The 243448-nt window shown below is 41.8% G+C and overlaps 12 protein-coding genes and 1 pseudogene across 12 annotated transcripts; all 13 read left to right on the plus strand.

Moving 5' to 3' along the window:
* The first annotated feature begins 378 nt into the window (after positions 1–378).
* Positions 379–2693, plus strand: LOC133619257 (uncharacterized). The gene has a single exon (XM_061980199.2). It carries the CDS (start codon positions 695–697, stop codon positions 1592–1594), a length of 900 nt encoding a protein of 299 aa, XP_061836183.2. The 5' UTR covers positions 379–694; the 3' UTR covers positions 1595–2693.
* Positions 2694–11561: 8868 nt separating this feature from the next.
* LOC133619255 (uncharacterized) lies at positions 11562–219586 on the plus strand. The gene is made up of 3 exons (XM_072915454.1): positions 11562–11716; positions 205176–205796; positions 218528–219586. Exons 1-3 carry the CDS (start codon positions 11614–11616, stop codon positions 218869–218871), a joined length of 1068 nt encoding a protein of 355 aa, XP_072771555.1. The 5' UTR covers positions 11562–11613; the 3' UTR covers positions 218872–219586.
* On the plus strand, positions 38851–40176 carry LOC140679626 (uncharacterized). Its single transcript, XM_072915450.1, has one exon. It carries the CDS (start codon positions 38877–38879, stop codon positions 39942–39944), a length of 1068 nt encoding a protein of 355 aa, XP_072771551.1. The 5' UTR covers positions 38851–38876; the 3' UTR covers positions 39945–40176.
* Positions 56824–58123, plus strand: LOC133619344 (uncharacterized). The gene has a single exon (XM_061980320.2). It carries the CDS (start codon positions 57140–57142, stop codon positions 58121–58123), a length of 984 nt encoding a protein of 327 aa, XP_061836304.2. The 5' UTR covers positions 56824–57139.
* On the plus strand, positions 64910–72994 carry LOC133619350 (uncharacterized; annotated as a pseudogene).
* On the plus strand, positions 87003–88274 carry LOC133619326 (uncharacterized). The gene has a single exon (XM_061980299.2). The coding sequence runs from the start codon at positions 87319–87321 to the stop codon at positions 88048–88050; it is 732 nt and encodes a 243-aa protein (XP_061836283.2). The 5' UTR covers positions 87003–87318; the 3' UTR covers positions 88051–88274.
* Positions 98193–99220, plus strand: LOC133619330 (uncharacterized). The gene has a single exon (XM_072915487.1). It carries the CDS (start codon positions 98273–98275, stop codon positions 99218–99220), a length of 948 nt encoding a protein of 315 aa, XP_072771588.1. The 5' UTR covers positions 98193–98272.
* Positions 112929–114486, plus strand: LOC140679644 (uncharacterized). Its single transcript, XM_072915488.1, has 2 exons — positions 112929–112940; positions 113256–114486. Exons 1-2 carry the CDS (start codon positions 112929–112931, stop codon positions 114342–114344), a joined length of 1101 nt encoding a protein of 366 aa, XP_072771589.1. The 3' UTR covers positions 114345–114486.
* On the plus strand, positions 124815–126534 carry LOC133619311 (uncharacterized). The gene has a single exon (XM_061980279.2). The coding sequence runs from the start codon at positions 125131–125133 to the stop codon at positions 126532–126534; it is 1404 nt and encodes a 467-aa protein (XP_061836263.2). The 5' UTR covers positions 124815–125130.
* LOC133619328 (uncharacterized) lies at positions 138125–150819 on the plus strand. The gene is made up of 4 exons (XM_072915489.1): positions 138125–138137; positions 138324–139112; positions 139281–139661; positions 149147–150819. Exons 1-4 carry the CDS (start codon positions 138125–138127, stop codon positions 150535–150537), a joined length of 2574 nt encoding a protein of 857 aa, XP_072771590.1. The 3' UTR covers positions 150538–150819.
* On the plus strand, positions 151523–180425 carry LOC140679618 (uncharacterized). The gene is made up of 2 exons (XM_072915414.1): positions 151523–151660; positions 178943–180425. Exons 1-2 carry the CDS (start codon positions 151555–151557, stop codon positions 180331–180333), a joined length of 1497 nt encoding a protein of 498 aa, XP_072771515.1. The 5' UTR covers positions 151523–151554; the 3' UTR covers positions 180334–180425.
* On the plus strand, positions 164328–166272 carry LOC133619256 (uncharacterized). Its single transcript, XM_072915447.1, has one exon. The coding sequence runs from the start codon at positions 164349–164351 to the stop codon at positions 165414–165416; it is 1068 nt and encodes a 355-aa protein (XP_072771548.1). The 5' UTR covers positions 164328–164348; the 3' UTR covers positions 165417–166272.
* LOC140679645 (uncharacterized) lies at positions 194335–195198 on the plus strand. Its single transcript, XM_072915490.1, has one exon. The coding sequence runs from the start codon at positions 194335–194337 to the stop codon at positions 195196–195198; it is 864 nt and encodes a 287-aa protein (XP_072771591.1).
* Positions 219587–243448: the final 23862 nt, after the last annotated feature.

The following is a 243448-nucleotide window of genomic DNA, read 5'->3' on the forward strand; positions in this document are numbered from 1 at the left end:
AGCTCTTTAGTATTCAAACCATTACTGCATTTAAACATGTTCTACAACCTGTCACTATTTACACTTCACTCACCCTCTTTATTAACCAGTAGAATTGTCCTTTGTTGCCTTTCTTCCTCTCCACCATGTTATTGCTTGTATGCACTTTGTGTGTGCGTTTTGACACACTCAACATCATGCGCCTCCGCTCTGTAGTCACCGTCGCACAGCGGCATTCAGATGAAAGAACGGTACCGGTACTTTTCAAAGGTGGTATAGTACCGATTTCAATTGATTAGTACCACGATACTTTATTAGTAGCAGTATACTGTACAACCCTACTACACACACATACAGTACATAGAAGAAAGTGTGTTTGTGTTGTTTGTGTCTTGCAGACGTCCAGCAGCTGATCGGTGCTCCAGAAGAAGTTTCCCCTCAGTTAGGGGGGAGCTTCACTTTGAAGCAGGAGACTCCACAACCACCCTGCATTAAAAAGGAAGAGGAGGAACTCTGCATCACTCAGGAGGGAGAGTGTCTTCTAGGACGAGAGGAAGCTGATTACACCAAGTTTCCACTGAGTATTCTCTCTGTGAAGACTGAAGATGATGAAGAGAAACCACAAGTAGACGACCTCTTAGCTCCACTATCAGATCATGAGGCTGAAGACGAGGTTGAAGAACCTCTGAGCAGCGACAAAGACTGTGAAGGTGATATGAGAACTCACACTGACAACAAACACTCTGAATGCTCTACAAAGAAGAGAGGTAAAACTTGTTTTAGCTGCTCAGTTTGTGCTAAAAGCTTTACTAAAAAGAGCCGTTTGACTCGACACATGAGAGCACACACAGGAGAAAAAATATTTAAGTGTTCAGTTTGTGGCAAAAGCTTTTCTCAAAATAGCCGTTTGACTCGACACATGAAAACACACACAGGAGAAAAACCATTTAATTGTTCAGTTTGTAGCGAAAGCTTTTCTCAAAATAGCCATTTGACTCGACACATGAGAACACACACAGGTGAAAAACCATTTAATTGTTCAGTTTGTGGCGAAAGCTTTTCTCAAAATAGCCATTTGACTCGACACATGAGAACACACACAGGTGAAAAACCATTTCGTTGTTCATTTTGTGGCAAAAGCTTTTCTCAACATAGCTCTTTGACTCAACACTTGAGAACACACACAGGCGAAAATACATTTAATTGTTCAGTTTGTGGCAAAAGATTTTTTGTTAAGAGCACTTTGACTCAACACATGAGAACACACACAGGTGAAAAACCATTCACTTGTTCAGTTTGTGGCGAAAGCTTTTCTATTAAGAGCACTTTGACTGAACACATGAGAACACACACAGGTGAAAAACCATTTAATTGTTCAATTTGTGGGAAATGCTTTACTGTTAAGAGGAATTTGACTCAACACATGAGAACACACACTGGACTAAAACCATTTAATTGTTCAGTTTGTGGTACAAGCTTTTCTCATAAAGGCTCTTTTTGGCGACACATGAGAACACACGCTGAAGAAAAAACATTTAGTTGTTCAGTGTGCTGTAAAAGGTTCCAACATAATGCAGACGCAGTAAAACACACAAGAACACACAAGGGAAAATAACCAATTAGCTGTTTAGTTTGTGGTATGTTGCTCATATGTGGTGACATCCACCCTACCCAGGACCTCCTCACTGCTTCTTTCACAAATATCTGAGGTATTCATACAAACTTGGATTATTTGGAGCGTAATCTTATCCACTCATGACCCCATGTCTTCTCTGTATCTGAAACCTTCCTGAACAGTAAGATAGATGATGCTTTAAGTGCTTGGTTACTCCTTCTTCAGTCCAGGGACCTGGGGCCTCATGTGTCAAGTTTGTGCACGCTCAAAAACCTGCACTACACCCTTTTTCACTGCAAAGTTGAGATGTATCAAAACTGACTAACGCATAAGTGATGCTGGGTAACTGTTTGCATAACAAACTGCCAACTTTTACTCTTTGTCTTTGTCATAGTTGTATTTTTAAGTTATCATTCCATGATTTTACCCATCCGGGACATGTGGAAATAGATTTTCCTCCATGCGGCCCATGAGCTAAAATGAGTTTGACACCCCTGCTGTAATCTGACTCATGTGAGCAGGTTACTGTATAAACACATTTTGTTATAAGTTATAAAAATGTGTTCAGTTCTCAGAGACACATCAATGTCAGTGTAGCTGCGGACAGAAGCAACATGTATATTTGATATATAATGTCATAGTTGGTGAGAATAAATAAATACAATGCATAAAGATAAGTTCATACTGTACACATAATGTGATTAAAAAGGTATTTCCTTGGGTTAATTAAAGCAAGTTTATGTTAACTTTATTTTTGTTACAAACCCATGTCAATTGAGTGGGGAATATATGTTTTGTTTCCGGTTTGGTCACGATGTTGGGGGGACAATTAATATGTGAGGGAATTAAGGAAGCAGCATGAGACGACAAGTGTTTGATGTGGAAGACGTTAATGGAGTCTCGGATTGAAAATAAACTTTATTCCCTTGGAGTTTATGAGGCCAACGAGGTATGATTACTTCTGATATGTTTGTGACATCTATGTGTTTTCTTTTTTGGATGTCAGACTAATTGTAAGTTCTGTTTGCTTATTTTATTACTTCTGACGACATTATATTTGGCATCGTTGGTAACGTGAAGAAGACGTGGCTGAAATAAATGACTGTGAAAAAAATGAACGACTTGAGCCTTCATTAAGACCTCGGAGGGAGTAACACTGATAAGGTATGGAAGTAGAATTGTCTCACATCAACTTATATATATATATCTTATATATATATATATATATATCCATCCATCCATCCATTTTCTACCGCTTATTCCCTTCGGGGTATATATATACATATATATATATATATAGCCGAGCGGGGCTGACAACAAAGCTAAAGGCTAATCCTCACAAAATGCCGCTTCCTTCCATCCTGCTTTCAAATGTTCGCTTCCTGGAGAACAAACTGGACTACCCGAAGCTGGATTTATATGCAAGACGCGAGATGAGAGACTGCTGCGCCATATTTCTCACAGAAACGTGGCTGAAACCATCCGTTCCGGAAGAGGCAGTTAGCATCGAGGGGCTAACTATGTTTCAGTCGGACAGGAGCAGAACTCTCACTGGTAAATCCCGAGGCGGTGGTGTTTGTATATACATCAATAACAACTGGTGCAACAATGGGAAGATAGTCTCATGTCACTGCTCTCCCGAATATTAACTATAAAATGCAGGCCATTTTATTTACCCCGGGAATTCAGTGCTATGATCTTCACAGCAGTGTACATTCCCCCCAGTGCTAACACCGAAGAAGCTTTGAATGCTTTGTAATGAACTGCAATCTACACATCCAGAGGGAGTTGTCATTGTGGCAGGGGACTTTAACCAAGCTAACATGAAAACTGTGTTCCCTCATTTCCATCAATATGTGAATATTGCAACCAGGGGTGGAAGCACGTTGGACATGGTTTACAGCAATATTAAACACGCGTTTAAAGCTGCACCACGCCCCCACCTCGGCTCCTCAGATCATCTATCTGTGATGCTAATTCCTGCATACAAGCCCCTGCTGATCAGGAAGCAAGCTACAGTGAAGCAGGTGAGGACCTGGCCAGAGGGAGCAATGGAAGCATTACAAGACTGCTTCAAAACCACAGACTAGGACATGTTCAAGGCAGCTGCCACCGATAATCATAACACATGTGTGGAGGAGTATTCAGAGTTTGTGTCCGCATACATTCAGAAGTGCATGGAGGATGTCTGTGTGATCAAGAACATCCCCACACGGGCCAACGAGAAACCCTGGATGAACAGTGAGGTACGTGCAATGCTGAAGGCTCGGAACAAGGCGTTTAAGTCTGGCGACATGATGGCATTAAAATCAGCCAGAGCTAACATGAACCGTGCCATTAAGGTTGCAAAGCGTGCTAGCAGTCAGAAAGTGCAGGACTTCTTCGACAACCCCACAAACACTAGACGAATGTGGCAGGACATACAGGTCATCACAGACTATAAAGCTGCCTCCCATCTCTGTGACAACAGTATCAGCTTCCTAAATGACCCAAACAACTACTTTGCGAGGTTTGAGGCACTTAACTCCACTCCGGCGAGAAAATCCATCCCTCGCCCTGATGAGCAGCCGCTCAACCTGGACACAGCGGATGTCCGGAAAACCCTGAGGAGAGTGAACCCCCGGAAAGCACCGGGACCTGATGACATTCCGGGCAAGATGCTTAAGGGATGTGCAGACCAGCTGGCGGGAGTTCTGTACCATCATGTTTTAAGACGGCCACAATCATTCCAGTGCCTAAAAAAACCACAATCTCCTCCCTCAATGATTACCGCCCCGTGACACTCACCACCATCATAATGAAGTGCTTCGAGAGGCTGGTAAAGGAATATATTGTGTCCAGACTTCCCCCCACATTCGACCCATACCAGTTCGCTTATCGCCCTAACCGCTCCACAGAGGACGCCATCTCCTCTGAACATCTGGAAGAAAAGGACACACACGTGCGGATGTTGTTCCTGGACTTCAGCTCAGCATTCAACACCATCATCCCGCAGCATTTGGTGAGCAAACTGGTCCCCCTTGGATTCAGTACCCCCCTATGCAACTGGCTGCTTGACTTCCTCACAGACAGACCCCAATCTGTGAGAGTGGGCAACAACACCTCCAGTGCCATCTCCCTGAGCACCGGCTCCCCCCAGGGCTGCGTCTTGAGTCCACTGCTGTTCACGTTGATGACCAATGACTGCTGCGCCAGGTCCACTACTAACCACATTGTGAAGTATGCAGACGACACGACAGTAGTGGGCCTCATCCGTGACAACAACGACATGGACTACAGGGAGGAGGTGAAACATCTGGTTGACTGGTGCAGAACCAACAACCTGGTCCTGAATGTCGACAAGACCAAGGAGATCATCGTTGACTTCAGGATGCACCAGTCCAGCCACACTCTGCTCTTTATCAACGTCACAGCGGTGGAGATGGTAAGCAGCACCAAGTTCCTGGGGGTGCAGATCACTGGCAATATAACCTGGTCCCTATACACCGGAGCTCTTGTAAAAAGAGCTCAGCAGCACATTCACTTTTTGCGTCGGATGAAAAGAGCAGAGCTCCCGCCCCCATTCTCAGCACATTCTACAGAGACACTATAGAGAGCCTACTGACCAACAGCATCTTTGTCTGGACTGACGCCTGCAGTGCCTCAGACTGGAAGTCTCTCCAGAGAGTGGTGAAGACGGCGGAAAAGATTATCAGGACTCCTCTTCCTCCTATCCAGCAGATTGCAAAAAGCTGCTGCCTGACCAGAACTCAGAAAATCTGCAAAGACTACTCCCACCCCCACCAAGGACTGTTTTCACTGCTGGACTCTAGAAAGAGGTTCCGCAGCCTCCGAAGCAGAACCTCCAGGTTCTGTAACAGCTTCTTCCCTCAGGCTGTAAGACTCTTGAACACATCATAACTTTCCCCTCAATTCCCTCCAAAATGGATTAACTGGCTGGAATATAAAAACAATATAACATACATCCATAAACGTGGATGCATATGAAAAAGTGCAATATATTTATCTGTACAGTAATCTATTTATTTATAAATGCACCTTATTGCTTTTTTATCCTGCACTACCATGAGCTAATGCAACAAAATTCCATTCTTATCTGTACTGTAAAGTTCAAATTTGAATGACAATAAAAAGAAAGTCTAAGTCATATATCAATATGATATTAATACATATGCACATATTAATAAATGTACAAATACAAATGTGATGTATAAATAAATAATTTGTATAAATAAACACTTTTGGAAATATATTTTTGAGATTTGAAAATATATACAAAAAAATGTATGAATGTAAAAATGTGACATACAAATAAATCAAGGCTTTGTATAAATAAACGTGTATTTGTAAATATATTTTTGAGATTTGAATATAAATATGCTTGATTTTGTATTTGTATTGAATTTGCATACGTGGATCACCTTTTTCCTTTTTTGTAGATGAGACATTTCTACCACAAACCAGATGCACAAACACATGTGACCTACACACTCCCCCGAACAACCAGCAGAAGGCACTGGAGCCAGAGCGGTCTGGGTCACAGAGCATTCATTATATGCATTATATGCAAAATGCCCGGAGATTTCTGCCCAAAAACAATCCACTTCTTACAGAGAAAATGCACAACGGGCCTGAACTCACTAACGTTAGCGTTGTATTAGCTAATGCTAATTTATCCAGTTAATCTTAAAGCATACTTGCCAACGCAGGTGAGGCGGGGCCTCACCTGCCATCATGGAAAGAAAAAAAATGTAAAAAGAAATTTTTTTTTTTTTATTGTTATATGTATCCAGTGATTATACTATAAAGTTATTTTCCATTTAACTTCACCAGTTTTAGATTATTTTTATTCAAAATGGCTGAATTTTCACATTTGCCGTTCAAATACTGAGAAGAGACGGTGCGGTGATCAGCAGCCAGTTGAGGCACGTCACTCAATTGTGCCTCACCATGGATTGCGGACTCGGCTAACTGCTGGCCTGCTGTGCAGTGAGACCGTATTGCTATATGAATTATATTATACATTTCCATAGTTTAGTTAGCTGAGGTATATAATGTACAGTGTATTTTGTCAACAACTGTATGTGTGTAACGTATTTCTTGTGCTGAGCAATCATAAAACTGCTGCGAAGACGCACTGTGTGAGGCTCGCGTAATCCCGCCTCCTGGTGCCGGTTAAAGCACCCCCCGACGGGAGCGCCACACCAACCAAAGCCCACACCCAAACCCTCCACGTGCAAGACCGAATCCACCCAAAAAAAGTCACTTAACAAGAAGCCAAAAAGTGCAAAAACAACATTGCTCGCGCCGGAGGAGCCGTGAACGACTGCAGGGACACAACATTAGGTACACCTGCAGACTGCAGCACGGATTTCATATTTCATTCATCCACAACTCCTCCAACACGAACAACACTGTTCCCGCAGTTATAAGTAAAGGTAAGACCATAATAACGTTTTTTTTTATTAAATGTGCTTTTTTGTGTGCTACAGTTTGTATGTGTAAAGTTAAAGTTAAGTTAAAGTACCAATTATTGTCACACACACACTAGGTGTGGTGAAATTTGTCCTCTGCATTTGACCCATCCTCTTGCTCACCTCCTGGGATGTGAGGGGAGCAGTGGGCAGCAGCGGCGCCGCGCCAGGGAATAGTTGTTGGTGATTTAACCCCCAATTGCAACCCTTGATGCTGAGTGCCAAGCAGGGAAGAATGCTGGTATGAGCTTTTAAATATAACCCGTTAACTGCTGCCAATCAAATGGTGAATAAGATACTCTTTAGGGTTCATATGTTTGTAAATCTGACTGTGATGAAGTCAGTGCCTCACCAGCCATCAACCTCACCGCACGTCACTGATACATATATATATATATATATATATATGTGTGGGAAAAAAATCACAAGACTATTTCATCTCTACAGGCCTGTTTCATGAGGGGGGGTACCCTCAATCATCAGGAGATTTTAATGGGAGCATTCGCATACCATGGTTTATATAGGGCACAGAGTGGGTGGGTACAGGCTGGCCTAGGGGCGTGGTGATTGGCTCATGTGTTACCTAGGAGGTGTTTCCGTCTATGGCGGCATGTTGTTACAATTTCGCTGCGCTTGTTGAGGGATGACAGGTCTGGACGGTAAATAATAAACAGTTTCTCTTTCAAGCATAGGTTGCATCTTTTATTACCACTATTGTAAGTATGTGTGTATGTGTGGGAAAAAAATCACAAGACTATTTCATCTCTACAGGCCTGTTTCATGAGGGGGGGTACCCTCAATCATCAGGAGATTTTAATGGGAGCATTCGCATACCATGGTTTATATAGGGCACAGAGTGGGTGGGTACAGGCTGGCCTAGGGGCGTGGTGATTGGCTGTTGTGTGGTTGAATTACATCTTGTGCAATAAAGACAAGACAAACAAAGAAGTCGTATGAGCCTACATTCCTGGGATTATTACAATACACTGACACGGACTCAGAGCTCGCTCGCCAGTACTCAAATGGCAGAACAAAACCTACTTAAATAGTGAAAGGGAAGTGTTATTTTTTTTTAAAGCAGCAGCAAGTACAGTACAGTTAGTAGAACAACTGTGTTTTCATTACTGTTTACTGTACTAATATATATATATATATATATATATATATATATATATATATATATATATATATATATATATATATATATATATATATATATATATATATGTCTTAATAAGGTTATCCAAAAAATAGTGCTCGATACCGTAGTAGAGTGCAATATATGTATGTGTGGGAAAAAAATCACAAGACTATTTCATCTCTACAGGCCTGTTTCATGAGGGGGGGTACCCTCAATCATCAGGAGATTTTAATGGGAGCATTCGCATACCATGGTTTATATAGGGCACAGAGTGGGTGGGTACAGGCTGGCCTAGGGGCGTGGTGATTGGCTCATGTGTTACCTAGGAGGTGTTTCCGTCTATGGCGGCATGTTGTTACAATTTCGCTGCGCTTGTTGAGGGATGACAGGTCTGGACGGTAAATAATAAACAGTTTCTCTTTCAAGCATAGGTTGCATCTTTTATTACCACTATTGTAAGGTGTGCTGGATGCAAGAATTTGCCATGTTATTGAATATTCAACATTATTGTCTTTGAGGTCCCAAATGTGTTTGCTGAGTTCTGTGGTATTTCGCAGGTTTTTGTTCCTGAAAGAAGCCTTGTGATTGTTCCATCTGGTTTTGAATTCTCCCTCGGTTAATCCTACATATGTGTCGGATGTGTTAATGTCCTTGCGTATTACCTTAGATTGGTAAGGTAATACGCAAGGACATTAACACATCCGACACATATGTAGGATTAACCGAGGGAGAATTCAAAACCAGATGGAACAATCTGGTTTAGGATTCTCCCTCGGTTAATCCTACATATGTGTCGGATGTGTTAATGTCCTTGCGTATTACCTTAGATTGGTAAGGTAATACGCAAGGACATTAATTATATTATATATATATATATATATACATATATATATATATATATATTAGTACAGTAAACAGTAATGAAAACACAGTTGTTCTACTAACTGTACTGTACTTGCTGCTGCTTTAAAAAAAAATAACACTTCCCTTTCACTATTTAAGTAGGTTTTGTTCTGCCATTTGAGTACTGGCGAGCGAGCTCTGAGTCCGTGTCAGTGTATTGTAATAATCCCAGGAATGTAGGCTCATACGACTTATTTGTTTGTCTTGTCTTTATTGCACAAGATGTAATTCAACCACACAACAGCTCCAATGTGTGTCTATCCCTTTTCCCGGCAAAGCTCGAACACCCACTTCCTATTAACAACGTCACTTCCCTATCTCTCCCGAAAGTCCCGCCCCCCAGCCAAAGTCATTGGCTAACACCCTGTAGCCAGCCGCTACATAAACACAATAGCTCCATGCCTGCCTACTTTATGGGTTATAGATAAACCTATGGATAACGGAGACATATATAATAGTCTCCTTTTTAGGTGAGAGACGACGCTAAAGGCAGTGCCTTTAAGGCACGCCACCAATATAGTTGTCCGACTGAAAATCGGGAGGTTTTCGGGAGAATGGTTGTCCCGGGAGATTTTCGGGAGAGGCAATAAAATTCGGGAGTCTCCCGGAAAATTCGGGCGGGTTGGCAAGTATGTCTCAAAGACTGTGCTAGCTGCTTATTTAATTGTAAAAATGCCATCTCTTATCAGTGCAATGTGTGGCTCTGGCTGCAGTGCCCTCTGCTGGTTGTTCAGGGGAGTGTGTAAGTCACATGTGTTTGTGCATCTGGTTTGTGGTAGAAATGGCTCTTTGACACAGAAGCAAAAAAACGATCCACATATGCAAATTCAATACAAATACAAATTCAAGCATATTTATATTCACATCTCAAAAATATATTTATAAATACATGTGTATTTATAGAAATTCTCGATTTATTTGTATGTCACATTTGTATATTTATACATTTTATTTGTATATATTTTCAAACCTCAAAAATATATTTACAAATAGTACGTGTTTATTTATACAAATTATTTATTTATATATCACATTTGTATTTGTATATTTATTAATACATGCAATGCATATGTATAAATATTATAGTCAAGTCAAGTCAACTTTATTTATATAGCACGTTTACGACAACTTTTAAATTGAACCAAAGTGCTTTACAGGTTAAAAAAGCATAGAGCAAAAAACAAAAACAAAGCAAAAACAAACAAACAAAGAACGTAAACAATGAATGAGCTGAATAAGATAGTGCAAAAACAATACGGTAAATATCATATTGATATATAAAAGGTGATGTGAGACAATTAAATTTCCATAATAATGGGCCATAATTTACAGGTCAATGATTTGCTGAGTGAAGAAAAATAAAGTATGGGTTTCAACTACGGCTGTCAATGTTAATGCGTTACCATACAGTGTTGGTTTTGACCGGCGCAGGAAGGCAGTGCGCATCGCACAGGCAGCGATGACGTCACACACCAGTGGTAGAGGGATGTGCTCTGTGCCCACTTTCGCTTCAAAACAAACCTCGATGGAACTTCAGATAAAACTGAGGTTATTAGTCAGTAATGCAGCGACAAACTTTCTTATCATCGGCACACATCAAGTTTAAAATAGAATCAAAGAATCAGAACGCACTTTGTCCCGTATGTTTATTAAGTAAGTGGCCAACAGAGCCCATTATTTTGTTGTCATGTTCCCGGGTTCGTGTAAGAGAAAAAGGTCAATGGTGACGTCACACGCCAGTTTTGACACAGCAGTTTGGCTCCAGTCGCCAACACGCACCGAGCAGGCATCTTGTCAGTGCAGCAGATAACTAAAGTCAGTGTACAAAAGTGAAAATAGAAGTGTTCTGCTGTCTATGCTTGCAATAAGAGCAATATTTATGTGAGCGTGTTTGTTTCCTCACTGAGTGCAGTTGGTCCGAGGTCGAGTACAAGTCATCCTTCAATGAGGATATTACTGATAAAAGTCAAGAGGAAAAAACGTCAAAAGGGTGAAATGCTATAATGTTGAAAATGTATACTGGGGTAGTGTGAGTTTCACACTTTCACAAGACTTACTTTGTCAAACAACTTGCCGTTTGCTTGAACCCACTAAAAGACAGAAAACAACATTGTCGATTTTTGTTTAATTTCTATCTATTTTGATACCAAAAATGTTTTCGCGATAAGGAGCACTTCAATTTTGAGCCAGAAATGTAAGAAAAGATGAAAAGGGCCGCTAGTTATTTAAAAGGTATTTTATTTTTTAAAGTGCAGTTGTGGATCGGAAGTTGCACACTGCTCGCGCATGCGCAAACACATGGAACAGTGGTAAAGCAGAAAGTCCAAGATGGCGGACTAAGCGGCGTGGCTTTCCGGAGAAGTTTCACATTTACGATCTTATAGATTCAAAAATAGCATCAAATACCTCAACTATTCACCTTTTCTTAAGCCCACCCAACGGACTTTGAGTGTGGCGCGATGGCGTGTTATGTGAAGTGAAGATTGAAGACGTGATAGAAGATGGACGACTACTGCTATGCTAAGATGGCGACGTCCGCTAAAAGAGAACATGAAAGAGAATCAGCGCCACCAACGGAGAACAATCTGAAAAGCGAAGATGAAGGTGAGTGTGTTGCGTTCCCTCATTTGAAAGCTCTTTGAATTCCAAGCCCTAAAAATAGAAATTAGCCTACTTTGTTGAACAATGTAAACAAAGAACCTCATCCAAAATGGCGGAAATGTCTGTTAGAAGTGACCGCAGTAGTAAACAGTAGGCAAGCAACGATACTTGGTATAATCCTGCGTGAATCCGCCTTTATTGACCGTGATCCTGTGTTTTAATATTTTTCAATCAGACTTTGTGTGTGTTACGGACAGCAAAGCCCTGTCGGTCTGTTATTTCACTTTACCTTTTTCTGTTGTTGATTGAGCTGTGTTGAAGCAGCAAAAAAGGACATCATGTTAAATGAAGAGTTTCTGTCTCTGATAGTTGATATAATAATGTAAGTGCATCATGAAGCCTACATGAACTCGATGGTGTTCAGCATTGGCGTTGTTAGGCCTATTTTAGGGGGGCTCAAGCCCCCCTAAAATGTTCTTAAGCCCCTTTAAATAATTTGGTGTTATATATATGTATATATATATATATATATATATATATATATATATATATATATATATATATATATTTATTATTATTATTTTTTTTTTTAACAAATACATGCCGACATATTCATTATAAAGTGGCCCGAATATGAGTTTAAATAAATTAATCATATAACCTGTCATTATTCACTCAGTTTCCCCTCACTTCATAGCGTAAATCACCAACAATTATTCCTGGGCGCGGCACCGCTGCTGCCCACTGCTCCCCTCACTTCCCAGGGGGTGAACAAGGGGATTGGTCAAATGCAGAGGACACATTTCACCACACCTAGTGTGTGTGTGTGACAATCATTGCTACTTTAAGGGAGAGAGCCCCTTTAGTGTGTCGGTATCCAATCCATTCCACTTGTTCATATAGAAAATGCCCACATCCCTCAAAATCCAGTCCGCATTTTCTCTGCGACCTTGCCTGCGGTCCTTGGACTTGTTCATATAGAAAATGCCCACATCACTCTTGTAGAATCTATATAAAGTAATATACAGTAGTCTAATGTTAAAACAATGAAAAAAAAAACATTAAATATATTTGTTTTATTGTATTGTTACATTAATAGCTGTTGTATTGTTATAGAATGGCTTGTTAAACATTTCATAGGATTTTCAAAGGGAGGAAAAACCAAGACATTTAATATAAAATGTCAAATTTAATAGATACATTAAAAGAAAAAGAAAACAAATGGTTAAAAGACATCGTCCCGGGGAGCATTTCATTTCGTCCTGTGCATTTTTTAAATAATACTAATAACAATGAATCATTTCTAAGTCTTTAGAAATGATTAGCCGTTTGTGAAGTTTTGTGCTCGTGCGCTACGTTCGCTCGCGTCCTGTGCATCTCCTGGGGGCTAAGCCCCCCCTGTCCTTAAAAGCCAGTGACGCCCCTGGTGTTCAGAGATGAATAATCTCTCCTATTGCTATTGTACTATTTTTTTCAGCTATAGTTACATTAATGCTTAGTAATGGAGCAGCCTAGTTTTGAATGGCAGGGTCCCTGCTATCACATGTTGATAAAAATATAACATTTACATAATAAAAATTAAGTACATGCTTCCCAAATGCTGTAATAAATTAAGCATGATGAGTTGACTTGAAACTGTTTAATGTTGCACTTTTTTTATGTAGAAGAAAAGTTGTGTCATTTTATTTAATCTGAGCAACAACTTGAGGCAGTTTAATGTTGATTAACGTGGGCAGAATTATTATAGTGTTCCCAATGTTAAAAGGATAAAGCCATTGTTTACAAATTTGGTAAATAAATAACCAAAAAATTTATATTTTGTTGTTTTCTTACTGTACCGAAAATGAACCAAACCGTGACCTCTAAACCGAGGTACGTACCTAACCGAAATTTTTGTGTACCGTTACACCCCTACATATACACAGTATACATATCAGGTGATTTGAAAAACAATACATACAAAAAATGGGGGGAGGGAAGGGGGGTTATATACACTATGTACATGACTATGCACATGTTGACTCCAAGAGTGTGCAAAACAGAATGAGAAAATATATGTACACTATAACCACATATAAAACCTGTTTGATCCATTTTGGTTCAGATCAGGTAGAGGTTGAGCTGAGCCATGATTTTATGGCAGTTTTAAAATTAAAAATGGTGTTATTTATCGTGATTCCAAAATCACTCGAAATAATTGATTATTATGTTATGGCATAATTGTCCAGCCCAAGACGAGGTATTGGAATGGACTTCATGATAAACTATGTATCACGGTACTTGAGTCACGATACAATAGTCTATTGTAATATTGTGACATGGAGTTTTACTGCCATTTTTACAAAGTCACTGAAAAATGTAAAAAAACAACTTGAAATAAATGTTGTATATATGTACATGAGATGCCAGTAATATTTTATTGGACAAACTGTGTCAGAAACAAAGTATTTCCAATGATCATTGCAATTGTACAGAAAGTGCATCAAATGTATTGCTTTTAATATCTAAAACAAGTTATCTACTTCTTAACTACAGACTTCTTTGAGATAGATATTATCTCTTTATAGTTTTGCAATGTATTTCAATATTGACTTTTTCCCCACTGTTAGTTTGTAGTATCCTAATGTCCATCAAAGCAGATGTTTTCTACTTTCTGAGAATCTCGCTGAACTTTTCTGAGTCTATGACAAGTCATGTAAACATTGATCCATCATTCTGGCAAGGCACTAAATGAATGGCCATGAAACACTACACACTAGGGTTGTCCCCATACCAATAATTTAGTACTGGTACTAAATCTATAGATACTTTTCTAAATAAAAGGAACTATGAAAAATGTCAATATTGGCTTTATTCTAAACAGAACATCTTACATTACATTAAACACTCACAGTCAAAGAACAATTTTACAAGGTTTAAATATAAATTCAAAGGCAAATGTCCGGTTGTGCCCTGTGGAAATAATAAATAAAGTGAGCAAGTTGTAACTAATCGATGGCCTCGTCCTTCCGACCAAAGAGCGAAACTTTATGGACCCAGTGTTACCCCCGACAAAACATGGGCCCTGGGGGTAGTCACTGCCGCACAGCGGCATTCAGATGAAAGAACGGTACCGGTACTTTTCAAAGGTGGTATAGTACCGATTTCAATTGATTAGTACCACAATATTTCATTAGTAGCACTGTACAGCCCTACTACGCACACATACAGTACGTACATAGAAGAAAGTGTGTTTTTGTTGTTTGTGTCTTGCAGATGTCCAGCAGCTGATCGGTAATCCAGAAGAAGTTTCCCCTCAGTTAGGGGGGAGCTCCACTTTGAAGCAGGAGACTCCACAACCACCCTGCATTAAAAAGGAAGAGGAGGAACTCTGGATCACTCAGGAGGGAGAGTGTCTTCTAGGACGAGAGGAAGCTGATTACACCAAGTTACCACTGAGAATTCTCTCTGTGAAGATTGAAGATGATGAAGAGAAACCACAAGTAGACAACCTCTTAGCTCAACTATCAGATAGTGAGGCTGAAGACGAGGTTGAAGTAACTTTGAGTAGCGATACAGACTGTGAAGGTGATATGAGGACTCACACTGACAACAAACACTCTGAATGCTCTACAAAGAAGAGAGGTGAAACATGTTTGAGCTGCTCAGTTTGTGCTAAAAGTTTTACTAAAAAGAGCAGTTTGACTCTACACATGAGAATACACACAGGTGAAAAACCATTCAGTTGTTCAGTTTGTGGCAAAAGCTTTTCTCGAAATAGCCATTTGACTAAACACATAAGAACACACACAGGTGAAAAACCATTTATTTGTTCAGTTTGTGGCAACAGCTTTTGTCAAAATGGCTCTTTGACTCAACACATGAGAACACACACAGGAGAAAAAACATGTAATTGTTCAGTTTGTGGCAAACGCTTTTCTCGAAATAGCTCTTTGACTCAACACATGAGAGCACACACAGGAGAAAAAACATGGAATTGTTCAGTTTGTGGCAAAAGCTTTTCTCGAAATAGCATTTTGACTGTACACATGAGAACACACACAGGAGAAAAAACATGTAATTGTTCAGTTTGTGGCAACAGCTTTTCTCAAAATAGCATTTTGACTAAACACATGAGAACACACACAGGTGAAAAAACATTTTGTTGTTCAGTTTGTGGCAAAAGCTTTTCTGTTAAGAGAATATTGACTCGACACATGAGAACACACTGGACTAAGACCATTTAATTGTTCAGTTTGTGGTAAAAACTTTCATCAAAACAGCTCTTTGTGTTGACACATGAGAACACACGCTGGAGAAAAAACCATTTAGTTGTTCAGTGTGCTGTAAAAGGTTCCCACATATTGCAGACACAGTAAAACACATAAGAACACACAAGGGAAAATAACCAATTAGCTGTTTAGTTTGTGGTATGTTGCTCATATGTGGCGACATCCACCCTACCCAGGACCTCCTCACTGCTTCTTTCACAAATATCTGAGGTATTCATACAAACTTGGATTAGATGAAGCATAATCTTATCTACTCATGACCCCATGTCTTCTCTGTATCTGAAACCTTCCTGAACAGTAAGATAGATGATGCTTCAAGTGCTTGGTTAGTCCTTCTTCAGTCCTGGGGCCTCATGTGTCAAGTTTGTGCACGTTCAAAAACCTGCACTACACCCTTTTTCACTGCAAAGTTGAGATGTATCAAAACTGGCGTTGGGATGATGGGTAATGTTTGCATAACCAAGTGCCAACTTTTACTCCTCAGACTGATTGATGTGCAAATCAGAGACATATGAACAATTAACCCCCAACACCCACAACCTAACCCCCACCTCCCTCGACATTCGGGCATAACAGGTTCAATCCGGCCCATGAGATGAGTTTGCAAAGAGTAAAAGTCAGCTGCATTTTTTAATGAAAGAAACTGCTGTTCTAAATGTGTCCACTGGATGTTGCAATAACAATTCTGTTAGGCAAGCAAATAGTTTATACCGGGGCGAGTAAGTATACCAAGCAAGAGGTACACAGTAAAGCGGGGCTGTGACTCCTCCCCCTCCACCCAACGTAAAACAGGAGTAAAATGCAGCATGAGACACTGCACACTGATATAGTTCTGTGAAAATGATTGTCTTCTGTGCAAATGTAAAGAAAGTGAACAGTGTGTGATTTACTGCAATACTGTCAGTCTTTGAACTTTTTATTTGTGCTTTGTTGAAATTGTTCACACATTGCACAGCTTTTATTTTTCTATCAATACACATTATGTCTAGAAGACAGGAAGTAACTCAACACTCTTGAATAGTTTCTACCTCAGTTTGTATGGTTTGTTGAGTTAGCACAGGATTAATATGTGGAAATGACAAATGAGGTAGTTGATACACAGAATAGATTTTATTCATGCTTTATTTTGTTTTTTGTTCAATCCTAGATGGGTTGTGACTTAAAGTTTAATAGAAACACTGAGATTAAGTCTAAGTTCATTTTTTCCCCCTCTAAATATTTAACTAACTTGAAGTGTTTTGTCAAGAGGATTATTTGTGATATGTACATTTTCAGAATGTGCTTGTTCTATTTTGGGCTGAAGTAAAACAAAGAAAACAATCTGAAGTTGTCATAGTCGTATTTTTAAGTTATCATGCCATGATTTTACCCGTCCCGCCCACGTGGAAATAGATTTTCCTCCATGCGGCCCCTGAGCTAAAATGAGTTTGACACCCCTGCTGTAATGTGACTCATGTGAGCAGGTTACTGTATAAACACATTTTGTTATAAGTTATAAAAATGTGTTCAGTTCTCAGAGACACATCAATGTCAGGCTGACAATCGCTCTTCCGCTTTCTCCAAACACGAGAACAAAGCAGCTCCTACTGACTTGTGATTGGTCAGACCGTGCCCATCTTAATCACATGGCTAATTTCAATATAATAAATTGTGATGTAACACAAATGAATATCTTATATGCTCAGGCAGTCATGTGTTTACAAACCCCGTTTTCATATGAGTTGGGAAATTGTGTTAGATCCATCCATCCATCCATCCATCCATCTTCTTCCGCTTATCCGAGGTCGGGTCGCGGGGGCAGCAGCCTAAGCAGGGAAGCCCAGACTTCCCTCTCCCCAGCCACTTCGTCCAGCTCTTCCTGTGGGACCCCAAGGCGTTCCCAGGCCAGCCGGGAGACATAGTCTTCCCAACGTGTCCTGGGTCTTCCCCGCGGCCTCCTACCGGTCGGACGTGCCCTAAACACCTCCCTAGGGAGGCGTTCGGGTGGCATCCTGACCAGATGCCCGAACCACCTCATCTGGCTCCTCTCGATGTGGAGGAGCAGCGGCTTTACTTTGAGCTCCCCCCGGATGGCAGAGCTTCTCACCCTATCTCTAAGGGAGAGACCCACCACCCGGCGGAGGAAACTCATTTGGGCCGCTTGTACTCGTGATCCTGTCCTTTCGGTCATAACCCAAAGCTCATGACCATAGGTGAGGATGGGAACGTAGATCGACCGGTAAATTGAGAGCTTTGCCTTCCGGCTCAGCTCCTTCTTCACCACAACGGATCGATACAGCGTCCGCATTACTGAAGACGCCGCACCGATCCGCCTGTCGATCTCACGATCCACTCTTCCCTCACTCGTGAACAAGACTCCGAGGTACTTGAACTCCTCCACTGTGTTAGATGTAAATATAAATGGAATACAATGATTTACAAATCATTTTCAACCCATATTCAGTTGAATATGCTACAAAGACAACATATTTGATGTTCAAACTGATAAACTTTTTTTTTTTTTGCAAATAATCATTAACTTTAGAATTTGATGCCAGCAACACGTGACAAAGAAGTTGGGAAAGGTGGCAATAAATACTGATAAAGTTGAGGAATGCTCATCAAACACTTATTTGGAACATCCCACAGGTGTGCAGGCTAATTGGGAACAGGTGGGTGCCATGATTGGGTATAAAAACAGCTTCCCAAAAAATGCTCAGTCTTTCACAAGAAAGGATGGGGCGAGGGACACCCCTTTGTCCACAACTGCGTGAGCAAATAGTCAAACAGTTTAAGAACAACGTTTCTCAAAGTGCAATTGCAAGAAATGTATGGATTTCAACATCTACGGTCCATAATATCATCAAAAGGTTCAGAGAATCTGGAGAAATCACTCCACGTAAGCGGCATGGCCGGAAACCAACATTGAATGACCGTGACCTTCACTGTATCAAAAACCGACATCAATCTCTAAAGGATATCACCACATGGGCTCAGGAACACTTCAGAAAACCACTGCACTAAATACATTTTGTCGCTACATCTGTAAGTCCAAGTTAAAGCTCTACTATGCAAAGCGAAAGTCATTTATCAACAACATCCAGAAACGCCGCCGGCTTCTCTGGGCCCGAGATCATCTAAGATGGTCTCATGCAAAGTGGAAAAGTGTTCTGTGGTCTGACGAGTCCACATTTCAAATTGTTTTTGGAAATATTCGACATTGTGTGACATCCGAACCAAAGGGGAAGTGAACCACCCAGACTGTTATCGACGCAAAGTTGAAAAGCCAGCATGTGTGATGGTATGGGGGTGTATTAGTGCCCAAGGCATGGGTAACTTACACATCTGTGAAGGCACCATTAATGCTGAAAGGTACATACAGGTTTTGGAACAACATATGAGGGCTTTCTGCTGGTGAGTGATTAGCACTACAGTTAGAGCCACCTATGGCTAGGTAAAAATAAACAGTTTCACCAACATTTTTATGTGAAACCATATTACTAACTGTCTGGTGTTTGACAGGATTCATGGAAGTTTATTGTCATACCAGCACACGATACACATGAGATGGCACACAATTTAGTAGCATGTGAACAATAGGATTGGTCCTGGAGGAGATCTACACTCTTCAATCAATCAATGTTTATTTATATAGCCCTAAATCACAAAAGTCTCAAAGGGCTGCACAAGCCACAACGACATCCTCGGTACAGAGCCCACATAAGGGACGTCGATGTGAATGACTATGAGAAACCTTGGAGAGGACCGCATATGTGGGTAGCACCCCCTCTCTAGGGGAGACCGAAAGCAATGGATGTCGAGTGACATAATATTGTGAAAGAACAGTCCTTAGTGGATCTAACATAGTAGAGAGAGTCCAGTCCATAGTGGGGCCAGCAGGAGACCATCCCGAGCGCAGCGCAGAGATGTTCCCAACCGATGCACAGGCGAGCGGTCCACCCCGGGTCCCAACTCTGGACAGCCAGCACTTCATCCATGGTCACCGGAACCGGAGTAACCCGGCGAGGAGGCAGAGGAGAAAAGAAAAAAAACGGCAGATCAACTGAGTCTAAAAAGGGGGGTCTATTTAAAGGCTAGAGTATACAAATTAGTTTTAAGATGGGACTTAAATGCTTCTACTGAGGCATACTTGCCAACCTTGAGACCTCCGATTTCGGGAGGTGGGGGGAGGGGGGTGGGCGTGGTCGGGGTGGGAGGGGCGTGGTTGGGGCGTGGCTAAAAGGGGAGGAGTATATTTACAGCTAGAATTCACCAAGTCAAGTATTTCATATATATATATATATATATATATATATATATATATATATATATATATATATATATATATATAACAAATACTTGACGTTCAGTGAATTCTAGCTATATATATATATATATATATACGTATATATATATATATTAATTTTATTATATATATATATATATATATATATATATATATATATATATATATATATATATATATATTTATATATATATATATAAATTTTATTTTATGTATATATATACATATATATAAATTTTATTATATATATATATATATATATATATATATATATATATATAAAATAAATACTTGAATTTCAGTGTTCATTTATTTACACATATACACACACATAACACTCATCTACTCATTGTTGAGTTAAGGGTTGAATTGTCCATCCTTGTTCTATTCTCTGTCACTATTTTTCTAACCATGCTGAACTCTGATGATGCATTGATGTGTGGCACGCACAGAAGTGCTTTCATCAAATGCACTAGATGGCAGTATTGTCCTGTTTAAGAGTGTCACAACATTGCTGTTTACGGCAGACGAACTGCTTTACGGTATACAAAAAAGTGACTGCTGTTGTTGTGTGTTGTTACCGCGCTGGGAGGACGTTAATGAAACTGCCTAACAATAAACCCACATAAGAAACCACGAACTCGCCCTCCATCATTCTACAGTTATAACTTGATTGGGCAGGTATGCTGGTTATATTGTGGGTTAGTCCGCCTGAATTTCGGGAGATTTTCGGGAGAAAATTTGTCCAGGGAGGTTTTCGGGAGAGGCGCTGAATTTCGGGAGTCTCCCGGAAAATCCGGGAGGGTTGGCACTGAGGTAGCATCTCTAACTGTTACATGGAGGGCATTCCATAGTACTGGAGCCCCAATAGAAAACGCTCTATAGCCCGCAGACTTTGTTTGGGCTCTGGGAATCACTAAGAAGTCGGAGTTCTTTGAACGCAGGTTAGTTCTTAGGTTCTTAGTGCTTTTCTTCTTTATTCAGAGTAATGATTTGACTCTCCAAAGGTTTTTAACTAAAACAACTAAGTAAGTTGAAATATATTTCTGTGTTTCTTGTAGTATTTAAAATGTATGCTTTTTTTTCTTCAATGTATTCCCTTTTTCTGGTTTGAACAACAGCCATGGAAAAAGTCTGTGCACGTGCTTGTATATATATATTTTTTATTTTCAAAGTGTTGTTGTCCATTATTTAATGTTAGATATTTTTGCTAACCATTGTTTTGAAACAAGATTAAAATGCCTTTATTTTGAAAAACATCTGATGTGGAGTAGGAAACGGAAGTTGCTGGTTTTAGCGCATGCGCAAATGTACTTGAAGCCAAGCAAAAAGATGAAGACCGCATGCTATGGTTGTTCGGAGATTCTTCGAATTCACGATCTTAAAGTCATATGATTCACAGCAAATATAGCAACCAATATCTCAATTGGTATTTTCCAAAGCCACGAAACGTGCATTGAGTTTGGAGCGATATGTGAAGTGAAGATTGAAGACGTGATAGAAGATGGACGACTACTGCTATGCTAAGATGGCGACGTCCGCTAAAAGAGAACATGAAAGAGAATCAACTTCCAGCAAATCACCAACGGAGATAAAGACGAAAGATGAAGGTGAGTGACTTGAAGTTTTATCTTTTGAAAACCATTTCAAGCCCTTAAAGACGAAATGAGCCGACCTTGTTGAAGAATGTAAAGAAAGAGCCGCCATGATTGTTAGCTTGAAGAAGGCAGTGGAGTTCACATCAGAGGAGATGAAAGAATGCAAAAGTCACATTTAGAAACTAAAAGCAAAACAACAACTCTGTTAGGCTCGTTTGGTGTGTTTTTATATTCATCATGTCGTGGTCTTGAGGTGAGGTGAGTATTTAGTCACATTTAACAAAGTCTCTGTACAGTTTGTCGTGTCGTCAAGTAACAGAAAAGAATGGACGTGTTCAAGTCGCGAGCAACGACTCGTTAGCAGCGTGTTTTGAAGACTAGCCTACAGTTGTTTGGTCACTGTCTGAATTTTTTAGTCCTTTTTCCTATGTTTGGCAAATGCCACTAATGAAAAAGTTAGCTCACATTACTTTTTTATTAGTGGCATTTGCCAAACATAGGAAAAAATAACTCTTCTGTTTTGATTAAAAAAAAAAAAATTCAGACAGCGACCAAAAAAAAGTTACCGTATTTTCCGCACTATAAGGCGCACCTAAAAACCACAATTTTTCTCAAAAGCTGACAGTGCGCCTTATAACCCGGTGCGCTTTATTACGATTCATTTTCATAAAGTTTCGGTCTCGCAACTTCGGTAAACAGCCGCCATCTTTTTTCCCGGTAGAACAGGAAGCGCTTCTTTTTCTACGCAAGCAACCGCCAAGGAAAGCACCCGCCCCCATAGAACAGGAAGCGCTTCACCCGCCCCCGGAAGAAGAAGAAAAAACGCGCGGATATCACCGTACGTTTCATTTCCTGTTTACATCTGTAAAGACCACAAAATGGCTCCTACTACGCGACAAGGATCCGGTTCATAAAAAGACGCAATCTCTCCATCCGCACACGGATTACTACCGTATTTCACAGCAACTGATATTCCTGTGAACTGCACTGTGGAACGGGAGCACGTACGGTGAATATTCGCACCACAGGGAATGAGAAGTCATCCTTCACTGTGGTTCTAGCTTGCCATGCTAACTTCCACCCATGGTGATATTCAAAAGGAAGACCTTGCCAAAAGAGACCTTTCCAGCCGGCGTCATCATAAAAGCTAACTCGAAGGGATGGATGGATGAAGAAAAGATGAGCGAGTGGTTAAGGGAAGTTTACGCGAAGAGGCCGGGTGGCTTTTTTCACACAGCTCCGAAGGCGAACACACCTTCACTAAGACGGGCAGATAGCGCCGGTCGACATACGCCAACATCTGCCAGTGGATCGTAAATGCCTGGGCAGATAGTTTCGGTCACAACTGTGGTCCGAGCTTTCCGGAAGGCAGGATTCACAGAACTGCTGCACAACAACAGCGACACTGAATCCGATGACTTCGACGAGGCGGAGCCGGCCATTTTTGGATCCCACGCTTGCGCAACTTTTCAATTCGGACACCGAAGACGAAGAATTCGAAGGATTTACGAATGAAGAATAACTTCAGAAGGTGAGCGCTATGTTTATTTTGTGTGTTGTGACATTAACGTTCGAGCAACATTATGTTGCTATTTATTGCTCTACACCATTTTGAATTTTACTATGTTTGTGATTGCACATTTGCGTACATTTTGGGACAGAGTTGTTAGAACGCTGGTTTTCAATATATTATTAAAGTTTGACTGAACTATCTGACTGTTTTTTTGACATTCACTTTAGCGCAGCGTTTTTTTGACATTCACTTTAGCGCAGCGTAGGCGCGGCTTATAGTCCGGGGCGGCTTATTGGTGGACAAAATTATGAAATATGTAATTCATAGAAGGTGCGGCTAATAATCCGGTGCGCCTTATAGTGCGGAAAATACGGTAGCTCTTATTACCTCCTCTCTGAGCTGCCACCTTAACTTGGTAGAGGAGTTTGCGTGTCCCAATGATCCTATGAACTATGATCCTAGGCTTCTATGCCCCCTGGTAGGGTCTCCCAAGGCAAACTGGTCCTAGGTGAGGGACAGTGTTGGGACTAACGCGTTACTAAGTAACGCGTTACTGTAACGCCGTTAGTTTCGGCGGTAACTAGTAATCTAACGCGTTATTTTTTTATATCCAGTAACTCAGTTACCGTTACTACATGATGCGTTACTGCGTTATTTGACGTTATTTTTTAATGTAGTATCGGCTAGAAACAGAAGAAGTGTCGTCCTTCTGTCTCACAAGGAAAAGAAAAGGCGTGCTTTCCTCGACCGAGGAGCGGAGCGCAGGGGAGACGTTCCTCCAGGGCCTATGTACTTCGGGGCTAACACCCTTCACTTTACCCGACAGTGGGTCTTTACAGCTCCGGACTCGAGGGTGAATGACGAGACCGGCGGTTTGTTGCAATTTTGTGACTTTATTGGTGTCTTGCACGTAGCCATCCACCAAGCTAGAGCACCTGCACGCACTAACTGTTGCGCTCCCTCACCTCTCTCGCCCACTCACTCACTGACGTCACTCACCTCACATGCTGTCATTTCTTAAAGGGCCACACACACACACACACGCTACTCTCATAACAACTAAAAAGACATCATGGCGAAGCCAGAAGTCGAGGTTCTTAACATGGAGACATTGTCACTACTTTTCTTTTGTCGAGCACAAAGAAAATAACATTTTAGTTAAATGTAAGTTGTGTTTTGGATCAAAGATCCCATCTACTTAAAGTTAAAGTGACAATGATTGTCACACACACACTAGGTGTGGTGAAATTATTCTCTGCATTTGACCCATCACCCTTGATCACCCCCTGGGAGGTGAGGGGAGCAGTGAGTAGCAACAGTGACCGCACCCGGGAATACTGCCCAAAACAGCAATTCAAATCTGCTGAAACAGCTACATAAATGTAAATGGGTTATACTTGTATAGCTTTTCTACCTTTTTCAGGAACTCAAAGCGCTTTGACACTATTTCCACATTCACCCATTCACACACACATTCACACACTGATGGCGGGAGCTGCCATGCAAGGCACTAACCAGGACTCATCAGGAGCAAGGTTGAAGTGTCTTGCTCAAGGACACAACGGACGTGACTAGGATGGTAGAAGGTGGGGATTGAACCAGTAACCCTCAGATTGCTGGCACGGCCACTCTCCCAACTTCGCCACGCCACATAAGCAACATGCTTTGACGAAGCTAGTAAAGAGAGACACAGACTCTGATGCCACTTCACCTCCACCTAAGGATTTTAACGGAGGCAATACTAGCCAGGACAACATTGATAGAGCCATTGCAGCGTATGTGCTAGAAGACATGCAGGCTATTTCTACAGTGGAGTCACCCGTTTTCTGGCAGCTAAATAGCATGATACCGGCGTCAAACAACAAATGGCACAGAAAACATGTTCCAAGTACCTGGACAGTGAGTACATAAACATGGAAAGCGAGCTAAAGAAAACACTCCAAACTCTGCCTCTGCTCATCATTGAAGGTACACACTGTCAATTCTCTTATATACTATTTCATTCTAGACTTCTAGAGTGTTTGATTATCACATCACTCTAAATGTATAGACTATAAAGTTCACAAACATAAAGAGGGATGCTAGTGGGCCAGGCCAATCTTTCATTTTCTCTAAACTAAAACTGGGGAAATGTGTAGAGTCTTCTGGGCTTCACTACAGTGTTGATCTCCTGAATACATGATTTTATTTCACAATTCCTTGAGAGAGAAAAAATGCCTGATTAGGCTTTGTGTATGTCATGTGTGCCTTCCTTGGGTGAAGCCAGCTTTACAGCTATGTTGTTATTATGCGGTTTGTTACTTATGTATGTTATGTTACAGCTATTTAAAATAGTTTTGTCAATTTGTTGTGGCCTGAAATAAATTGGCCCTTTGAAACATATCTTTGTCTTTGTGTGTTGTATGTAGACCACATTGCTTAGCAGAGTTCAGTGATGCAAATGCATGTCAAGTTGATCAACACATTGTATTATTCTCCAGTGCAATAACAGTACTGAAACGAAGGCTAAAAGGGCATTAATGGGAGCCTTAAAAAAAGGAGAAAAAAATAAGTAACTAAATAGTTACTTTTCACAGTAACGCATTACTTTTTGGTGTAAGTAACTGAGTTAGTAACTGAGTTACTTTTGAAATAAAGTAACTAGTAACTGTAACTAGTTACTGGTTTTCAGTAACTAACCCAACACTGGTGAGGGATCAGACAAAGAGCAGCTTGAAGACCCAGTGTTTCCCACACATTCATTTATTTGTGGCGGCCCGCCACGAAAGAATTACGTCCGCCACAAATGGATTTTTCGGATTTTGACTCGCTCGACCGCTCATAAAAGCAATGGGACTCTGTCTGTGAATGGAGCTTGTAGTTACAACTCCGGTGCAGTAGGTGGCGGTAGCCTACTATGCATTGTAACTCCGCCAAAATCTTCTGGTGGGCCAGAAGAAGAAGAAGAGGGACGGACGGACGGGATCAAAATACGAGGTTAATATAGGTTATAGGTAGATAGGTTATAGCTGCATTGCTCGTGGCTCGTCATATATTTAACGTTAATCCGCGATTTCACCGAGCGTTTCACTGACGGTGTGGTGGCCGGGGCAGACGCATGTAGTAACAGTCACGTGTTAATAGTGATGGTCCGGCAACACCGATGCATCGGCGCATGCGTTGAGCTCATAAAGCAAAACCCTGTGTCGGTGCGCGTACCGCTTTTAGAAAGTCACATGATCGATCATGAGCTGTTTTGGTCACGTGACCGATACGCAAAACGTGTCGCACTGACGCCTCCTCTGTGCCCTGTGAGCGGCTCTTTTCTACAGCCGGAGAAATAACTAAGAAGAGAAAGCGTCTAAAATTGAATAAGTTGGAAAAACTGGGTTTTTTTGTAATAAAAATGTGTAAAAAAAACCCAAACAATCCAGGTCCACAAGCATCCTCATTCACAACACGTTCTCTTAGATTTCCATGTTATGATACATGTTCACATTATTTATTGACTGTATCTAAAAAAGATAAAAAAATATATTTTTATTTAAATGAAGTTATGAAATAATCCTAAATGAAATACAATGACTTGGTTTATATTATTGTATATACTAGGTCATAAAATCAGTGTCAGTTGAGTCGGTCCATAGGTTGCCTGTAGGGATTTTTAATGTCCAGCAGATGTCAGTATTTAGTGACACAGTATCGACACAGTATCAATACAGTTTTGCAATGTGTCAAAACGCTTCATGAAGCCTCATCAACCCATCACTACCTGTTACCATACCGACGAGCTAACGTGTCCAGGTTATAACCCTGTTGTCAATAAACACACGTGGAGACGGTGCTTCAGATACTGCATTAATACTGAAGCTAAATTGTCCACTGTCCACTGCAGCATGTGAATGCAATGAAAAGAATAAAATCTGAGCCAACCAGCTGTTAAAATGTTGTCCAGGTTAATGTTTTGGCCATTAAAGGCCCTTCATTTCAAGATTTCAACTGTGATCGGGCTTTAAACAGGTGGCTGACCTGTTCAGATGGATGTAACTGCTACTGGTCAAATAATGTGAAATAGCATTTAATTTTACATGCATGCAATGCCATTTAAATGTAATTATAGATAATAATAATAATAATAAATACTTTGTAGTGTTGTAAATAGTCAACGGGAAGGATTTTAGTAAGATATAAGCCATGAGCACTACGCAGCCAGAAAAAATCCTAGGCAGGACAAGTAAAAATATTGGGGCAAGTAGATTTGAGAAGTCGGGCAAGTAGAAAAAAATCTTAACGTTGAACCCTGCATGTGTTGAGCTGCTGCCGCTTAAGGTTAGACGGCACTGTACATAGAGCAGTTCTGCTCGTTAGTAATAAATTCTAATGTTGGATGTTCACTCCTTCACACAGATGATGTATGCACTAATTAAAGGGGCAGAGCTTTAAGAGACATTTTAGCTTTTATATTTTATAAGATATATTTTTTGTAAGAACCATTATTAATAAATATATTTCAGTGAATAACTACCGTATTTTCCGCACCATAAGGCGCCCTGGGTTATAAGCCGCGCCTTCAATGAACGGCATATTTCAAAACTTTGTCCACCTATAAGCCGCCCCGTGTTGTAAGCCGCATCTAACTGCGCTAAAGGAATGTCAAAAAAACAGTCAGATAGGTCAGTCAAACTTTAATAATATATTAAAAACCAGCGTTCTAACAACTCTGTTCACTCCCAAAATGTACGCAAATGTGCAATCACAAACATACGTATATCAACATGGACAGAGCTGCGTGAAAAAAGCCACCCGGCCTCTTCGCGTAAACTTAAACTTACCTTAACCACTCGCTCATCTTTTCTTCATCCATCCCTTCGAGTTAGCTTTTATGATGACGCCGGCTGGAAAGGTCTCTTTTGGCAAGGTCTTCCTTTTGAATATCACCATGGGTGGAAGTTTCTGGCCATTAGCATGGCAAGCTAGAACCACAGTGAAGGATGACTTCTCATTCCCTGTGGTGCGAATATTCACCGTACGTGCTCCCGTTGTATCCACAGTGCGGTTCACAGGAATATCAGTTGCTATGAAATAGTAATCCGTGTGCGGATGGAGAGATTGCGTCTTTTCATGAACCGGATACCTGTCGCTTAGTAGGAGCCATTTTGTGGTCTTTACAGATGTAAACACACAAAGGAAATTAAACGTACAGTGATATCCGCGCGCTTTTTCTTCTTCTACGCGGGCGGGTGGTTGCTTACAGTAGAAGAAGAAGCGCTTCCTGTTCTATGGGGGCGGGTGCTTACCTTGGCGGTTGCTTGCGTAGAAGAAGAAGCGCTTCCTGTTCTACCGGGAAAAAAGATGGCGGCTGTTTACCGAAGTTGCGAGACCGAAACTTTATGAAAATGAATCTTAATATTTATCCATATATAAAGCGCACCGGGGTTGTAAGGCGCACTGTCAGCTTTTGAGAACATTTGTGGTTTTTAGGTGCGCCTTATAGTGCAGAAAATACGGTAATTGTTCAAATCTGTATATAAATATGTACATAAAGTGTTGTAATTATATTCCAACTCCGCGTTCTTCTTGGTCATCGCCGCTGCCGCCGCCGCCCCCCAACCACACCACCACAAATAGATGCCTGTCCTGTGGGAAACACTGAGACCTCTATGAAGAACACGAACAAAGGACTCAGACTTTCCTCGCCCGGACACAGGTCACCGGGGCCCCCCTCTGGAGCCAGGCCCGGAGGTGGGGCACGATGGCGAGCGCCTGGTGGCCTGGCCTGTTCCCATGGGGCCCGGCCGGGCACAGCCCGAAGAGGCAACATGGGTCCCCCCTCCAATGGGCTCACCACCCATAGCAGGGGCCATTCAGGTCGGGTGCAATGTGAGCTGGGCGGCAGCCGAAGGCAGGGCACTTGGCGGTCCGATCCTCGGCTACATAAGCTAGCTCTTGGGACGTGGAACGTCACCTTGCTGGGGGGAAGGAGCCTGAGCTAGTGCGCGAGGTCGAGAAGTTCCGGCTAGATATAGTCGGACTCACTTAGACGCACAGCAGGGGCTCTGGAACCAGTTCTCTTGAGAGGGGCTGGACTCTCTTCCACTCTGGCGTTGCCAGCAGTGAGAGGCGACGGGCTGGGGTGGCAATTATTTTTGCCCCCCGGCTCAGAGCCTGCACGTTGGAGTTCAACCCGGTGGACAAGAGGGTAGCTTCCCTCCGCCTTCGGGTGGGGAGACGGGTCCTGACTGTTGTTTGCGCTTACGCGCCAAACGGCAGTTCAGAGTACCCACCCTTTTTGGATTCACTTAAGGGAGTACTGGAGAGTGCTCCCCCGAGTGATTCCCTTGTTCTACTGGGGGACTTCAACGCTCATGTTGGCAACGACAGTGAAACCTGGGGAGGTGTGATTGGGAAGAATGGCCATCTGGATCTGAACCCGAGTGGTGTTTTCTTATTGGACTTTTGTGCTCGTCACAGATTGTCAATAACAAACACCATGTTCAAACATAAGGGTGTCCATATGTGCACTTGGCACCAGGACACCCTAGGCCGCAGTTCCATGATCGACTTTGTAGTTGTGTCATCAGATTTGTGGTCTCATGTTTTGGACACTCAGGTGAAGAGAGGGGCGGAGCTTTTTACCGATCACCACCTGGTGGGGAGTTGGCTGCGATGGTGAGGGAGGATGCCGGACAGACCTGACAGGCCCAAACGCATTGTGAGGGTTTGCTGAGAACGCCTGGCAGCAGGCCCGGCCCTAACCAATCTGGCGCCCTAGGCAAGATTTTAGGTGGCGCCCCCCCCACATCGGCAGTGAAGTGTATATACTCACAAGAAACCAAATAGCTTTGTCTTTGACCTTTTTTTTTTACTTACAACTATACTTAATATATAAAGGGGTGGAAAAGTGACTATTACCTGCAGGGCAAACATAGCTAACCAGAAGGCAATAACAATGTAAACAAAAAACAGCTGCTTAAAAGATCTAATACAAATGTCCCTGAAAAATGTAAGGTGGGAGTACTGTAATTACCTAACGTAACATTATTATTTTCCATAACAATTTAGCCCCCTCCACAATATTAACCCGACGTTAAAACAGAACTAGCTATTTATTGATTAGCAATTGCCGAATCATGTGACATTAGCTTAATGCTAAAAAGCCGGGTTACTATCACATTCTGTAACAGACAAATAATTTCATGGTCGGCTCACCTACCTGCTACCTCTGTCTTTTCTCGTTTCTCCTCCTCTTCTTTTCTCTTTTTTCTTCCCTGGGCACCTGACAGTTTTGGCCGTTTTGACATCTTGTGTTGATTTTTTGATGTGGTGACGTCCAAAAAGAGTCATGATACGGGAAGGGAGGGGGCGCACCGTGCGGGGGGAGGGGGCGTAATGTTGTAACAAATAATATTTCTATTAAATAGGCTTTACTTTGCATTTTAATTAACGTGGGATTATTTTTTGTATTTAGAAATAATAGTACCAACTCTTTTTTCTTCTTTTTTTTTCTCCAACATTTGTGGCACTGGCGTGGCGCCCCCTGATGGACGGCGCCCTTAGCATTTGCCTATATGGCCTATGCCACGGGCCGGCCCTGCCTGGCAGAGTCTCCTGATGTTGTTGAGCTACGATTTGATTTTGAGCATTTTTGAATTGTATTTCGTAGTTCTTAGTAGGGCTGAGTTAGGGCTGGACATTTAATCCCATTTTAATCTATGTTTCAATCTAGATTTGGCACGATCATAAAAATGCTATCGTAAAAAAAAAAAGATGAACGGCCCGCGGAACGTGTATGCAAATTTTTGAGCCTGTAACGGTTAAAGGGATGAGTGAGCGTATGATTGGAAAAAAAAAGACCATGTCTACTAGAATGTGCTACTTTTATTTGACACAGTGCTAGTATGTCTAATCAGTAATCACTGAACTCAACAAAAAAGTAAGACCACACGATTTTCACTTTAACGTAACTTCGGAATTGGCCACTAAAACAGAATCTGCTATTAAACGCAGAATTTCACGGAAATTGACATAAATGTGAGTGAAATGTTGTAAGAAGAAGGAACATTTGTTTGGGACAATAATGTGTCCGGTACCCCTCGTTCATCCCCGAAACACTCAACCACCCTGTCCTGAACTAAACAATGTGGAGACGGCCACTTGAAACAGCGACTAAACTATGAAGCTAAAGCTAGCAAGAACAATTTATACACCACAAAACTCTTCTTGTGTTGTTGTGAACGGCATCACGATGTACAAACCCCGTTTTCATATGAGTTGGGAAATTGTGTTAGATGTACCGTATTTTCCGCACTATAAGGCGCACCGGATTATTAGCCGCACCTTCTATGAATTACATATTTCATAATTTTGTCCACCAATAAGCCGCCCCGGACTATAAGCCGCGCCTACGCTGCGCTAAAGTGAATGTCAAAAAAACGCTGCGCTAAAGTGAATGTCAAAAAAACAGTCAGATAGTTCAGTCAAACTTTAATAATATATTGAAAACCAGCGTTCTAACAACTCTGTCCCAAAATGTACAAATGTGCAATCACAAACATAGTAAAATTCAAAATGGTGTAGAGCAATAGCAACATACCGGTAATGTTGCTCGAACGTTAATGTCACAACACACAAAATAAACATAGCGCTCACTTTCTGAAGTTATTCTTCATTCGTACCGGTAAATCCTTCGAATTCTTCGTCTTCGGTGTCCGAATTGAAAAGTTGCGCAAGCGTGGGTTCCAAAATGGCCGGCTCCGTCTCTTCGAAGTCATCGGATTCAGTGTCGCTGTTGTTGTGCAGCAGTTCTGTGAATCCTGCCTTCCGGAAAGCTCGGACCACAGTTGTGACAGAAATATCTGCCCAGGCATTTACAATTCACTGGCAGATGTTGGCGTATGTCGTCCGGCGCTGTCTGCCCGTCTTAGTGAAGGTGTGTTCGCCTTCGGTCATCCATTTTTCCCACGCCGTTCGCACTCGTGATTTGAATGCCCTGTTGACACCAATATCCAGCGGTTGGAGTTCTTTGGTTAATCCACCCGGAATGACGGCGAGTGTTGTATTTGTGTGCTTCACTTGTTTTTTGACACCATCTGTGATGTGGGCGCGCATAGAGTCGTATATCAACATGGACGGAGCAGCGTGAAAAAAGCCACCCGGCCTCTTCGCGTAAACTTCCCTTAACCACTCGCTCATCTTTTCTTCATCCATCCATCCCTTCGAGTTAGCTTTTATGATGACGCCGGCTGGAAAGGTCTCTTTTGGCAAGGTCTTCCTTTTGAATATCACCATGGGTGGAAGTTTCTGGCCATTAGCATGGCAAGCTAGAACCACAGTGAAGGACGACTTCTCATTCCCTGTGGTGCGAATATTCACCGTACGTGCTCCCGTTGTATCAACAGTGCGGTTCACAGGAATATCAAAAGTCAGTGGAACCTCGTCCATGTTGATAATGTTCTCTGGCCGGATCTTTTTTTCCGCTATCTTCTTTTTACAATATGCACGGAAAGTAGCCAGCTTTTCTTTAAAGTCGTTAGGCAGTTGCTGTGAAACAGTGGTCCGTGTGCGGATGGAGAGATTGCGTCTTTTCATAAACCGGAAACACCAAGAAGCACCACCTTTAAAATCATCCAGGTGAAGTTCGCTTGCTAGCGTTGTTGCCTTCATTCGAATAGTGATGGTGCTGACACTTCTGCTTGCTGCTCTCTGCTCAACAACCCACTGTTCGAGTTCGTCCTCCAACTGTTGCCATCGTGCTTTGTTCCCTCGGAAACTCTGTTTTGTCTTCTTTACCTGGCGCAGGTCATCTTCTTGCTTCCTCCACCTACGCACCATTGATTCATTTATGTTATATTCTCTTGCTGCTGCTCTATTTCCGTGTTCTTCGGCATGACTTATTGCCTTAAGTTTAAATTCTGCGTTATAAGCGTGTCGTTTAGTAGGAGCCATTTTGTAGTCTGGTCTTTACAGATGTAGACACACAAAGGAAATGAAACGAAATATCCGCGCGCTTCATTTTCTTCCGGGGGCGGGCGGTAGCGCTTCCTGTTCTATGGGGGCGGGTGCTTACCTTGGCGGTTGCTTGCGTAGAAGAAGAAGCACTTCCTGTTCTACCGGGAAAAAAGATGGCGGCTGTTTACCGAAGTTGCGAGATCGAAACTTTATGAAAATGAATCGTAATAAAGCGCACCGGGTTATAAGGCGCACTGTTAGCTTTTGAGAAAATTTGTGGTTTTTAGGTGCGCCTTATAGTGCGGAAAATACGGTAAATATAAACGGAATGCAATGATTTGAAAATCCTTTTCAACCCATATTCAATTGAATGCACTACAAACACAAGATATTTGATGTTCAAACTCATAAACTTTATTTTTTTTTTGCAAATAATAATTAACTTAGAATTTCATGGCTGCAACGCGTGCCAAAGTAGTTGGGAAAGGGCATTTTCACCACTGTGTTACATCACCTTTTCTTTTAACAACACTCAAACGATTGGGAACTGAGAAAACTAATTGTTGAAGCTTTGAAACTGGAATTCTTTCACATTCTTGTTTTATGTAGAGCTTCAGTCGTTCAACAGTCCGGGGTCTCCGCTGTCGTATTTTACGCTTCATAATGCGCCACACATTTTCGATGGGAGACATGTCTGGACTGCAGGCGGGCCAGGAGAGTACCCGCACTCTTTTTTTACTTAGCCACGCTGTTGTAACACGTGCTGAATGTGGCTTGGCATTGTCTTGCTGAAATAAGCAGGGGCGCCCATGAAAAAAACGGCGCTTAGATGGCAGCATATGTTGTTCCAGAATTAGTATGTACCTTTCAGCATTAATGGTGCCTTCACAGATGTGTAAGTTACCCATGCCTTGGGCACTAATACACCCCCATACCATCACACATGCTGGCTTTTGAACTTTGCGTCGATGACAGTCTGGGTGGTTCACTTCCCCTTTGGTCCGGATGACACAATGTAGAATATTTCCAAAAACAATTTGAAATGTGGATAGTCGAACCTCGGATTCAGGAGGAACAGTGTGGTTTTCGTCCTGGTCGTGGAACTGTGGACCAGCTCTATACTCTCGGCAGGGTCCTTGAGGGTGCATGGGAGTTTGCCCAACCAGTCTACATGTGTTTTGTGGACTTGGAGAAGGCATTCGACCGTGTCCCTCGGGAAGTCCTGTGGGGAGTGCCCAGAGAGTATGGGGTATCGGACTGTCTGATTTTGGCGGTCCGCTCCCTGTATGATCAGTGTCAGAGCTTGGTCCGCATTGCCGGCAGTAAGTCGGACACGTTTCCAGTGAGGGTTGGACTCCGCCAAGGCTGCCCTTTGTCACCCATTCTGTTCATAACTTTTATGGACAGAATTACTAAGCGCAGTCAAGGCGTTGAGGGGATCTGGTTTGGTGGCTGCAGGATTAGGTCTCTGCTTTTTGCAGATGATGTGGTCCTGATGGCTTCATCTGGCCAGGATCTTCAGCTCTCGCTGGATCGGTTCGCAGCCGAGTGTGAAGCGACTGGGATGAGAATCAGCACCTCCAAGTCCGAGTCCATGGTTCTTGCCCGGAAAGGGGTGGAATGCCATCTTCGGGTTGGGGAGGAGACCCTGACCCAAGTGGAGGAGTTCAAGTACCTCGGAGTCTTGTTCACGAGTGAGGGAAGAGTGGATCGTGAGATCGACAGGCGGATCGGTGCGGCATCTTCAGTAATGCGGACGCTGTATCGATCCGTTGTGGTGAAGAAGGAGCTGAGCCGGAAGGCAAAGCTCTCAATTTACCGGTCGATCTACGTTCCCATCCTCACCTATGGTCATTAGCTTTGGGTTATGACCGAAAGGACAAGATCACGGGTACAAGCGGCCGAAATGAGTTTCCTCCGCCGAGTGGCAGGGCTCTCCCTTAGAGATAGGGTGAGAAGCTCTGTCATCCGGGGGGAGCTCAAAGTAAAGCCGCTGCTCCTCCACATCGAGAGGAGCCAGATGAGGTGGTTCGGGCATCTGGTCAGGATGCCACCCGATCGCCTCCCTCGGGAGGTGTTTAGGGCACGTCCGACAGGTAGGAGGCCACGGGGAAGACCCAGGACACGCTGGGAAGACTATGTCTCCCGGCTGGCCTGGGAACGCCTCGGGATCCCCCGGGAAGAGCTGGACGAAGTGGCTGGGGAGAGGGAAGTCTGGGCTTCCCTGCTTAGGCTGCTGCCCCCGCGACCCGACCTTGGATAAGCGGAAGAAGATGGATGGATGGATGGAATTTGAAATGTGGACTCGTCAGACCACAGAACACTTTTCCACTTTGCATCAGTCCATCTTAGATGATCTCAGGCCCAGAGAAGCCGGCGGCGTTTCTGGATGTTGTTGATAAATGGCTTTCGCTTTGCATAGTAGAGCTTTAACTTGCACTTACAGATGTAGCGATCAACTGTATTTAGTGACAGCGGTTTTCTGAAGTGTTCCTGAGCCTATGTGGTGATATCCTTTAGAGATTGATGTCGGTTTTTGATACAGTGCCGCCTGAGGGATCGAAGGTCACGGTCATTCAATGTTGGTTTCCGGCCATGCCGCTTACGTGCAGTGATTTCTCCAGATTCTCTGAACCTTTTGATGATATTATGGACCGTAGATGTTGAAATCCCTAAATTTCTTGCAATTGCACTTTGAGAAACGTTGTTCTTAAACTGTTTGACTATTTGCTCACGCAGTTGTGGACAAAGGGGTGTACCTCGCCCCATCCTTTCTTGTGAAAGACTGAGCATTTTTTGGGAAGCTGTTTTTATGCCCAATCATGGCACCCACCTGTTCCCAATTAGCCCGCACACCTGTGGGATGTTCCAAATAAGTGTTTGATGAGCATTCCTCAACTTTATCAGTATTTATTGCCACTTTTCCCATCTTAATTTACATCCATCCATCTTCTTTCGCTTATCCGATGTCGGGTCGCGGGGGAAACAGCCTAAGCAGGAAAGCCCAGACTTTACTCTCCCCAGCCACTTCCACCAGCTCTTCCCGGGGGATCCCGAGGCGTTCCCAGGCCAGCCGGGAGACATAGACTACCCAACGTGTCCTGGGTCTTCCCCGTGGCCTCCTACCGGTCGGACGTGCCCTAAACACCTGCCTTGGGAGGCATTTGGGTGGCATCCTGACCAGATGCCTGAACCACCTCATCTGGCTCCTCTCCATGTGGAGGAGCAGCGGCTTTACTTTGAGCTCCCCCCGGATGACAGAGCTTCTCAGCCTATCTCTAAGGGAGAGCCCCACCACGTAATGCGGATTGATACAGCGTCCACATTACTGAAGACGCCGCACAGATCCGCTTTTGGATCTCACAATCCACTCTTCCCTCACTCGTGAACAAGACTCCAAGGTACTTGAACTCCTGCACTTGGGGCAGGGTCTCCTCCCCAACTCGGAGATGGCACTCCACCCTTTTCCGGGCGAGAACCATGGACTCAGACTTGGAGGTGCTGATTCTCATCCCAGTCGCTTCATACTCGGCTGCGAACCGATCCAGTGAGAGCTGAAGATCCTGGCCAGATGAAGCCATCAGGACCACATCATCTGCAAATAGCAGAGACCTAATCCTGCAGCCACCAAACCGGATCCCCTCAACGCCTTGACTGCGCCTAGTAATTCTGTCCACAAAAGTTATGAACAGAATCGGTGAGAAAGGGCAGCCTTGTTGGAGTCCAACCCTCACTGGAAACGTGTCCAACTTACTGCCGGCAATGCGGACCAAGCTCTGACACTGATCGTACAGGGAGCGGACCGCCACAATCAGACAGTCCGATACCCCGTACTGTCTGAGCACTCCCCACAGGACTTCTTGAGGGACACGGTCAAATGCCTACAAAGCACATGTAGACTGGTTGAGCAAACGCCCATGCACCCTCAAGGACCCTGCCGAGAGTATAGAGCTGGTCCACAGTTCCACAACCAGGACGAAAACCACACTGTTCCTCCTGAATCCGAGGTTCGACTATCCGGCGTAGCCTCTTCTCCAGTACACCTGAATAGACCTTACCAGGAAGGCTGAGGAGTGTGATCTCACGATAGTTAGAACACACCCTCCGGTTCCCCTTCTTAAAGAGAGGAACCACCACCCCTGTCTGCCAATCCAGAGGTACGGCCCCGATGTCCACGCGATGCTGCAGAGTCTTGTCAACCAAGACAGCCCCACAGCATCCAGAGCCTTAAGGAACTCCGGGCGGATCTCATCCACACCTGGGGCCTTGCCACCGAAAAGCTTTTTAACTACCTCAGCAACCTCAGCCCCAGAAATAGGAGAGCCCACCACAGATTCCCCAGGCACTGCTTCCTCATAGGAAGACGTGTTGGTGGGATTGAGGAGGTCTTCGAAGTATTCCCTCCACCGATCCACAACATCCGCAGTCGAGGTCAGCAGAACACCATCCTCATTTATCTCACAATTTACAATTTTCCATATTACATATAGTCTGCTATAATCAAGGATTAGATTAGAATAGAACATAAAGTTTTACTGACATTATATTAAATTATTCATGATTTTTGGTTGCCACTCCTGGTCTGTGCTTTAAGAAAAATACAATTATTAATTAAGTACTAAAAACAAAACTATGGATAAATGTACACAGATAAGCCATGTAGCAGGTAAAACACATTTATTAAAGACAAAACATTGTAGGAATTTGTTACAAAATGTAGTCATTTCACTTGCATTAGTTGACTGCTAATTGGGCAGTTTTAACTGCGCTAATATTTGGCATCAAGTTAACCAGCAGGGGAGCTGGTTAACTTATGAGAGTAGTATGTGTGTTTGTGAGAATGTCAACGTGTTGTCTGAGTGACGTCAGTGAGTGAGCGGGCGACTAAGGAGAGGTAGTGGTAGCATGTGCAGGAGTGTTAATAGCATGGTGGATGTCTGGTTGTGCCCTGTGGAAATAATAAATAAAGTGAGCAAGTTGTAACTAATCGACGGCCTCGTCCTTCCAACCAAAGAGCGGAGCTTTATGGACCCAGTGTTACCCCTGACAAAACATGGGCCCTGGAGGTAGTCACCGCCGCAAAGCGGCATTCAGATGAAAGAACGGTCCTGGTACTTTTCAAAGGTGGTATAGTACCGATTTCAATTGATTAGTACCGCGATACTTTATCAGTAGCAGTATACTGTACAACCCTACTACGCACACATACAGTACATAGAAGAAAGTGTGTTTTTATTGTTTGTGTCTTGCAGACGTCCAGCAGCTGTTCGGTAATCCAGAAGAAGTTTCCCCTCAGTTAGGGGGGAGCTCCACTTTGAAGCAGGAGACTCCACAACCACCCTGCATTAAAAAGGAAGAGGAGGAACTCTGCATCACTCAGGAGGGAGAGTGTCTTCTAGGACGAGAGGAAGCTGATTACACCAAGTTTCCACTGAGAATTCTCTCTGTGAAGACTGAAGATGATGAAGAGAAACCACAAGTAGACAACCTCTTAGCTCCACTATCAGATAGTGAGGCTGAAGACGAGGTTGAAGAACTTTTGAGCAAGGATAAAGACTATGAAGGTGATATGAAGACTCACACTGACAACAAACACTCTGAATGCTCTTCAAAGAAGAGAGGTAAAAAATGTTTGAGCTGTTCAGTTTGTGCTGAAAGTTTTACTAAAAAAAGCCATTTGACTCAACACATGAGAACACACACAGGGGAAAAAACATTTAATTGTCCAGTTTGTGGCAACAGCTTTTCTCAAAATAGCTCTTTGACTCAACACATGAGAAAACACACAGGAGAAAAACCATTTAATTGTTCAGTGTGTGGCGAAAGCTTTTCTCAAAATGGCAATTTGACTCGACACATGAGAACACATACTGGTGAAAAACCATTTAATTGTTCAGTTTGTGGCAACCGCTTTTCTCAAAATAGCTCTTTGACTCAACACATGAGAACACACACAGGACAAAAACCATGTAATTGTTCAGTTTGTGGCAAAAGCTTTTCTGGAAATGGCAATTTGACTCGACACATGAGAACACACACAGGTGAAAAACCATTTAATTGTTCAATTTGTGGTAACAGCTTTTCTCAAAACAGCTCTTTGACTCAACACATGAGAACACACACAGGAGAAAAACCATGTAATTGTTCAGTTTGTGGCGAAAGCTTTTCTCGAAATGGCAATTTGACTCGACACATGAGAACTCACACAGGTGAAAAACCATTTAATTGTTCAGTTTGTGGCAACAGCTTTTCTCAAAATAACTCTTTGACTCAACACATGAGATCACACACAGGAGAAAAACCATGTAATTGTTCAGTTTGTGGCGAAAGCTTTTCTCGAAATAGCAATTTGACTAAACACATGAGAACACACACAGGAGAAAAAACATTTCATTGTTCAGTTTGTGGCAACAGCTTTTCTCAAAATTGCTCATTGACTAAACACATGAGAACACACACAGGAGAAAAAACGTTTAACTGTTCAGTTTGTGGCAAAAACTTTCCTCAAAACAGCTCTTTGTGTCGACACATGAGAACACACGCTGGAGGAAAACCATTTAGTTGTTCAGTGTGCTGTAAAAGGTTCCAGCATAATGCCGACGCTGTGAAACACATAAGAACACACACGGGAAAATAACCAATTAGCTGTTTAGTGTGTGGTATGTTGCTCATATGTGGTGACATCCACCCTACCCAGGACCTCCTCACTGCTTCTTTCACAAATATCTGAGGTATTCATACAAACTTGGATTATTTGGAGCATAATTTATCCACTCATGACCCCATGTCTTCTCTGTATCTGAAACCTTCCTGAACAGTAAGATAGATGATGCTTCAAATGCTTGGTTACACCCTCTTCAGTCCAGGGACCTGGGGCCTCATGTTTCAAGTTTATTAATATATATATATATATATATATCCCATCCATTTTCTACCGCTTATTCCCTTCGGGGTCGCGGGGGGCGCTGGAGCCTATCTCAGCTACAATCGGGCGGAAGGCGGGGTACACCCTGGACAAGTCGCGACCTCATCGCAGGACCAACACAGATAGACAGACAACATTCACACTCACATTCACACACTAGGGCCAATTTAGTGTTGCCAATCAACTTATCCCCAGGTGCATGTTTTTGGAGGTGGGAGGAAGCCGGAGTACCCGGAGGGAACCCACGCAGTCACGGGGAGAACATATACATATATATATATATATATATATATATATATATATATATATATATATATATATATATATATATATATATATATATATACACACGTATATGTATATATATATATATATATATATATATATATATATATATAATGTATATGTGTATGTATATATATATATATATATATATATATATGTATATATATATATATATATATATACACATATATGTATATATACATATATATACACATACATATATATTTATATATACACACACAGATATATATACAAATATATTTATATAAAAATATATATATACATTTTATGTGTATATAAAAATATAATTATATATACATATATATATATATAATATATATTTATATATACATATATATATAAAATATATATATATATATATATATATAAATGTATATATATATATATAGTATATATATATATATATATATATATATTGATATACACTTATATATATATATATATGTGTGTGTATATATATGTGTATATCAATATATATATATATATATATATATATATATATGTATATATAAATATAATTTTATATATATACATAAAATTTTTATATATATTTTTATATAAATATATTTGTATATATATATATGTGTGTATATATAAACATATATGTATGTGTATATATATGTATATATACATATATGTGTATATATATATGTGTGTGCGCATATATATATATATATATATATACGTGTATATAAATATTAATATTGATATTAAATATTCTATAATATATATATATTATAATATAATGCATATATATATATATATATATATATATATATATATATATATATATATATATATATTATAGAATATTTAATATTATATTATATAACTATATATTTTATATAATATAATGTGTATGTAACCAAAAGGAAATGGGTGTCAGACTATGTGTTATACTGTAAATGTTGGAGGCGGTGCTGTCAGACAAGGGCTAGACAGGCAGGGTTGTCTGGGGGCGGAAGAGTGGTCGTGAGGCAGGAGCGAATCGTCGTAGTCCGGGGGCAAGCGAGGAGTGGAAAACCAGGAAGCACGAGGAAGACAGGGAAGATCCAGGAGCACAAGACACACAGCTTGACTCAGGGACGCACACAAGGAACTGCGAGGCGAGGAAGGACAGGACAATTACGCAGGGAAAACACAGAGATCAGGCTTTGAAAAAAGCAACTAGGGAGCTTGAGACGAGCTTACGGTACGATGTACAGGTCGCTACGTTCTGGCACTGGATCTCTGGTAGCGGTGGTTTAAGTGGGCGTCCCTCTCATCAGTGCAGTGGAAAGCAGCTGCCAGCAGCAGCTGGGGTTACGCGTACAGATGATTGCGCACTGGTGTGTGCCCGGGCCGTGACATCCCCTCCTCTGACATTTTTTTACACAGGTAAGTGCGCCGTGTATTTCTTGAATCTCCGGCTCTTAGCTTTGTATGGACTCATTGATCGTTTAGAAACTGAGTTCGGCGAGGAAGTGACGCCAGAAAGCCCGCACCACACAGGAAGTGACGTCAGAAAGAACGCGCCACAGCCAGCTTCATAATAAAACGGTTTCGTAATGTGGAGCTATCCATCCATCCATCAATTTTCTACCGCTTGTCCCTTTTGGGGTCGCGAGGGGTGCTGGAGCCTATTTCAGCTGCATTTGGGCGGAAGGCGGGGTACACCCTGGACAAGTCGCCACTTCATCACAGGGCCAACACAGATAGACAACATTCACTCTCACATTCACACACTGAGGCCCATTTAGTGTTGCTAATCAACCTATCCCCAGGTGCATGTCTTTGGAGGTGGGAGGGGCCTATCTCCAGGTGCATGTCTTTGGAGGTGGGAGGAAGACGGAGTACCCGGAGGGAACCCACGCAGTCACGGGGAGAACATGCAAACTCCACACAGAAACATCCCGAGCCCGGGATTGAACTCAAGACTAGTCAGGACATTCGTATTGTGAGGCACATGCACTAACCCCTGTTCCACCGTGCGAGCTCACTTGTTAGCCACGGCTACAGCACCGGCAACAACACACTCTTGTTGTTGTTGTTGTGCTCCGCTTGCGGCGGTTTGATGAGGTCATCAAACCTCGCCAGTAAACCTCTCATGCTGCAGTCGTGCTGCAACTCCTGTGTTGTGTGTGGGAGAGTGGAGAGGGGAGGGGCTGCTGACTGGGAGACGCAACTGCTCTGTACTTCTCCCTATGTCCGTGTACCGCTCCGTACAGCGGCGTTTTAAAAAGTCATAAATTATGCTTTTTGAAACCGATACCGATAATTTCTGATATTACATTTTAAAGCATTTATCGGCCGATAAAATCGGCAGTCCGATATTGTCGGACATCTCTACTTGAAACTGGTTTTGATAAAAAGGAAAAATCCCACATTTCAGGTCAATGAGTGATTTGGTGGGAGTGTAGCTGTTGCTGAGAGAGTTTGCATGCTTTAAATATGTGTCATAAATAAATAAATGCTAATAAATAAGTTAATGATACAGAGTTATAAAATATTATTAGAAAATGTGTGATTGTAAAATCTCCTGAGCAAAATGTAAATGGCTTGTGTTAATTGTGTTGCAAAGCGGAAGGATTGTTGTGATGTTGCGACCCCACGGACTGTAAACAAGGCAGAACATGCAAGAGGGGAGGGTGCTTGAGCACGTTGTCTTCAGCTCCTCCAAACATTGAAGTGTATTCCATGATTTGTGCAACACTTCAAGCAAGTGATTATTAGAACCTCTTTTTGTTAAAAGCAGCCAACGAGGTATTGTATTTTTGTCATTTAATTTCTTTCTGAGTGTTTATTGATGTGAAATCAAAGTCTGATGTACTGTATTGTACTGTATTTTGTAAGTTCTTACGGCGTGTTGGCGTGGATGGTGTGTACAGCAAGAAGGAGTCAATAAACGCCCGTTTTACAAAAATAACTTTCCTGTGTTGCCGTGTATCGAAAGGAGCTACACTAACTGTCTGGTGTTTTACAGGAATCATGGAAGTTTATTGTCATACCAGCACACGATACACATGAGATGGCACACAATTTAGTAGCACGTGAACAATAGGATTGGTCCTGGTGGAGATCTACACTCTTAGTGCTTTTCTTCTTTATTCAGAGTACCGTATTTTCCGCACTATTAGCCGCACCTAAAAACCACAAATTTACTCAAAAGCTGACAGTGCGGCTTTTAACCCGGTGCGCTTTATATATGGATTAATATTACGATTCATTTTCATAAAGTTTCGATCTCGCAACTTCGGTAAACAGCCGCCATCTTTTTTCCCGGTAGAACAGAAAGCGCTTCTTCTTCTACGCAAGCAACCGCCAAGGTAAGCACCCGCCCCCATAGAACAGGAAGCGCTTCTTCTTCTACTGTAAGAAAGCACCCTCCCGCGTAGAAGAAGAAAAAGCGCGCGGATATCACCGTACGTTTCATTTCCTTTGTGTGTTTACATCTGTAAAGACCACAAAATGGCTCCTACTAAGCGTCAGGGATCCGGTTCATGAAAAGACGCAATCTCTCCATCCACACACGGATTACTATTTCACAGCAACTGATATTCCTGTGAACCGCACTGTGGATACAACGGGAGCACGTACGGTGAATATTCGCACCACAGGGAATGAGAAGTCATCCTTCACTGTGGTTCTAGCTTGCCATGCTAATGGCCAGAAACTTCCACCCATGGTGATATTCAAAAGGAAGACCTTGCCAAAAGAGACCTTTCCAGCCGGCGTCATCATAAAAAGCTAACTCGAAGGGATGGATGAAGAAAAGATGAGCGAGTGGTTAAGGTAAGTTTAAGTTTACGCGAAGAGGCCGGGTGGCTTTTTTCACGCAGCTCTGTCCATGTTGATATACGTATGTTTGTGATTGCACATTTGCGTACATTTTGGGAGTGAACAGAGTTGTTAGAACGCTGGTTTTTAATATATTATTAAAGTTTGACTGACCTATCTGACTGTTTTTTTGACATTCCTTTAGCGCAGTTAGATGCGGCTTACAACACCGGGCGGCTTATAGGTGGACAAAGTTTTGAAATATGCCGTTCATTGAAGGCGCGGCTTTTAACCCAGGGCGCCTTATGGTGCGGAAAATACGGTAATCATTTGACTTTTGTAGATCATTTGGTAAAATGACTGTTTTGTTGTTGTAATTTTCGAACACACCACCAGGGTGTGCACATCAGGGAATCAGTTATTACCACTCTCTCATGCAGTGCGTATGTAAAATTGCTGTCCTCCTGAAGTCTTTATTAAAGCCAAGTTATTCATGCAGCTCGACATGGTTCTTCCTACGGGTAACCACAAACAACAACATGGTGTCAGAGTAGTGGACAAACTTCTCGCCTGTGAGTACTTTTTGTACTAAAATTTGCCACCGGAGATTTTTTTCCTGCCGTGCGGTGGACACGCCGATCCATAATGGCGGACGGGTTTCGTCGTCCAGACCCAGTCGTCTTCAACGACAATGTCGCGGAGAACTGGCGCATTTTTGAGCAAGAATATGACATTTTCATTGCTGCTGCTCACTCGGACAAGCCCGCGAAGACCCGCGCATACATCCTATTAAACCTCGCTGGTCCAGAAGCGATCGAGAGGGAGCGCTCGTTTGCGTACGTGCCAGAGGTGCGTGCCGCCGGCGCGGGCGGTGCTATTCTCGCTCCTGCGGAGTCGCGGGAAGATCCCGAGTGCCTGAAGAGGAAGTTCAGAGAAATGTGCAATCCGCGAACGAACAAAACATTGGAAAGGCACAAGTTCCATTCGAGAATTCAAAAGCATGGGGAGAGCATGGAATCATTCATCAGTGATTTGAAGATTAAAGCCAAAACATGTCAATTTGGAGATCTAACTGATGAACTCATATGTGACAAAATTGTGTGTGGCATCACAAACGACTCTCTGAGAAAGACATTACTGAGGGACAGTGAATTGACTCTTGCCAAGGCAATCTCAATCTGCCGTATTCACGAAATGACAGAGGAAAATATCAAAACATTGGCTACACAAGCTACCAATATTGATGAGATTAAACCCACACAATACAAGCAATTTAAAGGCAAATTCCAGAAAATTGCCCAGACTATCACAAAGTGTAACAATTGTGGAGGGAGTCACACAGCAAAAAAGGAAATGTGTCCAGCGTTTGGACAACAATGTCACAACTGCATGAAACAAAATCACTACAAAAAATGCTGCAAGTCAAAGCCACAGAGCCAGTCCAAGTTTACCACAAACAAGCGCTATGGACAGTCTGTGCATGATGTGACAATGGATCAACACAGCCAAAGTAAAAATGACACATTCTATGTGGATGGCTTGGAAATTGAAAATTGCGTTGACACTGTAAATCCACAACAAAGAGACCAAGATGAAGGATTTGTCACAGTGTGCATAAATGACGTGCCAACTGAAATGAAAGTGGATACAGGTGCTAAATGCAATGTAATGTCATTAAATACTTTCAATAGAGTAAACAGCGGCGTGAAACTCGCCAAACAAAACAAAAGCACAAATTTGGTTGCTTACGGAGGAGCCAAAATCGAGACACAGGGTGAAGCTACACTGACATGCTTTTTAAAGGCACAGCGCCACTTACTGACATGTTTCATAGTGGATAAAAATGTGACATCGCTGTTGGGCTTCCGTGCATGCCTGCGTATGGGGCTAGTCGAGTTGAGTCCCAATGTGCACCATGTCACCACAGAGAACACTGGAGAGTTCAGCGCACGGATCCTCACACAATACCAAGATATCTTCAGTGAAGAGCTCGGAGAACTACCAGTTGTTTACACAATGACAGTGGACCCCAATGTGCCGCCTGTTGTAAGGCCGGCCCACCGCATCCCCATGACGATGCAAGATTGTGTGAAAGCTGAACTTGAACGCATGGAACGCATAGGCGTTATTACTTCAGTCACCGAACCAACAGATTGGGTGTCATCCATGGTCGCTGCGCACAAGAAAGGCAAATCAGAAATCAGATTATGCATCAACCCCAAAGATTTAAATGAAGCACTAAAAGGGCCCCACCACCCCATGAGAAGTGTGGACGAGGTAGCAGCACAAATGTCAGGTGCAACAGTGTTTTCGGTGCTAGACGCAAAAAATTCATTCTGGCAGATCCGCCTGGACAAGAAGTCCTCAATGAAGACAACATTCAGTACTCCTTTTGGACGTTACAGATTCCTTCGCATGCCTTTCGGTATTAACTCTGCAAGCGAGGTATTCCAGCGCACAATGGATCAACTCTTTGCTGGATATCCATGCTCAGTCATTGTCGATGACATCATCATCGGAGGTCGTGATGTGGCGGAGCACGACGCCAACCTAAAAAAAGTGCTTGAACGTGTGAAGGAAATAAACCTCAAACTCAACCCGCAGAAATGCAAGTTTCGACTTGACCAAGTATGCTACGTTGGTCATATCTTCACAAGTAAAGGATTGAAAGCTGACCCCTCCAAAACTGCTGCTATCACGGAGATGCCAGTCCCCACAGATGTCACTTCACTTCAACGTTTCCTGGGAATGGTCAACTATCTTGGCAAGTACATTCCAAACCTCAGTGACATCGCAACGCCACTGAGGAAGCTGACTCACAAAGAGACGGCATGGTGCTGGTTCCAGCAACATCAAGATGCTTTCGACCGCCTGAAAGCATGTCTCTCCTTTCCACCAGTATTGGCCTACTACGATGTCAAAGAGCCAGTCACGCTGACCTGTGACGCGTCATGTTTTGGACTAGGAGCTGCTTGCATGCAAAATGGAAGGCCAGTAGCCTTTGCATCCCGCACCCTTACAGAAACAGAAACTCGATACGCTCAAATTGAGAAGGAGCTTCTAGCTGTTGTGTTTGCGTGCACCAAGTTCAGAGAGTATGTGTATGGCAAGCCCACCATAGTAGAAACTGACCACCAACCGTTGGTGACTATCTTGAAGAAACCAATTCACAATGCCCCTGCCCGTCTTCAGCGGATGCTGCTACGCCTGCAAAGCTATGACATAAGCTTAGTCTACAAAAAAGGAAAGCACATGTACATAGCTGACACTCTTTCAAGAGCCCCTAATGCGACAGACAGTGAGAGCCCATCTGATAGTGGTTCTTTCGACGTCATGTCGGTGAGCTACATTTCTACGGCCCGCCTGGAAGAGCTCAAGAAACACACGGAGGAGGATGAAGTACTGCAGACTCTCAATACAGTTATCCAGCGTGGATGGCCTGCCAGACAGACTCAGCTGCAGCCTGCAATTGAAGTTTTCTTCCCCTACAGAGACGAACTCACTGTGGAAGATGGAATCGTCATAAAAGGGCAGAAAGCAGTTATTCCCCGGTCACTACAAAAAGAGTACATTAAGATTGTACATAAAGGTCACCCAGGCATTGAAGCAACCAAACGCAGAGCAAGAGGTATCATCTTTTGGCCATCAATGTCACGAGACATCACTGAAGAACTATTTTCTTGCACAGTGTGCAACAGCACAAAACCACATCAACAGAAAGAACCGCTCCATCTCCATCCAGTTCCAGACCTTCCCTGGTCCACAGTTGCTACAGACATTTTTGAATGGCGTGGACAACACTACCAGGTGCTAGTGGATTCCTATTCTGGATGGTTTGAAATTGACCTTCTACAAAACATCACAGCGACAGCTGTAATTTCCAAATTGAAAAGACATTTTTCAGTGCATGGTACACCACACACACTGCTATCTCACAATGCAAGACAGTACAAGTGTGAACAATTCAGGAAGTTTGCTGAGGAGTGGGACTTCATCCACACCACTAGCAGCCCAGAGTTTCCCCAGTCGAATGGACTTGCGGAAAGAGCTGTCAGGAGTGCCAAGCAACTGATGGAGAAATCCCACCGGGACAAAACTGATGTCTTCCTAAACCTCCTTAACCTCAGAAACATTACCCGAGATGCGGACATTGGTTCCCCTGCCGAACGGTTAATGTCAAGACAAACGCGCGCAGCTATCCCAGTGTGTACCAGACTACTACAGCCAACAGCAAAAGACTCAAGACAAGTACACGCTCGACTAGTCGACAAGAGAACTACGGTGAAACGTCACTACGACAAGTCAAGTCGCCCACTGAGTCCCTTGGCAGAAGGGCAAGTGATCCGTATGCAAACTCCTGCTGGACATGACCGACTTGGAATAGTGGAAAAGTTGTGCGAAGAGCCACGTTCCTACATCATCCAATCCGATGGGAGAAGATACAGAAGGAATCGTCGCCACATCCTCCCGGTTCAAGAACGACCACCAACACCTCTCCAGAACGACGAAGCAGACTCTCAGGATGGTAGACATACCGTGGTGGACTTAGTCCCTCCCACACCACTGAGAGAAGAGACAGTGATTAGGCAAACGGAAAGTGCATCCCCAATGCGACCCAGATTCATGACGCAGACTGACACAGCTTATACAACACGTGCAGGTCGAGTGTGTAGACCCAATCCAAAGTATGTGCAGTAAGAAAAAAAAAAAAAAAAAAAAATGTACATGTGATTTATTTTGAGAGATAGTATTTTTTCTACCTGTTCTGTGATGTGTTTAGATATTTCATACAGATAGTGAATTGTTTGTACTTACCCTACACAGTTAAGAGATTTAATCTCTGTTACATATATATATTCATTTCACTTATCTGCTTTTGTTTTTTATGAAAGACTCTTAACTAAAAGGGAAGGATGTAGATCATTTGGTAAAATGACTGTTTTGTTGTTGTAATTTTCGAACACACCACCAGGGTGTGCACATCAGGGAATCAGTTATTACCACTCTCTCATGCAGTGCGTATGTAAAATTGCTGTCCTCCTGAAGTCTTTATTAAAGCCAAGTTATTCATGCAGCTCGACATGGTTCTTCCTACTGGTAACCACAAACAACAACAACTTTCTAAAGGTTTTTAACTAAAACAACTAAGTAGGTACAAAAATATTTCTGTGTTTCTTGTAGTATTTAAAATGTATGATTTTGTTCCTCGTCGTTTGACGTGCTTGTATATATATATATATTTTTATTTTCAAAGAGTAGTTGTCGATTATTTGTGTTAGATACTTTTGCCAACCATTGTTTTAAAGCAAGATTAAATTGCCTTTATTTTGAAAAACCACTGCTGTGGAGTAGGAAACGGAAGTTGCTGGCTTCTAGCGCATGCGCAAGTGTACTTTGAAACCAAGCAAAAAGAGGAAGACCGCCTGCTATGGTTGTTCGGAGATTCTTCGAATTCACGATCTTAAAGTCATATGATTCACAGCAAATATAGCAACAAATATCTCAATTCGTATTTTCCAAAGCCACAAAACGTGCGAGCGATATGTGAAGTGAAGATTGAAGACGTGATAGAAGATGGACGACTACTGCTATGCTAAGATGGCGACGTCCGCTAAAAGAGAACATGAAAGAGAATCAACTTCCAGCAAATCACCAACGGAGATAAAGACGAAAGATGAAGGTGAGTGAGTTGACGTTTTGGAATATGAAAGCTATTAAAAGAGCGTTCATTAGAACTGAGCCGACTGTGTTGAAGAATGTAAAGAAAGAGCCGCCATGATTGTTAGCTTGAAGAAGGCAGTGGAGTTCACATCAGAGGAGATGAAAGAATGCAAAAGTCAAATGAAGAAAGTGGAAGAGCAAAACAAGCGCTTGTGTAAAGAAAAGAATGATGTGAAAGAAGAGATGTTGGGGAAGAGTAAGAGATGTGAAGAGAAGACTGGACCACATGTCTACATCAACGTGCAGAGGATTGGAGGTCATAAAGAACAAGAATCATTTCATTACTGTCAACTTTTGATTGGGAAGTTCAAAGTTACCAAAGAAAATTTAAATAATTTGCATTCTTGTTATGCGCCTTGTTAGAATATTGTAGAAAGTAAACATTTAATACACCCTGTAGTTTTAAACTTCAACTAATTGATGAAGTACTATTTTTGTTGACTTCTGGCGTCAGGCTGTCGCCGGCCAGTATATATAAATATAATATGTGTATATATTTTAAATGGTAAATGGGTTATACTTGTATAGTGCTTTTCTACCTTCAAGGTACTCAAAGTGCTTTGACACTATTTCCACATTCACACACTGATGGCTGGAGCTGCCATGCTCGGTCCTAACCATGACCCATCAGGAGCAAGGTCTTGCTCAGGGAAACAACAGACGGGACTCGGATGGCGGAAGCTGGGGTTCGAACCGGGAACCCTCAAGTTGCTGGCTTGGCTGCTCTACCACATGAGCCACACCGTCCCATCCATCCATCTTCTTCTGCTTATCCGTGGTCAGGTCGCGGGGACAGCAGCCTAAGCAGAGAAGCCCAGACTTCCCTCTCCCCAGCCCCTTCGTCCAGCTCCTCCCGGGGGATCCCGAGGCGTTCCCAGGGTCAGCCGGGAGACATAGTCTTCGCAACGTGTCCTGGGTCTTCCCCGTGGCCTCCTACCGGTCGGACGTGCCTTAAACACCTCCCCTGGGAGGCGTTTGGGGGGCATCCTGACCAGATGCCCAAACCAACTCATCTGGCTCCTCTCCATGTGGCTTTACTTTGAGCTCCTCCCGGATGGCAGAGCTTCTCACCCTATCTCTAAGGGAGAGACCCGCCACCCGGCGGAGGAAACTCATTTGAGCCGCTTGTACCCGTGATCTTGTCCTTTCGGTCATAACCCAAAGCTCATGACCATAAGTGAGGATGTGTGGCTAATAGAGTATATTAGTGATGGGTCCGGCAACACCGATGCATCGGCGCATGCGTCGAGCTCATAGAGCGAAACCCTGTATCGGTGCGCGTACCGCTTTTAGAAAGTCACGTGACCGATCATGAGCTGTTTTGGTCACGTGACCGATACGCGAACTGTGTCGCACTGACGCCTCCTCTGTGCCCTGTGAGCGGCTCTTTTCTACAGCCGGAGAAATAATAACTAAGAAGAGAAAGCGTCTAAAATTGAATACGTTGGAAAAACTGTTTGTTTTTTTTAATAAAAATGTGTAAAAATAAATAAATAATAATTTCCAGGTCCACAAGCATCCTCATTCACAACACGTTCTCTTAGATTTCCATGTTATGATACATGTTCACATTATTTATTGACTGTATCTAAAAAAGACAAAAAATATATTTTTATTTAAATGAAGTTATGAAATAATCCTAAATGAAATACAATGACTTGGTTTATATTATTGTATATACTAGGTCAGTGGTTCTCAACCTTTTTTCAGCAATGTACCCCCTGTGAATTTTTTTAAAATTCAAGTACCCCCTAATCAGAGCAAAGCATTTTTGGTTGAAAAAAAAAGATGAAGTAAAATACAGCACTATGTCATCAGTTTCTGATTTATTAAATTGTATAACAGTGCAAAATATTGCTCATTTGTAGTGGTCTTTCTTGAACTATTTGGAAAAAAAGATATAAAAATAGCTAAAAACTTGTTGAAAAATAAACAAGTGATTCAATTATAAATAAAGATTTCTACACATAGAAGTAATCATCAACTTAAAGTGCCCTCTTTGGGGATTGTATTAGAGATCCATCTGGATTCATCAACTTAATTCTAAACATTTATTCACAAAAAAAAAAAATCTTTAACATCAATATTTATGGAACATGTCCACAAAAAATCTAGCTGTCAACACTGAATATTGCCTTGTTGCATTTCTTTTCACAGTTCTTTTTGACAGACATTTTAGTGACAAAGCTTGTGCTTCACGGAGTTTATGAACTTACAGTCATATTTTGTTGAAGTATTATTCAATAAATATATTTATAAAGGATTTTTGAATTGTTGCTATTTTTAGAATATTTAAAAAAAATCTCACGTACCCCTTGGCATACCTTCAAGTACCCTCAGGGGTACGCGTACCCCCATTTGAGAACCACTGTACTAGGTCATAAAATCAGTGTCAGTTGAGTCGGTCCATAGGTTGCCTGTAGGGATTTTTAATGTCCAGCAGATGTCAGTATTTAGTGACACAGTATCGACACAGTATCAATACAGTTTTGCAATGTGTCGAAACGCTTCATGAGGCCTCATCAACCCATCACTAGAGTATATATATGTCTTGTGTTTATTTACTGTTTTAGTCATTCCCAGCTGAATATCAGGTCCCACCCACCTCTCACAGCATCTTCCCTATCTGAATCACTCCCACTGCCCTCTAGTCCTTCACTCTCACTTTCCTCATCCACAAATCTTTCATCCTCGCTCAAATTAATGGGGAAATTGTCGCTTTCTCGGTCCGAATTGCTCTCGCTGCTGGTGGCCATGATTGTAAACAATGTGCAGATGTGAGGAGCTCCACAACCTGTGACGTCACGCTACTCGTCTGCTACTTCCGGTATAGGCAAGGCTTTTTTATCGGCGACCAAAAGTTGCGAACTTTATCGTCGATGTTCTCTACTAAATCCTTTCAGCAAAAATATGGCAATATCGCGAAATGATCAAGTATGACACATAGAATGGACCTGCTATCCCCGTTTGAATAATAAAATCGCATTTCAGTAGGCCTTTAAATTGATTCATGATACAGATATATACTATCAGATATATACTATCATCATAATACAGTCATCACACAAGATAATCATCAGAGTATATACATTGAATTATTTACATTATTTACAGTCCGGGGTGTGGGATTTAGAGAGGGGGGGGGGGGGGGTCGTTAGGTTTGGTTGATATAATCACTTCAGTCATCAACAATTGCATCATCAGAGAAATGGACTTTGAAACAGTGTAGGACTGACTTGGTAGGATATGTACAGCAAGTAGTGGACATAGAGAGAGAGATCAGAAAGCATGAGAAAAAATATCTACATTTGATTATTTCCATTTGATTATTTCCAATCCGGGGAGGGTGTTAGTTTAGGGTTGAAGTTGACTGGAGGTGTACTTTTATTGCGGTTTTGAAGGAGGATAGAGATGTACTTTTTTTTCACCTGTTGGGAGCGCATTCCATATTGATGTGGCATAGAAAGAGAATGAGTTAAGACCTTTGTTAGATTGGAATCTGGGTTTAACGTGGTTAGTGGAGCTCCCCCTGGTGTTGTGGTTATGACGGTCATTAAGGAAGTAGTTTGACATGTACTTCGGTATCAGGGAGGTGTAGTGGATTTTATAGACTAGGCTCAGTGCAAGTTGTTTTACTCTGTCATCCACCCTGAGCCAGCCCACTTTGGAGACGTGGGTAGGAGTGAGGTGTGATCTGGGGTGGAGGTCTAGAAGTAACCTGACTAGCTGGTTCTGGAGTCTAGATTTGAGGGCTTTGGAGGTGCTAGGGTACCAGGAGGTGCATGCGTAATCGAAAAAGGGTTGAACAAGAGTTCCCCGCTAGAATCCTCATGGTGCTTTTGTTGACCAGAGAGGAGATTCTGTAGAGAAATCTCGTTCGTTGGTTGACCTTTTTGATTACCTTGGTTGCCATTTTATCACAGGAAAGATTAGCCTCTAGAATGGAACCTAGGTAGGTGACCTCATCTTTCCTGGTGATAACAATGTCACCCACTTTTATAGTGAAGTCATTGACTTTCTTAAGGTTGATGTGGGACCCAAACAGGATGGATTCAGTTTTACCCAAGTGTATGGATAGCTTGTTGTCAGCGAGCCAGGTGCAAGTTCTACAGAGTTCAGCACTGAGGATTTTCTCCACCTGTGACTTGTCCTTGTCTGATACCAGCAGGGCCGAGTCATCCGCAAACAAGAACAATTCACAGTCGCATGCTGATGACATGTCGTTTATGTATATTAGGAACAGTAAAGGCCCTAATGTACTGCCTTGGGGGACTCCACAGCTTACTGAGTGGGGGGGGGGGGGGCACGGTGCCGTTCACCTCTACCACCTGTTCCCTCCCCTCCAAGTAAGATTGCATCCAGCTTGATGAGGTTTTGTCACATCCGATTGCTCTGAGCTTATCCAACAGTATAGCGTGGTTAACTGTGTCAAAGGCCTTCTGAAGGTCCAGCATGACCATGCCGCAGTATTTGCCCGCGTCCACCTCATGTTTGATGTGGTCGCTCAGATAGAGAAGGCATGTGTCAGTAGAGTGGTTAGTTCTGAAGCCGGATTGGAATTTGTACATGAGTTTTTTAGTGGCAAGGTAACTATCGACCTGTTCATAAACTATTTTTTCCATTACTTTCAAAATGGAACTGAGAATAGAAACAGGTCGGTAGTTGCCAGGTTCCAATTTGCTTCCTTTTTTAAAGAGGGGAGTTACTCTTGCTATCTTGAAATCTTTTGGTACTTGGCCTTGAGAAATTAAGAGGTTTATTATGTGTATGATGCAGTGACGTGCGGTGAGGTTGATGGCTGGTGAGGCACTGACTTCATCACAGTCAGATTTACAAACATATGAACCCTAAAGAGTATCTTATTCACCATTTGATTGGCAGCAGTTAACGGGTTATGTTTAAAAGCTCATACCAGCATTCTTCCCTGCTTGGCACTCAGCATCAAGGGTTGGAATTGGGGGTTAAATCACCAAAAATGATTCCCAGGCGCGGCGCCGCTGCTGCCCACTGCTCCCCTCACCTCCCAGGGGGTGATCAAGGGGATGGGTCAAATGCAGAGGACGAATTTCATTACACCTAGTGTGTGTGTGACAATCATTAGTACTTTAACTTAACTTTAACTTTACACATACAAACTGTAGCACACAAAAAAGCACATTTAATAAAAAAAACATTATTATGGTCTTACCTTTACTTAGAAATTAAGTCCATGTGCCGCAACTAAAGCCCTCACTTAAACTTTCCACGTGCAAGATTGAATCTATTTAAAAAAGTGTAACCGAGGGTTTATAAATGTCGCCTATACTGTATGAAACTACAAAATAACAAACACGGAGGCTCCAGTTTACACGAGGATCACTTTATTTACCTTCTTTCAAAAACCTCCGCAACGTGACATCACTTCCGCTTTAAGCGCCTTCAAAATAAGAGCTCAAGGCATATACTGTATAACAGCGCATAACAGGAACTTAACATCACAAAGAGGAAAGCCCATGAAAATAGGTTACAAAAGTTATTTAATAAGAAGCCAAAAAGTGCAAAAACAATAATGTTCGTGTTGGAGGAGTTGTGAATTAGGTACACCTGCAGTCTGCAGGTGTATCTAATGTTGTGTCCCTGCAGTCATTCACAACTCCTCCAACACCAACATTATTGTTTTTGCACTTTTTGGCTTCTTATGAAATTTTTTTTTAAAATAGATTCAATCTTGCACGTGGAAAGTTTAAGTGTGGGCTTTAGTTGATATAACAATTCTACGGCGGGGGTGCAGGAGGCGAGCCTCAGCCAGTGCGTCTTTTGCAGCCGTTTTATGATCGCTCAGCACAAGAAATACTTTACACACATACAGTTGTTGACAAAATACACTGTACATTATATACCTCAGCTAACTAAACTATGGAAATGTATAATATAGTTCATATAGCAATACAGTCTCACTGCACAGCAGACCAGCAGTTAGCCGAGTCCGGAATCCATGTTGAGGCACTGAGTGACGTGCCTCAACTGGCTGCTGCACCGTCTCTTCTCAGTATTTGAACGGCAAATGTGAAAATTCAGCGATTTTGAATAAAAATAATCTAAAACTGGTGAAGTTAAATGGAAAATAACTTTATAGTATAATCACTGGATACATATAACAATTTAATTTTTTTTTTTTCTTTTTACATTTTTTTCTTTCCATGACTGCACGTCACTGGTATGATGATTGGGGCAATGGTGGTGGCAGAGTCCCAGAGGAATCTGGAGGGGATATTATCAAGGCCGGTGGCCTTGTTTGGGTGGAGCGCGCTCAATTTTTTAAGCACCCCATCCGCTGAGACCATTTCTAATTTGAAATCGTTGTTGGATGCTCCTAGCTTTCTGTAGTTGTGTTCTACACCAAAGCGACCAGAGTGGTGGGACAGCTTGTTAACTAGAGTTGTGGCTATGCTGGTGAAAAAGGCGTTAAGTCTGCTTACTACCTCCATTTTATCTGTAATGAGGGAGTCGCCCTCCTTGATGTTGATGTTGGTGAGTCTGGTTTTAAGTTTCTGGCTGCAACCAGGAAGCTGGTTGTTGAGAATTTTCCAGAGCTCACGTGGCTTATTTGTGTTTTCCTCTATTTTGTCGTTAATGTGATTTTTTTAAAAGGATTTAGTCAGGTTGGTTGTCTTATTTCTTAATTAATTGCATTGATTTTTGAGTGTTGAAAGAAGTGATGTTTGGTATTCGTAGTATTTTCTGTCTCTGTCTTTATACTGTACAACCCTACTACACACACATACAGTACATAAAAGAAAGTGTGTTTTTATTGTTTGTGTCTTGCAGACGTCCAGCAGCTGATCGGTAATCCAGAAGAAGTTTCCCCTCAGTTAGGGGGGAGCTCCACTTTGAAGCAGGAGACTCCACAACCACCCTGCATTAAAAAGGAAGAGGAGGAACTCTGCATCACTCAGGAGGGAGAGTGTCTTCTAGGACGAGAGGAAGCTGATTACACCAAGTTTCCACTGAGTATTCTCTCTGTGAAGACTGAAGATGATGAAGAGAAACCACAAGTAGACAACCTCTTAGCTCCACTATCAGATAGTGAGGCTGAAGACGAGGTTGAAGAACCTTTGAGCAGCGATAAAGACTGTGAAGGTGATATGAGGACTCACAATGACAACAAACACTCTGAATGCTCTACAAAGAAGAGAGGTCAAACATGTTTGAGCTGCTCGGTTTGTGCTAAAAGTTTTACTAAAAAGAGCCGTTTGACTCGACACATGAGAACACACACAGGAGAAAAACCATTCAGTTGTTCAGTTTGTAGCAAAAGCTTTTCTCGAAATTGTGGTTTGACTGAACACATGAGAACACACACAGGTGAAAAACCATTTATTTGTTCAGTTTGTGGCAAAAGCTTTTCTCAAAATAGCCATTTGACTCAACACATGAGAACACACACAGGAGAAAAATACTTTAACTGTTCAAATTGTGGTAAAAACTATTATTGTAAGAGCCGTTTGACTCGACACATGAGAACACACACAGGTGAAAAACCATTCAGTTGTTCAATTTGTGGCAAAAGCTTTTCTCGAAATTGTGGTTTGACTAAACACATGAGAACACACACAGGTGAAAAACCATTCAGTTGTTCAGTTTGTGGCAAAAGCTTTTCTCAAAATTGTGGTTTGACTGAACACATGCGAACACACACAGGTGAAAAACCATTTAAGTGTTCAGTTTGTGGCACAACATTTTCTGTTAAGAAGAGGTTGAAAGAACACATGAGAACACACACAGGTGAAAAACCATTTAATTGTTCAGTTTGTGGCAACAGCTTTTCTCAAAATAGCTCTTTGACTCAACACATGAGAACACACACAGTTGAAAAACCATTTGGTTGTTCAGTTTGCAGCAAAAGCTTTTCTGTTAAGAACTCTTTGATTGAACACATGAGAACACACACAGGTGAAAAACCATATAAGTGTTCAGTTTGTGGCAAAACCTTTTCTGATAGAAGCAAATTGGCTCTACACATGAGAACACACGCTGGAGAGAAAACATTTAGTTGTTCAGTGTGCTGTAAAAGGTTCCAACATAAAGCAGTCGCAGTAAAACACATGAGAACACACAAGGGAAAATAACCAATTAGCTGTTTAGTTTGTGGTATGTTGCTCATATGTGGCGACATCCACCCTACCCAGGACCTCCTCACTGCTTCTTTCACAAATATCTGAGGTATTCATACAAACTTGGATTATTTGAAGCATAATATTATCTACTCAGGACCCCATGTCTTCTCTGTATCTGAAACCTTCCTGAACAGTAAGATAGATGATGCTTCAAGTGCTTGGTTGCTCCTTCTTCAGTCCAGGGACCTGGGGCCTCATGTGTCAAGTTTGCACACGCGCAAAAACCTGCACTACACCCTTTTTCACTGCAAAGTTGAGATGTATCAAAACTGATGTTGATGCATAAGTGATGCTGGGTAACTGTTTGCATAACAAACTGCCAACTTTTACTCCTCAGACTGATTGATGTGCAAATCAGAGACATATGAACAATTAACCCCCAACACCCACAACCAAACCCCCACCTCCCTCGACATTCGGGCATAACAGGTTTTTTTAATGAAATAAACTGCTGTTCTAAATGTGTCCACTAGATGTCACAATAGCAATTCTGTTAGGCAAGCAAATAGTTTATACCGGGCGGGGCGAGCAAGTATACCAAGCAAGAGGTACATAGTAAAGCGGGGCTGTGACTCCTTCCCCTCCACCCAACGTAAAACAGGAGTAAAATAAGCAATCAGTAACCCCACTTAATATGCAGCATGAGACACTGCACACTGATATAGTTCTGTGAAAATGATTGTCTTCTGTGCAAATGTAAAGAAAGTGAACAGTGTGTGATTTACTGCAATACTGTCAGTCTTTGAACTTTTTATTTATGCTTTGTTGAAATTGTTCACACATTGCACAGCTTTTATTTTTCTATCAATACACATTATGTCTAGAAGACAGGAAGTAACTCAACACTCTTGAATAGTTTCTACCTCAGTTTGTATGGTTTGTTGAGTTAGCACAGGATTAATATGTGGAAATGACAAATGAGGTAGTTGATACATAGAATAGTTTTTATTCATGCTTTATTTAGTTTTTTGTTCAATCCTAGATGGGTTATGACTTAAAGTTTAATTGCTTTGTAGAAACACAGACTAAGTCTAAGTTAATTGTGTTCTTCAAGGTGTTCTTGAAAATGTACCTTTTGTTTCTTTTAAATGTTTAACTAACTTGAAGTGTTTCGTCAAGAAGATTATTTGTGATATGTACATTTTCAAAATGTGCTTGTTCTATTTTGGGCCGAAATAAAAATAAAGAAAACAATCTGAAGTTAGCTAAAATGAGTGTGACACCCCTGCTGTAATGTGACTCATGTGAGCAGGTTACTGTATAAACACATTTTGTTATCAGTTATAAAAATGTGTTCAGTTCTCAGAGACACATCAATGTCAGGCTGACAATCGCTCTTCCGCTTTCTCCAAACACGAGAACAAAGCAGCTCCTACTGACTTGTGATTGGTCAGACCGTGCCCATCTTAATCACATGGCTAATTTCAATATAATAAATTGTGATGTAACACAATTGAATATCTTATATGCTCAGACAGTAATGTGTTTATATAAGTTTAGATTGTGTTAAGATGTTTGTAATGGGGAAAGACGTTAATGTGTCTTGTTTTCATGTTTGCATTTAAGATAGTTGACATTTAGCATGATAGCTGTTAACTGGCGATTAGTGATGTTAAGTGCCTAAGATGGTAGTTATTGATTAGCAGTGCGATGAGGGCTTTCTGCTGGTGAGTGATTAGCACTACAGTTAGAGCCACCTATCGCTAGGTAGAAATGAGCAGTTTCACCAACATTTTTATGTGAAACCATATTACTAACTGTCTGGTGTTTTACAGGATTCATGGAAGTTTATTGTCATACCAGCACATGATACACATGAGATGGCACACAATTTAGTAGCACGTGAACAATAGGATTGGTCCTGGTGGAGATCTACACTCTTAGTGCTTTTCTTCTTTATTCAGAGTAATCATTTGACTTTCTGAAGGTTTTTAACTAAAATAACTAAGTAAATTGAAAACTATTTCTGTGTTTCTTGTAGTATTTAAAATGTAGGCTTGTTTTTCTTTAATGTTTGCCCTTTTTCTGGTTTGAACAACAGTCATGGAAAAAGTCTGTGCACGTGCTTGTATATATATATTTTTTATTTTCAAAGAGTAGTTGTCCATTATTTGATGATATATCCTTTTGCCAACCATTGTTTTAAAACAAGATTAAAATTCCTTTATTTTGAAAAACATCTGATGTGGAGTAGGAAACGGAAGTTGCTGGTTTTAGCGCATGCGCAAATGTACTTGAAGCCAAGCAAAAAGACGAAGACCGCATGCTATGGTTGTTCGGAGAATTTTCGAAATCACGATCTTAAAGTCATATGATTCACAGCAAATATAGCAACAAATATCTCAATTGGTATTTTCCAAAGCCACGAAACGTGCATTGAGTTTGGAGCGATATCTGAAGTGAAGATTGAAGACGTGATAGAAGATGGACGACTACTGCTATGCTAAGATGGCGACGTCCGCTAAAAGAGAACATGAAAGAGAATCAACTTCCAGCAAATCACCAACGGAGATAAAGACGAAAGATGAAGGTGAGTGAGTTGAAGTTTTGTCATTTGAAAGCTATTTCAAGCCCTTAAAGTGTAAATGAGCCGACCTTGTTGAAGAATGTAAAGAAAGAGCCGCCATGATTGTTAGCTTGAAGAAGGCAGTGGAGTTCACATCAGAGGAGATGAAAGAATGCAAAAGTCAAATGAAGAAAGTGGAAAAGCAAAACAAGCGCTTGTGTAAAGAAAATAATGACGTGAAAGAATTTTCTCCCGAAATTCAGGCGGAGCTAGAGGCCACGCCCCCTTCAGCTCCATGCAGACCTGAGTGACGTGTCGACAGCGGCCAGCCTGTTCTCACGTCCGCTTTCCCACAATATAAACAGCGTGCCTGCCCAATCACGTTATAACTGTAGAATGATCGAGGGAGAGTTCCTGGTTCCTTATGTGGGTTTATTGTGAGGCAGTTTCATTAACGTCCTCCCAGCGCGGTAACAACACACAACAACAGCAGTCACATTTTCGTCTACTGTAAAGCAGTTCGTCTGCCGTAAACAGCAATGTTGTGACACTCTTAAACAGGACAATACTGTCATCTACTGACTTGGAATACAAGCAATATTCAGGTTAGGGCTGTACAATTATAGAAACAATACTAATCACCAACCCTCCCAAATTTTCCGGTAGACTCCCGAAATTCAGCGCCTCTCCCGAAAACCTCCCGGGAAAAATTTTCTCCCGAAATTCAGGCGGACCTGAGTGACGTGTCGACAACCTGTTTTCACGTCCGCTGTCCCTCAATACAAACAGCGTGCCTTCCCAATCACGTTATAACTGTAGAATGATGGAGGGCGAGCTCTTGGTTTCTTATGTGGGTTTATTGTTAGGCACTTTCATTAACGTCCTCCCAGCGCGGAAACAACACATAACAACAGCAGTCACATTTTCGTCTACCGTAAAGCAGTTCGTCTGCCGTAAACAGCAATGTTGTGACACTCTTAAACAGGACAATACTGCAGAGAGTGTGTCCGACTCTGCCTCTCCCAGAGAAACAAACTCTGTTCCATTGGTGAGGTAGGACGTGAACCAGTTTAGGGCAGTATCAGAGAGTCCAATGGTGGAGTGTAGGCGGTGTAGGAGGATGCGGTGATCAACAGTGTCGAATGGTGCAGTGAGGTCAAGGAGGATGAGAAGAGATGGTGAGCCAGCATCAGCAGTCATCAGCAGGTGACCCTGACCAGAGCAGTTTCCGTGCTGTGGCCAGAGCGGAAACCAGACTGGAACTTTTCATAAAGGTTGTTGGTTTTAAGATGGTCATGAAGTTGGGCAGCAACTACCTTTTCCAGCACCTTTGAGAGGAATGGGAGGTTGGAGATCGGTCGGTAGTTGGCCAGCACTTCTGGGTCTAGGCTGGGCTTTTTGAGAAGTGGTTCGATGACTGCAGTTTTTAGGACAGTGGGGACCTGACCAGCATGGAGGGAGTGGTTAATAATTTTGGTGATCAAAGGACTTATGGCAGGGGTGTGCATTTTTACCAAGGCTGAGGGAAAGGGGTCCAGGACACAATCCAATCCAATCCACTTTATTTATATAGCACATTTAAACAACAAAAATGTTTCCAAAGTGCTGCACAACAATATTTAAAACAATATACAAATATTATCCTTAGCTCCACCGATGACAAACACAGGTGGAGGGTTTCATCTTCCTCATAATGCCCTCAACCTCTCGCAGCGTGATGTCTGGGAAGCAGCAGAGAGGCTGAGTGGTCCCAGGCTGAGGGTCGACAGTTGGGACTGGGGGTAAGGGGGGTGGAGAGAGAGGAGCAGATTTTTTCTACTTTAGCCCTGAAGAAAGAGATTAAAGGGGAACATTATCACAATTTCAGAAGGGTTAAAACCATTAAAAATCAGTTCCCAGTGGCTTATTTTATTTTTCGAAGTTTTTTTCAAAATTTTACCCATCACGCAATATCCCTAAAAAAAGCTTCAAAGTGCCTGATTTTAACCATCGTTATATACACCCGTCCATTTTCCTGTGACGTCACATAGTGATGCCAACACAAACAAACATGGCGCATAGAACAGCAAGCTATAGCGACATTAGCTCGGATTCAGACTCGGATTTCAGCGGCTTAAGCGATTCAACAGATTACGCATGTATTGAAACGGATGGTTGGAGTGTGGAGGCAGATAGCGAAAACGAAAATGAAGAAGAAACTGAAGCTATTGAGCCATATCGGTTTGAACCGTATGCAAGCGAAACCGACGAAAACGACACGACAGCCAGTGACACGGGAGAAAGCGTGGACGGATGCGGCGATCGCCTTCTAACCAACGATTGGTATGTGTTTGTTTGGCATTAAAGGAAACTAACAACTATGAACTAGGTTTACAGCATATGAAATACATTAGGCAACAACATGCACTTTGAGAGTGCAGACAGCCCAATTTTCATCAATTAATATATTCTGTAGACATACCCTCATCCGCGCTCTTTTCCTGAAAGCTGATCTGTCCAGTTTTGGAGTTGATGTCAGCAGGCCAGGGAAGCTAGGGTCGATATTCTTCTCTTGATCATTTTCGGTGGCATAAGGGACGGTGTGAGCCAAGACATCCAGGGGGTTTAGCTCGCTCGTCTGCGGGAACAAACTTCCGCCGTTGCTTGCCGTGCTACCGAGGTCCTTTGTCCCTGAATTGCTCACACACTCCAGCAGATTCAATGGGGGTCTGGCGGCAGATTTCTTTGACTTTATCGTTGGAAATGCATCTGCTTTGAGTGTCGCAGGATATCCACACATTCTTGCCATCTCTGTCGTAGCATAGCTTTCGTCGGTAAAGTGTGCGGAACAAACGTCCAATTTCTTGCCACTTTCGCATCTTTGGGCCACTGGTGCAACTTGAATCCGTCCCTGTTTGTGTTGTTACACCCTCCGACAACACACCGACGAGGCATGATGTCTCCAAGGTACGGAAAACAGTCGAAAAAACGGAAAATAACAGAGCTGATTTGACTCGGTGTTTGAGAAAATGGCGGATTGCTTCCCGATGTGACGTCACGTTGTGACGTCATCGCTCCGAGAGCAAATAATAGAAAGGCGTTTAATTCGCCAAAATTCACCCATTTAGAGTTCGGAAATCGGTTAAAAAAATATATGGTCTTTTTTCTGCAACATCAAGGTATATATTGACGCTTACATAGGTCTGGTAATAATGTTCCCCTTTAAATTGTTGCATTGCTCCTGTGTGGTGTCCGAGTGTAGGGGAGTTTGGGGTTTGAGGAGATGATTTATGGTGGAGAAAAGTTGCTTGGAGTTTCCAGGGCTATTGTTGATGATATTGGAGTAGAACCGGGACCGAATATCACTGAGGGACTTTGAATAGGCCTTCTGGTGTTCTCGATAGGCTATTTTGTGAACAGTGAGTCCATGAAACGCCGTTCAAGGACACGCCCCGCTCTCTTCATTTTCCGCAGCTCGCCGGTGTACCAGGGGGCTGAGTGCATGAAGGTGACTGTTCGGGTTTTGACAGGGGCATGGAGGTCTAGGAGGCTGCTCAGCGAAGTGTTGTAGAAGTCTACTGACTCAGTGACTGATGGGAAGTTGACAGAGGAGAGATGGTCGAGGTCAACGGCCAAGGTGTCCGGGTTAATGTTTTTTAGATTCCTGAAACTGATTTGGCGTTTGGGATTTTCAAGGGGGGACATTAAAAGGCAGCTCCATTGAAATGGCCTCGTGGTCAGACACACCCAGGTCATACACCAAGAGGTTGCTGATGGAGACAGAGTTGGTGATGACCAGGTCGAGAGTGTGGCCCCTGGTGTGTGTTGGAACATCAACATGTCGTGTCAGGTTGAGGCAATCTAAAAGATGCAGGAACTCCACAGCAGAGTGGCAGGAGGGGGTGTTAACATGAATGTTAATATCTCCACGTATTACAATATTGGCTGAGGTTGTGCAAAGTGTGGTGAGAAGGTCATGTATCTCTGGGATCAAAGCAGAGTTTCGTTTGGGGGGTCGCTAGATCAGGGGTATTGTCATGGAGAAAGGGGGTTTGCATTTAAATGCAAGGCATTCAAATGAGGAGTGCACAGGTAGTGGCAGGGGGGACGAATCAAATTTCCTTCGGTGTACAACAGCCAGGCCACCACCACGACCGGTGTTGCGGGCTTTGTTAAGGTAGCCGTAGCCAGAAGGACAAGCTTTATTCAGAGCAGAGTAAACCTCTGGTTGATGCCATGTTTCTGTGAGGCACATGAAGTCAACCTGTTTGTCAATTATGTGATCTTGAATGAAGGAGGATTTGTTATTGAGAGATTGTGCATTCAAAAGTTCAATTTTGACGTTTGTTGAGGTGGTGAGTTTGTGCAGGGGCCGTAGCAGGCTGTAATCCACTCCACGTTTTCTATCCTGCTTGGTGTGTGGAGGTCTCGCGGCGCTTCCCGTGCTGTCATGCAGTGGTCTCCTGACGTTTCCAGTAGGGATGTCCCGATCCGATATTTGGATCGGATCGGCTGCCGATATTTTCCAAAAATTGCGTATTGGCAAGGCATGGGGAAATGCCGATCCAGATCCAGTTTAAAAAAAACTCTGGTCCGTGTTTTCTAACGCACCGATTTAAAAAATACATTCCACTTTTCTGCTGCTCCGTAATTTCCGTTCCGCATTTTCCAGCACACCTTCAACACATCCACAGGTCTGTGAATTCTCACACAGTTGCTTTTATCTGCTGGCATTACACGACAGGCTCTTCTCACTCTTTCCTGTGTTTCCCTCTCACAGACAGCAAGTGCACCTTCTTACACACGTCACATACTGTCACGTCATACGTCACATACTGTCACGTCATACGTCACATACGTATACGTCCTCCCCGAGCAGAGAGGTAGCAGCATGGCTAACGTTAGCTGTGATGCTAGCGCAGCCGTGCGAGCAACGCTCCCTCTAAGGTGCTCGCCTGTGCAATTGCGCACTGTTTAAGCGTCCTCTGCGCATTGCAAATCTATGCCACACACAAAATCAAATAAATAAATAAGCGCATAACAATTTTCGACACATGGACACGACAGAGAAAACAGTTTTCGTCATCATTGTTCAAATATTGTGACGTCTGTCGAGACGCTTATCTCCATTCGGTGCCACACGCTAGAGATGCGCGGATAGGCAATTATTTCATCCGCAACCGCATCAGAAAGTCGTCAACCATCCGCAATCCACCCGATCTAACATTTGATCAGAACCGCATCCGCCCGCATCCGCCCGCATCCGCCCGTTGTTATATATCTAATATAGACGATGCAAGGCATTAGTGAGGTTATAAAACTTTTGCCTGTTAAAGAAAGGAGACTGATCCAATGCAGCACAGACATTCGCGTGCCACGCTGTCACGACCCAGACGCACACCAGTGCGCAATCATATGGGAGCCGCGCTGAGCGCACCTCCAAGCGCGTCTCGCTGCCGGCGACGGCCGGGTATATGGGCCCGACGCTCTAGCGCTATCCATTTTCAGGGCTAGTTGATTCGGCAGGTGGGTTGTTACACACTCCTTAGCGGGTTCCAACTTCCATGGCCACCGTCCTAGCTGCTGTCTATATCAACCAGGGTGAGCCCCACCCCTTTCGTGAGCGCACTGCGCGCGGAGTGACCCCTGTTACGCGCCCCCGGCAACAGGGGTGGCGGGCAGGTAAGCTGCGCGGGCGGAGCGCGCGGAGTGACCCCTGTTACGAGCCCCCGGCCACGGGGGTGGCAGGCAGGTATGCTGCTTACCTGCTGCGCGTGACGCCGGCCGCGGCGAAGGCGGACGAGGCGGGGTGTCGGTGCGGTGGGCGCGGTGGTGACCCTGGACGTGCGTCGGGCCCTTCTCGCGGATCGCCTCAGCTACGGCTCCCGGTGGGGCCCTCTTGGGGGAAGGGGCCTCGGTCCCGGACCCCGGCGAGGCGTCACTTCTCCGCTCCGTAAAAGTGTCCATCTCTTTATTTTTTTTTCTTCTGTTGTGGCATATGCAGCAGGTGCCTGCTCGTTTTTCGTATGTGGGTAACAACATTTAACTATGTATATATATTTCCCAATTGGTTTAACTGCCACCCGCCTGAATCTATTTAAAATCTAATTTTTTTTTAACCACCCGACCCGACCCGACCCGCGGATAAAATCAAATTTTTTTAAATTTCATCCGCCGGATCCGCGGATAATCCGCGGACTCCGCGGTTGTGCCCGCAAACCGCGCATCTCTACCACACGCCCACACCATCAAAATCCCGAGGCAAAAATGTCCACATCAACACCGTATGAAAAAATTAGTGATTTTTTTAGTTGTGATTTCCTTCTCTGCATGGAAGTTTAAAAGTAGCATATATTAATGCAGTATGAAGAAGAATGTTTTAATGTAGACATGCAAGCCTTGAAAGAAAATTTTGAAAATCAAGACTACATTTCCTGCAAATGGGTGCATTTCTACCCTATATTTTAACTTTAGATTTATTCTCATATCAAACTCTTTTGGCTGTCTTTTTGACACTTACATCCGGCGCCCCCCTCCACACCCTGGATTATAAATAATGTAAATAATTCAATGTGATTATCTTGTGTGATGACTGTATTATGATGATAGTATATATCTGATAGTATATATCTGTATCATGAATCAATTTAAGTGGACCCCGACTTAAACAAGTTGAAAAACTTATTGGGGTGTTACCATTTAGTGGTCAATTGTACGGAATATGTACTTCACTGTGCAACCTACTAATAAAAGTCTCAATCAATCAATCAAACCACATAGAATCATCATACTGCTGTGATTATATGCATCAAGTGTTCATTCAAGGCTAAGGCAAAATATCGAGAAATATATTGTAGTATGATGCAGTATGATGATTCTATGTGTTTTGATTGATTGATTGAGACTTTTATTAGTAGGTTGCACAGTACAGTACATATCCCGTACAATTGACCACTAAATGGTAACACCCCAATAAGTTTTTCAACTTGTTTAAGTCAAGGTCCACTTAAATTGATTCATGATACAGATATATACTATCAGATATATACTATCATCATAATACAGTCATCACACAAGATAATCACATTGAATTATTTACATTATTTATAATCCAGGGTGTGGAGGGGGGCGCCGGATGTAAGTGTCAAAAAGACAGCCAAAAGAGTTTGATATGAGAATAAATCTAAAGTTAAAATATAGGGTAGAAATGCACCCATTTGCAGGAAATGTAGTCTTGATTTTCAAAATTTTCTTTCAAGGCTTGCATGTCTACATTAAAACATTCTTCTTCATACTGCATTAATATATGCTACTTTTAAACTTTCATGCAGAGAAGGAAATCACAACAAAAAAAATCACTAATTTTTTCATACGGTGTTGATGTTGAAATTTTTGCCTTACATTTTGATGGTGTGGACGTGTGGCACCGAATGGAGATAAGCGTCTCGACAGACGTCACAATATTTGAACAATGATGACGAAAACTGTTTTCTCTGTCGTGTCCGTGTGTCGAAAATTGTTATGCGCTTATTTTTTTATTTGATTTTGTGCGTGGCATAGATTTGCCGTGCGCAGAGGACGCTTGAGCAGGCGCGCACCTTAGCGGCTGCGCTAGCATCACAGCTAACGTTAGCCATGCCGCTACCTCGCTCTCTGCTGGGAGAGGACGTATACGTATGTGACATATGACGTGACAGTATGTGACGTATGACGTGACAGTATGTGATGTATGACGTGACAGTATGTGACGTGTGTAAGAAGGTGCGCTCGCTGTCTGTGAGAGGGAGACACAGGAAAGAGTGAGAAGAGCCTGTCGTGTAATGCCAGCAGCTAAAAGCAACTGCGTGAGAATTGTGAATGTGCTGAAGGTGTGCTGGAAAATGTGGAACGGAAATTACGGAGCAGCAGAAAAGTGGAATGTATTATTTAAATAGGTGCGTTGGAAAAAATTTTAAACTGGATCTGGATCGGCATTTTCCCATGCCTTGCCGATACGCAATTTTTGGCAAATATCGGCAGCCGATCCGATCCAAATATCGGATCGGGACATCCCTAGCTGGAGGTAGGGGGTAGCAGGTAGGTGCTGATATAAAAAGTGGCTGATTGCAAGATCAGAAAAGTAAAAAGTTAGTGCTGTTTGAAAGAGTATGAAAAAGTAGCGCAGAAAAAACTATAAATCGCGAGTGGAGAAGCGGTGAACAAACAGCGCCAGCGTCCTCTCCCAAGCCTGGGGGTGCACGAGTGCTGCCGGCCCGGGGCATATATAACAGGGTATGTACAATGTTATATATAATATAATATACTCTACAATGTGTTATAGAACAAATATACAAACAAATGTACATGGACTATTAAAGCAGTCCATTAGAGATGAATGGACTGAGTAGTCCTCGATTCGATTCTGCGCTCGGGATCTTTCTGTGTGGAGTTTGCATGTTCTCCCCGTGACTGCGTGGGTTCCCTCCGGGTACTCCGGCTTCCTCCCACCTCCAAAGACATGCACCTGGGGATAGGTTGATTTGCAACACTAAATCATCCCTCGTGTGTAAATGTTGTCTGTCTATCTGTGTTGGCCCTGTGATGAGGTGGCGACTTGTCCAGGGTGTACCCGGCCTTCCGCCCGACAGCAGCTGAGATAGGCTCCAGCACCCCCCGTCACCCCAAAAAGGATAAGCGGTAAGAAATGGATGGCTGGATGGAGAATAAGCACTGTTGATAAAGACATTGCTATGAACGTGGTCTCTGTTGCCCTCTAGTGGTAGGATAGGGTAACTACTGTGTAACAAGAAGTATTAACAGGGTGAAAGTTGAGCTGGCGAATTATATATCGTCAAGCAGAAACATTGTTGCAAACAAACACTCGGTTAAGTCTCCATCTAACACATTATAGGCATTTTAGCATTAATAACCGTGCTATATTCGATGTATACTTACATTTTAGTCAGGAACGCACACAATGCTGTGCCCGAAACACCTACCCAGGGAGGCGTTTGGTTGGCATCCTGACCAGATGCCTGAACCACCTCATCTGGCTCCTCTCCATGTGGCTTTACTTTGAGCTCCTCATGGATGACAGATCTTCTCACCCTATCTCTAAGGGAGAGACCCACCACCCGGCGGAGGAAACTCATTTCGGTCGCTTGTACCCGTGATCTTGTCCTTTCGGTCATAACCCAAAGCTCATGACCATAGGTGAGGATGGGAACGTAGATCGACCGGTAAATTGAGAGCTTTGCCTTCCGGCTCAGCTCCTTCTTCAACACATCCGCATTACTGAAGACGCCGCACCGATCCGCCTGTCAATCTCACGATCCACTCTTCCCTCACTCGTGAACAAGACTCAGAGGTACTTGAACTCCTCCCCTTGGGGCAAGATCTCCTCCCCAACCCGGAGATGGCACTCCACCCTTTTCCGGGCGAGAACCATGGACTTGGACTTGGAGGTGCTGATTCCCATCCCAGTCGCTTCACACTCGGCTGCGAACCGATCCAGTGAGAGCTGAAGATCCTGGCCAGGTGAAGCCATCAGGACCACATCATCTGGAAAAAGCAGAGACCTAATCCTGCAGCCACCAAACCAAATACCCTCAACGCCTTGACTGCGCCTAGAAATTCTGTCCATAAAAGTTATGAACAGAATGGGCGACAAAGGGCAGCCTTGGCGGAGTCCAACCCTCACTGGAAACGCCACGCAGTCCCATTAATATTATGTATAGTATATCAATATATGTGTATATATACATGAATACACACATATGTATGGGATATATATATATATATATATATATATATGTATATATATATGTGTGTGTGTGTGTGTGTGTGTGTGTGTGTGTGTGTATATATTTATATATATGTAGATGCTACTTGTAGTCGGCTTTCGGCCCTCGGCCCTCGGCCAAACTTTTTTTAGCCAAATGTGGCCCTCGAGTCAAAAAGTTTAGAGACCCCTGCACTGGCCTTTCTAGAGCTTTTCAGCTCTTTAGTATTCAAACCATTACTGCATTTAAACATGTTCTACAACCTGTCACTATTTACACTTCACGCACCCTCTTTATTAACCAGTAGAATTGTCCTTTGTTGCCTTTCTTCCTCTCCACCATGTTATTGCTTGTATGCACTTTGTGTGTGCGTTTTGACACACTCAACATCATGCGCCTCGGCTCTGTAGTCACCACCGCACAGCGGCATTCAGATGAAAGAACGGTACCGGTACTTTTCAAAGGTGGTATAGTACCGATTTCAATTGATTAGTATCACAATACTTTATTAGTAGCAGTATACTGTACAACCCTACTACACACACATACAGTACATAGAAGAAAGTGTGTTTTTGTTGTTTGTGTCTTGCAGACGTCCAGCAGCTGATCGGTAATCCAGAAGAAGTTTCCCCTCAGTTAGGGGGGAGCTCCACTTTGAAGCAGGAGACTCCAAAACCACCCTGCATTAAAAAGGAAGAGGAGGAACTCTGCATCACTCAGGAGGGAGAGTGTCTTCTAGGACGAGAGGAAGCTGATTACACCAAGTTTCCACTGAGTATTCTCTCTGTGAAGACTGAAGATGATGAAGAGAAACCACAAGTAAACAACCTCTTAGCTCCACTATCAGATAGTGAGGCTGAAGACGAGGTTGAAGAAACTTTGAGCAGCGATAAAGACTGTGAAGGTGATATGAGGACTCACACTGACAGCAAACACTCTGAATGCTCTACAAAGAAGAGAGGTAAAACATGTTTGAGCTGCTCAGTTTGTGCTAAAAGTTTTACTAAAAAGAGCCGTTTGACTCGACACATGAGAACACACACAGGAGAAAAACCATTCAGTTGTCCAGTTTGTAGCAAAAGCTTTTCCCGAAATTGTGGTTTGACTAAACACATGAGAACACACACAGGTGAAAAACCATTCAGTTGTTCAGTTTGTGGCGAAAGCTTTTCTCGAAATTGTGGTTTGACTGAACACATGAGAACACACACAGGAGAAAAACCATATAAGTGTTCAGATTGTGGCAAAAGCTTTTCTATTAAGAGCATATTGACTCGACACATAAGAACACACACAGGTGAAAAAACATGTTCTTGTTCAGTTTGTGGCAAAAGCTTTTCTCGAAATATCAATTTGACTCACCACATGAGAACACACACAGGTGAAAAACCATTTAGTTGTTCAGTATGTGGCAAAAGCTTTTCTCGAAATATCAATTTGACATACCACATGAGAACACACAGGTGAAAAAAAATTTAAGTGTTCAGTTTGTGGCAAAAGCTTTTCTGTTAAGGGCAATTTGACTAAACACATGAGAACACACCCTACAGAAAAACCATTTAGTTGTTCAGTGTGCTGTAGAAGGTTCCCACATAATGCAGACACAGTAAGACACTCAAGAACACACAAGGAAAAATAACCAATTAGCTGTTTAGTTTGTGGTATTTTGCTCATATGTGGCGACATCCACCCTACCCAGGACCTCCTCACTGCTTCTTTCACAAATATCTGAGGTATTCCTACAAACTTGGATTAGTTGAAGCATAATCTTATCCACTCATGACCCCATGTCTTCTCTGTATGTGAAACCTTCCTGAACAGTAAGATAGATGATGCTCCAAGTGCTTGGTTACTCCTTCTTCAGTCCAGGGACCTGGGGCCTCATGTGTCAGGTTTGTGCACGCTCAAAAACCTGCACTACACCCTTTTTCACTGCAAAGTTGAGATGTATCAAAACTGACATTGTGATGCTGGGTAACTGTTTGCATAACCAAGTGCCAACTTTTACTTTTCAGACTGATTGATGTGCAAATCAGAGACATATGAACAATTAACACCCACAACCCAACCCCCACCTCCCTCGACATTCGGGCATAACAGGTTCAATCCGGCCCGCGAGATGAGTTTGCGAAGTGTAAAATTCAGCTGCATTTTTAATGAAAGAAACTGCTGTTCTAAATGTGTCCACTGGATGTCGCAATAGCAATTATGTTAGGCAAGCAAGTAGTTTATACCGGGGCGAGCAAGTATACCAAGCAAGAGGTACACGGTAAAGTGGGGCTGTGACTCCTCCCCCTCCACCCAACGTAAAACAGGAGTAAAATAAGCAATCAGTAACCCCACTTAAAATGCAGCATGAGACACTGCACACTGATATAGTTCTGTGAAAATGATTGTCTTCTGTGCAAATGTAAAGAAAGTGAACAGTGTGTGATTTACTGCAATACTGTCAGTCTTTGAACTTTTTATTTGTGCTTTGTTGAAATTGTTCACACATTGCACAGCTTTTATTTTTCTACACATTATGCCTAGAAGACAGGAAGTAACTCAACACTCTTGAATAGTTTCTACCTCGGTTTGTATGGTTTGTTGAGTTAGCACAGGATTAATATGTGGAAATGACAAATGAGGTAGTTGATACATAGAATAGTTTTTATTCATGCTTTATTTTGTTTGTTGTTCAATCCTAGATGGATTGTGACTGAAAGTTTAATAGAAACACTGAGATTAGGTCTAAATTCATTGTGTTCTTCAAGGTGTTTTTGAAAATGCACCATTTTTTTCCCTCTACATTTTTAACTAACAAAGTGTTTTGTCAAGATGATTATTTGTGATATGTACATTTTCAGAATGTGCTGGTTCTATTTTTGGCCAGACTAAAATAAAGAAAATAATCCGAAGTTGTCGTAGTCGTATTTTTAAGTTATCATGCCATGATTTTACCCGTCCCGCCCACGTGGAAATAGATTTTCCTCCATGCGGCCCCTGAGCTAAAATGAGTTTGACACCCCTGCTGTAATGTGACTCATGTGAGCAGGTTACTGTATAAACACATTTTGTTATAAGTTATAAAAATGTGTTCAGTTCTCAGAGACACATCAATGTCAGGCTGACAATCGCTCTTCCGCTTTCTCCAAACACGAGAACAAAGCAGCTCCTACTGACTTGTGATTGGTCAGACCGTGCCCATCTTAATCACATGGCTAATTTCAATATAATAAATTGCGATGTAACACAATTGAATATCTTATATGCTCAGACGCGGTAAGACAATGTGTTTATATATGTTTAGATTGGGTTATGATTTGAGTTGAGTTGAGTTTGACTTTATTTGGAACATGCAAGCATACAACATGATACATCACAATTTCCAGTTTCTCTTTTCAACATGTTGGAAAACGAGTAGGAAGAAGCAGAGCTTATTTAATCCTACCCCTTTTCTTTTACATAACTGTTGCTAAAACTTTTGTTCACTTCCTGTTCTCAATTTATTCACAATATACTCCATAAGTAATCACAATAAAAATAAATAAATAAATAATAATTGGCAAAGTAAGTCATATTACATATGATGAGATAAGTAAGATTATTTTGAGAATGAAAGAATGGATGGATGAAATAAATCCAGAATCTTTATCATGGTTCTTCTTCTGTGTACTTTGTAAACACTTTAAGTTTGAAGAGTTTCTTGAAGTGGATCCTATTAGTACATTGTTTGATTGCTTTGCTTAATCCTTTCCATCATTTAATTCCACATACTGATATACTGAAGGTTTTAAGTGTTGTACGTGCATACAAATGTTTTAAATTACATTTTTTCTCTTAGATTATATTTCTCCTCTTTTTTTGAGAAGAATTGTTGTATACCGGTATTCATGGGTAGCAGATTATAGTTTGCTTTGTGTATAATTTTAGCTGTTTGCAAATTCACTATGTCATGGAATTTCAGTATTTTTGATTCAATAAATAAAGGATTTGTATGTTCTCTATATCCAACATTATGCATTATTCTAACTGATCTTTTTTGTAACACCGTTAATAAAGTATACTTTTGTAGTTATTTTCCCATATTTCTACACAGTAACTCAGATATGGTAACCCTAACGAGCAGTAGAGAATATGAAGTGATTTTTGGTCTAGAACATGTTTTGCTTTATTCATTATTGATGTCTTTCTTATTATTATTATTAGCCTTTATTTAACCAGGTAAAATCCCATTGAGATCAAAGATCTCTTTTCCAAGGGAGACCTGGCCAAGAGGGCAGCAGCAAGGTTACATTAAAAACAGTAAACAAATACATAAAACATCACATTTACAACATTAAAACTTGCTCACATGACACATGTGCATACAGACAAGGTGGACTGCAGTCCTTTCACAGAAGCTTTAAACTCATTCAACGTAACTAGGGTTTGAAGTTTAATGTTCGATTGTAGGTTATTCCAAGCCTTCGGTGCTGAAAACCTAAATGCTTTCTTGCCCAGTTCAGTTCTTACTTTGGGGACGACAAATTGCAGAACATTCATTGAACGAAGATTGTGACTTCCTTGTTTCTTTGTTAAAAGACAAGACAGATAAGATGGAGTGATACCCAGAATGGTTTTGTAGATGAAAACATACCAATGATTGAGGCGTCGAGCACATAAAGATGTCCAGTTAACCATTGAGTATAACACACAATGGTGAGTAAGTTGGTGATGAATCTCAGTGCCCCGTGGTACACACTATCCAGCTTGTGGACACAAGCAGCAGTAGCATTCATGTACAACACATCTCCATAGTCAATAACAGGTAAAAAGGTTGTTTCCACCAATTTCTGTTTCACAGTAAAAGAAAAGCAAGACTTGTTTCTATAATAAAATCCCAGTAAAAGTTTCAGTTTTTTTTTTTACAACATACTGAATGTGCTCCTTAAAACTCAAGTGGTCATCAATTAAAAATCCTAAATATTTAAAAGCAGATACTAACATAATCTCTTGCCCATTTCTTGTTAAAATGTTCTCACACAGTGATGATCTTACAGTTTTTGATGTGGTAAAGAGCATACACTTTGTTTTCTCTGCATTTAAAACCAGTTGAAGATAGCAAAGTTGTTCTTGTACTCTGTCAAATGCATGTTGTAGATATTTAAAAGCCTCAGCAAGAGTTTTTTGCTACTTTATGTTGTATATTTTTTTACATGAGATTTCCAGTTCAATTTATCATCAATCATTATACTTAGAAATTTGGTTTCATTTACTCTTTCAATTTCTATTCCGTCTATTTGTATTTGTGTTTGACTTTCTCTTCTACTGTTACCAAATAGCATTATTTAGTTTTATTTAGATTCAACGATAGTCTGTTTTTGGTCAAACCATCTTTTTAATTTGTTAATTTCTTCTGTTATTATTTGTATTATCTTCTGTGTGTTCTCTCCTGAACAAAACACTGTTGTATCATCCGCAAATAATTCTAACTTGAAATCTTTTGTAACTTTACAAATGTCATTTATATAGAGATTGAATAATTTAGGTCCCAGTATTGATCCCTGAGGTACAACACAGGATATATTTAGCGTTGTAGATGTGTGTTCGCCCAGCTTCACGTATTGTTTCCTGTTTGTTAGATAACTTCTTATCCAGTTTAAGACTAACCCTCTAATGCCGCATTGCTCTAGTTTTTTGATTAAAATATTGTGATTAATTGTGTCAAATGCTTTGGTTAGATCCATAAACACTGCTGCTGCACATTTTTTAATATCTATTGCATTGGTAATTTCTTCTGTAATTTCAATTAAAGCCATTGAAGTTGAAACATTAGCTCTGTATCCATACTGGTTGTCTTCGATTATTTTATTTTTGTTTGTGAAACTCTCTAATCTGTTATTGAACCGTTTTTCAACGATTTTAGAAAATTGTGGAAGTAAGGAAACGGGTCTATAATTTGTAAATTGGTGTTTGTCTCCATTCTTATAAATTGGTGCAACTTTAGCTATTTTCATTTTGTTTGGAAATTTACCTGTTTGAATTGATTGGTTACTAATATACTGAGATCTCTTCAATAACCTTTTTTATCGTTTCCATATCAATTCCGTTACAATCAGTTGAAGTCTTAGATTTCCATTTTTTCACAATTGTAACTATTTCCTCCTGTGTCACATTACTGAGGAACATGGAGTTGGGATTTGGCTCTATGGTATCATTATAGTCCTCAATTGAAACTGGGTCTGGAATCCTTTCTTCCAATTTTGGTTCAATATTTACAAAGTAATTATTGAAGCTTTCAACTACTCCATTTATGTTGTCATTATTTTTATTTCTTTCTAAGAAGTATTGGGGGTAATCCCTCTTAGTGCCATTTTTAATAATGCTATTGAGGATGCCCCATGTTGCTCTCATATTATTTTTGTTCCTGTCCAATAATTCACTGTAATATTCTTTACTACATGATCGTAGTATGTTTGTTAACTTGTTTTTATACTTTTTGTACTTAATTTCTGCCTCTGTAGTTCTTTGTGCTATAAATTTTCTATATAGTGTATTCTTCTTCTTACAGGCATTGTTAAATCCTTTTGTCATCCATGGTTGATTATTCTTTCGCTGCTTACTATTGAGTTGTTTCCATGGACAATGTTTGTCATAAAGTATTATGAACTTGTTTAAGAAATGTTCATATGCTTCATCAACCCATACTTGCCAACCTTGAGACCTCCGATTTCGGGAGGTGGGGGGCGGGGCGTGGTTGGGGGCGTGGTTAATATATATATATATATATATATATATATATATATATATATATATATATATATATATATATATATATATATATATATATATATATATATAAGAAATACTTGACTTTCAGTGAATTCTAGCTATATATATATATCCATCCATCCATTGTCTACCGCTTATTCCCTTCGGGGTCGCGGGGGGCGCTGGAGCCTATCTCAGCTACAATCGGGCGGAAGGCGGGGTACACCCTGGACAAGTCGCCACCTCATCGCAGGGCCAACACAGATACACAGACAACATTCACACTCACATTCACACACTAGGGCCAATTTAGTGTTGCCAATAAACCTATCCCCAGGTGCATGTTTTTGGAGGTGGGAGGAAGCCGGAGTACCCAGAGGGAACCCACATATATATATATATATATATATATATATATATATATATATATATATATATATATATATATATATATATATATATATATATAAATAAATAAAAGAAATACTTGAATTTCAGTGTTCATTTATTTACACATATACACACACACATAACACTCATCTACTCATTGTTGAGTTAAGGGTTGAACTGTCCATCCTTGTTCTATTCTCTGTCACTATTTCAGAACACACACATTATACAAATATACATTATAAAATCAATAAGAAAACGGGAGCTCTAATTTGGGAGTCTGAATTAGGATCAGAAGTTCCTATATAAACATTGCACACTCACGTCGCCACTTTGTATTGATTACTGCAGCTGTGCACTGGATTCATTCACAAATACAAACTACAACTCACAAACACTTTAGAGTTAGGCTCCACCATCAGAATGTGTACTTAAACTTATAAAGATCACATGGATATTATTCAGTGAGTTGATTCACCAAAACTAACCTGTTATACAGGAGGAAAAAGCACACAGGACGTTTCAATTGTTCACAGACTGGTCGCGCTCATCAGAATGACAAGACACTTCCGGTCTGCAGGTGATAGCATTCAATTGGGAAGAAACGCTCTACTGCCTCCTACTGACCAATGTGAATACTGATAAATGTGTAATGACAGCTCCAAAAACGAATTCACACCACAAAATAAACTAAATAAATCAACACAAAAATGTGACACATTATGGGTGGGTCACATATGCATGTACAGTAGATGGCAGTATTGTCCTGTTTAAAAGTGTCACAACATTGCTGTTTACGGCAGACGAACTGCTTTACGTAGACGAAGACTTGACTGCTGTTGTTGTGTGTTGTTACCGCGCTGGGAGGACGTTAATGAAACTGCCTAACAATAAACCCACATAAGAAACCAAGAACTCGCCCTCGATCATTCTACAGTTATAACGTGATTGGGCAGGCAGGCTGTTTACATTGTGGGAAAGCGGACGTGTGAACAGGCTGTCAACACGTCACTCAGGTCCGCATGGAGCTGGAGGGGGCGTGGCCTCCAGCTCCGCCTGAATTTCGGGATATTTTCGGGAGAAAATTTGTCCCGGGAGGTTTTCGGGAGAGGCGCTGAATTTCGGGAGTCTCCCGGAAAATCCGGGAGGGTTGGCAAGTATGATCTACACTCTCAGTGCTTTTCTTCTTTATTCAGAGTAATCATTTGACGTTCTAAAGGTTTTTAACTAAAACAACTAAGTAGATTGAAAAAATATTTCTGTGTTTCTTGTAGTGTTTAAAATTTATGATTTTTTTCTTCGATGTTTGCCCTTTTTCTGGTTTGAACAACAGCTGTGGAAAAAGTCTGTGCACGTGCTTGTATATATATATATATTTTTATTTTCAAACAGTAGTTGTCCATTATTTGATGTTTTGCTAACCGTTGTTTTAAAACAAGATTCAATTGCCTTTATTTTTGAAAAAAAAAAAAAAAAAACCTGCTGTGGAGTAGGAAACGGAAGTTGCTGGCTTCTAGCGCATGCGCAAATGTACTTGAAGCGAAGCAAAAAAGAGGAAGACCGCATGCTATGGTTGTTCGGAGAATTTTCGAAATCACGATCTTAAAGTCATATGATTCACAGCAAATATAGCAACAAATATCTCAATTGGTATTTTCCAAAGCCACGAAACGTGCATTGAGTTTGGAGCGATATCTGAAGTGAAGATTGAAGACGTGATAGAAGATGGACGACTACTGCTATGCTAAGATGGCGACGTCCGCTAAAAGAGAACATGAAAGAGAATCAACTTCCAGCAAATCACCAACGGAGATAAAGACGAAAGATGAAGGTGAGTGACTTGAAGTTTTGTCATTTGAATACTATTTCAAGCCCTTAAAGACGAAATGAGCCGACCTTGTTGAAGAATGTAAAGAAAGAGCCGCCATGATTGTTAGCTTGAAGAAGGCAGTGGAGTTCACATCAGAGGAGATGAAAGAATGCAAAAGTCAAATGAAGAAAGTGGAAGAGCAAAACAAGCGTTTGTGTAAAGAAAATAATGATGTGAAAGAAGAGATGTTGGGGAAGAGTAAGAGATGTGCAGTGTGTGAAAAGAAGACTGGACCATGAATGGGCGAGGGCGGACCTACGTCACTTCCGCCCTCCAATCCCCTAGCAACGCAGTCGCCATATTGAATTCGTTGAAAACAAACCAGCTCACAGCGAACACAGCATTGACAGAAAAGGCATTTAACGAGGTTTCACGGCATTTTAAACTGTTCTAAATGGCCTATGATTATGTAAATAGTCTTTCCAGTGAGGCTAGGTTAAGATACGAGTTAAAATGTTCTGTAGTCGGATTAAACGACTGCCCTTACCGCCTTCCAGCAGATGCGTGGACTGATAATCCTACACAATGGCCGGACATGGAATTTGGAAATCTTTATGTCTATCTCACAAGCGCACCAGGTCGGTTGTTAGCTTCGGTTGTTATATAACGAATAAATCACATAAAAATGGTTAAATCACCCAAGGTATGTTGATAAATGATAATAAGGATGACACGGTGGCTACCAGTATCTGTATATTTATTATATCTGTAGAGAGCTCATTCAAATTCAGTTCAGTATTATGATTTATTATTTGCTGAATTACTGGAAATAGCCTTTATACCGTATGTTATTGTTGTGCAACAACAACAACTTCAGCTGTCGAACGTTATTCAGTAAAAATTCAACGGGTTCAACATTAGCATGGACCAAGTTGTGGTTAAGAAGGTGGATTTTTGTTCCTTATATTTACCAGAAACGAAGTGATCCGAACACTCGACCCGGGATTTTGGGGGGACTCCAGTGAGAACCGTCCTCGTTTTCCCGGTGTAAAGCTGCGAGCCATTTGTCTCGTCTCTGTGGGCTTTTAGCACGCTTTGGCAGAACAAAATACGACCTTTGTTTTCCCTGTTTCCAGTTGTGGTTTGCACAACCAAAAACAACACAGTTTTTTGGCATTTTGGAGGCAGAATGACGGGTTTAATCAGCGCAGGTCGACAGGTTAAAGAGTAATGGCGACGGTTTGTTTTCAACGCCAGTCAGGTTGCTATGGCTCGAAGAACCCGTATGTAGCTCAGTTGCCCAGATGTCGGCCCTGCCCCATTGATTAACGTGGACCCCCACTTAAACAAGTTGAAAAACGTATTCGGGTGTTACCATTTAGTGGTCAATTGTACGGAGTATGTACTGAACTGTGCAATCTACTAATAAAAGTTTCAATCAATCAATCAATCAAAAAACCACATGTCTACATCAACGTGCAGTAGATAGGAGGTAATAAAGAACAAGAAAATAAAAAATGTATGCTTTGTTCAAACACTAATGGTAAAATAAGATAGCTGGTAGTGTTTTTGTTATACTGTAAAGTTCAATTTTGAATGACAATAAAAATAAGTCTAAGTTACAAACATGTGAGCCTCTTTAAATATTTGTATTTATTTCTAGCTCTTATTTTCTGGTTTTTCTAAAAAAGTTGTATTGAATTCCTTTGGTATGGTATGATAACAGATAGTTTATGTTAAAAATGTGCCTGAAATTAAACAAAGCCCCAAATTCGAAAAGACAACTTTCACTAAGGGTGTGACACGAATATTCAAGAAACTGAATTCAGAAAAATTTAAACAGAAAACCTGAATTAAATTTGTTTTTCATATTGCTATAGTCATTTTAATTTATTTATTTTATGTGTTATTTATTTGTTACTAGTTCTTTTAGATTATATTTAAAATTGAGTTTTGGTGCTACTGCTTTTACGTTTTCAAATTAATAAATGTAGTTGTTTATCGTGATTCCAAAATCTCTCAAAATAATCGTTATTAATTTGACCTTAACAACTACTTTGCGAGGTTTGAGGCACTTAGCACCACTCCGGCGAGAAAATCCATCCCTCGCCCTGATGAGCAGCCGCTCAACCTGGATATAGCGGATGTCCGGAAAACCCTGAGGAGAGTGAACCCCCGGAAAGCACCGGGACCTGATGACATTCTGGGCAAGGTGCTTAAGGGATGTGCAGACCAGCTGGCTGGGGTTCTCACAGACATCTTCAACATCTCGCTGACCCAGGCTGTGGTACCATCATGTTTTAAGACGGCCACAATCATTCCAGTGCCAAAAAAACCCACAATCTCCTCCCTCAATGATTACCGCCCCGTTTCACTCACCCCCATCGTAATGAAGTGCTTCGAGAGGCTGGTAAAGGAATATATTGTCTCCAGACTTCCCCCCACATTCGACCCATACCAGTTTGCTTATCGCCCTAACCGCTCCACAGAGGACGCCATCTCCTCTGCACTCCACCTGAGCTTAGAACATCTGGAAGGAAAGGACACACACGTGCGTATGTTGGTCCTGGACTTCAGCTCAGCATTCAACACCATCATCCCGCAGCACTTGGTGAGCAAACTGGCCCCCCTTGGATTCAGTACCCCACTATGCAACTGGCTGCTTGACTTCCTCACAGACAGACCCCAATCTGTGAGAGTGGGCAACAACACCTCCAGTGCCATCTCCCTGAGCATCGGCTCCCCCCAGGGCTGCGTCCTGAGTCCGCTGCTGTTCACGTTGATGACTCATGACTGCTGCGCTAGGTCCACTACTAACCACATTGTGAAGTACACGACAGTAGTGGGCCTCATCCGTGACAACAACGACATGGACTACAGGGAGGAGGTGAAACATCTGGTTGACTGGTGCAGAACCAACAACCTGGTCCTGAATGTCAACAAGACCAAGGAGATCATCGTTGACTTCAGGAAGCACCAGTCCAGCCACGCTCCACTCTTCATCAACGGCACAGCAGTGGAGATAGTAAGCAGCACCAAGTTCCTTGGGGTGCAGATAACTGACAATATAACCTGGTCCCTACACATCGGAGCTCTTGTCAAAAGAGCTCAGCAGCGCATGCACTTTTTGCGTGGGATGAAAAGAGCACAGCTCCCTCCCCCCATTCTCAGCACGTTCTACAGAGGCACTATAGAGAGCCTGCTGACCAACAGCATCTCTGTCTGGACTGGAGCCTGCAATGCCTCAGACTGGAAGTCTCTCCAGAGAGTGGTGAGGACGGCGGAAAAGATCATCAGGACTCCTCTTCCTCCTATCCAGGAGATCGCAAAAAGCCGCTGCCTGACCAGGGCTCAGAAAATCTGCAAAGACTCCTCCCACCCCCACCAAGGACTGTTTTCACTGCTGGACTCTAGAAAGAGGTTCCGCAGCCTCCGAAGCAGAACCTCCAGGTTCTGTAACAGCTTCTTCCCTCAGACCGTAAGACTCTTGAAAGCATCATAATTAAATCATCCCCTCAACTCCCCCCAAAATGGATTAACTCGCTGGCATACAAAAGATAATATAACATACATCCATAAAAGTGGACGCATGTGAAAAAGTGCAATATATTTATCTGTACAGTAATCTATTTATTTATATATATATATATATATATATATATATATATGTCTTAATAAGGTTATCCAAAAAATAGTGCTCGATACCGTAGTAGAGCGTAATATATGTATGTGTGGGAAAAAAATCACAAGACTATTTCATCTCTACAGGCCTGTTTCATGAGGGGTTCCCTCAATCATCAGGAAATCTCCTGATGTTTGATATATATATATATATATATATATATATATATATATATATATATATATATATATATATATATATATATATATATATATATACATATATATATATATATACATATATATATATTTATGCATGCACCTTATTGCTTTTTTATCCTGCACTTCCATGAGCTTATGTAACGAAATTTCGTTCTTATCTGTGCTGTAAAGTTCAAATTTGAATGACAATAAAAAGGAAGTCTAAGTCTAAGTCTAGTCTATTATTATGTTTTGCCATAATTGTCCAGCCTGGGACGAGGTATTGGAAAGGACTTCATGATAAACTATGTATCACGGTACTTGAGTCACGATACAATAGTATATTGCAATATTGTGACATGGAGTTTTACTGCCATTTTTACAAAGTCACTGAAAAATAAAAAAAACGAATTAAAATTAATGTTTTATAAATGTATACTTGATGGACAAATTGTGTCAAAAACAAAGTAAATAAAATGATCATTGCAATTGTACAGAAAGTGGATCAAATTTATTGCATTTAATATCTAAAAAAGTTCTCTACTTCTTAACTACAGACTTCTTTCAGATAGATATTATCTTTTTTAGTTTTGCGATGTATTTCAAGATTGACTTTTTCCCCACTGTTAGTTTGTAGTATCCTAATGTCCATCGAAGCAGATGTTTTCTACTTTCTGTGATTCTAGCTGAACTTTTTTGAGTCTATGACAAGTCATGTAAACATTGATCCATCATTCTGGCAAGGCACTAAATGAATGGCCATGAAACACTACACACTAGGGTTGTCCCCATACCAATAATTTAGTACCGGTACTAAATGTATAGATACTTTTCCAAATAAAGGGAACTACGAAAAATGTTAATATTGGCTTTATTTTAACGGAACATCTTACACTACATTAAACACTCACAGTCAAAGAACAATTTTACAAGGTTAAAATATAAATTAAAAGGCATTAAACACATTGGGCTTCTCTTGTAGCACTCAAAGAACAATGTACAGTTTTCCATATTACATATAGTCTGCTATAATCAAGGATTAGATTAGAATAGAAGAGAAAGTTTTACTGACATTATATAAAGTTATTCTTAATTTATGGTTGCCACTCCTAGACTGTGCTTGAAGAAAAATACAATTATTAATTAAGTGCTAAAAACAAAAGTATGGCTAAATGTACACAGATAAGCCATGTAGCAAGTAAAACACATTTATTAAATACAAAACATAAATTGTAGGAATTTGTTACAAAATGCTAATTGGGCAGTTTTAACTGTGCTAATATTTGGCATCAAGCCAAGCAGCTGTGTGCTCGTCTACGTATCTACAAACCCCAAAACCAGTGGAGTTGGCACGATGTGGAAATGATTTGCAAATCCCTTTCAATCTATATTCTATTGAATAGACTGCAAAGACAAGATATTTAACCTTCAAACTGGAAAACTTTGTGATTTTTTGCAAATATTAGCTCATTTGGAATTTGATGCGTGCAACATGTTTCAAAAAAGTTGGCACAAGTGGAAAAAAAAAATCCCACAGGTGAACAGGCTAATTGGGAACAGGTGGGTGCCATGATTGGGTATAAAAGCAGTTTCCATGAAATGCTCAGTCATTCACAAACAAGGATGGGGGGAGGGTCACCACTTTGAGAACAAATATGTGAGGAACAACATTGCTGAACGAGCTATTGCAGAGAATTTAGGGATTTCACCATCTAAGGTCTATAGTATCATCAAAAGGTTCAGAGAATCTGGAGAAATCACTGCACGTAACATTGAATGCCCGTGACCTTGGATCCTTCAGGCGGTACTGCATCAAAAACGGACATCAGTGTGTAAAGGATATCACCGCATGGGTTCAGGAACACTTCAGAAAACCACTGTCAGTAATTGCAGTTGTAAGTACAGTCTGTAAGTGCAAGTTAAAACTCTACTATGCACATCAAAAGCCATTTATCAACAACACCCAGAAACGCCGCCGGCTTTGCTGGGCCCGAGCTCATCTAAGATCAATCAATCAATCAATCAATGTTTATTTATATAGCCCTAAATCACAAGTGTCTCAAAGGGCTGCACAAGCCACAACGACATCCTCGGTACAAAGCCCACATAAGGGCAAGGAAAAACTCACCCCAGTGGGACGTCGATGTGAATGACTATGAGAAACCTTGAAGAGGACCGCATATGTGGGTAACCCCCCCCCATCTAGGGGAGACCGAAAGCAATGGATGTCGAGTGGGTCTGACATAATATTGTGAGAGTCCAGTCCATAGTGGATCCAACATAATAGTTAGAGTCCAGTCCATAGTGGACTGATGCAAAGTGGAAAAGTGTTCTGTGGTCTGACGAGTCCACATTTCAAATTGGTTTTGGAAACTGTAGACATCAAACAAAGAGGAAAAGAACTATCCGGATTGTTCTTGGCACAATGTTCAAAAGCCAGCATCTGTGATGGTATGGGGGTGTATTTGTGCCCAAGGCATGGGTAACTTACACATCTGTGAAGGCACCATTAATGCTGATGGCTACATACATGTTTTGGAGCAACATATGTTGCCATCCAAGCAACGTTACCATGGACGCCCCTGCTTATTTCAGCAAGACAATGCCAAGCCACGTGTTATAACAGCGTGGCTTTGTAGTAAAAGAGTGCGTGTACTAGACTGGCCTGCTTGTAGTCCAGACCTGTCTCCCATTGAAAATGTGTGGTGTATATAAAGCCTAAAATACCACAACGGAGACCCCCGGACTGTTGAACAACTTAATCTGTACATCAAGCAAGAATGGGAAATAATTCCACCTGAAAAGCTTAAAAAATGTGTCTCCTCAGTTCCCAAACGTTTACTGAGTGTTGTTAAAAGGAAAGGCCATGTAACACAGTGGTAAAAATGCCCCCGTGCCAACTTTTTTGCAATGTGTTGCTGCCATTAAATTCTGATTTAATGACTATTTGCAAAAATAATGTTTCTCAGTTCGGACATTAAATATCTTGTCTTTACAGTCGATTCAATTGAATATAGATTGAAAGGGATTTGCAAATCATCGTATTCTGTTTTTATTTACCATTTACACAATGTGCCAACTTCACTGCTTTTGGGTTTTGTACACGCGCACAGCAGGGGAGCTGGTTAACTTATGTGTTTGTGAGAATGTCCACGTGTTGTCTGAGTGACGTCAGTGAGTGAGCGGGCGAGTAAGGAGAGGTAGTGGTAGCATGTGCAGGAGTGTTAATAGCATGGTGGATGTCTGGTTGTGCCCTGTGGAAATAATAAATAAAGTGACCAAGTTGTAACTAATCGACGGCCTCGTCCTTCCGACCAAAGAGTGGAGCTTAATGGACCCAGTATTACCCCCGACAAAACATGGGCCCTGGAGGGAACGTCTCCCCTGCGCTCCTCGACCACGGTCTGGGAGCCAACAAACAGGAAAGGTGTAAAGCAACCCTTGCAGAGCGGCGGCTCCCTGTGTAAAGTGTCACCTTTATTGTTAGTTTAGAAGCCCAAATACCTCCATATTGCACTTCACGCACCCTCTTTATTAACCAGTAGAATTGTCCTTTGTTGCCTTTCTTCCTCTCCACCATGTTATTGCTTGTATGCACTTTGTGTGTGCGTTTTGACACACTCAACATCATGCGCCTCTGCTCTGTAGTCACCGCCACACAGCGGCATTCAGATGAAAGAACGGTACCGGTACTTTTCAAAGGTGGTATAGTGCCGATTTCAATTGATTAGTACCACAATACTTTATTAGTAGCAGTATACTGTACAACCCTACTACACACACATACAGTACATAGAAGAAAGTGTGTTTTTGTTTGTGTCTTGCAGACGTCCAGCAGCTGATCGGTAATCCAGAAGAAGTTTCCCCTCACTTAGGGGGGAGCTCCACTTTGAAGCAGGAGACTCCGCAACCACCCTGCATCAAAAAGGAAGAGGAGGAACTCTGCATCACTCAGGAGGGAGAGTGTCTTCTAGGACGAGAGGAAGCTGATTACACCAAGTTTCCACTGAGTATTCTCTCTGTGAAGACTGAAGATGATGAAGAGAAACCACAAGTAGACAACCTCTTAGCTCCACTATCAGATAGTGAGGCTGAAGATGAGGTTGAAGAACCTTTGAGCAGCGATAAAGACTGTGAAGGTGATATGAGGACTCACACTGACAACAAACACTCTGAATGCTCTACAAAGAAGAGAGGTAAAACATGTTTGACCTGCTCAGTTTGTGCTGAAAGTTTTACTACAGAGTGCAATTTGACTCGACACATGAGAACACACACAGGTGAAAAACCATTTAATTGTTCAGTTTGTGGCAAAAGCTTTTCTGTTAAGTGCTATTTGACTCAACACATGAGAACACACACAGGTGAAAAACCATTTAATTGTTCAGTATGTGGCAAAAGCTTTTCTCAAAATAGCCATTTGACTCGACACATGAGAACACACACAGGAGAAAAAACATTTAAATGTTCAGTTTGTGGCAAAAGCTTTTCTCAAAATAGCATTTTGACTCAACACATGAGAACACACACAGGTGAAAAAACATTTAATTGTTCAGTTTGTGACAAAAGCTTTTCTCGAAATAGCATTTTGACTCAACACATGAGAACACACACAGGTGAAAAACCATTTAATTGTTCAGTTTGTGACAAAAACTTTTCTCAAAATTGCCGTTTGACTGAACACATGAGAACACACACAGGTGAAAAACCATTTAAGTGTTCGATTTGTGGTCACAACTTTTCTATTAAGAACCGTTTGACTGAACACATGAGAACACACACAGGTGAAAAACCATTTAGTTGTTCAGTGTGTTGTAAAAGGTTCCAACATAAAGCTGTCACAGTAAAACACATAAGAACACACAAGGGAAAATAACCAATTAGTTGTTTAGTTTGTGGTATGTTGCTCATATGTGGCGACATCCACCCTATCCAGGACCTCACTGCTTCTTTCACAAATATCTGAGGTATTCATACAAACTTGGATTATTTGGAGCATAATCTTATCTACTCATGACCCCATGTCTTCTCTGTATCTGAAACCTTCCTGAACAGTAAGATAGATGATGCTTCAAGTGCTTGGTTACTCCTTCTTCAGTCCAGGGACCTGGGGCCTCATGTGTCAAGTTTGTGCACACTCAAAAACCTGCACTACACCCTTTTTCACTGCAAAGTTGAGATGTATCAAAACTGACATAATTAAAATGCAGCATGAGACACTGCACACTGATATAGTTCTGTGAAAATGATTGTCTTCTGTGCAAATGTAAAGAAAGTGAACAGTGTGTGATTTACTGCAATACTGTCAGTCTTTGAACTTTTTATTTATGCTTTGTTGAAATTGTTCACACATTGCACAGCTTTTATTTTTCTATCAATACACATTATGTCTACAAGACAGGAAGTAACTCAACACTCTTGAATAGTTTCTACCTCAGTGTGTATGGTTTGTTGAGTTAGCACAGGATTAATTTGTGGAAATGACAAATGAGGTAGTTGATACATAGAATAGTTTTTCTCTATGCTTTATTTTGTTTTTTGTTCAAACCTAGATGGGTTGTGACTTAAAGTTTAATAGAAACACTGAGATTATGTCTAAGTTCATTGTGTTCTTCAAGGTGTTTTTGGAAAGGTGCCATTTTTTTCCTCAAAATATTTTACTAACTTGGAGTATTTGTCAAGATGATTATTTGTGATAAGTACATTTTCAGAATGTGTTCGTTCTATGTTTGGCCGAAGTAAAAAATAAAGAAAATACTCTGAAATTGTCATAGTCGTATTTTTAAGTTATCATGCCATGATTTTACCCGTCCCGCCCACGTGGAAATAGATTTTCCTCCATGTGGCCCCTGAGCTAAAATGAGTTTGACACCCCTGCTGTAATGTGACTCATGTGAGCAGGTTACTGTATAAACACATTTTGTTATAAGTTATAAAAATGTGTTCAGTTCTCAGAGACACATCAATGTCAGGCTGACAATCGCTCTTCCGCTTTCTCCAAACACGAGAACAAAGCAGCTCCTACTGACTTGTGATTGGTCAGACCGTGCCCATCTTAATCACATGGCTGATTTCAATATAATAAATTGCGATGTAACACAATTGAATATCTTATATGCTCAGACAGTAATGTGTTTATATAAGTTTAGATTGTGTTATACTGTTTGTAATGGGGAAAGACGTTAATGTGTCTTGTTTTCATGTTTGCATTTAAGATAGTTGACATTTAGCATGATAGCTGTTAACTGGCGATTAGTGATGTTAAGTGCCTAAGATGGTAGTTATTGATTAGCAGTGCGATGAGGGCTTTCTGCTGGTGAGTGATTAGCACTACAGTTAGAGCCACCTATCGCTAGGTAGAAATGAGCAGTTTCACCAACATTTTTATGTGAAACCATATTACTAACTGTCTGGTGTTTTACAGGATTCATGGAAGTTTATTGTCATACCAGCACACGATACACATGAGATGGCACACAATTTAGTAGCACGTGAACAATAGGATTGGTCCTGGTGGAGATCTACACTCTTAGTGCTTTTCTTCTTTATTCAGAGTAATCATTTGACTTTCTAAAGGTTTTTAACTAAAACAACTAAGTAGGTTGAAAAATATTTCTGTTTCTTGTAGTATTTAAAATGTAGGATTTTTTTCTTCAATGTTTGCCCTTTTTCTGGTTTGAACAACAGCCATGGAAAAAGTGTGTGCACGTGCTTGTATATATATATTTTTTATTTTCAAAGAGTTGTTGTCCATTATTTAATGTTAGATACTTTTGCCAACCATTGTTTTAAAACAAGATTAAATTTACTTTATTTTGAAAAACAACTGTTGTGGAGTAGGAAACGGAAGTGGCGGGCTTCTAGCGCATGCGCAAATGTACTTGAAGCCAAGCAAAAAGACGTAGACCGCATGCTATGGTTGTTCGGAGATTCTTCGAATTCACGATCTTAAAGTCATATGATTCACAGCAAATATAGCAACAAATATCTCAATTGGTATTTTCCAAAGCCACGAAACGTGCATTGAGTTTGGAGCGATATGTGAAGTGAAGATTGAAGACGTGATAGAAGATGGACGACTACTGCTATGCTAAGATGGCGACGTCCGCTAAAAGAGAACATGAAAGAGAATCAACTTCCAGCAAATCACCAACGGAGATAAAGACGAAAGATGAAGGTGAGTGAGTTGAAGTTTTATCTTTTGAAAACTATTTCACGCCCTTAAAGTGTAAATGAGCCGACCTTGTTGAAGAACGTAAAGAAAGAGCCGCCATGATTGTTAGCTTGAAGAAGGCAGTGGAGTTCACATCAGAGGAGATGAAAGAATACAAAAGTCACATTTAGAAACTAAAAGCAAAACAACAACTCTGTTAGGCTCGTTTGGTGTGTTTTTATTTTCATCATGTCGTGGTTTTGAGGTGAGGTGAGTATTTAGTCACATTTAACAAAGTCTCTGTACAGTTTGTCGTGTCGTCAAGTAACAGAAAAGAATGGACGTGTTCAAGTCGCGAGCAACGACTCGTTAGCAGCGTGTTTTGAAGACTAGCCTACAGTTGTTTGGTCGATGTCTGAATTTTTTAATCAAAACAGAAGAGTTCCTCCTTCCTAATTTTGGCAAATGCCACTAATAAAATATTTCTCTCGCATTAGTAAGCTGAATTATTCATCGAGTCCATCAAGTTATTCGATGGATTTTTGAGTCATCCTCCATCTTGTAAACAATGTAGCAGCTCGTGAAATATCAAAAGGATGTTGTTGAGCCAGGATTTGATTTTGAGCATTTTTGAATTGTATTCCTGTAGAAATCAATGACACACACACACTGTCCACTTCAATGGTGTAAACTTTATAGAACCAACTGCGCCAACACTTCTCCAGGGCCGATGTATGCTCGGGGCAACACGGCAGTGGGTCTCCACAGCGGACGACTTTAGGGTGAATGATGAGTCCAGCGATTAGTTGCAAATCTTGCTTTATTGATTGATTGCACACAGCCAATCCAACACAAAACCAACTAGTGCTTCCCCGCACTCACGCTACCCCGCTCCCTCTCTTCTCTCGCCCACACACTCACTCACGTCACTCACCTCACATGCTGTTACCTATTAAAGGGCCACACACACACATACATATATATATATATATATATATATATATATATATATATATATATATTCAAGTTTATTCACAATACCTTATAACAAATACAATAGTAGTAAAATATCATCATTTAAAGATGTTGGTACGTGAAAGGGTCCCCCAAGTAAGCTAGAAGAAGCTTTTGACAGGGGGTCCAGAGGATAGAATATACATGGAATGATGGATTTACATACTCTACTCTCATAACACACAGTACAGTTAGTAGAACAACTGTGTTTTCATTACTGTGTATTTGATAGGTGCCATTGCCCCGGAATTGTATTGCATTGTACTTTCAAGTACAACAATGAGTAGATGAGTGTTATGTGTGTGTATATGTGTAAATAAATGAACACTGAAATTCAAGTATTTCTTTTATTTATATATATAATAAAATAAATAAATATATATATATATAGCTAGAATTCACTGAAAGTCAAGTATTTCATACATATATATATATATATATATATATATATATATATCTATATATATATATATATATATATCCATCCATCCATCCATCCATTTCTACCGCTTATTCCCTTTTGGGGTCGCGGGGGCCCTGGAGCGGGCGCTGGAGCCTATCTCAGCTACAATCGGGCGGAAGGCGGGGTACACCCTGGACAAGTCGCCACCTCATCGCAGGGCCAACACAGATATAGATATATATATATATATATATATATATATGTATGTGTGGGGAAAAAAAATCACAAGACTATTTCATCTCTACAGGCCTGTTTCATGAGGGGGGTACCCTCAATCGTCAGGAGAGGAAAATCTCCTGACGATTGAGGGTACCCCCCTCATGAAACAGGCCTGTAGAGATGAAATAGTCTTGTGATTTTTTTTCCCCACACATACATATATTGCGCTCTACTACGGTATCGAGCACTATTTTTTGGATAACCTTATTAAGACATATATATATATATATATATATATATATATATATATATATATATATATATATATGAAATACTCGAGTTGGTGAATTCTAGCTGTAAATATACTCCTCCCCTCTTAACCACGCCCCCAACCACGCCCCACCCCACCACCGACCACGCCCCCCAGCCCCCACCTCCAGAAATCGGAGGTCTCAATGTTGGCAAGTATGACAACAAGGAATGAACAATCATTGCAATATCCATCCATTTTCTACCGCTTATTCCTTTTGGGGTTGCGGGGGGTGCTGGAGCCTATCTCAGCTGCACTCGGGCGGAAGGCGGGGTACACCCTGGACAAGTCGCTACCTCATCGCAGGGCCAACACAGATAGACAGACAACATTCACACTCACATTCACACACTAGGGCCAATTTAGTGTTGCCAATCAACCTATCCCCAGGTGCATGTCTTTGGAGGTGGGAGGAAGTCGGAGCACCCGGAGGGAACCCACGCAGTCACGGGGAGAACATGCAAACTCCATACAGAAAGATCCCGAGCCCGGGATTGAACCCAAGACTACTCAGAACCTTCGTATTGTGAGGCAGATGCACTAACCCCTCTTCCACCGTGCTGCCCCTCATTGCAATATATTTATAAATAAACATCACCATTTTTAACGAATCAACCTAACACCATATAAAGGCATTATGTATGAGAATTGCATAATAAATTCCTTACCATCCAAAAAAACAAAACAACAACAACAGTGTTGCAAACTTACAATCAAACAGTAATTGCCTTTTAGGCTTCAAGATTAAACAAGGTGCGTTTTGTTAAGTCCTGTCCTTTCACAAGACATAGTCTTTAAAGGCCTACTGAAACCCACTACTACCGACCACGCAGTCTGATAGTTTATACATCAAAGATGAAATCTTAACATTGCAACACATGCCAATACGGCCGGGTTAGCTTACTAAAGTGCAATTTTAAATTTTGCGCGAAAAATCCTGCTGAAAACGTCTCGGTATGATGACGTCAGCGCGTGACGTCACGGATTGTAGAGGACATTTTGGGACAGCATGGTGGCCAGCTATTAAGTCGTCTGTTTTCATCGCAAAATTCCACAGTATTTTGGACATCTGTGTTGGTGAATCTTTTGCAATTTGTTCAATGAACAATGGAGACAGCAAAGAAGAAAGCTGTAGGTGGGAAGCGGTGTATTGCGGCAGGTGTTGTGCTGGATAACGCACCCCTGCCATAGAATGCACCCCTTGACTGGTGTGCCGGATAACACAGCCGGTGTTTTATTGTTTACATTCCCGGAAGATGACAGTCATTGGCCCGTGGAGAACTGGGACAACAGAGACTCTTACCAGGAGGACTTTGAGTTGGATGCGCAGACACGGTACCGTGAGTACCCATGCAGCTGCGGCTTCCAAACATTTGATCGCTTGCCCGTACGTGCGTGCCGCTATGTGCATGTCACGTACGTAGCTTTGGGGACTTTGGGGAAATATATGTGCTGTATGAACTTTGGGGAGGTGAACGGTACTTTGGGCTGTGGGATTGAGTGTGTTGTGCATGTGTTTGAGTTGTATTGGCGGGTTGTATGGACGGGAGGGGGGAGGTGTTTGTTATGCGGGATTAATTTGTGGCATATTAAATATAAGCCTGGTTGTGTTGTGGCTAATAGAGTATATATATGTCTTGTGTTTATTTACCGTTTTAGTCATTCCCAGCTGAATATCAGGTCCCACCCGCCTCTCACAACATCTTCCCTATCTGAATGGCTCCCACTGCCCTCTAGTCCTTCACTCTCACTTTCCTCATCCACAAATCTTTCATCCTCGCTCAAATTAATGGGGAAATCGTCGCTTTCTCGGTCCGAATCGCTCTCGCTGCTGGTGGCCATGATTGTAAACAATCTGCGGATGTGAGGAGCTCCACAACCTGTGACGTCACGCTACTCGTCTGCTACTTCCGGCACAGGCAAGGCGTTTTTATCAGCGACCAAAAGTTGCGAACTTCTTCGTCGATGTTCTCTACTAAATCCTTTCAGCAAAAATATGGCAATATCGCGAAATGATTAAGTATGACACAAAGCATGGACCTGCTATCCCCGTTTAAATAAGAAAATCTCATTTCAGTAGGCCTTTAAGCTTCACTTTCTGTCTTGGAGCATCTCTTGCTCTACGACTATGCGGTCCCGTATTAACTCCTCCCGAAGCACTCCAAAGTTACAGTGTTCAGCCAGTTTATGTACTGCTGTTATAAAGCTATCTGACGACTCACCAGGCTCCTGTTTCCGTACATTAAACTGCGCGCTGGAATATGACATTGTGTCTGCCGACAAAATAATCACCAAAACTTTTTATCACCGCAGCATAGTTCTGTTTCTGATCCGATGTCAGTGGAGAAGCATCCAAAATGAGCGTCCCTTTTCTTGTCCAGTCCTGACGCCACTCCATACCTCTCCAATCTTTTGCTCCATCTCGGCCATTGCCGCAGTCAAACTTTTCTGGCAGGCTAACTTGAAAGTTGTCTCCATCCGTGCATTGCTTTCACTCGTTGTAATAGATAACTTGGGAACTAACTTCACTCTACTAATAAAACAAAAACCACTACCTTTTGCCGTCGGTATACAGTCGTGCTCATAAGTTTACATACCCTGGGAGAATTTATGATTTCTTGGCCATTCTTCAGAGAATATGAATCATAACACAAAAACCTTTCTTTCACTCATGCTTAATGGTTGTGTGAAGCTATTTATTGGCAAACAACTGTGTTTACTCTTTTTAAATCAAAATTACAAAAGAAAGTACCCAAATGACCCTGATCAAAAGTTTACATACCCCAGTGACTTTGCTCTGATAACATGCACAAAATTTGACACAAACAGATTTGAATGGCTAATCAAGGTTCCAATCCTCACCTGTGACCTGTTTGTTTGTAATTAATGTGTGTGTATAAAAGGTCAGCGAGTTTCTGGGCTTCTGACAGACCATTGCATCTTTCATCCAGTGCTGCACACATGTTTCTGGATTCTGAGTCATGGGGAAGGCAAAAGAATTGTCAAAGGATCTGCGAGAAAACGTAATTGAACTGCATAAAACAAGAAAGGGGTATAAAAGGATATCCAAGGAATTGAGTATGCCAATCAGCAGTGTTCAAAAGCTGATTAAGAAGTGGAAAATGAGGGATTCAGGTAGACCAGCAAAGATTTCAGCCACAACTGCCAGGAAAATTGTTCGAGATGCAAAGAAAAATCCACAAATAACTTCAGCTGAAATACAGGACTCTCTGAAAAATTGTGGTGTGGCTGTTTCAAGATGCACAATAAGGAGGCACTTGAAGAAAAATTAGCTGCATGGTCGAGTCGCCAGAAGAAAGCCATCACTCCAAATGACTTTGTTCCAGAAGTTTTGAGGCTTGTCTCTGTGCTGTTTGGCGTAATGCAAGCGGGATACTTGGTGACATTTGCGCAGAAATGGCTTTCTTCTGGCGACTCGACCATGCAGCCCATTTTTCTTCAAGTGCCTCCTTATTGTGCATCTTGAAACAGCCACACCACAATTTTTCAGAGAGTCCTGTATTTCAGCTGAAGTTATACAAAGAGAGAAAATAGACTTCTAATCAAGGGCTGGAAAAAAACAAAAAATATTGCTATAGTAATTTTAATTTATTCTTACTATGATTGTTGGTAGAGTGGCCGTGCCAGCAATCGGAGTGTTGCTGGTTACTGGGGTTCAATCCCCACCTTCTACCATCCTAGTCACGTCCGTTGTGTCCTTGGGCAAGACACTTCACCCCTTGCTCCTGATGGCTGCTGGTTAGCGCCTTGCATGGCAGCTCCCGCCATCAGTGTGTGAATGTGTGTGTGAATGGGTGAATGTGGAAGTAGTGTCAAAGCGCTTTGAGTACCTTGAAGGTAGAAAAGCGCTATACAAGTATAACCCATTTATCATTTATTTATTGTTATCTTACGTGTTATTCATTTTACGTGTTATTCATTTGTTCTTTTAGATTATATTTAAAATTGAGTTTTGGTGGTACTGTTCCAAAATCACTCAAAATAATTGTGATTATTATTTTTTGCCATAATTGTCCAGCCCTAGACGAGGTATTGGCAAGGACTTCATTATAAACTATGTATCACGGTACTTAAATCACGATACAATATTGTGACATGGAGTTTTACTGCGATTTTTACAAAGTCACTGAAAAATGTAAAAAAAAAAAAAACTTAATATAAATATATGTACACTAGATGCCAGTAATAATTTATTGGCCAAATTGTGTCGAAAACAAAGTAATTACAATGATCATTACAATTGTACAGAAAGTGCAAATTTCTTGTATTTAAGTTCTAAAAAAGTCCTCTACTTCTTAACTGCAGACCTCTTTGAGATAGATATGATCTTTTTTAGTTTTGTGATGTATTTCAATATTGACTTTTCTCCACTGTTAGTTTGTAGTATCCTAATGTCCATCGAAGCAGATTTTTTCTACTTTCTGTGATTCTAGCTGAACTTTTCTGAGTCTATGACAAGTCATGTAAACTTTGATCCATCATTCTGGCAAGGCACTAAATGAATGGCCATGAAACACTACACACTAGGGTTGTCCCCATACCAATAATTTAGTACCGGTACTAAATGTATAGATACTTTTCCAAATAAAGGGAACTTAGAAAAATGTCAATATTAGCTTTATTTGAACAGAAAATTACAATAAACATTTACTTACATGAAACACTCACAGTCAAAGAACACTTGTACAAGGTTAAAATATAAATTAAAAGGCATTAAACACATTGGGCTTTTATTGTTGCACTCAAATAACAATTTACAATTTTCCATATTACATATAGTCTGCTATAATCAAGGATTAGATTAGAATAGAACATAAAGTTTTACTGACATTATATTAAATTATTCATGATTTATGGTTGCCACTCCTGGTCTGTGCTTTAAGAAAAATACAATTATTAATTAAGTACTAAAAACAAAACTATGGATAAATGCACACAGATAAGCCATGTAGCAGGTAAAACACATTTATTAAAGACAAAACATTGTAGGAATTTGTTACAAAATGTAGTCATTTCACTTGCATTAGTTGACTGCTAATTGGGCAGTTTTAACTGCGCTAATATTTGGCATCAAGTTAACCAGCAGGGGAGCTGGTTAACTAATGAGAGTAGTATGTGTGTTTGTGAGAATGTCAACGTGTTGTCTGAGTGACGTCAGTGAGTGAGCGGGCGAGTAAGGAGAGGTAGTGGTAGCATGTGCAGGAGTGTTAATAGCATGGTGGATGTCCGGTTGTGCCCTGTGGAAATAATAATTAAAGTGAGCAAGTTGTAACTAATCGACGGCCTCGTCCTTCCGACCAAAGAGTGGAGCTTAATGGACCCAGTGTTACCCCCGACAAAACATGGGCCCTGGAGTAAGTCACCGCCGCACTGCGGCATTCAGATGAAAGAACGGTACCGGTTCTTTTCAAAGGTGGTATAGTACCGATTTCAATTGATTAGTACCACGATATTTTATTAGTAGCAGTATACTGTACAACCCTACTACACACACATACAGCACATAGAAGAAAGTGTGTTTTTGTTGTTTGTGTCTTGCAGACGTCCAGCAGCTGATCAGTAATCCAGAAGAAGTTTCCCCTCAGTTAGGGGGGAGCTCCACTTTGAAGCAGGAGACTCCACAACCACCCTGCATTAAAAAGGAAGAGGAGGAACTCTGCATCACTCAGGAGGGAGAGTGTCTTCTAGGACGAGAGGAAGCTGATTACACCAAGTTTCCACTGAGCATTCTCTCTGTGAAGACTGAAGATGAAGAAGAGAAACCACAAGTAGACAACCTCTTAGCTCCACTATCAGATAGTGAGGTTGAAGACGAGGTTGAAGTAACTTTGAGCAGCGATAAAGACTGTGAAGGTGATATGAGGACTCACACTGACAACAAACACTCTGAATGCTCTACAAAGAAGAGAGGTAAAACATGTTTGAGCTGCTCAGTTTGTGCTGAAAGTTTTACTAAAAAGAGCCATTTGACTCGACACATGAGAACACACACAGGAGAAAAAACATTTATTTGTTCAGTTTGTGGCAAAAGCTTTTCTCAAAATAGATCTTTGACTCGACACATGAGAACACACACAGGAGAAAAACCATGTACTTGTTCAGTTTGTGGCAAAGGCTTTTCTCAAAATAGCTATTTGACTAAACACATGAGAACACACACAGGTGAAAAACCATTTAGTTGTTCAGTTTGTGGCAACAGCTTTTCTCAAAATAGCAATCTGACTCAACACATGAGAACACACACAGGAGAAAAAACATGTAATTGTTCAGTTTGTGGCAAAAGCTTTTCTCAAAATAGCATTTTGACTGAACACATGAGAACACACACAGGAGAAAAACCATTTACGTGTTCAGTGTGTGACAAAAGCTTTTGTGTTAAGACCAATTTGATTAAACACATGAGAACACACACAGGTGAAAAACCATTTAATTGTTCAGTTTGTGGCAAAAGCTTTTCTCAAAATAGCTGTTTGACTCTACACATGAGAACACACACAGGTGAAAAACCATTTAATTGTTCAGTTTGTGGCATAAGCTTTTCTCAAAATAGATGTTTGACTCACCACATGAGAATACACACAGGAGAAAAACCATGTACTTGTTCAGTTTGTGGCAAAGGCTTTTCTCAAAATAGCTATATGACTAAACACATGAGAACACACACAGGTGAAAAACCATATAGTTGTTCAGTTTGTGGCAACAGCTTTTCTCAAAATAGCAATCTGACTGAACACATGAAAACACACATCGGTGAAAAAACATTTAATTGTTCAGTTTGTGGCAAAAGCTTTTCTGGTAAGACCAATTTGACTAAACACATGAGAACACACACTGGAGAAAAATCATTTAGTTGTTCAGTGTGCTGTAAAAGGTTCCAACATAATGCAGACGCAGTAAAACACATGAGAACACACAAGGGAAAATAACCAATTAGCTGTTTAGTTTGTGGTATGTTGCTCATATGTGGTGACATCCACCCTACCCAGGACCTCCTCACTGCTTCTTTCACAAATATCTGAGGTATTCATACAAACTTGGATTATTTGAAGCATAATCTTATCCACTCATGAACCCATGTCTTCTCTGTATCTGAAACCTTCCTGAACAGTAAGATAGATGATGCTTCAAGTGCTTGGTTACTTCTTCAGTCCAGGGACCTGGGGCCTCATGTGTCAAGTTTGTACACGCTCAAAAACCTGCACTACACCCTTTTTCACTGCAAAGTTGAGATGTATCAAAACTGACTAACGCATAAGTGATGCTGGGTAACTGTTTGCATAACCAAGTGCCAACTTTTACTCCTCAGACTGATTGATGTGCAAATCAGAGACATATGAACAATTAACCCCCAACACCCACAACCCAACCCCCACCTCCCTCGACATGGTCCTGGTGGAGATCTACACTCTTAGTGCTTTTCGTCTTTATTCAGAGTAATGATTTGACTTTCTAAAGGTTTTGAACTACTAAGTGGGTTGAAAAATATGTATGTGTTTCTTGTAGTATTTAAAATATAGAATTGTTTTTCTTCAATGTTTGCCCTTTTTCTGGTTTGAACAACAGCCATGGAAAAAGTCTGTGCACATGCTTGTATATATACATTTTTTATTTTCAAACAGTAGTTGTCCGTTATTTGATGTTAGATACTTTTGCCAACCATTGTTTTAAAACAAGATTAAATTCCTTTTATTTTGAAAAACATCTGTTGTGGAGTAGGAAACGGAAGTGTCTGTATTCTAGCGCAAATGTACTTGACGCCAAGCAAAAAGACAAAGACCGCATGCTATGATTTTTTGGAGAATTTTCGATTTCACGATCTTAAAGTCATATGATTCACAGCAAATATAGCAACAAATATCTCAATTGGTATTTTCCAAAGCCACGAAACGTGCATTGAGTTTGGAGCGATATGTGAAGTGAAGATTGAAGACGTGATAGAAGATGGACGACTACTGCTATGCTAAGATGGCGACGTCCGCTAAAAGAGAACATGAAAGAGAATCAACTTCCAGCAAATCACCAACGGAGATAAAGACGAAAGATGAAGGTGAGTGAGTTGAAGTTTTGTCATTTGAAAGCTATTTCAAGCCTTTAAAAAAGTGTTGATGAGAAATTAGCCGATTGTTCAACAATGTACAAACCCCGTTTCCATATGAGTTGGGAAATTGTGTTAGATGTAAATATAAACGGAATACAATGATTTGCAAATCATTTTCAACCCATATTCAGTTGAATATGCTACAAAGACAACATATTTGATGTTCAAACTGATAAACTTTTTTTTTTTTTTCCAAATAATCATTAACTTTAGAATTTGATGCCAGCAACACGTGACAAAGAAGTTGGGAAAGGTGGCAATAAATACTGATAAAGTTGAGGAATGCTCATCAAACACTTATTTGGAACATCCCACAGGTGAACAGGCAAATTGGGAACAGGTGGGTGCCATGATTGGGTATAATAGTAGATTTCATGAAATGCTCAGTCATTCACAAACAAGGATGGGGCGAGGGTCACCACTTTGTCAACAAATGCGTGAGCAAATTGTTGAACAGTTTAAGAAAAACCTTTCTCAACCAGCTATTGCAAGGAATTTAGGGATTTCACCATCTACGGTCCGTACTATCATCAAAGGGTTCAGAGAATCTGGAGAAATCACTGCACGTAAGCAGCTAAGCCCGTGACCTTCGATCCCTCAGGCTGTACTGCATCAACAAGCGACATCAGTGTGTAAAGGATATCACCACATGGGCTCAGGAACACTTCAGAAACCCACTGTCAGTAACTACAGTTGGTCGCTACATCTGTGTGTGCAAGTTAAAACTCTCCTATGCAAGGCGAAAACCGTTTATCAACAACACCCAGAAACGCCGTCGGCTAATGTGAACTGATACAAAGTGGAAAAAAGTTCTGTGGTCTGACGAGTCCACATTTTAAATTGTTTTTGGAAACTGTGGACGTCGTGTCCTCCGGACCAAAGAGGAAAAGAACCATCCGGATTGTTATAGGCGCATAGTTGAAAAGCCAGCATCTGTGATGGTATGGGGGTGTATTAGTGCCCAAGACATGGGTAACTGGGACGGCGTGGCGCAGTGGAAGAATGGCCGTGCGCGACACGAGTGCCCGTGGTTCCAACCCCACCTAGTACCAACCTCGTCATGTCCGTTGTGTCCTGAGCAAGACACTTCACCCTTGCTCCTGATGGGTGCTGGTTAGCGCCTTACATGGCAGCTCCCTCCATCAGTGTGTGAATGTGTGTGTGAATGGGTAAATGTGGAAGTAGTGTCAAAGCGCTTTGAGTACCTTGAAGGTAGAAAAGCGCTATACAAGTACAACCCATTTATCATTTATTTATTTATAACTTACACATCTGTGAAGGCGCCATTAATGCTGAAAGGTACATACAGGTTTTGTAGCAACATATGTTGCCATCCAAGCAACGTTACCATGGACGCCCCTGCTTATTTCAGCAAGAAAATGCCAAGCCACGTGTTACGTCAACGTGGCTTCATAGTAAAAGAGTGCGGGTACAAGACTGGCCTGCATGTAGTCCAGACCTGTCTCCCATTGAAAATGTGTGGTGCATTATGAAGCCTAAAATACCACAACGGAGACCCACGGACTGTTGAACAACTTAAGTTGTACATCAAGCAAAAATGGAAAATAATTCCACCTGGGAAGCTTAAAAAATGTGTCTCCACAGTTCCCAAACGTTTACTGAGTGTTGTTAAAAGGAAAGGCCATGTAACACAGTGGTGAACATGCCCTTTCCCAACTACTCTGGCACGTGTTGCAGCCATGAAATTCTAAGTTAATTATTATTTGCAAAAAAAGTTTATCAGTTTGAACATCAAATATCTCGTCTTTGTAGTGCATTCAACTGAATATGGGTTGAATATGATTTGCAAATCATTGTATTCCGTTTATATTTACATCTAACTCAATTTCCCAAATCTATGGAAACAGGTTTGGAAAGAAAGAGCCGCCATGATTGTTAGCTTGAAGAAGTCAGTGGAGTTCACATCAGAGGAGATGAAAGAATGCAAAAGTCAAAATAAGAAAGTGAAAGAGCAAAACCACCGCTTCCTATTTTGGGCAAATGACACTAATGAATTATTTAGCTTGCATTACTAAGCTCAAAATAGCTATTTGAGTCGACACAAGAGAACACGTAGGTGAAAAAACATTTAATTGTTCAGTTTGTGGTAAAAACCTTTTTCGAAATTGCAGTTTGACTTAACACATGAGAACACACACAGGTGAAAAACCATTTAATTGTTCAGTTTTTTTGGCAAAAGCTTTTCTCAAAATGTCAATTTGACTCAACACATTAGAACACACTTAGGTGAAAAACCTTGTAATTTTTCAGTTTGTGGCAAAAGCTTTTCTCAAATAGCTATTTGAGTCGACACATGAGAACAAACACAGGAGAAAAAACATTTAATGGTTAAATTTATGGTAAAAGCTTTTCTCGAAATTGCAGTTTAACTGACCAGATGAGAACACACGTGGAAATCCATTTAATTGTTCAGTTTGTGGCAAAAGTTTTTCTCAAAATAGCATTTTGACTCAACACATGAGAACACACACAGGTGAAAAACCATTTAACTGTTCAATTTGTGGTGAAAACTTTTCTATTAAGAACCGTTTGACGGAACACATGAGAACACACACATGTGAAAAACCATTTAGTTGTTCAGTGTATTGTAAAATGTTCCAACATAAAGCTGTCACAGTAAAACACATAAGAACACACAAGAGAAAATAACCAATTAGCTTTTTAGTTTGTGGTATGTTGCTCATATGTGGCGACATCCACCCTACCCAGGACCTCCTCACTGCTTCTTTCACAAATATCTGAGGTATTCATACAAACTTGGATTATTTGAAGCATAATCTTATCCACTCATGACCCCATGTCTTCTCTGTATCTGAAACCTTCCTGAACAGTAAGATAGATGATGCTTCAAGTGCTTGGTTACTCCTTCTTCAGTCCAGGGACCTGGGGCCTCATGTGTCAAGTTTGTGCACACTCAAAAACCTGCACTACACCCTTTTTCACTGCAACATTGAGATGTATCAAAACTGACATAATTAAAATGCAGCATGAGACACTGCACACTGATATAGTTCTGTGAAAATGATTGTCTTCTTTGCAAATGTAAAGAAAGTGAACAGTGTGTGATTTACTGCAATACTGTCAGTCTTTGAACTTTTTATTTGTGCTTTCTTGAAATTGTTCACACATTGCACAGCTTTTATTTTTCTATCAATACACATTATGTCTAGAAGACAGGAAGTAACTCAACACTCTTGAATAGTTTCTACCTCAGTTTATATGGTTTGTTGAGTTAGCACAGGATTAATATGTGGAAATGACAAATGAGGTAGTTGATACATAGAATAGTTTTTCTCTATGCTTTATTTAGTTTTTTGTTCAAACCTAGATGGGTTGTGACTTAAAGTTTAATAGTAACACTGAGATTAAGTCTAAGTTCATTGTGTTCTTCAAGGTGTTTTTGAAAAGGTGCCATTTTTTTCCCACAAAATATTTTACTAACTTGGAGTATTTGTCAAGATGATTATTCATTCATTTTTAGGATGTGCTTGTTCTATGGCCAAAGTAAAAAATAAAGAAAATACTCTGAAGTTGTCGTAGTCGTATTTTTAAGTTATCATGCCATGATTTTACCCGTCCCGCCCACGTGGAAATAGATTTTCCTCCATGTGGCCCCTGAGCTAAAATGAGTTTGACACCCCTGCTGTAATGTGACTCATGTGAGCAGGTTACTGTATAAACACATTTTGTTATAAGTTATAAAAATGTGTTCAGTTCTCAGAGACACATCAATGTCAGGCTGACAATCGCTCTTCCGCTTTCTCCAAACACGAGAACAAAGCAGCTCCTACTGACTTGTGATTGGTCAGACCGTGCCCATCTTAATCACATGGCTAATTTCAATATAATAAATTGTGATGTAACACAATTGAATATCTTATATGCTCAGACAGTAATGTGTTTATATAAGTTTAGATTGTGTTATGATGTTTGTAATGGGGAAAGATGTTAATGTGTCTTGTTTTCATGTTTGCATTTAAGATAGTTGGCATTTAGCATGATAGCTGTTAACTGGCGATTAGTGATGTTAAGTGCCTAAGATGGTAGTTATTGATTAGCAGTGTGATGAGGGCTTTCTGCTGGTGAGTGATTAGCACTACAGTTAGAGCCACCTATCGCTAGGTAGAAATGAGCAGTTTCACCAACATTTTTATGTGAAACCATATTACTAACTGTCTGGTGTTTGACAGGATTCATGGAAGTTTATTGTCATACCAGCACACGATACACATGAGATGGCACACAATTTAGTAGCACGTGAACAATAGGATTGGTCCTGGTGGAGATCTACACTCTTAGTGCTTTTCTTCTTTATTCAGAGTAATCATTTGACTTTCTAAAGGTTTTTAACTAAAACAACTAAGTAGGTTGAAAAATTTTTCTGTTTCATGTAGTATTTAAAATGTATGATTTTGTTCTTCAATGTTTGCCCTTTTTATGGTTTGAACAACAGCCATGGAAAAAGTCTGTGCACGTGCTTGTATATATATATATTTTTATTTTCAAAGAGTTGTTGTCCATTATTTAATGTTAGATACTTTTGCCAACCATTGTTTTAAAACAAGATTAAATTTACTTTAGTTTGAAAAACAACTGTTGTGGAGTAGGAAACGGAAGTGGCGTGCTTTTAGCGCATGCGCAAATGTACTTGAAGCCAAGCAAAAAGACGAGGACCGCATGCTATGGTTGTTCGGAGATTCTTCGAATTCACGATCTTAAAGTCATATGATTCACAGCAAATATAGCAACAAATATCTCAATTGGTATTTTCCAAAGCCACGAAACGTGCATTGAGTTTGGAGCGATATGTGAAGTGAAGATTGAAGACGTGATAGAAGATGGACGACTACTGCTATGCTAAGATGGCGACGTCCGCTAAAAGAGAACATGAAAGAGAATCAACTTCCAGCAAATCACCAACGGAGATAAAGACGAAAGATGAAGGTGAGTGAGTTGAAGTTTTGTCATTTGAAAACTATTTGAATTTCAAGCCCTTAAAGTGTAAATGAGCCGACCTTGTTGAAGAATGTAAAGAAAGAGCCGCCATGATTGTTAGCTTGAAGAAGGCAGTGGAGTTCACATCAGAGGAGATGAAAGAATGCAAAAGTCACATTTAGAAACTAAAAGCAAAACAACAACTCTGTTAGGCTCGTTTGGTGTGTTTTTATTTTCATCATGTCGTGGTTTTGAGGTGAGGTGAGTATTTAGTCACATTAAACAAAGTCTCTGTACAGTTTGTCGTGTCGTCAAGTAACAGAAAAGAATGGACGTGTTCAAGTCGCGAGCAACGACTCGTTAGCAGCGTGTTTTGAAGACTAGCCTACAGTTGTTTGGTCGCTGTCTGAAATTTTTAATCAAAACAGAAGAGTTTCTCTTTCCTATGTTTGGCAAATGCCACAAATAAAAAAGTTAGCGAGCATTACTAAACTAAGTTGTTCCTCGAGTCCATCATGTTTTTGGATGGATTTTTGAGTGGACATAACAGCCATTATCTCTAAGGCCCCTTCTACACGAAGCAAGCTACGGTTATCCAGGATAAATCCCACCTAACCTTATCCTTGTCCACACACACACAATGCCACCGTTTAAGACCCCCTCCCACTCCGTCTGCTGGCGCAACGCGACCTAATACGCATGCGTGGAAAATGCGCCCTCATAGCCATCTCCAGTGTTGCTTTGTGTGCAAGTTCTTAAATGTAACTTATCTGAACAATATCCAGTGTTGTGGTATTTCAATTAACTGGAATCCAGTGTGCTGTGGGGCCTTATTGTAGTGAATCACACCTGAGCCATCTTCTATCCATCATCTTCCGCTTATCCGAGGTCGGGTCGCGGGGGCAGCAGCCTAAGCAGGAAAGCCCAGACTTCCCTCTCCCCAGCCACTTCGTCCAGCTCTTCCCGGGGATCCTGAGGCGTTCCCAGGCCAGCCGGGTGACATCGTCTTCCCAACGTGTCCTGGGTTTCCCCGTGGCCTCCTACCGGTTGGACATGCCCTACACACCTCCCTAGGGAGGCGTTCAGGTGGCATCCTGACCAGATGCCTGAACCACCTCATCTGGTTCCTCTCCATGTGGTGGAGCAGAAGCTTTACTATGAGCTCCCCCCGGATGGCAGAGCTTCTCACCCTATCTCTAAGGGAGAGCCCCGCCACCCGGCGGAGGAAACTCATTTTGGCCGCTTGTACCCGTGATCTTGTTCTTTCGGTTTTAACCCAAAGCTCATGACCATAGGTGAGGATGGGAACGTAGATCGACCGGTAAATTGAGAGTTTTGCCTTCCAACTCAGCTCCTTCTTCACCACAACGGATCGATACAGCGTCTGCATTACTGAAGACGCCGCACCGATCCGCCTGTCGATCTCACGATCCACTCTTCCCTTATTCGTGAACAAGACTCCGAGGTATTGATTGATTGATTGATTGATATATTTTTATTTCAAATATGCATAAAAACAAGAGCAAACCTGATCCAATACAGTACTATAGCCTTAACAGACATTATAACAAAATGAAAACAATGGAAAAGAAAAAACAAAAACAAATGAGCATTGGACTTTCTTTTTCTTTTTTTTTTTTACATATTTGAAAAGGAGTGAGAAGAAGTTTACACTTATTTAATCCCACCCCCTTTCTTTAAATCATAAATTTCTCTGAGCTAGAACTACCTGTTCACTCAATGTACAAACTTAATGAACTTGTATATACATAAATTATAGATATATACATACATATGCACACTACACACATACATAGCCACACCATTACCACTAGTGATCATGGAAATGGTATGATGCCACCACAGCAACACCACTGCCTCAATGGGCAGCCCCACACTCTTCTGTAACATAAACAAGCCAATATCAAAGCCCTTCTTCATCTCTGTACCTCTGGAATAGCATGTACCTATACTTCTTTTTAAACTGGTTTATATTTGGACATTGCTTTAACTCCACATTCAAACCATTCCATAATTTCACTCCACAAATTGAAATACAAAAACTTTTAATGGTCGTTCTATAACTAAGCATTTTGAAATTTAAATTCCCCCTTAAATTATAACCGCCCTCTCGTGTGCTGAACAATTTTTGAATGCTTCCTGGGAGTTTATTTATTTTGGCTTTATACATTATTTGTGCAGTTTGATACAAAATAATATCATTAAATTTTAATATTTTTGACTGTAAGAATAGTGAGTGAGTATGGTCCAGATATCCAACCTTGTTGATGATGCGTACAGCTCTTTTCTGAAGTGTAGTTATTGAATTTAATGAGCTTTTATAATTATTCCCCCAGACTTCCACACAGTAGGTTAAGTATGGTAAAACTAATGAACAGTAAAGAATGTGGAGTGATTTGTGATCCAGAACCTGCTTTGCTTTATTTATTACTGAGATGCTTCTTGACAGCTTAGATTGTACATGTTTTATATGTGATTTCCAGTTAATTTGATCGTCAATTGTAACTCCAAGGAATTTTATTTCAAAAACCCTTTCAATATCCACCCCATCTATTTGTATCTGCACCCTTGTTTCACGTGTCCTCTTTCCAAACAGCATTAATTTAGTCTTAGTCAAGTTTAATGACAATTTATTGTAGTTAAACCAAGTTTTTAGTTTACTCATTTCTTCCATAATGACTTCTTGCAATTGATTTAAGTCATCCCCTGAGCAAAAAATATCAGTGTCATCAGCAAATAACACTAATTTCAATAATGTAGACACTTTACATATATCATTGATATATAGGATGAACAGTTTTGGCCCCAACACTGACCCCTGGGGGACACCACAAGCAATATCCAAACACGATGAACAGCAATCCCCCAACTTCACAAACTGTTGTCTCTTATTTAAGTAACTTTTAAGCCAATCTAGTACAACTCCCCTAATTCCATACTTTTCCATTTTATTGATTAATATATCGTGGTTAATTGTGTCAAATGCTTTTTTTAGATCAATAAATATTCCCATTGCATATTGTTTCTTTTCTATGGCATTTGTGATTTCCTCTTATTGTTTCAACTATTGCCATTGATGTAGATCTGTTTGATCTAAACCCATATTGACAGTCAGAGAGTAATTTATGTTTTTCTATAAATGCATCTAACCTGTTATTAAATAGTTTTTCTAATATTTTAGAGAATTGTGGAAGTAAAGAGACGGGTCTATAGTTTGTGAAGTGGTGCTTGCTCCCAGTTTTAAACAGAGGTATAACTTTAGCTATTTTCATTTCATTTGGAAATGACAAATTACAGATATATGTTAATGGTTTTGATATCCCTGTAATGACCTTTTTTACCAATGCCATACTAATGTCATTGGAGTCAGTGGACATTTTGTTCTTACATTTGTTTACAATATCCAACACTTCTTCTTCACCCACTGCATTTAAAAACATAGAATTGGGATTTCTCTCCAACAATCCCTCCATATTTTTACCAGTTGTCCGTGGATCTGGGATTTTTTTTGCAAGTTCGGGTCCAATACTTACAAAGAATTTATTTAAGGCATTAGCCACATCTTCCATATTATCATTTTCTTTATCATCATTCGTGAAATACGTTGGATAGTTAATTGAAGAGGTACTGTTTCTTATAATACTGTTTAATAAATTCCATATTCCTTTGATATTGTTTTTATTATCATCTAGTAATTTCTTATAATAATCTCTCTTATTTGACCTTATAATATGAGTTAATTTGTTTTTATATTTTTTATATTTATATTCTGCTTCTTTTGTTTTCAATCTTATACATTCCCTGTAAAGAGTGTTTTTCTTTTTGCAAGCATTTTGTAATCCCTTTGTGATCCAAGGACAATTAGTATATTTTCTTTTACTGGTGCATTCTTCTCCTCTCTGAGCTGCCACCTTAACGTGGTAGAGGAGTTTGCGTGTCCCAATGATCCTAGGAGCTATGTTGTCCGGGGGCTTTATGCCCCCTGGTAGGGTCTCCCAAGACAAACTGGTCCTAGGTGAGGGATCAGACAAAGAGCAGCTCGAAGACCTCCATGAATAATAAAAAACAAGGACCCAGATTTCCCTCGCCCGGACGCGGGTCACCGGGGACCCCTCTGGAGCCAGGCCCGGAGGTGGGGCACGATGGCGAGCGCCTGGTGGCCGGGCCTGTCCCCATGGGGCCCGGCCGGGCACAGCCCGAAGAGGCAACGTGGGTCCCCCCTCCAATGGGCTCACCACCCATAGCAGGGGTCATAGAGGTCGGGTGCGATGTGAGCTGGGCGGCAGCCGAAGGCAGGTTACTTGGCAGTCCGATCCTCGGCTACAAAAGCTAGCTCTTGGGACGTGGAACGTCACCTCGCTGGGGGGGAAGGAGCCTGAGCTAGTGCGCGAAGTGGAGAAGTTCCAGCTAGATATAGTCGGACTCACTTCGACGCACAGCAAGGGCTCTGGAACCAGTTCTCTCGAGAGGGGCTGGACTCTCTTCCACTCTGGCGTTGCCGGCAGTGAGAGGCGACGGGCTGGGGTGGCAATTCTTGTTTCCCCCCGGCTCAGAGCCTGTACGTTGGAGTTCAACCCGGTGGACGAGAGGGTAGCTTCCCTCCGCCTTCGGGTGGGGGAACGGGTCCTGACTGTGGTTTGCGCTTACGCGCCAAACCGCAGCTCAGAGTACCCACCCTTTTTGGATTCACTCGAGGGAGTACTTGAGAGTGCTCCCCCGGGTGATTCCCTCGTGCTACTGGGGGACTTCAATGCTCATGTTGGCAACGACAGTGAAACCTGGAAAGGCGTGATTGGGAAGAATGGCTGCCCGGATCTGAACCCGAGCGGTGTTTTGTTATTGGACTTTTGTGCCCGTCACAGATTGTCCATAACGAACACCATGTTCAAACATAAGGGTGTCCATATGTGCACTTGGCACCAGGACACCCTAGGCCACAGTTCCATGATCGACTTTGTAGTTGTGTCATCGGATTTGCGGCCTCATGTTTTGGACACTCGGGTGAAGAGAGGGGCGGAACTTTCTACCGATCACCACCTGGTGGTGAGTTGGCTGCGATGGTGGGGGAGGATGCCGGACAGACCTGGCAGGCCCAAACGCATTGTGAGGGTTTGCTGGGAACGTCTGGCAGAGTCTCCTGTCAGAGAGAGTTTCAATTCCCACCTCCGGAAGAACTTTGAACATGTCACGAGGGAGGTGCTGGACATTGAGTCCGAATGGACCATGTTCCGCACCTCTATTGTCGAGGCGGCTGATTGGAGCAGTGGCCGCAAGGTAGTTGGTGCTTGTCGTGGCGGTAATCCTAGAACCCGTTGGTGGACACCGGCTGTGAGGGATGCCGTCAAGCTGAAGAAGGAGTCCTATCGGGTTCTTTTGGCTCATAGGACTCCCGAGGCAGCGGACAGGTACCGACAGGCCAAGCGGTGTGCGGCTTCAGCGGTCGCAGAGGCAAAAACTCGGACATGGGAGGAGTTCGGGGAAGCCATGGAAAACGACTTCCGGACGGCTTCGAAGCAATTCTGGACCACCATCCGCCGCCTCAGGTAGGGGAAGCAGTGCACTATCAACACCGTGTATGGCGAGGATGGTGTTCTGCTAACCTCGACTGCGGATGTTGTGGATCGGTGGAGGGAATACTTCGAAGACCTCCTCAATCCCACCAACACGTCTTCTTATGAGGAAGCAGTGCCTGGGGAGTCTGTGGTGGGCTCTCCTATTTCTGGGGCTGAGGTTGCTGAGGTAGTTAAAAAGCTCCTCGGTGGCAAGGCCCCAGGGGTAGATGAGATCCGCCCGGAGTTCCTTAAGGCTCTGGATGCTGTGGGGCTGTCTTGGTTGACAAGACTCTGCAGCATCGCGTGGACATCGGGGGCGGTACCTCTAGATTGGCAGACCAGGGTGGTGGTTCCTCTCTTTAAGAAGGGGAACCGGAGGGTGTGCTCTAACTATCGTGGGATCACACTCCTCAGCCTTCCCGGTAAGGTCTATTCAGGTGTACTGGAGAGGAGGCTACGCCGGATAGTCGAACCTCGGATTCAGGAGGAACAGTGTGGTTTTCGTCCTGGTCGTGGAACTGTGGACCAGCTCTATACTCTCGGCAGGGTCCTTGAGGGTGCATGGGAGTTTGCCCAACCAGTCTACATGTGTTTTGTGGACTTGGAGAAGGCATTCGACCGTGTCCCTCGGGAAGTCCTGTGGGGAGTGCTCAGAGAGTATGGGGTATCGGACTGTCTGATTGTGGCAGTCCGCTCCCTGTATGCTCAGTGCCAGAGCTTGGTCCGCATTGCCGGCAGTAAGTCGGACACGTTTCCAGTGAGGGTTGGACTCTGCCAAGGCTGCCCTCTGTTCATAACTTTTATGGACAGAATTTCTAGGCGCAGTCAAGGCGTTGAGGGGATCTGGTTTGGTGGCTGCAGGATTAGGTCTCTGCTTTTTGCAGATGATGTGGTCCTGATGGCTTCATCTGGCCAGGATCTTCAGCTCTCACTGGATCGGTTCGCAGCCGAGTGTGAAGCGACTGGGATGAGAATCAGCACTTCCAAGTCCGAGTCCATGGTTCTCGCCCGGAAAAGGGTGGAGTGCCATCTCTGGGTTGGGGAGGAGATCTTGCCCCAAGTGGAGGAGTTCAAGTTCCTCGGAGTCTTGTTCACGAGTGAGGGAAGAGTGGATCGTGAGATCGACAGGCGGATCGGTGCGGCGTCTTCAGTAATGTGGACGCTGTATCGATCCGTTGTGGTGAAGAAGGAGCTGAGCCGGAAGGCAAAGCTCTCGATTTACCGGTCGATCTACGTTCCCATCCTCACCTATGGTCATGAGCTTTGGGTTATGACCGAAAGGACAAGATCACGGGTACAAGCGGCCGAAATGAGTTTCCGCCGCCGGGTGGCGGGGCTCTCCCTTAGAGATAGGGTGAGAAGCTCTGTCATCCGGGAGGAGCTCAAAGTAAAGCTTCTGCTCCACCACATCGAGAGGAGCCAGATGAGGTGGTTCGGGCATCTGGTCAGGATGCCACCCGAACGCCTCCCTAGGGAGGTGTTTAGGGCACGTCCGACCAGTAGGAGGCCGCGGGGAAGACCCAGGACACGTTGGGAAGACTATGTCTCCCAGCTGGCCTGGGAACGCCTCGGGGTCCCACAGGAAGAGCTGGACGAAGTGGCTGGGGAGAGGGAAGTCTGGGCTTCCCTGCTTAGGCTGCTGCCCCCGCGACCCGACCTCAGATAAGCGGAAGAAGATGGATAGATGGATAGTTGACTGCTAATTGGGCAGTTTTAACTGCGCTAATATTTGGCATCAAGTTAACCAGCAGGGGAGCTGGTTAACTTATGAGAGTAGTATGTGTGTTTGTGAGAATGTCAACGTGTTGTCTGAGTGACGTCAGTGAGTGAGCGGGCGAGTAAGGAGAGGTAGTGGTAGCATGTGCAGGAGTGTTAATAGCATGGTGGATGTCCGGTTGTGCCCTGTGGAAATAATAAATAAAGTGAGCAAGTTGTAACTTATCGACGGCCTCGTCCTTCCGACCAAAGAGCGGAGCTTAATGGACCCAGTGTTACCCTCGACAAAACATGGGCCCTAGAGTAAGTCACCGCCGCACTGCGGCATTCAGATGAAAGAACGGTACCGGTTCTTTTCAAAGGTGGTATAGTACCGATTTCAATTGATTAGTACCACGATATTTTATTAGTAGCAGTATACTGTACAACCCTACTACACACACATACAGTACATAGAAGAAAGTGTGTTTTTGTTGTTTGTGTCTTGCAGACGTCCAGCAGCTGATCGGTAATCCAGAAGAAGTTTCCCCTCAGTTAGGGGGGAGCTCCACTTTGAAGCAGGAGACTCCACAACCACCCTGCATTAAAAAGGAAGAGGAGGAACTCTGCATCACTCAGGAGGGAGAGTGTCTTCTAGGACGAGAGGAAGCTGATTACATCAAGTTTCCACTGAGTATTCTCTCTGTGAAGACTGAAGATGATGAAGAGAAACCACAAGTAAACAACCTCTTAGCTCCACTATCAGATAGTGAGGCTGAAGACGAGGTTGAAGAACCTCTGAGCAGCGATAAAGACTGTGAAGGTGATATGAGGACTCACACTGACAACAAACACTCTGAATGCTCTACAAAGAAGAGAGGTGAAACATGTTTGAGCTGCTCAGTTTGTGCTGAAAGTTTTACTCAAAAGAGCAGTTTGACTCGACACATGAGAACACACACAGGTGAAAAAACATTTATTTGTTCAGTTTGTGGCAAAAGCTTTTCTCAAAATAGGTCTTTGACTCGACACATGAGAACACACACAGGAGAAAAACCATGTACTTGTTCAGTTTGTGGCAAAAGCTATTCTCGAAAATGTGGTTTGACTCAACACATGAGAACACACACAGGAGAAAAACCATGTACTTGTTCAGTTTGTGGCAAAGGCTTTTCTCAAAATAGCTATTTGACTAAACACATGAGAACACACACAGGTGAAAAACCATTTAATTGTTCAGTTTGTGGCAAAAGCTTTTCTCAAAATAGCTGTTTGACTCGACACATGAGAACACACGCAGGAGAAAAACCATGTACTTGTTCAGTTTGTGGCAAAGGCTTTTCTCAAAATAACTATTTGACTAAACACATGAGAACACACACAGGTGAAAAACCATTTAATTGTTCAGTTTGTGGCATAAGCTTTTCTCAAAATATCTGTTTGACTCACCACATGAGAATACACACAGGAGAAAAACCATGTACTTGTTCAGTTTGTGGCAAAGGCTTTTCTCAAAATTGCTATTTGACTAAACACATGAGAACACACACAGGTGAAAAACCATTTAGTTGTTCAGTTTGTGGCAACAGCTTTTGTCAAAATAGCTATTTGACTCAACACATGAGAACACACACTGGACAAAAATCATTTAGTTGTTCAGTGTGCTGTAAAAGGTTCTCACGTAATGCAGACGCAGTAAAACACATGAGAACACACAAGGGAAAATAACCAATTAGTTGTTTAGTTTGTGGTATGTTGCTCATATGTGGTGACATCCACCCTACCCAGGACCTCCTCACTGCTTCTTTCACAAATATCTGAGGTATTCATACAAACTTGGATTATTTGAAGCATAATCTTATCTACTCATGACCCCATGTCTTCTCTGTATCTGAAACCTTCCTGAACAGTAAGATAGATGATGCTTCAAGTGCTTGGTTACTCCTTCTTCAGTCCAGGGACCTGGGGCCTCATGTGTCAAGTTTGTACACGCTCAAAAACCTGCACTACACCCTTTTTCACTGCAAAATTGAGATGTATCAAAACTGACTAACGCATAAGTGATGCTGGGTAACTGTTTGCATAACAAATTGCCAACTTTTACTCCTCAGACTGATTGATGTGCAAATCAGAGACATATGAACAATTAACCCCCAACACCCACAACCCAACCCCCACCTCCCTCGACATGGTCCTGGTGGAGATCTACACTCTTAGTGCTTTTCTTCTTTATTCAGAGTAATGATTTGACTTTCTAAAGGTTTTGAACTACTAAGTGGGTTGAAAAATATGTATGTGTTTCTTGTAGTATTTAAAATGTAGAATTGTTTTTCTTCAATGTTTGCCCTTTTTCTGGTTTGAACAACAGCCATGGAAAAAGTCTGTGCACATGCTTGTATATATACATTTTTTATTTTCAAACAGTAGTTGTCCGTTTTTTGATGTTAGATACTTTTGCCAACCATTGTTTTAAAACAAGATTAAATTGCCTTTATTTTGAAAAACATCTGTTGTGGAGTAGGAATAGGAAGTGTCTGTATTCTAGCGCAAATGTACTTGACGCCAAGCAAAAAGACAAAGACCGCATGCTATGATTTTTTTGGAGAATTTTCGAATTCACGATCTTAAAGTCATATGATTCACAGCAAATATAGCAACAAATATCTCAATTGGTATTTTCCAAAGCCACGAAACGTGCATTGAGTTTGGAGCGATATCTGAAGTGAAGATTGAAGACGTGATAGAAGATGGACGACTACTGCTATGCTAAGATGGCGACGTCCGCTAAAAGAGAACATGAAAGAGAATCAACTTCCAGCAAATCACCAACGGAGATAAAGACGAAAGATGAAGGTGAGTGAGTTGAAGTTTTGTCATTTGAAAGCTATTTCAAGCCCTGAAAAAAGTGCCGACCTTGTTGAAGAATGTAAAGAAAGAGCCGCCATGATTCAGAGGTGGGACCAAGTCATTGTTTTGCAAGTCACAAGTAAGTCTCAAGTCTTTGCCCTCAAGTCTCGAGTCAAGTCCAAAGTCAAGACTGGAAAGTCTCAAGTCAAGTCCTAAATCCTGCATTTTGAGTTTTGAGTCTTTTCAAGTCCTTTTAACCACAGACTAGGGCTGGGCGATATGGCCTTTTTTTAATATCACGATATTTTAAGGCCATATCACGATACACGATATATATGTGGATATTTTGCCTTAGCCTTGAATGAACACTTGATGCATATAATCACAGCAGTATGATGATTCTATGTGTCTACATTAAAACATTCTTCTTCATACTGCATTAATATATGCTACTTTTAAACTTTCATGCAGAGAAGGAAATCACAACTAAAAAAATCACCATTTTTTTCATACGGTGTTGATCTAGAAATGTTTGCTTTGGCATTTTAATGGTATGGGCGTGTGGCACCGAACGGAGATGTTGACGTGCGGAGTAAGCACAGTTCATTCTCTAGCGGGTGACTTTTCAAATGATGCTACATATTAGCAGAAATGCTCATTTTTATAGCAACGCTTTCGCCCCACATTTGACAAATTACGGTTGTCTGTTCAACATATTCCCACTTGAAGCCAAACCACCGCCAGACGATGGACCCCCTGCTGTTTTGCGGGGGAATTAATTATTCCTTCATTTGTTACCAGATTCGCACCTTCTTTCTCTCGTATTATTGCTAGCATCACAGCTAACGTTAGCCATGCTGCTACCTCTCTGCTGCGAGAGGTCGTATACGTATGTGACGTCTGACGTGACAGTATGTGACGTATGTAGAAGCTGCGCTTGCTGTCTGAGAGAAGGAGACACAGTAAAGAGCGAGAAGAGCCTGTAGTGTAATGCCAGCAGCTAAAAGCAACGGCGTGAGAACGCATACTCGAATATCACGATAGTCATTTTCTATATCGCACAGAGACGAACCCGCGATATATCGCGCATATCGATATATCGCCCAGCCCTACCACAGACTAATATATTCACACAGATTGTGTATGCTTATCAAACGCTGTTTTTATTTATTAAAACAAGTGCATTTGAAATTGCAGGAAAAAAATAGTGCTGATATTGCACTTCATAATAGCACTATTAACCAGTTCCACTGTACTTATTTGCACAAAAGTGTTAACATTGTATTTCCATGGCATATTGCATTGTAACTAGTTCCATAGCGGTTTCTATCCTGTTCTCACCTTATCTCATTGATCTCATCTCATACTGTATGTGTGTTTATGTGTGCGTACACATGAAAAACATAACAAATACATGAACATGACAATGAACCGAGTTGGTACTTTTTAGATGTCAGGGCTCTATGCAATATGTACACATATTCTTAATATAGTATACATTTTAACTGACCTTTATTTGACTATGTTTGTCTTTTTGTAGGTGGCTAAAATATGCGGTGCTGCTGACCGCCGTCTAATGTTACGTTGCTGTGTGTGATACATTGACTAACGTAACGTTACGTGTAGGTACCTCATGCAAGCCTGCTTAAAATAAATCACTTGACAAAAAGTATGAATACGGTAGCGAACTGCAGTGGACGCAACAGATTGCCGTGTTTGCAATGAAGTTATAACCATAGACATCTTATAAGTAGACGCAGCATTGGCTGCTGTGACGCGAGCAATTTGGCCGCCATCTTGAAGTGGTGATGAGGAGCCGGCGAGCAGCCTAAACTGACAGTTGACAGGTAGAAAACAAAGATGCCGGCCGGGCTGGTGTTCAGCGTTTTCCTGCTCAAATGAGCGGACTGTTGAAAATAGGAATCGGGGGACTACTTTTCGTAAGTAAGATTTGACATTAACGTACTATTGGTTTGTTTTGTGAAAAGAATATTAGCACAGAGTTGAGAAGGAGCAAAGATCTTCAATATTTGTATGTGAAAATCACAAAGAAATCTTCTGGGGGGCGGATAACCTCCCTACATACCATACCAACTTTATTTATAAAGCCATTTAAAAACAAGCACAGTTGAAAAACAAAGGGCTGTACACCACAAATAAATAGAGGCAAAGGACAGACTAAAAAATAACATTTAAAACAGAAATAAAAATACACATTTAAAAAGTAAATATAAATTACCCTAAGAACAGTTTGTTAGATAAAAAACAATTTAAAAAAACAGGGGTTTGGTTTACAAACTTTCAGCCCCACCTAAAACAAAATTCACCAACCGCCACTGATTATGATGCATTCTCATTTTAGGCAAAATATAAAATAATACTTTCTTAACAGTATAATTGTAACCAGGAATAAGTCTTCAAGTAACAATAATCAAATACTAACATTGTTGGGTAAACCAGAATTTGGTTTTATTCTGAATCAAGTGAAACAGATTGGTGGTTTTAGCTGATATAAAGACTTTAAGGTGTTTATATATGTTTATGTTGAAGTATTTGGCAGACGCTTTTATCCAAAGCAACATACATAAAAAATACATATAAAACAATCACTATAAACAAGATCATTTAAGGAAAGAAAGTAATATATATAATATAAATTCAAAGTGTCAAGACAGGATAAACTCTCTGCTGCTGCAGCAACAGAGATACAGTCTATAAGATGTATAGATATCTAATGTATTCATGCATTGTTTATGTAGGATACACGCATGTATATATAACCTAATCATATTGTTTCTTCAACTTAAAAATAGTTTACCGTTTTTTTTCCCTTCTCTGGGATTATATTCCCAGTTTTGATCTCGGATGTCTGGTCACTTATAGCATATAAGATTATTCTATTACTGTTAAGCAAACTTTGAATAATTAAAACATGTGTCCTTTATCATAGCTACACGTATGACGAAAAAGCGCGTGAAAATCAGTTGTATTCAGTGAGGTAAAATGAATTAAATGCGCTGACAGTTCATTGCTCCTGCCAAATGAATTGCTCTGAGTGGAGCGGATCACCACTCCAAGATGGCGGCCACGCGTCTCGTCTGCGCCAGTAGGCAGTAGCGCTCGATGCTGCGTCTACTTATAAGATGTCTATGGTTATAACGTTAGCAGTGAGTTTACAGCCTCACTGATTTAACTACACAGCAAATAAAAGTCACGTTACTTAGCCAATAAACGTTATTTTGAATTCAAAACTTACCCTTCTTTGTGCAACTTCAAATGTCGAACGAAGTTGGAAGTTGTTGCGTCTCCGTATGTAATATTCGAACTGCGGGATTTGCATATGGCAATTCGTTTTTTGTTGACCAAGTCGTAGTTTTTATACCCGAACGAAACCAACTTTGGCATAATTGTTTTTCACCGCCGCGTTGTTTGACAACTCTTGGTCATTAGTTCTCCTGCAATTCGATTGGATGAATGCTGCGTGATGAAAACAACGTAGATCTAATTTGATTGGCTGTTGTACAGAGAGCACACCAGCTGACAGGAACAACACGCTGAGAGACACAGACGAAGAAAATGAAAGATATGAAGCGCTCCCAAATAACTTTTTAAGCTTTGGGTTTTGGGGAAAGTAGCAAGTCAAAAGGCTCAAGTCCAAGTGAAGTCACAAGTCATTGATGTTAAAGTCTAAGTCGAGTTGCAAGTCTCTTTACATTTTGTCAAGTCGAGTCTAAAGTTATCAAATTCATGACTCGAGTCTGACTCGAGTCCAAGTCATGTGACTCGAGTCCACACCTCTGGTATTTAAAATGTATGATTTTTTTTTTCAATGTTTGCCCTTTTTCTGGTTCAAACAACAGCCATGGAAAAAGTCTGTGCACGTGCTTGTATATATATATATTTTTTTATTTTCAAAGAGTTGTTGTCCATTATTTAATGTTAGATACTTTTGCCAACCATTGTTTTAAAACAAGATTAAATTTACTTTATTTTGAAAAACATCTGTTGTGGAGTAGGAAACGGAAGTTGCTGTCTTTTGGCGCATGCGCAAATGTACTTGAAGCCAAGCAAAAAGACGAGGACTGCATGCTATGGTTGTTCGGAGATTCTTCGAATTCACGATCTTAAAGTCATATGATTCACAGCAAATATAGCAACAAATATCTCAATTGGTATTTTCCAAAGCCACGAAACGTGCATTGAGTTTGGAGCGATATGTGAAGTGAAGATTGAAGACGTGATAGAAGATGGACGACTACTGCTATGCTAAGATGGCGACGTCCGCTAAAAGAGAACATGAAAGAGAATCAACTTCCAGCAAATCACCAACGGAGATAAAGACGAAAGATGAAGGTGAGTGAGTTGAAGTTTTGTCCTTTGAAAACCATTTCAAGCCCTTAAAGTCTAAATGAGCCGACCTTGTTGAAGAATGTAAAGAAAGAGCCGCCATGATTGTTAGCTTGAAGAAGGCAGTGGAGTTCACATCAGAGCAGATGAAAGAATGCAAAAGTCACATTTAGAAACTAAAAGCAAAACAATAACTCTGTTAGGCTCGTTTGGTGTGTGTAAGGAAGGGATAGTAGTTATTTTAGAGTTGGGACACGTTGACAGATTCCGGCCAGAGAATCCTTTAATCATCTTTATTGCTGAAAGGTAGATGTGAATGTGTGTGTGTGTGTGTGTGTGTGTGTGTGTGTGTGTGTGTGTGTGTGTGTGTGTGTGTGTGTGTGTGTGTGTGTGTGTGTGTGTGTGTGTGGTCTAAACAAATAGAGAAAAGAGGAAAAATTACAATCCAATTATATACTCATTAATATGCAGCAATATACATGTATATGCATACATAATATAATATAATATAATATAAAGGTGTGCATGACAACAACATATATACTGCATTTAACTATGCATGAACTTCAAACAAGTTTCTAAGCTTCAGAGCCATAAATGGCGATTATGTGGTCTCTGTCGCCATCTAAAGGCCAAACTCCGCCATCGCAGTTGCAATGACGTTAAATAAACTACACGTGAATGTAAACGCCGTCAACGAGACTAATTATCTCTCAATTGACCCAAACACAACTGAACTTAGCATACGATGCACCAAACATTTGCAGAAGTAGCAAGGCACGACATTCAGTTCAAATGCTGTAACAGTATGTGACAAAACTTACATTTAGTCGTCAACGCACACAAGGCTGGCTGCCACCATTGATTGAAACCGGCTATTCTGACAAAGACGTGCTTTAAAGGGGAAATGACGTCACAGATTGACCTATCAACTTAAAGACACAGGAACATTACAAAACTGGTTAAAGACACACAATAGGCTTTCGTTTGGTGTGTTTTTATTTTCATCATGTCGTGGTCTTGAGGTGAGGTGAGTATTTAGTCACATTTAACAAAGTCTCTGTACAGTTTGTCGTGTCGTCAAGTTGGCTGTTATGTCCACTCAAAAATCCATTCAATAACTTGATGGACTCGAGGAACAACTTAGTTTAGTAATGCTCGCTAACTTTTTTATTAGTGGCATTTGCCAAACATAGGAAAAAGAAACTCTTCTGTTTTAATTAAAAAATTCAGACAGTGACCAAACAACTGTAGGCTAGTCTTCAAAACACGCTGCTAACGAGTCGTTGCTCACGACTTGAACACGTCCATTCTTTTCTGTTACTTGACGACACGACAAACTGTACAGAGACTTTGTTAAATGTGACTAAATACTCACCTCACCTCAAGACCACGACATGATGAAAATAAAAACACACCAAACGAAAGCCTATTGTGTGTCTTTAACCAGTTTTGTAATGTTCCTGTGTCTTTAAGTTGATAGGTCAATCTGTGACGTCATTTCCCCTTTAAAGCACGTCTTTGTCAGAATAGCCGGTTTCAATCAATGGTGGCAGCCAGCCTTGTGTTCAAGTCGTGAGCAACGACTCGTTAGCAGCGTGTTTTGAAGACTAGCCTACAGTTGTTTGGTCACTGTCTGAATTTTTTAATTAAAACAGAAGAGTTTCTTTTTCCTATGTTTGGCAAATGCCACTAATAAAAAAGTTAGCGAGCATTACTAAACTAAGTTGTTCCTCGAGTCCATCAAGTTATTGAATGGATTTTTGAGTGGACATAACAGCCACTATCTCTAAGGCCCCTTCTACACTAAGCAAGCTAAGGTTATCCAGGATAAATCCCACCTAACCTTATCCTTGTCCACACACACACAATGCCACCGTTTAAGACCCCCTCCCACTCCGTCTGCCAAGGCAACACGACCTAATACGCATGCGTGGAAAATGCGCCCTTATAGCCATCTCCAGTGTTGCTTTGTGTGCAAGTTCTTAAATGTAACTTATCTGAACAATATCCAGTGTTGTGGTATTTCAATTAACTGGAATCCAGTGTGCTGTGGGGCCTTATTGTAGTGAATCACACCCGAGCCATCTTCTATCCATCATCTTCCGCTTATCCGAGGTCGGGTCGCGGGGGCAGCAGCATAAGCAGGAAAGGCCAGACTTCCCTCTCACCAGCCACTTCGACCAGCTCTTCCCGGGGATCCCGAGGTGTTCCCAGGCCAGCCGGGAGACATAGTCTTCCCAACGTGTCCTCGGTTTTCCCCCTGGCCTCCTACCGGTTGGACATGCCCTACACACCTCCCTAGGGAGGCTTTCAGGTGGCATCCTGACCAGATGCCTGAACCACCTCATCTGGTTCCTCTCCATGTGTTGGAGCAGAAGCTTTACTTTGAGCTCCCCCCGGATGGCAGAGCTTCTCACCCTATCTCTAAGGGAGAGCCCCGCCACCCGGCGGAGGAAACTCATTTTGGCCACTTGTACCCGTGATCTTGTTCTTTCGGTTTTAACCCAAAGCTCATGACCATAGGTGAGGATGGGAACGTAGATCGACCGGTAAATTGAGAGTTTTGCCTTCCAACTCAGCTCCTTCACCACAACGGATCAATACAGCGTCCGCATTACTGAAGACGCCGCACCGATCCGCCTGTCGATCTCACGATCCACTCTTCCCTCATTCGTGAACAAGACTCAGAGGTACTTGAACTCCTCCACTTGGGGCATGGTCTCCTCCCCAACCCGGAGATGGCACTCCACCCTTTTCCGGGCAACAACCATGGACTCAGACTTGGAGGTGCTGATTCTCATCCCAGTCGCTTCACACTCGGCTGCAAACCGATCCAGTGAGAGCTGAAGATGCTGGCCAGATGAAGCCATCAGGACCACATCATCTGCAAAAAGCAGAGACCTAATCCTGCAGCCACCAAACCAGATCCCCTCAACGCCTTGACTGCGCCTAGTAATTCGGTCCATAAAAGTTATGAACAGAATGGGTGACAAAGGGCAGCCTTGGCGGAGTCCAACCCTCACTGGAAACGTGTCCGACTTACTGCCGGCAATGCAGACCAAGCTCTGACACTGATCGCACAGGGAGCGGACCGACACAATCAGACAGTCCGATACTCCATACTCTCTGAGCACTCCCCACAGGATTTTCCGAGGGACACGATCGAATGCCTTCTCCAAGTCCACAAAGCACATGTAGACTGGTTGGGCAAACTCCCATGCACCCTCAAGGACCCTGCCGAGAGTATAGAGATGGTCCACAGTTCCACGACCAGGATGTCCACGCGATGCTGCAGAGTCTTGTCAACCAAGACAGCGCCACAGCATCCAGAGCCTGAAGGAACTCCGGGCGGATCTCATCTACCCCCGGGGCCTTGCCACCGAGGAGCTTTTTAACTACCTCAGCAACCTCAGCCCCAGAAATAGGAGAGCCCACCACAGATTCCCCAGGCACTGCTTCCTCATAGGAAGACGCAGCCAACTCACCACCAGGTGGTGATCGGTAGAAAGCTCCGCCCCTCTCTTCACCAGAGTGTCCAAAATCGGTAAATCCGATGACACAACTACAAAGTCGATCATGGAACTGCGGTTTAGGGTGTCCTGGTGCCAAGTGCACATATGGACACCCTTATGTTTGAACATGGTGTTTGTTATGGACAATCTGTGACAGACACAAAAGTCTAATAACAAAACACCACTCGGGTTCAGATCCGGACGGCCATTCTTCCCAATCACGCCTCTCCAGGTTTCGCTTTCGTTGCCAACATGAACGTTGAAGTCCCCCAGTAGGACAAGGGAATCACCCGGGGGACCACGTTCCAGTACTCCCTCGAGTGTATCCAAAAAAAGCATTTGCCATTTTCCGTAGTCTTCCCTCGACACTACCTTTTTTTTTATCTAATCCATGGGAGCCGGTATTCTCGTTATCTCTCCTTCGACAAATGGACAAAGTTTTTCGGTAAGTAGAATCACAGCTGACCTGGACATTCGAATGTTCTCTTGTCGTTTGAGAAGTGTTGTATCCCAAATAGCTGCAATCGCTTTTTCTTAAGGTATCCATGTGTGAATTCCACAAGCGTCTGTACATGTAGAAGAAGGAGAAAGCTTTGACTGTAAACAGAAACTTAGAGTCAATTAATAATTTTACAAGGTTAAAATATGAATTAAAATGCATTAAACACATTGGACTTGTCTCGTTGCACTCAAATAACAATTTACAATTTTCCATATTACATATAGTCTGCTATAATCAAGGATTAGATTAGAATAGAACATAAAGTTTTACTGACATTATATTAAATTATTCATGATTTAACGTTGCCACTCCTGGTCTGTGTTTTAAGAAAAATACAATTATTAATTAAGTACTAAAAACAAAACTATGAATACATGTACACAGATAAGCCATGTAGCAGGTAAAACACATTTATTAAAGACAAAACATTGTAGGAATTTGTTACAAAATGTAGTCATTTCACTTGCATTAGTTGACTGCTAATTGGGCAGTTTTAACTGCGCTAATATTTGGCATCAAGTTAACCAGCAGGGGAGCTGGTTAACTAATGAGAGTAGTATGTGTGTTTGTGAGAATGTCAACGTGTTGTCTGAGTGACGTCAGTGAGTGAGCGGGCGAGTAAGGGGAGGTAGTGGTAGCATGTGCAGGAGTGTTAATAGCATGGTGGATGTCCGGTTGATCCCTGTGGAAATAATAAATAAAGTGACCAAGTTGTAACTAATCGACGGCCTCGTCCTTCTGACCAAAGAGTGGAGCTTAATGGACCCAGTGTTACCCCCGAAAAAACATGGGCCCTGGAGGTAGTCACCGTCGCACAGCGGCATTCAGATGAAAGAGCGGTACCGGTTCTTTTCAAAGGTGGTATAGTACCGATTTCAATTGATTAGTACCACAATATTTTATTAGTAGCAGTATACTGTACAACCCTACTACACACACATACAGTACATAGAAGAAAGTGTGTTTTTGTTGTTTGTGTCTTGCAGACGTCCAGCAGCTGATCGGTAATCCAGAAGAAGTTTCCCCTCAGTTAGGGGGGAGCTCCACTTTGAAGCAGGAGACTCCACAACCACCCTGCATTAAAAAGGAAGAGGAGGAACTCTGCATCACTCAGGAGGGAGAGTGTCTTCTAGGACGAGAGGAAGCTGATTACACCAAGTTTCCACTGAGTATTCTCTCTGTGAAGACTGAAGATGATGAAGAGAAACCACAAGTAGACAACCTCTTAGCTCCACTATCAGATAGTGAGGCTGAAGACGAGGTTGAAGAACCTTTGAGCAGTGATAAAGACTGTGAAGGTGATATGAGGACTCACACTGACAACAAACACTCTGAATGCTCTACAAAGAAGAGAGGTGAAACATGTTTGAGCTGCTCAGTTTGTGCTGAAAGTTTTACTAAAAAGAGCCATTTGCCTCGACACATGAGAACACACACAGGTGAAAAACCATGTACTTGTTCAGTTTGTGGCAAAGGCTTTTCTCAAAATAGCTATTTGACTAAACACATGAGAACACACACAGGTGAAAAACCATTTAGTTGTTCAGTTTGTGGCAAAAGCTTTTCTCAAAATAGCTATTTGACTAAACACATGAGAACACACACAGGTGCAAAACCGTTTAGTTGTTCAGTTTGTGGCAACAGCTTTTCTCAAAATAGCTCTTTGACTCGACACATGAGAACACACACAGGAGAAAAACCATGTAATTGTTCAGTTTGTGGCAAAAGCTTTTCTCGAAATAGCATTTTGACTGAACACATGAGAACACACACAGGAGAAAAACCATATAAGTGTTCAGTGTGTGACAAAAGCTTTTGTGTTAAGACCAATTTGACTAAACACATGAGAACACACACAGGTGAAAAACCATTTAGTTGTTCAGTTTGTGGCAAAAGCTTTTCTCAAAATAGCTATTTGACTAAACACATGAGAACACACACAGGTGCAAAACCGTTTAGTTGTTCAGTTTGTGGCAACAGCTTTTCTCAAAATATCAATCTGACTGTACATATGAGAACACACACAGGAGAAAAAACATTTATTCGTTCAGTTTGTGGCAAAAGCTTTTCTCAAAATAGCTCTTTGACTCGACACATGAGAACACACACAGGAGAAAAACCATGTAATTGTTCAGTTTGTGGCAAAAGCTTTTCTCGAAATAGCATTTTGACTGAACACATGAGAACACACACAGGAGAAAAACCATATAAGTGTTCAGTGTGTGACAAAAGCTTTTGTGTTAAGACCAATTTGACTAAACACATGAGAACACACACAGGTGAAAAACCATTTAATTGTTCAGTTTGTGGCAAAAGCTTTTCTCAAAATAGCTATTTGACTAAACACATGAGAACACACACAGGTGAAAAACCATTTAATTGTTTAGTTTGCGGCATAAGCTTTTCTCAAAATAGCTATATGACTAAACACATGAGAACACACACAGGAGAAAAATCATGTAATTGTTCAGTTTGTGGCAAAAGCTTTTCTGTTAAGAGTAATTTGACTGAACACATGAGAACACACACAGGTGAAAAACCATTTAATTGTTCAGTTTGTGGCAAAAGCTTTTCTGGTAAGAGCAATTTGACTAAACACATGAGAACACACGCTGGAGAAAAACCATTTAGTTGTTCAGTGTGCTGTAAAAGGTTCCAACATAATGCAGACGCAGTAAAACACACAAGAACACACAAGGGAAAATAACCAATTAGTTGTTTAGTTTGTGGTATGTTGCTCATATGTGGTGACATCCACCCTACCCAGGACCTCCTCACTGCTTCTTTCACAAATATCTGAGGTATTCATACAAACTTGGATTATTTGAAGCATAATCTTATCCACTCATGACCCCATGTCTTCTCTGTATCTGAAACCTTGCTGAACAGTAAGATAGATGATGCTTCAAGTGCTTGGTTACTCCTTCTTCAGTCCAGGGACCTGGGGCCTCATGTGTCAAGTTTGTGCACGCTCAAAAACCTGCACTACACCCTTTTTCACTGCAAAATTGAGATGTATCAAAACTGACTAACGCATAAGTGATGCTGGGTAACTGTTTGCATAACCAAGTGCCAACTTTTACTCCTCATACTGATTGATGTGCAAATCAGAGACATATGAACAATTAACCCCCAACACCCACAACCCAACCCCCACCTCCCTCGACATGGTCCTGGTGGAGATCTACACTCTTAGTGCTTTTCTTCTTTATTCAGAGTAATGATTTGACTTTCTAAAGGTTTTGAACTACTAAGTGGGTTGAAAAATATGTATGTGTTTCTTGTAGTATTTAAAATGTAGAATTGTTTTTCTTCAATGTTTGCCATTTTTCTGGTTTGAACAACAGCCATGGAAAAAGTCTGTGCACATGCTTGTATATATACATTTTTTATTTTCAAACAGTAGTTGTCCGTTATTTGATGTTAGATACTTTTGCTAACCATTGTTTTAAAACAAGATTAAATTGCTTTTGAAGCCAAGCAAAAAGACGAGGACCGCATGCTATGGTTGTTCGGAGATTCTTCGAATTCACGATCTTAAAGTCATATGATTCACAGCAAATATAGCAACAAATATCTCAATTGGTATTTTCCAAAGCCACGAAACGTGCATTGAGTTTGGAGCGATATGTGAAGTGAAGATTGAAGACGTGATAGAAGATGGACGACTACTGCTATGCTAAGATGGCGACGTCCGCTAAAAGAGAACATGAAAGAGAATCAACTTCCAGCAAATCACCAACGGAGATAAAGACGAAAGATGAAGGTGAGTGAGTTGAAGTTTTGTCATTTGAAAGCTATTTCAAGCCTTTAAAAAAGTGTTGATGAGAAATTAGCCGATTGTTCAACAAAGTACAAACCCCGTTTCCATATGAGTTGGGAAATTGTGTTAGATGTAAATATAAACGGAATACAATGATTTGCAAATCATTTTCAACCCATATTCAGTTGAATATGCTACAAAGACAACATATTTGATGTTCAAACTGATAAACTTTTTTTTTTTTTTCAAATAATCATTAACTTTAGAATTTGATGCCAGCAACACGTGACAAAGAAGTTGGGAAAGGTGGCAATAAATACTGATAAAGTTGAGGAATGCTCATCAAACACTTATTTGGAACATCCCACAGGTGAGCAGGCAAATTGGGAACAGGTGGGTGCCATGATTGGGTATAATAGTAGATTCCATGAAATGCTCAGTCATTCACAAACAAGGATGGGGCGAGGGTCACCACTTTGTCAACAAATGCGTGAGCAAATTGTTGAACAGTTTAAGAAAAACCTTCCTCAACCAGCTATTGCAAGGAATTTAGGGATTTCACCATCTACGGTCCGTAATATCATCAAAGGGTTCAGAGAATCTGGAGAAATCACTGCAAGTAAGCAGCTAAGCCCGTGACCTTCGATCCCTCAGGCTGTACTGCATCAACAAGCGACATCAGTGTGTAAAGGATATCACCACATGGGCTCAGGAACACTTCAGAAACCCACTGTCAGTAACTACAGTTGGTCGCTACATCTGTGTGTGCAAGTTAAAACTCTCCTATGCAAGGCGAAAACCGTTTATCAACAACACCCAGAAACGCCGTCGGCTAATATGAACTGATACAAAGTGGAAAAAAGTTCTGTGGTCTGACGAGTCCACATATTAAATTGTTTTTGGAAACTGTGGCCGTCGTGTCCTCCGGACCAAAGAGGAAAAGAACCATCCGGATTGTTATAGGCGCAAAGTTGAAAAGCCAGCATCTGTGATGGTATGGGGGTGTATTAGTGCCCAAGACATGGGTAACTTACACATCTGTGAAGGCGCCATTAATGTTGAAAGGTACATACAGGTTTTGGAGCAACATATGTTGCCATCCAAGCAACGTTACCATGGACGCCCCTGCTTATTTCAGCAAGACAATGCCAATTCACGTGTTACAGCAACGTGGCTTCATAGTAAAAGAGTGTGGGTACTAGACTGGCCTGCCTGTAGTCCAGACCTGTCTCCCATTGAAAATGTGTGGTGCATTATGAAGCCTAAAATACCACAATGGAGACCCCCGGACTGTTGAACAACTTAAGCTGTACATCAAGCAAGAATGGGAAAGAATTCCAACTGAGAAGCTTCAAAAATGTGTCTCCTCAGTTCCCAAACGTTTACTGAGTGTTGTTAAAAGGAAAGGCCATGTAACACAGTGGTGAACATGCCCTTTCCCAACTACTTTGGCACGTGTTGCAGCCATGAAATTCTAAGTTAATTATTATTTGCAAAAAAAGTTTATCAGTTTGAACATCAAATATCTTGTCTTTGTAGTGCATTCAACTGAATATGGGTTGAATATGATTTGCAAATCATTGTATTCCGTTTATATTTACATCTAACACAATTTCCCAACTCTATGGAAACAGGGTTTGTAAAGAAAGAGATGCCATGATTGTTAGCTTGAAGAAGTCAGTGGAGTTCACATCAGAGGAGATGAAAGAATGCAAAAGTCAAAATAAGAAAGTGAAAGAGCAAAACCACCGCTTCCTATTTTGGGCAAATGCCACTAATGAATTATTTAGCTTGCATTACTAAGCTCAAAATAGCTATTTGAGTCGACACAAGAGAACACGCAGGTGAAAAAACATTTAATTGTTCAGTTTGTGGTAAAAACCTTTTTCGAAATTGCAGTTTGACTCAACACATGAGAACACACACAGGTGAAAAAACATTTCATTGTTCAGTGTGTGGCAAAAGCTTTTCTCAAAATGTCAATTTGATTCAACACATTAGAACACAGGTGAAAAGCCTTGTAATTGTTCAGTTTGTGGCAAAAGCTTTTCTCAAATAGCTATTTGAGTCGACACATGAGAACAAACACAGGAGAAAAAACCATTTAATGGTTAAATTTATGGTAAAAACTTGTCTCGAAATTGCAGTTTAACTGAACACATGAGAACACACACAGGTGAAAAACCATTTAATTGTTCAGTTTGTGGCAAAAGCTTTTCTCAAAATAGCATTTTGACTCAACACATGAGAACACACACAGGTGAAGAACCATTTAATTGTTCAGTTTGTGACAAAAACGTTTCTCAAAATTGCCGTTTGACTGAACACATGAGAACACACACATGTGAAAAACCATTTAGTTGTTCAGTGTGCTGTAAAAGGTTCCAACATAAAGCAGACGCAGTAAAACACATAAGAACACACAAGGGAAAATAACCAATTAGCTGTTTAGTTTGTGGTATGTTGCTCATATGTGGCGACATCCACCCTACCCAGGACCTCCTCACTGCTTCTTTCACAAATATCTGAGGTATTCATACAAACTTGGATTATTTGGAGCATAATCTTATCCACTCATGACCTCATGTCTTCTCTGTATCTGAAACCTTCCTGAACAGTAAGATAGATGATGCTTCAAGTGCTTGGTTACTCCTTCTTCAGTCCAGGGACCTGGGGCCTCATGTGTCAAGTTTGTGCACGCTCAAAAACCTGCACTACACCCTTTTTCACTGCAAAGTTGAGATGTATCAAAACTGACATAATTAAAATGCAGCATGAGACACTGCACACTGATATAGTTCTGTGAAAATGATTGTCTTCTGTGCAAATGTAAAGAAAGTAAACAGTGTGTGATTTACTGCAATACTGTCAGTCTTTTAACTTTTTATTTGTGCTTTGTTGAAATTGTTCACACATTGCACTGCTTTTATTTTTCTATCAATACACATTATGTCTAGAAGACAGGAAGTAACTCAACACTCTTGAATAGTTTCTACCTCAGTTTGTATGGTTTGTTGAGTTAGCACAGGATTAATATGTGGAAATGACAAATGAGGTAGTTGATACATAGAATAGTTTTTCTCTGCTTTATTTAGTTTTTTGTTCAAACCTAGATGGGTTGTGACTTAAAGTTTAATAGAAACACTGAGATTAAGTCTAAGTTCATTGTGTTCTTCAAGGTGTTTTTGAAAAGGTGCCATTTTTTTCCCTCAAAATATTTTACTAACTTGGAGTATTTGTCAAGATGATTATTTGTGATAAGTACATTTTCAGGATGTGCTCGTTCTATTTTTGGCCGAAGTAAAAAATAAAGAAAATACTCTGAAGTTGTCGTAGTCGTATTTTTAAGTTATCATGCCATGATTTTACCCGTCCCGCCCACGTGGAAATAAATTTTCCTCCATGTGGCCCCTGAGCTAAAATGAGTTTGACACCCCTGCTGTAATCTGACTCATGTGAGCAGGTTACTGTATAAACACATTTTGTTATAAGCAGTGTTGGGTTAGTTACTGAAAAGCAGTAACTAGTTACAGTTACTAGTTACTTCATTTCAAAAGTAACTCAGTTACTTACACCAAAAAGTAATGCGTTACTGTGAAAAGTAACTATTTAGTTACTTCTTTTTTTCTTCTTTTTTTTTAAAGCTCCCATTAATGCCCTTTTAGCCTTCATTTCAGTACTGTTATTGCACTGGAGAATAATACAATCTGTTGATCAACTTGACATACATTTGTATCACTGAACTCTGCTAAGCAATGTGGTCTACATACAACACACAAAGACAAAGATATGTTACAAAGGCCAATTTGTTTCTGGCCAGAACAAATTGACAAAACTATTTTAAATAGCTGCAACATAACATACAGAAGTAACAAACAGCATAATAACAACATAGCTGTAAAGCAAGAAAGGCACACACTACATACATAAAGTCTAACCAGGCATTTTCTTCCTCAAGTAATTCTGACACAAAATGATGTCTGAAGCCCAGAACACTACACATTTCCCCAGTTTTAGTTTAGAGATAAGGAAAGATTGGCCTGGCCCACTAGGATCCCTCTTTATGTTTGTGAACTTTATAGTCTATACATTTAGAGTGATGTGATAATCAAACACTCTAGAAGTCTAGAATGAAAGAGTATTAAAGAGAATTGACAGCAACGTTCCCTCTCAGGTGCGCGCCTGTGCAATTGCGCACTGCTCAAGCGTCCTCTGCGCACGGCAAATCTATGCCACGCACAAAATCAAATAAAAAAATAAGCGCATAACAATTTTCGACACGACACGGACACGACAGAGAAAACAGTTTTCGTCATCATTGTTCAAATATTGTAATGTCTGTGGAGACGCTTTGAGGACATGAATTCCATCGATCACTTTACTGAGCAAAACTCTTTATTGTCGGCCATAAACACATCACCAAAACATTAGTAAAAAAAATTATATCTAGCAAAACTGGTCATTTTCTGCAGTACAAACCAGACCAAAAGCAACTTTGTTATATCAACAGCAGCCGCTCGCTCTTTCTCACTTGCGCCAACACATGCACATATGCCAATTAGCCAGTGATGCGTTTACAGCCACACAAAAAGTCGGACAACTGCAACACCACACATAAAGTGTCATTCCAGGTCGTTACACTATGATTTACCAATCAAATGTGTGCTTATTCTAGTGTCATTTATTAGGAATCTTAATTTATAAATATTAATCATTAAATGCTGTTAGTATATTAAATAAATACTAATAAAAATATATTTTTTACAAACAGGAAGTTGCAGGAATGTACACATGATCCCCTGCTTACATCTCATTGTGCAACATGTGAATGTTTTAATGGGAACTAAATGCAATGTCTGAAAGGGGTACAAATTATTTCCAAAGCAGGACCTCCACCCAGACAAACAATACAAGTACACAGTTCATGAAAAACAATATTTGTTGTTATTGTCATTGTAAGTGGGCCTAAACACTTATATTAGAAAATAACCTCATGGAAATGACTGCTGTCATTTGATTATAATAATAAGAGAATGTTGTCTGTCTATCTGTGTTGACCCTGCGATGAGGTGGGGACTTGTCCAGGGTGTACACAGCCTTCCGTCCGATTGTAGCTGAGATAGGCTCCAGCACCCCCCGCGACCCCGAAAGGGACAAGCGGTAGAAAATGGATGGATGGATGGAGATTGGAGTTGTTATTTAGTCAGGTTTGGGACAGGTGTGCTGCTGGTGTAGCCACAGTGTGCACGTCTGATGTTGCTCACATGGGCTCCACTCAATGCTCAGGGAGTTTTTGCGTTTGCTCACACATGAACAATTAGAGGGAACATTGATTGACAGAGTGTGTGTATCTTCAGTGCTGAATGATGAGCAGAGGCAGAGTTAATCCTTAAGTGGTGGAGGTGAAGTGTCATTGGAGTCTCTATCTCTCTTTACTAGCTTCGTCGAAGCATGTTGCTTATGTAGCTTGTTTCAGCAGATTTTAATTGCTGTTTTGGGCAGTAGATGGGATCTTTGATCCAAAGCACAATTTACATTTAACTAAAATGTTCTTTTCTTTGTGCTCGACAAAAGAAAAGTAGTGAAAATATCTCCATGTTAGCAAACTCGACTTCTGGCTCCGCCATGATCAGACATGCCCCCCTCCCCTCCCCTCCTCTCCCCTCCCTCCCCACACTCACACTCACACACACACAGAAAAGTCTGTGCACGTGCTTGTATATATATATATTTTATTTTCAAAGAGTTGTTGTCCATTATTTGATGTTAGATACTTTTGCCAACCGTTGTTTTAAAACAAGATTAAATTTACTTTATTTTGAAAAACATCTGTTGTGGAGTAAGAAACGGAAGTGGCTGGCTTTTAGCGCATGCGCAAATGTACTTGAAGCGAAGCAAAAAGACGTAGACCGTATGCTATGGTTGTTCGGAGATTCTTCGAATTCACGATCTTAAAGTCATATGATTCACAGCAAATATAGCAACAAATATCTCAATTGGTATTTTCCAAAGCCACGAAACGTGCATTGAGTTTGGAGCGATATCTGAAGTGAAGATTGAAGACGTGATAGAAGATGGACGACTACTGCTATGCTAAGATGGCGACGTCCGCTAAAAGAGAACATGAAAGAGAATCAACTTCCAGCAAATCACCAACGGAGATAAAGACGAAAGATGAAGGTGAGTGAGATGAAGTTTTGTCATTTGAAAACTATTTGAATTTCAAGCCCTTAAAGTGGAAATTAGCCGACCTTGTTGAAGAATGTAAAGAAATAGCCGCCATGATTGTTAGTTTGAAGAAGGCAGTGGAGTTCACATCAGAGGAGATGAAAGAATGCAAAAGTCACATTTAGAAACTAAAAGCAAAACAACAACTCTGTTAGGCTAGTTTGGTGTGTGTAAGGAAGGGATAGTAGTTCTTTTAGAGTTGGGACACGATGGACAGATTCCGGCCAGAGAATCCTTTAATCATCTTGATTGCTGAAAGGTAAGTGTGTGTGTGTGTGTGTGTGTGTGTGTGTGTGTGTGTGTGTGTGTGTGTGTGTGTGTGTGTGTGTGTGTGTGTGTGTGTGTGTGTGTGTGTGTGTGTGTGTGTGTGTGGTCTAAACAAATAGAGAAAAGAGGAAAAATTACAATCCAATTATATACTCATTAATATGCAGCAATATACATGTATATGCATACATAATATAATATAATATAATATAAAGGTGTGCATGACAACAACATATATACTGCATTTAACTATGCATGAACTTCAAACAAGTTTCTAAGCTTCAGAGCCATAAATGGCGATTATGTGGTCTCTGTCGCCATCTAAAGGCCAAACTCCGCCATCGCAGTTGCAATGACGTTAAATAAACTACACGTGAATGTAAACGCCGTCAACGAGACTAATTATCTCTCAATTGACCCAAACACAACTGAACTTAGCATACGATGCACCAAACATTTGCAGAAGTAGCAAGGCACGACATTCAGTTCAAATGCTGTAACAGTATGTGACAAAACTTACATTTAGTCGTCAACGCACACAAGGCTGGCTGCCACCATTGATTGAAACCGGCTATTCTGACAAAGACGTGCTTTAAAGGGGAAATGACGTCACAGATTGACCTATCAACTTAAAGACACAGGAACATTACAAAACTGGTTAAAGACACACAATAGGCTTTCGTTTGGTGTGTTTTTATTTTCATCATGTCGTGGTCTTGAGGTGAGGTGAGTATTTAGTCACATTTAACAAAGTCTCTGTACAGTTTGTCGTGTCGTCAAGTAACAGAAAAGAATGGACGTGTTCAAGTCGCGAGCAACGACTCGTTAGCAGCGTGTTTTGAAGACTAGCCTACAGTTGTTTGGTCGCTGTCTGAATTTTTTAATTTAAACAGAAGAGTTTCTCTTTCCTATGTTTGGCAAATGCCACTAATAAAAAAGTTAGCGAGCATTACTAAACTAAGTTGTTCCTCGAGTCCATCAAGTTATTGGATGGATTTTTGAGTGGACATAACAGCCACTATCTCTAAGGCCCCTTCTACACTAAGCAAGCTAAGGTTATCCAGGATAAATCCCACCTAACCTTATCCTTGTCCACACACACACAATGCCACCGTTTAAGACATCTCCCACTCCGTCTGCCGGCGCAACACGACCTAATACGCATGCGCGGAAAATGCGCCCTCATAGCCATCTCCAGTGTTGCTTTGTGTGCAAGTTCTTAAATGTAACTTATCTGAACAATATCCAGTGTTGTGGTATTTCAATTAACTGGAATCCAGTGTGCTGTGGGGCCTTATTGTAGTGAATCACACCTGAGCCATCTTCTATCCATCATCTTCCGCTTATCCGAGGTCGGGTCGCGGGGGCAGCAGCTTAAGCAGGGAAGGCCAGACTTCCCTCTCCCCAGCCACTTCGACCGGCTCTTCCCGGGGATCCCGAGGTGTTCCCAGGCCAGCCGGGAGACATAGTCTTCCCAACGTGTCCTGGGTTTTTCCCCTGGCCTCCTACCGGTTGGACATGCCCTACACACCTCCCTAGGGAGGCTTTCAGGTGGCATCCTGACCAGATGCCTGAACCACCTCATCTGGTTCCTCTCCATGTGTTGGAGCAGAAGCTTTACTTTGAGCTCCCCCCGGATGGCAGAGCTTCTCACCCTATCTCTAAGGGAGAGCCCCGCCACCCGGCGGAGGAAACTCATTTTGGCCACTTGTACTCGTGATATTGTTCTTTCGGTTTTAACCCAAGGCTCATGACCATAGGTGAGGATGGGAACGTAGATCGACCGCTAAATTGAGAGTTTTGCCTTCCAACTCAGCTCCTTCACCACAACGGATCGATACAGCGTCTGCATTACTGAAGACGCCGCACCGATCCGCCTGTCGATCTCACGATCCACTCTTCCCTCATTCGTGAACAAGACTCCGAGGTACTTGAACTCCTCCACTTGGGGCATGGTCTCCTCCCCAACCCGGAGATGGCACTCCACCCTTTTCCGGGCAACAACCATGGACTCGGACTTGGAGGTGCTGATTCCCATCCCAGTCGCTTCACACTCGGCTGCAAACCGATCCAGTGAGAGCTGAAGATGCTGGCCAGATGAAGCCATCAGGACCACATCATCTGCAAAAAGCAGAGACCTAATCCTGCAGCCACCAAACCGGATCCCCTCAACGCCTTGACTGCGCCTAGTAATTCTGTCCATAAAAGTTATGAACAGAATGGGTGACAAAGGGCAGCCTTGGCGGAGTCCAACCCTCACTGGAAACGTGTCCGACTTACTGCCGGCAATGCAGACCAAGCTCTGACACTGATCGCACAGGGAGCGGACCGCCAAAATCAGACAGTCCGATACTCCATACTCTCTGAGCACTCCCCACAGGATTTTCCGAGGGACACGGTCGAATGCCTTCTCCAAGTCCACAAAGCACATGTAGACTGGTTGGGCAAACTCCCATGCACCCTCAAGGACCCTGCCGAGAGTATAGAGATGGTCCACAGTTCCACGACCAGGATGTCCACGCGATGCTGCAGAGTCTTGTCAACCAAGACAGCGCCACAGCATCCAGAGCCTGAAGGAACTCCGGGCGGATCTCATCTACCCCCGGGGCCTTGCCACCGAGGAGCTTTTTAACTACCTCAGCAACCTCAGCCCCAGAAATAGGAGAGCCCACCACAGATTCCCCAGGCACTGCTTCCTCATAGGAAGACGCAGCCAACTCACCACCAGGTGGTGATCGGTAGAAAGCTCCGCCCCTCTCTTCACCCGAGTGTCCAAAATCGGTAAATCCGATGACACAACTACAAAGTCGATCATGGAACTGCGGTTTAGGGTGTCCTGGTGCCAAGTGCACATATGGACACCCTTATGTTTGAACATGGTGTTTGTTATGGACAATCTGTGACAGACACAAAAGTCTAATAACAAAACACCACTCGGGTTCAGATCCGGATGGCCATTCTTCCCAATCACGCCTCTCCAGGTTTCGCTGTCGTTGCCAACATGAACGTTGAAGTCCCCCAGTAGGACAAGGGAATCACCCGGGGGACCACGTTCCAGTACTCCCTCGAGTGTATCCAAAAAAAGCATTTGCCATTTTCCGTAGTCTTCCCTCGACACTACCTTTTTTTTTATCTAATCCATGGGAGCCCGTATTCTCGTTATCTCTCCTTCGACAAATGGACAAAGTTTTTCGGTAAGTAGAATCACAGCTGACCTGGACATTCGAATGTTCTCTTGTCGTTTGAGAAGTGTTGTATCCCAAATAGCTGCAATCGCTTTTTCTTAAGGTATCCATGTGTGAATTCCACAAGCGTCTGTACATGTAGAAGGAGGAGAAAGCTTTGACTGTAAACAGAAACTTAGAGTCAATTAATAATTTTACAAGGTTAAAATATGAATTAAAATGCATTAAACACATTGGACTTGTCTCGTTGCACTCAAATAACAATTTACAATTTTCCATATTACATATAGTCTGCTATAATCAAGGATTAGATTAGAATAGAACATAAAGTTTTACTGACATTATATTAAATTATTCATGATTTAACGTTGCCACTCCTGGTCTGTGCTTTAAGAAAAATACAATTATTAATTAAGTACTAAAAACAAAACTATGAATACATGTACACAGATAAGCCATGTAGCAGGTAAAACACATTTATTAAAGACAAAACATTGTAGGAATTTGTTACAAAATGTAGTCATTTCACTTGCATTAGTTGACTGCTAATTGGGCAGTTTTAACTGCGCTAATATTTGGCATCAAGTTAACCAGCAGGGGAGCTGGTTAACTAATGAGAGTAGTATGTGTGTTTGTGAGAATGTCAACGTGTTGTCTGAGTGACGTCAGTGAGTGAGCGGGCGAGTAAGGAGAGGTAGTGGTAGCATGTGCAGGAGTGTTAATAGCATGGTGGATGTCTGGTTGTGCCCTGTGGAAATAATAAATAAAGTGAGCAAGTTGTAACTAATCGACGGCCTCGTCCTTCCGACCAAAGAGCGGCGCTTTATGGACCCAGTGTTACCCCCCGACAAAACATGGGCCCTGGAGGTAGTCACCGTCGCACAGCAGCATTCAGATGAAAGAACGGTACCGGTTCTTTTCAAAGGTGGTATAGTACCGATTTAAATTGATTAGTACCACGATACTTTATTAGTAGCAGTATACTGTACAACCCTACTACACACACATACAGTACATAGAAGAAAGTGTGTTTTTGTTGTTTGTGTCTTGCAGACGTCCAGCAGCTGATCGGTAATCCAGAAGAAGTTTCCCCTCAGTTAGGGGGGAGCTCCACTTTGAAGCAGGAGACTCCACAACCACCCTGCATTAAAAAGGAAGAGGAGGAACTCTGCATCACTCAGGAGGGAGAGTGTCTTCTAGGACGAGAGGAAGCTGATTACACCAAGTTTCCACTGAGTATTCTCTCTGTGAAGACTGAAGATGATGAAGAGAAACCACAAGTAGACAACCTCTTAGCTCCACTATCAGATAGTGAGGCTGAAGACGAGGTTGAAGTAACTTTGAGCAGCGATAAAGACTGTGAAGGTGATATGAGGACTCACACTGACAACAAACACTCTGAATGCTCTACAAAGAAGAGAGGTAAAACATGTTTGAGCTGCTCAGTTTGTGCTGAAAGTTTTACTCAAAAGAGCAGTTTGACTCGACACATGAGAACACACACAGGTGAAAAACCATTCAGTTGTTCAGTTTGTGCCAAAAGCTTTTCTCGAAAATGCGGTTTGACTGAACACATGAGAACACACACAGGAGAAAAAACATTTAATTGTTCAGTTTGTGGCAAAAGCTTTTCTCAAAATAGCTGTTTGACTCGACACATGAGAACACACGCAGGAGAAAAACCATGTACTTGTTCAGTTTGTGGCAAAGGCTTTTCTCAAAATAGCTATTTGACTCTACACATGAGAACACACACAGGTGAAAAACCATTTAATTGTTCAGTTTGTGGCAAAAGCTTTTCTCAAAATAACTATTTGTCTAAACACATGAGAACACACACAGGTGAAAAACCATTTAATTGTTCAGTTTGTGGCATAAGCTTTTCTCAAAATAGCTGTTTGACTCGACACATGAGAACACACGCAGGAGAAAAACCATGTACTTGTTCAGTTTGTGGCAAAGGCTTTTCTCAAAATAGCTATTTGACTCTACACATGAGAACACACACAGGTGAAAAACCATTTAATTGTTCAGTTTGTGGCGAAAGCTTTTCTCAAAATAACTATTTGTCTAAACACATGAGAACACACACAGGTGAAAAACCATTTAATTGTTCAGTTTGTGGCATAAGCTTTTCTCAAAATAGCTGTTTGACTCGACACATGAGAACACACGCAGGAGAAAAACCATGTACTTGTTCAGTTTGTGGCAAAGGCTTTTCTCAAAATAGCTATTTGACTAAACACATGAGAACACACACAGGTGAAAAACCATTTAGTTGTTCAGTTTGTGGCAACAGCTTTTCTCAAAATAGCAATCTGACTCAACACATGAGAACACACACTGGACAAAAATCATTTAGTTGTTCAGTGTGCTGTAAAAGGTTCTCACGTAATGCAGACGCAGTAAAACACATGAGAACACACAAGGGAAAATAACCAATTAGTTGTTTAGTTTGTGGTATGTTGCTCATATGTGGCGACATCCACCCTACCCAGGACCTCCTCACTGCTTCTTTCATAAATATCTGAGGTATTCATACAAACTTGGATTATTTGAAGCATAATCTTATCTACTCATGACCCCATGTCTTCTCTGTATCTGAAACCTTCCTGAACAGTAAGATAGATGATGCTTCAAGTGCTTGGTTACTCCTTCTTCAGTCCAGGGACCTGGGGCCTCATGTGTCAAGTTTGTACACGCTCAAAAACCTGCACTACACCCTTTTTCACTGCAAAATTGAGATGTATCAAAACTGACTAACGCATAAGTGATGCTGGGTAACTGTTTGCATAACAAATTGCCAACTTTTACTCCTCAGACTGATTGATGTGCAAATCAGAGACATATGAACAATTAACCCCCAACACCCACAACCCAACCCCCACCTCCCTCGACATGGTCCTGGTGGAGATCTACACTCTTAGTGCTTTTCTTCTTTATTCAGAGTAATGATTTGACTTTCTAAAGGTTTTGAACTACTAAGTGGGTTGAAAAATATGTATGTGTTTCTTGTAGTATTTAAAATGTAGAATTGTTTTTCTTCAATGTTTGCCCTTTTTCTGGTTTGAACAACAGCCATGGAAAAAGTCTGTGCACATGCTTGTATATATACATTTTTTATTTTCAAACAGTAGTTGTCCGTTATTTGATGTTAGATACTTTTGCCAACCATTGTTTTAAAACAAGATTAAATTGCCTTTATTTTGAAAAACATCTGTTGTGGAGTAGGAATAGGAAGTGTCTGTATTCTAGCGCAAATGTACTTGACGCCAAGCAAAAAGACAAAGACCGCATGCTATGATTTTTTGGGAGAATTTTCGAATTCACGATCTTAAAGTCATATGATTCACAGCAAATATAGCAACAAATATCTCAATTGGTATTTTCCAAAGCCACGAAACGTGCATTGAGTTTGGAGCGATATGTGAAGTGAAGATTGAAGACGTGATAGAAGATGGACGACTACTGCTATGCTAAGATGGCGACGTCCGCTAAAAGAGAACATGAAAGAGAATCAACTTCCAGCAAATCACCAACGGAGATAAAGACGAAAGATGAAGGTGAGTGAGTTGAAGCACAGTTGAAAAACAAAGGGCTGTACACCACAAATAAATAGAGGCAAAGGACAGACTAAAAAAAACATTTAAAACAGAAATAAAAATACACATTTAAAAAGCAAATATAAATTACCCTAAGAACAGTTTGTTAGATAAAAAACAATTTAAAAAAACAGGGGTTTGGTTTACAAACTTTCAGCCCCACCTAAAACAAAATTCACCAACCGCCACTGATTATGATGCATTCTCATTTTAGGCAAAATATAAAATAATACTTTCTTAACAGTATAATTGTAACCAGGAATAAGTCTTCAAGTAACAATAATCAAATACTAACATTGTTGGGTAAACCAGAATTTGGTTTTATTCTGAATCCAGTGAAACAGATTGGTGGTTTTAGCTGATATAAAGACTTTAAGGTGTTTATATATGTTTATGTTGAAGTATTTGGCAGACGCTTTTATCCAAAGCAACTTACATAAAAAATACATATAAAACAATCACTATAAACATGATCATTTAAGGAAAGAAAGTAATAGAAAATATAAATTCAAAGTGTCAAGACAGAATAAACTCTCTGCTGCTGCAGCAACAGAGATACAGTCTATAAGATATATAGATATCTAATGTATTCATACATTGTTTGTGTAGGATTTACGCATGTATATATAACCTAATCATATTGTTTCTTCAATTTAAAAATAGCTGACCATTTTTTCCCCCTTCTCTGGGATTATATTCCCAGTTTTGATCTCGGATGTCTGGTCACTTATAGCATATAAGATTATTCTATTACTGTTAAGCAAACTTTGAATAATAAAAACATGTGTCTTTTATCATAGCTACACGTATGACAAAAAAGGGGGTGAAAATCAGTGGTATTCAGTGACGTAAAATGAATTAAATGCTCTGACAGTTCATTGCTCCTGCCAAATGAATTGCTCTGAGTGGAGCGGATCACCACTCCAAGATGGCGGCCACGCGTCTCGTCTGCGCCAGTAGGCAGTAGCGCTCGATGCTGCGTCTACTTATAAGATGTCTATGGTTATAACGTTAGCAGTGAGTTTGCAGCCTCACTGATTTAACTACACAGCAAATAAAAGTCACGTTACTTAGCCAATAAACGTTATTTTGCATTCAAAACTTACCCTTCTTTGTGCAACTTCAAATGTCGAACGATGTTGGAAGTTGTTGCGTCTCCGTCTGTAATATTCGAACTGCGTGATTTGCATATGGCAATTCGTTTTTTGTTGACCAAGTCGTAGTTTTTATACCCGAACGAAACCAACTTTGGCATAATTGTTTCTCACCGCCGCGTTGTTTGACAACTCTTGGTCATTAGTTCTCCTGCAATTCGATTGGATGAATGCTGCGTGATGAAAACAACGTAGATCTAATTTGATTGGCTGTTGTACTGAGAGCACACCAGCTGACAGGAACAACACGCTGAGAGACACAGACGAAGAAAATGAAAGATACGGAGCGCTCCCAAATAACTTTTTAAGCTTTGGGTTTTGGGGAAAGTAGCAAGTCAAAAGGCTCAAGTCCAAGTGAAGTCACAAGTCATTGATGTTAAAGTCTAAGTCGAGTTGCAAGTCTCTTTACATTTTGTCAAGTCGAGTCTAAAGTTATCAAATTCACGACTCGAGTCTGACTCGAGTCCAAGTCATGTGACTCGAGTCCACACCTCTGGTATTTAAAATGTATGATTTTTTTCTTCAATGTTTGCCCTTTTTCTGGTTTGAACAACAGCCATGGAAAAAGTCTGTGCACGTGCTTGTATATATATATTTTTTATTTTCAAAGAGTTGTTGTCCATTATTTAGTGTTAGATACGTTTGCCAACCATTGTTTTAAAACAAGATTACATTTACTTTATTTTGAAAAACATCTGTTGTGGAGGAGGAAACGGAAGTGGCGGGTTTGTAGCGCATGCGCAAATGTACTTGACGCGAAGCAAAAAGACGAGGACCGCATGCTATGGTTGTTCGGAGATTCTTCGAATTCACGATCTTAAAGTCATATGATTCACAGCAAATATAGCAACAAATATCTCAATTGGTATTTTCCAAAGCCACGTTACGTGCATTGAGTTTGGAGCGATATGTGAAGTGAAGATTGAAGACGTGATAGAAGATGGACGACTACTGCTATGCTAAGATGGCGACGTCCGCTAAAAGAGAACATGAAAGAGAATCAACTTCCAGCAAATCACCAACGGAGATAAAGACGAAAGATGAAGGTGAGTGAGTTGAAGTTTTGTCTTTTGAAAACTATTTGAATTTCAAGCCCTTAAAGTCTAAATGAGCCGACCTTGTTGAAGAATGTAAAGAAAGAGCCGCCATGATTGTTAGCTTGAAGAAGGCAGTGGAGTTCACATCAGAGGAGATGAAAGAATGCAAAAGTCACATTTAGAAACTAAAAGCAAAACAACAACTCTGTTAGGCTCGTTTGGTGTGTGTAAGGAAGGGATAGTAGTTCTTTTAGAGTTGGGACATGATGGACAGATTCCGGCCAGAGAATCCTTTAATCATCTTTATTGCTGAAATGTAGATGCGAATGTGTGTGTGTGTGTGTGTGTGTGTGTGTGTGTGTGTGTGTGTGTGTGTGTGTGTGTGTGTGTGTGTGTGTGTGTGTGGTCTAAACAAATAGAGAAAAGAGGAAAAATTACAATCCAATTATATACTCATTAATATGCAGCAATATACATGTATATGCATACATAATATAATATCATCCATCCATCCATCCATCTTCTTCCGCTTATCCGAGGTCGGGTCGCGGGGGCAGCAGCTTAAGCAGGGAAGGCCAGACTTCCCTCTCCCCAGCCACTTCAACCAGCTCTTCCCGGGGATCCCGAGGTGTTCCCAGGCCAGCCGGGTGACATCGTCTTCCCAACGTGTCCTGGGTTTTCCCCCTGGCCTCTTACCGGTTGGACATGCCCTACACACCTCCCTAGGGAGGCGTTCAGGTGGCATCCTGACCAGATGCCTGAACCACCTCATCTGGTTCCTCTCCATGTGGTGGAGCAGAAGCTTTACTTTGAGCTCCCCCCGGATGGCAGAGCTTCTCACCCTATCTCTAAGGGAGAGCCCCGCCACCCGGCGGAGGAAACTAATTTTGGCCGCTTGTACCCGTGATCTTGTTCTTTCGGTTTTAACCCAAAGCTCATGACCATAGGTGAGGATGGGAACGTAGATCGACCGGTAAATTGAGAGTTTTGCCTTCCAACTCAGCTCCTTCACCACAACGGATCAATACAGCGTCCGCATTACTGGAGACGCCGCACCGATCCGCCTGTCGATCTCACGATCCACTCTTCCCTCATTCGTGAACAAGACTCTGAGGTACTTGAACTCCTCCACTTGGGGCATGGTCTCCTCCCCAACCCGGAGATGGCACTCCACCCTTTTCCGGGCAACAACCATGGACTTGGACTTGGAGGTGCTGATTCTCATCCCAGTCGCTTCACACTCGGCTGCGAACCGATCCAGTGAGAGCTGAAGATCCTGGCCAGATGAAGCCGTCAGGACCACATCATCTGCAAAAAGCAGAGACCTAATCCTGCAGCCACCAAACCGGATCCCCTCAACGCCTTGACTGCGCCTAGTAGAGATGCGCGGTTTGCGGACACAACCGGGGAGTCCGCGGATAATCCGTGGGTCGGGCGGTTGAAATTTAAAAAAATTAGATTTTAAATAGATTCAGGCGGGTGGCGGTTAAACCAATTCGGAAATATATATACATAGTTAAATGTTGTTACCCACATACGAAAAACGAGCAGCACTCTTTGAAACAGGCAATTATTTATCAGCAGGCACTGCACTGCAGCACAACACAACAGAAGAAGAAAAAAAAAGATTGCAACGCCGGCAGCAAACGTGGTACGCGACAAACTAAAAAAGGGAAAACTAAAGACCACGGGGAAAAAAAGGCCAGAAAAGTTCAGCGTGGACTCGTTTTTATGAGGTTGTAAATCAGGATGATAGTAATGCTGGCTACGTGATTTGCAAGAGCTGCGACGCTGTTTATGTCTACGACAGTCACAAAACCGGGACATCTAACATGGTGCATCACATTTGTGCAAACCCATGATAAAGTGCAGTCTGATGGGTTTGATTTCCCCCCTTCAGCTATTTGCCTTGGCCAATAAGTTGCAGGTAATTTATTATTATTATTTATTTAATTTATTTTTGTTTAAATAGAGATGACATACATATGTTATTGTATAATTTAAATTTGTGCGCGCGATTGACAGCCTAAGGCTTATGAGGCACAGTTTTTATTTATTTTTTTGTTTCAACTTAAAAATGTATGAGCCTATGCCTACAACATAGGCTATGTGTTTATCTTTATTTTCCTGCCTGTCGTTGACAATGGAGATTGTCTGATATTTTGTCATGGCTGCAGATCAATCAATAAAGGTTCATCTTTGTCACGAAATTGTTCACTGCTTCACTGTACACCCCGCCTTCGTCCCTATTTGAGCATTATAACGTTAACAAGTTAATATTCATTGAAATAAATTCAGAATTTTTTTTTTACCTAACGAAAATATAGGCCTAGTCTTTCTAAAACATTTTTTTAACTTCTTAAAAGCCTCGTTCTGCTTGCTGCAACTGCGCACACAAAGTGTGAGGAACGCACTGCTGATCTGAGGGCATTGGCAACAATAGTCAACACTTTCTTAATGGAAATGACAATAATATTATAATAATGATAAATAATATTATCACGCATTAATATCTCTTAGCCACTAATGCGTGGCCAAGAGATATTAATTTGTGTGTGATGATACCGGGTAGAAGGAGACGGCACTGAGACAGGGAGAGCGTTTAGCCTGGGGCGTATTTATTCAAAAGGGAATTATATATATCTCTATATAAATATATATATAATAATAATAATAATATATATATATATATATTTATATATGTATAATTCATACAATATATTATCCAATATATTATATGATATTATACTATATATTATATTATACTATATTATATTATATATATATCAATATATATATATATATATATATATATATATATATATATATATATATTAGATGTGTATGTAACCAAACAGGAAATGGGTGTCAGACTATGTGTGGAATTTAACTGGAGGGTTTTACCGTAAGTGTTGGAGGTGCGTGTTGAGAGGAGCGGTGCTGTCAAGACAAGGGCGAGGCAGGCAGGGTTTGTCCAGGGGCGGAAGCGTGGTCGGGAGGCAGGAGGAGGATCTCTGGTGGCGGTTGTTAAAGTAGTCGTCCCTCTCATCAGTGCCGGGTGTGTTGATTGAAGATGGAACGCAGCTGCCTGCAGCAGTTTGAGTGAAGCGCGCCCGAGCGCGCTTGGAGGTGCGTTTAGCGCGGCTCCCAGATGACTGCGCACTGGTGTGCGTCTGGGCCGTGACAGCGTGGCACGCATTGAATGTCTCTGCTAAATTGGATCAGTCTCCTTTCTTTAACAGGCAAAAGCTTTATAACCTCACTAATGCCTTGCATCGTCTATATTAGATATATAACAACGGGTGGGTGCGGGCGGGTGTGGTTTTGATAAAATGTTGGTTCGGGTGGATGGCGGATGGGTGACGACTTTTGTGATGCGGTTGCGGATGAAATAATTGCCTATCCGCGCATCTCTAGCGCCTAGTAATTCTGTCCATAAAACTTATGAACAGAATGGGTGACAAAGGGCAGCCTTGGCGGAGTCCAACCCTCACTGGAAACGTGTCCGACTTACTGCCGGCAATGCAGACCAAGTTCTGACACTGATCGCACAGGGAGCGGACCGCCACAATCAGACAGTCCGATACCCCGTACTCTCTGAGTACTCCCTACAGGATTTCCCGAGGGACACGGTCGAATGCCTTCTCCAAGTCCACAAAGCACATGTAGACTGGTTGGGCAAACTCCCATGCACCCTCAAGGACCCTGCCGAAAGTATAGAGATGGTCCACAGTTCCACGACCAGGATGTCCACGCAATGCTGCAGAGTCTTGTCAACCAAGACATCCCCACAGCATCCAGAGCCTTAAGGAACTCCGGACGGATCTCATTTACCCCCGGGGCCTTGCCACCGAGGAGCTTTTTAACTACCTCAGCAACCTCAGCCCCAGAAATAGGAGAGCCCACCACAGATTCCCCATGCACTGCTTCCTCATAGGAAGACGTGTTCGTGGGATTGAGGAGGTATTCGAAGTATTCCCTCCATCGATCCACAACATCCGTAGTCGAGGTCAGCAGAACACCATCCTCACCATACACGGTGTTGACAGTGCACTGCTTCCCCTTCCTGAGGCGGCGGCTGGTGGTCCAGATCGCTTCGAAGCCGTCCGGAAGTCGTTTTCCATGGCTTCCCCGAACTCCTCCCATGTCCGAGTTTTTGCCTCCACGACCGCTGAAGCCGCACACCGCTTGGCCTGTCGGTACAAGTCCGCTGACTCCGGAGTCCTATGAGCCAAAAGAACCCGATAGGACTCTTTCTTCAGCTTGACAGCATCCCTCACCGCCTGTGTCCACCAACGGGTTCTAGGATTACCGCCACGACAGGTACCAACTACCTTGCGGCCACAGCTCCAATCAGCCGCCTCGACAATAGAGGTGCGGAACATGATCCACTAGGACTCAATGTCCAGCACCTCCGTCGTGACATGTTCAAAGTTCTTCCGGAGGTGGGAATTGAAATTGTCTCTGACAGGAGACTCTGACAGACGTTCCCAGCAGACCCTCACAATGCGTTTGGGCCCGCCAGGTCTGTCCGGCATCCTCCCCCACCATCGCAGCCAACTCACCACCAGGTGGTGATCGGTAGAAAGCTCCGCCCCTCTCTTCACCCGAGTGTCCAAAACATGAGGCCGTAAATCCGATGACACAACTACAAAGTCGATCATGGAACTACGGCCTAGGGTGTCCTGGTGCCAAGTGCACATATGGACACCCTTATGTTTGAACATGGTGTTTGTTATGGACAATTTGTGACGGGCACAAAAGTCTAATAACAAAACACCACTCGGGTTCAGATCCGGACGGCCATTCTTCCCAATCACGCCTCTCCAGGTTTCACTGTTGTTGCCAACATGAACGTTGAAGTCCCCCAGTAGGACAAAGGAATCACCCGGGGGACCACTTTCCAGTACTCCCTCGAGTGTATCCAAAAAAAGCATTCGCCGTTTTCAGTAGTCTTCCCTCGACGCTACCTTTTTTATCACATCCATGGGAGCCCGCATTCTCGTTAACTCTCCTTCGACAAATGGACAAAGTTTTTCGGTAAGTAGAATCACAGCTGACCTGGACATTCGAATGTTCTCTTGTCGTTTGAGAAGTGTTGTATCCCAAATAGCTGCAATCGCTTTTTCTTAAGGTATCCATGTGTGAATTCCACAAGCGTCTGTACATGTAGAAGAAGGAGAAAGCTTTGACTGTAAGCAGAAACTTAGAGTCAAATAATAATTTTACAAGGTTAAAATATAAATTAAAATGCATTAAACACATTGGACTTGTCTCGTTGCACTCAAATAACAATTTACAATTTTCCATATTACATATAGTCTGCTATAATCAAGGATTAGTTTAGAATAGAACATAAAGTTTTACTGACATTATATTAAATTATTCATGATTTATGGTTGCCACTCCTGGTCTGTGCTTTAAGAAATATACAATTATTAATTAAGTACTAAAAACAAAACTATGGATAAATGCACACAGATAAGCCATGTAGCAGGTAAAACACATTTATTAAAAACAAAACATTGTAGGAATTTGTTACAAAATGGAGTCATTTCACTTGCATTAGTTGACTGCTAATTAGGCAGTTTTAACTGCGCTAATATTTGGCATCAAGTTAACCAGCAGGGGAGCTGGTTAACTTATGAGAGTAGTATGTGTGTTTGTGAGAATGTCAACGTGTTGTCTGAGTGACGTCAGTGAGTGAGCGGGCGAGTAAGGAGAGGTAGTGGTAGCATGTGCAGGAGTGTTAATAGCATGGTGGATGTCCGGTTGAGCCCTGTGGAAATAATAAATAAAGTGAGCAAGTTGTAACTAATCGACGGCCTCGTCCTTCCGACCAAAGAGTGGAGCTTAATGGACCCAGTGTTACCCCCGACAAAACATGGGCCCTGGAGTAAGTCACCGCCGCACAACGGCATTCAGATGAAAGAACTGTACCGGTTCTTTTCAAAGGTGGTATAGTACCGATTTCAATTGATTAGTACCACGATACTTTATTAGTATCAGTATACTGTACAACCCTACTACACACACATACAGTACATAGAAGAAAGTGTGTTTTCATTGTTTGTGTCTTGCAGACGTCCAGCAGCTGATCGGTAATCCAGAAGAAGTTACCCCTCAGTTAGGGGGGAGCTCCACTTTGAAGCAGGAGACTCCACAACCACCCTGCATCAAAAAGGAAGAGGAGGAACTCTGCATCACTCAGGAGGGAGAGTGTCTTCTAGGACGAGAGGAAGCTGATTACACCAAGTTTCCACAGAGTATTCTCTCTGTGAAGACTGAAGATGATGAAGAGAATCCACAAGTAGACAACCTCTTAGCGCCACTATCAGATAGTGAGGCTGAAGACGAGGTTGAAGTAACTTTGAGCAGCGATACAGACTGTGAAGGTGATATGAGGACTCACACTGACAACAAACACTCTGAATGCTCTACAAAGAAGAGAGGTAAAACATGTTTGAGCTGCTCAGTTTGCGCTGAAAGTTTTACTCTAAAGAGCAGTTTGACTCGACACATGAGAACACACACAGGTGAAAAACCATTCAGTTGTTCAGTTTGTGCCAAAAGCTTTTCTCAAAAATGTGGTTTGACTCAACACATGAGAACACACACAGGAGAAAAACCATTTAATTGTTCAGTTTGTGGCAAAAGCTTTTCTCAAAATATCAATCTGACTGTACACATGAGAACACACACAGGAAAAAAAACATGTACCGGTAATCGTTCAGTTTGTGGCAAAAGCTTTGCTCGAAATAGCATTTTGACTGAACACATGAGAACACACACAGGAGAAAAACCATATAAGTGTTCAGTGTGTGACAAAAGCTTTTGTGTTAAGACCAATTTGACTAAACACATGAGAACACACACAGGTGAAAAACCATTTAATTGTTCAGTTTGTGGCAAAAGCTTTTCTGAAAATAGCTATTTGACTAAACACATGAGAACACACACAGGTGAAAAACCATTTATTTGTTTAGTTTGCGGCATAAGCTTTTCTCAAAATAGCTATATGACTAAACACATGAGAACACACACAGGAGAAAAACCATGTACTTGTTCAGTTTGTGGCAAAGGCTTTTCTCAAAATAGCGATATGACTAAACACATGAGAACACACACAGGTGAAAAACCATATAATTGTTCAGTTTGTGGCAACAGCTTTTCTCAAAATAGCAATCTGACTCAACACATGAGAACACACACAGGAGAAAAATCATGTAATTGTTCAGTTTGTGGCAAAAGCTTTTCTGTTAAGAGTAATTTGACTGAACACATGAGAACACACACAGGTGTAAAACCATATAAGTGTTCAGTTTGTGGCAAAAGCTTTTCTGTTAAGTGCAAATTGACTCAACACATGAGAACACACACTGGAGAAAAACCATTAAGCTGTTCAGTGTGCTGTGAAAGGTTCCAACATAATGCAGACGCAGTAAAACACATGAGAACACACAAGGGAAAATAACCAATTAGTTGTTTAGTTTGTGGTATGTTGCTCATATGTGGTGACATCCACCCTACCCAGGACCTCCTCACTGCTTCTTTCACAAATATCTGAGGTATTCATACAAACTTGGATTATTTGAAGCATAATCTTATCTACTCATGACCCTGTGTCTTCTCTGTATCTGAAACCTTCCTGAACAGTAAGATAGATGATGCTTCAAGTGCTTGGTTACTCCTTCTTCAGTCCAGGGACCTGGGGCCTCATGTGTCAAGTTTGTACACGCTCAAAAACCTGCACTACACCCTTTTTCACTGCAAAATTGAGATGTATCAAAACTGACTAACGCATAAGTGATGCTGGGTAACTGTTTGCATAACAAATAGCCAACTTTTACTCTTCAGACTGATTGATGTGCAAATCAGAGACATATGAACAATTAACCCCCAACACCCACAACCCAACCCCCACCTCCCTCGACATGGTCCTGGTGGAGATCTACACTCTTAGTGCTTTTCTTCTTTATTCAGAGTAATGATTTGACTTTCTAAAGGTTTTGAACTACTAAGTGGGTTGAAAAATATGTATGTGTTTCTTGTAGTATTTAAAATGTAGAATTGTTTTTCTTCAATGTTTGCCCTTTTTCTGGTTTGAACAACAGCCATGGAAAAAGTCTGTGCACATGCTTGTATATATACATTTTTTATTTTCAAACAGTAGTTGTCCGTTTTTTGATGTTAGATACTTTTGCCAACCATTGTTTTAAAACAAGATTAAATTGCCTTTATTTTGAAAAACATCTGTTGTGGAGTAGGAATAGGAAGTGTCTGTATTCTAGCGCAAATGTACTTGACGCCAAGCAAAAAGACAAAGACCGCATGCTATGATTTTTTGGGAGAATTTTCGAATTCACGATCTTAAAGTCATGATTCACAGCAAATATAGCAACAAATATCTCAATCCGTATTTCCCAAAGCCACGAAACGTGCATTGAGTTTGGAGCGATATCTGAAGTGAAGATTGAAGACGTGATAGAAGATGGACGACTACTGCTATGCTAAGATGGCGACGTCCGCTAAAAGAGAACATGAAAGAGAATCAACTTCCAGCAAATCACCGACGGAGATAAAGACGAAAGATGAAGGTGAGTGAGTTGAAGTTTTGTCATTTGAAAGCTATTTCAAGCCCTGAAAGTGTAAAAGTGCCGACCTTGTTGAAGAATGTAAAGAAAGAGCCGCCATGATTCAGAGGTGGGACCAAGTCATTGTTTTGCAAGTCACAAGTAGGTCTCAAGTCTTTGCCCTCAAGTCTCGAGCCAAGAATGGAAAGTCTCAAGTCAAGTCCCAAATCCTACATTTTGAGTTTCGAGTCCTTTCAAGTCCTTTTAACCACAGACTAGGGCTGGGCGATATGGCCTTTTTTTAATATTGCGATATTTTAATACCATATCACGATACACGATATATATGTGGATATTTTGCCTTAGCCTTGAATGAACACTTGATGCATATAATCACAGCAGTATGATGATTCTATGTGTCTACATTAAAACATTCTTCTTCATACTGCATTAATATATGCTACTTTTAAACTTTCATGCAGAGAAGGAAATCACAACTAAAAAAATCACTATTTTTTTCATACAGTGTTGATCTGGAAAGCAGCTAAAAGCAACGACGTGAGAAAGCATACTCGAATATCACGATAGTCATTTTCTATATCGCACAGAGACGAACCCGCGATATATCGCGCATATCGATATATCGCCCAGCCCTACCACAGACTAATATATTTACACAGATTGTGTATGCTTATCAAACGCTGTTTTTATTTATTAAAACAAGTGCATTTGAAATTGCAGGAAAAAAATAGTGCTGATATTGCACTTCATAATAGCACTATTAACCAGTTCCACTGTACTTATTTGCACAAAAGTGTTAACATTGTATTTCCATGGCATATTGCATTTTAACTAGTTCCATAGCGGTTTCTATCCTGTTCTCACCTTATCTCATTGATCTCATCTCATACTGTATGTGTGTTTATGTGTGCGTACACATGAAAAACATAACAAATACATGAACATGACAATGAACCGAGTTGGTACTTTTTAGATGTCAGGGCTCTATGCAATATGTACACATATTCTTAATATAGTATACATTTTAACTGACCTTTATTTGACTATGTTTGTCTTTTTGTAGGTGGCTAAAATCCGCGGTGCTGCTGACCGCCGTCTAACGTTACGTTGCTGTGTGTGATACATTGACTAACGTAACGTTACGTGTAGGTACCTCATGCAAGCCTGCTTAAATAAAATCACTTGACAAAAAGTATGAATACGGTAGCGAACTGCAGTGGACGCAACAGATTGCCGTGTTTGCAATTAAGTTATAACCATAGACATCTTATAAGTAGACGCAGCATTGGCTGCTGTGACGCGAGCAATTTGGCCGCCATCTTGAAGTGGTAATGAGGAGCCAGCGAGCAGCCTAAACTGACAGTTGACAGGTAGAAAACAAAGATGCCGGCCGGGCTGGTGTTCAGCGTTTTCCTGCTCAAATGAGCGGACTGTTGAAAATAGGAATCGGGGGACTACTTTTCGTAAGTAAGATTTGACATTAACGTACTATTGGTTTGTTTTGTGAAAAGAATATTAGCACAGAGTTGAGAAGGATCAAAGATCTTCAATATTTGTATGTGAAAATAAAAAAGAAATCTTCTGGGGGGCGGATAACCTCCCTACATACCATACCAACTTTATTTATAAAGCCATTTAAAAACAAGCACAGTTGAAAAACAAAGGGCTGTACACCACAAATAAATAGAGGCAAAGGACAGACTAAAAAATAACATTTAAAACAGAAATAAAAATACACATTTAAAAAGCAAATATAAATTACTCTAAGAACAGATTGTTAGATAAAAAACATTTAAAAAAAAACAGGGGTTTGGTTTACAAACTTTCAGCCCCACCTAAAACAAAATTCACCAACCGCCACTGATTATGATGCATTCTCATTTTAGGCAAAATATAAAATAATACTTTCTTAACAGTATAATTGTAACCAGGAATAAGTCTTCAAGTAACAATAATCAAATACTAACATTGTTGGGTAAACCAGAATTTGGTTTTATTCTGAATCCAGTGAAACAGATTGGTGGTTTTAGCTGATATAAAGACTTTAAGGTGTTTATATATGTTTATGTTGAAGTATTTGGCAGACGCTTTTATCCAAAGCAACTTACACAATCACTATAAACATGATCATTTAAGGAAAGAAAGTAATAGAAAATATAAATTCAAAGTGTCAAGACAGAATAAACTCTCTGCTGCTGCAGCAACAGAGATACAGTCTATAAGATATATAGATATCTAATGTATTCATACATTGTTTGTGTAGGATTTACGCATGTATATATAACCTAATCATATTGTTTCTTCAATTTAAAAATAGCTGACCATTTTTTCCCCCTTCTCTGGGATTATATTCCCAGTTTTGATCTCGGATGTCTGGTCACTTATAGCATATAAGATTATTCTATTACTGTTAAGCAAACTTTGAATAATAAAAACATGTGTCCTTTATCATAGCTACACGTATGACAAAAAAGCGCGTGAAAATCAGTGGTATTCAGTGAGTTAAAATGAATTAAATGCGCTGACAGTTCATTGCTCCTGCCAAATGAATTGCTCTGAGTGGAGCGGATCACCACTCCAAGATGGCGGCCACGCGTCTCGTCTGCGCCAGTAGGCAGTAGCGCTCGATGCTGCGTCTACTTATAAGATGTCTATGGTTATAACGTTAGCAGTGAGTTTGCAGCCTCACTGATTTAACTACACAGCAAATAAAAGTCACGTTACTTAGCCAATAAACGTTATTTTGCATTCAAAACTTACCCTTCTTTGTGCAACTTCAAATGTCGAACGAAGTTGGAAGTTGTTGCGTCTCCGTATGTAATATTCGAACTGCGTGATTTGCATATGGCAATTCGTTTTTTGTTGACCAAGTCGTAGTTTTTATACCCGAACGAAACCAACTTTGGCATAATTGTTTCTCACCTCCGCGTTGTTTGACAACTCTTGGTCATTAGTTCTCCTGCAATTCGATTGGATGAATGCTGCGTGATGAAAACAACATAGATCTAATTTGAATGGCTGTTGTACTGAGAGCACACCAGCTGACAGGAACAACACGCTGAGAGACACAGACGAAGAAAATGAAAGATACGGAGCGCTCCAAAATAACTTTTTAAGCTTTGGGTTTTGGGGAAAGTAGCAAGTCATGTCAAGTCAAAAGGCTCAAGTCCAAGTGAAGTCACAAGTCATTGATGTTAAAGTCTAAGTCTAAGTAAGGTTTTCCATCAAGCATGGAGTGATAGTTTAATATCGTATAAACGCATGCTTACCTTAGCTAAAGCTAAATATTACTCAAATCTCATCCGCCTCAACAAAAACGACCCTAAATTTTTGTTTAGTACAGTAGCATCGCTAACCCAACAAGGGACTCCTCCCAATAGCTCCACCCACTCGGCAGATGACTTTATGAATTTCTTTAATAAGAAAATTGAACTCATTAGAAAGGAGATTAAAGACAACGCATCCCAGCTACAACTGGGTTCTATGAACACAGATACAACTGTATCTACGACGGATACTGCAATACAAAATAGTCTCTTTCTTTTTGATGAAATAACATTAGAGGAACTATTACAGCGTGTAAGTGGGATAAAACAAACAACATGTTTACTTGACCCACTTCCTGGGAAACTTATCAAGGAGCTTTTTGTATTATTAGGTCCATCAGTGCTAAATATCATAAACGTATCACTTTCCTCTGGCACTGTTCCCCTAGCATTCAAGAAAGCGGTTATTCATCCTCTGCTCAAAAGACCTAACCTTGATCCTGACCTCATGGTAAACTACCGACCGGTGTCCCACCTTCCCTTTATTTCGAAAATCCTCGAAAAAATTGTCGCACAGCAGCTAAATGAACACTTAGTGTCTAACAATCTCTGTGAACCTTTTCAATCCGGTTTCAGGGCAAATCACTCTACGGAGACAGCCCTCGCAAAAATGACTAATGATCTAATGCTAACGATGGATTCTGATGCGTCATCTATGTTGCTGCTTCTTGATCTTAGCGCTGCTTTCGATACTGTCGATCATAATATTTTATTAGAGCGTAACAAAACACGTATTGGTATGTCAGACTTAGCTTTGTCGTGGTTTAACTCTTATCTTACTGACAGGATGCAATGCGTCTCCCATAATAATGTGACCTCGGACTATGTTAAGGTAACGTGCGGAGTTCCTCAGGGTTCGGTTCTTGGCCCTGCACTCCTTAGTATTTACATGCTGCCGCTAGGCGACATCATACGCAAATACGGTGTTAACTTTCATTGCTATGCTGATGACACCCAACTCTACATGCCCCTAAAGCTGACCAACACGCCGGATTGTAGTCAGCTGGAGGCGTGTCTTAATGAAATTAAACAATGGATGTCCGCTAACTTCTTGCAACTCAACGCCAAGAAAACGGAAATGCTGATTATCGGTCCTGCTAAACACCGACATTTATTTAATAATACCACCTTAACATTTGACAACCAAACAATTACACAAGGCGAATCAGTAAAGAATCTGGGTATTATTTTCGACCCAACTCTCTCCTTTGAGTCACACATTAAGAGTGTTACTAAAACGGCCTTCTTTCATCTCCGTAATATCGCTAAAATTCGTTCCATTTTGTCCACTAGCTGAGATCATTATTCATGCGTTCGTTACGTCTCGTCTCGACTACTGTAACGTATTATTTTCGGGCCTCCCTATGTCTAGCATTAAAAGATTACAGTTGGTACAAAATGCGGCTGCTAGACTTTTGACAAGAACAAGAAAGTTTGATCATATTACGCCTATACTGGCTCACCTGCACTGGCTTCCTGTGCACTTAAGAAGTGACTTTAAGGTTTTACTACTTACGTATAAAATACTACACGGTCTAGCTCCGTCCTATCTTGCCGATTGCATTGTACCATATGTCCCGGCAAGAAATCTGCGTTCAAAGAACTCCGGCTTATTAGTGATTCCCAGAGCCCAAAAAAAGTCTGCGGGCTATAGAGCGTTTTCTATTCGGGCTCCAGTACTATGGAATGCCCTCGCGGTAACAATTAGAGATGCTACCTCAGTAGAAGCATTTAAGTCCCATCTTAAAACTCATTTGTATACTCTAGCCTTTAAATAGCCCCCCTGTTGGACCAGTTGATCTGCCGTTTCTTTTCTTTTCTCCTCTGCTCCCCTTTTCCTTGAGGGGGGGGGAACAGGTCCGGTGGCCATGGATGAAGTGCTGGCTGTCCAGAGTCGGGACCCGGGGTGGACCGCTCGCCTGTGCATCGGCTGGGAACATCTCTGCGCTGCTGACCCGTCTCCGCTCGGGATGGTGTCCTGCTGGCCCCACTATGGACTGGACTCTTACTATTATGTTGGATCCACTATGGACTGGACTCTCACAATATTATGTCAGACCCACTCGACATCCATTGCTTTCGGTCTCCCCTAGAGGGGGGGGTTACCCACATATGCGGTCCTCTCCAAGGTTTCTCATAGTCATTCACATCGACGTCCCACTGGGGTGAGTTTTTCCTTGCCCTTATGTGGGCTTTGTACCGAGGATGTCATTGTGGCTTGTGCAGCCCTTTGAGACACTTGTGATTTAGGGCTATATAAATAAAGATTGATTGACTGATTGATAAGTCGAGTTGCAAGTCTCTTTACATTTTGTCAAGTCGAGTCTAAAGTTATCAAATTCATGACTCGAGTCTGACTCGAGTCCAAGTCATGTGACTCGAGTCCACACCTCTGGTATTTAAAATGTATGATTTTTTTCTTCAATATTTGCCCTTTTTCTGGTTTGAACAACAGCCATGGAACAAGTCTGTGCACGTGCTTGTATATATATATTTTTTATTTTCAAAGAGTTGTTGTCCATTATTTAGTGTTAGATACTTTTGCCAACCATTGTTTTAAAACAAGATTACATTTACTTTATTTTGAAAAACATCTGTTGTGGAGGAGGAAACGGAAGTGGCGGGCTTGTAGCGCATGCGCAAATGTACTTGACGCGAAGCAAAAAGACGAGGACCGCATGCTATGGTTGTTCGGAGATTCTTCGAATTCCCGATCTTAAAGTCATATGATTCACAGCAAATATAGCAACAAATATCTCAATTGGTATTTTCCAAAGCCACGAAACGTGCATTGAGTTTGGAGCGATATGTGAAGTGAAGATTGAAGACGTGATAGAAGATGGACGACTACTGCTATGCTAAGATGGCGACGTCCGCTAAAAGAGAACATGAAAGAGAATCAACTTCCAGCAAATCACCAACGGAGATAAAGACGAAAGATGAAGGTGAGTGACTTGAAGTTTTGTCATTTTAAAGCTATTTCAAGCCCTTAAAGTCTAAATGAGCCGACCTTGTTGAAGAATGTAAAGAAAGAGCCGCCATGATTGTTAGCTTGAAGAAGGCAGTGGAGTTCACATCAGAGGAGATGAAAGAATGCAAAAGTCACATTTAGAAACTAAAAGCAAAACAACAACTCTGTTAGGCTCGTTTGGTGTGTGTAAGGAAGGGATAGTAGTTCTTTTAGAGTTGGGACACGATGGACAGATTCCGGCCAGAGAATCCTTTAATCATCTTTATTGCTGAAAGGTGAATGTGTGTGTGTGTGTGTGTGTGTGTGTGTGTGTGTGTGTGTGTGTGTGTGTGTGTGTGTGTGTGTGTGTGTGTGTGTGTGTGTGTGTGTGTGTGGTCTAAACAAATAGAGAAAAGAGGAAAAATTACAATCCAATTATATACTCATTAATATGCAGCAATATACATGTATATGCATACATAATATAATATAATATCATCCATCCATCCATCCATCTTCTTCCGCTTATCCGAGGTCGGGTCGCGGGGGCAGCAGCTTAAGCAGGGAAGCCCAGACTTCCCTCTCCCCAGCCACTTCGACCAGCTCTTCCCGGGGATCCCGAGGCGTTCCCAGGCCAGCCGGGTGACATCGTCTTCCCAACGTGTCCTGGGTTTTCCCCCTGGCCTCCTACCGGTTGGACATGCCCTACACACCTCCCTAGGGAGGCGTTCAGGTGGCATCCTGACCAGATGCCTGAACCACCTCATCTGGTTCCTCTCCATGTGGTGGAGCAGAAGCTTTACTATGAGCTCCCCCCGGATGGCAGAGCTTCTCACCCTATCTCTAAGGGAGAGCCCCGCCACCCGGCGGAGGAAACTCATTTTGGCCGCTTGTACCCGTGATCTTGTTCTTTCGGTTTTAACCCAAAGCTCATGACCATAGGTGAGGATGGGAACGTAGATCGACCGGTCAATTGAGAGTTTTGCCTTCCAACTCAGCTCCTTCACCACAACGGATCGATACAGCGTCTGCATTACTGAAGACGCCGCACCGATCCGCCTGTCGATCTCACGATCCACTCTTCCCTCATTCGTGAACAAGACTCCGAGGTATTTGAACTCCTCCACTTGGGGCATGGTCTCCTCCCCAACCCGGAGATGGCACTCCACCCTTTTCCGGGCAACAACCATGGACTCGGACTTGGAGGTGCTGATTCTCATCCCAGTCACTTCACAAACCGATCCAGTGAGAGCTGAAGATGCTGGCCAGATGAAGCCATCAGGACCACATCATCTGCAAAAAGCAGAGACCTAATCCTGCAGCCACCAAACCGGATCCCCTCAACGCCTTGACTGCGCCTAGTAGAGATGCGCGGTTTGTGGACACAACCGCGGAATCCGCGGATAATCCGCGGGTCGGGCGGTTGAAATAAAAAAAAAAAATTAGATTTTATCCGCGGGTCGGGCGGTTGAAATTTAAAAAAATTAGATTTTAAATAGATTCAGGCGGTTGGCGGTTAAACCAATTCGGAAATACATATACATAGTTAAATGTTGTTACCCACATACGAAAAACGAGCAGCACTCTTTGAAACAGGCAATTATTTATCAGCAGGCACTGCACTGCAGCACAACACAACAGAAGAAAAAAAAAAAAAGATTGCAACGCCGGCAGCAAACGTGGTACGCGACAAACTAAAAAAGGGAAAACTAAAGACCAGGGGAAAAAAGGCCAGAAAAGTTCAGCGTGGACTCGTTTTTATGAGGTTGTAAATCAGGATGATAGTAATGCTGGCTACGTGATTTGCAAGAGCTGCGACGCTGTTTATGTCTACGACAGTCACAAAACCGGGACATCTAACATGGTGCATCACATTTGTGCAAAACCATGATAAAGTGCAGTCTGATGGGTTTGATTTCCCCCCTTCAGCTATTTGCCTTGGCAAATAAGTTGCAGGTAATTTATTATTATTATTTATTTAATTTATTTTTGTTTAAATAGAGATGACATACATATGTTATTGTATAATTTAAATTTGTGCGCGTGATTGACAGCCTAAGGCTTATGAGGCACAGTTTTTATTTATTTTTTTGTTTCAACTTAAAAATGTATGAGCCTATGCCTACAACATAGGCTATGTGTTTATCTTTATTTTCCTGCCTGTCGTTGACAATGGAGATTGTCTGATATTTTGTCATGGCTGCAGATCAATCAATAAAGGTTCATCTTTGTCGCGAAATTGTTCACTGCTTCACTGTGCACCCCGCCCTCGTCCCTATTTGAGCATTATAACGTTAACAAGTTAATATTCATTGAAATAAATTCAGAACATTTTTTTCACCAAACGAAAATATAGGCCTAGTCTTTCTAAAACATTTTTTTAACTTCTTAAAAGCCTCGTTCTGCTTGCTGCAACTGCGCACACAAAGTGTGAGGAACGCACTCCTGATCTGAGGGCATTGGCAACAATAGTCAACACTTTCTTAATGGAAATGACAATAATATTATAATAATGATAAATAATATTATCACGCATTAATATCTCTTAGCCACTAATGCGTGGCCAAGAGATATTAATTTGTGTGTGATGATACCGGGTAGAAGGAGACGGCACTGAGACAGGGAGAGCGTTTAGCCTGGGGCGTATTTATTCAAAAGAGAATTATATATATCTCTATATAAATATATATATAATAATAATAATAATAATAATATATATATATTTATATATGTATAATTCATACAATATATTATCCAATATATTATATGATATTATACTATATATTATATTATATTATACTATATTATATTATATATATATATATATATATATATATATATATATATATATATATACATATATATATTAGATGTGTATGTAACCAAACAGGAAATGGGTGTCAGACTATGTGTGGAATTTAACTGGAGGGTTTTACCGTAAGTGTTGGAGGTGCGTGTTGAGAGGAGCGGTGCTGTCAAGACAAGGGCGAGGCAGGCAGGGTTTGTCCAGGGGCGGAAGCGTGGTCGGGAGGCAGGAGGAGGATCTCTGGTGGCGGTTGTTTAAGTAGTCGTCCCTCTCATCAGTGTGTTGATTGAAGATGGAACGCAGCTGCCTGCAGCAGTTTGAGTGAAGCGCGCTTGGAGGTGCGTTTAGCGCGGCTCCCAGATGACTGCGCACTGGTGTGCGTCTGGGCCGTGACAGCGTGGCACGCATTGAATGTCTCTGCTGCATTGGATCAGTCTCCTTTCTTTAACAGGCAAAAGCTTTATAACCTCACTAATGCCTTGCATCGTCTATATTAGATATAACAACGGGTGGGTGCGGGCCGGTGTGGTTTTGATAAAATGTTGGTTCGGGTGGATGGCGGATGGGTGACGACTTTTGTGATGCGGTTGCGGATGAAATAATTGCCTATCCGCGCATCTCTAGCGCCTAGTAATTCTGTCCATAAAAGTTATGAACAGAATGGGTGACAAAGGGCAGCCTTGGCGGAGTCGAACCCTCACTGGAAACGTGTCCGACTTACTGCCGGCAATGCAGACCAAGTTCTGACACTGATCGCACAGGGAGCGGACCGCCACAATCAGACAGTCCGATACCCCTTACTCTCTGAGTACTCCCTACAGGATTTCCCGAGGGACACGGTCGAATGCCTTCTCCAAGTCCACAAAGCACATGTAGACTGGTTGGGCAAACTCCCATGCACCCTCAAGGACCCTGCCGAAAGTATAGAGATGGTCCACAGTTCCACGACTAGGATGTCCACGCGATGCTGCAGAGTCTTGTCAACCAAGACATCCCCACAGCATCCAGAGCCTTAAGGAACTCCGGACGGATCTCATTTACCCCCGGGGCCTTGCCACCGAGGAGCTTTTTAACTACCTCAGCAACCTCAGCCCCAGAAATAGGAGAGCCCACCACAGATTCCCCATGCACTGCTTCCTCATAGAAAGACGTGTTCGTGGGATTGAGGAGGTAGTCAAAGTATTCCCTCCACCGATCCACAACATCCGTAGTCGAGGTCAGCAGAACACCATCCTCACCATACACGGTGTTGACAGTGCACTGCTTCCCCTTCCTGAGGCGGCGGCTGGTGGTCCAGATCGCTTCGAAGCCGTCCGGAAGTCGTTTTCCATGGCTTCCCCGAACTCCTCCCATGTCCGAGTTTTTGCCTCCACGACCGCTGAAGCCGCACACCGCTTGGCCTGTCGGTACCTGTCCGCTGCCTCCGGAGTCCTATGAGCCAAAAGAACCCGATAGGACTCCTTCTTCAGCTTGACAGCATCCCTCACCGCCGGTGTCCACCAACGGGTTCTAGGATTACCGCCACGACAGGTACCAACTACCTTGCGGCCACAGCTCCAATCAGCCGCCTCGACAATACAGGTGCGGAACATGATCCACTAGGACTCAATGTCCAGCACCTCCCTCGTGACATGTTCAAAGTTCTTCCAGAGGTGGGAATTGAATTTGTCTCTGACAGGAGACTCTGACAGACGTTCCCAGCAGACCCTCACAATGCGTCTGGGCCCGCCAGGTCTGTCCGGCATCCTCCCCTACCATCGCAGCCAACTCACCACCAGGTGGTGATCGGTAGAAAGCTCCGCCCCTCTCTTCACCCGAGTGTCCAAAACATGAGGCCGTAAATCCGATGACACAACTACAAAGTCGATCATGGAACTACGGCCTAGGGTGTCCTGGTGCCAAGTGCACATATGGACACCCTTATGTTTGAACATGGTGTTTGTTATGGACAATCTGTGACGGGCACAAAAGTCTAATAACAAAACACCACTCGGGTTCAGATCCGGATGGCCATTCTTCCCAATCACGCCTCTCCAGGTTTCGCTGTCGTTGCCAACATGAACGTTGAAGTCCCCCAGTAGGACAAGGGAATCACCCGGGGGACCACTTTCCAGTACTCCCTCGAGTGTATCCAAAAAAAGCATTTGCCATTTTCCGTAGTCTTCCTTCGACGCTACCTTTTTTTATCTAATCCATGGGAGCCCGCATTCTCGTTAACTCTCCTTCGACAAATGGACAACGTTTTTCGGTAAGTAGAATCACAGCTGACCTGGACATTCGAATGTTCTCTTGTCGTTTGAGAAGTGTTGTATCCCAAATAGCTGCAATCGCTTTTTCTTAAGGTATCCATGTGTGAATTCCACAAGCGTCTGTACATGTAGAAGAAGGAGAAAGCTTTGACTGTAAGCAGAAACTTAGAGTCAAAGAATAATTTTACAAGGTTAAAATATAAATTAAAATGCATTAAACACATTGGACTTGTCTCGTTGCACTCAAATAACAATTTACAATTTTCCATATTACATATAGTCTGCTATAATCAAGGATTAGATTACCGTAGAATAGAACATAAAGTTTTACTGACATTATATTAAATTATTCATGATTTATGGTTGCCACTCCTGGTCTGTGCTTTAAGAAAAATACAATTATTAATTAAGTACTAAAAACAAAACTATTGATAAATGCACACAGATAAGCCATGTAGCAGGTAAAACACATTAAAGACAAAACATTGTAGGAATTTGTTACAAAATGTAGTCATTTCACTTGCATTAGTTGACTGCTAATTGGGCAGTTTTAACTGCGCTAATATTTGGCATCAAGTTAACCAGCAGGGGAGCTGGTTAACTTATGAGAGTAGTATGTGTGTTTGTGAGAATGTCAACGTGTTGTCTGAGTGACGTCAGTGAGTGAGCGGGCGAGTAAGGAGAGGTAGTGGTAGCATGTGCAGGAGTGTTAATAGCATGGTGGATGTCCGGTTGTGCCCTGTGGAAATAATAAATAAATTGACCAAGTTGTAACTAATCGACGGCCTCGTCCTTCCGACCAAAGAGTGGAGCTTAATGGACCCAGTGTTACCCTCGACAAAACATGGGCCCTAGAGTAAGTCACCGCCGCACTGCGGCATTCAGATGAAAGAACGGTACCGGTTCTTTTCAAAGGTGGTATAGTACCGATTTCAATTGATTAGTACCACAATATTTTATTAGTAGCAGTATACTGTACAACCCTACTACACACACATACAGTACATAGAAGAAAGTGTGTTTTTGTTGTTTGTGTCTTGCAGACGTCCAGCAGCTGATCGGTAATCCAGAAGAAGTTTCCCCTCAGTTAGCGGGGAGCTCCACTTTGAAGCAGGAGACTCCACAACCACCCTGCATTAAAAAGGAAGAGGAGGAACTCTGCATCACTCAGGAGGAAGAGTGTCTTCTAGGACGAGAGGAAGCTGATTACACCAAGTTTCCACAGAGTATTCTCTCTGTGAAGACTGAAGATGATGAAGAGAAACCACAAGTAGACAACCTCTTAGCTCCACTATCAGATAGTGAGGCTGAAGACGAGGTTGAAGAGCCTTTGAGCAGCGATAAAGACTGTGAAGGTGATATGAGGACTCACACTGACAACAAACACTCTGAATGCTCTACAAAGAAGAGAGGTGAAACATGTTTGAGCTGCTCAGTTTGTGCTGAAAGTTTTACTAAAAAGAGCCATTTGACTCGACACATGAGAACACACACAGGAGAAAAAACATTTATTTGTTCAGTTTGTGGCAAAAGCTTTTCTCAAAATAGGTCTTTGACTCGACACATGAGAACACACACAGGAGAAAAACCATGTACTTGTTCAGTTTGTGGCAAAGGCTTTTATGAAAATAGCTATTTGACTAAACACATGAGAACACACACAGGTGAAAAACCATTTAGTTGTTCAGTTTGTGGCAACAGCTTTTCTCAAAATAGCCATCTGACTCAACACATGAGAACACACACAGGAGAAAAAACATGTAATTGTTCAGTTTGTGGCAAAGGCTATTCTCAAAATAGCATTTTGACTAAACACATGAGAACACACACAGGTGAAAAACCATTTAATTGTTCAGTTTGTGGCAAAAGCTTTTCTCAAAATAGCATTTTGACTCTACACATGAGAACACACACAGGTGAAAAACCATTTAATTGTTCAGTTTGTGGCATAAGCTTTTCTCAAAATAGCTGTTTGACTCACCACATGAGAATACACACAGGAGAAAAACCATGTACTTGTTCAGTTTGTGGCAAAGGCTTTTCTCAAAATAGCTATATGACTAAACACATGAGAACACACACAGGTGAAAAACCATATAGTTGTTCAGTTTGTGGCAACAGCTTTTCTCAAAATAGCAATCTGACTCAACACATGAGAACACACACAAGAGAAAAAACATGTAATTGTTCTGTTTGTGGCAAAAGCTTTTCTTTTAAGGGTAATTTGACTGAACACATGAGAACACACACAGGTGTAAAACCATATAAGTGTTCAGTTTGTGGCAAAAGCTTTTCTGTTAAGAGCAAATTGACTCAACACATGAGAACACACACTGGAGAAAAACCATTTAGTTGTTCAGTGTGCTGTAAAAGGTTCCAACATAATGCAGACGCAGTAAAACACATGAGAACACACAAGGGAAAATAACCAATTAGTTGTTTAGTTTGTGGTATGATGGTCATATGTGGCGACATCCACCCTACCCAGGACCTCCTCACTGCTTCTTTCACAAATATCTGAGGTATTCATACAAACTTGGATTATTTGAAGCATAATCTTATCTACTCATGACCCTGTGTCTTCTCTGTATCTGAAACCTTCCTGAACAGTAAGATAGATGATGCTTCAAGTGCTTGGTTAGTCCTTCTTCAGTCCAGGGACCTGGGGCCTCATGTGTCAAGTTTGTGCACGCTCAAAAACCTGCACTACACCCTTTTTCACTGCAAAGTTGAGATGTATCAAAACTGACATAATTAAAATGCAGCATGAGACACTGCACACTGATATAGTTCTGTGAAAATGATTGTCTTCTGTGCAAATGTAAAGAAAGTGAACAGTGTGTGATTTACTGCAATACTGTCAGTCTTTGAACTTTTTATTTATGCTTTGTTGAAATTGTTCACACATTGCACAGCTTTTATTTTTCTATCAATACACATTATGTCTAGAAGACAGGAAGTAACTCAACACTCTTGAATAGTTTCTACCTCAGTTTGTATGGTTTGTTGAGTTAGCACAGGATTAATATGTGGAAATGACAAATGAGGTAGTTGATACATAGAATAGTTTTTATTCATGCTTTATTTTGTTTTTTGTTCAATCCTAGATGGGTTGTGACTTAAAGTTTAATAGTAACACTGAGATTAAGTCTAAGTTCATTGTGTTCTTCAAGGTGTTTTTGAAAAGGTGCCATTTTTTCCCCTCAAAATATTTTACTAACTTGGAGTATTTGTCAAGATGATTATTTGTGATAAGTACATTTTCAGGATGTGCTCGTTCTATTTTTGGCCCAAGTAAAAAATAAAGAAAATACTCTGAAGTTGTCGTAGTCGTATTTTTAAGTTATCATGCCATGATTTTACCCGTCCCGCCCACGTGGAAATACATTTTCCTCCATGTGGCCCCTGAGCTAAAATGAGTTTGACACCCCTGCTGTAATCTGACTCATGTGAGCAGGTTACTGTATAAACACATTTTGTTATAAGCAGTGTTGGGTTGGTTACTGAAAAGCAGTAACTAGTTACAGTTACTAGTTACTTCATTTCAAAAGTAACTCAGTTACAAACTCAGTTACTTACACCAAAAAGTAATGCGTTACTGTGAAAAGTAACTATTTAGTTACTTCTTTTTTTCTTCTTTTTTTTTTAAAGCTCCCATTAATGCCCTTTTAGCCTTCATTTCAGTACTGTTATTGCACTGGAGAATAATACAATCTGTTGATCAAAGTGACATACATTTGTATCACTGAACTCTGCTAAGCAATGTGGTCTACATACAACACACAAAGACAAAGATATGTTACAAAGGCCAATTTGTTTCTGGCCAGAACAAATTGACAAAACTATTTTAAATAGCTGCAACATAACATACAGAAGTAACAAACAGCATAATAACAACATAGCTGTAAAGCAAGAAAGGCACACACTACATACATAAAGCCTAACCAGGCATTTTCTTCCTCAAGTAATTCTGACACAAAATGATGTCTGAAGCCCAGAACACTCTACACATTTCCCCAGTTTTAGTTTAGAGATAAGAAAAGATTGACCTGGCCCACTAGGATCCCTCTTTATGTTTGTGAACTTTATAGTCTATACATTTAGAGTGATGTGATAATCAAACACTCTAGAAGTCTAGAATGAAAGAGTATTAAAGAGAATTGACAGCAACGTTCCCTCTAAGGTGCGCGCCTGTGCAATTGCGCACTGCTCAAGCGTCCTCTGCGCACGGCAAATCTATGCCACGCACAAAATCAAATAAAAAAATAAGCGCATAACAATTTTCGACATGACACGGACACGACAGAGAAAACAGTTTTCGTCATCATTGTTCAAATATTGTAACGTCTGTGGAGACGCTTTGAGGACATGAATTCCATCGATCACTTTACTGAGCAAAACTCTTTATTGTCGGCCATAAACACATCACCAAAACATTAGTAAAAAAAATTATGTCTAGCAAAACTGGTCATTTTCTGCAGTACAAACCAGACCAAAAGCAACTTTGTTATATCAACAGCAGCCGCTCGCTCTTTCTCACTTGCGCCAACACATGCACATATGCCAATTAGCCAGTGATGCGTTTACAGCCACACAAAAAGTCGGACAACTCCAACACCACACATAAAGTGTAATTCCAGGTCGTTACACTATGATTTACCAATCAAATGTGTGCTTATTCTAGTGTCATTTATTAGGAATCTTAATTTATAAATATTAATCATTAAATGCTGTTAGTATATTAAATAAATACTAATAAAAATATATTTTTTACAAACAGGAAGTTGCAGGAATGTATACATGATCCCCTGCTTACATCTCATTGTGCAACATGTGAATGTTTTAATGGGAACTAAATGCAATGTCTGAAAGGGGTACAAATGATTTCCAAAGCAGGACCTCCACCCAGACAAACAATACAAGTACACAGTTCATGAAAAACAATATTTGTTGTTATTGTCATTGTAAGTGGACCTAAACACTTATATTAGAAAATAACCTCATGGAAATGACTGCTGTCATTTGATTATAATAATAAGAGAATGTTGTCTGTCTATCTGTGTTGACCCTGCGATGAGGTGGGGACTTGTCCAGGGTGTACACAGCCTTCCGTCCGATTGTAGCTGAGATAGGCTCCAGCACCCCCCGCGACCCCGAAAGGGACAAACGGTAGAAAATGGATGGATGGATGGAGATTGGAGTTGTTATTTAGTCAGGTTTGGGACAGGTGTGCTGCTGGTGTAGCCACAGTGTGCACGTCTAAAGTTGCTCACATGGGCTCCACTCAATGCTCAGGGAGTTTTTGCGTTTGCTCACACATGAACAATTAGAGGGAACATTGATTGACAGAGTGTGTGTATCTTCAGTGCTGAATGATGAGCAGAGGCAGAGTTAACCCTTAAGTGGTGGAGGTGAAGTGTCATTGGAGTCTCTATCTCTCTTTACTAGCTTCGTCGAAGCATGTTGCTATGTAGCTTGTTTCAGCAGATTTGAATTGCTGTTTTGGGCAGTAGATGGGATCTTTGATCCAAAGCACAATTTACATTTAACTAAAATGTTCTTTTCTTTGTGCTCAACAAAAGAAAAGTAGTGAAAATATCTCCATGTTAGCAAACTCGACTTCTGGCTCCGCCATGATCAGACACGCCCCCCTCCCCACCCCTCCCCTCCTCCCCACACTCACACACACACAGAGCGCGTGTCTCTCTTCTCCGGCTTGTGACACAAGAAGAATCAGAACGATGACACAGCAGCGCTCCGATAAAACACACTTTATACTACATAAAAAGTAACGTAAAATAACGCAGTAAAGCATCATGTAGTAACGGTAACTGAGTTACTGAATATAAAAAATAACGCGTTAGATTACTAGTTACCGCCGAAACTTTGTAACGCGTTAGTCCCAACACTGGTTATAAGTTATAAAAATGTGTTCAGTTCTCAGAGACACATCATTGTCAGGCTGACAATCGCTCTTCCGCTTTCTCCAAACACGAGAACAAAGCAGCTCCTACTGACTTGTGATTGGTCAGACCGTGCCCATCTTAATCACATGGCTAATTTCAATATAATAAATTGCGATGTAACACAATTGAATATCTTATATGCTCAGACAGTAATGTGTTTATATAAGTTTAGATTGTGTTATACTGTTTGTAATGGGGAAAGGCGTTAATGTGTCTTGTTTTCATGTTTGCATTTAAGATAGTTGCCATTTAGCATGATAGCTGTTAAATGGCGATTAGTGATGTTAAGTGCCTAAGATGGTAGTTATTGATTGATTACTGCTCGTGAGTGATTAGTACTACAGTTAGAGCCACCTATCGCTAGGTAGAAATGAGCAGTTTCACCAACATTTTTATGTGAAACCATATTACTAACTGTCTGGTGTTTTACAGGATTCATGGAAGTTTATTGTCATACCAGCACACGATACACATGAGATGGCACACAATTTAGTAGCACGTGAACAATAGGATTGGACCTGGTGGAGATCTACACTCTTAGTGCTTTTCTTCTTTATTCAGAGTAATCATTTGACTTTCTAAAGGTTTTTAACTAAAACAACTAAGTTGGTTGAAAAATATTTCTGTGTTTCTTGTAGTATTTAAAATGTATGATTTTTTTCTTCAATGTTTGCCCTTTTTCTGGTTTGAACAACAGCCATGGAAAAAGTCTGTGCACGTGCTTGTTTATATATATATTTTATTTTCAAACAGTAGTTGTCGATTATTTGATGTTAGATACTTTTGCCAACCGTTGTTTTAAAACAAGATTCAATTTACTTTATTTTGAAAAACATCTGTTGTGGAGGAGGAAACGGAAGTGGCTGGCTTTTAGCGCATGCGCAAATGTACTTGAAGCGAAGCAAAAAGACGTAGACCGCATGCTATGTTTGTTCGGAGATTCTTCGAATTCACGATCTTAAAGTCATGATTCACAGCAAATATAGCAACAAATATCTCAAATGGTATTTTCCAAAGCCACGAAACGTGCATTGAGTTTGGAGCGATATGTGAAGTGAAGATTGAAGACGTGATAGAAGATGGACGACTACTGCTATGCTAAGATGGCGACGTCCGCTAAAAGAGAACATGAAAGAGAATCAACTTCCAGCAAATCACCAACGGAGATAAAGACGAAAGATGAAGGTGAGTGACTTGAAGTTTTGTCATTTGAAAGCTATTTGAATTTCAAGCCCTTAAAGTCTAAATGAGCCGACCTTGTTGAAGAATGTAAAGAAAGAGCCGCCATGATTGTTAGCTTGAAGAAGGCAGTGGAGTTCACATCAGAGGAGATGAAAGAATGCAAAAGTCACATTTAGAAACTAAAAGCAAAACAACAACTCTGTTAGGCTCGTTTGGTGTGTGTAAGGAAGGGATAGTAGTTCTTTTAGAGTTGGGACACGATGACAGATTCCGGCCAGAGAATCCTTTAATCATCTTTATTGCTGAAAGGTAGATGTGTGTGTGTGTGTGTGTGTGTGTGTGTGTGTGTGTGTGTGTGTGTGTGTGTGTGTGTGTGTGTGTGTGTGTGTGTGTGTGTGGTCTAAACAAATAGAGAAAAGAGGAAAAATTACAATCCAATTATATACTCATTAATATGCAGCAATATACATGTATATGCATACATAATATAATATAATATAATATAAAGGTGTGCATGACAACAACATATATACTGCATTTAACTATGCATGAACTTCAAACAAGTTTCTAAGCTTCAGAGCCATAAATGGCGATTATGTGGTCTCTGTCGCCATCTAAAGGCCAAACTCCGCCATCGCAGTTGCAATGACGTTAAATAAACTACACGTGAATGTAAACGCCGTCAACGAGACTAATTATCTCTCAATTGACCCAAACACAACTGAACTTAGCATACGATGCACCAAACATTTGCAGAAGTAGCAAGGCACGACATTCAGTTCAAATGCTGTAACAGTATGTGACAAAACTTACATTTAGTCGTCAACGCACACAAGGCTGGCTGCCACCATTGATTGAAACCGGCTATTCTGACAAAGACGTGCTTTAAAGGGGAAATGACGTCACAGATTGACCTATCAACTTAAAGACACAAGAACATTACAAAACTGGTTAAAGACACACAATAGGCTTTCGTTTGGTGTGTTTTTATTTTCATCATGTCGTGGTCTTGAGGTGAGGTGAGTATTTAGTCACATTTAACAAAGTCTCTGTACAGTTTGTCGTGTCGTCAAGTAACAGAAAAGAATGGACGTGTTCAAGTCGCGAGCAACGACTCGTTAGCAGCGTGTTTTGAAGACTAGCCTACAGTTGTTTGGTCGCTGTCTGAAATTTTTAATTAAAACAGAAGAGTTTCTCTTTCCTATGTTTTGGCAAATGCCACTAATAAAAAAGTTAGCGAGCATTACTAAACTAAGTTGTTCCTCGAGTCCATCAAGTTATTTAATGGATTTTTGAGTGGACATAACAGCCACTATCTCTAAGGCCCCTTCTACACTAAGCAAGCTAAGGTTATCCAGGATAAATCCCACCTAACCTTATCCTTGTCCACACACACACAATGCCACCGTTTAAGACCCCCTCCCACTCCGTCTGCCGGCGCAACGCGACCTAATACGCATGCGCGGAAAATGCGCCCTCATAGCCATCTCCAGTGTTGCTTTGTGTGCAAGTTCTTAAATGTAACTTATCTGAACAATATCCAGTGTTGTGGTATTTCAATTAACTGGAATCCAGTGTGCTGTGGGCAGGCCCGGCCCTAACCAATCTGGCGCCCTAGGCAAGATTTTAGGTGGCGCCCCCCCACATCGGCAGTGAAGTGTATATACTCACAAGAAACCAAATAGCTTTGTCTTTGACCTTTTTTTTTACTTAAAGAAAGCAAATTAACAATCAGAATAGTTAACAAGATAAAAAAAAAAAAATGAATAAATAAATGAATATAAAAAATGAATACCGTATTTTCCGCACTATAAGCCGCCCCGGGTTATAAGCCGCGCCTACGCTGCGCTAAAGGGAATGTCAAAAAAACAGTCAGATAGGTCAGTCAAACTTTAATAATATATTACAAACCAGCGTTCTAACAACTCTGTTCACCCCCAAAATGTAATGTGCAAATGTGCAATCACAAAAATAGTAACACTCAAAATAGTGCAGAGTAATAGCAACATCAATAACTCAACGTTGCTCGAACGTTAATGTCACACAACACACAAAATAAACATTTAAAGCTCACTTTCTGAAATTATTCCTCATCCATAAATCCCTCGAATTCTTCTTCAGTGTCTGAATTAAAAAGTTGGGCGAATACGGCATCCAAAATGGCCGGCTCCGTCTCGTCGAAGTCATCAGAGTCAATGTTGCTGTTGTTGTCGAGCAGTTCCGTGAATCCTGCCTTCCGGAAAGCTCGGGCCACAGTTGAGACCGATATATCCGCTCAGGCATTTACAATCCACTGGCAGATGTTGGCGTATGTCGTCCGGCGCTGTCTCCTTGTCTTAGTGGCGCAGGTCATCTTGTTGCTTCCTCTACCTACGCACCATTGATTCATTTATGTTCAATTCTCTCGCTGCTGCTCTATTTCCGTGTTCTACTGCGTGACTTATTGCCTTGAGTTTGAATTCTGCGTTGTACGCGTGTCTCTTAATAGGAGCCATTTTGTGGTCTTTACAGATGTAAACACACAAATGAAATGAAACGTAATATCCGCGCGCTTCTTCTTCCACGGGGGCGGGTGCTTACCTTGGTGGTTGCTTACAGTAGAAGAAGAAGCGCTTCCTCTTCTATGGGGGCGGGTGCTTACCTTGGCGGTTGCTTACCGTAGAAGAAGAAGCGCTTCCTCTTCTGTCATGGGTCAGAGTAGCACTCAGGGTTTGGCACTGCTGTAGCAGCTCTTCTTTTTGTAAGTTGTGGAAATTGAGGAGTACTCCAAACTTGAGTTTACTCACATACTGGATCTTGCTGAGAATGTCATACCAGATGGCTGTTCAAATGCAAAAACGATAGGATCCAATCTCCTCAGCCAAAGACTGGGCTTCAACTCTCACCACAGGGTCTGTAGTTGTTTCCCTCACCTCCAGAAGAGCCTCTCTGACTTGCCGAGCCTGATATCTGACTGCCTCAATGCTTTTTATCCTGCTTTCCCATCTGGTCTCAGCCCATGATTTCAAAGTGGTTTTAACATGTTTCAGCAGGACACCCCACCTATGGGTGGAGGCTGAGAAGAGCTTGAATAACTTTGCTAAATGCCCAAAGTAGCCAAGGGCATCTGGTGAGCTTTTTCCAGCATCAGCTACTACCAGATTTAAAGTGTGGGCACCACATGGGACAAAAAAAGCTCTTGAGTTTAGCTGAAGTAACCTTGCCTGAACACCTTTAATTTTTCCCTTCATGTTGGCCCCATTGTCATAAGACTGTCCTCTGCAGTCTTCAAAAGGAATGTTAAGCTCCTCTAACCGTTTTAGGATGAGAGTTGACAAATGATCTCCTGTTGATTCCTCTGCAACAAGAAAGCCCAGGAAATGCTCTTTAACTTGTGGTGTGTCTTCTTGTGACACTATCCTGACTATGACAGACAGCTGTTCCTTATGACTCAGGTCAGGTGTGCAATCTAAAATGATGGAGAAATACTTTGATGTTTTGATCTCTTCCACGATGCGTTTTATTATTCTTGAACTGATGGAGTCAATCAGTTCATTTTGGATTGTTTTTCCCAGATAATGTACGTGACTGCCAGCTCCATTTTCTACTCTACTGACATGCTGCTTCATCACTGGATCAAATTTGGCCATAAGCTCCACTTCTTTCAGAAAATTGCCATTGTCTGGTTTATTTAATGTGTCTGTGGACCCCCTGAAAGCCATGTTTCTTTCAGCTAAGGACTGAATTATTGCCACCAAACGATGTAGAACTTCACGCCATCTCTTGTTTATCTATTGTGAGTCCTTTCGCAAAACGGACCTCCAAGTCCTTCCATGTTGCCATGTGAGCATTATGCTCCTGGCTATCCTCATGGACCTTGAGCAAGTGGCTTGCATTTTTCCAGTCCTTCAGACCTTCCCTAGTCAGTTTGTAATCTCTCTTGGAAAACATTTTGCAGCAGAAGCAGTGCAAGATATCCTCTTTTTTCGAGTACATAAGCCAGGTTCTTCTCACCTTTTCCCCATTGATTAAGAGTCTGTTAAAATAATCATGCTGACACCTTCGTCCGTCTTTCTGTTTCGGGAATGTGAAGTCACTATCAATTACAAATGGACCTCTGTGAACTAACTCTGTTCGTAACTTTTCAGTTAAAGCAGAAGGCCAGTCAGCAGGGTCTATTGGTGCAGCAGGAGGACCGCTTGATGCTGCTGCATCACTGCTGGGTTGTGCTGCTGAGGTAGAGGCAACAGGAGGAGCGCTTGATGCTGCTGCAAAACTGGTGGGTTGTGCTGCTGAGGTAGAGGCAACAGGAAGACCGCTTGATGCTGCTGCATCACTGCTGGGTTGTGCTGCTAATGCTGCATCACTGGTGGGTTGTGCTGCTGAGGTGGAGGCAACAGGAAGACCGCTTGATGCTGCTGCATCACTGCTGGGTTGTGCTGCTGATGCTGCATCACTGGTGGGTTGTGCTGCTGAAGTGGAGGCAGCAGCGGTAGATGTGGTAGATGGCCCAGGGGTGGGATTTAGAAACTTCAACAGTGCATCTGAAGAGAGGAGGAGTATGTGACACCATTGAGTATTACAGTCTAATAATAAAAACATATGATTCCAGGAATAAAATGAAATTATATAATATAGATGAAAAACCAAAGAGATATATGTATGATGTTGACTGATATGCAAATTAAATTAGATTCAATTTATTGTCATCATTACAGTGAAATGCCGAATAGCAGAATTCAAAGTAACAGTATAATATATTATATGAGAATGTTATGTTATGATTATCTTTAACCGAATCACAGCAGTGCTCAAATTAAAAAACAGCATTCCCTCTCATGTGATATTGCTTAATTAACATTAATGATGTGCACTTTAACAACTAGGCTTACAATTATACCTAATATATAAAGGGGTGGAAAAGTGACTATTACCTGCAGGGCAAACATTAGCTAACCAGAAGGCAATAACAATGTAAACAAAAAACACCTGCTTAAAAGATCTAATACAAATGTCCCTGAGGAATGTAAGGTGGGAGTACTGTAATTACCTAACGTTACATTATTGTTTTCCATAACAATTTAGCCCCCTCCACAATATTAACCCGACGTTAAAACAGAACTTGCTATTTATTGATTAGCAATTGCCGAATCATGTAACATTAGCTTAATGCTAAAAAGCCAGGTTACTATCACATTCTGGAACATACAAATAATTTCATGTAGGCTACCTCTGTCTTTTTCTCGTTTCTCCTCCTCTTCTTTTCTCTTTTTTCTTCCCTGGGCACCTGACAGTTTTGGCCGTTTTGACATCTTGTGTTGATTTTTTGATGTGGTGACGTCCAAAAAGAGTCATGATACGGGAAGGGAGGGGGCGCACCGTGCCACTTCGACCAGCTCTTCCCGGGGATCCCGAGGCGTTCCCAGGCCAGCCGGGTGACATCGTCTTCCCAACGTGTCCTGGGTTTTCCCCCTGGCCTCCTACCGGTTGGATATGCCCTACTCACCTCCCTAGGGAGGCATTCAGGTGGCATCCTGACCAGATGCCTGAACCACCTCATCTGTTTCCTCTCCATGTGGTGGAGCAGAAGCTTTACTTTGAGTTCCCCCCGGATGGCAGAGCTTCTTACCCTATCTCTAAGGGAGAGCCCCGCCACCCGGCGGAGGAAACTCATTTTGGCCGCTTGTACCCGTGATCTTGTTCTTTCGATTTTAACCCAAAGCTCATGACCATAGGTGAGGATGGGAACGTAGATCGACCGGTAAATTGAGAGTTTTGCCTTCCAACTCAGCTCCTTCACCACAACGGATCGATACAGCGTCTGCATTACTGAAGACGCCGCACCGATGCGCCTGTTGATCTCACGATCCACTCTTCCCTCATTCGTGAACAAGACTCCGAGGTACTTGAACTCCTCCACTTGGGGCATGGTCTCCTCCCCAACCCGGAGATGGCACTCCACCCTTTTCCGGGCAACAACCATGGACTCGTACTTGGAGGTTCTGATTCTCATCCCAGTCGCTTCACACTCGGCTGCAAACCGATCCAGTGAGAGCTGAAGATGCTGGCCAGATGAAGCCATCAGGACCACATCATCTGCAAAAAGCAGAGACCTAATCCTGCAGCCACCAAACCGGATCCCCTCAACGCCTTGACTGCGCCTAGTAATTCTGTCCATAAAAGTTATGAACAGAATGGGTGACAAAGGGCAGCCTTGGTGGAGTCCAACCCTCACTGGAAACGTGTCTGACTTACTGCCGGCAATGCAGACCAAGCTCTGACACTGATCGCACAGGGAGCGGACCGACACAATCAGACAGTCCGATACTCCATACTCTCTGAGCACTCCCCATAGGATTTCCCAAGGGACACGGTCGAATGCCTTCTCCAAGTCCACAAAGCACATGTAGACTGGTTGGGCAAACTCCCATGCACCCTCAAGGACCCTGCAGAGAGTATAGAGATGGTCCACAGTTCCAGGACCAGGATGTCCACGCGATGCTGCAGAGTTTTGTCAACCAAGACAGCGCCACAGCATCCAGAGCCTTAAAGAACTCCGGGCGGGTCTCATCTACCCCCGGGGCCTTGCCACCGAGGAGCTTTTTAACTACCTCAGCAACCTCAGCCCCAGAAATAGGAGAGCCCACCACAGATTCCCCAGGCACTGCTTCCTCATAGGAAGACGTGTTGGTGGGATTGAGGAGGTATTCAAAGTATTCCCTCCACCGATCCACAACATCCGCAGTCGAGGTCAGCAGAACACCATCTTCGCCATACACGGTGTTGATAGTGAACTGCTTCCCCTAACTGAGGCGGCGGGTGGTGGTCCTAAATTGCTTCGATGCCATCCGGAAGTCGTTTTCCATGGCTTCCCCAAACTCCTCCCATGTCCGAGTTTTTGCCTCCACGACCGCTGAAGCCGCACACCACTTGGCCTGTCGGTACCTGTCCGCTGCCTCCGGAGTCCTATGAGCCAAAAGAACCCGATAGGACTCCTTCTTCAGCTTGACAGCATCCCTCACCGCCGGTGTCCACCAATGGGTTCTAGGATTACCGCCACGACAGGTACCAACTACCTTGCGGCCACAGCTCCAATCAGCCGCCTCGACAATAGAGGTGCGGAACATGATCCACTAGGACTCAATGTCCAGCACCTCCCTCGTGACATGTTCAAAGTTCTTCCGGAGGTGGGAATTGAAATTGTCTCTGACAGGAGACTCTGCCAGACGTTCCCAGCAGACCCTCACAATGTGTCTGGGCCTGCCAGGTCTGTCCGGCATCCTCCCCCACCATCGCAGCCAACTCACCACCAGGTGGTGATCGGTAGAAAGCTCCGCCCCTCTTTTCACCAGAGTGTCCAAAACATGAGACCGCAAATCTGATGACACAACTACAAATTCGATCATGGAACTGCGGCCTAGGGTGTCCTGGTGCCAAGTGCACATATGGACACCTTAATGTTTGAACATGGTGTTTGTTATGGACAATCTGTGACGAGCACAAAAGTCTAATAACAAAACACCACTCGGGTTCAGATCCGGACGGCCATTCTTCCCAATCACGCCTCTCCAGGTTTCACTGTTGTTGCCAACATGAACGTTGTAGTCTCCCAGTAGGACAAGGGAATCACCCGGGGGACCACGTTCCAGTACTCCCTCGAGTGTATCCAAAAAAAGCATTTGCCGTTTTCAGTAGTCTTCCCTCGACGCTACCTTTTTTTTATCACATCCATGAGAGCCCGCATTCTCGTTATCTCTCCTTCGACAAATGGACAAAGTTTTTCGGTAAGTAGAATCACAGCTGACCTGGACATTTGAATGGTCTCTTGTCGTTTGAGAAGTGTTGTATCCCAAATAGCTGCAATCGCTTTTTCTTAAGGTATCCATGTGTGAATTCCACAAGCGTCTGTACATGTAGAAGAAGGAGAAAGCTTTGACTGTAAGCAGAAACTTAGAGTCAAAGAATAATTTTACAAGGTTAAAATATAAATTAAAATGCATTAAACACATTGGACTTGTCTCGTTGCACTCAAATAACAATTTACAATTTTCCATATTACATATAGTCTGCTATAATCAAGGATTAGATTAGAATAGAACATAAAGTTTTACTGACATTATATTAAATTATTCATGATTTATGGTTGCCATTCCCGGTCTGTGCTTTAAGAAAAATACAATTATTAATTAAGTACTAAAAACAAAACTATGGATAAATGCACACAGATAAGCCATGTAGCAGGTAAAACACATTTATTAAAGACAAAACATTGTAGGAATTTGTTACAAAATGTAGTCATTTCACTTGCATTAGTTGACTGCTAATTGGGCAGTTTTAACTGCGCTAATATTTGGCATCAAGTTAACCAGCAGGGGAGCTGGTTAACTTATGAGAGTAGTATGTGTGTTTGTGAGAATGTCAACGTGTTGTCTGAGTGACTTCAGTGAGTGAGCGGGCGAGTAAGGAGAGGTAGTGGTAGCATGTGCAGGAGTGTTAATAGCATGGTGGATGTCTGGTTGTGCCCTGTGGAAATAATAAATAAAGTGAGCAAGTTGTAACTAATCGACGGCCTCGTCCTTCCGACCAAAGAGCGGCGCTTTATGGACCCAGTGTTACCCCCGACAAAACATGGGCCCTGGATGTAGTCACCGTCGCACAGCGGCATTCAGATGAAAGAGCGGTACCGGTTCTTTTCAAAGGTGGTATAGTACCGATTTCAATTGATTAGTACCACGATATTTTATTAGTAGCAGTATACTGTACAACCCTACTACACACACATACAGTACATAGAAGAAAGTGTGTTTTTGTTGTTTGTGTCTTGCAGACGTCCAGCAGCTGATCGGTAATCCAGAAGAAGTTACCCCTCAGTTAGGGGGGAGCTCCACTTTGAAGCAGGAGACTCCACAACCACCCTGCATCAAAAAGGAAGAGGAGGAACTCTGCATCACTCAGGAGGGAGAGTGTCTTCTAGGACGAGAGGAAGCTGATTACACCAAGTTTCCACAGAGTATTCTCTCTGTGAAGACTGAAGATGATGAAGAGAAACCACAAGTAGACAACCTCTTAGCGCCACTATCAGATAGTGAGGCTGAAGACGAGGTTGAAGTAACTTTGAGCAGCGATACAGACTGTGAAGGTGATATGAGGACTCACACTGACAACAAACACTCTGAATGCTCTACAAAGAAGAGAGGTAAAACATGTTTGAGCTGCTCAGTTTGCGCTGAAAGTTTTACTCTAAAGAGCAGTTTGACTCGACACATGAGAACACACACAGGTGAAAAACCATTCAGTTGTTCAGTTTGTGCCAAAAGCTTTTCTCAAAAATGTGGTTTGACTCAACACATGAGAACACACACAGGAGAAAAACCATTTAATTGTTCAGTTTGTGGCAAAAGCTTTTCTCAAAATATCAATCTGACTGTACACATGAGAACACACACAGGAAAAAAAACATGTACCGGTAATCGTTCAGTTTGTGGCAAAAGCTTTTCTCGAAATAGCATTTTGACTGAACACATGAGAACACACACAGGAGAAAAACCATATAAGTGTTCAGTGTGTGACAAAAGCTTTTGTGTTAAGACCAATTTGACTAAACACATGAGAACACACACAGGTGAAAAACCATTTAATTGTTCAGTTTGTGGCAAAAGCTTTTCTGAAAATAGCTATTTGACTAAACACATGAGAACACACACAGGTGAAAAACCATTTATTTGTTTAGTTTGCGGCATAAGCTTTTCTCAAAATAGCTATATGACTAAACACATGAGAACACACACAGGAGAAAAACCATGTACTTGTTCAGTTTGTGGCAAAGGCTTTTCTCAAAATAGCGATATGACTAAACACATGAGAACACACACAGGTGAAAAACCATATAATTGTTCAGTTTGTGGCAACAGCTTTTCTCAAAATAGCAATCTGACTCAACACATGAGAACACACACAGGAGAAAAATCATGTAATTGTTCAGTTTGTGGCAAAAGCTTTTCTGTTAAGAGTAATTTGACTGAACACATGAGAACACACACAGGTGTAAAACCATATAAGTGTTCAGTTTGTGGCAAAAGCTTTTCTGTTAAGAGCAAATTGACTCAACACATGAGAACACACACTGGAGAAAAACCATTAAGTTGTTCAGTGTGCTGTAAAAGGTTCCAACATAATGCAGACGCAGTAAAACACATGAGAACACACAAGGGAAAATAACCAATTAGTTGTTTAGTTTGTGGTATGTTGCTCATATGTGGCGACATCCACCCTACCCAGGACCTCCTCACTGCTTTTTTCACAAATATCTGAGGTATTCATACAAACTTGGATTATTTGAAGCATAATCTTATCTACTCATGACCCTGTGTCTTCTCTGTATCTGAAACCTTCCTGAACAGTAAGATAGATGATGCTTCAAGTGCTTGGTTACTCCTTCTTCAGTCCAGGGACCTGGGGCCTCATGTGTCAAGTTTGTACACGCTCAAAAACCTGCAGTACACCCTTTTTCACTGCAAAATTGAGATGTATCAAAACTGACTAACGCATAAGTGATGCTGGGTAACTGTTTGCATAACAAATTGCCAACTTTTACTCTTCAGACTGATTGATGTGCAAATCAGAGACATATGAACAATTAACCCCCAACACCCACAACCCAACCCCCACCTCCCTCGACATGGTCCTGGTGGAGATCTACACTCTTAGTGCTTTTCTTCTTTATTCAGAGTAATGATTTGACTTTCTAAAGGTTTTGAACTACTAAGTGGGTTGAAAAATATGTATGTGTTTCTTGTAGTATTTAAAATGTAGAATTGTTTTTCTTCAATGTTTGCCCTTTTTCTGGTTTGAACAACAGCCATGGAAAAAGTCTGTGCACATGCTTGTATATATACATTTTTTATTTTCAAACAGTAGTTGTCCGTTTTTTGATGTTAGATACTTTTGCCAACCATTGTTTTAAAACAAGATTAAATTGCCTTTATTTTGAAAAACATCTGTTGTGGAGTAGGAATAGGAAGTGTCTGTATTCTAGCGCAAATGTACTTGACGCCAAGCAAAAAGACAAAGACCGCATGCTATGATTTTTTTGGAGAATTTTCAAATTCACGATCTTAAAGTCATATGATTCACAGCAAATATAGCAACAAATATCTCAATTGGTATTTTCCAAAGCCACGAAACGTGCATTGAGTTTGGAGCGATATCTGAAGTGAAGATTGAAGACGTGATAGAAGATGGACGACTACTGCTATGCTAAGATGGCGACGTCCGCTAAAAGAGAACATGAAAGAGAATCAACTTCCAGCAAATCACCAACGGAGATAAAGACGAAAGATGAAGGTGAGTGAGTTGAAGTTTTGTCATTTGAAAGCTATTTCAAGCCCTGAAAGTGTAAAAGTGCCGACCTTGTTGAAGAATGTAAAGAAAGAGCCGCCATGATTCAGAGGTGGGACCAAGTCATTGTTTTGCAAGTCACAAGTAAGTCTCAAGTCTTTGCCCTCAAGTCTCGAGCCAAGAATGGAAAGTCTCAAGTCAAGTCCCAAATCCTACATTTTGAGTTTCGAGTCCTTTCAAGTCCTTTTAACCACAGACTAGGGCTGGGCGATATGGCCTTTTTTTAATATCGCGATATTTTAATACCATATCACGATACACGATATATATGTGGATATTTTGCCTTAGCCTTGAATGAACACTTGATGCATATAATCACAGCAGTATGATGATTCTATGTGTCTACATTAAAACATTCTTCTTCATACTGCATTAATATATGCTACTTTTAAACTTTCATGCAGAGAAGGAAATCACAACTAAAAAAATCACTATTTTTTTCATACAGTGTTGATCTGGAAAGCAGCTAAAAGCAACGACGTGAGAAAGCATACTCGAATATCACGATAGTCATTTTCTATATCGCACAGAGACGAACCCGCGATATATCGCGCATATCGATATATCGCCCAGCCCTACCACAGACTAATATATTTACACAGATTGTGTATGCTTATCAAACGCTGTTTTTATTTATTAAAACAAGTGCATTTGAAATTGCAGGAAAAAAATAGTGCTGATATTGCACTTCATAATAGCACTATTAACCAGTTCCACTGTACTTATTTGCACAAAAGTGTTAACATTGTATTTCCATGGCATATTGCATTTTAACCAGTTCCATAGCGGTTTCTATCCTGTTCTCACCTTATCTCATTGATCTCATCTCATACTGTATGTGTGTTTATGTGTGCGTACACATGAAAAACATAACAAATACATGAACATGACAATGAACCGAGTTGGTACTTTTTAGATGTCAGGGCTCTATGCAATATGTACACATATTCTTAATATAGTATACATTTTAACTGACCTTTATTTGACTATGTTTGTCTTTTTGTAGGTGGCTAAAATCCGCGGTGCTGCTGACCGCCGTCTAACGTTACGTTGCTGTGTGTGATACATTGACTAACGTAACGTTACGTGTAGGTACCTCATGCAAGCCTGCTTAAATAAAATCACTTGACAAAAAGTATGAATACGGTAGCGAACTGCAGTGGACGCAACAGATTGCCGTGTTTGCAATGAAGTTATAACCATAGACATCTTATAAGTAGACGCAGCATTGGCTGCTGTGACGCGAGCAATTTGGCCGCCATCTTGAAGTGGTGATGAGGAGCCAGCGAGCAGCCTAAACTGACAGTTGACAGGTAGAAAACAAAGATGCCGGCCGGGCTGGTGTTCAGCGTTTTCCTGCTCAAATGAGCGGACTGTTGAAAATAGGAATCGGGGGACTACTTTTCGTAAGTAAGATTTGACATTAACGTACTATTGGTTTGTTTTGTGAAAAGAATATTAGCACAGAGTTGAGAAGGAGCAAAGATCTTCAATATTTGTATGTGAAAATAAAAAAGAAATCTTCTGGGGGGCGGATAACCTCCCTACATACCATACCAACTTTATTTATAAAGCCATTTAAAAACAAGCACAGTTGAAAAACAAAGGGCTGTACACCACAAATAAATAGAGGCAAAGGACAGACTAAAAAATAACATTTAAAACAGAAATAAAAATACACATTTAAAAAGCAAATATAAATTACTCTAAGAACAGATTGTTAGATAAAAAACATTTTAAAAAAACAGGGGTTTGGTTTACAAACTTTCAGCCCCACCTAAAACAAAATTCACCAACCGCCACTGATTATGATGCATTCTCATTTTAGGCAAAATATAAAATAATACTTTCTTAACAGTATAATTGTAACCAGGAATAAGTCTTCAAGTAACAATAATCAAATACTAACATTGTTGGGTAAACCAGAATTTGGTTTTATTCTGAATCCAGTGAAACAGATTGGTGGTTTTAGCTGATATAAAGACTTTAAGGTGTTTATATATGTTTATGTTGAAGTATTTGGCAGACGCTTTTATCCAAAGCAACTTACACAATCACTATAAACATGATCATTTAAGGAAAGAAAGTAATGGAAAATATAAATTCAAAGTGTCAAGACAGAATAAACTCTCTGCTGCTGCAGCAACAGAGATACAGTCTATAAGATGTATAGATATCTAATGTATTCATTCATTGTTTGTGTAGGATTTACGCATGTATATATAACCTAATCATATTGTTTCTTCAATTTAAAAATAGCTGACCATTTTTTCCCCCTTCTCTGGGATTATATTCCCAGTTTTGATCTCGGATGTCTGGTCACTTATAGCATATAAGATTATTCTATTACTGTTAAGCAAACTTTGAATAATAAAAACATGTGTCCTTTATCATAGCTACACGTATGACAAAAAAGCGCGTGAAAATCAGTGGTATTCAGTGAGGTAAAATGAATTAAATGCGCTGACAGTTCATTGTTCCTGCCAAATGAATTGCTCTGAGTGGAGCGGATCACCACTCCAAGATGGCGGCCACGCGTCTCGTCTGCGCCAGTAGGCAGTAGCGCTCGATGCTGCGTCTACTTATAAGATGTCTATGGTTATAACGTTAGCAGTGAGTTTGCAGCCTCACTGATTTAACTACACAGCAAATAAAAGTCACGTTACTTAGCCAATAAACGTTATTTTGCATTCAAAACTTACCCTTCTTTGTGCAACTTCAAATGTCTAACGAAGTTGGAAGTTGTTGCGTCTCCGTATGTAATATTCGAACTGCGTGATTTGCATATGGCAATTCGTTTTTTGTTGACCAAGTCGTAGTTTTTATACCCGAACGAAACCAACTTTGGCATAATTGTTTCTCACCTCCGCGTTGTTTGACAACTCTTGGTCATTAGTTCTCCTGCAATTCGATTGGATGAATGCTGCGTGATGAAAACAACATAGATCTAATTTGAATGGCTGTTGTACTGAGAGCACACCAGCTGACAGGAACAACACGCTGAGAGACACAGACGAAGAAAATGAAAGATACGGAGCGCTCCAAAATAACTTTTTAAGCTTTGGGTTTTGGGGAAAGTAGCAAGTCATGTCAAGTCAAAAGGCTCAAGTCCAAGTGAAGTCACAAGTCATTGATGTTAAAGTCTAAGTCTAAGTAAGGTTTTCCATCAAGCATGGAGTGATAGTTTAATATCGTATAAACGCATGCTTACCTTAGCTAAAGCTAAATATTACTCAAATCTCATCCGCCTCAACAAAAACGACCCTAAATTTTTGTTTAGTACTGTAGCATCGCTAACCCAACAAGGGACTCCTCCCAATAGCTCCACCCACTCGGCAGATGACTTTATGAATTTCTTTAATAAGAAAATTGAACTCATTAGAAAGGAGATTAAAGACAACGCATCCCAGCTACAACTGGGTTCTATGAACACAGATACAACTGTATCTACGACGGATACTGCAATACAAAATAGTCTCTTTCTTTTTGATGAAATAACATTAGAGGAACTATTACAGCGTGTAAGTGGGATAAAACAAACAACATGTTTACTTGACCCACTTCCTGGGAAACTTATCAAGGAGCTTTTTGTATTATTAGGTCCATCAGTGCTAAATATCATAAACGTATCACTTTCCTCTGGCACTGTTCCCCTAGCATTCAAGAAAGCGGTTATTCATCCTCTGCTCAAAAGACCTAACCTTGATCCTGACCTCATGGTAAACTACCGACCGGTGTCCCACCTTCCCTTTATTTCGAAAATCCTCAAAAAAATTGTCGCACAGCAGCTAAATGAACACTTAGTGTCTAACAATCTCTGTGAACCTTTTCAATCCGGTTTCAGGGCAAATCACTCTACGGAGACAGCCCTCGCAAAAATGACTAATGATCTAATGCTAACGATGGATTCTGATGCGTCATCTATGTTGCTGCTTCTTGATCTTAGCGCTGCTTTCGATACTGTCGATCATAATATTTTATTAGAGCGTAACAAAACACGTATTGGTATGTCAGACTTAGCTTTGTCGTGGTTTAACTCTTATCTTACTGACAGGATGCAATGCGTCTCCCATAATAATGTGACCTCGGACTATGTTAAGGTAACGTGCGGAGTTCCTCAGGGTTCGGTTCTTGGCCCTGCACTCCTTAGTATTTACATGCTGCCGCTAGGCGACATCATACGCAAATACGGTGTTAACTTTCATTGTTATGCTGATGACACCCAACTCTACATGCCCCTAAAGCTGACCAACACGCCGGATTGTAGTCAGCTGGAGGCATGTCTTAATGAAATTAAACAATGGATGTCCGCTAACTTCTTGCAACTCAACGCCAAGAAAACGGAAATGCTGATTATCGGTCCTGCTAAACACCGACATTTATTTAATAATACCACCTTAACATTTGACAACCAAACAATTACACAAGGCGAATCAGTAAAGAATCTGGGTATTATCTTCGACCCAACTCTCTCCTTTGAATCACACATTAAGAGTGTTACTAAAACGGCCTTCTTTCATCTCCGTAATATCGCTAAAATTCGTTCCATTTTGTCCACTAGCGACGCTGAGATCATTATTCATGCGTTCGTTACGTCTCGTCTCGACTACTGTAACGTATTATTTTCGGGCCTCCCTATGTCTAGCATTAAAAGATTACAGTTGGTACAAAATGCGGCTGCTAGACTTTTGACAAGAACAAGAAAGTTTGATCATATTACGCCTATACTGGCTCACCTGCACTGGCTTCCTGTGCACTTAAGATGTGACTTTAAGGTTTTACTACTTACGTATAAAATACTACACGGTCTAGCTCCGTCCTATCTTGTCGATTGTATTGTACCATATGCCCCGGCAAGAAATTTGCGTTCAAAGAACTCCGGCTTATTAGTGATTCCCAGAGCCCCCAAAAAATCTGCGGGCTATAGAGCGTTTTCTATTCGGGCTCCAGTACTATGGAATGCCCTCCCGGTAACAATTAGAGATGCTACCTCAGTAGAAGCATTTAAGTCCCATCTTAAAACTCATTTGTATACTCTAGCCTTTAAATAGCCCCCCTGTTAGACCAGTTGATCTGCCGTTTCTTTTCTTTTCTCCTCTGCTCCCCTTTTCCTTGAGGGGGGGGGGCACAGGTCCGGTGGCCATGGATGAAGTGCTGGCTGTCCAGAGTCGGGACCCGGGGTGGACCGCTCGCCTGTGCATCGGCTGGGAACATCTCTGCGCTGCTGACCCGTCTCCGCTCGGGATGGTGTCCTGCTGGCCCCACTATGGACTGGACTCTTACTATTATGTTGGATCCACTATGGACTGGACTCTCACAATATTATGTCAGACCCACTCGACATCCATTGCTTTCGGTCTCCCCTAGAGGGGGGGGGGGTTACCCACATATGCGGTCCTCTCCAAGGTTTCTCATAGTCATTCACATCGACGTCCCACTGGGGTGAGTTTTTCCTTGCCCTTATGTGGGCTTTGTACCGAGGATGTCGTTGTGGCTTGTGCAGCCCTTTGAGACACTTGTGATTTAGGGCTATATAAATAAAGATTGATTGATTGATTGATAAGTCGAGTTGCAAGTCTCTTTACATTTTGTCAAGTCGAGTCTAAAGTTATCAAATTCATGACTCGAGTCTGACTCGAGTCCAAGTCATGTGACTCGAGTCCACACCTCTGGTATTTAAAATGTATGATTTTTTTCTTCAATGTTTGCCCTTTTTCTGGTTTGAACAACAGCCATGGAAAAAGTCTGTGCACGTGCTTGTATATATATATTTTTTTATTTTCAAAGAGTTGTTGTCCATTATTTAGTGTTAGATACTTTTGCCAACCATTGTTTTAAAACAAGATTACATTTACTTTATTTTGAAAAACATCTGTTGTGGAGGAGGAAACGGAAGTGGCGGGCTTGTAGCGCATGCGCAAATGTACTTGACGCGAAGCAAAAAGACGAGGACCGCATGCTATGGTTGTTCGGAGATTCTTCGAATTCACGATCTTAAAGTCATATGATTCACAGCAAATATAGCAACAAATATCTCAATTGGTATTTTCCAAAGCCACGAAACGTGCATTGAGTTTGGAGCGATATGTGAAGTGAAGATTGAAGACGTGATAGAAGATGGACGACTACTGCTATGCTAAGATGGCGACGTCCGCTAAAAGAGAACATGAAAGAGAATCAACTTCCAGCAAATCACCAACGGAGATAAAGACGAAAGATGAAGGTGAGTGAGTTGAAGTTTTGTCATTTTAAAGCTATTTCAAGCCCTTAAAGTCTAAATGAGCCGACCTTGTTGAAGAATGTAAAGAAAGAGCCGCCATGATTGTTAGCTTGAAGAAGGCAGTGGAGTTCACATCAGAGGAGATGAAAGAATGCAAAAGTCACATTTAGAAACTAAAAGCAAAACAACAACTCTGTTAGGCTCGTTTGGTGTGTGTAAGGAAGGGATAGTAGTTATTTTAGAGTTGGGACACGATGGACAGATTCCGGCCAGAGAATCCTTTAATCATCTTTATTGCTGAAAGGTGAATGTGTGTGTGTGTGTGTGTGTGTGTGTGTGTGTGTGTGTGTGTGTGTGTGTGTGTGTGTGTGTGTGTGTGTGTGTGGTCTAAAGAAATAGAGAAAAGAGGAAAAATTACAATCCAATTATATACTCATTAATATGCAGCAATATACATGTATATGCATACATAATATAATATAATATCATCCATCCATCCATCCATCTTCTTTCGCTTATCCGAGGTCGGGTCGCGGGGGCAGCAGCTTAAGCAGGGAAGCCCAGACTTCCCTCTCCCCAGCCACTTCGACCAGCTCTTCCCGGGGATCCCGAGGCGTTCCCAGGCCAGCCGGGTGACATCGTCTTCCCAACGTGTCCTGGGTTTTCCCCCTGGCCTCTTACCGGTTGGACATGCCCTACACACCTCCCTAGGGAGGCGTTCAGGTGGCATCCTGACCAGATGCCTGAACCACCTCATCTGGTTCCTCTCCATGTGGTGGAGCAGAAGCTTTACTATGAGCTCCCCCCGGATGGCAGAGCTTCTCACCCTATCTCTAAGGGAGAGCCCCGCCACCCGGCGGAGGAAACTCATTTTGGCCGCTTGTACCCGTGATCTTGTTCTTTCGGTTTTAACCCAAAGCTCATGACCATAGGTGAGGATGGGAACGTAGATCGACCGGTAAATTGAGAGTTTTGCCTTCCAACTCAGCTCCTTCACCACAACGGATCGATACAGCGTCTGCATTACTGAAGACGCCGCACCGATCCGCCTGTCGATCTCACGATCCACTCTTCCCTCATTCGTGAACAAGACTCCGAGGTATTTGAACTCCTCCACTTGGGGCATGGTCTCCTCCCCAACCCGGAGATGGCACTCCACCCTTTTCCGGGCAACAACCATGGACTCGGACTTGGAGGTGCTGATTCTCATCCCAGTCACTTCAAACTCGGCTGCAAACCAATCCAGTGAGAGCTGAATATGCTGGCCAGATGAAGCCATCAGGACCACATCATCTGCAAAAAGCAGAGACCATAGTCCTGCAGCCACCCAACCGGATCCCCTCAATGCCTTGACTGCGCCTAGTAGAGATGCGCGGTTTGCGGACACAACCGCGGAGTCCGCGGATAATCCGCAGGTCGGGCGGTTGAAATAAAAAAAAAAAATAGATTTTATCTGCGGGTCGGGCGGTTGAAATTTAAAAAAATTAGATTTTAAATAGATTCAGGCGGGTGGCGGTTAAACCAATTCGGAAATATATATACATAGTTAAATGTTGTTACCCACATACGAAAAACGAGCAGCACTCTTTGAAACATGCAATTATTTATCAGCAGGCACTGCACTGCAGCACAACACAACAGAAGAAGAAAAAAAAAAGATTACAACGCCGGCAGCAAACGTGGTACGTGACAAACTAAAAAAGGGAAAACTAAAGACCAGGGGAAAAAAAGGCCAGCAAAGTTCAGCGTGGACTCGTTTTTATGAGGTTGTAAATCAGGATGATAGTAATGCTGGCTACGTGATTTGCAAGAGCTGCGACGCTGTTTATGTCTACGACAGTCACAAAACCGGGACATCTAACATGGTGCATCACATTTGTGCAAAACCATGATAAAGTGCAGTCTGATGGGTTTGATTTCCCCCCTTCAGCTATTTGCCTTGGCCAATAAGTTGCAGGTAATTTATTATTATTATTTATTTAATTTATTTTTGTTTAAATAGGGATGACATACATATGTTATTGTATAATTTAAATTTGTGCGCGTGATTGACAGCCTAAGGCTTATGAGGCACAGTTTTTATTTATTTTTTTGTTTCAACTTAAAAATGTATGAGCCTATGCCTACAACATAGGCTATGTGTTTATCTTTATTTTCCTGCCTGTCGTTGACAATGGAGATTGTCTGATATTTTGTCATGGCTGCAGATCAATCAATAAAGGTTCATCTTTGTCGCGAAATTGTTCAGTGCTTCACTGTACACCCCGCCTTCGTCCCTATTTGAGCATTATAACGTTAACAAGTTAATATTCATTGAAATAAATTCAGAATTTTTTTTTTACCTAACGAAAATATAGGCCTAGTCTTTCTAAAACATTTTTTTAACTTCTTAAAAGCCTCGTTCTGCTTGCTGCAACTGCGCACACAAAGTGTGAGGAACGCACTCCTGATCTGAGGGCATTGGCAACAATAGTCAACACTTTCTTAATGGAAATGATAATAATATTATAATAATGATAAATAATATTATCACGCATTAATATCTCTTAGCCACTAATGCGTGGCCAAGAGATATTAATTTGTGTGTGATGATACCGTGTAGAAGGAGACGGCACTGAGACAGGGAGAGCGTTTAGCCTGGGGCGTATTTATTCAAAAGAGAATTATATATATCTCTATATAAATATATATATAATAATAATAATAATATATATATATTTATATATGTATAATTCATACAATATATTATCCAATATATTATATGATATTATACTATATATTATATTATACTATATTATATTATATATATATCAATATATATATATATCAATATATGTATATATATATATATATATATATATATTAGATGTGTATGTAACCAAACAGGAAATGGGTGTCAGACTATGTGTGGAATTTAACTGGAGGGTTTTACCGTAAGTGTTGGAGGTGCGTGTTGAGAGGAGCGGTGCTGTCAAGACAAGGGCGAGGCAGGCAGGGTTTGTCCAGGGGCGGAAGCGTGGTCGGGAGGCTGGAGGAGGATCTCTGGTGGCGGTTGTTTAAGTAGTCGTCCTTCTCATCAGTGCCGGGTGTGTTGATTGAAGATGGAACGCAGCTGCCTGCCGCAGTTTGAGTGACGCGCGCACGAGCGCGCTTGGAGGTGCGCTCAGCGCGGCTCCCAGATGATTGCGCACTGGTGTGCGTCTGGGCCGTGACAGCGTGGCACGCATTGAATGTCTCTGCTGAATTGGATCAGTCTCCTTTCTTTAACAGGCAAAAGCTTTATAACCTCACTAATGCCTTGCATCGTCTATATTAGATATATAACAACGGGTGGGTGCGGGCGGGTGTGGTTTTGATAAAATGTTGGTTCGGGTGGATGGCGGATGGGTGACGACTTTTGTGATGCGGTTGCGGATGAAATAATTGCCTATCCGCGCATCTCTAGCGCCTAGTAATTCTGTCCATAAAAGTTATGAACAGAATGGGTGACAAAGGGCAGCCTTGGCGGAGTCGAACCCTCACTGGAAACGTGTCCGACTTACTGCCGGCAATGCAGACCAAGTTCTGACACTGATCACACAGGGAGCGGACCGACACAATCAGACAGTCCGATACCCCGTACTCTCTGAGTACTCCCTACAGGATTTCCCGAGGGACACGGTCGAATGCCTTCTCCAAGTCCACAAAGCACATGTAGACTGGTTGAGCAAACTCCCATGCACCCTCAAGGACCCTGCCGAAAGTATAGAGATGGTCCACAGTTCCACGACCAGGATGTCCACACGATGCTGCAGAGTCTTGTCAACCAAGACATCCCCACAGCATCCAGAGCCTTAAGGAACTCCGGGCGGATCTCATCCACCCCCGGGGCCTTGCCACCGAGGAGCTTTTTAACTACTCCAGCAACCTCAGCCCCAGAAATAGGAGAGCCCACCACTGATTCCCCAGGCACTGCTTCCTCATAGGAAGACGTGTTGGTGGGATTGAGGAGGTCTTCGAAGTATTCCCTCCACCGATCCACAACATCCGTAGTCGAGGTCAGCAGAACACCATCCTCACCATACACGGTGTTGACAGTGAACTGCTACCCCTTCCTGAGGCGGCGGATGGTGGTCCAGATCGCTTCGAAGCCGTCCGGAAGTGGTTTTCCATGGCTTCCCCGAACTCCTCCCATGTCCGAGTTTTTGCCTCCACGACCGCTGAAGCTGCACACCGCTTGGCCTGTCGGTACAAGTCTGCTGCCTCCGTAGTTCTATGAGCCAAAAGAACCCGATAGGACTCCTTCTTCAGCTTGGCAGCATCCCTCACCGCCGGTGTCCACCAGCGGGTTCTAGGATTACCGCCACGACAGGTACAAACTACCTTGCGGCCACAGCTCCAATCAGCCGCCTCGACAATAGAGGTGCGTAACATGATCCACTAGGACTCAATGTCCAGCACCTCCCTCGTGACATGTTCAAAGTTCTTCCGGAGGTGGTAATTGAAATTGTCTCTGACAGGAGACTCTGCCAGACGTTCCCAGCAGACCCTCACAATGTGTCTGGGCCTGCCAGGTCTGTCCGGCATCCTCCCCCACCATCGCAGCCAACTCACCACCAGGTGGTGATCGGTAGAAAGCTCCGCCCCTCTCTTCACCCGAGTGTCCAAAACATGAGGCCGTAAATCTGATGACACAACTACAAAGTCGATCATGGAACTGTGGCTTAGGGTGTCCTGGTGCCAAGTGCACATATGGACACCCTTATGTTTGAACATGGTGTTTGTTATGGACAATTTGTGACAGACACAAAAGTCTAATAACAAAACACCACTCGGGTTCAGATCCGGATGGCCATTCTTCCCAATCACGCCTCTCCAGGTTTCGCTGTCGTTGCCAACATGAACGTTGAAGTCCCCCAGTAGGACAAAGGAATCACCCGGGGGACCACTTTCCAGTACTCCCTCGAGTGTATCCAAAAAAAGCATTTGCCATTTTCCGTAGTCTTCCCTCAACGCTACCTTTTTTTATCTAATCCATGGGAGCCCGCATTCTCGTTAACTCTCCTTCGACAAATGGACAAAGTTTTTCGGTAAGTAGAATCACAGCTGACCTGGACATTGAAATGTTCTCTTGTCGTTTGAGAAGTGTTGTATCCCAAATAGCTGCAATCGCTTTTTCTTAAGGTATCCATGTGTGAATTCCACAAGCGTCTGTACATGTAGAAGAAGGAGAAAGCTTTGACTGTAAGCAGAAACTTAGAGTCAAAGAATAATTTTACAAGGTTAAAATATAAATTAAAATGCATTAAACACATTGGACTTGTCTCGTTGCACTCAAATAACAATTTACAATTTTCCATATTACATATAGTCTGCTATAATCAAGGATTAGATTAGAATAGAACATAAAGTTTTACTGACATTATATTAAATTATTCATGATTTAACGTTGCCACTCCTGGTCTGTGCTTTAAGAAAAAAACAATTATTAATTAAGTACTAAAAACAAAACTGTGGATAAATGTACACAGATAAGCCATGTAGCAGGTAAAACACATTTATTAAAGACAAAACATTGTAGGAATTTGTTACAAAATGGAGTCATTTCACTTGCATTAGTTGACTGCTAATTGGGCAGTTTTAACTGCGCTAATATTTGGCCTCAAGTTAACCAGCAGGGGAGCTGGTTAACTTATGAGAGTAGTATGTGTGTTTGTGAGAATGTCAACGTGTTGTCTGAGTGACGTCAGTGAGTGAGCGGGCGAGTAAGGAGAGGTAGTGGTAGCATGTGCAGGAGTGTTAATAGCATGGGTTGTGCCCTGTGGAAATAATAAATAAAGTGAGCAAGTTGTAACTAATCGACGGCCTCGTCCTTCCGACCAAAGAGTGGCGCTTAATGGACCCAGTGTTACCCCCGACAAAACATGGGCCCTAGAGTAAGTCACCGCCGCACTGCGGCATTCAGATGAAAGAGCGGTACCGGTTCTTTTCAAAGGTGGTATAGTACCGATTTCAATTGATTAGTACCACGATACTTTATTAGTAGCAGTATACTGTACAACCCTACTACACACACATACAGTACATAGAAGAAAGTGTGTTTTTGTTGTTTGTGTCTTGCAGACGTCCAGCAGCTGATCGGTAATCCAGAAGAAGTTTCCCCTCAGTTAGCGGGGAGCTCCACTTTGAAGCAGGAGACTCCACAACCACCCTGCATTAAAAAGGAAGAGGAGGGACTCTGCATCACTCAGGAGGGAGAGTGTCTTCTAGGACGAGAGGAAGCTGATTACACCAAGTTTCCACTGAGTATTCTCTCTGTGAAGACTGAAGATGATGAAGAGAAACCACAAGTAGACAACCTCTTAGCTCCACTATCAGACAGTGAGGCTGAAGATGATGAAGAGAAACCACAAGTAGACAACATCTTAGCTCCACTATCAGATAGTGAGGCTGAAGATGAGGTTGAAGAACCTTTGAGCAGCGATACAGACTGTGAAGGTGATACGAGGACTCACACTGACAACAAACACTCTGAATGCTCTACAAAGAAGAGAGGTGAAACATGTTTGAGCTGCTCAGTTTGTGCTAAAAGTTTTACTAAAAAGAGCCGTTTGATTCGACACATGAGAACACACACAGGAGAAAAAACATTTATTTGTTCAGTTTGTGGCAAAAGCTTTTCTCAAAATAGATATTTGACTCGACACATGAGAACACACACAGGTGAAAAACCATTTAGTTGTTCAGTTTGTGGCAACAGCTTTTCTCAAAATAGCAATCTGACTCAACACATGAGAACACACACAGGAGAAAAAACATGTACTTGTTCAGTTTGTGGCAAAGGCTATTATGAAAAAAGCTATTTGACTAAACACATGAGAACACACACAGGTGAAAAACCATTTAGTTGTTCAGTTTGTGGCAACAGCTTTTCTCAAAATAGCCATTTGACTCAACACATGAGAACACACACAGGTGAAAAACCATTTAATTGTTCAATTTGTGGTGAAAACTTTTCTTATAAGAACCGTTTGACTGAACACATGAGAACACACACAGGAGACAAAACATGTACTTGTTCAGTTTGTGGCAAAGGCTTTTATGAAAATAGCTATTTGACTAAACACATGAGAACACACACAGGTGAAAAACCATTTAGTTGTTCAGTTTGTGGCAACAGCTTTTCTCAAAATAGCCATTTGACTCAACACATGAGAACACACACAGGTGAAAAACCATTTAATTGTTCAATTTGTGGTGAAAACTTTTCTATTAAGAACCGTTTGACTGAACACATGAGAACACACACAGGTGAAAAACCATTTAATTGTTCAATTTGTGGTGAAAACTTTTCTATTAAGAACCGTTTGACTGAACACATGAGAACACACACATGTGAAAAACCATTTAGTTGTTCAGTGTGCTGTAAAAGGTTCCAACATAAAGCAGTCGCAGTAAAACACATAAGAACACACAAGAGAAAATAACCAATTAGCTGTTTAGTTTGTGGTATTTTGCTCATATTTGGTGACATCCACCCTACCCAGGACCTCCTCACTGCTTCTTTCACAAATATCTGAGGTATTCATACAAACTTGGATTATTTGGAGCATAATCTTATCCACTCATGACCCCATGTCTTCTCTGTATCTGAAACCTTCCTGAACAGTAAGATAGATGATGCTTCAAGTGCTTGGTTACTCCTTCTTCAGTCCAGGGACCTGGGGCCTCATGTGTCAAGTTTGTGCATGCTCAAAAACCTGTACTACACCCTTTTTCACTGCAAAATTGAGATGTATCAAAACTGACATAATTAAAATGCAGCATGAGACACTGCACACTGATATAGTTCTGTGAAAATGATTGTCTTCTGTGCAAATGTAAAGAAAGTGAACAGTGTGTGATTTACTGCAATACTGTCAGTCTTTGAACTTTTTATTTATGCTTTGTTGAAATTGTTCACACATTGCACAGCTTTTATTTTTCTATCAATACACATTATGTCTAGAAGACAGGAAGTAACTCAACACTCTTGAATAGTTTCTACCTCAGTTTGTATGGTTTGTTGAGTTAGCACAGGATTAATATGTGGAAATGACAAATGAGGTAGTTGATACATAGAATAGTTTTTCTCTAAGCTTTATTTTGTTTTTTGTTCAAACCTAGATGGGTTCTGACTTAAAGTTTAATAGTAACACTGAGATTAAGTCTAAGTTCATTGTGTTCTTCAAGGTGTTTTTGAAAAGGTGCCATTTTTTCCCCTCAAAATATTTTACTAACTTGGAGTATTTGTCAAGATGATTATTTGTGATAAGTACATTTTCAGGATGTGCTCGTTCTATTTTTGGCCCAAGTAAAAAATAAAGAAAATACTCTGAAGTTGTCGTAGTCGTATTTTTAAGTTATCATGCCATGATTTTACCCGTCCCGCCCACGTGGAAATAGATTTTCCTCCATGCGGCCCCTGAGCTAAAATGAGTTTGACACCCCTGCTGTAATGTGACTCATGTGAGCAGGTTACTGTATAAACACATTTTGTTATAAGTTATAAAAATGTGTTCACTTCTCAGAGACACATCAATGTCAGGCTGACAATCGCTCTTCCGCTTTCTCCAAACACGAGAACAAAGCAGCTCCTACTGACTTGTGATTGGTCAGACCGTGCCCATCTTAATCACATGGCTAATTTCAATATAATAAATTGTGATGTAACACAATTGAATATCTTATATGCTCAGACAGTAATGTGTTTATATACGTTTAGATAGTAATATTATGTTTGTAAAGGGGAAAGATGTTAATGTGTCTTGTTTTCATGTTTGCATTTAAGATAGTTGACATTTAGCATGATAGCTGTTAACTGGCGATTAGTGATGTTAAGTGCCTAAGATGGTAGTTATTGATTAGCAGTGTGATGAGGGCTTTCTGCTGGTGAGTGATTAGCACTACAGTTAGAGCCACCTATCGCTAGGTAGAAATGAGCAGTTTCACCAACATTTTTATGTGAAACCATATTACTAACTGTCTGGTGTTTTACAGGATTCATGGAAGTTTATTGTCATACCAGCACACGATACACATGAGATGGCACACAATTTAGTAGCACGTGAACAATAGGATTGGTCCTGGTGGAGATCTACACTCTTAGTGCTTTTCTTCTTTATTCAGAGTAATCATTTGACTTTCTAAAGGTTTTTAACTAAAACAACTAAGTAGGTTGAAAAATATTTCTGTTTCTTGTAGTATTTAAAATGTATGATTTTTTTCTTCAATGTTTGCCCTTTTTCTGGTTTGAACAACAGCCATGGAAAAAGTCTGTGCACGTGCTTGTATATATATATTTTTTATTTTCAAAGAGTTGTTGTCCATTATTTAATGTTAGATACTTTTGCCAACCATTGTTTTAAAACAAGATTAAATGTACTTTATTTTGAAAAACAACTGTTGTGGAGTAGGAAACGGAAGTGGCGGGCTTTTAGCGCATGCGCAAATGTACTTGAAGCCAAGCAAAAAGACAAGGACCGCATGCTATGGTTGTTCGGAGATTCTTCGAATTCACGATCTTAAAGTCATATGATTCACAGCAAATATAGCAACAAATATCTCAATTGGTATTTTCCAAAGCCACCAAACGTGCATTGAGTTTGGAGCGATATGTGAAGTGAAGATTGAAGACGTGATAGAAGATGGACGACTACTGCTATGCTAAGATGGCGACGTCCGCTAAAAGAGAACATGAAAGAGAATCAACTTCCAGCAAATCACCAACGGAGATAAAGACGAAAGATGAAGGTGAGTGAGTTGAAGTTTTGTCATTTTAAAGCTATTTCAAGCCCTTAAAGTCTAAATGAGCCGACCTTGTTGAAGAATGTAAAGAAAGAGCCGCCATGATTGTTAGCTTGAAGAAGGCAGTGGAGTTCACATCAGAGGAGATGAAAGAATGCAAAAGTCACATTTAGAAACTAAAAGCAAAACAACATCTCTGTTAGGCTCGTTTGGTGTGTGTAAGGAAGGGATAGTAGTTATTTTAGAGTAGGGACACGATGGACAGATTCCGGCCAGAGAATCCTTTAATCATCTTTATTGCTGAAAGGTAGATGTGTGTGTGTGTGTGTGTGTGTGTGTGTGTGTGTGTGTGTGTGTGTGTGTGTGTGTGTGTGTGTGTGTGTGTGTGTGTGTGTGTGTGGTCTAAACAAATAGAGAAAAGAGGAAAAATTACAATCCAATTATATACTCATTAATATGCAGCAATATACATGTATATGCATTAGAGATGCACGGATAGGCAATTTATCTCATCCGCAACCGCGTCAGAAAGTCGTCAACCATCCGCCATCCACCCGATGTAACGTTTGATCAGAACTGCATCCGCCCGCCATCCGCCCGTTGTTATATATCTAATATTAATTTAAAAAAAAAAAGGGTGAAAACTACGCGAATTGCACCTTGTGCAGACAAGATTTTTCGATCGGACACGGAGGAATTAGCGATGTAAAAGACCACGTTGGGACAAAAAAACACAAGTCTAATGCCGTTGCTAGCGATACAAGTGGAAAACTTTCAACGTTTTTCGTCGCCCAAACAGATTCTTTGGATGTGATAAATGCCGAAGTTTTATTTACGGAGGCAATAATTGAGCATGGACTTCCAATTGCACTGGCTGATCACATGGGACAGTTAATAATGTAATGCAATCTTTAAAAATCATTACGCGGTGATCGCGATCCCAAAAATAAACTTTTCTTGCATGATAATGTCCAGAAAAATTCGCTTTATATTACTATAGAGTCCTTTTAACGAATGAGTTTGATGGTTTATCACAAACCTTAAATGAAATTCCATGGCCACTGTCCTGCTCTCTATATCAACCAGGGTGAGCCCCACCCCTTTCGTGAGCGCACTGAGCGCGGAGTGACCCCTTTTACGCGCCCCCGGCAACAGGGGTGGCAAGCAGGTAAGCTGCGCGGGCGGAGCGCGCGGAGTGACCCATGTTACGAGCCCCCGGCCACGGGGGTGGCGGGCAGGAAAGCTGCTTACCTGCTGCGCGTGACGCCGGCCGCGTCGAAAGCGGACGAGGCGGGGTGTCGGTGCGGTGGGCGCGGTAGTGACCCTGGACGTGCGTCAGGCCCTTCTCGCGGATCGCCTCAGCTACGGCTCCCGGTGGGGCCCTCTCGGGGGAAGGGGCCTCGGTCCCGGACCCCGGCGAGGCGTCGGGGGCCTTCTCCGCTCCGTAAAAGTGTCCATCTCTTTTTTTTTTTTCTTCTGTTGTGGCATATGCAGCAGGTGCCTGCTCGTTTTTCATATGTGGGTAACAACATTTAACTATGTATATATATTTCCCAATTGGTTTAACTGCCACCCGCAAAAAAAAAAAAAAAAAAAAAAAAAAAAAATCTAATTAATCCGCCCGACCCGCGAGCGGATAAAATCTTATTTTTTTAAATTTCATCCGCCCGATCCGCGGATAATCCGCGGACTCCGCGGTTGTGTCCGCAAACCGCGCATCTCTAATATGCATACATAATATAATATAATATAATATAAAGGTGTGCATGACAACAACATATATACTGCATTTAACTATGCATGAACTTCAAACAAGTTTCTAAGCTTCAGAGCCATAAATGGCGATTATGTGGTCTCTGTCGCCATCTAAAGGCCAAACTCCGCCATCGCAGTTGCAATGATGTTAAATAAACTACACGTGAATGTAAACGAGACTAATTATCTCTCAATTGACCCAAACACAACTGAACTTAGCATACGATGCACCAAACATTTGCAGAAGTAGCAAGGCACGACATTCAGTTCAAATGCTGTAACAGTATGTGACAAAACTTACATTTAGTCGTCAACGCACACAAGGCTGGCTGCCACCATTGATTGAAACCGGCTATTCTGACAAAGACGTGCTTTAAAGGGGAAATGACGTCACAGATTGACCTATCAACTTAAAGACACAAGAACATTACAAAACTGGTTAAAGACACACAATAGGCTTTCGTTTGGTGTGTTTTTATTTTCATCATGTCGTGGTTTTGAGGTGAGGTGAGTATTTAGTCACATTTAACAAAGTCTCTGTACAGTTTGTCGTGTCGTCAAGTAACAGAAAAGAATGGACGTGTTCAAGTCGCGAGCAACGACTCGTTAGCAGCGTGTTTTGAAGACTAGCCTACAGTTGTTTGGTCGATGTCTGAATTTTTTAATTAAAACAGAAGAGTTTCTCTTTCCTATGTTTGGCAAATGCCACTAATAAAAAAGTTAGCGAGCATTACTAAACTAAGTTGTTCCTCGAGTCCATCAAGTTATTGGATGGATGGTAGAGTGGACATAACAGCCACTATCTCTAAGGCCCCTTCTACACTAAGCAGGCTAAGGTTCCATCCATCCATCCATCTTCTTCCGCTTATCCGAGGTCAAGTCGCAGGGGCAGCAGCCTAAGTAGGGAAACCCAGACTTCCCTCTCCCCAGCCACTTCGTCCAGCGCCTCCCGGGGGATCCCGAGGCGTTCCCAGGCCAGCCGGGAGACATAGTCTTCCCAACGTGTCCTGGGTCTTCCCCGTGGCCTCCTACCGGTCGGACGTGCTCTAAACACCTCCCGAGGGAGGCGATCGGGTGGCATCCTGACCAGATGCCCGAACCACCTCATCTGGCTCCTCTCCATGTGGAGGAGCAGCGGCTTTACTTTGAGCTCCCCCCGGATGGCAGAGCTTCTCACCCTATCTCTAAGGGAGAGTCCCGCCACCCGGCGGAGGAAACTCATTTCGACCGCTTGTACCCGTGATCTTGTCCTTTCGGTCATAACCCAAAGCTCATGACCATAGGTGAGGATGGGAACGTAGATCGACCGGTAAATTGAGAGCTTTGCCTTCCGGCTCAGCTCCTTCTTCACCACAACGGATCGATACAGCGTCCGCATTACTGAAGACGCCGCACCGATCCGCCTGTCGATCTCACGATCCACTCTTCCCTCACTCGTGAATAAGACTCCGAGGTACTTGAACTCCTCCACTTGGGGCAGGGTCTCCTCCCCAACCCGGAGATGGCACTCCACCCTTTTCCAGGCGAGAACCATGGACTCGGACTTGGAGGTGCTGATTCTCATCCCAGTCGCTTCACACTTGGCTGCGAACCGATCCAGCGAGAGCTGAAGATCTTGGCCAGATGAAGCCATCAGGACCACATCATCTGCAAAAAGCAGAGACCTAATCCTGCAGCCACCAAACCAGATCCCCTCAACGCCTTGACTGCGCCTAGAATTTCTGTCCATAAAAGTTATGAACAGAATTGGTGACAAAGGGCAGCCTTGGCGGAGTCCAACCCTCACTGGAAACGTGTCCGACTTACTGCCGGCAATGCGGACCAAGCTCTGACACTGATCATACAGGGAGCGGACCGCCACAATCAGACAGTCTGATACCCCATACTCTCTGAGCACTCTCCACAGGACTTCCCGAGGGACACGGTCGAATGCCTTCTCCAAGTCCACATAGCACATGTAGACTGGTTGGGCAAACTCCCATGCACCCTCAAGGACCCTGCCGAGAGTATAGAGCTGGTCCACAGTTCCACGACCAGGACAAAAACCACACTGTTCCTCCTGAATCCGAGGTTCGACTATCCGGCGTAGCCTCCTCTCCAGTACACCTGAATAGACCTTACCGGGAAGGCTGAGGAGTGTGATCCCACAATAGTTAGAACACACCCTCCGGTTCCCCTTCTTAAAGAGAGGAACCACCACCCCTGTCTGCCAATTCAGAGGTACCGCCCCCGATGTCCACGCGATGCTGCAAACTAAGGTTATCCAGGATAAATCCCACCTAACCTTATCCTTGTCCACACACACACAATGGTCGTTTAAGACCCCCTCCCACTCCGTCTGCCGGCGCAACGCGACCTGATACTTATGCGCGGAAAATGCGCCCTCATAGCCATCTCCAGTGTTGCTTTGTGTGCAAGTTCTTAAATGTAACTTATCTGAACAATATCCAGTGTTGTGGTATTTCAATTAACTGGAATCCAGTGTGCTGTGGGGCCTTATTGAAGTGAATCACCCCTGAGCCATCTTCTATCCATCATCTTCCGCTTATCCGAGGTCAGGTCGCGGGGGCAGCAGCCTAAGCAGGAAAGGCCAGACGTCCCTCTCCCCAGCCATTTCGACCAGCTCTTCCCGGGGAATCCCGAGGCGTTCCCAGGCCAGCCGGGTGACATCGTCTTCCCAACGTGTCCTGGGTTTTACCCCTGGCCTCCTACCGGTTGAACATGCCCTACACACCTCCCTAGGGAGGCGTTCAGGTGGCATCCTGACCAGACGCCTGAACCACCTCATCTGGTTCCTCTCCATGTGGTGGAGCAGAAGCTGTACTTTGAGCTCCCCCCGGATGGCAGAGCTTCTCACCCTATCTCTAAGGGAGAGCCCCGACACCCGGCGGAGGAAACTCATTCTGGCCGCTTGTACCCGTGATCTTGTTCATTCGGTTTTAACCCAAAGCTCATGACCATAGGTGAGGGTGGGAACGTAGATCGACCGGTAAATTGAGAGTTTTGCCTTCCAACTCAGCTCCTTCACCACAACGGATCGATACAGCGTCTGCATTACTGAAGACGCCGCACTGATCCGCCTGTCGATCTCACGATCCACTCTTCCCTCATTCGTGAACAAGACTCCGAGGTACTTGAACTCCTCCACTTAGGGCATGGTCTCCTCCCCAACCCGGAGATGGCACCCCACCCTTTTCCGGGCAACAACCATGGACTCGGACTTGGAGGTGCTGATTCTCATCCCAGTCGCTTCACACTCGGCTGCAAACCGATCTAGTGAGAGCTGAATATGCTGGCCAGATGAAGCCATCAGGACCACATCATCTGCAAAAAGCAGAGACCTAATCCTGCAGCCACCAAACCGGATCCCCTCAACGCCTTGACTGCGCCTAGTAATTCTATCCATAAAAGTTATGAACAGAATCGGTGACAAAGGGCAGCCTTGGCGGAGTCGAACCCTCACTGGAAACGTGTCCGACTTCATGCCGGCAATGCAGACCAAGCTCTGACACTGACCGCACAGGGAGCGGACCGCCACAATCAGACAGTCCGATACTCCATACTCTCTGAGCACTCCCCACAGGATTTCCCGAGGGACATGGTCGAATGCCTTCTCCAAGTCCACAAAGCACATGTAGACTGGTTGGGCAAACTCCCATGCACCCTCAAGGACCCTGCCGAGAGTATAGAGATGGTCCACAGTTCCACGACCAATATGTCCACGCGGTGCTGCAGAGTCTTGTCAACCAAGACAGCGCCACAGCATCCAGAGCCTTAAGGAACTACGGGGCCTTGCCACCGAGGAGCTTTTTAACTACCTCAGCAACCTCAACCCCAGAAATAGGAGAGCCCACCACAGATTCCCCAGGCACTGCTTCCTCATAGGAAGACGTGTTGGTGGGATTGAGGAGGTCTTCGAAGTATTATCCCTCCACCGATCCACAACATCCGCACTCGAGGTCAGCAGAACACCATCCTCGCCATACACGGTGTTGACAGTGCACTGCTTCCCCTTCCTGAGGCGGCGGATGGTGGTCCAGAATTGCTTTGAAGCCGTCCGGAAGTCGCTTTCCATGGCTTCCCCAAACTCCTCCCATGTCCGAGTTTTTGCCTCCACGACCGCTGAAGCCGCACACCGCTTGGCCTGTCGGTACCTGTCCGCTGCCTCCGGAGTCCTATGAGCCAAAAGAACCCGATAGGACTCCTTCTTCAGCATCCCTCACTGCCGGTGTCCACCAATGGGTTCTAGGATTACCGCCACGACAGGTACCAACTACCTTGCGGCCACAGCTCCAATCAGCCGCCTCGACAATAGAGGTGCGGAACATGATCCACTAGGACTCAATGTCCAGCACCTCCCTCGTGACATGTTCAAAGTTCTTCCGGAGGTGGGAATTGAAATTGTCTCTGACAGGAGACTCTGCCAGACGTTCACAGCAGACCCTCACAATGTGTCTGGGCCTGCCAGGTCTGTCCGGCATCCTCCCCCACCATCGCAGCCAACTCACCACCAGGTGGTGATCGGTAGAAAGCTCCGCCCCTCTTTTCACCCGAGTGTCCAAAACATGAGACCGCAAATCTGATGACACAACTACAAATTCATGGAACTGCGGCCTAGGGTGTCCTGGTGCCAAGTGCACATATGGACACCCTTATGTTTGAACAGGTTTCGCTGTCGTTGCCAACATGAACGTTGTAGTCCCCCAGTAGGACAAGGGAATCACCCGGGGGACCACGTTCCAGTACTCCCTCGAGTGTATCCAAAATAAGCATTTGCCGTTTTCCGTAGTCTTCCCTCGACGCTACCTTTTTTTTTTATCTAATCCATGGGAGCCCGCATTCTCGTTATCTCTCCTTCGACAAATGGACAAAGTTTTTCGGTAAGTAGAATCACAGCTGACCTGGACATTTGAATGGTCTCTTGTCGTTTGAGAAGTGTTGTATCCCAAATAGCTGCAATCGCTTTTTCTTAAGGTATCCATGTGTGAATTCCACAAGCGTCTGTACATGTAGAAGAAAGAGAAAGCTTTGACTGTAAGCAGAAACTTAGAGTCAAATAATAATTTTACAAGGTTAAAATATAAATTAAAATGCATTAAACACATTGGACTTGTCTCGTTGCACTCAAATAACAATTTACAATTTTCCATATTACATATAGTCTGCTATAATCAAGGATTAGATTAGAATAGAACATAAAGTTTTACTGACATTATATTAAATTATTCATGATTTATGGTTGCCACTCCTGGTCTGTGCTTTAAGAAAAATACAATTATTAATTAAGTACTAAAAACAAAACTATGGATAAATGCACACAGACAAGCCATGTAGCAGGTAAAACACATTTATTAAAGACAAAACATTGTAGGAATTTGTTACAAAATGTAGTCATTTCACTTGCATTAGTTGACTGCTAATTGGGCAGTTTTAACTGCGCTAATATTTGGCATCAAGTTAACCAGCAGGGGAGCTGGTTAACTTATGAGTGTAGTATGTGTGTTTGTGAGAATGTCAACGTGTTGTCTGAGTGACGTCAGTGAGTGAGCGGGCGAGTAAGGAGAGGTAGTGGTAGCATGTGCAGGAGTGTTAATAGCATGGTGGATGTCTGGTTGTGCCCTGTGGAAATAATAATTAAAGTGAGTAAGTTGTAACTAATCGACGGCCTCGTCCTTCCGACCAAAGAGTGGAGCTTAATGGACCCAGTGTTACCCCCGACAAAACATGGGCCCTGGATGTAGTCACCGTCGCACAGCGGCATTCAGATGAAAGAGCGGTACCGGTTCTTTTCAAAGGTGGTATAGTACCGATTTCAATTGATTAGTACCACGATACTTTATTAGTAGCAGTATACTGTACAACCCTACTACACACACATACAGTACATAGAAGAAAGTGTGTTTTTATTGTTTGTGTCTTGCAGACGTCCAGCAGCTGATCGGTAATCCAGAAGAAGTTTCCGCTCAGTTAGGGGGGAGCTCCACTTTGAAGCAGGAGACTCCACAACCACCCTGCATTAAAAAGGAAGAGGAGGAACTCTGCATCACTCAGGAGGGAGAGTGTCTTCTAGGACGAGAGGAAGCTGATTACACCAAGTTTCCACTGAGTATTCTCTCTGTGAAGACTGAAGATGATGAAGAGAAACCACAAGTAGACAACCTCTTAGCTCCACTATCAGATAGTGAGGCTGAAGACGAGGTTGAAGAACCTTTGAGCAGCGATAAAGACTGTGAAGGTGATATGAGGACTCACACTGACAACAAACACTCTGAATGCTCTACAAAGAAGAGAGGTGAAACATGTTTCAGCTGCTCAGTTTGTGCTGAAAGTTTTACTAAGAAGAGCCGTTTGACTCGACACATGAGAACACACACAGGAGAAAAAACATTTATTTGTTCAGTTTGTGGCAGAAGCTTTTCTCAAAATTGCATTTTGACTGAACACATGAGAACACACACAGGAGAAAAACCATATAAGTGTTCAGTGTGTGGCAAAAGCTTTTGTGTTAAGACCAATTTGACTAAACACATGAGAACACACACTGGTGAAAAACCATTTAGTTGTTCAGTTTGTGGCATAAGCTTTTCTCAAAATAGCTATTTGACTGAACACATGAGAACACACACTGGACTAAAACCATTAAATTGTTCAGTTTGTGGTACAAGCTTTCCTCATAACGGCTCTTTGTGGCGACACATGAGAACACACGCTGGAGAAAAATCATTTAGTTGTTCAGTGTGCTGTAAAAGGTTCTCACGTAATGCAGACGCAGTAAAACACATAAGAACACACAAGGGAAAATAACCAATTAGCTGTTTAGTTTGTGGTATGTTGCTCATATGTGGCGACATCCACCCTACCCAGGACCTCCTCACTGCTTCTTCCACAATATCTGAGGTATTCATACAAACTTGGATTATTTGAGTATAATCTTATCTACTCATGACCCCATGTCTTCTCTGTATCTGAAACCTTCCTGAACAGTAAGATAGATGATGCTTCAAGTGCTTGGTTACTCCTTCTTCAGTCCAGGGACCTGGGGCCTCATGTGTCAAGTTTGTGCACGCTCAAAAACCTGCACTACACCCTTTTTCACTGCAAAGTTGAGATGTATCAAAACTGACTAACGCATAAGTGATGCTGGGTAACTGTTTGCATAACCAAGTGCCAACTTTTACTCCTCAGACTGATTGATGTGCAAATCAGAGACATATGAACAATTAACCCCCAACACCCACAACCCAACCCCCACCTCCCTCGACATGGTCCTGGTGGAGATCTACACTCTTAGTGCTTTTCGTCTTTATTCAGAGTAATGATTTGACTTTCTAAAGGTTTTGAACTACTAAGTGGGTTGAAAAATATGTATGTGTTTCTTGTAGTATTTAAAATGTAGAATTGTTTTTCTTCATTGTTTGTCCTTTTTCTGGTTTGAACAACAGCCATGGAAAAAGTCTGTGCACATGCTTGTATATATACATTTTTTATTTTCAAACAGTAGTTGTCCGTTATTTGATGTTAGATACTTTTGCCAACCATTGTTTTAAAACAAGATTAAATTGCTTTTATTTTGAAAAACATCTGTTGTGGAGTAGGAAACGGAAGTGTCTGTATTCTAGCGCAAATGTACTTGACGCCAAGCAAAAAGACAAAGACCGCATGCTATGATTTTTTGGAGAATTTTCGAATTCACGATTTTAAAGTCATATGATTCACAGCAAATATAGCAACAAATATCTCAATTGGTATTTTCCAAAGCCACGAAACGTGCATTGAGTTTGGAGCGATATGTGAAGTGAAGATTGAAGACGTGATAGAAGATGGACGACTACTGCTATGCTAAGATGGCGACGTCCGCTAAAAGAGAACATGAAAGAGAATCAACTTCCAGCAAATCACCAACGGAGATAAAGACGAAAGATGAAGGTGAGTGAGTTGAAGTTTTGTCATTTGAAAGCTATTTCAAGCCCTTAAAAAAGTGTTCAACAATGTACAAACCCCGTTTCCATATGAGTTGGGAAATTGTGTTAGATGTAAATATAAACGGAATACAATGATTTGCAAATCATATTCAACCCATATTCAGTTGAATATGCTACAAAGACAACATATTTGATGTTCAAACTGATAAACTTTTTTTTTTTTCAAATAATCATTAACTTTAGAATTTGATGCCAGCAACACGTGACAAAGAAGTTGGGAAAGGTGGCAATAAATACTGATAAAGTTGAGGAATGCTCATCAAACACTTATTTGGAACATCCCACAGGTGAACAGGCAAATTGGGAACAGGTGGGTGCCATGATTGGGTATAATAGTAGATTCCATGAAATGCTCAGTCATTGACAAACAAGGATGGGGCGAGGGTCCCCACTTTGTCAAAAAATGCGTGAGCAAATAGTTGAACAGTTTAAGAAAAACCTCTCTCAACCTGCTATTGCAAGGAATTTAGGGATTTCACCATCTACGGTCCGTAATATCATCAAAGGGTTCAGAGAATCTGGAGAAATCACTGCACGTAAGCAGCTAAGCCCGTGACCTTCGATCCCTCAGGCTGTACTGCATCAACAAGCGACATCAGTGTGTAAAGGATATCACCACATGGGCTCAGGAACACTTCAGAAACCCACTGTCATTAACTACAGTTGGTCGCTACATCTGTGTGTGCAAGTTAAAACTCTCCTATGCAAGGCGAAAACTGTTTATCAACAACACCCAGAAACGCCGTAGGCTAATATGAACTGATACAAAGTGGAAAAAAGTTCTGTGGTCTGACGAGTCCACATTTTAAATTGTTTTTGGAAACTGTGGACGTCGTGTCCTCCGGACCAAAGAGGAAAAGAACCATCCGGATTGTTATAGGCGCAAAGTTGAAAAGCCAGCATGTGTGATGGTATGGGGGTGTATTAGTGCCCAAGACATGGGTAACTTACACATCTGTGAAGGCGCCATTAATGTTGAAAGGTACATACAGGTTTTGGAGCAACATATGTTGCCATCCAAGCAACGTTACCATGGACGCCCCTGCTTATTTCAGCAAGACAATGCCAAGCCACGTGTTACGTCAACGTGGCTTCATAGTAAAAGAGTGCGGGTACAAGACTGGCCTGCATGTAGTCCAGACCTGTCTCCCATTGAAAATGTGTGGTGCATTATGAAGCCTAAAATACCACAACGGAGACCCACGGACTGTTGAACAACTTAAGCTGTACATCAAGCAAGAATGGAAAATAATTCCACCTGGGAAGCTTCAAAAATGTGTCTCCACAGTTCCCAAACGTTTACTGAGTGTTGTTAAAAGGAAAGGCCATGTAACACAGTGGTGAACATGCCCTTTCCCAACTACTCTGGCACGTGTTGCAGCCATGAAATTCTAAGTTAATTATTATTTGCAAAAAAAGTTTATCAGTTTGAACATCAAATATCTTGTCTTTGTAGTGCATTCAACTGAATATGGGTTGAATATGATTTGCAAATCATTGTATTCCGTTTATATTTACATCTAACTCAATTTCCCAAATCTATGGAAACAGGTTTGGAAAGAAAGAGATGCCATGATTGTTAGCTTGAAGAAGGCAGTGGAGTTCACATCAGAGGAGATGAAAAAATGCAAAAGTCAAAATAAGAAAGTGAAAGAGCAAAACCACCGCTTCCTATTTTGGGCAAATGCCACTAATGAATTATTTAGCTTGCATTACTAAGCTCAAAATAGCTATTTGAGTCGACACAAGAGAACACGTAGGTGAAAAAACATTTAATTGTTCAGTTTGTGGTAAAAACCTTTTTCGAAATTGCAGTTTGACTTAACACATGAGAACACACACAGGTGAAAAACCATTTAATTGTTCAGTTTTTTTGGCAAAAGCTTTTCTCAAAATGTCAATTTGACTCAACACATTAGAACACACTTAGGTGAAAAACCTTGTAATTGTTCAGTTTGTGGCAAAAGCTTTTCTCAAATAGCTATTTGAGTCGACACATGAGAACAAACACAGGAGAAAAAACATTTAATGGTTAAATTTATGGTAAAAGCTTTTCTCGAAATTGCAATTTAACTGACCAGATGAGAACACACGTGGAAATCCATTTAATTGTTCAGTTTGTGGCAAAAGTTTTTCTCAAAATAGCATTTTGACTGAACACATGAGAACACACACAGGTGAAAAACCATTTAACTGTTCAATTTGTGGTGAAAACTTTTCTATTAAGAACCGTTTGACGGAACACATGAGAACACACACATGTGAAAAACCATTTAGTTGTTCAGTTTGTTGTAAAAGGTTCCAACATAAAGCAGACGCAGTAAAACACATAAGAACACACAAGGGAAAATAACCAATTAGCTTTTTAGTTTGTGGTATGTTGCTCATATGTGGCGACATCCACCCTACCCAGGACCTCCTCACTGCTTCTTTCACAAATATCTGAGGTATTCATACAAACTTTGATTATTTGGAGCATAATCTTATCCACTCATGACCCCATGTCTTCTCTGTATCTGAAACCTTCCTGAACAGTAAGATAGATGATGCTTCAAGTGCTTGGTTACTCCTTCTTCAGTCCAGGGACCTGGGGCCTCATGTGTCAAGTTTGTGCACACTCAAAAACCTGCACTACACCCTTTTTCACTGCAAAGTTGAGATGTATCAAAACTGACATAATTAAAATGCAGCATGAGACACTGCACACTGATATAGTTCTGTGAAAATGATTGTCTTCTTTGCAAATGTAAAGAAAGTGAACAGTGTGTGATTTACTGCAATACTGTCAGTCTTTGAACTTTTTATTTGTGCTTTCTTGAAATTGTTCACACATTGCACAGCTTTTATTTTTCTATCAATACACATTATGTCTAGAAGACAGGAAGTAACTCAACACTCTTGAATAGTTTCTACCTCAGTTTGTATGGTTTGTTGAGTTAGCACAGGATTAATATGTGGAAATGACAAATGAGGTAGTTGATACATAGAATAGTTTTTCTCTATGCTTTATTTTGTTTTTTGTTCAAACCTAGATGGGTTGTGACTTAAAGTTTAATAGTAACACTGAGATTAAGTCTAAGTTCATTGTGTTCTTCAAGGTGTTTTTGAAAAGGTGCCATTTTTTCCCTCAAAATATTTTACTAACTTGGAGTATTTGTCAAGATGATTATTTGTGATAAGTAAATTTTTAGGATGTGCTTGTTCTATGGCCAAAGTAAAAAATAAAGAAAATACTCTGAAGTTGTCGTAGTCGTATTTTTAAGTTATCATGCCATGATTTTACCCGTCCCGCCCACGTGGAAATAGATTTTCCTCCATGTGGCCCCTGAGCTAAAATGAGTGTGACACCCCTGCTGTAATGTGACTCATGTGAGCAGGTTACTGTATAAACACATTTTGTTATAAGTTATAAAAATGTGTTCACTTCTCAGAGACACATCAATGTCAGGCTGACAATCGCTCTTCCGCTTTCTCCAAACACGAGAACAAAGCAGCTCCTACTGACTTGTGATTGGTCAGACCGTGCCCATCTTAATCACATGGCTAATTTCAATATAATAAATTGCGATGTAACACAATTGAATATCTTATATGCTCAGACAGTAATGTGTTTATATAAGTTTAGATTGTGTTATGATGTTTGTAATGGGGAAAGATGTTAATGTGTCTTGTTTTCATGTTTGCATTTAAGATAGTTGGCATTTAGCATGATAGCTGTTAACTGGCGATTAGTGATGTTAAGTGCCTAAGATGGTAGTTATTGATTAGCAGTGTGATGAGGGCTTTCTGCTGGTGAGTGATTAGCACTACAGTTAGAGCCACCTATCGCTAGGTAGAAATGAGCAGTTTCACCAACATTTTTATGTGAAACCATATTACTAACTGTCTGGTGTTTGACAGGATTCATGGAAGTTTATTGTCATACCAGCACACGATACACATGAGATGGCACACAATTTAGTAGCACGTGAACAATAGGATTGGTCCTGGTGGAGATCTACACTCTTAGTGCTTTTCTTCTTTATTCAGAGTAATCATTTGACTTTCTAAAGGTTTTTAACTAAAACAACTAAGTAGGTTGAAAAATATTTCTGTTTCTTGTAGTATTTAAAATCTATGATTTTTTTCTTCAATGTTTGCCCTTTTTCTGGTTTGAACAACAGCCATGGAAAAAGTCTGTGCACGTGCTTGTATATATATATATTTTATTTTCAAAGAGTTGTTGTCCATTATTTAATGTTAGATACTTTTGCCAACCATTGTTTTAAAACAAGATTAAATTTACTTTATTTTGAAAAACAACTGTTGTGGAGTAGGAAACGGAAGTGGCGGGCTTTTAGCGCATGCGCAAATGTACTTGAAGCCAAGCAAAAAGACGAGGACCGCATGCTATGGTTGTTCGGAGATTCTTCGAATTCACGATCTTAAAGTCATATGATTCACAGCAAATATAGCAACAAATATCTCAATTGGTATTTTCCAAAGCCACGAAACGTGCATTGAGTTTGGAGCGATATGTGAAGTGAAGATTGAAGACGTGATAGAAGATGGACGACTACTGCTATGCTAAGATGGCGACGTCCGCTAAAAGAGAACATGAAAGAGAATCAACTTCCAGCAAATCACCAACGGAGATAAAGACGAAAGATGAAGGTGAGTGAGTTGAAGTTTTATCTTTTGAAAACTATTTGAATTTCAAGCCCTTAAAGTCTAAATGAGCCGACCTTGTTGAAGAATGTAAAGAAAGAGCCGCCATGATTGTTAGCTTGAAGAAGGCAGTGGAGTTCACATCAGAGGAGATGAAAGAATGCAAAAGTCACATTTAGAAACTAAAAGCAAAACAACAACTCTGTTAGGCTCGTTCGGTGTGTGTAAGGAAGGGATAGTAGTTCTTTTAGAGTTGGGACACGTTGACAGATTCCGGCCAGAGAATCCTTTAATCATCTTTATTGCTGAAAGGTAGATGTGTGTGTGTGTGTGTGTGTGTGTGTGTGTGTGTGTGTGTGTGTGTGTGTGTGTGTGTGTGTGTGTGTGTGTGTGTGATCTAAACAAATAGAGAAAAGAGGAAAAATTACAATCCAATTATATACTCATTAATATGCAGCAATATACATGTATATGCATACATAATATAATATAATATCATCCATCCATCCATCCATCTTCTTCCGCTTATCCGAGGTCGGGTCGCGGGGGCAGCAGCTTAAGCAGGGAAGCCCAGACTTCCCTCTCCCCAGCCACTTCGACCAGCTCTTCCCGGGGATCCCGAGGCGTTCCCAGGCCAGCCGGGTGACATCGTCTTCCCAACGTGTCCTGGGTTTTCCCCCTGGCCTCTTACCGGTTGGACATGCCCTACACACCTCCCTAGGGAGGCGTTCAGGTGGCATCCTGACCAGATGCCTGAACCACCTCATCTGGTTCCTCTCCATGTGGTGGAGCAGAAGCTTTACTATGAGCTCCCCCCGGATGGCAGAGCTTCTCACCCTATCTCTAAGGGAGAGCCCCGCCACCCGGCGGAGGAAACTCATTTTGGCCGCTTGTACCCGTGATCTTGTTCTTTCGGTTTTAACCCAAAGCTCATGACCATAGGTGAGGATGGGAACGTAGATCGACCAGTAAATTGAGAGTTTTGCCTTCCAACTCAGCTCCTTCACCACAACGGATCGATACAGCGTCTGCATTACTGAAGACGCCGCACCGATCCGCCTGTCGATCTCACGATCCACTCTTCCCTCATTCGTGAACAAGACTCCGAGGTACTTGAACTCCTCCACTTGGGGCATGGTCTCCTCCCCAACCCGGAGATGGCACTCCACCCTTTTCCGGGCAACAACCATGGACTCGGACTTAGAGGTGCTGATTCTCATCCCAGTCACTTCACAAACCGATCCAGTGAGAGCTGAAGATGCTGGCCAGATGAAGCCATCAGGACCACATCATCTGCAAAAAGCAGAGACCTAATCCTGCAGCCACCCAACCGGATCCCCTCAACGCCTTGACTGCGCCTAGTAGAGATGCGCGGTTTGCGGACACAACCGCGAAGTCCGCGGATAATCCGCGGGTCGGGCGGTTGAAATAAAAAAAAAATTAGATTTTATCTGCGGGTCGGGCGGTTGAAATTTAAAAAAAATTAGATTTTAAATAGATTCAGGCGGGTGGCGGTTAAACCAATTCGGAAATATATATACATAGTTAAATGTTGTTACCCACATACGAAAAACGAGCAGCACTCTTTGAAACATGCAATTATTTATCAGCAGGCACTGCACTGCAGCACAACACAACAGAAGATGAAAAAAAAAAAAGATTGCAACGCCGGCAGCAAACGTGGTACGCGACAAACTAAAAAAGGGAAAACTAAAGACCAGGGGAAAAAAAGGCCAGAAAAGTTCAGCGTGGACTCGTTTTTATGAGGTTGTAAATCAGGATGATAGTAATGCTGGCTACGTGATTTGCAAGAGCTGCGACGCTGTTTATGTCTACGACAGTCACAAAACCGGGACATCTAACATGGTGCATCACATTTGTGCAAAACCATGATAAAGTGCAGTCTGATGGGTTTGATTTCCCCCCTTCAGCTATTTGCCTTGGCCAATAAGTTGCAGGTAATTTATTATTATTATTTATTTTTGTTTAAATAGAGATGACATACATATGTTATTGTATAATTTAAGTTTGTGCGCGTGATTGACAGCCTAAGGCTTATGAGGCACATTTTTTATTTATTTTTTTATTTCAACTTAAAAATGTATGAGCCTATGCCTACAACATAGGCTATGTGTTTATCTTTATTTTCCTGCCTGTCGTTGACAATGGAGATTGTCTGATATTTTGTCATGGCTGCAGATCAATCAATAAAGGTTCATCTTTGTCGCGAAATTGTTCACTGTTTCACTGTGCACCCCGCCCTCGTCCCTATTTGAGCATTATAACGTTAACAAGTTAATATTCATTGAAAGAAATTCAGAAAAAAATTTTTACCTAACGAAAATATAGGCCTAGTCTTTCTAAAACGTTTTTTTAACTTCTTAAAAGCCTCATTCTGCTTGCTGCAACTGCGCACACAAAGTGTGAGGAACGCACTCCTGATCTGAGGGCATTGGCAACAATAGTCAACACTTTCTTAATGGAAATGACAATAATATTATAATAATGATAAATAATATTATCATGCATTAATATCTCTTAGCCACTAATGCGTGGCCAAGAGATATTAATTTGTGTGTGATGATACCGGGTAGAAGGAGACGGCACTGAGACAGGGAGAGCGTTTAGCCTGGGGCGTATTTATTCAAAAGGGAATTATATATATCTCTATATAAATATAATAATAATAATAATAATAATAATAATAATAATATATATATATATATATTTATATATGTATAATTCATACAATATATTATCCAATATATTATATGATATTATACTATATATTATATTATACTATATTATATATATATATATTAATATATCAATATATGTATATCAATATATATATATATATATATATATATATATATATATATATATATTAGATGTGTATGTAACCAAACAGGAAATGGGTGTCAGACTATGTGTGGAATTTAACTGGAGGGTTTTACCGTAAGTGTTGGAGGTGCGTGTTGAGAGGAGCGGTGCTGTCAAGAAAGGGCGAGGCAGGCAGGGTTTGTCCAGGGGCGGAAGCGTGGTCGGGAGGCTGGAGGAGGATCTCTGGTGGCGGTTGTTTAAGTAGTCGTCCCTCTCATCAGATGGAACGCAGCTGCCTGCAGCAGTGTGAGTGACGCGAGCGCGTTTGGATGTGCGCTCAGCGCGGCTCCCAGATGATTGCGCACTGGTGTGCGTCTGGGCCGTGACAGCGTGGCACGCATTGAATGTCTCTGCTGCATTGGATCAGTCTCCTTTCTTTAACAGGCAAAAGCTTTATAACCTCACTAATGCCTTGCATCGTCTATATTAGATATATAAGAACGGGTGGGTGCGGGCCGGTGTGGTTTTGATAAAATGTTGGTTCGGGTGAATGGCGGATGGGTGACGACTTTTGTGATGCGGTTGCGGATGAAATAATTGCCTATCCGCGCATCTCTAGCGCCTAGTAATTCTGTCCATAAAAGTTATGAACAGAATGGGTGACAAAGGGCAGCCTTGGCGGAGTCCAACCCTCACTGGAAACGTGTCCGACTTCCTGCCGGCAATGCGGACCAAGCTCTGACACTGATCGCACAGGGAGCGGACCGCCACAATCAGACAGTCCGATACCCCATACTCTCTGAGCACTCCCTACAGGATTTCCCGAGGGACACGGTCGAATGCCTTCTCCAAGTCCACAAAGCACATTTAGACTGGTTGAGCAAACTCCCATGCACCCTCAAGGACCCTGCCGAAAGTATAGAGATGGTCCACAGTTCCACGACCAGGATGTCCACGCGATGCTGCAGAGTGTTGTCAACCAAGACAGCGCCACAGCATCCAGAGCCTTAAGGAACTCCGGGCGGATCTCATCTACCCCCGGGGCCTTGCCACCGAGGAGCTTTTTAACTACCTCAGCAACCTCAGCCCCAGAAATAGGAGAGCCCACCACAGATTCCCCAGGCACTGCTTCCTCATAGGAAGACGTGTTGGTGGGATTGAGGAGGTCTTCGAAGTCTTCTCTCCACCGATCCACAACATCCGCAGTCGAGGTCAGCAGAACACCATCCTCACCATACACGATGTTGATAGTGCACTGCTTCCCCTACCTGAGGCGGCGGATCGTGGTCCTAAATTGCTTCGAAGCCATCCGGAAGTCGTTTTCCATGGCTTCCCCAAACTCCTCCCATGTCCGAGTTTTTGCCTCCACGACCGCTGAAGCCGCACACCGCTTGGCCTGTCGGTACCTGTCCGCTGCCTCCGGAGTCCTATGAGCCAAAAGAACCCGATAGGACTCCTTCTTCATCTTGACAGCATCCCTCACCGCCGGTGTCCACCAACGGGTTCTAGGATTACCGCCACGACAGGTACCAACTACCTTGCGGCCACAGCTCCAATCAGCCGCCTCGACAATAGAGGTGCGGAACATGATCCACTAGGATTCAATGTCCAGCACCTCCCTCGTGACATGTTCAAAGTTCTTCCGGAGGTGGGAATTGAAATTGTCTCTGACAGGAGACTCTGACAGACGTTCCCAGCAGACCCTCACAATGCGTCTGGGCCCGCCAGGTCTGTCCGGCATGCTCCCCCACCATCGCAGCCAACTCACCACCAGGTGGTGATCGGTAGAAAGCTCCGCCCCTCTCTTAACCCGAGTGTCCAAAACATGAGGCCGTAAATCCGATGACACAACTACAAAGTCGATCATGGAACTGTGGCCTAGGGTGTCCTGGTGCCAAGTGCACATATGGACACCCTTATGTTTGAACATGGTGTTTGTTATGGACAATTTGTGACGGGCACAAAAGTCTAATAACAAAACACCACTCGGGTTCAGATCCGGACGGCCATTCTTCCCAATCACGCCTCTCCAGGTTTCGCTGTCGTTGCCAACATGAACATTGAAGTCCCCCAGTAGGACAAGGGAATCACCCGGGGGACCACTTTCCAGTACTCCCTCGAGTGTATCCAAAAAAAGCATTCGCCGTTTTCCGTAGTCTTCCCTTGACGCTACCTTTTTTATCACATCCATGGGAGCCCGCATTCTCGTTAACTCTCCTTCGACAAATGGACAAAGTTTTTCGGTAAGTAGAATCACAGCTGACCTGGACATTCGAATGTTCTCTTGTCGTTTGAGAAGTGTTGTATCCCAAATAGCTGCAATCGCTTTTTCTTAAGGTATCCATGTGTGAATTCCACAAGCGTCTGTACATGTAGAAGAAGGAGAAAGCTTTGACTGTAAGCAGAAACTTAGAGTCAAATAATAATTTTACAAGGTTAAAATATAAATTAAAATGCATTAAACACATTGGACTTGTCTCGTTGCACTCAAATAACAATTTACAATTTTCCATATTACATATAGTCTGCTATAATCAAGGATTAGATTAGAATAGAATATAAAGTTTTACTAACATTATGTTAAATTATTCATGATTTATGGTTGCCACTCCTGGTCTGTGCTTTAAGAAAAATACAATTATTAATTAAGTACTAAAAACAAAACTATGGATAAATGCACACAGATAAGCCATGTAGCAGGTAAAACACATTTATTAAAGACAAAACATTGTAGGAATTTGTTACAAAATGTAGTCATTTCACTTGCATTAGTTGACTGCTAATTGGGCAGTTTTAACTGCGCTAATATTTGGCATCAAGTTAACCAGCAGGGGAGCTGGTTAACTTATGAGAGTAGTATGTGTGTTTGTGAGAATGTCAACGTGTTGTCTGAGTGACGTCAGTGAGTGAGCGGGCGAGTAAGGAGAGGTAGTGGTAGCATGTGCAGGAGTGTTAATAGCATGGTGGATGTCTGGTTGTGCCCTGTGGAAATAATAAATAAAGTGAGCAAGTTGTAACTAATCGACGGCCTCGTCCTTCCGACCAAAGAGTGGAGCTTAATGGACCCAGTGTTACCCCCGACAAAACATGGGCCCTGGAGTAAGTCACCGCCGCACAGTGGCATTCAGATGAAAGAACGGTACCGGTTCTTTTCAAAGGTGGTATAGTACCGATTTCAATTGATTAGTACCACAATATTTTATTAGTAGCAGTATACTGTACAACCCTACTACACACACATACAGTACATAGACGAAAGTGTGTTTTTGTTGTTTGTGTCTTGCAGACGTCCAGCAGCTGATCGGTAATCCAGAAGTAGTTTCCGCTCAGTTAGGGGGGAGCTCCACTTTGAAGCAGGAGACTCCACAACCACCCTGCATTAAAAAGGAAGAGGAGGAACTCTGCATCACTCAGGAGGGAGAGTGTCTTCTAGGACGAGAGGAAGCTGATTACACCAAGTTTCCACTGAGTATTCTCTCTGTGAAGACTGAAGATGATGAAGAGAAACCACAAGTAGACAACCTCTTAGCTCCACTATCAGATAGTGAGGCTGAAGACGAGGTTGAAGAACCTTTGAGCAGCGATAAAGACTGTGAAGGTGATATGAGGACTCACACTGACAACAAACACTCCAAATGCTCTACAAAGAAGAGAGGTGAAACATGTTTCAGCTGCTCAGTTTGTGCTGAAAGTTTTACTAAGAAGAGCCGTTTGACTCGACACATGAGAACACACACAGGAGAAAAAACATTTATTTGTTCAGTTTGTGGCAAAAGCTTTTCTCAAAATTGCATTTTGACTGAACACATGAGAACACACACAGGAGAAAAACCATATAAGTGTTCAGTGTGTGGCAAACGCTTTTGTGTTAAGACCAATTTGACTAAACACATGAGAACACACACTGGTGAAAAACCATTTAGTTGTTCAGTTTGTGGCATAAGCTTTTCTCAAAATAGCTATTTGACTGAACACATGAGAACACACACTGGACTAAAACCATTAAATTGTTCAGTTTGTGGTACAAGCTTTCCTCATAACGGCTCTTTGTGGCGACACATGAGAACACACACTGGAGAAAAACCATTTAGTTGTTCAGTGTGCTGTAAAAGGTTCTCACGTAAAGCAGACGCAGTAAAACACATAAGAACACACAAGGGAAAATAACCAATTAGCTGTTTAGTTTGTGGTATGTTGCTCATATGTGGTGACATCCACCCTACCCAGGACCTCCTCACTGCTTCTTTCACAAATATCTGAGGTATTCATACAAACTTGGATTATTTGAAGCATAATATTATCTACTCATGACCCCATGTCTTCTCTGTATCTGAAACCTTCCTGAACAGTAAGATAGATGATGCTTCAAGTGCTTGGTTACTCCTTCTTCAGTCCAGGGACCTGGGGCCTCATGTGTCAAGTTTGTACACGCTCAAAAACCTGCACTGCACCCTTTTTCACTGCAAAGTTGAGATGTATCAAAACTGACTAACGCATAAGTGATGCTGGGTAACTGTTTGCATAACAAAGTGCCAACTTTTACTCCTCAGACTGATTGATGTGCAAATCAGAGACATATGAACAATTAACCCCCAACACCCACAACCCAACCCCCACCTCCCTCGACATGGTCCTGGTGGAGATCTACACTCTTAGTGCTTTTCTTCTTTATTCAGAGTAATGATTTGACTTTCTAAAGGTTTTGAACTACTAAGTGGGTTGAAAAATATGTATGTGTTTCTTGTAGTATTTAAAATGTAGAATTGTTTTTCTTCAATGTTTGCCCTTTTTCTGGTTTGAACAACAGCCATGGAAAAAGTCTGTGCACATGCTTGTATATATACATTTTTTATTTTCAAACAGTAGTTGTCCGTTTTTTGATGTTAGATACTTTTGCCAACCATTGTTTTAAAACAAGATTAAATTGCCTTTATTTTGAAAAACATCTGTTGTGGAGTAGGAATAGGAAGTGTCTGTATTCTAGCGCAAATGTACTTGACGCCAAGCAAAAAGACAAAGACCGCATGCTGTGATTTTTTTGGAGAATTTTCGAATTCACGATCTTAAAGTCATATGATTCACAGCAAATATAGCAACAAATATCTCAATTGGTATTTTCCAAAGCCACGAAACGTGCATTGAGTTTGGAGCGATATGTGAAGTGAAGATTGAAGACGTGATAGAAGATGGACGACTACTGCTATGCTAAGATGGCGACGTCTGCTAAAAGAGAACATGAAAGAGAATCAACTTCCAGCAAATCACCAACGGAGATAAAGACGAAAGATGAAGGTGAGTGAGTTGAAGTTTTGTCATTTGAAAGCTATTTCAAGCCCTTAAAAAAAGTGTTGATGAGAATTTAGCCGATTGTTCAACAATGTACAAACCCCGTTTCCATATGAGTTGGGAAATTGTGTTAGATGTAAATATAAACGGAATACAATGATTTGCAAATCATTTTCAACCCATATTCAGTTGAATATGCTACAAAGACAACATATTTGATGTTCAAACTGATAAACTTTTTTTTTTTGCAAATAATCATTAACTTTAGAATTTGATGCCAGCAACACGTGACAAAGAAGTTGGGAAAGGTGGCAATAAATACTGATAAAGTTGAGGAATGCTCATCAAACACTTATTTGGAACATCCCACAGGTGAACAGGCAAATTGGGAACAGGTGGGTGCCATGATTGGGTATAAAAGTAGATTCCATGAAATGCTCAGTCATTCACAAACAAGGATGGGGCGAGGGTCACCACTTTGTCAACAAATGCGTGAGCAAATTGTTGAACAGTTTAAGAAAAACCTTTCTCAACCAGCTATTGCAAGGAATTTAGGGATTTCACCATCTACGGTCCGTAATATCATCAAAAGGTTCAGAGAATCTGGAGAAATCACTGCACGTAAGCAGTTAAGCCCGTGACCTTCGATCCCTCAGGCTGTACTGCATCAACAAGCGACATCAGTGTGTAAAGGATATCACCACATGGGCTCAGAAACACTTCAGAAACCCACTGTCAGTAACTACAGTTGGTCGCTACATCTGTGTGTGCAAGTTAAAACTCTCCTATGCAAGGCGAAAACCGTTTATCAACAACACCCAGAAACGCCGTCGGCTAATATGAACTGATACAAAGTGGAAAAAAGTTCTGTGGTCTGACGAGTCCACATTTTAAATTGTTTTTGGAAACTGTGGACGTCGTGTCTTCCGGACCAAAGAGGAAAAGAACCATCCGGATTGTTATTGGCGCAAAGTTGAAAAGCCAGTATCTGTGATGGTATGGGGGTGTATTAGTGCCCAAGACATGGGTAACTTACACATCTGTGAAGGCGCCATTAATGTTGAAAGGTACATACAGGTTTTGGAGCAACATATGTTGCCATCCAAGCAACGTTACCATGGACGCCCCTGCTTATTTCAGTAAGACAATGCCAATTCATGTGTTACAGCAACGTGGCTTCATAGTAAAAGAGTGTGGGTACTAGACTGGCCTGCCTGTAGTCCAGACCTGTCTCCCATTGAAAATGTGTGGTGCATTATGAAGCCTAAAATAGCACAACGGAGACCCCCGGACTGTTGAACAACTTAAGCTGTACATCAAGCAAGAATGGGAAAGAATTCCACCTGAGAAGCTTCAAAAATGTGTCTCCTCAGTTCCCAAACGTTTACTGAGTGTTGTTAAAAGGAAAGGCCATGTAACACAGTGGTGAACATGCCCTTTCCCAACTACTTTGACAAATGTTGCAGCCATGAAATTCTAAGTTAATTATTATTTGCAAAAAAAGTTTATCAGTTTGAACATCAAATATCTTGTCTTTGTAGTGCATTCAACTGAATATGAGTTGAATATGATTTGCAAATCATTGTATTCCGTTTATATTTACATCTAACACAATTTCCCAACTCTATGGAAACGGGGTTTGTAAAGAAAGAGATGCCATGATTGTTAGCTTGAAGAAGTCAGTGGAGTTCACATCAGAGGAGATGAAAGAATGCAAAAGTCAAAATAAGAAAGTGAAAGAGCAAAACCACCGCTTCCTATTTTGGGCAAATGCCACTAATGAATTATTTAGCTTGCATTACTAAGCTCAAAATAGCTATTTGAGTCGACACAAGAGAACACGCAGGTGAAAAAACATTTAATTGTTCAGTTTGTGGCAAAAGCTTTTCTCAAAATGTCAATTTGACTCAACACATTAGAACACACTTAGGTGAAAAACCTTGTAATTGTTCAGTTTGTGGCGAAAGCTTTTCTCAAATAGCTATTTGAGTCGACACATGAGAACAAACACAGGAGAAAAAACATTTAATGGTTAAATTTAGGGTAAAAGCTTTTCTCGAAATTGCAGTTTAACTGAACAGATGAGAACACACAGGTGAAAAACCGTTTAATTGTTCAGTTTGTTGCAAAAGCTTTTCTCAAAATTGCTAATTGACTCGACAAATGAGAACACACACAGGTGAAAAACCATTTAATTGATCAGTTTGTGGCAAAATCTTTTCTTAAAATAGCTATTTGAGTCGACACATGAGAAAACACACAGGTTAAAAACCATTTAATTGTTCAGTTTGTGGCAAAAGTTGTGTTGACAGTTGGAAAACCATTTAATTGTTCAGTTTGTGGCAAAAGTTGTGTTGACAGTTGGAAAACCATTTAATTGTTCAGTTTGTGGCGAAAGTTGTGTTGATTCAAAATGTTATTTTAAGAAAAGCTTTTGCCACAAACTGAACGTTTATATGATTATTCACCTGTGTGTGTTCTCATGTGTCGCATCAAACGGCAATTTTGAGAAAATCTTTCACCACAAACTGAACAATTAAATGGTTTTCCAACTGTGTGTTCTCATGTGTTGAGTCAAATGGCAATTTTGAGAAAAGCTTTTGCCACAAACTGAAAATATATATGGTTTTTCACCTGTGTGTGTTCTCATGTGTCGAGTCAAACCACAATTTTGATAAAAGGTTTTGCCACAAATTGAACAATTAAATGGGTTTTCACCTGTGTGTGTGTGTATGTGTGTTCTCATGTGTTGAGTCAAAGAGGTATTTCAATTAAAGATTTTGCCACAAACTGAACAGCTAAATGGGTTTTCACATGTGTGTTTTCTCATGTTTTGAGTCAAATGGCAATTTTGAGAAAAGCTTTTGCCACAAACTAAACGGGTTTTCACCTGTGTGTTTTCATCTGTTCAGTTAAATTGCTATTTCGAGAAAAGCTTTTACAACAAATTGAACCATTCAATATTTTTTCTCCTGTGTGTGTTCTCATGTGTTGACTCAAAAAGCTATTTTGAGAAAAGCTTTTGACACGAATTGAACAATTAAATGGTTTTTCACCTGTGTGTTCTCATTTGTCGACTCAAATAGCTATTTTGAGAAAAGTTTTTGCCACAAACTGAAAATGTATGTCTTTTTTCCTATGTGTGTTCTCATGTGTCGAGTCAAACCACAATTTTGAGAGAAGCTTTTGCCACTAACTAAACAATTAATTGGTTTTTCACCTGTGTGTTCTCATGTGTCGACTCAAATAGCTTTTTTGAGAAAAGCTTTTGCCACAAACTGAACAACTAAATGGTTTTTCACCTGTGTGTGTTCTCATGTGTTCAGTCAAACTGCATCACTCAGGAGGGAGAGTGTCTTCTAGGACGAGAGGAAGCTGATTACACCAAGTTTCCACTGAATATTCTCTCTGTGAAGACTGAAGATGATGAAGAGAAACCACAAGTAGACAACCTCTTAGCTCCACTATCAGATAGTGAGGATGAAGATGAGGTTGAAGAACCTTTGAGCAGTGATAAAGACTGTGAAGGTGATATGAGGACTCACACTGACAACAAACACTCTGAATGCTCTACAAAGAAGAGAGGTAAAACATGTTTGACCTGCTCAGTTTGTGCTGAAAGTTTTACTACAGAGTGCAATTTGACTCGACACATGAGAACACCACACAGGTGAAAAACCATTTAATTGTTCAGTTTGTGGCAAAAGCTTTTCTGTTAAGTGCTATTTGACTCAACACATGAGAACACACACAGGAGAAAAAACATTTAATTGTTCAGTTTGTGACAAAAGCTTTTCTCGAAATAGCATTTTGACTCAACACATGAGAACACACACAGGTGAAAAACCAATTAATTGTTCAGTTTGTGACAAAAACTTTTCTCAAAACTGCCGTTTGACTGAACACATGAGAACACACACAGGTGAAAAACCATTTAACTGTTCGATTTGTGGTCAAAACTTTTCTATTAAGAACCGTTTGACTGAACACATGAGAACACACACAGGTGAAAAACCATTTAGTTGTTCAGTTTGTTGTAAAAGGTTCTAACATAAAGCTGTCGCAGTAAAACACATAAGAACACACAAGGGAAAATAACCAATTAGCTGTTTAGTTTGTGGTATGTTGCTCATATGTGGCGACATCCACCCTACCCAGGACCTCCTCACTGCTTCTTTCACAAATATCTGAGGTATTCATACAAACTTGGATTATTTGAAGCATAATCTTATCTACTCATGACCCCATGTTTTCTCTGTATCTGAAACCTTCCTGAACAGTAAGATAGATGATGCTTCAAGTGCTTGGTTAGTCCTTCTTCAGTCCAGGGACCTGGGGCCTCATGTGTCAAGTTTGTACACGCTCAAAAACCTGCACTACACCCTTTTTCACTGCAAAGTTGACATGTATCAAAACTGACATAATTAAAATGCAGCATGAGACACTGCACACTGATATAGTTCTGTGAAAATGATTGTCTTCTGTGCAAATGTAAAGAAAGTGAACAGTGTGTGATTTACTGCAATACTGTCAGTCTTTGAACTTTTTATTTGTGCTTTGTTGAAATTGTTCACACATTGCACAGCTTTTATTTTTCTATCAATACACATTATGTCTAGAAGACAGGAAGTAACTCAACACTCTTGAATAGTTTCTACCTCAGTTTGTATGGTTTGTTGAGTTAGCACAGGATTAATATGTGGAAATGACAAATGAGGTAGTTGATACATAGAATAGTTTTTCTCTATGCTTTATTTTGTTTTTTGTTCAATCCTAGATGGGTTGTGACTTAAAGTTTAATAGTAACACTGAGATTAAGTCTAAATTCATTGTGTTCTTCAAGGTGTTTTTGAAAAGGTGCCATTTGTTTTCCTCAAAATATTTTACTAACTTGGAGTATTTGTCAAGATGATTATTTGTGATAAGTACATTTTCAGGATGTGCTCGTTCTATTTTTGGCCGAAGTAAAAAATAAAGAAAATACTCTGAAGTTGTCGTAGTCGTATTTTTAAGTTATCATGCCATGATTTTGCCCGTCCCGCCCACGTGGAAATAGATTTTCCTCCATGCGGCCCCTGAGCTAAAATGAGTTTGACACCCCTGCTGTAATGTGACTCATGTGAGCAGGTTACTGTATAAACACATTTTGTTATAAGTTATAAAAATGTGTTCAGTTCTCAGAGACACATCAATGTCAGGCTGACAATCGCTCTTCCGCTTTCTCCAAACACGAGAACAAAGCAGCTCCTACTGACTTGTGATTGGTCGGACCGTGCCCATCTTAATCACATGGCTAATTTCAATATAGTAAATTGTGATGTAACACAATTGAATATCTTATATGCTCAGACAGTAATGTGTTTATATAAGTTTAGATTGTGTTATGATGTTTGTAAAGGGGAAAGACGTTAATGTGTCTTGTTTTCATGTTTGCATTTAAGATAGTTGACATTTAGCATGATAGCTGTTAACTGGCGATTAGTGATGTTAAGTGCCTAAGATGGTAGTTATTGATTAGCAGTGTGATGAGGGCTTTCTGCTGGTGAGTGATTAGCACTACAGTTAGAGCCACCTATCGCTAGGTAGAAATGAGCAGTTTCACCAACATTTTTATGTGAAACCATATTACTAACTCTCTGGTGTTTGACAGGATTCATGGAAGTTTATTGTCATACCAGCACACGATACACATGAGATGGCACACAATTTAGTAGCACGTGAACAATAGGATTGGTCCTGGTGGAGATCTACACTCTTAGTGCTTTTTTTCTTTATTCAGAGTAATCATTTGACTTTCTAAAGGTTTTTAACTAAAACAACTAAGTAGGTTGACAAATATTTCTGTTTCTTGTAGTATTTAAAATGTATGATTTTTTTCTTCAATGTTTGCCCTTTTTCTGGTTTGAACAACAGCCATGGAAAAAGTCTGTGCACGTGCTTGTATATATATATATTTTATTTTCAAAGAGTTGTTGTCCATTATTTAATGTTAGATACTTTTGCCAACCATTGTTTTAAAACGAGATTAAATTTACTTTATTTTGAAAAACAACTGTTGTGGAGTAGGAAACGGAAGAGGCGGGCTTCGAGCGCATGCGCAAATGTACTTGAAGCCAAGCAAAAAGACAAAGACCGCAAGCTATGGTTCTACGGAGAATGTTCGAATTCACGATCTTAAAGTCATATGATTCACAGCAAATATAGCAACAAATATCTCAATTGGTATTTTCCAAAGCCACGAAACGTGCATTGAGTTTGGAGCGATATCTGAAGTGAAGATTGAAGACGTGATAGAAGATGGACGACTACTGCTATGCTAAGATGGCGACGTCCGCTAAAAGAGAACATGAAAGAGAATCAACTTCCAGCAAATCACCAACGGAGATAAAGACGAAAGATGAAGGTGAGTGAGTTGAAGTTTTGTCATTTGAAAGCTATTTCAAGCCCTTAAAGTCTAAATGAGCCGACCTTGTTGAAGAATGTAAAGAAAGAGCCGCCATGATTGTTAGCTTGAAGAAGGCAGTGGAGTTGACATCAGAGGAGATGAAAGAATGCAAAAGTCACATTTAGAAACTAAAAGCAAAACAACAACTCTGTTAGGCTCGTTTGGTGTGTGTAAGGAAGGGATAGTAGTTATTTTAGAGTTGGGACACGTTGACAGATTCCGGCCAGAGAATCCTTTAATCATCTTTATTGCTGAAAGGTAGATGTGTGTGTGTGTGTGTGTGTGTGTGTGTGTGGTCTAAACAAATAGAGAAAAGAGGAAAAATTACAATCCAATTATATACTCATTAATATGCAGCAATATACATGTATATGCATACATAATATAATATAATATAATATAAAGGTGTGCATGACAACAACATATATACTGCATTTAACTATGCATGAACTTCAAACAAGTTTCTAAGCTTCAGAGCCATAAATGGCGATTATGTGGTCTCTGTCGCCATCTAAAGGCCAAACTCCGCCATCGCAGTTGCAATGACGTTAAATAAACTACACGTGAATGTAAACGCCGTCAACGAGACTAATTATCTCTCAATTGACCCAAACACAACTGAACTTAGCATACGATGCACCAAACATTTGCAGAAGTAGCAAGGCACGACATTCAGTTCAAATGCTGTAACAGTATGTGACAAAACTTACATTTAGTCGTCAACGCACACAAGGCTGGCTGCCACCATTGATTGAAACCGGCTATTCTGACAAAGACGTGCTTTAAAGGGGAAATGACGTCACAGATTGACCTATCAACTTAAAGACACAGGAACATTACAAAACTGGTTAAAGACACACAATAGGCTTTCGTACAGTGTGTTTTTATTTTCATCATGTCGTGGTCTTGAGGTGAGGTGAGTATTTAGTCACATTTAACAAAGTCTCTGTACAGTTTGTCGTGTCGTCAAGTAACAGAAAAGAATGGACGTGTTCAAGTCGCGAGCAACGACTCGTTAGCAGCGTGTTTTGAAGACTAGCCTACAGTTGTTTGGTCACTGTCTGAATTTTTTAATTAAAACAAAAGAGTTTCTCTTTCCTATGTTTGGCAAATGCCACTAATAAAAAAGTTAGCGAGCATTACTAAACTAAGTTGTTCCTCGAGTCCATCAAGTTATTTAATGGATTTTTGAGTGGACATAACAGCCACTATCTCTAAGGCCCCTTCTACACTAAGCAAGCTAAGGTTATCCAGGATAAATCCCACCTAACCTTATCCTTGTCCACACACACACAATGCCACCGTTTAAGACCCCCTCCCACTCCGTCTGCCGGCGCAACGCGACCTAATACGCATGCGCGGAAAATGCGCCCTCATAGCCATCTCCAGTGTTGCTTTGTGTGCAAGTTCTTAAATGTAACTTATCTGAACAATATCCAGTGTTGTGGTATTTTAATTAACTGGAATTCAGTGTGCTGTGGGGCCTTATTGTAGTGAATCACACCTGAGCCATCTTCTATCCATCATCTTCCGCTTATCCGAGGTCGGGTCGCGGGGGCAGCAGCATAAGCAGGAAAGGCCAGACTTCCCTCTCCCCAGCCACTTCCACCAGCTCTTCCCGGGGATCCCGAGGTGTTCCCAGGCCAGCCGGGTGACATCGTCTTCCCAACGTGTCCTGGGTTTTCCCCCTGGCCTCCTACCGGTTGGACATGCCCTACACACCTCCCTAGGGAGGCGTTCGGGTGGCATCCTGACCAGATGCCTGAACCACCTCATCTGGTTCCTCTCCATGTGGTGGAGCAGAAGCTTTACTTTGAGCTCCCCCCGGATGGCAGAGCTTCTCACCCTATCTCTAAGGGAGAGCCCCGCCACCCGGCGGAGGAAACTCATTTTGGCCGCTTGTACCCGTGATCTTGTTCTTTCGGTTTTAACCCAAAGCTCATGACCATAGGTGAGGATGGGAACGTAGATCGACCGGTAAATTGAGAGTTTTGCCTTCCAACTCAGCTCCTTCACCACAACGGATCGATACAGCGTCTGCATTACTGAAGACGCCGCACCGATCCGCCTGTCGATCTCACGATCCACTCTTCCCTCATTCGTGAACAAGACTCCGAGGTACTTGAACTCCTCCACTTGGGGCATGGTCTCCTCCCCAACCCGGAGATGGCACTCCACCCTTTTCCGGGCAACAACCATGGACTCGGACTTGGAGGTGCTGATTCTCATCCCAGTCACTTCACAAACCGATCCAGTGAGAGCTGAAGATGCTGGCCAGATGAAGCCATCAGGACCACATCATCTGCAAAAAGCAGAGACCTAATCCTGCAGCCACCAAACCGGATCCCCTCAATGCCTTGACTGCGCCAAGTAGAGATGCGCGGTTTGCGGACACAACCGCGGAGTCCGCGGATAATCCGCGGGTCGGGCGGTTGAAATAAAAAAAAAAATTAGATTTTATCTGCGGGTTGGGCGGTTGAAATTTAAAAAAATTAGATTTTAAATAGATTCAGGCGGGTGGCGTTTAAACCAATTCGGAAATATATATACATAGTTAAATGTTGTTATTCACATACGAAAAACGAGCAGCACTCTTTGAAACATGCAATTATTTATCAGCAGGCACTGCACTGCAGCACAACACAACAGAAGATGAAAAAAAAAAAGATTGCAACGCCGGCAGCAAACGTGGTACGCGACAAACTAAAAAAGGGAAACCTAAAGACCAGGGGAAAAAAGGCCAGAAAAGTTCAGCGTGGACTCGTTTTTATGAGGTTGTAAATCAGGATGATAGTAATGCTGGCTACGTGATTTGCAAGAGCTGCGACGCTGTTTATGTCTACGACAGTCACAAAACCGGGACATCCAACATGGTGCATCACATTTGTGCAAAATCATGATAAAGTGCAGTCTGATGGGTTTGATTTCCCCCCTTCAGCTATTTGCCTTGGCCAATAAGTTGCAGGTAATTTATTATTATTATTTATTTTTGTTTAAATAGAGATGACATACATATGTTATTGTATAATTTAAATTTGTGCGCGTGATTGACAGCCTAAGGCTTATGAGGCACAGTTTTTATTTATTTTTTTATTTCAACTTAAAAATGTATGAGCCTATGCCTACAACATAGGCTATGTGTTTATCTTTATTTTCATGCCTGTCGTTGACAATGGAGATTGTCTGATATTTTGTCATGGCTGCAGATCAATCAATAAAGGTTCATATTTGTCGCGAAATTGTTCACTGTTTCACTGTACACCCCGCCCTCATCCCTATTTGAGCATTATAACGTTAACAAGTTAATATATTCATTGAAATAAATTCAGAATTTTTTTTTTACCTAATGAAAATATAGGCCTAGTCTTTCTAAAACATTTTTTTAACTTCTTAAAAGCCTCGTTCTGCTTGCTGCAACTGCGCACACAAAGTGTGAGGAACGCACTCCTGATCTGAGGGCATTGGCAACATAAGTCAACACTTTCTTAATGGAAATGACAATAATATTATAATAATGATAAATAATATTATCACGCATTAATATCTCTTAGCCACTAATGCGTGGCCAAGAGATATTAATTTGTGTGTGATGATACCGGGTAGAAGGAGACGGCACAGAGACAGGGAGAGCGTTTAGCCTGGGGCGTATTCATTCAAAAGAGAATGATATATATCTCTATATAAATATATATATAATAATAATCCTCCTGTCCTGTCCTCCTGTCCAGCTCCTCCCGGGATCCCCCGGGAGGAGCTGGACGAAGTGGCTGGGGAGAGGGAAGTCTGGGCTTCCCTGCTTAAGCTGCTGCCCCCGCGACCCGACCTCGGATAAGCGGAAGAAGATGGATGGATGGATGGATATAATAATAATAATAATATATATATATATATTTATATATGTATAATTCATACAATATATTATCCAATATATTATATGATATTACACTATATATTATATTATACTATATTATATTATATATATATCAATATATATATATATATATCAATATATGTATATATATATATATATTAGATGTGTATGTAACCAAACAGGAAATGGGTGTCAGACTATGTGTGGAATTTAACTGGAGGGTTTTACCGTAAGTGTTGGAGGTGCCTGTTGAGAGGAGCGGTGCTGTCAAGACAAGGGCGAGGCAGGCAGGGTTTGTCCAGGGGTGGAAGCGTGGTCGGGAGACAGGAGGAGGATCTCTGGTGGCGGTTGTTTAAGTAGCCGTCCTTCTCATCAGTGTTGATTGAAGATGGAACGCAGCTGCCTGCAGCAGTGTGAGTGACGCGAGCGTGTTTGGAGGTGCGCTCAGCGCGGCTCCCAGATGATTGCGCACTGGTGTGCGTCTGGGCCGTGACAGCGTGGCACGCATTGAATGTCTCTGCGGCATTGGATCAGTCTCCTTTCTTTAACAGGCAAAAGCTTTATAACCTCACTAATGCCTTGCATCGTCTATATTAGATATATGACAACAGGTGGGTGCGGGCGGGTGTGGTTATGATAAAATGTTGGTTCGGGTGGATGGCGGATGGGTGACGACTTTTGTGATGCGGTTGCGGATGAAATAATTGCCTATCCGCGCATCTCTAGCGCCTAGTAATTCTGTCCATAAAAGTTATGAACAGAATGGGTGACAAAGGGCAGCCTTGGCGGAGTCCAACCCTCACTGGAAACGTGTCCGACTTACTGCCGGCAATGCAGACCAAGCTCTGACACTGATCGCACAGGGAACAGACCGCCACAATCAGACAGTCCGATACTCCATACTCTCTGAGCACTCCCCACAGGATTTTCCGAGGGACACGGTCGATCAAATGCCTTCTCCAAGTCCACAAAGCACATGTAGACTGGTTGAGCAAACTCCCATGCACCCTCAAGGACCCTGCCGAAAGTATAGAGATGGTCCACAGTTCCACGACCAGGATGTCCACGCGATGCTGCAGAGTCTTGTCAACCAAGACATTCCCACAGCATCCAGAGCCTTAAGGAACTCCGGGCGGATCTCATCTACCCCCGGGGCCTTGCCACCGAGGAGCTTTTTAACTACCTCAGCAACCTCAGCCCCAGAAATAGGAGAGCCCACCACAGATTCTCCAGGCACTGCTTCCTCATAGGAAGACGTGTTGGTGGGATTGAGGAGGTCTTCGAAGTATTCTCTCCACCGATCCACAACATCCGCAGTCGAGGTCAGCAGAACACCATCCTCACCATACACGGTGTTGATAGTGAACTGCTTCCCCTACCTGAGGCGGCGGATGGTGGTCCTAAATTGCTTCGAAGCCATCCGGAAGTCGTTTTCTATGGCTTCCCCAAACTCCTCCCATGTCCGAGTTTTTGCCTCCACGACCGCTGAAGCCGCACACCGCTTGGCCTGTCGGTACCTGTCCGCTGCCTCCGGAGTCCTATGAGCCAAAAGAACCCGATAGGACTCCTTCTTCAGCTTGACAGCATCCCTCACCGCCGGTGTCCACCAACGGGTTCTAGGATTACCGCCACGACAGGTACCAACTACCTTGCGGCCGCCTCGACAATAGAGGTGTGGAACATGATCCACTAGGACTCAATGTCCAGCACCTCCCTCGTGACATGTTCAAAGTTCTTCCAGAGGTGGGAATTGAATTTGTCTCTGACAGGAGACTCTGACAGACGTTCCCAGCAGACCCTCACAATGCGTCTGGGCCCGCCAGGTCTGTCCGGCATCCTCCCCCACCATCGCAGCCAACTCACCACCAGGTGGTGATCGGTAGAAAGCTCCGCCCCTCTCTTCACCCGAGTGTCCAAAACATGAGGCCGTAAATCCGATGACACAACTACAAAGTCGATCATGGAACTACGGCCTAGGGTGTCCTGGTGCCAAGTGCACATATGGACACCCTTATGTTTGAACATGGTGTTTGTTATAGACAATTTGTGACGGGCACAAAAGTCTAATAACAAAACACCACTCAGGTTCAGATCCGGACGGCCATTCTTCCCAATCACGCCTCTCCAGGTTTCGCTGTCGTTGCCAACATGAACGTTGAAGTCCCCCAGTAGGACAAGGGAATCACCCGGGGGACCACTTTCCAGTACTCCCTCGAGTGTATCCAAAAAAAGCGTTCGCCGTTTTCCGTAGTCTTCCCTTGACGCTACCTTTTTTTATCTAATCCATGGGAGCCCGCATTCTCGTTAACTCTCCTTCGACAAATGGACAAAGTTTTTCGGTAAGTAGAATCACAGCTAACCTGGAAATTCGAATGTTCTGTTGTCGTTTGAGAAGTGTTGTATCCCAAATAGCTGCAATCGCTTTTTCTTAAGGTATCCATGTGTGAATTCCACAAGCGTCTGTACATGTAGAAGAAAGAGAAAGCTTTGACTGTAAGCAGAAACTTAGAGTCAAATAATAATTTTACATGGTTAAAATTTAAATTAAAATGCATTAAACACATTGGACTTGTCTCGTTGCACTCAAATAACAATTTACAATTTTCCATATTACATATAGTCTGCTATAATCAAGGATTAGATTAGAATAGAACATAAAGTTTTACTGACATTATTTTAAATTATTCATGATTTATAGTTGCCACTCCTGGTCTGTGCTTTAAGAAAAATACAATTATTAATTAAGTACTAAAAACAAAACTATGGATAAAGGCACACAGATAAGCCATGTAGCAGGTAAAACACATTTATTAAAGACAAAACATTGTAAGAATTTGTTACAAAATGTAGTCATTTCACTTGCATTAGTTGACTGCTAATTGGGCAGTTTTAACTGCGCTAATATTTGGCATCAAGTTAACCAGCAGGGGAGCTGGTTAACTAATGAGAGTAGTATGTGTGTTTGTGAGAATGTCAACGTGTTGTCTGAGTGACGTCAGTGAGTGAGCGGGCGAGTAAGGAGAGGTAGTGGTAGCATGTGCAGGATTGTTAATAGCATGGTGGATGTCCGGTTGTGCCCTGTGGAAATAATAAATAAAGTGACCAAGTTGTAACTAATCGACGGCCTCGTCCTTCCGACCAAAGAGTGGCGCTTAATGGACCCAGTGTTACCCCCGACAAAACATGGGCCCTAGAGTAAGTCACCGCCGCACTGCGGCATTCAGATGAAAGAACGGTACCGGTTCTTTTCAAAGGTGGTATAGTACCGATTTCAATTGATTAGTACCACGATACTTTATTAGTAGCAGTATACTGTACAACCCTACTACACACACATACAGTACATAGAAGAAAGTGTGTTTTTGTTGTTTGTGTCTTGCAGACGTCCAGCAGCTGATCGGTAATCCAGAAGAAGTTTCCCCTCAGTTAGGGGGGAGCTCCACTTTGAAGCAGGAGACTCCACAACCACCCTGCATCAAAAAGGAAGAGGAGGAACTCTGCATCACTCAGGAGGGAGAGTGTCTTCTAAGACGAGAGGAAGCTGATTACACCAAGTTTCCACTGAGTATTCTCTCTGTGAAGACTGAAGATGATGAAGAGAAACCACAAGTAGACAACCTCTTAGCTCCACTATCAGACAGTGAGGCTGAAGATGATGAAGAGAAACCACAAGTAGACAACATCTTAGCTCCACTATCAGATAGTGAGGCTGAAGACGAGGTTGAAGAACCTTTGAGCAGCGATACAGACTGTGAAGGTGATACGTGGACTCATACTGACAACAAACACTCTGAATGCTCTACAAAGAAGAGAGGTGAAACATGTTTGAGCTGCTCAGTTTGTGCTGAAAGTTTTACTAAAAAGAGCCGTTTGACTCGACACATGAGAACACACACAGGAGAAAAAACATTTATTTGTTCAGTTTGTGGCAAAAGCTTTTCTCAAAATAGATATTTGACTCGACACATGAGAACACACACAGGTGAAAAACCATTTAGTTGTTCAGTTTGTGGCAACAGCTTTTCTCAAAATAGCAATCTGACTCAACACATGAGAACACACACAGGAGAAAAAACATGTACTTGTTCAGTTTGTGGCAAAGGCTATTATGAAAAAAGCTATTTGACTAAACACATGAGAACACACACAGGTGAAAAACCATTTAGTTGTTCAGTTTGTGGCAACAGCTTTTCTCAAAATAGCCATTTGACTCAACACATGAGAACACACACAGGTGAAAAACCATTTAATTGTTCAATTTGTGGTGAAAACTTTTCTTATAAGAACCGTTTGACTGAACACATGAGAACACACACAGGAGAAAAAACATGTACTTGTTCAGTTTGTGGCAAAGGCTTTTCTCAAAATAGCTATTTGACTAAACACATGAGAACACACACAGGTGAAAAACCATTTAGTTGTTCAGTTTGTGGCAACAGCTTTTCCCAAAATAGCCATTTGACTCAACACATGAGAACACACACAGGTGAAAAACCATTTAATTGTTCAATTTGTGGTGAAAACTTTTCTATTAAGAACCGTTTGACTGAACACATGAGAACACACACAGGTGAAAAACCATTTAATTGTTCAATTTGTGGTGAAAACTTTTCTATTAAGAACCGTTTGACTGAACACATGAGAACACACACATGTGAAAAACCATTTAGTTGTTCAGTGTGCTGTAAAAGGTTCCAACATAAAGCAGTCGCAGTAAAACACATAAGAACACACAAGAGAAAATAACCAATTAGCTGTTTAGTTTGTGGTATGTTGCTCATATTTGGTGACATCCACCCTACCCAGGACCTCCTCACTGCTTCTTTCACAAATATCTGAGGTATTCATACAAACTTGGATTATTTGGAGCATAATCTTATCCACTCATGACCCCATGTCTTCTCTGTATCTGAAACCTTCCTGAACAGTAAGATAGATGATGCTTCAAGTGCTTGGTTACTCCTTCTTCAGTCCAGGGACCTGGGGCCTCATGTGTCAAGTTTGTGCACGCTCAAAAACTTGCACTACACCCTTTTTCACTGCAAAGTTGACATGTATCAAAACTGACATAATTAAAATGCAGCATGAGACACTGCACACTGATATAGTTCTGTGAAAATGATTGTCTTCTGTGCAAATGTAAAGAAAGTGAACAGTGTGTGATTTACTGCAATACTGTCAGTCTTTGAACTTTTTATTTATGCTTTGTTGAAATTGTTCACACATTGCACAGCTTTTATTTTTCTATCAATACACATTATGTCTAGAAGACAGGAAGTAACTCAACACTCTTGAATAGTTTCTACCTCAGTGTGTATGGTTTGTTGAGTTAGCACAGGATTAATATGTGGAAATGACAAATGAGGTAGTTGATATATAGAATAGTTTTTCTCTATGCTTTATTTTGTTTTTTGTTCAAACCTAGATGGGTTCTGACTTAAAGTTTAATAGTAACACTGAGATTAAGTCTAAGTTCATTGTGTTCTTCAAGGTGTTTTTGAAAAGGTGCCATTTTTTTCCCTCAAAATATTTTACTAACTTGGAGTATTTGTCAAGATGATTATTTGTGATAAGTACATTTTCAGGATGTGCTCGTTCTATTTTTGGCCCAAGTAAAAAATAAAGAAAATACTCTGAAGTTGTCGTAGTCGTATTTTTAAGTTATCATGCCATGATTTTACCCGTCCCGCCCACGTGGAAATAGATTTTCCTCCATGTGGCCCCTGAGCTAAAATGAGTTTGACACCCCTGCTGTAATGTGACTCATGTGAGCAGGTTACTGTATAAACACATTTTGTTATAAGTTATAAAAATGTGTTCAGTTCTCAGAGACACATCAATGTCAGGCTGACAATCGCTCTTCCGCTTTCTCCAAACACGAGAACAAAGCAGCTCCTACTGACTTGTGATTGGTCAGACCGTGCCCATCTTAATCACATGGCTAATTTCAATATAATAAATTGCGATGTAACACAATTGAATATCTTATATGCTCAGACAGTAATGTGTTTATATAAGTTTAGATTGTGTTATGATGTTTGTAATGGGGAAAGATGTTAATGTGTCTTGTTTTCATGTTTGCATTTAAGATAGTTGGCATTTAGCATGATAGCTGTTAACTGGCGATTAGTGATGTTAAGTGCCTAAGATGGTAGTTATTGATTAGCAGTGTGATGAGGGCTTTCTGCTGGTGAGTGATTAGCACTACAGTTAGAGCCACCTATCGCTAGGTAGAAATGAGCAGTTTCACCAACATTTTTATGTGAAACCATATTACTAACTGTCTGGTGTTTTACAGGATTCATGGAAGTTTATTGTCATACCAGCACACGATACACATGAGATGGCACACAATTTAGTAGCACGTGAACAATAGGATTGGTCCTGGTGGAGATCTACACTCTTAGTGCTTTTCTTCTTTATTCAGAGTAATCATTTGACTTTCTAAAGGTTTTTAACTAAAACAACTAAGTAGGTTGAAAAATATTTCTGTTTCTTGTAGTATTTAAAATGTATGATTTTTTTCTTCAATGTTTGCCCTTTTTCTGGTTTGAACAACAGCCATGGAAAAAGTCTGTGCACGTGCTTGTATATATATATTTTATTTTCAAAGAGTTGTTGTCCATTATTTAATGTTAGATACTTTTGCCAACCATTGTTTTAAAACAAGATTAAATTTACTTTATTTTGAAAAACAACTGTTGTGGAGTAGGAAACGGAAGTGGCGGGCTTTTAGCGCATGCGCAAATGTACTTGAAGCGAAGCAAAAAGACGAGGACCGCATGCTATGGTTGTTCGGAGATTCTTCGAATTCACGATCTTAAAGTCATATGATTCACAGCAAATATAGCAACAAATATCTCAATTGGTATTTTCCAAAGCCACGAAACGTGCATTGAGTTTGGAGCGATATGTGAAGTGAAGATTGAAGACGTGATAGAAGATGGACGACTACTGCTATGCTAAGATGGCGACGTCCGCTAAAAGAGAACATGAAAGAGAATCAACTTCCAGCAAATCACCAACGGAGATAAAGACGAAAGATGAAGGTGAGTGAGTTGAAGTTTTGTCATTGGAAAGCTATTTAAAGCCCTTAAAGTCTAAATGAGCCGACCTTGTTGAAGAATGTAAAGAAAGAGCCGCCATGATTGTTAGCTTGAAGAAGGCAGTGGAGTTCACATCAGAGGAGATGAAAGAATGCAAAAGTCACATTTAGAAACTAAAAGCAAAACAACAACTCTGTTAGGCTTGTTCGGTGTGTGTAAGGAAGGGATAGTAGTTCTTTTAGAGTTGGGACACGTTGACAGATTCCGGCCAGAGAATCCTTTAATCATCTTTATTGCTGAAAGGTAGATGTGTGTGTGTGTGTGTGTGTGTGTGTGTGTGTGTGTGTGTGTGTGTGTGTGTGTGTGTGTGTGTGTGTGTGTGTGTGATCTAAACAAATAGAGAAAAGAGGAAAAATTACAATCCAATTATATGCTCATTAATATGCAGCAATATACATGTATATGCATACATAATATAATATAATATCATCCATCCATCCATCCATCTTCTTCCGCTTATCCGAGGTCGGGTCGCGGGGGCAGCAGCTTAAGCAGGGAAGCCCAGACTTCCCTCTCCCCAGCCACTTCGACCAGCTCTTCCCGGGGATCCCGAGGCGTTCCCAGGCCAGCCGGGTGACATCGTCTTCCCAACGTGTCCTGGGTTTTCCCCCTGGCCTCTTACCGGTTGGACATGCCCTACACACCTCCCTAGGGAGGCGTTCAGGTGGCATCCTGACCAGATGCCTGAACCACCTCATCTGGTTCCTCTCCATGTGGTGGAGCAGAAGCTTTACTATGAGCTCCCCCCGGATGGCAGAGCTTCTCACCCTATCTCTAAGGGAGAGCCCCGCCACCCGGCGGAGGAAACTCATTTTGGCCGCTTGTACCCGTGATCTTGTTCTTTCGGTTTTAACCCAAGGCTCATGACCATAGGTGAGGATGGGAACGTAGATCGACCGGTAAATTGAGAGTTTTGCCTTCCAACTCAGCTCCTTCACCACAACGGATCGATACAGCGTCTGCATTACTGAAGACGCCGCACCGATCCGCCTGTCGATCTCACGATCCACTCTTCCCTCATTTGTGAACAAGACTCCGAGGTATTTGAACTCCTCCACTTGGGGCATGGTCTCCTCCCCAACCCGGAGATGGCACTCCACCCTTTTCCGGGCAACAACCATGGACTCGGACTTGGAGGTGCTGATTCTCATCCCAGTCACTTCACAAACCGATCCAGTGAGAGCTGAAATTGCTGGCCAGATGAAGCCATCAGGACCACATCATCTGCAAAAAGCAGAGACCTAATCCTGCAGCCACCCAACCGGATCCCCTCAACGCCTTGACTGCGCCTAGTAGAGATGCGCGGTTTGTGGACACAACCGCGGAGTCCCCGGATAATCCGCGGATAATCCGCGGGTCGGGCGGTTGAAATAAAAAAAAAATTAGATTTTATCTGCGGGTCGGGCGGTTGAAATTTTAAAAAATTAGATTTTAAATAGATTCAGGCGGGTGGCGGTTAAACCAATTCGGAATGTTGTTACCCACATACGAAAAACGAGCAGCACTCTTTGAAACATGCAATTATTTATCAGCAGGCACTGCACTGCAGCACAACACAACAGAAGAAGAAAAAAGAAAAGATTGCAACGCCGGCAGCAAACGTGGTACGCGACAAACTAAAAAAGGGAAAACTAAAGACCAGGGGGAAAAAAGGCCAGAAAAGTTCAGCGTGGACTCGTTTTTATGAGGTTGTAAATCAGGATGATAGTAATGCTGGCTACGTGATTTGCAAGAGCTGCGACGCTGTTTATGTCTACGACAGTCACAAAACCGGGACATCTAACATGGTGCATCACATTTGTGCAAAACCATGATAAAGTGCAGTCTGATGGGTTTGATTTCCCCCCTTCAGCTATTTGCCTTGGCCAATAAGTTGCAGGTAATTTATTATTATTATTTATTTTTGTTTAAATAGAGATGACATACATATGTTATTGTATAATTTAAGTTTGTGCGCATGATTGACAGCCTAAGGCTTATGAGGCACACATTTTATTTATTTTTTTATTTCAACTTAAAAACGTATGAGCCTATGCCTACAACATAGGCTATGTGTTTATCTTTATTTTCCTGCCTGTCGTTGACAATGGAGATTGTCTGATATTTTGTCATGGCTGCAGATCAATCAATAAAGGTTCATCTTTGTCGCGAAATTGTTCACTGTTTCACTGTGCACCCCGCCCTCGTCCCTATTTGAGCATTATAACGTTAACAAGTTAATATTCATTGAAATAAATTCAGAACATTTTTTTCACCTAACGAAAATATAGGCCTAGTCTTTCTAAAACATTTTTTTTACTTCTTAAAAGCCTCGTTCTGCTTGCTGCAACTGCGCACACAAAGTGTGAGGAACGCACTCCTGATCTGAGGGCATTGGCAACAATAGTCAACACTTTCTTAATGGAAATGACAATAATATTATAATAATGATAAATAATATTATCACGCATTAATATCTCTTAGCCACTAATGCGTGGCCAAGAGATATTAATTTGTGTGTGATGATACCGGGTAGAAGGAGACGGCACTGAGACAGGGAGAGCGTTTAGCCTGGGGCGTATTTATTCAAAAGGGAATTATATATATCTCTATATAAATATATATATAATAATAATATATATATATATATATATATTTATATATGTATAATTCATACAATATATTATCCAATATATTATATGATATTATACTATATATTATATTATACTATATTATATATATATTGATATATGAATATATATATATATATATATATATATATATATATATATATATATATATATATATATTAGATGTGTATGTAACCAAACAGGAAATGGGTGTCAGACTATGTGTGGAATTTAACTGGAGGGTTTTACCGTAAGTGTTGGAGGTGCGTGTTGAGAGGAGCGGTGCTGTCAAGACAAGGGCGAGGCAGGCAGGGTTTGTCCAGGGGCGGAAGCGTGGTCGGGAGACAGGAGGAGGATCTCTGGTGGCGGTTGTTTAAGTAGTCGTCCCTCTCATCAGTGCCGGGTGTGTTGATTGAAGATGGAACGCAGCTGCCTGCAGCAGTTTGAGTGAAGCGCGCCCGAGCGCGCTTGGAGGTGCGTTTAGCGCGGCTCCCAGATGACTGCGCACTGGTGTGCGTCTGGGCTGTGACAGCGTGGCACGCATTGAATGTCTCTGCTGCATTGGATCAGTCTCCTTTCTTTAACAGGCAAAAGCTTTATAACCTCACTAATGCCTTGCATCGTCTATATTAGATATATAACAACGGGTGGGTGCGGGCCGGTGTGGTTTTGATAACATGTTGGTTCGGGTGGATGGCGGATGGGTGACGACTTTTGTGATGCGGTTGCGGATGAAATAATTGCCTATCCGCGCATCTCTAGCGCCTAGTAATTCTGTCCATAAAAGTTATGAACAGAATGGGTGACAAAGGGCAGCCTTGGCGGAGTCCAACCCTCACTGGAAACGTGTCCGACTTACTGCCGGCAATGCAGACCAAGTTCTGACACTGATTGCACAGGGAGCGGACCGCCACAATCAGACAGTCCGATGCCCCGTACTCTCTGAGTACTCCCTACAGGATTTCCCGAGGGACACGGTCGAATGCCTTCTCCAAGTCCACAAAGCACATGTTGACTGGTTGGGCAAACTCCCATGCACCCTCAAGGACCCTGCCGAGAGTATAGAGATGGTCCACAGTTCCACGACCAGGATGTCCACGCGATGCTGCAGAGTCTTGTCAACCAAGACATTCCCACAGCATCCAGAGCCTTAAGGAACTCCGGGCGGATCTCATCTACCCCCGGGGCCTTGCCACCGAGGAGCTTTTTAACTACCTCAGCAACCTCAGCCCCAGAAATAGGAGAGCCCACCACAGATTCTCCAGGCACTGCTTCCTCATAGGAAGACGTGTTGGTGGGATTGAGGAGGTCTTCGAAGTATTCTCTCCACCGATCCACAACATCCGCAGTCGAGGTCAGCAGAACACCATCCTCACCATACACGATGTTGATAGTGAACTGCTTCCCCTACCTGAGGCGGCGGATGGTGGTCCTAAATTGCTTCGAAGCCATCCGGAAGTCGTTTTCCATGGCTTCCCCAAACTCCTCCCATGTCCGAGTTTTTGCCTCCACGACCGCTGAAGCCGCACACCGCTTGGCCTGTCGGTACCTGTCCGCTGCCTCCGGAGTCCTATGAGCCAAAAGAACCCGGTAGGACTCCTTCTTCAGCTTGACAGCATCCCTCACCGCCGGTGTCCACCAACGGGTTCTAGGATTACCGCCACGACAGGTACCAACTACCTTGCGGCCGCCTCGACAATAGAGGTGCGGAACATGATCCACTAGGACTCAATGTCCAGCACCTCCCTCGTGACATGTTCAAAGTTCTTCCAGAGGTGGGAATTGAATTTGTCTCTGACAGGAGACTCTGACAGACGTTCCCAGCAGACCCTCACAATGCGTCTGGGCCCGCCAGGTCTGTCCGGCATCCTCCCCCACCATCGCAGCCAACTCACCACCAGGTGGTGATCGGTAGAAAGCTCCGCCCCTCTCTTCACCCGAGTGTCCAAAACATGAGGCCGTAAATCCGATGACACAACTACAAAGTCGATCATGGAACTGTGGCCTAGGGTGTCCTGGTGCCAAGTGCACATATGGACACCCTTATGTTTGAACATGGTGTTTGTTATGGACAATTTGTGACGGGCACAAAAGTCTAATAACAAAACACCACTCAGGTTCAGATCCGGACGGCCATTCTTCCCAATCACGCCTCTCCAGGTTTCGCTGTCGTTGCCAACATGAACGTTGAAGTCCCCCAGTAGGACAAGGGAATCACCCGGGGGACCACTTTCCAGTACTCCCTCGAGTGTATCCAAAAAAAGCATTCGCCGTTTTCCGTAGTCTTCCCTTGACGCTACCTTTTTTTATCTAATCCATGGGAGCCCGCATTCTCGTTAACTCTCCTTCGACAAATGGACAAAGTTTTTCGGTAAGTAGAATCACAGCTAACCTGGAAATTCGAATGTTCTGTTGTCGTTTGAGAAGTGTTGTATCCCAAATAGCTGCAATCGCTTTTTCTTAAGGTATCCATGTGTGAATTCCACAAGCGTCTGTACATGTAGAAGAAAGAGAAAGCTTTGACTGTAAGCAGAAACTTAGAGTCAAATAATAATTTTACATGGTTAAAATTTAAATTAAAATGCATTAAACACATTGGACTTGTCTCGTTGCACTCAAATAACAATTTACAATTTTCCATATTACATATAGTCTGCTATAATCAAGGATTAGATTAGAATAGAACATAAAGTTTTACTGACATTATTTTAAATTATTCATGATTTATAGTTGCCACTCCTGGTCTGTGCTTTAAGAAAAATACAATTATTAATTAAGTACTAAAAACAAAACTGTGGATAAATGCACACAGATAAGCCATGTAGCAGGTAAAACACATTTATTAAAGACAAAACATTGTAGGAATTTGTTACAAAATGTAGTCATTTCACTTGCATTAGTTGACTGCTAATTGGGCAGTTTTAACTGCGCTAATATTTGGCATCAAGTTAACCAGCAGGGGAGCTGCTTAACTTATGAGAGTAGTATGTGTGTTTGTGAGAATGTCAACGTGTTGTCTGAGTGACGTCAGTGAGTGAGCGGGCGAGTAAGGAGAGGTAGTGGTAGCATGTGCAGGAGTGTTAATAGCATGGTGGATGTCTGGTTGTGCCCTGTGGAAATAATAAATAAAGTGAGCAAGTTGTAACTAATCGACGGCCTCGTCCTTCCGACCAAAGAGCGGCGCTTTATGGACCCAGTGTTACCCCCGACAAAACATGGGCCCTGGAGGTAGTCACCGTCGCACAGCGGCATTCAGATGAAAGAGCGGTACCGGTTCTTTTCAAAGGTGGTATAGTACCGATTTCAATTGATTAGTACCACGATACTTTATTAGTAGCAGTATACTGTACAACCCTACTACACACACATACAGTACATAGAAGAAAGTGTGTTTTTGTTATTTGTGTCTTGCAGACGTCCAGCAGCT

This window comes from Nerophis lumbriciformis, linkage group LG20 (assembly GCF_033978685.3).
Source record: "Nerophis lumbriciformis linkage group LG20, RoL_Nlum_v2.1, whole genome shotgun sequence".
In the NCBI taxonomy this organism is placed as follows: domain Eukaryota; kingdom Metazoa; phylum Chordata; class Actinopteri; order Syngnathiformes; family Syngnathidae; genus Nerophis; species Nerophis lumbriciformis.

Bases quoted from the DNA above. Each gene is read 5' to 3' on its own strand.
- LOC133619257 (XM_061980199.2), top strand. From the start codon at position 695: ATGAGAACTCACACTGACAACAAACACTCTGAATGCTCTACAAAGAAG.
- LOC140679618 (XM_072915414.1), top strand. From the start codon at position 151,555: ATGGACGACTACTGCTATGCTAAGATGGCGACGTCCGCTAAAAGAGAA. The intron at 151,661-178,942 runs GTGAGTGAGTTG...TGTGTCTTGCAG, and splicing joins GATAAAGACGAAAGATGAAG to ACGTCCAGCAGCTGATCGGT.
- LOC140679626 (XM_072915450.1), top strand. From the start codon at position 38,877: ATGAAGACTCACACTGACAACAAACACTCTGAATGCTCTTCAAAGAAG.
- LOC133619311 (XM_061980279.2), top strand. From the start codon at position 125,131: ATGAGGACTCACACTGACAACAAACACTCTGAATGCTCTACAAAGAAG.
- LOC133619326 (XM_061980299.2), top strand. From the start codon at position 87,319: ATGAGGACTCACACTGACAACAAACACTCTGAATGCTCTACAAAGAAG.
- LOC133619256 (XM_072915447.1), top strand. From the start codon at position 164,349: ATGAGGACTCACACTGACAACAAACACTCTGAATGCTCTACAAAGAAG.
- LOC133619330 (XM_072915487.1), top strand. From the start codon at position 98,273: ATGAGAACACACACAGGAGAAAAAACATTTATTTGTTCAGTTTGTGGC.
- LOC133619344 (XM_061980320.2), top strand. From the start codon at position 57,140: ATGAGGACTCACAATGACAACAAACACTCTGAATGCTCTACAAAGAAG.
- LOC140679645 (XM_072915490.1), top strand. From the start codon at position 194,335: ATGAGAACACACACAGGAGAAAAAACATTTATTTGTTCAGTTTGTGGC.
- LOC133619255 (XM_072915454.1), top strand. From the start codon at position 11,614: ATGGACGACTACTGCTATGCTAAGATGGCGACGTCCGCTAAAAGAGAA. The intron at 11,717-205,175 runs GTGAGTGTGTTG...TGTGTCTTGCAG, and splicing joins TCTGAAAAGCGAAGATGAAG to ACGTCCAGCAGCTGATCGGT. The intron at 205,797-218,527 runs GTGAAAAACCAT...GAACACACACAG, and splicing joins ACACATGAGAACACACACTG to GAGAAAAACCATATAAGTGT.
- LOC133619328 (XM_072915489.1), top strand. The intron at 139,113-139,280 runs GTGAAAAACCAT...GAACACACACAG, and splicing joins ACACATGAGAACACACACAG to GTGAAAAACCATTTAATTGT. The intron at 139,662-149,146 runs GTAATGCAGACG...TGTGTCTTGCAG, and splicing joins GTGCTGTAAAAGGTTCTCAC to ACGTCCAGCAGCTGATCGGT.